Source organism: Schistocerca nitens, chromosome 1, assembly GCF_023898315.1.
Source record: "Schistocerca nitens isolate TAMUIC-IGC-003100 chromosome 1, iqSchNite1.1, whole genome shotgun sequence".
NCBI lineage: Eukaryota > Metazoa > Arthropoda > Insecta > Orthoptera > Acrididae > Schistocerca > Schistocerca nitens.
In genome coordinates this window covers 306,937,776-307,226,133 of record NC_064614.1, presented here as the reverse complement: position 1 = coordinate 307,226,133, position 288,358 = coordinate 306,937,776, and the positions used below count along the sequence as shown (strand labels likewise).

At 40.4% G+C, this 288,358-nt stretch overlaps 1 protein-coding gene and 1 non-coding gene across 2 annotated transcripts; one reads left to right on the top strand and one right to left on the bottom strand.

Moving 5' to 3' along the window:
• The first annotated feature begins 95,198 nt into the window (after positions 1-95,198).
• LOC126248509 (flotillin-1) lies at positions 95,199-262,576 on the top strand. The gene is made up of 11 exons (XM_049949558.1): positions 95,199-95,379; positions 116,582-116,657; positions 136,933-137,023; positions 141,332-141,475; positions 142,055-142,174; positions 208,535-208,665; positions 208,763-208,847; positions 224,721-224,908; positions 237,834-238,044; positions 242,385-242,549; positions 262,028-262,576. Exons 1-11 carry the CDS (start codon positions 95,328-95,330, stop codon positions 262,043-262,045), a joined length of 1,281 nt encoding a protein of 426 aa, XP_049805515.1. The 5' UTR covers positions 95,199-95,327; the 3' UTR covers positions 262,046-262,576.
• Positions 203,340-203,413, bottom strand: Trnat-ugu (transfer RNA threonine (anticodon UGU)). Its single transcript has one exon. It is a non-coding gene; the product is annotated as a tRNA-Thr (tRNA).
• Positions 262,577-288,358: the final 25,782 nt, after the last annotated feature.

Genomic DNA, 288,358 nt, shown 5'->3' with positions numbered 1-288,358 from the left:
AAAAATTCTGTAAATTATAAAAAAATTCAAAAGGTGACAGTAAAAATACTTTGACAGATTTGTCCAAATGGAGAATACCATTGTAATCATAAAGCAATTATCTTTCAGATAAAAAAAACCTAACAAACTGTTACAGAGACACAGCATTTTAATTTTTTTTTTTTCAATATTTGCATCTTCAAAATGGTGTTCACGGTGTCATTGGTGGAGGACTGTATCTCGGGGCAGGATTTTTTTTGGAGAAAACAAAAAAAATACCAGTTTCTTACTCCCGAATTTTAACATACGCTAAATTCAATAACATCCAAGACTATGAAGGTAACCCCTCTGTTTGAAGTGATACTGATTATGCCAAAAAGAGTGCTGAATGAGAAGTATGTTATTGTTTTCTTATGAACAGGTATGGATTCCCAATTTTTTGCTTTGTATTAGATGGGAGTTTTTGAGTAACTTACCACCAGCATACATATTTCCCTTCTGAACCGTGAACAAGGAGACAAAGTCTGCAGGAAAATTACTTTAGTGTCATGTATTGTGACTTTGTGTATTACAGTTCAGCTGAAACTGATTTTTATTATTAATAACAAAACTTATTAACCCTAGGATGCATATACAGGGCCTCCGAGGCCCATGTATGTCTTCATTTTTAAAAAAATTCTGTAATTTTTTGTTTGATTTCAAACTGATTTCCAGTACTCATTCACTAACACTGTGACATTCCTCCTATCAAGTCTGAACAAGATACCTTTTTAGGTTTTTTATATAATTCAATACGTTTACTCATACACCGTGAATACATAAGCAGGGCTTCAGAAGCCCTCACACATTTATAAGTGTTCTTTAGCCTATATTGTCTTCAACATTTGTTTGGGAGCAGTTGTTAATTCAACAATAACTGTAGTGGTATTTCCAGCAACAGGAGTGCCAACAGCAGCAGTAGCTGTAGTAGTAATAGAATAACTAAACAATAATACACACTACTTTCACATATTGGCGATGTCAGTGTATTATTGATCTTTTTTTTATTGTTATCCTGTGCTGCTCTTGTCATCCTCATTGTTAATGTAGTTTGTTTGTTGCTGCAAGGCCCATATTGTTACGAGTATGACTCATTTAGTGCTGCACAAGCTGCTGTTCGAGAGACACGCCTTTTGCTATGGCTTCGACACACAAAGCAAGAGAGTCAGTATGTGCAAATGCAGATAATTTTGAAAGTGTTGTGGCTCAGTGGTTTGAAGAACATGATTCTTGAGAGGAAGGAAATATTTTTGAAGATGCAAGTAGTGAAGGATCAGCCAATGAACATGCAGATGTGAATATTGAGGCAGATGACAGTCCTTCCGATAATATTACTTCATCAGAGTCTGAAAATGAAGAACCACCACAAAAAGGTATAGAAGACCACACATACATTAGTCGGAATGGGACGATTTGGAAATTAGATCCTCCTGCAACTTTTTGTACGCATGTCCACAATATCATAAAGAAGGCACCTGGTCCAGCCCGTAGTTTGAAAACCTGTAAACCTAAGGATGCCTGGGACTATTTCATCTCCAAGGAAATACTAGAGGAAATCATCAACTGCATAAATATTGAAGGCAGAAGAGTGGCTGCTTTACGTGGTAAAACGTGGAAAAACGTTTTGCTTGCTGAAATGGAGGGTTTTCTTGGACTTTTACTGCTTTCTGGTGTTGAGAAGAGTTGAGATGTCCCTATTAGAGAATTATTCTTGGATGAAAAGGCAAATCCTACATATAAGGCCACCATGTCAGTAAATATATTTGAGGATATAAGGAGAATGATTACATTTGATGACAGGCATACCCATGAAGCTCGATCTGCAGATGAAAAACTTGCAGCTGGTCGCTTGTATGGGAACTATTTCTTGACAAATGTAGAAATGGAATGATTCCCAATGATTCGCTCACAGTTGACGAACAGCTAGTCCCATTCCATGGAAGGTGCAGCTTCACTCAGTATATGCCCTCTAAACCAGCCACATATGGCATAAAAATATTTTGGTTATGTGATGCTACTCTGCATATGCTTTAGATGGAATTGGTTACACAGGAAGGTAGCCCCATGAACATATTCAGAAAAACCTTGGATTGAATGTGGTGAAAGATCTTGCTAAAAGCATTGAAGGATCATCAAAAAATATTACTGTTGACAACTTCTTTACTAGTGTGCAGCTGGCAGAAGTGATGCTTCAGAAGCTAATTACAGTGGTGGGAACAATCAAACAAAATAAATCACAAATTCCTAATGAGATGAAACCATCTGCCTCAAGAGCGATTCATTCCTCTTTGTTTGCATTTAGAGCTGACATTACAATGGTGAGTTATTTTCCCAAAATGAAAAAGTCTGTAGTTCTCATTAGCCAGTGCATCACGACAGAAACATTGATGAAACTCATGCAAAAAAGAAACCAGATATAATAAAGTTCTATAACTCTACGAAGGGTGGAGTAGATCAAATGGCCCAGAAAATTCGTTATTACACTTGCAAGAGACAAACAAGAGGATGGCCATTTGTATTATGGATGAATATGATGCACGTCACAGCAATGAACAGTGAAATTTTATTTTCCGCCCAACATCTGACATACCATAGTGGAAGAAGTGATAAAAGTCGTTTGTTCCTAAGAGACTTAGCAGGGGAAATGGTAAGACCACTAATAGAACTTCGTATTCAGATCCCTAATCTTCCAAAGAAAATCGTTGATGCCATGCAAAGATGTGGTGTTCAAAATGATGTCATATTGCCGAACCAACTACCTGTTTCAGGAAAAAGAAGAAAATGCAATTATTGTCCATATATTAAACACAGGAAAAGTGCTATGACATGCATTAAGTGTAAAACCAACATTTGTAAGGAACATAGTGGCGTTCTTTGTGCTTCTTGTTTGTCACATGTGGAAAACTAAGAAAAACGCAATTTTATGTGAACAATGAATAATAACTTTTTGTCAAAATATTGCTTATATACATAATATTGTGAATAATGAGTATGTTTCAATTGAAGAAATTGATTGTAATAAATGTTATAAAATGGAAACTGCAACTTATAAGTGAATTAATAAAATTATTTGTATATGTTGTATGTAAATGGATGTAACTAATAAAAATTCACTCTTAGAGTTTTTTAAAAAAATTAATAAAATGTTAATCAGGCCGAACAGACCCTGTTACTGTATCTTAGGAATCTTTCAATATGACAATAAATTTGACAGAAATTAATTTAACTCCAAAGAATGATTATATGAAAAGAGAAAAATTTTAAATTAGGACAGGGCCTTGGAGGCCCTGCATATGCATTCATGTGTGTTTTCGGCACCATGCATCCTAGTGCTAAGGAGGAAAAGTATTATAACATGAGTGTGTGGGAACCATAGACTGCCAACGACTCTGGGAATGAGTAGCACTCTATCTTTGGATTCAGTGAGCTTTGGAAAATGTTTAGACTTTGGTTGTTTTCACATGTTCTACCATATTTTCATGTGATCATGCACTAGTAAAAAATGTTTGATTGGTTATTTCTATCCAGAGATTCATCAGAATCAATAGTATACCCACATTAGTGACCCCAAGTCATGTGAATATGCTTCAAATTATGAATTACTTATTACTGGTTTTGCACCAGCTCGAACAATGACTCTACCTCCAGCCTTCCCAACTCTAGGACGTCACTACTGTGTAACTGATTTTTGATTGTGAATGGAAGATTTTTCCAATACAACAAGAATGTTTGCTTGTCTAGTGTTCACTCGGCTAGAACAGATGTCTCCAACCTCCTTTGTCACACTGCACTGGGTACAGAACACAAATGCCCTGACGCCTGTTACTGGATTCCATGTTCGCCAGAAAGTTCATTCTGCTCTGCCTGAGATTCTAGTTTCCTCTCCATGGAGATTCTCCCTCATTCAGCTATAGACCACATGGATGTACAGTTTTGGGGTCCACATACGCGACTCCCCTGTCCCCAGTGCAGCACCATTACACACATCGCAAGCCTTTGGTGCCGACTGTCTTGCCAGTCGTGCTCTGCCGTTCAATGTGCCCACTTCCATACCAGCCAATGGAACACTTGAATCGAATCAACTGTGCCAGGGCACCCCAGCAACTACCCAACCTACATCTCAGTCAACGAACCATCTGTGGTTCAGCTCCACTACTTGACACTCAATCATTACTTCACACCTTTCTCAGTCACGATTTTGTACCTTCCCTTGGGAATCGATCTGCTTCAGTCATCAATGCTTCCACTGCGTGTTCACTCAAGGTCATGTGCTGCTCTCTCTGACACAGGCCACAAATGACGGAACTCTGGCAGCACACTTCAGCACCACAGCATTTGTTTCACGATTCTTCCACACCATCTGTGCTCTGTTCCTTGTGTGGCCATACATGCCACTTCATCACATGACCTGTGAGTGCTGGGCATCAAATCGTGCCAATATGAGTGCCAGACTTTCGTCACAACATTGAGCATGTCACTGCTGCACAGTTGATGCCGCTGGATGCTATTTCTACAAACACTGGCGTGATCCGCACCCTTTCGACTCTGCCACAAGCTTTGCCTCCAGGTTGTTTTCTGAAGCTGCCGCCAATACAAATGGACAACCCTTTGACATGGTTTACCTTGGCAGACAACTCGCTGGACATGCACAATATCGTAGACGACAGCACTTATTTCGTTTGTTTGGTGAACCAATTGCATATCAGCCCAATCTTATTAGTTAATTGTTGCTAAGCCCATTCAAGTGTAACAAATATGTTTGTGCACTTCTCATCAACCATCTTTCATGTACACCAGCAGATGCAATCCACAGCATCATTTACGATGAGAGTTTAGGTGATGGAACCCCTTCCCAGCCATGGAAACATCTCTGTGCTCAGGTCGCAACAGAGGTCAAGCAGAACTTAACACTCTGGGCACTATGGTCAGTTAAAATACTGTGTGGCAACACTGTGTTGCCAACACTGCGCTGACGCGGACTCTTCGAGTATTTGCTGCATTAAATAATTATAAAAAGTGTTGTTATTAAGCTGTTTTTAAAAGTTTACAGTTGTTATAAATATAACCTAAGTGTTGTTAAATTAGTGGAAGTGTTAGTGAAGTATAAAATAAGATTAAACAGGGTAAGAAGTGTATTTCTCTTCTCGCGCCTCTAGCACGAATCCTAGGCCTAATTTCATGCGCATGAATCATAAGTAAGCAGTGAATTAAACTTATAGGTAAACGTTTCCAGTTGGTATAAATATAATATAAGTATTGTTACATTAGTGGAAGTGTTAGTGAAGTGTTAAAGAAGATTAAACGGGGTAAGAAGTTTATTTTCCTCCTCGCGCCTATAGCACGGATTTTAGGCTTAATTTCACATGCGCGTATCATAAGTAAACAGTGACTTAAACTTATATGTAATCACCAGTTTTTTTATTCAGTACTCTTTCAATTTATTAATATATCTCCCTGAATAGTTTCTAGGGTCCTTTGTTTACGTTTTAGCCAGTACTTAAATCAGTTTATACGATTTCTGTTTTTACCGTGAGTGAGAAGTGTGTGACATGCCTTAGGATCATTAGTTCCAGGGTGTGGTGTGATGGGTGCTGTAGTTTCTTTCATTGAGGCAAATGTAGTGGCTTGGGAAATGGGGACATAAATGAGGCTCACCAGTGGTATTGTAGGCTCTGCAGTAGAGATAGGAAATACTGGAACAGGAAGGGAAAATTGCAGCTCTTCAAGCTGACTTAGACAAGGCAAGGGAGGATCTGGACAGGTTAAAGAGGGAGAAGGGTGAACAGAGGGGGGAAGTGGCAACAGGTAATAGGGTAAACAGGCAAAGGAGAGCATCAGACAGCTTTGTCATAAATCTTGAAAATAGATTTGACCTTTTGCCTTAGTCAGAATCGGATGAGCCTCATGTAGCTGAAGCTTTAGAAAGGGCACAACAAGCTTTCAAGGACTTGAAAAACGTAGGGAAATTTGTAAAGAGAAAGAAAGTTCTGTTGTTAGGTAGCTCCCATGGTAGAGGTGTTGGCCAACTACAGCAGGAAAATCTAGGTCCAGAGTACCAGGTCACAAATTTTCAAGCCTAGTGCAGATCTGGGTCAGGTAACAGAGGATGTAGGTTCTTTATGCAAGGATTTCACAAAAGAGTATGCCATGGTTATAGTGGGTGGTCCGGGAAATAGCATTGAGCTCTGAATTTTCCATAGAGAGCGACCTGGTGAAGACAGCATCAGCAGCAAAGCATACGAGTGTGGGATTTGTGTCTGTGTTGAGATGCCATGATCGTCCTCATTTGAACTCTTCCATCGGGAGGGTGAACTTGGAGTTGGAGTGGCTGCTTAGGATGGATATAGGGTCCCATATTGGTTTGATTCCTGTGGATGCTATCAATAGGTGGGACTACACTAGGCATGGCCTTCACCTCAATAGGAAAGGGAAGGGAAAACTGTGTGGATTGATTGTAGAAAACTTAAGGGGGGACACTGTCACAAGTGGTAAAATACCAGTGGTGACAGAGTACGCAGTATCAGTTATCTTTATTACACCAGAACATTCTGGCACTCAGAAATAAAGTTGATGAACTACTCATTTGTATTGATGAAATGACTTCATCTAACCAAATTGACATAATCTGCCTCTTTGAACATCAAGTGACCACTGGTATAGATATGTTAGACATTTCAGGATTTAAGTTAGCTTCCTACTTCTGCAGAGTAGATATAGATGGAGGAAGAGTCCACATTTATTAAAAACTGCCATAAATTCAAGAACATTGACATTAATAAATTCTGTTTAGAGCAGCATCTAGAAGCATATGCAACAGAAGTAGAGTTCCATAACAGATCCTTTATAATAGTAACTATTTACCAAGCACCTGCAGGAAATTATAATCTATTCATAAATCATCTAGAAGCTCTTTTGGGTTATTTAACAGGAAGAAACAAAGAAATTTTGATACCTGGTGACTTTAATACATATTTTCTAATGCAATCTTCCAGTAAACGTTTACTGCAGTTAGTAACATTGTCTTTCAATCTAACTCACACTGTAAACTTTCCAACTAGGATCACTAAATCCTTAAGGGCAGCCATTGATAACATTTTTATAGACAAATCAAAGGAACAAAATCATATCATAAAACCTGTAATAAATGGATTATCAGATCATGACATGCAGCCCCTGGTTTTAGATGTAAATTCTAAGCAGATTATCAAGACTGCTAAATCTGAGTACAGGAGAGTAGTCAATCAACCAAAAATTGAGTGTTTTAGAAAACTGCTCAGAGATATGAACTGGAAAGATGTTTATAGTGCTCATGACATGAATGAAAAACATAACACATTCATGGACAATGTCAGTATCATGTTTGAAAACTGTTTTCCTCTAAAAGTTACTCAAATTAAGCAGAAGTCTATAATAAAACCATAGATTACACAAGGAATAAAGATTTCCTGTAAGACAAAAAGGAAAATGTATCTGTTGACCAAGAATAGCTCCAATGCTGAAGATTTAGCTAAATACAAGGAATACTGTAAAATATTAAAAAAAGTAATTCCAGACATCTAAACAAATGCACTACTAAAAGAAGATAGCAATGTCAGGGAACAAAATAAAAACAATATGGGATATAGTGAAAGAGGAGACTGGTAGAACCAGAAAGGAACAGGAGCAAATAGCATTAAGGGTAGATGACACATTAGTAACCAAAGGGCATCTATTTAATAAGTACTTTGTATCCATTACTGATAGAATGGGATTGTCAGGGTCAGTAAATAATGCCCTTGAATATCTGAAACTAGCCTTTACAAATAGCTTCAGGTACATGAATATATCACTCACTTCACCAAAAGAAATAACTTCCATAATAAAATCTTCAAAAACAAATCATTCTAGTGGTTTCAATGAAATATCAACAAAGTCAATTAAGGCATGTTCTTGTGAGTTTAGTACAATTCTAAGTTACTTGTGTAACCAGTCAATTATAACTGGGACATTTCCTGACTGGCTAAAATATGCAGATGTTAAGCCTCTATTCAAGAAAGGGGGTAAAGAGATGCCATCAAACTACAAACGGATTTCACTTTTGCCAGCATTCTCAAAAATTATAGAAAAAGTAATGTACAGGCAGCTTCTCAACCATCTGACCACAAATAACATATTATCAAGAACACAGTTTGGGTTTCTGAAGGGTTCTGATATCGAGAAGGCTATTTAACCTACAGTGAAAATGTACTTAATTCATTAAATAACAAATTACAAGCAGTGGGTATTTTCTGTGATTTGTCAAATGTATTTTATTGTGTGAACCACAATATCCTTTTAAATAAATTAGAATTCTATGGTGTCACGGGCAGTGCTGCAAAATGGTTCAAGTCATACCTCGCTAACAGGAAACAAAGGGTTTCAGTGCAAGGGACTAGTGAACTAAGTCATTAGTCATCATCAGAATGGGAAGAAATTACATGTGGTGTCCCACAAGGATCCATCTTAGGGCCGTTGCTTTTTCTTGTGTATATTAATGATCTCTCATCAGTTACACTGCCAGAAGCAGAGTTCGTTTTGTTTGCAGTGACAAGTATTGCAATAAATAGTATGTCGGGTGTAGTTCTAGAAAGATCTGCTAATGATATTTTCATGGATATTAATAAATGGCTTAAAGCCATCTCACTGACATTAAACTTCGAAAAGACTCACTATATGCAATTCAGAACCTGTAAGAGGTTTCCACCCAGCATATGCATAAAGTATGAAGAAGAGCAGACAGAAGAGGTTGACAGTCTTAAATACCTGGGATTACAACTTGATAATAAATTCAGTTGGGAGGAGCACACCACAGAACTGCAGAAATGCCTAAACAAATCTGTATTTGCAATTCGAGTGTTAGCTCACATAGGTGATATGAAAATGAAAAGGCTTGCATACTTTGCCTACTTTCATTCCATAATGTCATTTGGTATAATATTTTGGGGTAACTCTCCAAGTCAAACAAAAGTTTTCAGAGTCCAAAAGTGTGTAATATGTATTACTTGTGGAGTAAATTCACAGACATCCTGTAGAAACCTCTTCAAAGAACTGAGTATACTAACTACTGCCTCTCAGTATATTTATTCCTTAATGAAATTTGTCCTAAATAATATATCTCTTTTTCCAACAAACAGCTCAGTTCATGCATACAATACCAGGAACAAAAATGATCTGCACAAGGACATAAAAGCACTTACTTTAGTTCAAAAAGGGGTCCACTACTCAGGAACACTCATCTTCAATTATTTACCAGCAAACATAAAAAATTTAGTCACAAATAAAGATCAGTTTAAAAGGAGCCTGAAAGACTTACTAGTGGCCAACTCCTTCTACTCCATTGGTGAATTTTTTAATAGAAACAAATGATGTATTGTTTATATTCATACTATTAGTATTGTTATTTCAGATAAAAAGAAAAAAAAAAGAAATTTGACATCTTCCACATTCACGAGGATTTCCTCAGCATGGATCTATGGAACGAAAACTAATCTAATCTAATCAATTACAGTTAAAATTGCTTCCTCAAACCTCATCATGAAGTGAAGATAAACTGCAATTGGCTGACCAGGTGTAGGCCATCATTCAACACTACGATTTACATCCCTCATACAGGGCAATGTCTGCTATTGAAATTGATGCACCAGCACCTATACTTCCTCCGTCAGCTAGTAGCGGTTGGGTGCAGGCTTAACTTGAGCAATGCAATGAACCACAGTCATCTAGCAGCCAGCAATGATAACCACCAATCACTCCTTGCTGAAATTCATCGACTACAGCTGAGCCAGTATGGGCCCCCTCTGGTCCCCTCTCCTGCTGCCATGGGAGGTTTTGCCACCCCAACTGACACACATGCAGCCCCCAACCCAATATAATTGCTATGCTGGATCCACACAACTTTCAGGGATGCTGCCCGCAACTGCCAACTTCCCTACTCATTCCCAAATGCTTAATGAGGGCCACAGTAAATGCCACGGCTCATGAGGATGTTTCCTTCAGTTTAGAAATCAAGGTGAACTTACGAGTGCTTAAGTCAGGGGAGTGCAGTAGGTGGTATACCACTTAGCAGCCCCATCAGTCAAACAAATCAGTAACAACTTGCACTGTACGTGCAAAATAATGGTCAGGTCCTGCAGAAAGTGTCATCACTTCTGTCTCTATGCTGTTCATTTTTGGAACACAACCTACGACCAGCAGTAGGTGCTATACACCTACTGCATTCCCCTGACTTAAGCCCTCGTGAGTTCAACTCAATTTCTAAACTGATGGAAACACTTCATGGCATTCGCTTCAGAACTGCTACAAATTCGTAGGGCAATAGACTGTCAACACATCTGGTACAGCTAAGAGTATCCTATGACTTCCACATCGCAGGCAGTGGGTTATACACAATGCTGGTGACTGATTTGAAGGTCAGTAAAACTTTGATACACGTATCTATTTTGTATGAGCTGTAAATAAACAGTTGCCACTATGAAAGTGCCAACCCTTGTATCTAGATGAGCGGGCTGTCCAGGAGATCCGAGTGAGGAACAAGTGCCTTACCTGGTCACTCGCAAGTTGTTTGCTAGTCGAAAACACTGATTTCTACCATCTGGCACTTACAGTGCTATTGTTGCTACAACTCGCCAGGCAGACATGCAATCTCAAATTCAGTACCGGGGTTGTGAAATCACCCAGGGTCATGGCAGCATCTCTGTCGCCTCCTCCAGCTGTGCAACAAGCCACTAAACTTTTGCCTCACAGGGAAAAGTCACCTGCTACACAACTGGCAGGATGAAGGACAGAGGAATACTCCTCCAAAGATTTCCACATCCCCCCCCCCCCCAGCCAACAAACATATGAGTCTTCCTCTGCCAACCAGAAAGGCACCAAGAACTCAAACAAAGGCGAACAGTCTTCTCCTTTGCTGACTTTCTCTTTGATGGTGTCGCCAGGTGATACCCTCACCTGGCCGACCGTCATGTCACTGGTGTCACCACCAACTGTTTTTCTGTCCTGGACTCTGCAGACCAACAGAAGGAGAATGCCGACACCTCCGTTGACCTCATGAAGTTGGATCCTCCAGCCTCTGTGCCCTTAGGAGTGAGTCCTCGAAGGCTGGCACTTGGCAGTCACCAAGGTGACACCCCTTCATTTTTTTCCCTCCTCCCTTTTTCTCATTATAACTCTCCTCCAATGAAATGTTTGTGGCTGCTGATCCAACAAAGAAGACTCACGACTTTTCTTAGAATTGCAGTATCTGCTTGTTCTCGGCCTCCAGAAAACAAAATTGCGTCCTCACGACTGCTTTGAGCTCACATTTCTTCCCAGTCCACTTTGAACTTCCCTCAAGGATGGCATTCCATCTCATGGGAGAGTCATGCTGCTTATCCAGGATGATGATCATAATCAATGAATCACAGTTCTGCAGTACCCCAGATGACCTATGTTGGCAAGTGTTGGCAGCAACTGGGAAAACATCCCATTCCCCCAATGTTTTGGCCCATTCTTCCAATGTTTTGGAGACTCACAGCTGCATTACTCCTGGTATCATAGTGTGGAGAGCAATTGGATATAACTTCATATCATGGCTGGTAGTGACTGAGGGGACTCTGATGGCGCAACAACATGTCATCTTTAGGTATTACCTCTCAAGCATCAGCGCCATGGTAGTATTTTTCAGCATCAAAATGCTTGTCCACACATGGCAAATGTGTCTATGAACTGTCAGTGGGTTGTTGAAGTACTACTATCATTAGCAAGATCCCCAGATCTGTTCCCTACAGAAGATGTGTGGGATTACCTTGGACATCAACTCCATTCCAATTCAGATATCCAGGATATCAAGGATCAGTTGCAACAATTGTCATTCAGCTTGCCTCACAAGAGGATACATCAGTGTTATTACACCCTTCCCAACTGAATCAGTGCACCCATACTGTCAACTTCTTTGTAAGCTAGACTCAATTTTGTAATCACTGAAATAACACCCAAACCATGAAGTTTTTTTGTGTCTCATCTGCAGGTGTCTTTGTCTGATGTGGATGTATACCTTGACTTATTCCATCCCATGAAAGTTCTCCTTCTTCATGGGATCTACAGAACACAATGAGTGAATGAATAAATGAATGGTGGTGCAACCATGACAAATCCTAAGTTCATGAAGCCGTCTTCACTTTTTTTGTTGGACGGTGTAAATAAAACATTTTTTCAGCAGAAACAAGCAGTAAGAATAATGTGTGAAGTAGATAACCATACATCCTGCAGAAGCTTTATTAAATCTCTTGGAATTCTTACATTTGTGGGTATACTATCGATGCTGACAAGTCTGCAGGTAGAAATAACCAACATTTGACATCAAACTTTCTTTAATCATGCATGATCACATGAAAATATAGCACTGCATGCGAAATTGACTGAAGTCTAAATGTTTTCCGAAGCTCGCTGAATCTTAAGATAGAGCACTCTTCATTCCAGAGTCACTGGCAATCAGTGGTTCCCACAGAGATGGTGTACCCAAGAAAGGTGACAGAGGTGCATCGAAGTTGTGATTTATCATCATTAATCTTGACTCCGATACATGCCAGCAGTTCCTGTACCATGATCAGGTGTAGCTTGTGTTCTTCATCAGAGGAGGAGAAATGAGAATGTCATCTAGGTATCTGTAGCAGTAAGAGAAGTTAGTCTGCAAAACATTGTCAAGTTAGTGTCACATTTGTGAGGCCGCAAGGCAAGTAACAAAATTTGTAATGGCCAAAATTGATGATAAAGGCTGTTTCTGGTGTGTCATTCTGTTCCATAGGTATTTGTAAATAGGCCTTGCAACAGTCCAAAACACTGAAGATACATGCTCCACTAAGTAGTTGGGTGAAGTCTTGAATATATGGGGTAGGATAATTGTCTATTATGGTAAGTGCAATGAAAAGATGATAGTCACCGCAGAGGTGCCATACTTCTTCGGGATTAAGTGTATGGGAGGAGACCAATTACTGTCCAACAGCTGAACAATGCCTGCCCACAGAAGTCCATCCACTGCAGTCTTAGCAAGGCATAGTTTGTATAGAGGGAGACGTCATTGGGGGGGGGGGGGGGGGGGCATCTGTCATGACAATTTTGTACGTTGTCCCATTTATAATAGCATTCATTTGAACCAACAAACATGACATGGGGACATCTTGAGCAGGAGTTGGTAGCACACAAGAGTCACTACCATGAGATGCTCTTGCTGCAGGTCAGGTTGGGCACACCAGAGCCGTAAGTGGTGTATCGCTGGTGTCAAGATACGGCAGCTTAGTCAGTCGGCACATGAGGCACTGTGCATCAGCAAGGGTCTGCTTAGCCATTGAGATGGTGCAGCTCAGTCCTGCATATATAGCATGAAGGTCAGCGATGGCAGATTGCTCAGACTGGAGCCGAACAACAGAAGTAGTGAGGCAGTTCACCAGAAAGAGCAGTCGATGAGAATTGCATCAGTCTTGTCGAAGGGCTGAGGGAGAGGGGGAGCTGAGGGAGTGACTCAACTTGAAATATGTGTACCCTAAGCAAGGTGCAATAAAGCAGACTACAAGAGGTCATGTGACAAGCCAAAGTGAATCAGGAAATCAGTTCCAAGTACTGAGTCTTCAACTTCGGCCACATGTTTGTTTGTTTGTTTTGTTTTTGGGTGCAAAAGCAACTAGCATCACACATGCCCATCTCAGAACCATAGAACACTAAGAAAAAAAAAGGAGTCAAAAACAATTACATGTTAAGCCCAATCGATGGAAGGAAAGACTGCTAAAAACAGGGACTCGGAGAAAGGTCAATAAAATACACCATTGAGAAATGGAGGTGCTGAACTAGAGATTAAAAGTCCTTTGCCATATTGCTATGATGGGTAAAATATAAAATGTGGTCGACAGCCTGCCCATCATTTGCTAAAACGGATAACTCAGATGGCAAACTTTGCTATTATGGTTGGAGGAAGGCAACGGCAAACCACCTACATTAGGACCTTGCCTGGTACGGCGGTGCGGGTCTCCCACATCATTCTCCTATGCTCTGTCAAGAAGCATGGGACTTCATTTCCATGGATTTCAGAGGAAATAGGTGACGGTGAAGCAGCAAAACCTATTATAATCCTGCCAAATCTAGTGTAGGCACAATGGACAAATTAATCAGGACCTACACTACAAAATGTATGACAGGAAGATGGCCCATGGCTATTTTTTGTAATATGTGGACATTAGGGCCCTAAAAGCTTTCATAATTTGCTGGACTTAAATCCTGAAAGGAATAAAAAAATGAACTAAAAAAGGAAGAGAAATGTTTATAGAACTGGGAACAAGTCTAGTACAGAAAAGCAGAAGTCGGCACAGCAAAACTTCTCTCCCTCACCCTCCTGCTTCAGCAGAAGAGCATGTGGGGGCAAAACAAGGACAGTGCTCCCTATGCAAACGTTCAGTGGATAGAAAACGTTCAGAATCATGCAGAAGATGCTTTTCTTTTGTCTGTAAACAACATTCAGAGATTATTTATTTTAAATGTAAGGATCTATAAGATCAAAAATTAAGACAAGATCTGTAAGTGCTTATATACATAGTTTACCTGGGTTCAATCAGTAATGAATGCTTTTATGTTAGTTCATTAAAATAAATAAAATACTGCCAATATATCCCATGATAATTACTTGGGGTCATATTGACCCCAGTGGTACTCAGTGTAACAAAAAAATTCTGATAGTGGGAGGGATAAGTGGGTTTTCTTTGAGACTTGCCTGTCACACTCCTAACTTGAAATGGAAATCATTCTAGGGCACATACACTGGAAGAAAATGAAGATGCATGAACTGTCATGAAGCACTGTGTAAAGTTCGAGGCTTCTTACAGAAGAAGTAATTTTTGTAATATTACATAAAAATCTTGAAACAACTCGGTAAGGAGCATATTTGTTGCACCCTTTTAACCTGCTGCCATAGTCAATAAGGAATTTTGTAAACCTTTGCCACAGATCTTTACCAACTGACCTACTACATCATTAATTAATTACATTATTTTTTAATATTTCCTCTTGAAAAACTTAATTACCTTCAGGATTTATTAACTTAGTTGATCATGTGTTATTTCTACTTGTCATGGTGATAAATTTATAGTTGACTGAACTTTTGAACTCAGTGATACCACTGTGTTGTTGTGAACTGACTCAGTGAGAAACACTGTTATATAACTGATGAGCTGTGAAGTTTGTACAATTAATGTTTGAGTAATTTCTAATGTTTCTACAAAAAGAATAAAAACTAAAAATTTTGAGACAATGCAGTTCTCCGAAACACTGTCATATAACTGATGAGCTGTGAGGTTTGTGCAACTAATGTTTGAGAAATTTTTAATGTTTCTACAAAAAGAATAACAACTAAAAATTGTGAGACAGTGCAGTTCTCCTCAGATCATAACACTGAATAAACTATACCCAATATTGGCCACAGACAATAATTAATAGGCCACAAGCAGAGAGATACAGATTCAGTTTTTATCGATGCCCCATTTCTACTATTTCCAACACTCATCTAACTTTTTCTCTCAGTGGCACACAGCAAGTTCATGTAATCTCTTTCTCTTGTTTCAGCTGAGCTACACAAACAAATGTGCCCACATGGTTGTCCACAGTTGTATGTTTAAACAGTCTTTTCACAGAACTGTACTGTAAAGTTGGCTGAGGAGAGTAGCTTCTGTGAAAAGATTAATATTTTCATCATGAGCGAGAAATTTTTTGATTAAAAAGATGAAAAGGAAAATTTCAATGTCAAAGTCTTTTCATCATCACAGTTAGTGAATGTCCTTTGCTGAACACCTTTGTGTCTTTTATGTCCCTACAACTAAGAACAGGTATGAGTGCAACCTGCTTTCATTTTGTAAGGTCTGTGCAATTCCTGGCACAGCTGAAAATCTTCAGTTACACAAAATGTTTATTTATTTTCTGAGCATCTATAATTAAAGATATTACATGTTATATAAGAGGATGAACTGAAAAATGCTGAACCTAAATTTATGCAAAATTACAGAATGGAAACTCCAAGTTGGAATACCAACAGTATTAGGTAAAGGATAGATTTCTATTCACCATACAGATGAAATGTTGAGTCACAGACAGGCACAACAAAAAGCCTGTCACACACTTAGCTTCCAGCCAAAGTGTTCTTCAGAAAAGGAAACACACACACATCCTCACAAGCTAGCTTCTTCAAAGTACCAACAATCTTTAAAGTTTTAAAACTTTTGTTGAAAATACAGTTGCTTAAGGATCTCTTTGGTTCAGAGCAAATGGATTTCTGCTGAATGAAAACAAAACTCTTTAAAGACATTCTTACCTCATCATTGTAATTGTGTTAAGTTGTTGGGTGTATGATTGGATGATAAATTATCTGGTGTTCAACATGTAAAATGCATCAGTCATAAGTTGTCTAGAATAAGCTTGTCTGTTAAAGTGACTTGTGAATTTTGAACCTGAAATCTTCATTAGAACATGTTATTTTACATTTTTTTCATAAAATTATAATACTTGCAACAATTTTGTGGGGAATCTCTAGCAATGTGCATTACATCTTATTATTGTGCTACATAAGAAAGCTATCATGCTAAGCAATGGTTTGTCATATAAAGTACACTTTAATCTCTAGTCTTCCAAACAAAAAATTATGATGGTACTAAACATACATAAAATGGCTACTATATTTTCTTTTACATAAAAAAGAAGCTGTCAGAACCAAAATGCAGAGAAAAAGAGGCAACAGAAACATTCATATGAGGTGTATTCTGAAAGTAAGGTCTGATCAGTCATGAAATGGAAACCACAGGGAAAATCAAAAATGTTTTATTGCATTAGTTAGCCACACCTTCCAGCAATGTCTCTGCATAGTCACCGCTCCATCTGAGACATTTATTGTATCATTGCACCAACTTTCCAATACCCTCATCAAAGAAAACAGCCACCTGCACTTTTTGCCAATTCTGTATGCTGATCTGCAGTTCATTGTCTGTGCCAAAAGGTTGACTTCATAGCCAGCGGTTCATGTCAGTAGAGATGAAAATCAGAGGGAGCAAAGTCCGGGCTGTATGCGGAGCGATCAAACACTTCTCACTGAAAATGCTGCAGCGGCATCCTCATTGCCCCTGCAGAGAGCAGCCGAGAACCATCATGAAGAAGGAAATGCTTGACAGTTATGTTGTGTGGGCTACATCAAATCAGGCAAAATCTCTCAAGGGCACTCATACTTGGCGGGAAATACTGTTTTTGAGGCGTCTTTATGTGTTCACTGCACTCTCAGAACTGAAAAGACAGATGTGAAGCAACCAATGGGCATGCTAGACACACTGTTGAACACACCTATGCAAAGCTTTATCAGATTTTCACTGTGGTTTCCATTTCGTGACTGATTGGACCTTACTTTCATACATCACACCATAGATTGTCAAAATTTGTTACAGTAACAGCAATGAATTCATAGAGCACAAATTATTGAGTAAACTTTCACAAACTGCAGATCTTCTTGATAAGGCATTCAAAAAAACACTACATGACAAGTTAGTTGCCCACCCTTTCTATAACATAAAGGAATTTCTTAATTTAACACAAACTTCTAATCTCAACAGCTAACCTATTCTACTTTTGTATTATTAACTGTATTTTATCACATATTTGGCATGGCCAATTACTGTGATTGCCCAATGACCAAAAGTATTATTATTCCAACATGAGCAGTTACTTTCAGTGCTACTGGGAGTACAGCATTCTCATACATATACACAAGTTCACTAAAATTGCATTTTCAAGTTTATTTTTTTCCCAAGTTCCTTGTGTGAGTTGTATGTTCTGCATGAAATATTTTTCTTCTGAGCTTACCTCAAAAATTTTCCACTCTTGATTTCTGTGCATAATTTGTGGAGCTTCCAATTTTTAATGCCAGTTTCAATGAATAAGAGCGTTTCAGGATACCCATGGGCTCACCTACCATTCACTTCATAGGGAGAGATGAGTTCCTACGAATGGTAAAACCATTTTATTTAGAGGGAAAATCCCTATGAAAATTGTACTGAGATGGGTTACAAATTCAAATGTGCACAGATTATAAAAGCCAGGACTAGCCCTAACAAAACTGCAAGAATATGAAGGAAGGTTAAGGTTTAGGGTGTTATGTAACATTGATGGGTAGGTGAAAAATACACCGAGGATTTATGATGAGAGAGGGGGAGGAGGTTAAGTAATGTATGTCAGTTTTGCAATGAATGGCAAAGTAGTTCTCATACTAGTCAATATACATGACATTTAGAGTCTTTCTTCAAACAAGTGTGTTTGTGTGGTGGAGCAAGCAAAAGGCAAAGTAGTTCTCATGTTTCACAGCAGCTACCCTTGCTACTAGTCAATATACATGTCATTTACTGTCTTTCTTCAAACAAGTGTGCTTGTGTGGTGGAGCAAGCAAGAGATGCAAATTTGGTTAAAAAAAATCTTTTTTTCTGGGACAGGAGAGGGGGGGGGGGAGCTGGGTACATTCATGCACCAGGTCTTAGATATGGAGCACTGGAGAACAAGAAGGATTTGACCAGTGATAAGAAATGAAATGATGGAACATGTTCTTGCCAGAGGAATCATCCAAATATTCACCTCAAACGATTCTCAGAAACTGTGGGAACAGAAATCTGGATGACCAAATGTGTATTTGGGTAGCAGTCCTGAATGTGCCTCTTTGTAGGTGCAGTAACAAATATGTAGATGTCATGACTTTAGGGGTCAGTCAGTTAGATTATAGACAACTGCTTTTAGTGCACTGTTGGTTTAATCTTGACAATGAACAGTGGGAAATGGATTATTGGCTCATAGCAGAGGAAGACAGTATTACCATCAAATTGAATAAAAACTTTACGAACAAAAAGTCAGAAGTTGAAAATATTTTTAATAATCATTTTCTAAATGTTGTGGATATAGTAGGATCCAGGTGTTCATTAGAAGATGCTAGGCTGTTAATGGAAGAGGCCATACCTATGCAGATACAATTGAAATCTCACCCACTTCTCCCTCTGAAATTAGGAAAATAATAAACTTTCTTAAAAGCAAAAACTCACGTGGAATTGATGGCATTTCCAGCAAAATACTAAAAGCTTGTTCTCAACAGATAAGTAAGATTCTCAGCCACCTGTGTAATAGCTCTCTGCAACAGGGCTTTTCCCTGATAGACTGAAATATGCTATTGTTATACCTTTGCATAAAAAGGGGGATAGATCTGATGTCAACAATTACCGTCCAATCTCCCTTCTAACAGCTTTATCCAAAATTTTTGAGAAAGTAATGTATTCAAGAGTAGCTTCACATATCTGTAAAAATGAAGTACTAACAAAATGTCAGTTTGGTTTCCAGAAAGGTTTTTCAACAGAAAATGCCATATATACTTTCACCAGTCAAATTTTGAATGATCTGAATAACCGAACACCACCCATTGGGATGTTTTGTGATCTCTCAAAGGCTTTTGATTGTGTAAATCATGAAATTCTGCTAGACAAGCTCAAGTATTGTGGCATGAGTGGGACAGTGCACAAATGGTTTAATTCGTACCTAACTGGAAGAGTGCAGAAAATTGAAATAAGTAGTTCTCATAACATGCAAAGACCAGCACATTCCTCAAACTGGGGAACTATCAAGAATGGGGTTCCACAAGGGTCAGTCTTGGGTCCTTTGTTGTTCTTATTATATATTAATGACTTGCCATTCTATATTCATGAAGAGGCAAAGTTAGTTCTCTTTGCTGATGATACAAGTATAGTAATCACACCTGACAAACAAGAATTAACTGATGAAATTGTCAATACTGTCTTTCAGAAAATTACTAAGTGGTTCCTTGTAAATGGACTCTCACTGAATTTTGATAAGACACAGTACATACAGTTCCGTACAGTGAATGGTATGATGCCATTAATAAATATAGACCTTAATCAGAAGCATATAGCTAAGGTAGAATATTCCAAATTTTTAGGTGTGTCCATTGATGAGAGATTAAATTGGAAGAAACACATTGATGATCTGCTGAAACGTTTGAGTTCAGCTACTTGTGCAATAAGGGTCATTGCAAATTTTGGTGATAAACATCTTAGTAAATTAGCTTACTACGCCTATTTTCACTCATTGCTTTCATATGGCATCATATTTTGGGGTAATTCATCACTGAGGAATAAAGTATTTATTGCACAAAAGCGTGTAATCAGAATAATAGCTGGAGTCCACCCAAGATCATCCTGCAGACATTTATTTAAGGATCTAGGGATATTCACAGTAGCTTCTCAGTATATATACACTCTTATGAAATTTGTTATTAACAACCAAACCCAATTCAAAAGTAATAGCAGTGTGCATAACTACAATACTAGGAGAAAGGATGATCTTCACTATTCAAGATTAAATCTAACTTTGGCACAGAAAGGGGTGAATTATACTGGTGCTAAAGTCTTTGGTCACTTACTAAATAGTATCAAAAGTCTGACAGATAACCAACAAGTATTTAAGAAGAAATTAAAAGAATTTCTGAATGACAACTCCTTCTACTCCATAGAGGAATTTTTAAATATAAATTAAGAAAAAAAGAAAGAAAAAAACAAAAATATTAAAAAATAAAAAAATAAAAATAAAAAATAAAGAAAAACAAAAAACACAAAAAATAAAGTTGTTATATTAACTTAAGTATGTTGTTAAATTAACCTAATTATGTCATGTATTGGAAAATTCGACTCGTTCCACATCATTACGAAATATCGTATTCATGATCCATGGAACTAGTATTAATCTAATCTAATCTAATCATTGCCTTGCCATGACTGTTTAAAGAAATGAAGAAATTTATCACCTGAAGCAGCATCTTCACTGATGAGAAACTGGTCATGACTTTTTAATGAAAGTATTTTAACAGCCAGTGTGGAACATTTTATTCACCATGGTTTTTACAAGAGATGAAGTAATACGTTATAAATAATGATTCAAAAGCTACTTTTGGAATGTGTTTCCTCTTGCAAAGCAGTCATCAATCCAAACATTGTTTTAAACAGCACAGCATTTTACTAGGCATCGTCCTGTTGGAGGTAGTATGCCGTTGCCTTCTCCAGCCTTTCAACTGACTTACCCAGCCATTTACAGGGGACCCTGCAGCTTAATGTGGACTCTGGGCCATGGTACAATTCGGTATTTTTCACACTACCAGACATTTCCAGATGAGAAAAAAGTGACAAATGAGAGATAAAAGTACCAGGACTGACCGGGATAGAATCCAGTACATCTTGTACTTGCATAAAATACCATCACAATTGACAGAGCATCAGACTAATAAAAGTACACACAACAGAAATTAGTACTGAAGAGAAAAAGGTTGAGACTGGCATAATTCAGAAGAAAACCCTTGAAAAGGTTGGCAGGCCATTGACTAATTTTTATTTAGTCCCATTTGATTTCATAATGTGTAGAGCATGCACTTGTAATATAGCATAGGGTGTATTAGCCTAATATCTCAAAATGTTTAGCCTACACATTACAATATGAAACAACATACTACAGATTATTTATATGCATCATTCTAATATATATGTATGAGTAATAACAGTATTCCTCACTCTTTACAAATATGTTCTTCTACACTCTAAAATTCTTTTTCCACTAATAAATCCTTTGAAAGTATTTGTAATATCCTTTCACTCATAATGTACTGTAGACCATTGGGGAGATGTTCCACCAATTGTACACGTGAGTATCGAGGACCTTTTTCAGCAGCTCTTGGTCTCTGAGATATACCTACTTATCAACTAGCCTTTATTTGTTGTATCATGTGAATGAAAATCTATATTTTTTCCTGGGAATGTACTGCCTCTAATTAGTGAAATTATTGTTTTATATGTATACACACATGGAAAAGTCAATTTTTTAGGTCATAAAGGCATTTCTACATGATTATTTGTTTTTTATTCAGAATGGTCCTAATTGCATTTTTTTGCAATGCAAAAATTCTTTTTATATTATCACTGCTGGAGTCCCCTGAAACAGTAATTTCATACTATAAGTATGGGTCAAATAGAGCATGGTACTCTGAATGCAGAAGTTTTTTGTTAGCATAATATGCAAGCTGTTTCATAATATGTAAGTGTTACGATGCTTAATTTGAAAGAGACATTGTCGATATGTTGTCTCCTCTGGAGTTTATTGTCAGCTGTAATTTCCAGACATTTTACAGAGGTAACTTCTTCCAATCTTGTTTCATCTATGAATATATCTAAGTGCTCTTCCTTTTCTCTAGTTCTGAACACCATGAACATTGTAATTTTTAGATTTATAATTAAATCGTCGTGTATGATCCACTGTGCTGTATTGTCAGCTATAATTTCCAGACATTTTACAGAGGTAACTTCTTCCAATCTTGTTTCATCTATGAATACATCTAAGTGCTCTTCTTTTTCTCTAGTTCTGAACACCATGAACATTGTAATTTTTAGATTTATAATTAAATCGTCGTGTATGATCCACTGTGCTGTATTGTCAGCTATAATTTCCAGACATTTTACAGAGGTAACTTCTTCCAATCTTGTTTCATCTATGAATATATCTAAGTGCTCTTCCTTTTCTCTAGTTCTGAACACCATGAACATTGTAATTTTTAGATTTATAATTAAATCGTCCTGTATGATCCACTGTAGTGTGTTATTTGTCAACATGAAAGCACTTCTTTCCAGTGTTTCCAGATTTTCGTCTACTTTCATTAATGTTGTGTCATCAGCATACAGTATTTTTTGATCCTTCTCGCTAACTTCAATATCGTTTACAAACAGATTGAAAAGAAAGAGGTCAAGTACCGTTCATTGAGGTACAACGTAGTTAATATCCCTGATTTCAGGTCTGCATCAGATTCTGTTGTCACATATTGCTTTCTGTTGCTTGCATATGCTTTTATCGGGTGCACAGCATGTCCATGTATGGTGGGTGATTGTGTGAAAAGCTTTAGACAAATTGAGAAACAAAGCAGATTCAGAAGTAGTTAGGTGATACCAAGTCAGATTGCGATGACTTTGATGACGTTTTAGTAGATGATGTGAGTTATATCGTTCTTGCTCACGCTTCAGTTTTCCTCCTTTTATTTTTCCAGGGATGCCCCTGCACCCTGTGTCGTCATTTAGATTTTTCTTAGTGTTAGTAGACCCTTATTTGGGACACGACGCGTGCTTTGCGGACCACGAGGCAGCTCCACTGTCGCGGGTCGCCCTTTATTAACCTCATTTCGCAGCGCTTTGGAACGCTGCCTTGGGCTAATCAATACGACCAACGCACCCTCCACTTCCCGAACACAAGGACTTTTCAGGCGTTGCTTAGAGTCCAGCATCAAATTTTTAAAGACAAATAGGGAATTCCGTATTTGAGATTAATGTCCGTGCACTATTTTACAAAAACGGACGTTCTGTTCTGTATTTTCTTCGTTCTCTCTGACTACTACATTTTATAGACAAAGTTGGGCTAACGATCGTTTATATTAAACGACGGGACTTGGGTTACAAACTGCATACCGGTACGAATAAAGCAATTTTAAAAATATATTTTCCGTTCCGTAGCTCCATAAATATAATTTTCAATGTTGACGGTCCCAAGTTATGATTACCACAAAACCTAGAAATCGGAACAGATTTTCTTCGAATGGATTATCACAATCTATCCAGTGGCGAGATCTGCTTAAGACTGAAAGCAAAGAAGCCGAGATTTATCTCAATACATCATTCATAATTGATCATTCCTCTTTTCCAAAAGTGTTTTAAGATTTAGGAGCTTTTTTAACGCAGAATTTGAGACTCTACAAAGTTTTCATGTGACACTTTTCATTTGGAGCAGCCGTTTTTGAGTTACAGGCGTTGGAACATGAGCATTACTCACTTTTTCCGACAAGTTGGTAAAAATTTCCGTTCTTTGAAGATAGACTGCAGCTAAATGTCTGAACCGATTCTAATTTTTAAGTGGGTCACTCTACGCGAAATTTTACGCTCTTTCATTTCGGTGTGTTGAGATTTTCAGTGGGATATATCGTTTCGAGTAATAAGCAGAAAACTGAAGAAAGTCCAACAATTTTGGGGTTTTTCGTTCCTCAAATGTTTAGCAGAAGCCAGAAACCGTCATAAACTCATTTAACTCTTGTTTCGGATGCTTAACATCAACTAAAATTATTTCCAGCTTGGGCATATTTATTCGCCAGCAAAAGTCTGATTTCCCGACACTAAATGGTTTACAAGCGCTGCTATTGCAGTTAAAAATAACTGCGAGAAAGGAAACGAAACCATCATTTTCACAGCACAGCGTTTTCTATCTTGCAGTCAGTTTTAACAGATTCCTGTAAGTCATCCTTTAAAAAATATGTAGCTTTCGTCTGAATGTTTATTGCATCGTGTAACAGTCTTTTTCTGTCCCACTGTTTGTTGGAGTAATGTGTAAAAAATTGAAGTAAATTGGTCAAGAACTTTTCGAGATTTTTGGTAACAATGTAAAACAACTACTTGTCTTCATATAGCAGTATAGATTACAGAATTTTTTTAAGAGTAGCGGTGACTAGTCAGACCTTATTTATTTGTACAAATAAATAAATTCCTTGCCCAAGTTCTTCTGTCCTTCTACGTCTACCTCCTTTGGGTCTTACATTTTCATTAAAAAATAAAAATAAGGACCACTCGAGCTGATTGGTCGCCGTGTCATCCTCTGCCGGAGCCAACGAGAAAGCCGCGTCCTCTGCCAAAGACGTCATTTGAATGAATGCGGAATGGAGGGGCTCGAGATCAGCATATTGGTCTCGTCATTATAATAAAATATCAGCCTGTCAACTACAACAAGCCACTTTACTGGGATCTGCACGAATTATCCGCTAAAAATCGCGCAGTCCTAGACGCTTGGAAATTGTCCGACTAGTAATAAAATAAGAAATCGAGCATAGAGATCTTATTATTTATTATTATTATTTTCATTTATATTATCTTCTTTAGATAGCATAACACTAGTACTAATAGCCTTAAGAGTTCAACCTTGGGACTTTCGTCATTCGTGTTAAACAGCACCCAGTATCAAATTTTATTAGCAGAATTTGTGAAGGGTCCAGCTAGGTGTGAGGGAGATCCCATAGCCATAAATTTCACATTACAATAAGTGTGCACCGTTACATAAACAAAAATAAATAAATACTCGCAGGTTATGAAAAATCGAGCATTTGGGAAATGCATTTACACGTGAATAATGAATCAATAGTGATAGCAGCAACAATATCACCATTGTTATACATACTGAAATGTACTCTGCGTGTTAATACAGAAAATAGACAAGTTCAACACGGTCTTCCAGCGCTTGCCAAAAACGCTGGACGACCGTTTCCACCCGATACGGCTATAGTTCTCCAATTTCTGCTTCCAAAAGAAGACATTAAGTTCTGGACTATGAGAATACGCATCGGAAATAATTAAAAACTGCGAACTAGCTGAATTAATAATACGTGACTGTCGTCCACGTGCTGTGGTAACAGCAGTAGGTGTAAACTGTTGTATGGTCACCAAATAGTTGCAAGACCTGAGGAACATTCATGATCCAGCCATTTCGAGACAGATCATTCGAAAGGAGGCGGAGGAATCGTCCGAGTACAGTTGAAGAGGATCCGTCCTGATATGACAGAGAAACCTTTTTACTTAAACCACGAAGGCTGGCCGGCCGGTTTGGCCGTGCGGTTATAGGCGCTACAGTCTGGAACCGCGTGACCGCTACGGTCGCAGGTTCGAATCCTGCCTCGGGCATGGATGTGTGTGATGTCCTTAGGTTAGTTAGGTTTAAGTAGTTCTAAGTTCTAGGGGACTGATGACCTCAGAAGTTAAGTCCCATAGTGCTCAGAGCCATTTTGAACCACGAAGGCTGCACTACTGCAGCGCACGAGTACCTTGCCCCACATAGCTCAGTAGAGAGCTCCTAAAGTCTAGATGCTCAGTTAAGTGCTGTCCCCTAAGTTGGCTAAACAATGCTCGATGTGTCACTGGGAAGAGCTCACCAGAAACTGTAACATTTCAGTTTATCACAATTTAATGACGTATAACGCCACTTAACATAACTCGTTGTTGTTGTTGTTGGTCTTCAGTCCTGAGACTGGTTTGATGCAGCTCTCCATGCTACTCTATCCTGTGCAAGCTTCTTCATCTCCCAGTACCTACTGCAACCTACATCCTTCTGAATCTGCTTAGTGTATTCATCTCTTGGTCTCCCTCTACGATTTTTACCCTCCACGCTGCCCTCCAATGCTAAATTTGTGATCCCTTGATGCCTCAAAACATGTCCTACCAACTGATCCCTTCTTCTAGTCAAGTTGTGCCACAAACTTCTCTTCTCCCCAATCCTATTCAATACCTCCTCATTAGTTACGTGATCTACCCACCTTATCTTCAGCATTCTTCTGTAGCACCACATTTCGAAAGCTTCTATTCTCTTCTTGTCCAAACTGGTTATCGTCCATGTTTCACTTCCATACATGGCTACACTCCATACAAATACTTTCAGAAACGACTTCCTGACACTTAAATCTATACTCGATGTTAACAAATTTCTCTTCTTCAGAAACGATTTCCTTGCCATTGCCAGTCTACATTTTATATCCTCTCTACTTCGACCATCATCAGTTATTTTGCTTCCTAAATAGCAAAACTCCTTTACTACTTTAAGTGTCTCATTTCCTAATCTAATCCCCTCAGCATCACCCGATTTAATTTGACTACATTCCATTATCCTCGTTTTGCTTTTGTTGATGTTCATCTTATATCCTCCTTTCAAGACACTGTCCATTCCGTTCAACTGCTCTTCCAAGTCCTTTGCTGTCTCTGACAGAATTACAATGTCATCGGCGAACCTCAAAGTTTTTACTTCTTCTCCATGAATTTTAATACCTACTCCGAATTTTTCTTTTGTTTCCTTTACTGCATGCTCAATATACAGATTGAATAACACCGGGGAGAGGCTACAACCCTGTCTCACTCCTTTCCCAACCACTGCTTCCCTTTCATGCCCCTCGACTCTTATAACTGCCATCTGGTTTCTGTACAGATTGTAAATAGCCTTTCGCTCCCTTTATTTTACCCCTGCCACCTTTAGAATTTGAAAGAGAGTATTCCAGTTAACGTTGTCAAAAGCTTTCTCTAAGTCTACAAATGCTAGAAACGTAGGTTTGCCTTTCCTTAACCTAGCTTCTAAGATAAGTCATAGGGTCAGTATTGCCTCACGTGTTCCAACATTTCTACGGAATCCAAACTGATCTTCCCCGAGGTCCGCTTCTACCAGTTTTTCCATTCGTCTGTATAGAATTCGCGTTAGTATTTTGCAGCTGTGACTTATTAAACTGATAGTTCGGTAATTTTCACATCTGTCAACACCTGCTTTCTTTGGGATTGGAATTATTATATTCTTCTTGAAGTCTGTGGGTATTTCGCCTGTCTCATACATCTTGCTCACCAGATGGTAGAGTTTAGTCAGGACTGGCTCTCCCAAGGCCATCAGTAGTTCTAATGGAATGTTGTCTACTCCCGGGGCCTTGTTTCGACTCGGGTCTTTCAGTGCTCTGTCAAACTCTTCACGCAGTATCATATCTCCCATTTCATCTTCATCTACATCCTCTTCCATTTCCATAACATTGTCCTCAAGTACATCGCCCTTGTATAAACCCTCTATATACTCCTTCCACCTTTCTGCCTTCCCTTCTTTGCTTAGAACTGGGTTGTCATCTGAGCTCTTGATATTCATACAAGTGGTTCTCTTCTCTCCAAAGGTCTCTTTAATTTTCCTGTAGGCAGTATCTATCTTACCCCTAGTGAGACAAGCCTCTACATCCTTACATTTGTCCTCTAGCCATCCCTGCTTAGCCATTTTGCACTTCCTGTCGATCTCATTTTTGAGACGTTTGTATTCCTTTTTGCCTGCTTCATTTACTGCATTTTTATATTTTCTCCTTTCATCAATTAAATTCAATATTTCTTCTGTTACCCAAGGATTTCTATTAGCCCTCGTCTTTATACCTACTTGATCCTTGCTGCCTTCACTACTTCATCCCTCAGAGCTACCTATTCTTCTTCTACCGTATTTCTTTCCCCCATTCCTGTCAATTGTTCCCTTATGCTCTCCCTGAAACTCTCTACAACCTCTGGTTCTTTCAGTTTATCCAGGTCCCATCTCCTTAAATTCCCACCTTTTTGCAGTTTCTTCAGTTTCAATCTGCAGTTCATAACCAATAGATTGTGGTCAGAATCCACATCTGCCCCTGGAAATGTCTTACAATTTAAAACCTGGTTTCTAAATCTCTGTCTTACCATTATATAATCTATCTGATACCTTTTAGTATCTCCAGGATTCTTCCAGGTATACAACCTTCTTTTATGATTCTTGAACCAAGTGTTAGCTATGATTAAGTTATGCTCTGTGCAAAATTCTACAAGGCGGCTTCCTCTTTCGTTTCTTCCCCCCAATCCATATTCACCTACTATGTTTCCTTCTCTCCCTTTTCCTACTGACGAATTCCAGTCACCCATGACTATTAAATTTTCGTCTCCCTTCCCTACCTGAATAATTTCTTTTATCTCGTCATACATTTCATCAATTTCTTCACCATCTGCAGAGCTAGTTGGCATATAAACTTGTACTATTGTAGTAGGCATGGGCTTTGTGTCTATCTTGGCCACAATAATGCGTTCACTATGCTGTTTGTAGTAGCTAACCCGCACTCCTATTTTTTTATTCATTATTAAACCTACTCCTGCATTACCCCTATTTGATTTTGTATTTATAACCCTGTAATCACCTGACCAAAAGTCTTGTTCCTCCTGCCACCGAACTTCACTAATTCCCACTATATCTAACTTTAACCTATCCATTTCCCTTTTTAAATTTTTTAACCTACCTGCCCGATTAAGGGATCTGACATTCCACGCTCCGATCCGTAGAATGCCAGTTTTCTTTCTCCTGATAACGACGTCCTCTTGAGTAGTCCCCGCCCGGAGATCCGAAAGGGGGACTATTTTATCTCCGGAATATTTTACCCAAAAGGACCCATCAATATTTAATCATACAGTAAAACAATGGAAAATCCAGGACGTAATCTAATTATGAAAAGGAAAGTTGCTACTCACCATACAGCGGAGCTGCTGAGTCGCAAATAGGCACAAGAAAAAGACACAAATAAGCCTTTCGGCCAGTAAGGCCTTCGTCAACAATAGACGGCAGGCGCACACAACACTCAGGCAAAGCAACTCACACACACGACTGCAGTCTCAGGCAACTGAGCAGTTGCTTAGCTTCTGAAGTCAGGGACGTTAAGGCTCTTATTTTTTATCTTCCTAACTTTTCGAAGCACGCTAGTGTCTAAGCACAGATGGGAAGTTTAGAAAAATTGCGTATCTAAGAGTTCATAACATATATCGATTTCCGCAACAGATCATGAAAAAAACACAAGCAGAATTCGAAGTACTGTCCTACCGACGAGAAAAACGTCCGCAATTTTCGGTGAATTTTCGATGTCCTACAACCGCTTGTCTGGAGATGCTATAAAGCCACAATGGCGAATGGTGGACAGTGTCCCACCTGTCTGAACCGGAGGAGAATGGTATGCTTGGACACATTTCTTAACACTCGAACAAAGAACACATTACCCTGACTCTTAGACGCCACAGGACCTTCCGTAGATACCTTGCCCCTGTCTCCTTTGAACTAGTCTGTAGACACACCTATGCCCCAACAAAGGATGTCTTGTGACTCTCTGACGTCATGGAACTTCCTGTGAATGGAGCATTCTGCTTAGTTCTTACTGAATTCACAGCCAAATTGCTGCTGCCAGTATGGGAGCACTGTCCGCCACTTCCTGCACACAGAAAACTTATGAGACTTTAAGCGGAAAACTATTTTGTACAGGTCGACATATAAACAGCGGTCATGTTGCACTGACAATTAAACCATCCAACAGTGATCTACAGATCATGAAATACGGAAACTACCGCCAGAGACACTTCCTCAATTACACTGCTCAGCTACTGTCGAGGAAAGTTGAATTTTTCGGCGTAAATCCGATCTCCAACAGGCTAAATCACCACAAACGACTCACCATACCGCTTCGATGAGGTAAACGCAATTCGTACCCTGCAGTCTACAAAATCATCACTTCTGCACAGGGGCGCCGACTTATAAAGGGGGGGGGGGGGGCATACTGGGAGTATTGCCCCGGGAAATTTTCTAAATTTTAGATGAAAAATAGTGAGTTTTATGTTTTTTTAAAGCATTTTAGACTCATATGATCAACATTAGGACACCGAAAACTGGACTCTCGACACTCCAGGAAACTCGACGAGCCTGACACAGTTTTTGGTTTGAAAAAAGAAACAAAACATAATCAAGCACGGTATTTTCGTAAAAAGCTAATTTAATTTACAGTAACATGCAGTGAATATATAGCTCTGAAAAGACTGAAATTATATTTAAATAAATCCTAAACTACCATTAAAAGGATAAAACATAAAATATTGCTGTCGCACAGTAATAGCATTTTGATTAATAAGTGAAATAGTTAATTTAAGCTTTCTTTGAATAAGTTTGGGTTAGGGGTGTTTGAGGGAAGAGACCAAACTGCAAAGTTATTGGTCTCATCGCATTAGGGAAGGATTGGGAAGGAAGTCGGCCGTGCCCTTTCAAAGAAACCATCTTGGCATTTGCCTGGAGCGATTTAGGGAAATCACGGAAAACCTAAACCAGGATGGCCGGACGCGACATTTGAATAAGGCTCAGGGTTCATTAAATAAAAACAATATCTCAAGTTATTGCTTTAATACAGTTAATAAAGTGACTAATACTTTCAGTCAAAAAGTATGTAAATAGCGGGTTTTAATTGGGTCTTACATCCTAAAAATATTTGAGTATTCGAAAATAACTAATACAATACTATAGCAGTATAGTAATACAGTATTAAACTATAGTTCAATTCTTTTATCTTGGCGGCTCGCGCATGCCCGCCCAGACGCTGGAGATTGCTGCGTTGCCAGTTGTAGGCGCTAAGAGAAGCAGCGCCATAGTATAGTATAGTATAGTTCGCATACTTACGTTTAGGGGGGAGCGCGCAGTTAATGAAGTAAAGCCACCACGGCCGCATTAACCCTTTCTAGCTACAGAGACGTCCTCCCCGCATTCCGCGCTGTGCGCGATTTTGTCGTCACTGCACTGCTCGCCTGTGCAGACACATGGTGTTCCGACTGCTTTGACACACTTATCATTCGATTTCACAAAACCTATTTGGCCCAAAAATTCGATTTTTACACATCTTCTTGGCTGATACCTTCCCCCCATAAATGACTTAATTTTGTTTCGATGTTCAACGCAGTTATTGTGCAATATTAAATGTAGTACACCATTGCACGAAATTTTGAAGAGTTTGCAGAGGTAAAAGTCACAGCGTATACTTTCCGTATGGTCGATTTTATTTGCCACTAGAAATTTCAAAAAATTACATTCAAACGAATAAAATTCATGAAATAAGACACTTCGATATAGTTTTTAAATAAAGAATATTAGACAGCAAACAGGGTTTGAACTCGGAACGTTTTACATAGCAGTCAAACACCTTAACCATTACACTAACGCAGCTCATCATTCAACAGGATTCCTGCAGGAGTTTAAAACAGCACGCAAAATTCCGACAAACACTGTTGGTATGACTATGAATTACTCACGTTTCGTCGAAGTACAATAGGAAATAAACAATTACCGTTGTTCTTTATTGCGAAAAAGCGGTTAGGGAGAATGAATTTCCCTGCTATCGTCTGAATTAGGAGGCTTATTGCTTGTTTGGTTTAATTAATTAATAGAATATGAAGCAATTGGTACATAGAATACTTTTTCCGATCTTTCTTTTATAGAAAGTCTGCTATCAAGACATTGCTTTTGTTCAATTACTTTATTTATGATTGAACGTTTCTAAAACTGAAGACACTCGTCCGTGCTCTGCACTGCAGTCGAGCTCTGGCAACGTCGTTCTCTGTTCATTGGCTGACTGTGTTTTGTGACGTCAGATGCGCAGAACGAACCTAAACTCGGCCGTCGTCGTAAATGACGCGCACTTTAGTACTAATATTTCAAAACTGAAAATTTAACATTATATATGTATTTAATTATCTATTTTATAAAGATTTTTAATATTGCTCTAAATGCCATTACTAGGGCTAGAGTGTCTTTAGAAAGGTGCAAATGTCAACTGTCTGACTAGATTACTGAATATGAAGTCTTTGATGACTGGTCGGATATCCAATACATCCAAAACATCCCGGTGGGCATGAAGAAAAGCCAAGCTGTTCAATCGCTTCTGTCCCATTGTTGATCGGAGATATGACTTCAGACGTCTAAGGGCGCTAAATGACCGTTTTGCTGTTGCTGTCGTGATTGGAACTACTTGGAGAAGCTTAATGCACTTCACTACTTCACATAACATCTCTCCAACTTGAGGCTCTTGTGTAATGGACTTTCTTACATCACGCATGCTTTTTAAGACCATCTGTTTTTATTAGCGATATCGGCTAACATATTCAAGTGTAAACGCAGTCTCTCACTGTCTAGGTCTTTTTTGAAAAACTCAGATGGCTTTTTCCAAATTTGTTTCACCTCTGTTTACTAAAGCAAGCACTCTTATTCAACTGCAATGACCTGTGTGAGTCCAGTTGAAACAAACCACTCAGTAATGCAAGAGTGCACCGTTTCACAAACTTCAATGTAAATAGCTTTGTAGTATTCCTTTGGTGTTTTGAAGGTATGCGGTGAGCTGGCTTCGTTGTTTTCATACTTCTTTGGTATACTTCGATTCCAAGGAACCGAAGGATCATCAACTTGTGAAGGCTGTCTTTTAAACACAATTCCCAAAAGTGTTCACCCCTTCCATTCAATATACAAATAAAGCCCTCCTATATATTTTCCAGATCAGCAACACTTAGATGAGGGCATTGAATTTTTTCATTCTACTGGGTTCGTTGCATGGCAATAAAGACGTAAAAAGAAATAAGTCTTGAATTGCAACATTGACTCAAGGTAGCCTGCATATTTGCAACCTGCCTCTGTTTTGTCCTCTGCAGAAAATGTTTCAAAAAACTCTAGAAGTTCTTCAAAGTTTTCAATATTCTCAAGGTTCCTGAAGCTCGCATAGTCCATCGAGTCGGGCAAAGTGGTCGTAGCCCAGCATGGTCGTTGGCACTCTCATAGCGTATGCTTCTGAAAAGTCCCATCCTTTGGTTGGATTCCCTTACCATGTTTATTAAGTCCTTGGCTAAAGCCGTAATATCCCACATAGACGTAAGATAGCGGAGACTGCCAACTCTAAACTGTGAGCAGTGCGGTGCACATAAAGTGCTTTTGGTTGTATATCCAAAACTAACTTTTTGAGTCATTTGAACTTACCTCTTATATTCGAGACACCATCGTAGCACTGTCCTCTTAAGTTATCCATTGACAAATCAAGACGAGCAAAAGTGTCTTTTAAAATACTAAACAGAGTTTGTGATTCAGTGTTGGGGGTCTCGTATAATCCAATAAAGTCTTCGTTGATGATAAAGGAATCATTGACAGTACGAATACAAAATGACACTTGTTCATGCATCGAAGAATCACTCGTTTCGTCAACCATAACAGAAAAATGTTCAGTCCTCTTGACCGAAGCCAATACCGTTCTCAACACAGAGTTTCCTAGTAGATCAATGATCTCGTTTTGAATATCGTGGGACGTCCACTTATACCCTGAACGTCCTAACCAATCTTTAAACTCAGGTACGTTATTCTTTCGGAGTTCCAACAATTGAAAAAAATTTGAGTTTACATCTTCGTGCCCTCTAATTGCTAGTTCTTGTCGGTATAGAAATTGCGCGGTAGTAAAAATTGTCTCAAGAGCTAAACGGCTTTTCTTCATATCACTAACTGTTCATTCAATTGGGAGGCCACACTTCGGTTAGTGATAGAATTTAGTTTCAGAACAGCTCCTTTATGCGTAAACATATTTTCATGAAGACGGAATTTTTCCAAACCCTTTTTCCAGTTAGAAAACCCTACGGAAGTAAATGCAGCTTCTTTTTTTGAAGAAAATTGTAATAGATTGTTAGCATCTGACTCTTTGCAGATTTTTCAAAAAACTTTCTCGGTAGATGCTTCATATTCTAGCCATGTATATTTGATATACCAAGACTTCCCTTACCGGATTGTCCAGGTTTCGGCTGTGGAGGGTTCTCGCCTGAAGACGACGAAGCCATTGATGACACAATAATTGTTGGAGGATGACTTGCAGTATCAACATCCAAGCGCGCCTTTTTGGTAATAAATTTATCCACTGCTAACTTAATTCACAATACACTAAGAGACTAAATTAAACGAATAAAATATAGTCATATAAAAAAATAGTCCACTAGACACTAAAGTCGGGAAACTAAACACGTCTGCAGCATGCACTGAACTAAACTATCCACACTGAATGACTTCGACAGCAAGGTGGGCTTTATATTGCCGCACCATCGTAATGTCGCGAAGCATCAAGGCGCGTGAGCCGGAGGGTTCCAGGCGCTTGTGCTCCAGTCCTTTCGATGTCGCCGCCGCCGCAGCGCTGGCCCACATGCGCCAGACTTTACCCGAAGGTTCGCGCACCGGGGCAAATTCTACGTGTGCCCACAGCACCGTAACACTATCACGATTCACACCACTCGTTTTCAGTTAACCTGCTCACTACCGTAATAATTAATTGTTTTAACTCATTACTGAATGTATTTTAAAAGGTAACTATCGTCAAACAAGGAAAATAAAAAAATCCACCATAATTTTGTGATTTACAAAACATAATATAACTAATAATTTTCTTATAACTAATCATTTCCAGGCCCCATGGAGTCGGCGCCTGTGCTTCTGCATCCTGCATGTAACTATCGACCACCAGATGCTCGTACATATTCCACTAAGACAGGCAGACCCCGAAAAAACTTACGCACGTGCACCATATATCGTCGCAGCACTAGATGTTTCCCACGAGATAGGTCAGTTGTCCATCACTGCCAACGGTCCCAAGGCAACTGCCCCGACACTCAGTGGCCTGACGTGCGATCAGAGCTTCATCTGCCGAAAGCGGCCACTCTCCCACCTGGTGAACAAAAGCTGGGCTGCTTCCCCTGGCACAAAGGCGTCCGTTTCCATTCTGCCCTTCTTGTTGCCATGGTTTCTACAACGAGCTGCGATCACTTCCAGAGTCTGGAATTACAAGAACATATGTATTTTCACATGGTTTGCCAGAATATCGATATCAACCGCATAGCAGTGTGCCACCGATCGCTTACACAGTATCATTCCAAAGAAAAGAGTGGCAATAATATCTCTAGAAACGAGAAACTTTAGAGACATCATTACATGGGACGTGCTGCAAACCACTGAGTAGATAGAAACTTATCTCGTCTGTGAAGATATTTACATGAAAAATGGAAAATAGAGGAAAGTAGTAGTATTTTTAACGAATAAGGATGTCAATCATATAACAGATTCCGGATCATCCATGCACTTTAAAAAATCAACCAAATTTTTAATACTTATAATTGTATGTGTTTCTCATGTCTAGAAAACCAGCAAACATCTCTTCCACCTGTGTTTCAGCATCTAGATGCACATAATACACACACCACAATCCATGTTCTCTCAACCAAATAAAGATGCAAAATGTGTAGAACGGCATTACAGGCAGTCAAGTTACATGAGAGGAGATAATTGTCCAGCGCAAACACTCGCCCATATTGAATCTTCTCACATTTCCCGGACAATGCTGGCAACGCGTGATCATGAATGTTGCCCAACACAAACTGAGAATAAGTTCGCTATTCACCCACCTAGAGGGCGGCATGGTTAGGTCATCTGAATAATTGTACCCTGCCTGCCCAATTCGGGTGCCTCAGTGACGGCTCCGATTAAATACATAGAACATACAAATAAGACCTCAAATTCTGGAAATTGTAAAACTGGAGAGTTAATTAGAAATGTAATTACAAAGAATATTAATTACAGATGAAGACATAAAAGTAAATAACAAATGAAAAAACATCGCTTGAAAGCTGTTTCTCCAAACCGTGTGGTCTAAAGTTACTGGATTTTTTGATTGCAATTTTGTTAATTAGAAGCATTGATTTTTCAGGCTAACATCTCTGCAGTCGCTAGTTATTTATTTCTAAGGACTTATTAATTCAGTTTCTTAATTAGTTACTTAATTTAGTATATGTACATAATTTTATCAATGACAACATTCCACCGATAATTACGACAACGCACGTCCTTCCAGAACATTCCACACACCTTCGCAGTGAATTTCAAGTTTTTTATCAAATAGTATATACACTCCTGGAAATTGAAATAAGAACACCGTGAATTCATTGTCCCAGGAAGGGGAAACTTTATTGACACATTCCTGGGGTCAGATACATCACATGATCACACTGACAGAACCACATGCACATAGACACAGGCAACAGAGCATGCACAATGTCGGCACTAGTACAGTGTATATCCACCTTTCGCAGCAATGCAGGCTGCTATTCTCCCATGGAGACGATCGTAGAGATGCTGGATGTAGTCCTGTGGAACGGCTTGCCATGCCATTTCCACCTGGCGCCTCAGTTGGACCAGCGTTCGTGCTGGACGTGCAGACCGCGTGAGACGACGCTTCATCCAGTCCCAAACATGCTCAATGGGGGACAGATCCGGAGATCTTGCTGGCCAGGGTAGTTGACTTACACCTTCTAGAGCACGTTGGGTGGCACGGGATACATGCGGACGTGCATTGTCCTGTTGGAACAGCAAGTTCCCTTGCCGGTCTAGGAATGGTAGAACGATGGGTTCGATGACGGTTTGGATGTACCGTGCACCATTCAGTGTCCCCTCGACGATCACCAGTGGTGTACGGCCAGTGTAGGAGATCGCTCCCCACACCATGATGCCGGGTGTTGGCCCTGTGTGCCTCGGTCGTATGCAGTCCTGATTGTGGCGCTCACCTGCACGGCGCCAAACACGCATACGACCATCATTGGCACCAAGGCAGAAGCGACTCTCATCGCTGAAGACGACACGTCTCCATTCGTCCCTCCATTCACGCCTGTCGCGACACCACTGGAGGCGGGCTGCACGATGTTGGGGCGTGAGCGGAAGACGGCCTAACGGTGTGTGGGACCGTAGCCCAGCTTCATGGAGACGGTTGCGAATGGTCCTCGCCGATACCCCAGGAGCAACAGTGTCCCTAATTTGCTGGGAAGTGGCGGTGCGGTCCCCTACGGCACTGCGTAGGATCCTACGGTCTTGGCGTGCATCCGTGCGTCGCTGCGGTCCGGTCCCAGGTCGACGGGCACGTGCACCTTCCGCCGACCACTGGCGACAACATCGATGTACTGTGGAGACCTCACGCCCCACGTGTTGAGCAATTCGGCGGTACGTCCACCCGGCCTCCCGCATGCCCACTATACGCCCTCGCTCAAAGTCCGTCAGCTGCACATACGGTTCACGTCCACGCTGTCGCGGCATGCTACCAGTGTTAAAGACTGCGATGGAGCTCCGTATGCCACGGCAAACTGGCTGACACTGACGGCGGCAATGCACAAATGCTGCGCAGCTAGCGCCATTCGACGGCCAACACCGCGGTTCCTGGTGTGTCCGCTGTGCCGTGCGTGTGATCATTGCTTGTACAGCCCTCTCGCAGTGTCCGGAGCAAGTATGGTGGGTCTGACACACCGGTGTCAATGTGTTCTTTTTTCCATTTCCAGGAGTGTATATATAGGGTGTCCCGGCTATCTCGTCCACCCAAAATATCTCTGGAACAATAACAGCTATCGGAAAACGACTTTCACCGGTATCAATGTAGGCTGGGGCCCATGAATGTACATATTTGGAAACATTCTAAAAGGAAAGCATATGTGTTTTTTAACACAAACTTATGTTTTTTTAAATGGACCTCCTATATTTTTTCTTCAGCAATCCATAGCATGACAAAGCACATACACAATGGTGTTGATTGCATCGCAATATTCCCATTACATCCCGAGATATTGAGACGCGAAGTTGACGCTTGAAACACCCGACATGCGCTGCTAGCGCACGTCCTGAGGCTCAGGCGTGAACCCCATGCTGCCCGTAATCGCGATGTGACTGACATGTGTAATCACACCTCCATACTTATCAAGAGGTCCGAAACAACGGTAAAACTTTTAGTCCACTTGCTCGTTTCACTAAAACCATCAACATGAATTTTACTATTACGAGTAAATGGTTAACTGTCACTTGCGCTAGATCTACAGTAAAGTAAAGTTTTAACGTTGAACGGCATTACCTTTTTAGTAACGGATTAACGATAAGCGAAGTTAACTTTGTGACTAACGTTGCGGTAAACAGATATGTTACAGAACCGCATCACTCCTAGCCTATGGGATAAATACCTGCTGAAATGTACGACGTTAATGCAGGATGGCAGCAGACCGTATTATTCGTTTCGGACCTCTTGATAAGCATGGAAGTGTGATTACACATGTCAATCACATCGCGATTACGGGCAGCACGGGGTTCACGCCTGAGCCTCAGGACGTGCGCTAGCAGCGCATGTCGGGTGTTTCAAGCGTCAACTTCGCGTCTTAATATCTCGGGATGTAATGGGAATATTGCGATGCAATCAACGCCATTGTGTATGTGCTTTGTCATGCTATGGATTTCTGAAGAAAAAATACAGGAGGTCCATTTAAAAAAACATAAGTTTGTGTTAAAAAACACATATGCTTTCGTTTTAGAATGTTTCCAAATATGTACATTCATGACCCAGCCCTACATTGATACCGGTGAAAGTCGTTTTCCAATAGCTGTTATTGTTCCAGAGATATTTTGGGTGGACAAGATAGCTGGGACACCATATATATATATATATATATATATATATATATATATATATATATATATATATATATACAGGGTGATTCAAAAAGAATACCACAACTTTAAAAATGTGTATTTAATGAAAGAAACATAATATAACCTTCTGTTATACATCATTACAAAGAGTATTTAAAAAGGTTTTTTTCACTCAAAAACAAGTTCAGAGATGTTCAATATGGCCCCCTCCAGACACTCGAGCAATATCAACCCGATACTCCAACTCGTTCCACACTCTCTGTAGCATATCAGGCGTAACAGTTTGGATAGCTGCTGTTATTTCTCGTTTCAAATCATCAATGGTGGCTGGGAGAGGTGTCCGAAACACCATATCCTTAACATACCCCCATAATAAAAAATCGCAGGGGGTAAGATCAGGGCTTCTTGGAGGCCAGTGATGAAGTGCTCTGTCACGGGCTGCCTGGCGGCCGATCCATCGCCTCGGGTAGTTGACGTTCAGGTAGTTAGTTCGTAGGACTCTCCATACAGTTGATTGTGGAATTTGCAGCTCTCTGCTAGCTCTGCGAGTCGATTTTCCTGGGCTGCGAACAAATGCTTGCTGGATGCGTGCTACATTTTCATCACTCGTTCTCGGCCGTCCAGAACTTTTCCCTTTGCACAAACACCCATTCTCTGTAAGCTGTTTATACCAACGTTTAATACACCACCTATCAGGAGGTTTAACACCATACTTCGTTCGAAATGCACGCTGAACAACTGTCGTCGATTCACTTCTGCCATACTCAATAACACAAAAAGCTTTCTGTTGAGCGGTCGCCATCTTAGCATCAACTGACGCTGACGCCTAGTCAACAGCGCCTCAAGCGAACAAATGTACAACTAAATGAAACTTTATAGCTCCCTTAATTCGCCGACAGATAGTGCTTAGCTCTGCCTTTTGTCGTTGCAGAGTTTTAAATTCCTAAAGTTGTGGTATTCTTTTTGAGTATATATATATATATATATATATATAGCCTTAGGAAGCACTGAATTGTTTGATAACTATCCGGATGCATATAAAAAAAGGTGGTATCGGACATTTCATATGAGTCCTGGGGGAGGCTGTACCGTTATAATGTCATTCTACCACTAACTTCGTAAACAGGACATCTTCAAGCAGATGTATACACAGGAATTGTAATATTTCACAAACACCTGCCATTAACTTAGAATCACCGTAGTTATGTAACTGAAGACTCAATTTATGCCCAAGCTGCAGCAGGGGAATGGAGTATGTCACATAAATCTTCATTCATCCAGAGGAGGGTGCCAAAAATGGATTTACATCAACAGACATGTTTCATCAGACATGAGTTGGGTCCTATGATGGAGTGGTTTGCTGTTATCGATTGCAGGTGGATAGTGCTCTAAGTCACACACAGATAACACTATTATATGAGTTGTGATGGGTGGAGAGTACAGAGAAGCATATTGTAAATCTTGTTTGTTAGGGTCAAACACGTGATCAATTATGTAGTTGTGTATTGCAGCTCATCAGCTGGTAATACAACGCTCTTTAGCTAAGGAGACTTTATAAAAATCTGTAAGGTGGTTGCTGGTAACTTTGGGTTCATAACTGGTCTTGTGATACTCTACATTTGGTGGTCATCCACATAAAACATTCTGTTCCAGCTGTCTTATGGGTGTCTACGAAAAATGACAGTTTCCCTGGATCCTGGTGCTTCCACGTCAACTTTTTCTAGTATTCCACTTGCTACCACACACTTGTCCCATGTACGAGAATTTTCATGCTCCAAACAGAAGACATGCCATTACTCCCTCATTTTCCCCACATTTCGGTGTATTTTCCCTCAGTTTATTTGTTTTTTTCCGTCAATTTTCGTAATTTTATCGATTTCATGTCGCTTCTGCCCATGTGATCATGACATCAGTTATCGCCAGGTATTCTAAAATTGCTTGTAAATGTAGTACAGTTGTCAACACCTAGCACAAATGTACTATTTTTATGGTCAGACAGTACAGTATAGCACTGTACTCGAATGCATCCACTCAATTCGACCGACATATTCCACAGTTGCAGTGCATTTGCTCTGTTTTCTGTATGTCTGTGTGCCTGTGGATACGTTGAGGATTGCTCAGGGGGGAAGGCAGCACGGCTTCAGGTCTGTTACCTGCTCCACATAGCGTGATCAGTGTGCCACAAAGAAACAAAGTGCACCAGACAGGAGGAAGGCTGAGGTATTTCCCTCATGACAGGAAGAGTGCCTTTGTTTAGGGGGGATTAACATAAGCCCAAGCATGCTGCTACTTGCGGCTTCTCAGGCCGCGGCCAGTGGGATGCAGCCTGGCAACCGATGCTTGGCACATCCCAACAGACTGTGAGATGCTATGTGACCTTAGCTAAAGAGCATTATATTACCATCTGTGGGACTGCAATATACAACTACAGAATGGATCATGTGTCTGGCCCTGTGCAGGACTGTTTAGATGTTTTAAACACTAACAAGTAGTTTTTATGCGACATACTCCTCTCACCTGCTGCGTCTTGGGCATAAACTGAGCCTTCAGTTTCATAACTATGGTTATTTTAAGGTAGTGGCAGGTGTTTGTGAGGTACTACAATCCCTGCGTATACATCTGCCCGACAGATATCCTGTTTACAGAGTTAGTGGTAGTATGGCGCGTAATTTCACTTGTCAAACACCATTGCTAAGCGTTTGTCTGTTTCCTCATACAAGGCATGGCATTCTCCATCGCTGCAAATCATTCTATAGGGCAGATGCAAGCATAGTATACTTTGTGAACTGTGATCGGATGTGAACAGTGGGTGCTATAGACCTATGGAAAGCTATAATGTGCTTGTTTCACAAAGTCCCTAAATTTTTTTCTTTTGTGTACAAGGAAACAGATTTGTCGTCTTAAAGTTTGTCACTTTACTGAGTGGGATAGGAAACATGCGTCGTAGATGTAGGTCAGATGTTGGACATATATCTTCTGGTTTATACAATTAAGTACGTTGCACTCTGCATGATTAATATTTCGGGAACCACCTGACTTTAATATAATAGCATGTTTAAGTTCAGAACTGTGTAGTCTCAGGAGTGCATGTATTTATGTTCTACAATCATTTCTCTCTTGCCAATAACTTCTTGCTGCTGATCCTGGATACTTAAGAGTTGATAGCGAAGTTGATTTACGTAAAATACTTAAAACTCCGTCCATCTGGAGCTCCATCTTGCATTAACCACAGGTTTCTTCTTAATCGTCTGTTATATCATCTCAACATTCTCATATCTACGATAAGATGTGCTAACCTCCTCAATATGTGCATATCTGAAGAGATCCTCTGCACTTCGATGGGTGCTGTGTGTAAGACTGGTATAGAACAGTCTTCATGAAACAGCAGTTACAGACACGGCTTGCTCTGTTGCTTCACGAGACATGGAATGTAGTGGGTATAGTACCCACCCACTTCTGGTCAGCTGTAAATTAAATCAGTGACATTGTTGCAGGGAGGGTTGGTCAAAGAGAATGCAAGACCTTTCAGTCTCCAACTTTATCTTTAGAATACGAGAATGCACTGTGACTGCCATCCACATAGGAACAGATGTGCGATCATAATCATAAATTATGCACTATTGTCAAAGTACTACAAATATGTAGATATTCTAACTGCATTGGATAGGGCACTGTCTGGTATACTTTGTATACTTTGGTACATAGGTTCGACAATTAGTAATGAATGGGTGCACTGCACAATCATCTAAGTACATTCGCAATCTAATATATGATACTCGAAAAGTAGTGGATCGGTGATTTTGCGATGACACAGAAACTGGGAAACTTGCTGCCGTGTCATTGATCGACGTTCAAATTACGGAAAACTGCTTAAATTGCTAAAATTGATCACACTATCAGCTGTGGTGCTTATACAGTACATTATCCAATATAGACAGAGTCTTTTCCATTCTACTGGTACACTGTTGATTGCCACATAATGATTGACTAACACGACTCCTTTGAGATGGAGAGAGTCTTGGTGAGAGCATCACCATCTGGGGATGGTCAGACATGAAACAATAATCACGTACATGACTGCACTACGAGGAATCAATCAAAATGGAACACTTTACATTTAGAGGTCATCACCTTTGGACAGCTGTTTAGTAACGCTCCACAATGCCTAAAAAACTCGTTCAGTTTCCCTATGTTGTGATGTCTTCCACATTTTTGTCAATAAGAAACACCGCCGCTGTCTTTTATTTCAATCATCCTGTATGTGTTGTGGGAGCATCAGAAACATAATATACACCACTCTATGTCCAGCTCTCTGTGACAGCCAATGGATAGAAATGTGTTAATGTCAGTTTAGCACCTGACACAGACCTCGAAGTAGTGGGATATGGTCCTTCTACGGTACGGGCGATGAAAATTTACACAGGTTGTCCAAGCAACTTCGATCATTAGCCACCTGCTCCACAGGGCCAATATATATATATATATATATATATATATATATATATATATATATATATATATATATATATATATATATATATATAGGGTGTTTCAAAAATGACCGGTATATTTGAAACGGCAATAAAAACTAAACGAGCAGCGATAGAAATACACCGTTTGTTGCAATATGCTTGGGACAACAGTACATTGTCAGGCAGACAAACTTTCGAAATTACAGTAGTTACAATTTTCAACAACAGATGGCGCTGCGGTCTGGGAAACTCTATAGTACGATATTTTCCACATATCCACCATGTGTAGCAATAATATGGCGTAGTCTCTGAATGAAATTACCCGAAACCTTTGACAACGTGTCTGGCGGAATGGCTTCACATGCAGATGAGATGTACTGCTTCAGCTGTTCAATTGTTTCTGGATTCTGGCGGTACACCTGGTCTTTCAAGTGTCCCCACAGAAAGAAGTCACAGGGGTTCATGTCTGGCGAATAGGGAGGCCAATCCACGCCGCCTCCTGTATGTTTCGGATAGCCCAAAGCAATCACACGATCATCGAAATATTCATTCAGGAAATTAGAGACGTCGGCCGTGCGATGAGGCCGGGCACCATCTTGCATAAACCACGAGGTGTTCGCAGTGTCGTCTAAGGCAGTTTGTACCGCCACAAATTCACGAAGAATGTCCAGATAGCGTGATGCAATAATCGTTTCGGATCTGAAAAATGGGCCAATGATTCCTTTGGAAGAAATGGCGGCCCAGACCAGTACTTTTTGAGGATGCAGGGACGATGGGACTGCAACATGGGGCTTTTCGGTTCCCCATATGCGCCAGTTCTGTTTATTGACGAAGCCGTCCAGGTAAAAATAAGCTTCGTCAGTAAACCAAATGCTGCCCACATGCATATCGCCGTCATCAATCCTGTGCACTATATCGTTAGCGAATGTCTCTCATGCAGCAATGGTAGCGGCGCTGAGGGGTTGCCGCGTTTGAATTTTGTATGGATAGAGGTGTAAACTCTGGCGCATGAGACGGTACGTGGACGTTGGCGTCATTTGGACCGCAGCTGCAACACGGCGAACGGAAAGCCGAGGCCGCTGTTGGATCACCTGCTGCACTAGCTGCGCGTTGCCCTCTGTGGTTGCCGTACGCGGTCGCCCTACCTTTCCAGCACGTTCATCCGTCACGTTCCCAGTCCGTTGAAATTTTTCAAGCAGATCCTTTATTGTATCGCTTTTCGGTCCTTTGGTTACATTAAACCTCCGTTGAAAACTTCGTCTTGTTGCAACAACACTGTGTTCTAGGCGGTGGAATTCCAACACCAGAAAAATCCTCTGTTCTAAGGAATAAACCATGTTGTCTACAGCACACTTGCACGTTGTGAACAGCACACGCTTACAGCAGAAAGACGACGTACAGAATGGCGCACCCACAGACTGCGTTGTCTTCTATATCTTTCACATCACTTGCAGCGCCATCTGTTGTTGAGAATGGTAACTACTGTAATTTCGAAAGTTTGTCCGCCTGAAAATGTACCGTTGTCCCAAGCATATTGCAACAAACGGTGTATTTCTATCGCTGCTCGTTTAGTTTTTATTGCCGTTTCAAATATACCGGTCATTTTTTAAACACCCTGTATATATATATATATATATATATATATATATATATATATATATATATAATGGGATCACCGCATATGGTCACTGTCAACATGCAGTCAGTATTTGTTTCCTCATATATCGGAAGAGAGAGAAGCAATAAAATCCTGTCGTGTTCTCTGCTAGGTGGCGTTAGCAAAGTTTCTATAGTTCGTAGTTTTTCTCTGTTGGACAGTCAAAATAACGATGACAGAGAGAATGTTTGGTTGACAGACATAATGCACACCGAGAGATGTATATCTCCTTTGGACTGCAATACTTGTATGCAGTTTGGAAATCCACCACACTGCAGTAGCAAAATCCTCGTCCTTCTTCCAGTTCCTGTATGATGTGGAGTCTTCCTAATTTTCCCGATAAGAAACACCACTGTAACTGCTCATACTGTCTTTTCTACTACCTTGTGTTGCAGGGGAAAGCTATATTTGGCACTGACATTACACATTGTATGTGGTTGGCAGAGCTGCGACAACGTGTTCCCATTTCTATTGAGTGGTCATAACACAGTCCTGTCGCATTAATCAGCTCACCTTCTGGTAAATATAGCGCTCTCTGACTTCTGCTCAGTTCCGACTTAAACTGGGACACTCACACGAAAAAAGCTCCAGGAGGATGGGGCAGAGACTGAGAGACAGTTACAAGATGCAGAGGGACTGTCTATAACCATGCTGGTGTTTTGCTGTATAGGTATTTTAGCAAATAGATTCGAAAAAGATGATGCGTTTAGAGATATGAGAGTGCCACGAATATGATTCACTGGTGGCTCTAATCATGAAAAGACATCTTCTTAGGATCCAACGCAAGTATGTGGTTGGATGGAGAGACTTGATTGCAAATTTCAGACAGCAGATCTACCTGAAAGGTTAACACTATAGATCTGAAAAGCCAGTGTCTTGGTCATAAGACTCTGTACATTTCTTATGACTTCAATCTAGCGTTGCATTTTTAAGTGATTCCTCATATAGCACACAACCTTCTGTATGTGGTCATTTTCAATCAATCCTCATCCTCCCTCGCCTATAACCCATAACCCAGTGGGTGAATCACAGAACCTCTGTTACGCTGCCTACATGGCATTGATAGAATGCATTAGAAATACTGTTTGTTAGCGTGAGAAGTATATAACGGCGGCATGAGGGTGTTGCAAAAATCGGTTTAATACCACGTTCCTTAGCCAAACCACTTTTAAATTCGGTGAGAATGGTAATTTAAATTACGAGCATACATCATCGGTGACGTGCACACGCACTTTCAGTCTTGTTAATACACACCCCAGCGATCACTATCTATATTCAATGTCACAGTATTCGCGTGGAACACCACTTCATTCAGAAGTAATACCATCATCGATTTATAAAGCTTGTGTAGTTTTTAACATGGATATAATCAGCGATACTTGAGTGCCCCTGTAGAAACGAGACAGCTTTTTATGCAGGGTGACAGCATAGTCGTAGAGTCATAGCGATTGTGTTTATAATAGCTGGTCACTTCTAAAACATTTATGTCTCTCTTACTAAGGTACACTGGTACCACTCGCAAGGAAAACAAATGAAATATGTCTATCCTTTGCGTATTTTCGCTCAGTATTGTTTGGTGTCACCAGCATTCAGTTATTGGTGAAGTATTATAATTAGTAGGGGATTTGTAACAGATTTGCTGTGATCACCAGACTTCTAAAGTATCTGATGGGGTGTGAAGTTACTGTGTGAGTGCTCCGACATGTGCAAAAAATATGACTTACCCGGTCATAAGGGAGGTATGGATTTGATATGGGAAACTGCGAATTCAGCGCATCAATAGTTGTAAGGACGCTGTAAGATATTAGGTGGAAAATTATGTCCAGTCATAGGAGTGGTATAGATACTGATATTGCCAGCGCTCAGTCGTTAGGAGGAGGTATTTCCAATACTTCGCTCATTGTCGAATGTCGTCTTATCCGCGCTATGACAGTAATATTTACTTGCAATTACATTGGCAGATCTGTGGCTGGCCTTCTAGAACGATTCAGCAGGGAGCACGGTTGCGTAGCAGAGGTAGCCAGTGACTGGAATGAATTGACATTTCCGGCTTACAGTCACTGATCCACCAGAAACCAGCCGCCCTCTATGTGGATGGTTAGCGAATTCATACTCAGTATGTGTTGGGCAGCCTTCGTGATCATTTGTGTTGCCAGTATTTAACTCAATCTGGGCGAGCGTTTGCGCTGGACAATTATTCCCTCCCATGTAAATTGACCGCTTGACAGCTTGCACTGCCATTCTACGCTTTTCGCGTCTTTATTTGGTTGAGGAACATGGATTGTGATGTGTGTGTAGTGCAAGGATGATTTGGAATCTGTTATATCATTGACATCTGTATTCGTTAAAAAATAATACCAGTTTTCAAGTTTTCATGTAAAGATCTTTGCAGACGAGATAAGTTTCTAGCTACTCAGTGGTTTGCAGCACGTCCCACATAATGATCTATCTAAAGTTGCGGGTTTCTAGAGATATCATTTCTATCCTTTTTTCATATTGATACTGTGTAAGAGATCGGCAGCATACTGCTATGCGGTTGATATCGGTACATATTCTGGCAAACCATGTGAAAATACATATGTGCTTCTAATTCCAGAGCCTGGAGATGATCGCAGCTCGTTGTAGAAACCACGGCAATAAGAATGCCAGAACGGAAATGGACGCCTTTGTGCTAGGGGAAGCAGCCCATCCTTTGTACACTAGTTGGAAGAGTGGCCGCTTTCGGCGTGTGGTGCTTTGATCGCACTTCAGGCCACTGTGTGCAGGGGCAATTGCGTCGTGACCGTTGGCAGTGATGGATAACCGACCGACCTTGTTGGATATATCTATTACTGCGACGATATACGGTCCATGTATATTTTGTGAGGGTCTGTCTGTCTTCGCGGTATACATATGAGCATCTGGTGGTCAATAGCTACATGCAGGGTGTAGAAGTGGTGACTTTGTAGGGGGCAGGATATAAATTGTGTTTATTACATCGATATGGTGTTGGTTGGTTGATTTGGGGGAGGGGACCATAAGCGAGTTCATTGAACCATCCTGGCATTTGCCTGAAGCGATTTAGGGAAATACGGAAAAATTATATCAGCGTGGTCGGATAAAGGTTTGAACCGTCGTCCTCCCGAATGCGAGTCCAAAGTGTTAACCACTGTGCCGCCTTGTTCAGCGATATGGCATGATGATACAATCGTTTGTGGTGATATAGCCTGGTTGGAGATCGGTTTTACAAAGAAAAATTCAAGCTTTCCTCAACAGTAGCTAAGCTGTGTAACTGAGGAAGTATCTTTGGCGGTAGTTTCCGTAATTTCATGATTTGTAGACCAATTTTGCAGGGTGTAACTGTCAGTATGTTTTTTGATCTGTTCAAAATAGGTAGCCTCTGAAAGTCTCGTTTTTGTCCATCTGCGAAAAGTCGCGGACAGTGCTCCCACACCGGCAACAGCAATTTGATTGTAAATTCAATAAGAACCTGTCAGAATGCTCCAGTCACAGGAAGCTCCATGACATCAGAGGGTCACCCAACATCCTTTGTGCGGAGCGTAAAATTCTCAACAGACTGGTTCGAAGAAGACAGAGGCATCGAAAATTCATCGAAAATTGCAGCCATTTTTCTCGTCAATAGGACAGTGCTTCGTATTCTGTTTCTGTTGTTTTTTATGGTCTGTTGTGGGGATCGATATATGTCATGAACGTTTAGATATGTAACTGTTCTGAATTCCCGTCTGTGCTTAGACACCATAGTGACTGGCTCGAAAATGGGCTTCAAGGTCATCGCGCATTTCCAGTTTTTTTATAGTGATAATTTCAAATGTTCGTAAAAATTAAAAAAAATACTGGGCAACTCTATTTTTAGTCTAGAATATGATAGAGTACTTTCCAAAAAAAAAATTTAAACTAGTGTTACAAGAAATTTTCGAGAAAAATAATGTTTCACTTCAACTTGTGGTAGTAACAGAATCACTAATGTAATTGGACTGAAAAAAAATGAACATCCTCAAAGTTTACAGATGCATACGCTGCATCTTTTCCAGTTTTTTTATAGTGGTAATTTCAAATGTTCGTAAAAATTTAAAAAAAATACTGGGCAACTCTATTTTTAGTCTAGAATATGATGGAGTACTTTCCAAAAAGGAAAAAATGAAAACTAGTGTTACAAGAAATTTTCAAGAAAAATAATCTTTCACTTCAACTTGTGGTAGTAACAGAATCATCAATGTAATTGGACTGAAAAAAAATGAACATCCTCAAAGTATACAGATGCATACGCTGCGTCGTTTATTTCGGAAACATAAAAGTAGTCTGAGATAAAAAATAAAATATTATAAGAGGTGTGAAACTGTGCCTACTGCGTAGCGAAAAATGTAGTCGCTGATGAATTTTCGTTCTGTAGGACAGCGAAGAAACTTCCCAACTACAAGGTTATTTTTGGTAACTTTTCAGACATCATTATTGTATCGTATTACGTACAGAGGCAAATTAACACTGGACTCGCATTCGGGAGGACGGCGGTTCAATCCCGCGTCCGGCCATCCTGATGTAGGTTTTCCGTGATTTCCCTAAATCACTCCAGGAAAATGCCGGGATGGTTCCTTTGAAAGGGCACGGCCGTCTTCCTTCCCCGCCCTTCCCTAATCCGAAGAGACCGATGACCTCGATGTCTGGTCTGCCTCCCCAAACAACCCAACCCCCAACAGAGGCAAATTACTTCGCGATATTCCGTGCACAGCAGCGCCGAGTCGTTGTAGGCCGTCGCCAAGAGTTTTGTTCGGACGGCTCGCTTTAATATGACCGAGAATATTCCCTATTTCCCGAAAATATTTTACTGGCTGCTAATACATATCCTTCGTCATTGCATCGATCACTCAAAGCGCCAATATACGCTATGCAAAAGTAATTGTAGTTATTTTGAAGCCAATATTTTCACTGAAATCTAGCAAAATATTTGTTCGAAAGTTTTTGCGAAACCCAAGTTTTATCTAAATTTGCTGTAAGCCTGTTAATCTCAGTACGCAATACGTGCTTGGCACACAAAACCTCGTTCTTACTATTGCAAAGTCCCTGTCTTGTGTTACAAATTTCGTCCAACATTACAGTTTTTGAATTAAAAATCAAGTGGGCGGAGAAAACAGTGCATTGAAATGACTCGCCAGAATAATCAATTTTATCGCGGACATTACCCTATATTTCTCTAGCCATCGGATACTATCCTCTGTCATATTAAAGTAATACAATTCTACGATCTAGCTTTTTGTAAAAGTCGTCAGATATCATAGATTTCTATGCTCTTCTCGGAGAACTGTTCTGATGTTACTGCACTGTTTATACACTCATACTTACAAATTAAGGATAATTGCAGAATGTGGTTCAAAAATGGTTCAAATGGCTGTGAGCACTATGGGACTTGGCGCTTGTTCGTCCGATTCTTGAGTATTGTCCATCTATCTGTGATCCCTATCAGACAGGACAGATAGAGGAGATAGAGAAGACCCAACGACGAGCGGCGCGTTTCGCCACAGGATCGTTTAGCTGGCGAGAGAGCGTTACAGAGATGCTAAAGAAACTCTACTGGCAGACTTTACTAGAGAGGCGTCTTGCATCACGGAGAGACTTAATACTGAAATTTCGGCACAGTACTTTTCAGGAGGAGTCGGACAACGTTTTACTTCCCCCCACATGCATCTCGCGTAACGACGATTAGGAGAAAATTCGGGAAATTAGTGCCAATGCAGAGGCTTCCCACGCACTATTCGCGAGTGGAACAGGGTTGGAGGGACCAGATACAGCTCTGAGCACTATGGGACTTAACTTCTGAGGTCATCAGTCCCCTAGAACTTAGAACTACTTAAACCTAACTAACCTAAGGACATCACACACATCCATGCCCGAGGCAGGATTCGAACCTGCGACCGTAGCGGTCTACATCTACATCTACATCTACATTCTACATCTACATTCATACTCCGCAAGCCACCCAACGGTGTGTGGCGGAGGGCACTTTACGTGCCACTGTCATTACCTCCCTTTCCTGTTCCAGTCGCGTATGGTTCGCGGGAAGAACGACTGTCTGAAAGCCTCCGTGCGCGCTCTAATCTCTCTAATTTTACATTCGTGATCTCCTCGGGAGGTATAAGTAGGGGGAAGCAATATACTCGATACCTCATCCAGAAACGCACCCTCTCGAAACCTGGCGAGCAAGCTACACCGCGATGCAGAGCGCCTCTCTTGCAGAGTCTGCCACTTGAGTTTATTAAACATCTCCGTAACGCTATCACGGTTACCAAATAACCCTGTGACGAAACGCGCCGCTCTTCTTTGGATCTTCTCTATCTCCTCCGTCAACCCGATCTGGTACGGATCCCACACTGATGAGCAATAGTCAAGTATAGGTCGAACGAGTGTTTTGTAAGCCACCTCCTTTGTTGATGGACTACATTTTCTAAGCACTCTCCCAATGAATCTCAACCTGGTACCCGCCTTACCAACAATTAATTTTATATGATCATTCCACTTCAAATCGTTCCGCACGCATACTCCCAGATATTTTACAGAAGTAACTGCTACCAGTGTTTGTTCCGCTATCATATAATCATACAATAAAGGATCCTTCTTTCTATGTATTCGCAATACATTACATTTGTCTATGTTAAGGGACAGTTGCCACTCCCTGCACCAAGTGCCTATCCGCTGCAGATCTTCCTGCATTTCGCTACAATTTTCTAATGCTGCAACTTCTCTGTATACTACAGCATCATCCGCGAAAAGCCGTATGGAACTTCCGACACTATCTACTAGGTCATTAATATATATTGCGAAAAGCAATGGTCCCATAACACTCCCCTGTGGCACGCCAGAGGTTACTTTAACGTCTGTAGACGTCTCTCCATTGATAACAACATGCTGTGTTCTGTTTGCTAAAACCTCTTCAATCCAGCCACACAGCTGGTCTGATATTCCGTAGGCTCTTACTTTGTTTATCAGGCGACAGTGCGGAACTGTATCGAACGCCTTCCGGAAGTCAAGAAAAATAGCATCTACCTGGGAACCTGTATCTAATATTTTCTGGGTCTCATGAACAAATAAAGCGAGTTGGGTCTCACACGATCGCTGTTTCCGGAATCCATGTTGATTCCTACATAGTAGATTCTGGGTTTCCAAAAACGACATGATACGCGAGCAAAAAAACATGTGCGGTGTGCGGTTCCACACTGTAGCGTCTAGAACCGCTCTGCCACACTGGCCGGAGCAGAATGTGGTGCCACACAACGTGGCACTACACAAAACTAGAGCTAACAGCATAGGCGCTTAGGGAACACACATGACACAGATCTGTATGTCCACGGTATTGGTGACAAGTTGAGAAAACCGTCCCGAAACACATGTGCTACAAAACGCCACTGTTTCCTCCGCATGTACCCTGACGTCAGTATGGGATATGAGCACCATACACATGCACACAGGCCGCACAACGCGCTGGCATACTCTGGATCAGGTGGTCGAGCAGCTGCTGGGGTATAGCCTCCCATTCTTGCACCAGAGCTTGTCGGAGCTCCTGAAATGTCGTAGGGGTTTGAAGACGTGCAGCGATACGTCGACCAATAGCATCCCAGATGTGCCCGATGGGGTTTAGGTCTGGAGAACAGGCAGGCCACTCCATTCGCCGGATATCTTCTGTTTCAAGGTACTCCTCCACGATGGCAGCTCGGTGGGGTCGTGCGTTATCATCCAACAGGAGGGAAGTGGGACCCACAGCACCCCTGAAAAGGCGGACTTACTGGTGCAAAATGACGTCCCGATACCTGACCTGGTACAGTTCCTCTGTGAAAGACATGCAGGCGTGTACGTGCACCAGTCATAACCCCACCCCACATCATCAAACGACGACCTCAATACAGGTCCCTTTCAAGGACATTAAGGAGTTTGCATCTGATTCCTGGTTCACGTCAGATGAAAACCCGGCGAGAATCACTGTTCAGGCTATACCTGGACTCGTCCGTGAACATAACCTGGGACCACTGTTCCAATGACCATGTACTGTGTTCTTGACACCAGGCTTTACGGGCTCTCCTGCGACCAGCGGTCAGTGGAATGCGCCTTGCAGGTCTCAGGGCGAATAAACTATGTGTGTTCAGTCGTCTTTAGACTGTGTGTCTGGACACAACTGTTCCAGTGGCTGCAGTAAGGTCCCGAGCAAGGCTACCCGCAGTACTCCGTGACCGTCTGTGGGCACTGATGGTGAGATATCGGTCTTCTTGTGGTGTTGTACACTGTGGATGTCCCGTACTGTAGCGTCTGAACACGTTTCCTGTCTGCTGGAATCGTTGTCATAATTTTGAGACCACACTTTGTGGCATACGGAGGACCACTGCTACGACCTGCTGTGTTTGACTCGCCTCCGGTCACCCTAGTATTCTAACCCTCATAACGCCATCAATATGTGTTCTTTGAGCCATTTTTACGTCTGCACATTTACTCACTGCACCGTACTCTGACGTGCACCAACATACATCTGCGTATGTGGACTGCTGCCAGCGCTACCGTACGACGACCGCAGGTCAAATGCACCACATGGTCATACCCAGAGGTGATTTAAAGCCGCAAGCCGCCCACCAGAGCGTTGTTTCATCCTGTATCAACATTATTCTTAATTTATGAGCATGAGTAAATATACAGTCGATACAGAAGTACCACAACGTTCTGTCATTTTATGAAATGCAGTACCCTTACTACGAAACAGCTACTAAATCCTTCTATGGAAAAAGGAGGTAAATTTCGAATGTACAAGTAAACCAAATGCAGTAAGATCATATCCGAGTGTAAAGACATTCGATACAGATTTTTAGGAAAAGCTGTTGTTAATTAATGCAGAATTGACAATCATTTTTAATTGACAATTGTTGTCGAGTAAACTAATCGCAACCACTTGTGATAAATTTACCACACGTCTACTGTAAGGGAAAAACATTCGCAGTATTTCCTCTATAACTGAAATGAATAGACAAACATTTAAATCAAGTCAGCTTTTTACATAGACAGCACTTACCTAAACGAAGGATCTTCTGGCCCCGTTGTCTCCAGATTTACTGTTGCTTGTTTCACCCAGGTGTATCATCACAGATTCCACTATGGTGTCCCTTAAACCCTGGTCCAAGAAATCAGTTTTTTGCAATGCTTCTGCGTTTTTTACGCACCTCTCTGAGTCATGCTGAGTAACTTTGTCAAGAGCTTCGTGTGTTAGCTTCTTGACATCAGCAAGTTTGAAAGTAGTATGTCTTTTCGCTGCTTCTCGCTTTACTTGGCATCTACGACTTCTTCCTTAGACCGGAGTTCAGCCTTCGTTTCATCGACTAAAAATGAAACATTCTTTCTCTTTAACCACTCCATAATACACTACTGGCCATTAAAATTGCTACACCGCGAAGATGACGTGCTACAGAAGCGAAATTAAACCGACACGAAGATGATGCTGTGATATGCAAATTATTAGCTTTTCAGAGCATTCACAAAAGGTTGGCGCCGGTGGCGACACCTACAACGTGCTGACATGAGGAAAGTTTCCGACCGATTTCTCATACACAAACAGCAGTTGACCGGCGTTGCCTGGTGAAACGTTATTGTAATGCCTCGTGTAAAGAGAAGAAATGCGTACCATCACGTTTCCGACTTTGATAAAAGTCGGATTGTAGCCTATCGCGATTGCGGTTTATCGTATCGCGACATTGCTGCTCGCGTTGGTCTAGATCCAATGACTGTCAGCAGAATATGGAATCGGTGGGTTCAGGAGGGTAATACGGAACGCCGTGCTGGATCCCAACGGCCTCGTATCACTAGAAGTCGAGATGACAGGCATCTTATCCTCTTGGCTGTCAACGAATCGTGCAGCCACATCTCGATCCCTGAGTCAACAGATGGGAACGTTTGCAAGACAACAACCATCTGCACGAACAGTTCGACGACGTTTGCAGCAGCATGGACTATCAGCTCGGAGACCATGGCTGCGGTTACCCTTGACGCTGCATCACAGCCAGGAGTGCCTGTGATGGTGTACTTAACGACGAATGGCAAAACGTCATTTTTTCTGATGAATCCAGGTTCCGTTTACAGCATCATGATGGTCGCATCCGTGTTTGGCGACATCGCGATGAACGCACATTGGAAGCGTGTATTCATCATCGCCATACTGGCGTATCACCTGGCGTGATGGTATGGGGTGCCATTGGTTACACGTCTCGGTCACCTCTTGTTCGCATTGACGGCACTTTGAACAGTGGACGTTACATTTCAGATGTGTTACGACCCGTGGCTCTACCCTTCATTCGATCCCTGCGAAACCCTACATTTAAGCAGGATAATGCACTACCGCATGTTGCAGGTCCTGTTCGGCCCTTTCTGGATACAGAAAATGTTCGACTGCTGCCCTGGCCAGCACATTTCCCAAATCTCTCACCAATTAAAAACGTCTGGACAATGGTGGCAGAGCAACTGGCTCGTCACAATACGCCAGTAACTACTCTTGATGAACTGTGGTATCGTGTTGAAGCTGCATGGGAAGCTGTACCTGTACACGCCATCCAAGCTCTGTTTGACTCAATGCCCAGGCGTATCAAGACCGTTATTACGGCCAGAGGTGGTTGTTCAAGGTACTGATTTCTCAGGATCGATGCACGCAAATTGCGTGACAATGTAATCACATGTCAGTTGTAGTATTATATATTTGGCCAATGAATACCCGTTTATCATCTGCATTTTTTCTTGGTGTAGCAATTTTAATGGCCAGTAGTGTATCTGCCTTGCGCCAATTTGAACGTGACAGCTTTTCTATCTGAATGGAGTGGTAGTTGGCGTTATCCATCACGATAATTGACCCTTCTTCCAGCGCAGACGACAGTCGAATAAACCAATTCTTAAAAACTTCTCGATTCATTTCTGAATGGTAATCGGATTGGCAGAACTGTTCCCACCACGAAAAACTACTTTGGCCTCTGGTATCAAGCCTGTGGTTAATGAACCAGCGTGTGCGATGATTAATCAGCCACCTCTGCCAGTACGCACTTTCGAACCGCCGTTCCTTTGGCGTCGTGCCATATATACTTATTGGTGGGGTTCTGTGAAACCCAAGTTTCATCTAAGTATACTATGGGCCTGGTATCTTCAGAACGCAAAAAGTGTATTTCACGCAAAAACTTCGCTCTTGCTGCTGCACTGTCTCTGCGTTCCATTTATACTTTCCGTCCGTCATTACACTTCTTGAATCGGAAACCAAGGGAGCAGAGAAGACGAAGAACGGAGGTCTCTGAGCCCGAGTAATTAATTTTTTCACAGACGTCAGCCTGTATTTTGCTAGCAGTTGGATACTCTCCTCTGTCGTAATATCCAAGTACAGTTCTACATACGAGCTCTTTGTTAAAATCGTCAAAAACGACTGATTTCCGTTCACGTTCGTATCTCTTTCTTGGAGAATCCAAACACTCCTTCATGTCTGGAGCTTCTGCCAATGACATATATTTGCTAATACGGCCTACAGTTGACTTGGAGACACCACACACTTTAGCGGTAAGTTTATGAATTTGAGCAAAATTTAAGTTATTCCTCGCTTCTTCATTGTCGACCAGATCAGTAAAAAACATGAGTACATTCGATATGATAATTTTCGATTGTTTAAGAATGTCTTTCCGCCCTTTACGCACACCGACCGGAGGAGTACTACAAGTAGGTCGTTGCTCCTGCATTGTTTTTCACCACCGAACACACATCAATGCGCCTTTCAAAAGACAGTAACACACTGAGATCAGACGTGAACGCTCAATACAGCACGGGTAACACTGAGCTTTCAGCTGTTGTGACATACCGCACCGCTAACCGTACCTACAGGGCAAAAAGCCGAGAGGCGGGCGAATCACAGCCTACAGCCCCTGCTGGCAGCAGGCAACAGTCATGACCTTGAAGACTCTGCTCTCGTGCTGGCCACGATAGTGTGCTTCGAAAAGTGAGGAAAATAAGAAATAAGAACCTTATCATCCCTGACTTCACAAGCAAATATAAATGAAGCCCACTCAGCGTTTCAGAAAAGTGATGAAACCACAGCAGCTGTAGGAATCGGAAATTCCTTTTAGAGTTTGTAATGGTCCTCTATGACCATTATGGCACTCCAACCCCAGTTCTCGAACCCAGTAATATGGTACTACTTTTCTGCGAAGTAGCAGATATATTTTTGTGACAATATTCACATTTGGTTTTATTAATGTATAGGTACTCCGATGTATCGATATATTACAGTGATATGGTTCTTATGTGTATTCATTTCTGTGACACTGTCATAATCTTTGACTTACTTGCAACCGTTTTTGGCGTGAATGCGCACAGAGCAGTCTTTGTTTCACATTGGCAGAAGTTAAGTTGTTATTTCGCTTTGTAAAAGAACAGTCTAGTCTTGTTTTTGGTTAAAGTGGAAATTAAATACATGAAGATTGATACAAAAACTGTTTTCTTGATTATGTGACACTTAAGAAGAAGTATATGTGAATTTACAAGAAGTTTAATAAAAATGTGGATCGTGAACACCAAGTCAAAAATTATTTCTACCATGCCATTGTTCTGATCTGGGATTGTTTGATCATTAAGAATTTCCTGAAAAACGCATTTGTTAGGTCTTCAAATATTGCTAAAATACAGATCTGGACCTTCTAGCAGTCAAAGTGGAATCACCCTAGAACCAACAAGATGAGCCATAACAACTTTGACGAAATCTACATGGGAATCCATTCAAGATAAGTGCCAAAATGAATGACTTTTTTTACAGTGACTTCAATATTTACATTCTGACGATACCATCCACAGTCAATAACTTTTTTGTTGCCCGATAAAGCGAACATCTGCTGCGTGAGCAACATTATTAGTCTGATTTCTAACCTACTTTGCAAGTGGTGGTATTGTCAGAAGTTACAGAGATATGTATTTCGACTTTCAAATATCGTCGTTTCGGTATGGAAAATCGGATACTGCAGCTGATATCTATTTCGAGATGTATTTGCCACAAAAGTGCGCAAAGTGTCTCAAGGAAGTCTGGATGAAGACTGGGAAGTTTCACAAATATACCAGAGCCTGCCACGATCCTTTTAGAGTCCGTGTTCAAGTGTGGCGATATTCTTCGGAATGAAATGTGTAATTAGATCACAAACTGTTTACATATGTTTGCATCATCTGCTAAGTTCTCCCTCTCTCTCTCTCTCTTTGTGCAGTGGTACATTTAGTTTCTATAACATCTTCGAGATATATATATATCTGACAATATTCTGCACATTGCTTAAACACAGGTTTAATAACTCCTGAAGCAGCTCGCGTTCAATGACAAGGGGTATCCGTGTGCCACAAAGAAAGTGTGCCAGGAAGGAGGAAGAAGCCTGAGGTATTTCTAGCACCAAAGGAAGTGCTTAACGCAGCCCTGCAGTTCCTGGTTGCCAGTGGCTGATGTTTGTTGTGGAGTGGCCCAGTTCATGGCTTCTTCCAGTGGCTGTGACTCTGGTGCACGGAGTACTTGCGAGAAAGTTTTTCATATATGATTAGTGCGATCTGTGACAATGTAATTCTGCGGTTCTTTTCACTATCAGAATAACAAAAAAGTACTGCAATTGTTTAACATCGTCTAAATTGCTTAAACACCTGTGTCAATTTCGAGGTGTATTGCGATTTCAGAAATACTTAGAAACAAATTATTTAAAAATGTCTTATGCACTCTGTGTTAGTCTATCATTGTGAGGCCCTCCCAGTCCAGTAGCTCGACACAGACCGAACGAATTTCCTGCCAATTTCAGATGCGGGGAGAAGGGGAGGGGGAAGTGGGGTAGGGCCAACAGCGCTCTCTGGTGATGGTGTTGTGAACCTGGACAGATGATATGATCGCTGTATTTGAGAAGTCTAAACAAGTGGTACTGGACATGGAAATGTTGGCACATCCTGAACAGAATGAACCATTGACTATGTTAGTAGATGCGAGTCAGATGACAAACGACAGTGTACTTCAACAATGTGTTGATGAGACATGGCAGCCACTAACTTTCGTTCTAAAATGCTAATCGCCTCACAGAAGAAATGGAGTGCGTATGACAGGGAATTACTTGTGATGCACGAAACTGTGAAGTACTTCCGTCCTCATGTTGAAGCTTACACCTTCACAACATTTACTGAGCAAAAGCTGCTGACATTCGCCTTCCAGCAAAATAACCTGAGGTGCTTGCCAAGACAACACAATTGGCTGCTGTATGTAGCCTAATTCACCACAGATGTCCAGCGCATCTCATGTCTGGACGACATCATGTCAGATTGCCTCTTTCATGTGGAAAGCATCTCTACAATGAATTATACGGCACTTGCAGAAGCACAGAAGTCAGATCAAGAGCTTCAAGACATGTTATAAGACATGCAATCATCATTACGACTACAACATGTGCACATTCCTGGTATCGGCGAACAACTGTACTGCAATGTGTCCACAACCAAGTCATGTCTGTGCTGTCTCCAAAATTCCTTTGGCAAGTTTTCAAATCCCTGCACAACGTGTGACACCCAGGTATGAGATCTATGCTCTGTCTAGTTCTAGCTAGCTTCGTGTGGACAGGGGTGAAGGACAATTGCAGAGAGTGGACGAAGTGCTATCTACAGTGCTAATGCAGCAAGCTTAGCAGGTATGTTCATGTGCTAGTAGGTAATTTACCCGATGGCACAGTGCATTTTACACATGTCCACATCAGTGTCGTGGGGCTGCTACCACCCTCGAATGACCAGCATTACCTACTCACCAGTGTCAACAGATTCATTTGTTGACCCGAAGCAATTCCGACTGACAGTATCTCGGCTGAAACCTTGTCACTGGCGTTTATAACGCACTTGATACTGCGGTTTGGCTGCCCTTTCCATGTCACAACTGATGGAGGCAGACAAATTGAGTCCGAGCTTTTCACAAAAATTGGAACTTTTGCGCATGACTCATCATCAGACGACCAGGTACCACCTGGCCAACAATAGAATGGTGGAACTGTGGCACCACACACTAAACGCTGCCCTAATGTGCCATGTGGCCGGGTGGACTGAGGTTCTATGAATCGTCTCCCCTGGTCTTCATGGCACCTATAGACGAGACGTGGGTGGTTTCTTGGCAGAGCTTGTATATGAGGAAGCACGCAGACTACCCTGCCATTTCGTAGAAGCTGCCCTGCAAGAAGAGATCGATCCATCTATGCTCGTTGGGCGTCTCAGAGAGCACATAGAGAAGATATGCCCCCAGCAACTATTCTGACATGGTATCAGTCTGCTGTATGCACACAAGCACCTCAGCTTGTGTTCACACGTGATGCTACATGGTGACGACACCAGACCAGCTCTAGAGCTCCTGTAAACTGGTCCACACCAGGTTGTTAGCATGGGAGACTGCATGAACATTCTCTTCCATGGAAAATGTACCACAGTCACCATAGACGGGGTGAAGCTGGTTTACATGTTCCATCATCTGGTGTGTGTTGTGTTAGTGGGCGAGTGTCAGCCAGAGGACAAGTGTCAATTTTCACACCAAATAATTCCACACATTCAACTAGGGATGCTGTGTTTTGTTCTCATGACATGTAGAGTTTTATTCCTTGTACGTTGGTTGTTCTATGTTTTTACCTTTAGTCTTGTATAGATTCCTATGTACAACGTACCTCACTAAATTCAACTGATATGTTCTCCTGTTTCTCGTCTCACGAGCCAGGTATTTAGTTTTCATCCTCATGAGCTTCGTATTTAGCATTCGACGATCAAATAAAGTTCCATTGTTGTGTTGAAGCTATTCTTGTGTATGTGTTATTCCTGTAGCAGGTATAGTAGAGTCTCAAGACCTGATTCTCATAGACAACAGCCAAACAAATTTGACTGTTAATCATATTTCCTCTTGTGCAGATGCGTTCTTCAAGCTTGGCTAGATATATTTTGCACAGTAAGGCACAAAAGATACCAATGTGTCTAAAGTTCTAATGGTAAAAGGACATTCGCCTTATAATTTCAACAGTACTTTGTTGCAACACCCTCGCTAAAGCCAATTTATACCACTGTATAAAGACGAGACCAAAAATCTCGAAAATTTCTTGGCCAGTTTGCCTCAGATTTCTACATGGTGCACTAATAAACACTGAAATGGACACAGGCTACATATTTTTTAAAAAAATAAAGAGGAAATGACGTTACCAAAAATCTTGTAAAGTTCTGACCAGTTTACTTCAAAATCATACACGATATATATTTTCAACATATTTGGTGTATAAATAACATGGGAAGGGGGAAATGTTAAAAACTCTCGAAAGGTTCTTGCCTGATTAACCTCAAGTCTTTACACAATGCTCTAACAAATATGTGGACAAACACAGTCTACATAATTTTTAAATATATATGTTGTATAAAAATATATATAATATATGAAGACGAAAAGTTGCTAGCAAAAATCTAAAAAGTTCTTGATCAATTTATGTTACATTTTTACACAACACTCTAATAAATAATTGGTTGGACATAGGGAATATACTTTTCTATTATATGAGGCACATGGAAACCATTTTCTTCAACATGCACTGTAACTGTGGCTGCACAGTAAAGTGCATATTAGACTGCAGTCTCTGTAACAATGAATGATTGAATAAATGGTCTCTAGTATGAAACCCAGGCATTTCCCCAGACATAAGTCCATTAGATCTTTTTTGTTCTGTTAATTTCCCACTGATATATATAGGGTGATTTTTCCACCTTTACAAACTCTAGGGATTTATCAATGAGAAGATACAGATCAAAAAAGATCTAATGGACTTATGTCTGGGGAAATGCATGGGTTTCATACTAGAGACCACTTATTCAATCATTCATTGCTAGAGAGACTGCAGTCTAATATGCACTTTACCATGCAGCCACAGTTACAGTATGTGTTGAAAATGGTTTCCATATGCCTCAATGTATGTGTGTACATGCCATAGCACGTTCTGTCTCACATGTTACTGTCAGCCAGGTTGTATCTGAACAGTGTCAAAGGTGGCATGAATGTGCTACTCCTTTGTCTCCACATCTGGAATCGGCTCTGCATACACCATGCCTTTCAGATGGCCCCATTAACCATAAATTGCAAGGGTTAGTATCCAGTGCATGAACAAGCCATCCAACTGGATCCCAGTGTCCAATCCATCGACCAGGAAAGACATAATTGAGAAGCATCTGGACATTATCGGTGGAGGGGGCTGGAGCACCATCACATAGCAGCCACATAACCCTTCCAGTCATCAGTGGCATTTCTTTCAGCAGGGGAAAGAAAGTCTCCCACAAGAAACATCGATATTTCCGGCCTGTTAAGCGATGTGGAAGGAAGACTGGTCCCCAAAATTCGGACACCAGTTACCCGACCCAAATATTCCAGCTGCACCAATGCTGATATTTCGCTGTCACCATACAATGGGGGCTTTGAATACTATCCCACAGAAGACTGTTATGACAGTTGAAGATAGCACCCATGGTAAAAATGGCCTCATCTGTGAATAAGATGAATGATACAAATCCTTTTAATGTGGTTGTCTGGTGAAGAAACCAGTTACAAAACTGGCAATGTGCAAAGTCTGTTGCTAGTAAGCCCTGCACAAACTGTAAGTGATATGGGCAGTAACAATTGTCATGGAAGATGTTCCACATGGTTGTGGGCCAGCTGGCTTGTAGTGACATGGCGATCGCCTTCCACAGTGTTATCACATTTTCCTCCAAGTCTGGTGTCCAAATATTCTGGGTACGTCCTTCATAATTTCCTGCTTCCTGAAACGACCCTGTCTAAGACAAACGGCGAAAACATTCAATGCTGTGGTTGTTGTCAGTGGGGATACGTCTTTTGATACAATCTTGCTGCCTGCCACCAACTGCCATTTGCCTTTCTGTAAGTAAACACTATGTCGGCAAGCTGTCAATATGAATAAGGAACCGTTGTGCACAACGCTGTATCACATCCACTACAAGATGAGTCAGCAAGAAGAGTGAATTGGACACAACGTTACCAATTACTATGGCAGGCTAGGGCACTAGCGCACGACGTTTGAGGAACAGTACCATGCCCTAGGAGGAAACCATGCAAACTGTAATTATAGCTGCATGGTACAGCATGTATTAATCCACAGTCTCTGTAACAATGTATGTGTGTGTATATGTATGTATGTGTGTATGTATGTATGTAGAGGGAACATGTTGATAGCAAACATCTTGAAAATTTTTAACAAATTTACTTCATATCTTACATGATACTGTAATAAACATTTGGACAACATACACTATGTGTAATGTAACATACACAATACATAAAGGGGAAATGTTGTTACCAAAAATCTTGAAAAGTTCTTGACTGATTTACACAGTATTCTAATAAACATTAAGACAGATATTGGATATATATTTTTCAAACAACAGTGTACAGATTTTCTGTTCGAAGTCACTGTGAGAAACAAAATGCTGCACAGTGAAAATGTGCAGTTTCGTTTTCTTTCTTGCAGCCTGTTTTAACAACAACAGCTGGGCATTTGAACAGTTACATATATTGTTACTCCCATGTATATCGTTTCTATATATATATAATTTACTCAGAAGTGGTATAGATAACAGTGTGCTGTTTTGTTTACTTCCTTACAGTCGGTTATCTGAAACTTTGTAATTCTACCCACTTGCAAATTAAAACTATGTGAAATACTATCATTGAAACTTTTATGCTCACAGATCGAACAGTTGGAGATGTCTCACTCATACCCATTTACCAATGATACCAACTGACTTCCCATTCATTTTACGTGACTTCCGTTCCCAGTCAAGGTTTTGTTTGCAATACCAATAAACAAAGCTAATCGTCAATCGTCAGAGAGAGAGGGGGGAAGAGGAGGTGGACAGAAAGGGGGGAGAGAAAATGGACACAGAAAAGGGGAAGGAACAGATGGACAGAGAGGGGGAGGAGGAGATGCACAGATTGAGTGGGGAGTAGTTGATGGACAGAGAGAGAGGTCAGGAAGAGGAGATCGACAAACAGAGGGGGAAGGAAGGGATTATAGATTAGGATGTTCATCCAATGCCCACATGTGCAGAATTGCCAGGCTCATTAGCAATATATAAAGAGGAAACATTGTTAGGAGACCTCTCGAAAAGTTCAAATTGTGCACAATACTCTAATAAACATTGGTATGGACAAAGGCTGCATTATAAGTGTTTGTGTGTTAGAAAAAATTGCGATAAATTCGTGACAGACTTACTTCAAATTTATACAATATCCTCTGATATTCATTTGGATGGATATATGTTACAATTTTTTCTAATATATATTTGCTTTAAACTGTACACAATACTCTAATTAACATTCAGATAGATATAACTTACTTATTTTTTACTTCTTGTAATATATAAATATATATACTGTAACATATAGTTCTTGACAGGTTTACTTGAAATTTTTAGACAATGTCCCAATAAATATTTGCACATACATACACTATGCACTTGAATAATATATAAATATAGATCTATGTAAAAAACATACATGTCATTGTTTAGCATTTACCAAATACCTCAGAAAGTTGTTGGCAATTTAGTTCAAGTCTTTTCATGATGGTCTATAAATATTCAAACAGGAACTTGTGGGACGGCGAGTGGTATAATTGGAATAAATGTTTTGTAGTTATGCTGTTGTTTGCCATTCTCAACACTGGCTCTCTACCTACAATATTGGCTGCCAGAAAGTGATTAGCAAAACGTGAAGCCTGTAATAAGAATTATCATTTCAGGCTTTAGCTTTTCGGCCAAATGTGACAAACGTGAGATCCATGACCTGACAAAGTCTTTAATAGATTCCTTGCCTGCATTGAAGCGTTTTCCACTCCAAAATTCTCTCAACACTACATTTTGCTTATTGCCAGACCAATACTCATTAATGAAAGCTGTTTTAAATTCCGCTAATGTTTTACACTTCAACATAACATCAGCTGACCAACGCATGGCGTCACCAGCTAAGTGGCTTCTAATAAATGAGATTTTCTCTCGTTCAGACCAAGTTGGTGGAATCACATCTTCAAAATCGTTCCAGAAATCTAGCGGGTGGATATTTTTATCTGGATCGAACCGCAAGAACTGCTGACACCCGATAAAAGCGGCGTTTGCAGCTACAACTTGTTGCATACTACCATTACCAGAAGTTACTGAAGCTACTTTACTCTCAATGTTAGCAATGTTAGTACTACTATTTTCTACTCTCATTTCAACATTATGTACTCTTTGCACAATATGAGTAGTATCAGTTTTGATTGCGTCTGCTTCTGCTTGACATATATTTACTTTTATATTAACATCTTTAAACCTATCCGAGCTCAGTTCAGATTCCGCCTCGATCTTATCTGTTAACTGGTGCTCCAGCTTCGCATCTTCCATTTGGAAGTCTTTGCGAACCTCAGCAACTTCGTATTTTACTGTTTTATACATCTCGGATAACTGTTGAGCAATCTTTTTCTTAATATCCTCATGGTTGTAATCAATTTTATAATTTAAACTGTCCAGATCCTCTTTCAACTTATTGCAGCCAGTCTTGAAGGAAGTTTCCAATTCAGCTTTATTGGATTCTAATTTATTGTCCATTGCCTCAAACCATTAATTAAAATTGGTTTGGCTGCCCACAATCCTGTTATTTACCTCAATTATATCAGATTTTAACTCAGCTGTCATTCTAGCATTACTGGCTGACATTTTTGCACTACTGGCGGCTATTGCTTGTAATATTACATTTAAATCAATAGCCCCAGTATCTTTGGGTTGCTCACTAGCTGGCTTTTTATCACACTCAGGTGACAAAAAACTAGCTCCAACACCAGAATCATCAAAACTAAATGAAACTTCTGATTGATCAGTCATATCTAACTTATCCTTTTTAAACTCTACCATCTCTGATGAATGTTTCATTTTTAATTCATCAGAGAAACTATCATCCAATAACTTAACACTTTCTGATTTCTGCTTTACTACAGGGGTCTCTACTATTGAATCGTTGCCCTTTTTCACACTACTGTCAGGAGACACTAGTTCGGATTTCACTTTAACATTACTATTTTCATGCATATTTACACTTGAACCGTTGTCTGGATTTACAGTTCCCTCAACAGACATAGGTTCTGATCTAAGTTTAACCTCAGTTTCTACTGGCGGTTCCATCGTAAAACAGTCTTTTAGTGCAGGTTAGTAAAAATTTTAACAGCTTTTCACTTAACTTAGTTCCTTCTGCACGACGTATGGCGTTGCCTGCGCGGCGTACCAGGATTACTGATGCGATGCACTGCGTTGAACTGCAGACAGCACTTTGACGGCTGCTGTTTGTTTGCGTGGCCCGCGACTGCAGGCGCGGCTCCGGTCGCTCCGGCGGACGACTGCGGTGAGGCAAACCTGGCTTCTCGCGATGCCGGCAGTGCCGCTAGACTCAGTGTCAGCTCTGTCAATCCAGATGCGTTGTCAATCCAATTGCGTCGTCCACATGCACACGTAACACTATCACTGTTCTGTTACTCAGTTGCGTGTCGCATTTCACTACCGAATCTGAATATTTAAAAATCACTTTCACTTTTACTCAGTTTCTTTCCCGGCTGATACACCATATGTGGGTCGGCGGATGGTATATTTAGAATAAATGTTTTGTATTTATGCTGTTGTTTGCCGTTCTCAACACTGGCTCTCTAACTACACTACTGGCAACCAGAAAGTGATTAGCAAAACTTGAAGCCTGTAATTAGAATTCCTAGTGCCCACTTCATCTGAGAAATACATTTATAGCTACAGCTTATAGCTCTGAGAAATTAGGAGATTGTCTGGGATTCATAATCAAAAACCATTCTCTCTAAAATGTTCACTATATTCTGAAAGTCACAGACCAAAATGCATCCACACAATCCAACTACCAGAGCAGTTCAGAGTCTAATGCACTGATGCAACTATAACTGCTCAAATTAAATGTTTAAGTGAATGCTCGCCATAATTTGATGATAATGTTCATCAAACGCCACGCTGAATAATGGTAGAATGTTCGTCCTGCAGCAGCACGTGAAAATACGGCATACGCAAACTGAAGATACATCATTAAAGTCATCCCAGAATTAACACTTCACTCGAAAACGATTTCATGGTTACGCGTATCCTGAGTAACTTATTACAGCATCCGACGCTGTTTATATCAACGATACCGACGAGACGCGACGCGACTCCCGGCAGAGGTGGTGCGCTAATCAGCGTCTGGAGAGAACTGGGGCCTTCCTTCTCTCGTGCAGCATTCTTACATATAAAGCCACAGTGCGGACGGCTAAGGGGACGCCTGATCAAATCTGCTCTCCCGACTAGTCGCTGGGCTAGTAATGCACCACTTTAAGTTATCGAATAAATCATTGCTTCCTTTGCTGATGGCCGATGAAGCTTTCAATTTAATTGTGCAATCAGGACACAAGTAAGTAATCATAATAAAAGTCTGACGTGGCTAAGACAAGTATTTTGGGCGAGATAATTAATTTAATTACGCTACATGCAGTAGACGAGCTGTGAACTTGACTTTTGGACATACGCTACTGCTGTAGTTTTATAGTTATTCTGTTGAAACTTCTCACATTTTTATGACTATAGCGGATCTCCCTTCTACTTAAATTTAAACATTCTAGTTTTATTTATTCGCCTACTTAATCTATCTTGCTTCCTTAATTTCTAAGACAAAAACCAGAAAATCATGTATTTCAACTAAAATTTTAATTTGTGAGATCCAGAATACTGTTTCTACTAAATTATTATGTAAAAGGAATCTAAATATAAATTTTTAAGTTTCTAGCTCTTTTCTGTTGCGCCAATGATTTTTACAGAAAAACATCCAAATTTCGAAAATGGTTAAAGTTATTGAACTGATATCCAACACATATTGATTTTGTATTACTCCTGACATGCTAGAAACGTTTCAGGTTATTTACTTCATTTTAAAGTATTGCGCAATATTTATGACGTCAGAGCTAGTTACAGCGGACTATGCTGGCACACAATGGAAAGACTGATGTGAATTTTATAAGGCGTGAGTATGCTGCTTCCCTACAAACTGGTTATGTACTACGTATATAATCGTAATATTTAATAGGAAACATTAATAGCAAAGATCTTGAAAAGTTCCTGACTAATTTACTCCAAATTTTTCCAGTACACTTATAAAAATGGAGATAGACATAGGATGTATAGTTTTTAAACGACAATGTACTTGGTTTCTGTTAAAACTGACTTCTAGGAACAACATCCTATGCTGTGAAAATTTACAGTTTTGTTTTCTTTCTTGCTGTCAGTTTCAACTTACATAGTAGGGAGCATAAACCATTACACTAACTGTTTCTCCCACATATATTCATTCCCCAGGGTGTATATGATTTGGGACAACGGAAATATCCGTGAAAATCCCAGGAATTTTTTCATGCAGGAGAAATCCAGGAAAAATGTGGGAATTTTTTTAGAAGTTTTGGATTAGTTTTCAGATAAATTTTTGTAATTTTCATTGGTAAGAACTGATACTCTAACAAAGACGTTTACTTTAGCCCACTACTGTGGAATAATACTGCAGCCATAAAACATAAATGAGAGAGTAACACTGAAATAAAATTTAAGTTGCAAAGAAAATGCGCCATTTCCAACAACACAACACAGTGCATACACAAGCATCTGCCAACAGCAAAATGTGTCAAAGACTATGCAATACTTCATAATAACAAACTGTTTTCGATGCATGTTTCTTGTGAGCCTCGTTAGGATAAGCATGATGTCACAACTGTTTACATTTCTAACAGGTTGTAACGCCGGAAATGCATATCCTCCTATTTCCATCTATTGTACTGTAAGTTTTTTCCTTATTTTGTTACCTGAATATATGACATTTCTGTGCCTTTATATATTGTAATTGTTTTACTATTTGTATATATATATATATATATATATATATATATATATGCATTTATGTCGATGTATAATTGGTTTGTTGTTTCGTAAATATTATTTGTATTTTTCCGCTGGGTCTTGCCTAGGGAAAACTGCTATCGAACGATTACATCGATAGGTCGTGTGAAGTATCAAAGTGTGTAGGATCTTTGGTAGTGTTAACTCTGCCGCGTGGAGCGCGGGCAGGGCAGAGTGAGAGTCTAGCGGGAGTAGCGAGTGGAGCAGGTGTGTGGTGTGACGCTCCCGCGAGTTGCCGCGCTTTCGGGGTTTAGCAGCATGTAATTGCGCTCGACTTGCGATGATAGTTTCTGACATGGTGTCGCGGACGGGAAGCCTTAGCTGGCGCACATCAAGAGCCCGTTTCGTCTGGTGACCGTGTTGAGAAGAAGGCGCGCCAACATCCAGCTTCTGCAACAGCGACGGCCGACAATGAGTGACTGTCGCCACCTCCTCGATCGACGCCTTCAAACCTTCAATCAACTAACAAGGAAGACTAAAAGCACGTAAAGTTTCAGAACTGTATGGCAGACCTCAGCTTTTCAAATTGTTCCATTTGCCTCGCAAAATTACAGCAACTTAGCATGAACCTTTGTTGCTCATTGTCCCAATTGCATTACCAAGCAGGGTCCCTTCCTTTTCCGAAATGAACCCGAGTGTCGTTGAAATTCAGACGCCAGCATTAAAGTACTATCATTGCATTTCATTACTTTAGTTTCAAAGTGCAGTTAAAGCATTCATTGCTGGCTACAATAGTTAGATTACACAAGCACAAATTAAGAGTGCGAGTTTTGTTAGCATATTTTAGCTTACCTGTGACTGCAGTTCAGCTTGGTACGTACTAAATTTTACTATTGTTAATTATTCAGAATCATTTAATTCAAGTTCAAAGTTAAATCTCTTGTTTCTAAATTGCGTAGAGTCAAGTTGCTTTTGAAATGATTGTTGAGGTAGTCCAAGACTAACCGTATTCTGCTGGATTTCGATGTGCTTCAGAAAGAAAGCTCACTATTAACTTCAGTCACTAAATTAACTTTCGATTTTCCGGTTTTATTAATTCTTTTGCTAAATTAAGTCAGAGTGTAGCGAAATTTATTACTTCTGACAAACTTTCAGTTTTCACACTACACGTGTCAACCTTCAGTTGCCACGCTTCTAGTGCTAATTATATGTGTAATAACCTTTCTTTTTCAGTTACTATAGTAATTGTCCTTAGGACTGGCGACCGTGATTTCCCCCAAATCTCAAATATCTAATTACTGCTAGTTAATTGTTGACGTAACGGCCGCACATTTACTTTCTTTATTAACTTTACCCCTTTTCAAAATTAATTTCCACCAGTTTCATTTGCATTTTTCCTTTCATTTAGATGTAACCCTTTCCTCCCTCTTTACCGACAGATTAACTTCGGTGACGATTGCTTTCCCGAATTTCCCATTAGGTACACGCGGTTTAATTTTTCACTGTCATTAAGGTCGATAAGTGAGGGGGAGGTTACACGTGGCGACCTGGTGACAGGACAATCTTCAAATTTTAGGTTGTTCTGGACACGAATTTTGCATTGTGCAAATCTCGTAACAAAGTACTGGTTACGAAATGGTCGATACGTCAGCGAGAATATTAGTCTGAGGAATCCTAATTAGATTTGAGATTTGTTATTTATATTGAAAATTATTAAAATGAGTGAAGGCAACAATTGCCAAAATTTAGTAGACTTGGATACGGAACAATCGGTCGAACAGTGGGAAACGCGCACCGCGGTACCCATTGTTCAGGGGCAGGCGGCTAGCATGAAAGACGCGACCGCCGAAACGCAACAAAGAGCAAAAATGGAATTCCAAACTTTAGAAAATGTTTCGGAATCGGAAGTGAAAATCAAATCTGAATCCCTTGATGACGAATACGGGGGGACAATTAAAGAGGAAGCCGCTACGGAAGTAAAACCGGTAGTTTCCGGGAATTTAACTGATTTATTGAATGTTTTGATTAACGAAATCAAGAGTCAATCGGCCAAGCAAGAAGATCAGGCTGCCAAGCAAGAAGCTCAGGCTGTCAAACAAGAAGCTCAGGCTGCCAAGCTAGAAGCTCGGGCTGCCAAGCAAGAAGCTCAGTCTGAAAAAATTGAACGGATGCTAGACAATCAGAACAAAGCTATTAATGTTGTTAACAGCAATGTTGGAGTTGTTAACACAAAAGTTGATAAAATCAAAGAAGATATTGTTGTGATTAATACCGAAATCGGTAATCTTAAACAGGAAATGATAGGCGTTCAGGCGGAAATTGCGAGCATAAACACTCGTTTTTATTCCGAAATTAGCAGAATCGAGATAAGTGTAGGAGAAGCAGTTGCTCCGATCATCGAGAATAAGGTGACGGAACAAATTCAATTAGTGAAAAAAGAGGATCAAAAGAAGGTGGAAACTTTAAAGGCTTTAGTATCCGAAGTAGATACCAAAGTGACGAAGCAGGCTAATACCTGCGAAGAGAAAAAAAGGGAAGTAGAAACGCTTGCGACAACCACTTGCCAAGTAATTACGAGAGTGTCGGAATTAGAAAAGAAACTTGACGAAAAACAGAGCTATGTGCCAATCTGTGCACATAGTTCGGAATTGTTGACGAAAGACGAGCGGTTCGACCCCTTGAAAAAAGGCGGTATACACGCGACGGATTTCATTAAAAACTGTGAAAGAGTTTTACCCAGATCATGGGCTAATGAAAAAAAAATTAATGCGGTTATTGATGTGTTGGCTGGTGATGCCAAGCGTTGGGGCTTAAACCTCAACATTACGAACCTGACCTTTGACGAATTTAAAAATTTGTTTCTGGCTGAATACTGGTCAGAGCAAAAACAGCAAAGTGTCTGGCGCGAATTTGTCGTATCGAGGCCTGTCGATGCGAATTCGCGCGGCTCGATGAAGGAGTTTTGTGAGGGCTGGATCCGCAAGTTGGAATATTTGCGTGATCGCCGCACGGAAACCGAAATAGTTTGGGAACTCTACAAGAAGCTTCCAGATGATACAAAACGCTACGTAGGAAGCAATTACAGGACAATCAATGATTTCCTGGAAAGAGTTGAGGACGAGGACAATTGGCGCAATAATCGCGATACTGGTAGAGGTCGTGGTAACAACAACGGGTACCACAGCAACCACAACAATCATAACTATGGGAATAATGCATACCGCAATCTTGGCAGCAGTAACAATAGTGGTTCGGGCCGTAATGACAATCGATACAATGCAAATAATAACAGGAATGACGGAAACCAGTATCATACTAGCGTGATACGGGCTTCGCAGAATAGTAATAACGCCAGAGTGTGTGATCAGCCGCCTCAGCAGCATCCGGGGAGCGTATCTGCTGGGACGAACCAGGGAAACCATTAGCCGCGCCGGTGAGGGGCCGACCGGGCGTGGAGAAATTTTGGCGGCCCAATAACAGTAGAAAACCGAGGTGTAGTCGTTATGAGAATTCCATATGGAATAATCAACGGCGGGAGAGTGTGCCAGTGTTAGGAGAAAGGAGTGCGCCCACTAGTAGTAGATCAGCTGTAGACACGGCAGTAGAAAATACATTCACTGTCAGTGAGAACAATTTAAGTAGTGTTCCGGAAATCGATTATAAAGTGGCAGCTGTAATACCCACAGCGGAACTGGAGATTGAGTTTAAGAATGATTCGCAAGTGTTGAGACAAGATCAGATGTCGGATAAAACGTCCGTCATCGAGCGAGGGGATGCAGAGAGGGATGAGGTCTGGTTAAGGCAGTTCAGTCGCTTATACGACGAACTAAGAGATTATAGGGGCCTGTATGGGAGAAGTGTTTATGGGGAGCGCGGGCAGGATTTGCCGCGTTTCGTCCCACAGGGAGATAGTATTTGTGAAGTGATGGAAAGTTCTGGCCCTAACCGGCAGACTTTACTAGAAATAGTTGATGTTAATCGGGAGCACGAGCAAGATGCGTCGTGTTTCGTCCCGCAGGAGTTGAATGTTGAAGTAGTAAAGGAAAGTTCTGGCCCTAACCGGCAGACTTTACCGAAAGTCGTAGTGGTAGAAGTAGCCGACCCATCCGACGCAAGCCTCCAGTTTAAACATTGCGGGAGTATTAAGGAGAAAGATTACGAAAATTTTAGTGATAGCCGGACACGATTGGTAGAAAAGCACGTAGATTACAGCGTGTATGAGGTTAGAGCTGACATACGGTCAGAAGATAACAGTGTGGGTTGCGCAGATCTAGAGGAAGTAATTGCAGATACTACTGGGCACATTTCTCCAGGTAGATTGGCAGATGAGATCAATCTGATTAAAGAGGAATCAACGAAGGTGACAATTAGTGAATTGATAGCAAAGCAACACTCACTAGTTGACGAGTTACAGGATAAGGTTTCGGTATTGGAGGCGAAGCTACAGACTAAGCCTCAGGACAAACGTGTTGAAATTAAAACTGTATGTGAACAGAGACTGAAAAAGCCGCCAGATAAACCGGATTTAGGATCAAAGCCGGATGGTTTTTTCTGGAATGACCTGGATATAGACGATGATTTACTGTGGGAAAATAAAGAAACAGTCGAGGACAAGTGTAGACAGATAGTAGTGTCTGTTAATATGCACGACCTACAACTAAACGTGTTGATTGACACCGGTGCAGAATTGAGTGCTGTATCTGGGAAAATATTTGAGTTACTGAAAGACAGACCTGGCATCGTAGTTATGCCAGTAGCAGGAGTGAAAATTATCGGCGCTACTGGGAAGGCCAGTAAACCGGTCACAAAACAGATTTTTATCCACTTCGAGATATGTGGGGCACGATTTGAACAAGAGTTTGTCGTCGTGCCAGATTTAACTACGGAAGTAATTATCGGGTTAGATTGGCTATTAAAGTACCGTGCAGTGATTAATTGCGAAAGCAAAACTTTGACATGTATGTCACTAGATAAAACAATGGTAGTTGGTTTTGACGAGGCAGGAGACGGTGTGCATAGGCAATACCAGCCTATACACATTGTTAACTGGCCGGATAACATTGACGTAGGAATGAGTTTGAACTGCCGTAACGTGAGGAATTTCGGCATTGACAAAAGTGTAGAAAGTGAATTGGAAGAGATAATCAAATTCCCTCCACGGATTGACATTAACATTGGTGTGAAAAAAGATCGTTAGCGAGAAGTAATGAAGCTAAATGCCGATGCTCGCATACGTCGTCATGACGCTAAAGCGCGTTTTGCTAAGTTTGCAATCGGAGACTTAGTACTTGTAAAAGCTCATGAGAAATCGAGCGAGATAGACAATGAAATCTCTAAATTTAAGTTTGTTTATAATGGACCATATAAAGTCATTGGTATACCTCACACAAATGCTTATTGCTTAGAGTATCCAAGCTCTGGAAAACGATTAGGTATACGGAATATTGTAGACTTGAAATTGTACCAACCTAGGATTGATTAATACCACAGAATGGGTAATTTGTACAGTATGTAATATAGAGTGTAAGATTTAAGGATGTGCCATGTTGCGATGCTTTTGCCTGACCTAGAGGTCATTAAAGAACTTGTAATTAACAAGTAATTAATTTTTGATTAGACGTTTTAACCAATTGAAAAATCCAAGCTGCTAGTTTAAGTTTTCAGCTGAGTCACAATAGATTAAGGAATGTAAATATGCTTTTGTAACTAGCTGTCAGATTTCATGAATGCATGAATGTGTGTTTTACTAGTCATTGCCGATGTACTTAGACGCTGTTTTAAGTTTCAGGCTAGTACATGTGTGTGATGATGGACAGTGTTGAGTTATCCACTGTGATAGTATTAAGGGACTCCTTGAGATTACTCGGGAGTGAGTTTTCCTAAAGAATTCAGTGAAACGGACGTTCTGGAAATGCCGCTACACAGGCGAGTGAGAGCAAGCGTGCCGCACAGGCGGGCGCAACAATACTGGCAAGGTGGAGCCGCTGTCGGCTCTTGGGTCGCTGTCGGCTCTTGTGCCGCTGTCGGCATTCTTTGTACTTGCGAGTACGGAAGGCGGAGTTGTTTTTCTTCCCGGACAGCTGATGTGAAAGAGTTCTGCTGTCAATATTTATGTTTTTGTCGATCTACTGTATATTATTTTCTTGTTTAGCGTTAAGTGGACTCTCATGACGAGATAATAATTATGAAAAGGTTATATAAAATGTGTATTCTATGTAATTAATAATTAATTTGCGTATTTTGATCTACCTGTTTTTATGACCATGTACTCTAATTAATTTTGCAAATAGTATTCCATTTCTTATGGTATTACGAATTTTAATGATTTTGGAATAGCTAAACCATTTTCTATGCTTTCTATGAATTAATATGTTGTCAACCTGTTTTATTTTGTGCAAGATGACAGAGTGGAATAAGATTAGGACTGTCTCCACTCAATTTTTATGGTCTAAAAAAATTGATTTATGCTTAATTAGACGAATGCTAAATTTTGATGATGTTTTGAGCATATGCATTTCCGCTGTTTATTTTTTGGGACATTTTCTGAGTCTGTTTAGGTTACACGAACATCCTCAGACAATGTGGGGCACGTGTAACGCCGGAAATGCTTATCCTCCTATTTCCATCTATTGTACTGTAAGTTTTTTCCTTATTTTGTTACCTGAATATATGACATTTCTGTGCCTTTATATATTGTAATTGTTTTACTATTTATATATATATATATATATATATATATATATATATATATATATATGCATTTATGTCGATGTATAATTGGTTTGTTGTTTCGTAAATATTATTTGTATTTTTCCGCTGGGTCTTGCCTAGGGAAAACTGCTATCGAACGATTACATCGATAGGTCGTGTGAAGAATCAAAGTGTGTAGGATCTTTGGTAGTGTTAACTCTGCCGCGTGGAGCGCGGGCAGGGCAGAGTGAGAGTCTAGCGGGAGTAGCGAGTGGAGCAGGTGTGTGGTGTGACGCTCCCGCGAGTTGCCGCGCTTTCGGGGTTTAGCAGCATGTAATTGCGCTCGACTTGCGATGATAGTTTCTGACATGGTGTCGCGGACGGGAAGCCTTAGCTGGCGCACATCAAGAGCCCGTTTCGTCTGGTGACCGTGTTGAGAAGAAGGCGCGCCAACATCCAGCTTCTGCAACAGCGACGGCCGACAATGAGTGACTGTCGCCACCTCCTCGATCGACGCCTTCAAACCTTCAATCAACTAACAAGGAAGACTAAAAGCACGTAAAGTTTCAGAACTGTATGGCAGACCTCAGCTTTTCAAATTGTTCCATTTGCCTCGCAAAATTACAGCAACTTAGCATGAACCTTTGTTGCTCATTGTCCCAATTGCATTACCAAGCAGGGTCCCTTCCTTTTCCGAAATGAACCCGAGTGTCGTTGAAATTCAGACGCCAGCATTAAAGTACTATCATTGCATTTCATTACTTTAGTTTCAAAGTGCAGTTAAAGCATTCATTGCTGGCTACAATAGTTAGATTACACAAGCACAAATTAAGAGTGCGAGTTTTGTTAGCATATTTTAGCTTACCTGTGACTGCAGTTCAGCTTGGTACGTACTAAATTTTACTATTGTTAATTATTCAGAATCATTTAATTCAAGTTCAAAGTTAAATCTCTTGTTTCTAAATTGCGTAGAGTCAAGTTGCTTTTGAAATGATTGTTGAGGTAGTCCAAGACTAACCGTATTCTGCTGGATTTCGATGTGCTTCAGAAAGAAAGCTCACTATTAACTTCAGTCACTAAATTAACTTTCGATTTTCCGGTTTTATTAATTCTTTTGCTAAATTAAGTCAGAGTGTAGCGAAATTTATTACTTCTGACAAACTTTCAGTTTTCACACTACACGTGTCAACCTTCAGTTGCCACGCTTCTAGTGCTAATTATATGTGTAATAACCTTTCTTTTTCAGTTACTATAGTAATTGTCCTTAGGACTGGCGACCGTGATTTCCCCCAAATCTCAAATATCTAATTACCGCTAGTTAATTGTTGACGTAACGGCCGCACATTTACTTTCTTTATTAACTTTACCCCTTTTCAAAATTAATTTCCACCAGTTTCATTTGCATTTTTCCTTTCATTTAGATGTAACCCTTTCCTCCCTCTTTACCGACAGATTAACTTCGGTGACGATTGCTTTCCCGAATTTCCCATTAGGTACACGCGGTTTAATTTTTCACTGTCATTAAGGTCGATAAGTGAGGGGGAGGTTACAAGGTCACTGGAAAATATTGCGAATGGTGGTTTGATAAGCGTTACTTTCAGAGTAAATTTCCTTTCATTCAAGATAAATTACGTTACGTGTGAGAATGTGCGACGCATTTCTTAAATCACGGAGCGTTGGACACTCATCCAAATCTTAACGTTGAGGTCCATGCCTTTCGAAAAATTCGGGCCCAAAAGATCAGCCATTTATGCCGTTACTTACAATTTTACTGGCACACTTGTGTTTGGTATGTCTTGAACGGTAACAACGCTGAAGTTTCAAGGATAATTGGTCATATTTATTTTAGGTCTTTCATTGACTATAAATTATGCAATAACGATGGCAGAAAGTATAATTATCATTCATAAAAAGTGTGAAGTAAATTCTAGAGCAATTTCACATGTAACTGGCTTTTCTGTGGAAAAGTAGCTGTTTGACTGAATATGTATTCACCCAGATAACCTAAGAAATGTTCGGTGCACAGCGGTGAAATTTATAATCGTGCTCACTTGAAATACTCAGCTGCTGAAATTTAAGCTCTCCTCTTACGATCCTACCCAACCACACCCTCGGGAAAAAATCGCAAAAACTTTTTGACGATCCATATATATGTAAACTCTTAGCTTTTATTGTAGCTATAGGGTTGCATATTAATTTAAGCGATTAACTTTTCTTATCTGCGTGTTCGCGCTACTTCACGGTGATATTGCTTCTGGCTGACTACATCACATGTCCTACGATGCTGCTATTGGCAGAATACATCACACGTCCCATGCTCTGAATGTGTGCTGTCAATGTCTGGGGAGATTGCATGACATGAACCGTAATTGACTGACTAAAGTGCGTCGCAATCTAGATTTCAGTACTTCGAAAGCTACCATGCTATGAGGGCTATCCACAAAGTACATTACGTATTGGAATTAAAAATAAATAAAGTATTGGAAATTTTTTTATTATATACAGATGAAAGCCACACTTAAATACTATTTTTCTACATAGCTACCATTTAAATTAAGGCACTTATCGTAGCGATGGACGAGCTTGGAAATTCCTTCGTCGTAAAATTCGGCCGCCTGAGCCTTCAACCACGTGGTTACCTATTCTTGAAGCTGTGCGTCGTCATCAAAACGCTGCGTAGCCAACCACTCCTTCAATGCTGGGAATAAGTGGAAGTCGTTCGGTGCCAGGTCGGCACTGTACGGCGGATGAGGAAACAACTCCCACTTAAAAGATTCGAGAACTTCAGGAGTGGCATTTGCCGTGTGGGCCCAGACGTTATCGTGAATCAGCAAGATCTTTGAGCCCAACTTTCCCCTGCGCTTGTTTTGTATTGCTCTTCTGAGGTTGTGCAGAGGTTGGCAATGCCTTTGAGAGTTTATTGTAGTGTCTCTTTCCAGGAAATCCACAAAAATCACATCTTTTCTGTCCAAAAAGACAGTCGCCATCACCTTCCTTGCCGACATTGTCTGCATGCATTTCTTGGGTTTTTGGGGGGAAATTGTGTGCCCCCACTGCATTGGCTGCAATTTTGTCTCGCAGTTCACATGCTTAACCCATGTTTCGTCACCAGTAACGATGCGATCGAGTAATAAGTCACCATCTTTCTCGTAAGCATCCAAAAACGTTAACGCTGCAGCCATTCGCTGCTTTTTGTGAATCTCTGTCAAGATTTTTGGTATCCATCTTGCACAAAACTTGTGGTAACTGAGCTTTTCGGTAATGATTTCGTGCAACAAACTTCGTGAAATTTGTGGAAAACTGATAGAGAGTTCCGTTATTGTGAAATTACGGTTTTCACGGACCGCGGCATCGACTTTTTCGACAAGTTCGGCAGTCACTATGCTGGGTCTTCCACTTCGCTCTTCGTCGTGAACGTTAGTTCGGCCATTTTTAAATTTTATGACCCATTGACGCACTCCACCTTCAGTTGTTATGTTGTCCCCATACACTTCACAAAGCTGCCGATAGATTTCTATCGGTGTACAGTTTTTTGCAGTCAGAAACTTTATTACAGCACGCATTTCACACTTCGCGGCATTTTCAATTAACGCTGACATTTCAAACTGTCACAGTAACTCAACAGAGTACAGCACGAACCTCTCACTAGCACGGTAGGATGCCGACTGAGCGGCGGAATGCCATGACACCAATATGGCCGCGCTAGCCCCGCCCCTAACGGAACAAGCGAAAACGTAATGTACTTTGTGTTTATACTTCCGTAATATGAAATTATGCAATATAAATGTTGCTGCACATCAAAGATCTTTACAAAACGTTGTTTTTTCTAGCTTTCGTGGCCTAAAGTACCGGGAAGCTCTATGCGGGTGTATAAAACCATCCCTATTCAAAGCACTGATAAGTTTTGGAGCTCTGACAGAAAGTATAATGACACTTAACAAAGATAAAAATGTACATTCACCTGGGAAAAAGTGAATTTTCACCTGCGAAAAAGTGAATATTCACCAGGAAAAAAGTGTATTTTTCCCTGAAAAAAGTGTAGTTTTAACTGGAAAATCTGGGAATTTTTTTCCTTGTGCTTATAAACGCGCTGTGCTCCTTATGTCAAACAAAAATTGTATTGATAACAGTGTGCTGTTTTGTTTTCTTCCTCGCTATTGTTTTTACATAAAACAGGAAATTTTTACAAGGCTGGTGGGATAAGTCTGATGAATATCCGTGAAAGAATTTAACATTTTGTTGTACTTTCTTGGTTAGTAAGCTTTATTATTCTAAGCATGTATAAGGAATTTCAACTTTTTACAGAATGCACTTCGTTGTTGACAGCCATCTTAGTCAGTCAGTGTATCGACCACGATTCAGAATGGAGAAAAACGGAGTTTTGTGACCTTATTAAATGTTGAACAGTTAGACTGCCACACAAATATAAAGAGATTTGGATGAAGTTCACATGAACTCTGCACCATCAGTGAAGACCATTGACTTCTGGATTATGAGTTTAGACAGCCATCTAATTGAGGTCACCATGAAAGAAACGGTTGACAAAATCCATGATAAGTAATGCAACACCGCTGATTAAAAATTAGTAGGGTTGCTGAGACTGTAGGCATCTCATTCGAGTGAGTGCATAATATCTTCCATCTTGAATTGGCCATGAGGAAGCTGTGTGTGAGGTGGGTGTTGCAATTGGTCACAATCGATCAAAAGAGCATCTGGCACAACAGTTCAGCACAATGTCTGGCAATGCTTAACCCCAATCTGCAAGACCTTTTTGCACCAGTTTGTGACTGTTGATGAAACCAGGATCTGTTATTACACATCAGAGTCAAAATAGCAGTCAAAACGATGGATAAAGACGGACGAAAATGCACAGAAGGCAAAGATCATTTTCTCAGCTGCTATGGTGAGGCCACTGTTTTTTGGGATTCCCAAGGAATAATTCTACCAGATTACTTGGAAAAAGGAAGAATAATAACTGGATCCTATTATGCTCCATTATCGGATCGTTTGAAGCATCTGTTGGGACAAAATGGAAAAGACTGGCAAGCAAAAAGTGTACTTTCACCAGAATAAGGCAGCATCTCACAAATTAGTGATAACAGTGCCCAAACTGCATGAAATGGGCTTTGAATTGGTTTCTCAACCAGCCTATTCACCAGACTTAGTCCCAAATGCCTTCTTCCTATTCCCTAACTTAAAGATTTGGCTTGCTTGGAAAGAAATTTTCATCGAATGAGGAAGTTATATGAATGTCTGGTGTCTGTTCTTTTGGACATGTCTGCATTCACATAACTGATTCACCTCAGTGGATAATTAAAACACGAACTTCAGCGTGGATGCACGTTTACGTTGGACCTCCAGTAGGAATCTAAAATCAACGAGCATGGAGGACATGGATGGGGGCTGTGGATAGGTGGAAGGAATGTGGGTCGGCCAGGGAGCATATCAAGATAGTCCACGCATTTATGATGACACTGTTTTGGGGTGGTGCAGCGGTTAACACAACTCCCTAGTAAGCAGTAGATCCTAGGTTCTCATCCCAATCTGGTACACATTTTCACTCTTTGCTGCTGATTTTGCATAAAGCTCCATTGCAGCAGATATCATTAGTACCTTCACTTTCCTTTCCTTTCTCCCTCCTCCAACTTCAGTTACATAAAATGAATAAGTGATAGTTGCAGTCAACGAATATTTTGCAGTTTGACAGAACCTGAATTTTATGGTGAGATGAAAAAGCTGTATGATCGCTACACCAAGTGTGTATCCCTCAAAGGAGATTATGTTGAGAAGTAAGGTGAGATTTTTACGAACCAAATATTTGTTCTTGCTCTTTTCACAGACGTATCAAACTAAACTCATGTTTATGGCTTATCAGCTTCTGATTAGAATACTACTACAGAATACAAATTGTCCAAATCTTTGTAATCCTACCCACTTGCAGGTTAAAACTATGCGAAATACTGTAATTGAAGCTGTTGGCCTCACAGATCCATCAGTTGGAGGGGTCTCTTGCATACACTACATACCAATAAACCCAACCAATTTACCCAATCATTTCAAGCGACTACAATTCCCAGTCAAGGTTATCTTAGCAATAACAATAATGAAGGTCAGAGAGAGGAGAGAAGAGGAGATGGACAGACAAAGGGTGGGGGGAAATGGACATAGAGAGGGGAAGGAGGATGTGGACAGAGAGAGGGGAAGGGGGAGACTAACAGAAACAGAGAAGAAGTAATGCACAGAGAAGGTGGGGGAGGGGGGGGTTAGAATGTAACTCCAAATCCAATTACCATATGCATTTAGCAATTGCGAAGCATTGTTGGGTTCACTAGTATTTATGTAAAACCCATTCTGACTTTGCGCGGGAAATGTTAAGTATCTACAGCTGGATTGCTTGTCTGACATAGTAGTAATTTTGTTTACGAGTCACTGTATAGAATTATGATTTAAATTCAGAGTCAGAGCTGCAGTCATCACTTCCATATAACTAAAATGATATAAGCGACACACTCTAGAAAAGTTCTCAGGAGGCACAAATGCTTGTTCTACAGGGTATATTTATTCAGTTTCCGGTTTTAGGCTGAAAAGACCATAATCATGCGTTAACTAAAGTTGAGCAAACAATACTCAAGTTTTAATGAGCGCGAGATTTCGCGACAGGTGGTGTAGCTCGATACAGTAGTGAGTGCCATTCGACCAACCACTTGACATTTGATTCATGCAGAGTGAAAGCAAATGGTCATAAGACAAAAAATTACCACCAGAAGTTATAGCTCTGCTTGATATTTGAAAGTTTTGTGAAACACACGTCTGAATGGGAATAAATCCTACCATCGTACCAGCTCCTGTTGAATTTGAATGTATTTGAACTAATTTACAATGGGATTTCTCGTATAATATTTATGGGTGTCATGTCCATATACAAACATTAACGATGACTTTTTATGTAAAGTTAACAATCAAAGGTGTAAGTGTTGTCATTCCAAATTATTGCTAGACTCTGAGCATCACAATGTTTTCTTTGGTTATTAGAAACTATAATATTTTACCAAGTGAGTTGCAAATGAACATTTCGATTCCTGTTGGAATATTAAAATAACGTGTAAAATGTTACCAGTTCTTAACCGGGTTTAAAGCTAGACAGTAACTCTCAGATGAAATGAGGAAGGAGGTCACTTGGGACATGAATATCTTAGAAATGAAATAAGTCATATTAAATTGGCTATGCCCGCATCTCGTGCTCGTGCGGTAGCGTTCTTGCTTCCCACGCCCGGGTTCCCGGGTTCGATTCCCGGCGGGGTCAGGGATTTTCTCTGCATCGTGATGGCTGGGTGTTGTGTGCTGTCCATAGGTTAGTTAGGTTTAAGTAGTTCTAAGTTCTAGGGGACTGATGACCATAGCTGTTAAGTCCCATAGTGCTCAGAGGCAGAGCCAAATTGGCTACAAGTAACTGCAATAGCAAGACTAAATAACGGTGGCAAGACTTGTTGTGGAGATAGTACCATCCACAGGGGAATACAATTTTTTTCCTCCATGCTATCTAGGCATTACAGCGCTCTGAGTGACAGCAACAAGCAACATTCGTCGCCATATTTTTAACGCCAGGCTCACCGAACTTTTCTGCTAAACAGATGTAACTGATGCTAGAAAATGATATGCTTAGGTGATCGAAATAGAAATTAAAAAATATTTTGTTGATAATAAAACATGTGCAATGTACAGTTGTATTTATCGTAGTAATGATACACTTGGGATGTAAAAGCATGGCACCAGTGTGTTTATGGTCTTCATGGGTATGCTGCCGGATATGATCGTCTTCACTACATGATATTTCCGCGGTCCATCTGGCCGCCATCTTCAGGTATGATCCCTGAGTACACAATCGCGCCGGAACTGAATGAACGTCAGAAATGGCGACTCGTTTATACCCTGGGTCCAGGCCACTGCGACTGCGCGAGAATCCCTGTTGTTAATTGGTCTACTTCTGGATGATAAAACTACTGAGCTGTGTCGCCATGTGTTGACATCGACATACTTTTTATTTTCTAGCGTATTTTTTGAACAAACTGATGGTGTGGCTATGGGGAGTCCTCTTTCCCCTATTGTCGCCAATCTTTTTATGGAAGATTTTGAAGATATCGCACTCACGACTTCTTCTCTTCGACCTACTTGTTATTTGCGATATGTGTATGATATTTTCATTGTTTGGCCACCTGGAATGGAAGCTCTTAATCAGTTTTTAGATCATTTTAACTGTCTTCATTCATGCATCAAATTTTCGATGGAAACTGAAAAAGATGGAAATTTCCTTTTTTGGGTGTTCTGGAACACATAAAGGAACATGGTACCTTGGGACATGGCGTATTCTATAAACCCACACATCTTCATTCTACAAGCTGTCATCCAGCACATCAGTGCATGGGAGTTCTATGCATATTGGTCAAGAGAGTTTCTGATTCTGAAAATTTGACACAGGAATTGGATTATCTTAAGGCTGTCTTCAGGCTCAACGGATATGCCGATTATCAAATTAATAGTGCTTTTCAGTTGGGACCATCAAGAGAACCAGCGCCAGATACTAGTAAATCAGTTGCATTTCTACCCTTTAGTGGAAGTACTTCTTCAAAAATTTCTAGAATTCTCAGGAAATATGATATTAAAAGTGTTCTTTTGCATTTGACCAAGACTAGAGTCCTGTTTGGATCTGTTAAAGATGATTTGGGATTGAGAAAGCCTGGAGTTTATAGAATTCCCTGCCGTTGTGGAAAGGCCTATATTGGACAGACTATTTGCACTGTTCATGATTGATGTGTGGAACATCAGTCTCACATACATCTGTACCAGCATGAAAAATCTCCTGTTGCCGAACATTGTGTCAATGAAGGGCATAACATGTCGTTTAAAGAGACGTAAATCACTGCTCTAGCTTCTCGTTACGGTGATTGTGTGCTCAAGGAATCCATCGAAATACGATTATCTGATGACGTTATTAATAGAGATAAATGTTTTCCTTTAAGCAATATATGGAACCCTATTTTAGCGGATATAAAACAACAACGGTCTGGCTTTCGACCCACTACATCTTAGTTTGCGATTTATCATTTTCGCCAGTTTCTATCGACGGCGGCGCTGCAATTCTTCCCCTTCGCAGGGGGCAGCTCTTCCGCTTCTCGCGCAAGCGCAGTGGCCTGGACCCAGGGTATAAAGGAGCCGCCGTTTCTGACGTTCATTCAGTTCCAGCGTTATTGTGTACTCAGGGTTCGCACCTGAAGATAGCGGTCAGATGCATCGTGGAAATGTCGTGTAGTGAAGACGATCATATCCGGCAGCATACCCGTGAAGAGCATAAACACATAAGACGCTGGGAAAACCTGCAGGATCACAAGGCACCAGTATGTTTTCACATGCAACATTTCATATATATATAACTGTTCTGCCTGACAAATTCCTACATCGAATTTTCTGGATCTTTGTCGTCACTTGGAATCTCAGGCAGCTAACATGATTACAGTGCATCTCCCTACTGCATTTGTGTGCCTTGGTGTTTCAACAATACATGTTTTACTAGAATAAAATTATGTATTAGACAATAAATACCAAGAAGCATGTGTGTTAACTGTAAGCTAGTCTTCATTTCTTATACAGTATTCCTTTGAAAAACCTTGAACTGACATAAAAATGGATAACCAACCTAATTCAGGAAAAAGTGGTCAGACTACTCAAGTGTAGTTAAATACACTCTCCTCATCTTAGAGCACCTGGGAAATGCTCTTTTCTGAGGAAGAAAATCCTAATGCAATATGCGATGAAGCACAACAGTCCTACATTACATTAGAAATGCTGAAATCCACACAAAAATCATGACACTGGAATCTGTAGCCCGTGTATCTGGAGCTGCCCTCAATAGCAATGATAGTAAATCGTCGAATCACATATTAAAATATTTATTTACGACTATTATTGTCTACTTCCTCAATAAGCACTAGCGACCTACATCAATATATTTTTTTGATAGATGCGTAAGGCACAACTTCCTAGCGCAGAACGCATTAAACATCATCCAAATCAGAGGTGTAATAACTGTAAGTAAGAGTTGTACAGAAATTCACCAGTATCTGTAGGGTAAGACACATTGTTCACCAGAATAACAAAGCAGCTCGCACATCATAAACATCACGCTTGAGATGACATAGTAGACGAAAAACGCATTTCATATTCATAAATAATTTCCCAGAAAGCTTCATGCAGCCAATAAATAAACAAAAAAATTGTGACAGGTATTAACAAATTACATTATATGACACACAAAACCATAAACCATATGACTGCGTGCTAGCAGACGAGGATATTCAGGGGAGAAACGTCGGTGAATAGTTAATGACATGTCTCATCACTACATCTGTTTCAGAAATTTTCTGAAAGGTCGTGTACAATCGACAGTATAAACACTTAGTCTAGGAAAAGTAAAACAGTATAAAACAGTTCGTATTTCAAAACTGAATGTCAACTGAACAGACTCTCTGTGCGTTGACAGACGATGTATTAAAATTATCATCGTTGGGGACTTGTTTAAGACTTTTGACTGTGTGAACCATGAAATCTTAATGCAGAAGTTAAAATATTATGGAATAGTAGATAAAGGAGCTTCATGGTTTTTATGTTATCTCAGTGACAGAAAGCAATGTGTATCAGTTCCATGTCAGTCACCTAACAATAGTCACTCAGAATTTATTGAAATCAGTCACAGTGTAGCACAAGTATCGGATTTAGAGTCCTCAGTTGTTTCTGATATTATATAAATGATCTTTCACTTACAGTTTCAGAAGACTGATACTTTGTCCTTTTTGCAGACGATACAGGTATAAGAATAAAAATAGTTCCAGACTGCTTACTGAAAAGGCACCTGATGAAATATTCAAAAAAATCAACAGAGAGTTCAAAGGAAATGGATTATTATTCACTTTTGACAAGACTCAGTAACACCATTCGCTGCTTCTGATAGAACTGAACATACATTAAGAAAAGTTTTCTCAAACAATGAAGTACAGAAAGTCTTAAATTTCGCAACTAAAGATAGATCATAATCTCAACTGGAAAACCCACTATCTATAATTAACGAAAAGCCTTTCTTCAGCTATGTGTCCAGTACACCTGACTATTGTTAAAGGCGAATTAAAAATGAATAAACATGCACATTCCTTTTCTTTAATTACTGAAATGGAATTATCTTCTGGGGAAATTCAAGTTACACACACTGTATTTTCGGAGTAGAGGAGTGTTTTATAGGAATTAAATTTGTGTTCGGTTCTAGAACATGTTGCAAAGATCTTTCAAAAAACTGAGTACTTTGACAACTACACCATTGTCATTATGAATAAAAAACACACCAGAGTCATGTGTTAGTTACTTAGTCTCATGTTCCATGGACCATTTGCATGATAAATCGTAAAGATGTGGACCAAATCATGTTACATAATTTCGGGTGTTAGGCTGCATCATTTTCAAACACTGAAGCAACTAAAATGCTCATGATTAGAGCGACTTGCAGTGTTCCTCTACAGAGCAGTTAATGGCCCTGAAGAGAACAGCAACAAATTGGTGGAAAATTCGACAATTTAGTTGCTTTAGTGTTTTTAAATCACTTGGCCTAGAACCCAAAATTATTTTATTCAAAAAGTCTCTGGCTGGGGAAGCCTGCAGACTTATGTGGGTCATTTTACAAACACATCACAAATTAATTGGTAAAAATGGCTACATGCTGGACATTTATAAGTTTATTATTATTATTAAATGTATGGATGTGAGTTAGTAACTTTTTGCACATTACAATAATATAACTTCTTCTATGGAATAGAAGGTGATGTCAGGGGGAAACATTTTCAGTATGTTTTCAAATTTTACTTGCAATCTGTCAGACATTTTAATTTTAAGTGATCAAGAATTTTAGTTGCAACATCATGCACAGTTTTTTGTGCTAACGACATCTTATTGTGGAGTGACGAATATAATTTATCCTCTTGGTATTGTAATTATGCACACCATTGTTCCTTCTAAAGTGCAGAGTGTTATTTGCAACGAATTTCATGAGGAATAAGTGTCACTATGAAGCACAAGTAAGAAAGCCCAACTCCTTAAACAGATGACTTCAAGAAGCTCATTGGTGAACACCACATGTTATTCTTACAGCACTTTTTTTTTTAGCAAAGAAGACTTTCCTTCTTAAAGATGAGTTACCTCAGAAACATTATTTCATATAACATTATTGAATGAAAATACTCAAAATGTGTCATCAACTGGCTGCTTTGCCGGCCGGGATGGCCAAGCGGTTCTAGGCGCTACAGTCTGGAACCACGCAACCACTACAGTCGCAGGTTCGAATCCTGTATCGGGCATGGATGTGTGTGATGTCCTTAGTTTAGTTAGGTTTAAGTAGTTCTAAGTTCTAGGGGACTGATGACCTTAGAAGTTAAGTCCCATAGTGCTCAGAGCCATTTGAACCATTTTGAACTTGCTGCTTTGTCTCTCCCCATGATTTGTAATGATTTTAAGTGCAAATTTAGGTGAACTAAGAGGTTTAAAATTTGCTTTTCCCAGTTTAAATTCTCATCATAATGGAAATCTAAAAATTTAAAAATTTCGAAGTTTTCACATTGTTTGTTTATTTCCTCGCCTTGTATTACATTTATCATTGGTGTAGTACCTTTTGATATGCTGAACTGAATAAGGTGTGACTTTTTAAAACCTAGAGACAGACCATTCGCAGAAAACTAGTCAATGACAATGTTAAGAACATTGTTTGCCATTTCTTCTGTTGCTGGATGTATACTTGGATTGATTACAGTACTAGTGCTATCCACAAAAAGAAATAATTCTGTTTGTTGTGTATTAAACAGACGATCATTTACATGTATGAGGTATAATTTCAGAGCTAATGAGCCTTGGGTAGCTCCTTATGTGATTTCTCCCCAGTCAGAGGATTCTCCCCAGATTATATTGGCTGAATTACTAAATACAACTCTGCATGTTCTTTTGGTTAGATATACCATTATCTATTGGTTGGCTATACCATCAGTTCCATAAAACCTCATTTTATCCAGGCTGATATAGTGGTTCACACTGTCAAATTTCTTAGACATATATACAACTTACATTGACTTATAGGATAATGCTAGTGTAGAAAGGAGCCAGATGCATGGGTACACATTTATTCAACAACCTACGAGAGTGGTCTACATTGTGTTAAAGATAATATGATAGAGTGTAAGAATGAATTAAGGAACAATCCTTGAACAACTCCACTGAAGAGAACCATCACAGAAACAATTAAATTTAATGTTTCGTGTTAGTTCATAGATAGATTTACCACTGTTAAGACGTTTCACTGTACTATGCTTGATTTAAATTAAGTGTACTTCTTCAGTTTATTTCCACATTCAGAGAAGTAGTGGGCTGCATGGAATACAACTGGTGTAATGTAAAAATTAAATGTGATATCACAGTATTAATAATGTACTTAGTTCAGAGTTACCATGTTTGCAGTACTATTGAAGATGGTGATAAAAAGTTCCAAAGCAGGAAGAGTGTTGAATAAAGCAAATTCTAAATTTAGCTAGTGTCTGCAAACTATGTAACAGGTATTTAATTAAGAGGTTGTGGTGTGAGTAAAATGAATTACTATATGTGTAAACTAAATTGACACTCAGGATGGGGTCTGATGGGAGTGACTATAAATGAGATATGCCATTACAGTCGTTACCATCAGATGCAGTGCCAAGTTTCAACTTCATTGGCGCATATAGTGAATGGTTCGATTATTTTGTGTGGATAACGAAAACACATTTTCGCACAAGAGAGTCCTAGGAAAAATACTTGTTCTTGAATACTTCTTTAGTGTGTACAGTCTGTATCCAGTTCTGGAAGGGAATATACCGCAAAAAAGGGTAAAATAGATCATCGAGAGTAAAATCGGTTACTTGCGAATTTCTATACATTGAGTCAATTATCTTTGATAAATTTTGGTATTTCGCTAGATGGCAACACTAACTCACAGTTAAAATAGTATGGAGCTTTATGAATGTACAAATTCCGTGACAACAGTGCATTTTGTACCTAACATTAATATGAATGAAAGGTGTTATTTTCAATTCTCTTCCATCTCACGAAATCAAACTGAAGCACAGAGAATCATGTTTTCATTATAATGAAAAAGAAGAAAGAATACTTAAGTAAATTGCTTTAAGATCCTATCCTGAACTTGCCGTTCCTCAACTCGTAAATCTTAAGACAGTTACTTATTACTATAAGAAAATTTGCAGCATTATATAGTAAAGTCAACCATACCATCTAATTACAGAAAGAAGGTTAAACTTGTGTGAAATTGAAGTTATTCTTCCAAGTACTTGGAACTGGCATTCAAGGCTGTCCAATCTGCTAGAATGAGTATTAGGAGAGGATTACTGGAGTATGCGTTGCCATACACAACACTGAAGGACAGAATCCATAACAGATATTCTCTTAATTATGGCCACTGAACTGCACTTAGTGCTGAGGACAAAAAGAATTTAGTAGAAGGTATCATGCTTAGTGCAGCATGGGGATTTCCACAACATGTTAGAGAATTCTGTGGATATTGTTTAATACCATCTGAATTGTGAGGGTAAGGACGAGAAGCGTTTCAAAGATTATATATTGGGCAAGCAGTGATCTCCATAAAGAAGGAAAAGTTTCCTCTGTCGTCATAAGGAGCTTCCACGCAGATTGTCAGAATGTGAAGTGATCAAGTTGCGCTATCACTAAACAAGAAATGAAAAATTACTTTGAGAACCTTCAAGAAGCTATTGATGGAGTGCTCCCAGGAAAAGTAATAAATTCTGATGAAACTAATTTTGCTGGTGATTGTAGATTCACGAAAGTCATAGTTCAGTGTGCTGTAAAGCATGTGAAAAGAATCATAGGACACCTCAAAAAGTAGTACAGATGTAATGATGGATGCAGCGGCTGACTGAATTCCTCTCTCTCCATATACAGTTTATAAAGCAGAACACTTATATCATGGTTGGCGTGAAGGAGGGGACCAAGGTTCAGTGTTCAATAGAAAATCCGGTTGATGGTTCTGCATGATAATGTTCAATGATTGGTTCAACAAGATTCTCCTCCATTATGTAAAGAGGATGGATGGGTGTAAGGTCATTATTGGTGATAACTTATCAAGCCACATGTCCATTGACATAATCCATTGCTGTGACGAAAACAGCATAAGTTTTATTCTACTTACGCTAAATACAACACATATTTGCCAAACCCCTTGGCATGTTTTCGCCCTTTGAAGTCTGCATGGTGGAAAGTTTTGAACACTTGGAATATAAAGAACAGAGGGACATTGCCAAAGACCGAGATCCCTCACATGCTGAATTCAGCCTTCGATGAAGTTTGTACCAGAACTCAAGAAAATGTGAAGTCTGGGTTTCGTGGCTCTGGTATAGTTCCCTTCAATCCAGACAAACTGTCAAGTAGAATTCCTGACTATGAGGAAAAGGACACCTCAGCAGACTTTTCCTGGTTAGGAATCTTTACCGTGCATTTGAAGAGGACCCCTCCTCAAAAAAAAAAATAAATAAACAAATAAATAAATAAATAAATATAATAAAAATCCACAAGTGAAACAAAAAAAGAACAGGGAAAAAGGTTAAAAGTTGTTATAGGAACAGGTGTCTTAGCAATTGATTTCAAAATCGGAGAAGATAGAAGAAATGATGGCCCTGTGTGCTCAGAACCTGACAAAGATCATGAATTGTCAGATGCAAACGTTTCGGTACCAGTGATGAAGAAGAAAATCAAGAAGTGGAGAACAAAAATATTATGAGGTTAGCAACTTTCTTTTGGACACATTAAAAACAAAAAAAGGAGACCGAAATAAATCTTACATTGCAAAAACAATTGCAATGACAGGAGATGAAATCATGATGAGTTGTCCGAGGAAAACGGTCACTCCCAAAGGAACATATTTTGTCTGCTCCATCTCAATTGATGAAGCAATCGTGAACTGAAGTGATATTGTGACAAGAGTGGCAGTTAGGAACAAAAGACAAGAAAGATTTTAATTCATTTCTAAGATTAATTTAAAAGATATTGAATAAGAAAAACTTTCTTTGCATTTATTTCTATTTCCATTAACAGTGATTATTTGTTTGTATATTGTGTAAAGCATTAGCAACTAGCATATTTTCTGTTCATTTTGTTAATGACAACCTAGGATAACTTTGCATTAATTACATGAATGATAGTTGTAACAGAGTCCTCTGTATTAAACTAAGTATTCAAATATTCTTTTACTGTGTGACTTTAATTAAATAATTATCAAAATATAAATAATGAAACTTATAAAATATAGGTATCTAATATATTTATTCATTTATTTTATTTTATTTTATAGTGATCCACTATACTCTTATAATAGTCTAAAGACAATCTCCCATTAAGTTTAATCAGTGATCGACTTTAGCCTACTTAGGCAAATAACTTTGATCACATTTAAAGAACAAATGACACACTTAGAAAATAGCAATTCTGATTTTCTTTAACATTTTTGTGGGAAAATTTTTCTGAGCTAATTATGGATGACAGTCTGTAGTTCAGTGACTTGCTATGAATCACCTATGCCATACCATAGAAAAATAAAAAAAACTAGTCATCTATTTTTTTGATGTGGGAAGATAGCTTCCCATGGACTGTGAGATGATACTATCAAGTTTTTAGTAATTTTTTTATTGTAAATATTGACACTGCAAAACAAAATAAAAAAGTAAACAGCATTGCTAGATTATCTTTTACTCACAAAATATTAACAAAAATTCAATTCTAGATGCTACGGAACAGTCTGAAACATGGATCTACACACAAAGGCACATTGCAATTTGAGCATATTATTCTCATCCTTTTTTCTTCTTTTCTTGCACTGCACATATGAAAACGTCTGTACTTCACAATTTTCTTTGGTAGATGTTCACCCATGCTGTCTGCTTTTTTTTTTTAATGAATACGGGTGGACATCCACATCATTTCACGAGAAACCTGACAGTAATTGTTGTGCAATCTGTAAATGGAATGTTAGCTGCTCTCCATTTCCTGTGACTGCTGCATGCATTATAAACACATTCACAATGGCAGCATCAACCAGAAAATTAAAAATTCTGTGCCACCATTTCTGGTTGAAGAGATCCACATCACCCATTACACTGTTGCGCAAACTTACCACTTGGTCAAGCAATGCTGCATATGGAATCATCTCTTCCTTTTCTGGAAAGTAATGTTACAGCCTTGGGAGATGTTGCTGTGGACAAAACTGTTATTGTCATTGTGTCTTGCCACTTTATCACAACGACTGAATCTTTTATCTGCACCTTGAACTCGCCTTGTGAAAGTTTGCTATTTTCCTTCATCATTTCTGAAAGACCTTTCCTGTTGACCCTTGACAGTACCTACAGAATATATTCCATTATCCAGAAGTGTTTTCATTAGGGTGTAAAAAGTGAAATAGTTGTCAAATACAACAATAAATTAACTGTTTTTCAAAGATGAACACAATTCAAGTACAACTCTTTCACCAAGTGGAATATTGGCAATATTGTCTTCCCCTTTTCCACAACAGTCATGGAACTTCAGTAGATAGCTTGTCTTAGGGTGAGTCAGGCATCAGACCTTGTACCCTTTTTTTATAGGCTTCATGAGCATATATTGTTTTACGCTCGATCTCCCCTTGAAAGTTTTCATTCCTTCATCAACGAATAATCTGCCTAGATCATTATATGCCTCTAAGAAAGTAGCACTTAGGCAGACTTAGGGCGTCAGTCAGAGGCCTCACTTTGCATAGTTTATCATATCCATAAGCAGCCTTCCCCACTGCCTTCGAATTATCGATCAGATGAAGGTTTTATAAAAATTTTTGGACCGTTTGAGAGTCATCACTTTCGACACTGCTTCGACATGCAGAAGGGTATCTGAAGTCCAGTAATTTGATAAATGGGGCAATTCGCGGATGCCTGTAATGATAAGCAACCCAATAAATTCTTTTATTTCAGAGCCTGTTGTGGCCACCAAGCTCTTTGTTCTTACAGGTGTTTCAGAGCTCAGTCGAAAATTGTATCGCTTTTGGGATGCGTACAAGTTTGTTTGTTCAACAATATTCTGAATGATATTTTCATTGAAGATCTCAAGAAAATACTCATATGAACGATTCGTTTTAGAGGATGCTTTCTTTGTCAATGCTAAGCTTTTTCTAACAGAATCTATGTCTAAACACTGAGGCAGTGATTTATCCCATTCAGTTATAGCACTCTCATCATTATCACTCAAAGCTGAAATTTATTTCGACTCTGTGGGAGAACTTGTGAAGACTGGACACACTCCATGGACTGAAACATTGTTTCCTATTGAAGGCACGTGTTGTTGAAAGGCGCAGGAGATTGTCTAGCACATCTTCCTCTATGGTAAAGTAATTCTGCAGATACCTAAGCTAAGTGAATATACCTAATAACACATCAGTAAACAGGCCTATTGTCTACACTAAAAGTTTTAATAAGTGCCAGACGTATGGGGCCGCGGTAGCAAATACTCCCACATGTTAACAACATATTTTTGATGTGTTGGAATGGACTAGAAAATTTCTTTCATGTGTTAACATGAAGAAAATTTCATAAAATATCGAATAAGTATCGTGGAGTTACTTACAAATGCAATTGTCTGCAGATACACAAACAAAATCACGAAATTACATCAAAACGACATCTACTTGCCACCAGATAGAGCACAACAGACATACAATGCTCTGTCGGTTGTTGTCAGAGTGATTGCTGGCAGCGGCGGGAATTTTCACGTGTTTCTCATTCTAGTCTACAGATGGCAGGACCAGCGAGACGTCGGAATGCCAATCCTATGGTCCTTGGAGGACTGACCCATAAAATCAATAAAAAAAGCGTAAAGTTGGATCGACTTTACCCTCTTTACTGTATTACGTGTACGAAGAAAGATAGCATGAATCACACAGACCTTTTTTGCCCGCAGTAGCGACTGCAGCAATGTCCGATTTTTCAGGATGGACTTGTAATTTTTCAGAACTCACTGATCCGTGTTCCTTATGATTGTCAAATTAAAAGTGAGATTCTAGTGGATCGGATGGAGGCATATAAGTAATAACTCTTCTCACTGTGTCTTTGGAAAAAATTTCTACGTGTAATTACAAGTGTTTCCCTAACCATGATTAGCAAAATGTGGTTGGAGGAAATAAAACATTTCGTTTCGCAATATCGCAGAATTACAGCCCTCTTTAGAGCGAAGTTTGCATAATCAACGGAATAAGAAAAACATTGTTTCCTGAATGAGTGATTTGGAGCAAACGTTCATGTTGACTTTTCTACTGTCTTTTGAATTTGGCGGTTGCATACTGCGCAAGCCCCGTTGGCGGGTACGCCATTTGTTGAAATGGTTTTCCTGGTAGCTTAATAAGTCTGCCATATCTGCTATAAGCAGTCTCCAGTTTTTACAGGAGCTCATCTGTTTCAGTCTGCACCATGACGTGGGGCTTTGTAACTTGTGGGCCAAATGAGGCCCTCGTCATTTCAGGTGAGAAAAGTGGGCGTGGCGTTTGTTTGGAATCTGATATACGTAATCGTTGATACGATTGAAGTTTATGCGAGGCTATGATGCTTGTAGATGGAAAAGATTACACCTGGAATGCTGCTTTTATTTATTACCCGTTTGTGATACTGTAGCTTTACATTCCTCCATCTCCCAAACAGAAAAGTGTCTGTAATATGTGTTCTCTGTCACTTACATGTTATGCGTCTTAGCACGCTAGTTTTGTCGGAATCTCCTTCAGTGAAAAGATATAATTGTTGATTCAACTGTTATCCGTGATACCGAAAGAAATGCATTGAAGTGTGAAGATAGGTTCAGAGCACTGTTATTCACGCACAAGACAATTTGTCGCCGGCGATTGCTATTAGTTCTGTGTCACTTATTTAGTTCACAAGTAAACAAGTAGCAAACGAAGGAGATTAAGTTCTTGCTATAATACGTAATAAGTGAAAAGTACCATAAAAAGCCGTACTAAAATTATTTACTTAAGTTTTGTCATGTAGGTAATATATGAGCAACTATTACGCGTCACTTTTAGGGCCCTATTAGCACAGAGTTTAGTGTATTAAATTCTAATAAATTTTGCTAACTTATTATTGAGCATGTTATGGTAACAAAGAGCGTTTGCCTTAGCGACCTTATTAGAAAGCTTCAAATATACACCAATACACAAATACCTCCTCCGTTATTACACTTTCACTTTTTGTGTTATATACTAATAAGTTTTAAATAAGAAAATTGTGTGTAAGGTCGGCATTTTGGCATGTAATTCGGAATATCATTACCTCTACTAGAAATATGCAACATGGATGTAATACTTACTAAGGTGTGTTATGAAGTTGTTGATGTGAGCGTTGTCCCTACACACATGCAAATGCATTGTCCCTACACACGTGCAGTACATTGTTCTGGTACCAACTTTGAGAGTATTGGTACACGAGAAAATTAAAGTGTTCTGAGTGGTCACTCTCCTTACTTATTGTTTTTGTACCATAAATTGATATTTATTTACTGCTATATTACTTCAGAAAATTATTCCATACCATAGAGAGTGAAATAAAGGAGCAGTTTTATCTGCATGTGTATTCTTTCATTTACTCATTTACACTGTATAATCCCTAAACTCCATAGCTTTCAGGGAAATGAAGTGAGTATGTAATAACAGGCAGAAGCAGCAATTAGTGGCTCGTACCGTAAAGTACACCAAAAATACATTATGAGTAGTGCTGTACTACTCACACTAAGAATTGTAGAAATTACTTGTATATATATATATATATATATATATATATATATATATATATATATATATATATATATATATATATATATATATATATATATATATTGGGGAAAAGAGAGACTTTGGAAATGAACCTCAATTGCTCTTCCTAAACTAATTAGCTGTTGTTTTTATCCAGCACTTCAAACATTGCAACCCTTGGCGTTACTGGATGGAGTAACATGTAAAATGAATGAAAGGCAACCATTCACCTGTAAGTGACTGATGTGTGGAACATAGAAACACAGAACAGAAAGCAGTATTTACTCTAGCTTTTGGGGTCTTGAAGTTTCTGTATTAGAAATACACACATTCACCAAACAATCACACAGATATCCGAATACACACACACACAAATGGCCACAGTGAGTCCCGCTTTATTTATACTTTCTATACATTGGAAAAGTCAGAACCTGATTAGCAAGAATGTTAAAATGTAATTTACTTCTTCCATGAGGCCAGATTGTCAGTTAAATTATAGAAATAATTGCTAATAATCTGCTCTTTTACACAATAAAAATCCATTCTGAAATCTACAGGCAGATTGATAATATACAGGGAAAGAGTTTTTGTGCAGTGTATTACAAAATGTGGAGTTGGCCATTAATTGAGTTTTGTGATCATCTTACTGGTGTGAACTTTGCAGTGCATGACTGGTGGTACTAATTTTTTGCTTGTGATATTTGTATAGTCTTCAATCAGTATCATTTAATATTAAGAATGAAGGAACACCACAAAATTTGTGTAAAACTCACAGCAAAATGTACCCAATGCCTCCACACATTCCTTTCTCAAATTTTCTACTTATGCAGAAATAGAAACACAATAACTGTATAGACCTAATTATATGTCAGATTAGGCCTTTGATGATATGCAGCCACATACTTCTAATTTGACTGATCATTTTCATTTAAGGTTACAGATTCCATTTGTAGTTCTAGAAGCTTTTTTGCTGAATATAAGAAATATTCTCTCAAAATTGATTTAAGTTCATTTTACAAGGATTTTTTTATTTTGTTGCTGTTTAAAATGGCCAGGTAGACTATTGAATAATGTAACTCTCCTGTATTATCCGATATAGGGCTGTTCTGGACTAGACATGTGAATATTACAGGTGTTTCTCATGTTTTGGCTGTGGGAATGTGTATCACATTTTCTCTGTCCTGTTTATAATACCCGAATTGTGATTAGAGATACTGGGTGTCAACTTTGTCTTGTAACATAATGATGACTTGGTATGTGATGTTATACATGTTCCATCAGTAGTCGAACAGAACACTGGCAATATTTCTTTTGCATCTTTACTACTATTGTTAGTTGCTGTTGATCCATTTTGTGGCAAGAGCAGAGAAGTACAGAATCTTGTATTGTAGTCGTGCCTTTGATTTGTTACAACTAAATTTGGTAGTTCAGCAAGTATATTGTTAACACTATGAAGAATAAATACAGTGGTGTCCAAAATTAAAGCATCAAACAGAAATTTTGCAAGGTTGCATTTATTTTGCCACGAAACAGTATAAACAGGTGACAGTAAAGCAGTAACAATGTAAAGAATAAAGAATGTAAACAACCACAATATTGCATAATGGTAGACAAGAATGTTCTTCATTTTTTTTCCAACTTAATAGATTTGCATGAACATTCTGACAACTGGTTAATATGCTCAGTATGGGGTGTGACCACCTCTGGCAGCAATACAGGCCTGACAATGATGTGGCATGCTGTGAATGATGTCATAAGTCTCATTTTGAGGCAATAATGCCCATTCTTCCCGCAGAGCTATTTGCAGTCTTGTAGAGTGGTTGGTGGATGCTGATGTGATGTAAGCCTTGTCCCTAGTACATCCCAGGCATGAACAAGATTTTTACTCTGCAGCATAGTGTGTGCTGATATGGAACTTCCTGGCAGATTAAAACTTTGTACCGGACCAAGACTTGAACTGAGGACCTCTGCCTTTCGTAGGCAAGTGCAGTACCAACTGAGCTACCCAAGCACGACTCACAACCCGTCCTCACAGCTTTACTTCCGCCAGTACCTCGTCTCCTGTCTTTCAAACTTCAGTTTTAATCTGCCAGGAAGTTTCATACCAGTGCACACTCTGCTGCAGAATAAAAATCTTGTTCTGGAAACATCCCCCAGGCTGTGGCATAGCCATGTCACCACACTATCTTTTCTTGCATGACTGCTAGTTCTGCAACTTTCACAGGAGAGCTTCTGTGAAGTTTGGAAGGTAGAAAATGAGGTACTGGCAGAAGTAAATCTGTGAGGACGGGTTGTGAGTCATGCTTGGGTGGCTCAATTGGTAGATCACTTGCCAGCAAAACTCAAAGGTCCCCAGTTTGAGTCCCAGTCTGGCACACAATTTTAATCTGCCAGGTAGTTTCATCCCCAACATGCTCTGAGATTCAAATTGGACGAGTGAGTAGGCCACGTCATGCGTGCAATATCTTCCATTTCCAAGAGGACATCAGTCACGTGTGCTCTATGAGGTCGAGCATTAGTGTCCATCAGTATGAAGTCTGGGCGCACAGCATCTCCCAGCAACCGCAAATGAGGTCGCAAGATCTTGTCACGATACGTTACAGCAATTAAACCTTGCCGATTTACCTATGTAATTTCATGAAGAGGGGTTCGAGTGGTAAACATAATCCCTGCCCATACTGTTCAGGATCCTCCTCAATATCATAGTCTTTCCACAACGTTTGGGTCCCGAAATCATGTAATCATGCACCATATTCCCTCGAGATGCAAATCCATTGAGAATCACTCTCCAGACGAAATCGGGACTCATCTGTGAAAACATTTGTCCACTGTTCGACTGCCCAGGTGGCATATTGATGACTGCGCTCTAGGCGTTCCCTTCTGTGAAGACGTGTCAGAGGTAGAAATACAGCAGGTCTCTGACAATAAAAGCCACTCTGCCGAAGCCTTCTGCACACCATTTGCCTCTATACAACACTTCCAGTTGATGCTATGAGCTCACATGCCAGATGCGTGGAGTGCTAAGGAGGTACTGTTGTGCCCTTACAGCCAAATAACAGTCCTCTCATCTGGAGTCACACATGGCCGGCCCTGGCCGGGACTTCGGTATACAGTTTCGATCTCTATACACTGTCACCACATCCGAGAAAGAACAGAATGATTCACACTAAGCCATGGAGCCACATCAGTTAGTGACTGTCCTGCTTTCTATCTTTCTCTGGTCCTCCACAGCAGAGAGTCTGGTATGCATCTTCTGTGCAATATTGCACCGTTTGTGACTGTAAACAGCAATTGTGGATGTGGGGTTGCCCGGCATATACTACCTGATTTTGTAGGATAACCTGATGTCATTGGCATGGTTGTCTGTTGACTGGGATGTTATCCTCCATGCAGAACGTGATCTACAGACGTGTGTGACAATTTGTATGAATGTATTGTGAATTAGGTACAGGACTGTGCCAGGGAAATTACGATATGTTGCTTTAATTTTGGACACAAGTGTAGATTAACTGTTAATATTCTTTATTTAATAAATAATGGTGTACAACGTGTCTTATTATGTACCTTTGCCATTCTTCTGATTGCTTTCTTCTGTATCACCAGAATTTCACATATTTTGTTGCTGCTTCCCCAGAGTATTAACCCATACCTTAAAACAGGCTGAAAAAAAAAAGCACACTGTCCTTACATATTCAAATATCACACAGCACATTAGTCTCTTCAGCAGATATATAACTTTTGACAGTCTAACCACTATGTGTTCAACAAGAGAGTTCCATATTAGTTTTTTGTCAACTATGATACCTAAACGTTTTGCATTTTGTTTTTCTATTTTTACAGTCTCTGAGAGACTGAACCACATATTCTGAGTCCTTTTCTCATTTAATAATAGATAATTTGCATTAAATCATGATATTGCATTTTCTTTTACCATATTCGTACTACTAACAAGATTATCAAATAAATGGTATACAGACATAAAAGTTCTATCATCTGCATACATAAATGTCTTTATGTCTGTGTTTCCCAGTAAGTCATTTATATGTACAAGGAATAGAAGTGGTCCTAATTTAGAACCCTGTGGCGCTCCATGTTGAACCTCAAGTGTGTTTGGCAGAGGACTGCCTGAACTCACCACTTGTGTTCTTTTATTAAGGTATGATTTGATGAGTTTTAAACTTTTGTCACATATTCCATAGTACTTCAGTTTAGAGAGTAAAACAAAGTGGCCAACATGGTCGAAGGCCTTGCTCAGACCACATGGTCTCAAATGCTGCTAAAATGTGCCTCACTAAGAGTTCTGAGGCATGTACAGATGACTTTTCTGTAACCAAACTATGATGATGTACTTAACATATCATTTAGGTCTAAGTACTCATACATCTACTGATACATTATGCCTTCAAGACTTTGCCTAGTACAGGAATTAGTGAAATTGGACTTTAGTTTACAGGATCTTCTTAAAGACTGGAGTCACCTTGTATAGTTTGAGAGGATCAGGAAAAACCCCTTCTATGAGACACAAGTTTATAGAATATGTTAATGGTGCTGCAACGTAATGAATAATTTCTTTCAGTAGGTTGTTTAACATATTAAAAATACACTCCTGGAAATTGAAATAAGAACACCGTGAATTCATTGTCCCAGGAAGGGGAAACTTTATTGACACATTCCTGGGGTCAGATACATCACATGATCACACTGACAGAACCACAGGCACATAGACACAGGCAACAGAGCATGCACAATGTCGGCACTAGTACAGTGTATATCCACCTTTCGCAGCAATGCAGGCTGCTATTCTCCCATGGAGACGATCGTAGAGATGCTGGATGTAGTCCTGTGGAACGGCTTGCCATGCCATTTCCACCTGGCGCCTCAGTTGGACCAGCGTTCGTGCTGGACGTGCAGACCGCGTGAGACGACGCTTCATCCAGTCCCAAACATGCTCAATGGGGGACAGATCCGGAGATCTTGCTGGCCAGGGTAGTTGACTTACACCTTCTAGAGCACGTTGGGTGGCACGGGATACATGCGGACGTGCATTGTCCTGTTGGAACAGCAAGTTCCCTTGCCGGTCTAGGAATGGTAGAACGATGGGTTCGATGACGGTTTGGATGTACCGTGCACTATTCAGTGTCCCCTCGACGATCACCAGTGGTGTACGGCCAGTGTAGGAGATCGCTCCCCACACCATGATGCCGGGTGTTGGCCCTGTGTGCCTCGGTCGTATGCAGTCCTGATTGTGGCGCTCACCTGCACGGCGCCAAACACGCATACGACCATCATTGGCACCAAGGCAGAAGCGACTCTCATCGCTGAAGACGACATGTCTCCATTCGTCCCTCCATTCACGCCTGTCGCGACACCACTGGAGGCGGGCTGCACGATGTTGGGGCGTGAGCGGAAGACGGCCTAACGGTGTGCGGGACCCTAGCCCAGCATCATGGAGACGGTTGCGAATGGTCATTGCCGATACCCCAGGAGCAACAGTGTCCCTAATTTGCTGGGAAGTGGCGGTGCGATCCCCTACGGCACTGCGTAGGATCCTACGGTCTTGGCGTGCATCCGTGCGTCGCTGCGGTCCGGTCCCAGGTCGACGGGCATGTGTACCTTCCGCCGACCACTGGCGACAACATCGATGTACTGTGGAGACCTCACGCCCCACGTGTTGAGCAATTCGGCGGTACGTCCACCCGGCCTCCAGCATGCCCACTATACGCCCTCGCTCAAAGTCCGTCAACTGCACATACGGTTCACGTCCACGCTGTCGCGGCATGCTACCAGTGTTAAAGACTGCGATGGAGCTCCGTATGCCACGGCAAACTGGCTGACACTGACGGCGGCGGTGCACAAATGCTGCGCAGCTAGCGCCATTCGACGGCCAACACCGCGGTTCCTGGTGTGTCCGCTGTGCCGTGCGTGTGATCATTGCTTGTACAGCCCTCTCGCAGTGTCCGGAGCAAGTATGGTGGGTCTGACACACCGGTGTTAATGTGTTCTTTTTTCCATTTCCAGGAGTGTATCTGTACTATATGAATTTTTCATTTCTTTGACAATTTTAAGAACTTCATCTTTGCGTACCTCATTGAAGTGTTTCAGTGAAATTCTTCTCACCCAGGTTCACACTTACCCAGACACAATCTCTATTAGATGTGCCCTTCACATGAAATCAATCTTTGAGTTATTTGTCCTTATGACCCATAATATGTTTAATGACTTTTCCATTTTCATATTGTCCTCTCCTTGTGTCGCCGCAAGGGAGGAGAGAGAATTAATGACCCCACATCTTACACCACAGTCCTTGTTCTGGGGAGCCTTTACACACGCTTTACTGTCATCTATGCATATCCTGCATTTTCTTTTACTAATATTCATGTTCGATGTTCTCCTTAATACATATTTTGTTACACATCATCATAGAGGAGCAATATGTATCTCTTCGTATTCTTACCGGAGAATGATACTCGCTAAGTAAAACCATAAAATAAGTTATCGTAGAGAAGAGCACAAATACTGTGAGGATCTGTTATTTTATTTGTGTGTGGAGAATCATGCCAAGGGACGATGCATTTCTTCAAGATGGGATGTAAATCTCAGTAACTTTATGAGAGGAAGTAGATGTGTGGACACAATTATAGAAGCTCTTTAGCACTGCCTGACTACTTTGGAGAAGCATGAAGTTTTTGGAGAATGTATATTTTTGACCATAGTTCAGGGGATTGAACAGTGAAACAGAAATGTTACATTCATATTCATTCTTTATACAGACTGACTTCTGTATAGAGTGTTCTTATTAACATTATGATTTGACAGAGGTTTGATACTATCGAACTGATGTTGTATGCATTTGTAGACAATACACAGATTATCAGTATGATAGTTCATATATATTATTCAAGAGAAGTTAGAGTTGTTGTTGTTGTTGTGGTCTTCAGTCCTGAGACTGGTTTGATGCAGCTCTCCATGCTACTCTATCCTGTGCAAGCTTCTTCATCTCCCAGTACCTACTGCAGCCTACATCCTTCTGAATCTGCTTAGTGTATTCATCTCTTGGTCTCCCTCTACGATTTTTACCCTCCACGCTGCCCTCCAATACTAAATTGGTGATCCCTCGATGCCTCAGAACGTGTCCTACCAACTGATCCCTTCTTCTGGTCAAGTTGTGCCACAAGCTCCTCTTCTCCCCAATTCTATTCAATACCTCCTCATTAGTTATGTGGTCTACCCATCTAATCTTCAGCATTCTTCTGTTGCACCACATTTCAAAAGCTTCTATTCTCTTCTTGTCCAAACTATTTACTGTCCACGTTTCACTTCCATACATGGCTACACTCCATACAAATACTTTCAGAAACGACTTCCTGGCACTTAAATCTACACTCGATGTTAACAAATTTTTCTTCAGAAACGCTTTCCTTGCCATTGCCACTCTACATTTTGTATCCTCTCTGCTTCGACCATCATCAGTTATTTTGCTCCCCAAATAGCAAAACTCCTTTACTAATTTAAGTGTCTCATTTCCTAATTTAATTCCCTCAGCATCACCCGACTTAATTCGACTACATTCCATTATCCTTGAAGTTAGAGTAGCAGTATTGAATTTCCTTAATGCACTAACTACACAAGATCGGTCATGGACATGTACAAGAAAAAGGTAATGAAGAAACAATACTAAGTCCACATTAATCAAACAATGTCCAACGAAATGAAATACCATATAATTCAACTCCTCCTATATTACTCACAAAACTCTTCTAGTGGCTCATTGAGTATAAAGATAAAGTGACCAGTGACCACACTGTTGAGTCCCTTGGAAACCTCATTAAAAGTATTTTCTAATTTTAATTGTGTCTGTATATGTGTGGATGGATATAATGGATATATATATGTGTGTGTGTGTGTGTGTGTGTGTGTGTGTGTGTGTGTGTGTGTGTGTGTGTGTGTGTGTGTGTGTGTGTGTGTGTGTGTGTGTGCGCGAGTGTATACCCGTCCTTTTTTCCCCCTAAGGTAAGTCTTTCCGCTCCCAGGATTGGAATGACTCCTTACCCTCTCCCTTAAAACCCACATCCTTTTGTCTTTCCTGATGAGGCAACAGTTTGTTGCGAAAGCTTGAATTTTGTGTGTATGTTTGTGTTTGTTTGTGTGTCTATCGACCTGCCAGCGCTTTCGTTCAGTAAGTCACATCATCTTTGTTTTTAGATATATTTTTCCCACTTGGAATGTTTCCCTCTATTATATTTAAATAAAATGACATTTTTCTGTGGGTGAATCCACATATTACTGACACAAGGCTCATTGTTTCGAACTTTTTTTACACAAAAAGATTTTATTATCGTTACTTGCTGTGGTGCTAGCACTGTTGAGGCCAATAGTAATGTAACATAACACCAAGCATTTTTGGGCTCTTTATCTCTCTCATAATGCTACCGAAATAAAAGTGACCTACAAAGACAGACTAGGCATCACACCTCGAAAGGAAGATTATTATGCTACCTCTTGCATGTTTCCATAGTTAACAGGAAGGGAAATCTACTGCCTTGTGTTTGAGCAGTTATCAGGTAAAAGTGCAACAGTTATCTTTTTTTCTCTTTACTGTAAGACTTACAACATACTTTCTAGAGGAAAGAGAATAGTTCACTTAAAAACAAAGAACACAAGAAGTGCGTGATAAGAGTATTGTGCCAGCCTTAGTCACCCCACGTGAAAGAGTGAAAAAATGAATTTTCAGCACACTATCCATCTCCTGCTCTGTCTGTTGGGGATTTGATCCGATTGCCACAGAACTTGGGGTATGGGCATTGCCATGGCTGCTAAGTTCAAACCTCTTGCCACAAGAACTCGCTGTAGTCTGAGCTTTTTGTTGATGACGACCACACTACCTTTCAGTTGATTGTTGCAGATGTACTGTGGTCTTGGACTCCAGCACATAGGTCCAGTGACTCTATGCATGCATGCTCTGCAGTTGGTGACCATAAGATTTGATCACCCCGCACCCACGGTAGATATGCTCTTAAGGGAAATAGTATGCTCCTGCCTTCAAATGATGAAATCCACTGTATTATGCTGAAACATACTCTTTTTATGTGGAATGGAAAAGTCTGGGATACGCCTAATTTCAAAAGCAGTCTTCGGGCACATTCCCCATGGATCCAACACTATAGTGACAGGAGACTGTTTAAAGTATTTGTTATTTACTGAAAATAGGCTGATATTTTGGAAAGTCATTGTACAGACACAGACAAAAGTAACAGTTATGTAACAAACGTACTTGGTGAAAATGACAAAAGATTCATTGGTGTGACAATGGCAAAAGAAAAGATGATCTCATAATGGCAACTTGAAAGAATGAACTGAATTAAAGAAAACAGTTCAGAAATATCTTCAACAGGATGTGAGGTGATACAGTGAAATTTTGATAAGAGAAATGGTTGAAAATGATAAGATTGTGCAGGAAGTGAAACAGAAACATATGTAGGGTAGATGTTGCATTTTGTTTGTTCAACAACAGAGAGAAAATTCTACAAACATACGAAGATGTATGAAAGCTTGACACAAAAGCAAGTGTCAATAAATGTGCAACATCTGAAATATAATTCTAATATGTGACAGTTGGTTGTAATAATAAATATTAGAATTAAATATTTGTATTTTCATGGGTATGTTTGTATGCTTAGAGATGAGTCAGAAATGTAGATAATAATGGCACAAGAGAAGTAATCCCACATGAGGTTTGTAAAGCCATCTGGTGTCAATGAAAAGAATGCCTCTTGGAGACAGAGGTGTGTGAATAAAATGAGTTATCGAAACATGGCTCATAACCCGCCCAACAGCTTCATTTCAATTTGTAAACAAATGTTCCTCCTACCAAGTTCTCCCTCATACATAGTGTGAGTAGCAGATGTCGCACAGAAAGGTTTGAGGTATGCAGCCAGAAAAATCTCAGATCAGATACCCAGTGATGTAAAGAATTAATAGATAATAAAATTAATTCCAAACAGCAACTGAAATCATACCTGCTTTGAAAAAAAAAAACCTCCTGCACTAGGAAAGTCACTCCGATCCAGAAAACTAATTGTGGGCCCACCATGGCTTTAAGATCTAAGCTATAAATTTCATATGCACAACTTTTGATCAATAATGTGATTTTTTAAGGTTCTAGCTACAGACCCTAAAGTGGGGATTTGCACAAAAACACAGAAAAAATCTGAAACCTCACTAATGCCAAACAAAAAACAGTAACTAAACTTGCTGGCAAGCTTGTACACTCATTACAGCAATGCTGGACCTGAGACGGGTGATTGACAGAATTACAAAAGTTTGGACCAAGAATCCTTTATGATGCCAGTGTTATTAATGCTCACTGTAAAGAGTGGTGAACTCTGCTGTCACAGAAATGGCTCTGTGACTGTGACTGAGGGCATGTCACTCTGGCCGTAACTCTGGTCTCAGGTCATCACTAAAATGTGCTTTCTGCCATGTCTATCCACCAACTCTTCCAGTTGTGGTTTCACATGGATCCTTTCGATCCACTCGCCTCCGTGCATAAGCACCAATTCTGATAGTCTTAGCTCATTCTTATATCCTGCTATATTTTCCCACCAAACCATGCCTACCCGCTAATAACAGAAGATGCAAAACACGGTGACCCAGTAGCAAGATTCACTCCAGCATAAAATCCCGTCAAGACAAAGCATTGTAATAAAACTGAAATCAAATAACAAAATGCCCTTCCACTTCTAAAAACTGGCCAATTCAGTTCCTTTGCTGTATCATCACTGACTATTTTTCTGAAAAGCAGCTCAAAATGATTTGCTATTGTTTTCTGCAAGCCATATTTTTGTCAAAAACTGGCTGATGGTTATCTTCAAAAACACACATTAACAATAATCAGGAAAAGCAAGTGAGCCCAACTTTATGTTGCGTGAAAGGAAATACAGCTGCATAGAAATCAGTAAGAACAGTCACTGTGATCCAATATACTTTAATAATAAAAACATAGAAAGTGAAATGTGAATCGTTATCAACCTCAAATTGCAGAATCAGTCTCATATTAAGTGAAAAATGCATGTGAATGTTCCTGCAGTGTGTTGCCATATTTTTGATGCAGAAAGTGTACCGCAATTTTAAAACTGACTCATACCACATCATAGCGAGAGCTCGTCTCCTTAGCTGAGGTGTCAGCATGGCCAACTGCCATGCAGAGGACCCGGGCTCAATTTTCGGCACTGCGAAGGAACAGGGCGCACCTAGCCTCATGTGACTAACTGAGGAGCTTCTTGATTGAGAAATAGTCACAAAAACTGATAACAGGATGAGCAGTGTTCTGACCATACGCCTCTCCATACAGCAACCAGTGACACCATTAGCAGAGGATTACAGTGCGGTTAGGCAGTACTGATGGGCCCAAGAGGTCCTGTGGAGAGGATAAAGAAGTATACTGCTTGCAGCTAGTTGAGGTAATCTTCAACAACAAATAGAACAACTTAATATAGTGTTTAGGACAGCTACAGAATAAATGGATAGCCAAGAAATAAACTGGACAGTAAAAAAAGGAAGGAGGACATTTGTTAAACTAAACAGAGATTTAAAAACTAAGCTTCTGATGTTTGATGGAAAGGTTTACAGTCAGTGTGTATTAAAAATTTTGTCTTACAGCAATGGCACATTTACAGTCAACATAAAAAATCATTCAAAAACTGGGGTTTACTCAGTGAGAAATGCAGAGACGGATGTTGGAAATTACTAGGAGAGACAAGAAAATAAACACATCGAGAAACAGACTGTAGTGAGAAAAGTGATTATGACAGTAATGAAAATACACTCCTGGAAATGGAAAAAAGAACACATTGACACCGGTGTGTCAGACCCACCATACTTGCTCCGGACACTGCGAGAGGGCTGTACAAGCAATGATCACACGCACGGCACAGCGGACACACCAGGAACCGCGGTGTTGGCCGTCGAATGGCGCTAGCTGCGCATCATTTGTGCACCGCCGCCGTCAGTGTCAGCCAGTTTGCCGTGGCATACGGAGCTCCATCGCAGTCTTTAACACTGGTAGCATGCCGCGACAGCGTGGACGTGAACCGTATTTGCAGTTGACGGACTTTGAGCGAGGGCGTATAGTGGGCATGCGGGAGGCCGGGTGGACGTACCGCCGAATTGCTCAACACGTGGGGCGTGAGGTCTCCACAGTACATCGATGTCGTCGCTAGTGGTCGGCGGAAGGTGCACGTGCCCGTCGACCTGGGACCGGACCGCAGCGACGCACGGATGCACGCCAAGACCGTAGGATCCTACGCAGTGCCGTAGGGGACCGCACCGCCACTTCCCAGCAAATTAGGGACACTGTTGCTCCTGGGGTATCGGCGAGGACCATTCGCAACCGTCTCCATGAAGCTGGGCTACGGTCCCGCACACCGTTAGGCCGTCTTCCGCTCACGCCCCAACATCGTGCAGCCCGCCTCCAGTGGTGTCGCGACAGGCGTGAATGGAGGGACGAATGGAGACGTGTCGTCTTCAGCGATGAGAGTCGCTTCTGCCTTGGTGCCAATGATGGTCGTATGCGTGTTTGGCGCCGTGCAGGTGAGCGCCACAATCAGGACTGCATACGACCGAGGCACACAGGGCCAACACCCGGCATCATGGTGTGGGGAGCGATCTCCTACACTGGCCGTACACCACTGGTGATCGTCGAGGGGACACTGAATAGTGCACGGTACATCCAAACCGTCATCGAACCCATCGTTCTACCATTCCTAGACCGGCAAGGGAACTTGCTGTTCCAACAGGACAATGCACGTCCGCATGTATCCCGTGCCACCCAACGTGCTCTGGAAGGTGTAAGTCAACTACCCTGGCCAGCAAGATCTCCGGATCTGTCCCCCATTGAGCATGTTTGGGACTGGATGAAGCGTCGTCTCACGCGGTCTGCACGTCCAGCACGAACGCTGGTCCAACTGAGGCGCCAGGTGGAAATGGCATGGCAAGCCGTTCCACATGACTACATCCAGCATCTCTACGATCGTCTCCATGGGAGAATAGCAGCCTGCATTGCTGCGAAAGGTGGATATACACTGTACTAGTGCCGACATTGTGCATGCTCTGTTGCCTGTGTCTATATGCCTGTGGTTCTGTCAGTGTGATCATGTGATGTATCTGACCCCAGGAATGTGTCAATAAAGTTTCCCCTTCCTGGGACAATGAATTCAAGGTGTTCTTATTTCAATTTCCAGGAGTGTAGAACAGAGGTGGAGAGGGCATATATCTTTGTGAATGGATGGTAAATGGAGCAATGAAATAGATTATTCGATACCAAGAGATAAGGAAAGAGCATGAAAATGAGCTAATTGATGGTGGGCAGATGGCATTAGAAATGGGAAAGTAACATAATTGTTTATAGCTGAAGATTGCAATGTCTGGAGAAGTTGAGAAGAGACTGTTGTTCAACAGTGGATACCGTTTGGCTGCTGCTGCTGCTGCTGCTGATGATGATGATTATATGAACATAAGAATATTCTATGAAAGCGGAACATAGTTCTAAAACTTGGCAGCAATGGGCTGTAAAGATACCTGCAAAGTAATGTTTTTGATATCAGGAAGAATGTCAGTGCTAACCAGAATGTGGGAAGGTTCAATTTGCAGATCCATAATTCCTTGAGGATAAGGCACTTCAAGTGACATTTTCAAATCTTCTGTGTTTGTCTGTAAGTGAATGGTGCTTTCTTTCTTTCTTTGGCCACATGGAGCTGCTGCAGTAAATTTATTTATGCATTAGCTGTCCAACCAGACGCTGCCCAGGTTTCATTTTGCCAATCTTCTCCTAGAAACAAAAACAAAACAAAACATGAGCTACGTTTGTAGTGAAGGATCGAAAAAATTTCATGCCCATGTATTTGTGAAAACACCTTTGCAATTACGAAACATTTGTAGGCTACGAAGAAATGTGCATAATGTTCAGATACAGTATCCAAATTAAGAAATGTGATCCCAGACAGTTTCTGTATGCTGGGGTTAGCAAAATACATTATTTTGTATACTTCTGTGTGACACCGCTGCTTCATAGTTCTAGAGATGATCCTCTTTTCGCTTAAGGCCATTTGCACTTAGCAGTTGAAAGCAGTCAAAAGCACTGCCAGGTGTCAGAGATTTCTTTAATTTGACTCGACTATGAGTGTCTTAGTAGTAAAGAATAAATGTATTAGAGCTTTGTGCATGATGCGGCAATTTTTCAAGCATCTCAGTGTTTATGACACCGTATCTGTGTGCAGTACTACAATATACTTCTGTAAGTGCATTTAGTGGCATATGTGGATACTGGGTGTGAAATTTATTGCAAATACAATTAGAAGTAAAGAAGTAATACATTTAAATGTCGTGCATGATGCGGCAGTTTTTCATGCATTTCATCGTTCCTGACATCATATCTCCTGAGATATGTTAGGTACTGGTTGTTTCCCCCTCCCCAGTGATTGTTGCCAGACAGTAAAAGATATGAGTACCTAGTTTGGTTGAAGTTTTCAGTGGTTGAGGCAGAGATGTGGTGGAAATGTACAATACATATGGATAACAGTTATGTTCTTTGTAAGGATTTGCTTTAACACAATGTAAATACCACACTAAGATTATGTGATTTGTCTCGAATGCATGCTGTTGTGCTAATAAAGTGGACAAAAGCATGTTTTGTAGCATGCTATCTGTAATAGCTACAAACCTGTGTTGAGTGCTGAAATAATGGTTGGATACGTTACAATCAATTTAGAGAAGCGACATAGCTGTCTGTTTTCTGCTGTGCATGTTTTGTTTGATGCCATCCCTTCTGCCACTATGAATACTCTATGATGCTCACAGTATCAGCTCATTATTTTTCTTTGATATTTTGTGTAGCGTGTTGTACAAGTGTAGAGTATGAAAACTTCTTTAAAGGCCCGTTGTTGTGATGGCACTGTGGGGCAGTGGCGTATAGCACTGACTTGTGGACCCAGGTTTGATTTCTATTAATACCAACAAATGTTTCTTGTTTTCATTCCTTGCAATTTTAAACTAAAGATTATAAAATTTAAAAACAACAGTTCACTTTTTATATGTGAAATTAATATGTTCGATTTAGTTACAATAACTGCCCTTGTAAGTCACAAGGCTATAGGCTAGAGGGTGGTAAAACAGCAAGTGTAAAAGGAGATTTAGTATGTGTGGATAATCTGCTAAAGAGGGCTCTTCCAGTAAACCTTTAGAGTAGTATGTGAGATCTAAAGAGTTAGGTAGACGTACTTCAGATGTAACTCTTAACAACAGAGGAGTGTGGGATGGTGCTCACCAGTTTGGCTTGGACAACACTGAAAATTTTGGAATATTTGCAAAATATTTTGATAGCTTCTTAAATGTCCAGAACCAATGCAAATGTTTGAATACTCAAACACAAACACTCATGAAAATCTGGATGACTTACCCCAACTATCAAAAAAATCGAAGGCGTTATTAAAAACCTTATGAAGCTAGTGAAGAAGACTATTACAGCAGAACTTTTGAAATGGGCTCTACTCAAAAGAAAAAAGAGATAAAATTAATCTTTGAGAAAACTTGTAAAACAGAAAAACTCCCAGGAGAGTGGCCTTGATACAACCAGTACATAAAGAAGGCAATAAAAGAGACGTTAACAACAGAAGAATTTCTTTGCAACCAGTTGCGTATAACATATTTTCCAAGATTGTACTAAACAGAGTAGAAATAACATTGGAGAATAATTTAGGTGAATATCAATGTGGTTTTAGGAAGGGCAGATCATGTTATGGACAAATATTTAATCTGAAGTCGATCATTTGCCACAGATTACTGAATTAGAAAGGTCAGTATTTTTTTTGAAACTGCATATAAAGTACTGTGAAAACTTAGAGTACAAGTGATTTTAAAAGTGTCATGTCATGACTCCACCATGGGGAAGAGGTCTAAAGCATAGAGTGGTAATTTATGGATCCATTTATTATTCCTGCCGATGCTATACATAAAATCAAAATTACACCATTTGTCTTCAAATGTGTGCTGGAATGTCAAATACTGAAATGACAGTCAGCCACACTAAGAAGGTGAGGCCACCACAGAAGAAAATACTACTTGGATTACTGTCACCAAGACCAAGATGTCAGGAAATCTCATTGACATTATCATCAATGGTCATCCTGTCCAAGTGCTAGTAAACTAGTGGGTGTCCTTTAGCTAAAGAATACTTTCTTCTGTGATCTCTCTCTCTCTGTGTGTGTGTGTGTGTGTGTGTGTGTGTGTGTGTGTGTGTGTGTGTGTGTGTGTGTGTGTGTGCCTTTTAACATATGTACATGCCTTAATAGGGTAAAGGATAGATTTGAGCAATGTTAAAGGTAGCTGCAATGAACATTGGTGCCATACCTAGCCATGGCAACTGAAAATCAAATGCTGCCTCACTGTGGAAGCACAGGACATGAGGTAGAGTATAAAAACACTAAGGTCATCACTATTGCTTCCTTCTTCTGGGACTGTGTTATCAATGAGACCATAGAGAGCCATAGATTTGGTAATTTAACCAGCAGAGACCCAATTCATAATCTCAGCAAGATGTAGGATTTGAGGCTAATATTGCTGCGAGGTCTTTTGCATGCAGTGTGGTGTATTCGTTAGACTTCCTGGCTAGCATGAAGTGGGTCACTGGTTCAAACCCTACCATCAACAGTTACTTGTCATTTCATATTTTCCGCTTCTGGAAGGTTCTTGAAATGTCTTATGTTTGTAGTATTTGTATATCTAGAATATTTGATGGTTGTATACATACTGGCATTCTGAAATATTTGGATGTTCATATAAACAATTACTTTCTCCATCCAGGACTTCAGTTCAGTTCTAGCTGTACATTGGTCTCAGTATCTCAGTAAAAAATGTGCTTTCAGTGGATCCCAAAACAGCAGTAAATCATCTACACATCAGTGTTTCCTGGAGACACTGGTCAAGACCTGACAAAATGGCTGAAAGGATTTGACCAAGTCATCAAATAAACCAGGTGGGATGACATGATATGTTTGATGTGTAATTTTACTTAGGTAACACAGCTCACCAGTGATTAGCAAACAATGAGGAGAAGCTCTGTAAATAGCTGGGAGAAATTTCAGGCAGAACTGAAGAAAACGTTTGGTGACAGTAGTATGAACAACTGAAGAACAGAGTTCAGTGTCATGAGGAAATTGCAGTCGTACATACAGAATGTCTTGGCCCTGTGCCACATTGTGAATCAAACTATGACAGAAATTGACAAGAACTCCCACTTGATGAAAAGACTCACAGAAAACATGTACAGTGCTCTTCTGGTATAGGATGATGAATTCATAAAGTGGTGCCAGTGAATCAAGGAAATGCATCATAAAAGGACTGAACAAAAGAAGTATGACTTTTGACTACCGTATGTGGTACAAATGACAGTTGAGGAAGACCACCATGAACTTTTCTCTCTCATATGCCAGATAATAAGGGAAGAGGTATAGTAATTTATGACAGCCAGGAATATCACACAGAGTACACAAAGGATAGCAGCCATGAATTTCAACCCCATAAATCAGGAAGTAATAGAGAATGTCAAACAAGAGTGTTTTGATCTTTAATATCAATCTCCACCACTAGTAGACTGCGCCATGAAGTATGGACTTGGCCAGTTTGGAATAGTGGTATCCGACCAACGCAGGTACAATTGACACTGCCAATTACACTGCACCGGTGAAAACAGATGTATGGAAGACAGCGGCCAACATACTGGTATGTTTTCACTGTGGGTGCCCTGGACACATTGTACACTACTGCAGAGAACAACATGAGTGTTCAAAACTATTAAACTGCAAGACGTCCACCATCTCAACAGTCCTAGTCATGCCAGTCAATGACAGATGATTAAAGTCGATCTGTGGGATGAAGCCCATCACTGTACCATGCTCAAGACCACTCCATAAACGTGCTGTAGCTGCTTCCCATCACCATAAAGCCAGCTACTAACATAGCCACTGACTTCAGAAAAACTAAGCGAGACAATGATCTATGAGACCACCACAGAAGCAAATCGTGCTTGGATGACAATCACAAAGGTGGTAAGGTGCCTCTGACATTATCATCAATGGTCATCCTGTCAGACCAGTAGTCAATTAAAGTGTGTCCTTTAGCTAAAGAATACTTTGTTCTGTGATATGAAAGTGATTGTGCTGAAAATCGCAAATGGAAAATATTTACAACCAACAGGGACATGTATTGCAAGAGTAACTTATTAATTAAATTTTTTGTTTTACGTGGTCCACTCACATTACTGTGACCACTGCCTATGTTCAGCATCAATGCACAGTAACCTCTCACAGATGGGAGATGGCAGCACTAGAAATAGAGGGTATACAGGGTGGTCCATTGAGAGTGACCGGGCCAAATATCTCCCGAAATAAGCATCAAACGAAAAAACTACAAAGAAAAAACTCGTTAGCTTGAAGGGGGAAACCAGATGGCGCTGTGGTTGGCCCGCTAGATGGCACTGCCATAGCTCAAATGGATATCAACTGCATTTTTTTAAAGAGGAACCCCCATTTTAATACATATTCATGTAGTACATAAAGAAATATGAATGTTTTAATTGGACCACTTTTTTCGCTTTGTGACTGACAAGATCTAGATCCAGAGTGCTATAATCAGCTCCAACAAGTGCACTTGTCTCATGCTCGAAAACATTGATGTGATACAATTTAGCTAATATTTTTATATGAATGACATAGCAGTGCCTTTGAAAATGATGGAAAGTCAAAATGTGTAAGGCCGATGGAAAAACAAAAGTGTGGTCAAGACATAAGTAAAGTTATTAAAAGTGCATCCAGAGGGCTGCATCATCTCATACGGTTTTCATGCAAATTGCAGCTGATTGGTATTTATTATTGTGGAATGTTCTTGAAGTATCTCATGTTTGTATATTTGGAATATTCAATAGTTATATAAATAATAGCATTCTGGAGTATTCAGTATTTGTATAAATAACTGCACTCTCCATCCAAGAGTTCAGTTTGGTTCTAGCTGTACATTGGTGTTTGTAAGAAACATGTTTTCAGTGCTAAGTGTTGTACTTCACTTATGACCGCTTGATTATGCACACAGTCATGTTTTACTGCAACACAGTTACCTGCTGAGATTTTCCAAAACAGTTTACATCAATATCTACAGATGACTAGCAGGAGCTTCATCAAAACCCCACAGATCCTTAAAAAGCCCCATCTTCCTTCAATACCCAAGAGCCCCATAACACTTGTGTATCAGGAAAACCTCAAACAACATAACAGTACAAATATGTAGTCAATAAGAATGTTTCTTGCCAGTGAAGAACCTAACTACTTTGCAATGTTATAGTTATTTTGAAGTATAGTGAACAAATAATACAAACAATCTTTAAATCTTTTTGTAAACTAGAAGTTCTCATTTGTGAAACAAAGGAAATTCAGTGTAGTGTAAATTTCTTGTGAAAAAGCATTGTTTGTTTCTAATAAGACAAATGAAGGAAATCCGTGACCATTGTGTGAACAGATAAGTTCAGCTCGGCAGCAACCAGAGATAGTGGTCATGTGTGCATGAGGTGTGCCTGCTTGTGTGAATGTGTACCTGTTTTTTGCTAAAGAAGGCTGTTCATTGTGGTTGTCTGCAACTCAGCGTGTCATTGTTAGGGTGAGTAGCAATCTTTCCTTTTCGTAATGGACTTTCCATTGTTTAATTTGTGTTCAATTATTGGTAGGCAAGTTATGCTCGCTTTTCGAATATTGCTGTATTTTCATTTGTTTGTTTCTGCAGATGCAGGAGTAAAGAACTAACTAGTGAGTTTTCTCAAACTTTCTATCAAAGTTGTCAAAGCTCCCTTTAATTTAACCTAACAATGAGTGTCTCTAATTTCAGGTTGCTGTTACAATAAACCTCTTCTTGTCCCTGGTGGCCGAGCCTTTGTGTGGCCTACTATTCAGTGTGTTCAAAGGTTAGTGATATTTTAAAAAAAAAATTCCAATATAATGAAGGTAGCTGTACTCGCCAGTTGGAAGTAAAATTTTTCATTATTTTGTATGAGTGCACACAAAAAAAGCCACATACATGTGTGCTTAATGCAAAATTTTACTTGTTGCATTTTTAAGCTAAAATTCATAAAATAAGTACATCACATGACAAAAGGAGTATTCTGAAAAGTTGCAAGACACCATCACAGACGCGTACTTTCATAATTCATTGCTCTCCAAGTCTTCAGAATATGATATTCACTTTAAATTCACACAAAAAATCCTCACAAATTCTTGTTATGTTATTTCATTGTTTATTACATAATTTATCCTTTTTGAAGTTGGTCCAATAGAAAAAGAACATAATTTATAAGCACAGCCATACATGGTTGATCACTTTAATTAAACTCTTGCTCTAATATTTTACTTACAACAGAATGTAACATTTTCAGTGTAATTAAATATGTTGTTGTTGTTGTTGTGGTCTTCAGTCCAGAGACTGGTTTGATGCAGCTCTCCATGCATACAGTAAAGCTGCATGTCCTCGGGAAAAATTACGGCTGTAGTTTCCCCTTGCTTTCAGCCGTTCGCAGTACCAGCACAGCAAGGCCGTTTTGGTTAATGTTACAAGGCCAGATCAGTCAATCATCCAGACTGTTGCCCCTGCAACTACTGAAAAGGCTGCTGCCCCTCTTCAGGAACCACATGTTTGTCTGGCCTCTCAACAGATACCCCTCCGTTGTGGTTGCACCTACGGTACGGCCATCTGTATCGCTGAGGCACGCAAGCCTCCCCACCAACGGCAAGGTCCATGGTTCATGGGGGAAGAATTAAATATACTGCATGTTATTTGGAAGTACAAACAGAGGTAACTGAAATGTGCACAAGGAGGAGAATACATATCACAAGATCTTCATCTCTGAGAACTTAAGTTCTTTCATTTGGGGTAATGGGCAGAAAAGGTATGAAGGAAATGCAAAATACAGAGAAGGGCCCCCCTATGGGTTCGGGGGTAAGAATAGGCTCACAGTATTCCTGCCTGTCGTAAGAGGCGACATAAGGGGTCTCAAACGTTTCAGCCTTTATGTGATGGTCACCTGTTGGATTTGACCTCCATATCTCAAAATTCCCCCCATGAACCATGGACCTTGCCGTTGGTGGGGAGGCTTGCGTGCCTCAGCGATACAGATGGCCGTACCGTAGGTGCAACCACAACGGAGGGGTATCTGTTGAGAGGCCAGACAAACATGTGGTTCCTGAAGAGGGGCAGCAGCCTTTTCAGTAGTTGCAGGGGCAACAGTCTGGATGATTGACTGATCTGGCCTTGTAACATTAACCAAAACGGCCTTGCTGTGCTGGTACTGCGAACGGCTGAAAGCAAGGGGAAACTACAGCCGTAATTTTTCCCGAGGACATGCAGCTCTACTGTATGATTAAATGATGATGGCGTCCTCTTGGGTAAAATATTCCGGAGGTAAAATAGTCCCCCATTCGGATCTCTGGGCGGGGACTACTCAAGAGGACGTCGTTATCAGGAGAAAGAAAACTGGCGTTCTACGGATCGGAGCGTGGAATGTCACATCACTTAATCGGGCAGGTAGGTTAGAAAATTTGAAAAGGGAAATGAATAGGTTAAAGTTAGATATAGTGGGAATTAGTGAAGTTCGGTGGCGGGAGGAACAAGACTTCTGGTCAGGTGATTACAGGGTTATAAACACCAAGTCAAATAGGGGTAATGCAGGAGTAGGTTCAATAATGAATAGGAAAATAGGAATGCGGGTAAGCTACTACAAACAGCATAGTGAACGCATTATTGTGGCCAAGATAGACACAAAGCCCATGCCTACTACAGTAGTACAAGTTTATATGCCAACTAGCTCTGCAGATGATGAAGAAATAGATGAAATGTATGACGAGATAAAAGAAATTATTCAGGTAGTGAAGGTAGACGAAAATTTAATAGTCATGGGTGACTGGAATTCGTCAGTAGGAAAAGGGAGAGAAGGAAACATAGTAGGTGAATATGGATTGGGGGGAAGGAATGAAAGAGGAAGCCGCCTTGTAGAATTTTGCACAGAGCATAACTTAATCATAGCTAACACTTGGTTCAAGAATCATGAAAGGAGGCTGTATACATGGAAGAAGCCAGGAGATACTGACAGGTTTCAGATAGATTATATAATGGTAAGACAGAGATTTAGGAACCAGGTTTTAAATTGTAAGACATTTCCTGGGGCAGATGTGGATTCTGACCACAATCTATTGGTTATGAACTGCAGATTGAAACTGAAGAAACTGCAAAAAGGTGGGAATTTAAGGAGATGGGACCTGGATAAACTGAAAGAACCAGAGGTTGTAGAGAGTTTCAGGGAGAGCATAAAGGGACAATTGACAGGAATGGGGGAAAGAAATACAGTAGAAGAAGAATGGGTAGCTCTGAGGGATGAAGTGGTGAAGGCAGCAGACGATCAAGTAGGTAAAAAGACGAGGGCTAATAGAAATCCTTGGGTAACAGAAGAAATATTGAATTTAATTGATGAAAGGAGAAAATATAAAAATGCAGTAAATGAAGCAGGCAAAAAGGAATACAAACGTCTCAAAAATGAAATCGACAGGAAGTGCAAAATGGCTAAGCAGGGAAGGCTAGAGGACAAATGTAAGGATGTAGAGGCTTGTCTCACTAGGGGTAAGATAGATACTGCCTACAGGAAAATTAAAGAGACCTTTGGAGAGAAGAGAACCACTTGTATGAATATCAAGAGCTCAGATGGAAACCCAGTTCTAAGCAAAGAAGGGAAGGCAGAAAGGTGGAAGGAGTATATAGAGGGTTTATACAAGGGAGATGTACTCGAGGACAATATTATGGAAATGGAAGAGGATGTAGATGAAGACGAAATGGGAGATAAGATACTGCGTGAAGAGTTTGACAGAGCACTGAAAGACCTGAGTCGAAACAAGGCCCCGGGAGTAGACAACGTTCCACTAGAACTACTGATGGCCTCGGGAGAGCCAGTCATGACAAAACTCTACCATCTAGTGAGCACGATGTATGAGACAGGCGAAATACCCTCAGACTTCAAGAAGAATATAATAATTCCAATCCCAAAGAAAGCAGGTGTTGACAGATGTGAAAATTACCGAACTATCAGTTTAATAAGTCACAGCTGCAAAATACTAACGCGAATTCTTTACAGACGAATGGAAAAACTGCTAGAAGCCGACCTCGGGGAAGATCAGTTTGGATTCCGTAGAAATGTTGGAACACGTGAGGCAATACTGACCTTACGACTTATCTTGGAAGAAAGATTAAGAAAAGGCAAACCTACGTTTCTAGCATTTGTAGACTTAGAGAAAGCTTTTGACAATGTTGACTGGAATACTCTCTTTCAAATTCTGAAGGTGACAGGGGTAAAATACAGGGAGCGAAAGGCTATTTACAATTTGTACAGAAACCAGATGGCAGTTATAAGAGTCGAGGGGCATGAAAGGGAAGCAGTGGTTGGGAAAGGAGTGAGACAGGGTTGTAGCCTCTCCCCGATGTTATTCAATCTGTATATTGAGCAAGCAGTAAAGGAAACAAAAGAAAAATTCGGAGTAGGTATTAAAATTCATGGAGAAGAAGTAAAAACTTTGAGGTTCGCCGATGACATTGTAATTCTGTCAGAGACAGCAAAGGACTTGGAAGAGCAGTTGAACGGAATGGACAGTGTCTTGAAAGGAGGATATAAGATGAACATCAACAAAAGCAAAACGAGGATAATGGAATGTAGTCAAATTAAGTAGGGTGATGCTGAGGGAATTAGATTAGGAAATGAGACACTTAAAGTAGTAAAGGAGTTCTGCTATTTAGGGAGTAAAATAACCGATGATGGTCGAAGTAGAGAGGATATAAAATGTAGACTGGCAATGGCAAGGAAAGCGTTTCTCAAGAAGAGAAATTTGTTAACATCGAGTATAGATTTAGGTGTCGGGAAGTTGTTTCTGAAAGTATTTGTATGGAGTGTAGCCATGTATGGAAGTGAGACATGGACGATAACTAGTTTGGACAGGAAGAGAATAGAAGCTTTCGAAATGTGGTGCTACAGAAGAATGCTGAAGATAAGGTGGATAGATCACGTAACTAATGAGGAGGTATTGAATAGGATTGGGGAGAAGAGAAGTTTGTGGCACAACTTGACTAAAAGAAGGGATCGGTTGGTAGGACATGTTTTGAGGCATCAAGGGATCACAAATTTAGCATTGGATGGCAGCGTGGAGGGTAAAAATCGTAGAGGGAGACCAAGAGATGAATACACTAAGCAGATTCAGAAGGATGTAGGTTGCAGTAGGTACTGGGAGATGAAGAAGCTTGCACAGGATAGAGTAGCATGGAGAGCTGCATCAAACCAGTCTCAGGACTGAAGACCACAACAACAACAACATCTCAAAATTCTTCCAGAGAGTGACTCGACTGGGGAAGGGCACCTTACTTGGTGCATTGTGTCCATCGTGCGTTGCGACCTTTTGCCAGCTTATTCGTCGTTGCATTGCAGTCCTGCCCGCTCTCCATCTCTTGGGCATGGATACGTTCCTGCATACATTTTCCGCCATGCAATGTGAAGTGCCGCTTTCTGCACTGACGATGAACATGGACTACTTGTCACCTAATATCCAGCACGGTAGCCAGTCCGTTGTGGTGGGGCTGCCATGTACCCTGTTGGTTGTAGCCCCCTGACAACACAGGGATCGCTCTGCTGATGCCTGCACCGTTAACTCGCCACGTATGCCAAGGAGTAGATGCCTATCTCCCTGGGGCATTGGGACTCCCGGCAATGGCCATCCTGCCAGGTGGCCCTTGCTGAGGCTGGGTGGCATCCATGGGGAGGGCCCTTGGTCGGGGTGTGTGGCATCAGGGCTGGTGGCCAGCTGCCAGCAGTCTCTAAACATTCTCGGGCTCAATTTAATGCTCAGAAATAAGATCCAAAAACGTTCCCCTCCCTTGCCACACCATGGGAAGAGCGTAAGTCTCAGGATGGCAGTGACGGCTATTCGCCCCGGTTCCTAGTTTGTACGAGAGCAGGTGGGGAGTCTTTCATGTCCACAAAGTCTCAGTTCTTCGTAGAGCATTTAGAGGACAAGTTTGGGGAGGTTGAGGGTTTGTCCAAAATGTGCTCTGGGTGTTTTGATGAAAACGGCATCCTCTGCCCAGTCACAAAGGTTACTTGCTTGTGACAAGTTGGGGGATGTTAACATTACCATCACACCACATAAGAGTTTAAATATGGTACAGGGTATTATTTTCCATAGGGGCCTACTTTTGCAGTCTGATGACGAGCTGCGCGCCAACTTAGAGCGCCGAGGTGTTCATTTCGTCCGGCGCGTTCATCGGGGTCAGAAGGATAATTGGGCTGCTACCGGTGCTCTCATCTTGTCCTTCGAGGGTGCTACATTACCGGAGAAGGTCAAGGTGATGGTCTACCGGTATGATGTCAAGCCCTATATCCCTCCCCCAATGTGGTGCTTCAAGTGCTGTAAGTTTGGCCATATGTCTTCCCATTGTACTTCCAGCCTCACATGTCGAGATTGCGGATGCCCATCACATCCCAATTCTCAATGTGCCCCGCCTCCCATCTGTGTCGACTGTGGAGAGCATCATTCACCTTGCTCGCCAGACTGCAGGATCTCACAGAAAGAGCGAAAAATTGTGGAATATAAGACCCTGGACCGACTGACCTATACTGAAGCTAAGAGGAAATATGACCGACTGCATCCTGTGAGAATGACATCTTCTTACGCCGCAGCTACAACAACTGTGCTAGCCCCATCAGTTCAGCGAATTCCAGCCAGATCGCTGAGCCGTACAACTGCACATACCCCCTTTGACCGTGGGGGGCACTACCCACCCTGTTGCTCCTGCGCCACCTACCTCGGGAGCAACACCCCCCCACCCATCGGGGACGTCCATCCCCGTTTCTAAGCCAGAGAATTGGTTTCTAGCAATGCGAACCCCCACTCTCTTTGGCTATCGGGGTTATTACAAGAACCAGGCAGCTTATGAAAGGGTATCTGGTGGCGTCTTCATCTACATCCTTCACTCCCTTCAGAGTGAGTCTGTCCCTCTACAAACACCTTTAGAGGCTGTCGCTGTTCGGGTGTGGATGTCACAGGCTGTTACTGTCTGCAGTCTGTATCTCCAACCGGATGGTGATGTTCCGCGGCATGTCCTGACTGCGGTGATAGCCCAATTGCCCCCCCCCCCCCTTTTCTGTTACTGGGCAACTTAAACGCCCATAACCCTCTGTGGGGTAAATCAGTGGCAACAGGCCGAGGCACCACTTGCCACGTATCAGGGCTCTGGCATTGTTTACACTGACGGTTCGATGGTTGCTGGTCGTGTCGGTTATGCTCTACTCTAGGGGACCATTACGAACAACACTCATTGCCGGCTGGCTGCAGTGTTTTCACTGCTGAGCTGGTCGCCATCTTTCATGCCCTAGATTATATCTGCTCCTGCTCAGGTGAGTCCTTCGTTATCTGTAGCGACTCCCTGAGCGGTTTTCGAGCTATCGACCAGTGTTTCCCTCGCTCTCGTCTGATGATGGGTATCCAGGAGTCCCTCCATACTCTTGCCCATTGCAGCCGCTCTGTGGTCTTTGTGTGGATCCCAGACCATGTTGGGATACCGGGCAATGAACATGTTGACCGCGTGGCCAAACAGGCCACCAGTAAACCACCTCTGGACATTGGCCTCCTGGAGACTGATTTGTGAGCTGTCTTACGCCGCAAAGTTTTCGAACTGTGCGACACTGAATGGTGCAACCTGACCACACCAAACAAAGTCCGTCCTATCAAGGAAACGACGAATATATCGCGGTCCTCCATACAAGCCCCTCGAAGGGACTCAATTGTCCTTTGTCGGCTCCGCATTGGGCACACCCGCTTGACACACAGCCATTTACTGTGCCATAAGGACCCTCCTCTATGTCGCTGCGGGTCGGCTTTGATGGTGGTCCACCTTTTTGTTGGCCTGTCCCCTTTTAATTGCGCTCAGGCAGACATTTGCGCTGCCTGATACGCTCCCTGCACTTTTAACAGATGACACTGCCATGCCAGGCTTAGTTTTGTGTTTTATTTATGCAGGGGGCTTTCATCACGTGATCTGCGTGTTTGTCTTTATTTTGTGTTGAGTCTGGCCTTTGGCCTATGACTTTAGACTGAGTTTTCTTTCTTGTCCTGTGTTGTCTCTTGTCATCTCCATCATTTATTTTTATTCTTTGTGGGTGTTTGAAGGTTTTGGAACAAGGGACCAATAGCCCTAGCAGTCTGATTCTCTTCAGTCCCACAAACCAACCAACAGAGAAGGGGATGGGCTAGGGGATGTTGAACCTGTAGCAAGTTACCAGGATTACATGCTTCTTATTCAGAATAGCACCATGACAAGAAGGAACATAATGCAGAACTGGTGTTGCAAAATGCAGGACAGAGTGATTATGTTATAATCACTGATAAGCCAAAACATTATGACTACCTGCTTAATAGCTTGTTGGTTCACAGTTGCTTAATACCGTATTGGTCCATATATGAAGTGCAGTACAGCCGTGATTCTGTGTAGCTTGGATTCAACAAGTCCTTGGTAGGTTTCTGGAGGTATGTAGCTCCAGATGTTGCTCATTTCACACAGTTTCCATAAATTATGTGGCAGTGGTTTGTGTACACAAAGACAGCACCCAATCATGTCCCAGATTTCTTCCATCAGGTTCAGATCAGGTAAATTTGGTGTCCAGTGTATCAACATTAGTTCACTATCATGCTCCTCAAATCATTGTAGCACGATTTTGGCACTGTAATACACAGGCATACTGTTTTAAGATCCCAACACAATAGGGAAAGACATCAAGCATGAAGGATCCAGATGAACCACAATAATGTTCAGATAGTCCACAACTGTCAGGGTGCCTTTGATTGCTGCCACAAGATCAATGGAAGCACGAGTGAGCATAATGCACCCCCTCCTGTCCCAATACCAAAATATGGTCCCCACCAGTCTGCGTCCATTTTTAGATGCGTGTCTTGAGCAACCATTTGAGCTGTTTGTTGAATGAAGTGCATCTGGACACAACCATCAACTTGATGTAACTAGAGATGCACCTCATATAACCAAGCATCATGTTTCCATTGATCCACAATTCAATCTTGATGGTCCTGTGCTCCATGCAATCATAACTGACAGTGTAATTGGGTCAGCTAGTGAGCACATAGGGGTAATCGGCAGGAGAGTTCCTCTTCAACTGTTTGTGCTGAATGGTGTGCTCCGAAACACTTGGGCCTGCAATGGGCAAGCCTCTGGCTGCCAGGTTCTGTAATGAAGTGTGGATGTCCATCACCTTGTCACCTACTCATGGTTTCATCATTCTAAAGGGACTTTCAGTAGATGCTCACAATAGTAGCATGCAAAAAGATGAGCTTCACCATTTCCAAAATGCTCATTCCCTGGTGTTCGGTCATAACAACATGTCCTTTGTCAAAGTAGCGTACGTCATTGGATTTCCCATTAGTGGCTTGGCTCATCCTGACTGCAATTGTGTCAGGTGGAATTTGCGTTTATGTCCTGAACTCGTTATGTAGTGAACCTGTGCCCCTTCAAACTCCTCTTGAAGTTCTGCCTGTCGGACACGGACGACGCAGGAAATAACGGTCTGCAACGTATATCTCCCTCCAGATGGTGCAGTACACTTGAATGTATTGGCTGCACTGATTGATCAACTCCCTAAACCTTTCCTACTTTTGGGAGATTTTGATACCCATAACCCCTTGTGGGGTGGTACCCAGCTTACTGGCTGAGGCTGAGATGTCGAAACTTTACTGACACAATTTGACCTCTGCCTCTTAAATACTGGGGCTGCCACACATTTCAGTGTGACTCACGGTAGTTATTCGGCCATTGATTAACCAATTTGCAGCCCAGGACTTCTCCCATCTATCCACTGGAGAGCACATGACGACGTGTGTGGTAGTGACCACTTCCCCATCTTCCTGTTACTGCCCTAGCGTCAGGCACACGGACGAGTGCCCAGATGGACTTTGAACAATGCGGACTGGGGAACTTTCACCTCCGCTGTTGTTTTTACTTTACCATACTCATATTGCTTTCAGCCCACCTGTACTACAGATGAAGTGTGCCTCTCTGAGTTTCAAAAATTTAACATAATATTTGGGAATAATTTTTGATGGATGATTTAAGTGTTTACCATCCCTAAGACACATCAAATCAAAAGTCCTCAAAGCACTCAGAATGTTACAGCAACTCAGCAACTTTCACGTGGGGCAGAGGGACCATATTTGATATAATTCTACAAGATTTACATGTGATCCCTAATGGATTATTGATACCTAGTGTATGCTTCAGATTGAAAATTATATTTCAAAATTATCAACACTATTCACCATGCTGGTATAGAGCTGGGAACTGAAGAATTTAGGGCCAACTTTGCTTCCAGACTCTGTGGTGAGGTTTGCAACCCAACAGTTGACTTTGAGTGATGTCTCGTTGTGGACTGTCAAGCACATCCATAAATTGCCTTTTATTATTATTATTATTGCTCAAATAAATGAGAACTCTTAATCCTCTTAACACCAGTATTACCGCATCTCCTTTCTTCAACAGCTCCTTACTCATTATTTCTCTCTAGCTGTCTCATGAGAAATACTGAAGCTGCCGAAACTACCCATCGGCATTGGTGCATGACATAATCAGAATTGTGGACATAAATCACTTTTCAAAAGCCAATGTGTCTAAAATGTGCATAATAACAAGAATATATTTATTTTCAGATCCCAAACACTCTAGCAGTACTCAAGAATAGGTCGCATGTGTCCTATATATGGTCTACCATATATCTGAAACACACTTTCCTAAAATTCTCCCTATAAAGTGAAGTCGACCCTTTGCCTTCCATATCACAATTCTCATACGCTCATTCCATTTAATATTGCTTTGCAATCTTAAGCCCAGATATAAAGAGTTGACTGTGTTAAGCAAGGACACTATTAATACTGTATCCAAACATTACAGGTTTGTTCTTCCTATCCATCCACATTAACCCCCCTGTGGGCCCAGGGGTTAAAATAGGCTCGAGGTATTCCAGCCTGTCATAAGAGGTAACTAAAAGACCTTTCGGTCTTTATATGATGGTCCCCTGCAGGGTTTGACCTCCATTTTCCAAAATTTTCCCAAAGAGCAAGCCAATTTGGGAAGAGCACTTTACATGGTGCATCGTGTCCATCGTGCATTGAGATCTTAAGCCCACTTTCTTGTCGTGGCATTGCAGTCCCGCTCATAATACTCCATCTCTTATGGGAGGACAGCTTCCTGGGTGTGTTTTCCTTCACCACGCGTCACTTTCTGCACCGATGATGACCACTGAATTCTTTGCACCTCATGTCCAGCGTGATAGCCAGTCCATTGTGGCGGGGCTGCCATGTACCCTGTTGGTTGTAGCCCCCTGACTACACATGGATCACTGTGCTGATGGCTGTGCCATTAACTCCCCACGTATGCCAAGGAGTAGATGCCAATCACCATGGGGCATCGGGACTCCTGGCAATGGCCATCCTGCCAGGTGGCCTTTGCTGCAGTTGGGTGGCGCCCGTGGGGAGGGCCTCTGGTCAGAGTGGGTGGCATCAGGGCGGATGACACACGATGAAGTGTACCACTTCATCACTTGCTGGTGATCAACCGCCAGCAGTCTCTAAACATTCCAAGTCTCAGTACAATGCAAGGAAGTATGATCGTTCCCTTCCCTGGTCACACTATGGGAGGAATGCTAGACCATGGATGGCTGTGAACCTTATTCGCCCTGGTACCTCGTATGTACAAGAGCTGATGGAGACTCGTTTGTCTCGATGAAGCCTCAGTTTTTTTGTTGTAGAGCATTTAGAGAACAAGTTGGAGAAGGTGGAGCGGTTGTCCAAAATGCGGTTAGGGTCAGTCTTGATAAAAACAGCATCCTCTGCCCAGTCATGGGCACTACTCGCTTGTGACAAGCTGGGGGATGTTTCCGTTACCATCACGCCTCATAATAGCTTAAATATGGTCCAGGGTATTATATTCCGCAGGGACCTTCTTTTGCAGTCTGATGACGAGCTGCATTCCATCTTAGAGCAATGAGAAGTTCATTTTGTCCAGCGTGTCCGTCGGGGTCTGAGGGATAATCAGGTTGCCACCTGTGCCTTCATTTTGTCCTTCGAGGGTGACACATTACCAGAGAAGGTCAAGGTGGTGATCTATCTCTGTGATGTCAAACCATATATCCCTCCCCCAGTGTGGTGCATTAAGTGCTGAAGTTCAGTCATATGTCGCCAGATCCTCAGACACAATGGATATAGTCTGTTCAGGAAATAAGTTGGTGGCAGCAGGTGACCCTGAGGCACAGACTGCCTCATTGAGTGTTTCATGCCTTCCCAGTCTCACAATCACGTCATCCTTCAGTGGAATTGCAGCAGTTTTTTCCACCACCTGGCTGAGCTACAGCAACTGTTAAGCTTTACACCTGCTTTCTGCATTGCCCTCCAGGAAACCTGGTTCCCGGCAATACAGCTCCCTGCCCTTCATGGCTACAGGGGATATTACAAGAACCGTAGCAAATATAATAGTGTCAGGTGGAGTTTGCGTTTATGTCCTGAACTCGGTATGTAGTGAACCTGTGCCCCTTCAAACTCCTCTTGAAGCTGTGCCTGAAAGGATACAGACAATGCAGGACATAACTGTCTGCAACGTATATCTCCCTCCAGATGGTGCGGTACCCCTGAATGTACTGGCTGTGCTGATTGATCAACTCCCTAAACCTTTCCTACTTTTGGGAGATTTTGATGCCCATAACCCTTACTGTCCCAACTCGACCTCTGCCTCTTAAATACTGGGGCTGCCACACATTTCAGTGTCACTCAAGGTAGTTACTCAGCCATTCATTTATTAATTTCCAGCCAAGATCTTCTCCCATCTACCCACTGGAGAGGACATAACGACCTGTTTGGTAGTAACCACTTCCTCATCTTCCTGTCACTCCCTCGGTGCATGCCCACTGATGCCTACCCAGATGGGCTTTAAACGAGGCAGACTGTGTAGCCTTCACCTCTGTTGTCACCATTGAATCTTCCCCACATGGTGCCATTGATGTTGTGATTGAGCAGGTTACTACAACAATCTCCTCTGCAGCAGAAAGGTGATCCCTCATTCTCTAGGGTGCAACCGGGGAAAGACAGTTCCTTGGTGGTTGCTGGAAGTCACTGAGGCAATTAAAGACTGTCGGTGAGCTCTATAGTGACATAAGCAGCACCCTTCCTTGGAGCACCTAGAAGCCTTTAAGTGGCTCCGTGCCTGTGTTCGCCTGCTTATAAAATGATGGAAACAGGAGTGTTTGGAGAGGTACTTGTCGACCATTGGGTGCCATATGTCACCTTCCCAAGTCTGGACTAAGATCAGATGTCTTTTTGGTTACCAAACCACAACAGGTGTCCCTGGCATTAACATCAATGGCATGCTCTCTACCGACGCAGTCGCGATCGCCAAGCACTTTGCTGAGCACTATGCTCAAGCCTCTGCATCAGAGAACTACCCCCCAGCCTTTCGTACCCTCAGATGACGAAAGGAAAGTCCTCTCATTCACTGCACACCACAGTGAACCCTATAATGGCTCCCTTTACAGAGTGCAAGCTCCTCAGCACCCGTGCACATTGCCCTGATGCAGCTCTTGGGCCAGATCGGATCCACAGTCAGATGATTAAACATTTCTCATCTGACTACAAGTGAGATCTCATCGTGTTCGACCGGATCTGGTGCGATGGCGACTTTCCATCGCAATGGTGGGAGAGCTCCATCATTGTAGTGCTAAAACCCAGTAAAAATCCACTTGATGTGGATAGCTATCAGCCCATCAGCCTCACCAATGTTCTCTGTAACCGGAGAGCATTAAAGATAAACACCAGTCCTAATTGTCCAATTGTAAAGTGACCTGTTTCCAAATTACATACAAAAATAACCACTATTTCAGTATACATATAATTCAAAAACGATGCTTTGCTGAAACCATTTGTGTAAAAGCTACTGTGTGTATTTTGAATGTGCCAAAAGCATTTAACATTGTTCTTATGTGAGGAACAAAATATAAATGTGAAATTAATACTGTAACTAATCGAAAGAAATAGAGCACATGGTCAGGATGTGCCAGTAAACCTATCATTATAAAATTACTACAGCAAATTAAATAGAACATATAAATAAAGCACGTTAATTGAATCTCCGATATATGTTTGCACTAAAATTCGGGCACTAGTTGATTTGTTGAAAACAAATTTAGAAATGTAATTGTTACCTGTAACATAATTAGTCAGAAAATGTTATATTAACTCGTAACTAAGTTGAAAATAGGTTCACCTTGTTCAGCACTGAGATTGTAAATTTTTAGCATTGTGTAGCTCATATTTGGTTTAACTTTTAATTGTGATTTTACATAAAATTGTAATTTTCATTGTAGGTAATTGTTAACAAAAGTATAAATAGAGGTCACGCAGGTGCCTTGGGGCACTCGTTGTTTGGCTAGGGTTGTGAGCAAATGTATTGTAGGCTCACTCGTTTGTTGATTGTTGTGAACTCTCTGTCGTTTGATGTCAACTTTGGGTACATGTGATGTAACCAGTACAGTTCACCAGGCTCGGACACCAGAGTCCTGGAAATATATTGGTATTAAAACTGCACTGTACTTTGGAATTTATTTGGGAGTCTTCCGCAATCCTTTTCATAGGCTGCCCAGCGACGAGACATGAATCCAGGAATTTTACAAAACCCCGTGAACTAAACAACTCTCAATGTTGGTAGAATTGACGTGAAAACAACAGCGCATCGACTGGGCATTTCACTCAAAACATTTGCAATGCGGAGGTGCGAAAATATAAACATCTCAATGTCAGGGCAGCTTCAGCCAGGATCGCTCTACCACTGATAATCTTGTATCTTGTGTCCCTTGAGTCTGCCAGCCAAACAGCCTTTTCCAGACGCCAACACCTGATTGCCATCTTTTTTGACTTACATAAAGCATACGACACGACCTGGCGTCGTCATATCCTTGCCACATTGCCCCCCCCCCCCCCCCCCCCCCCCCGTATTCAGGAGAATGGCATTCCATAGGACTCTGTATTGTATCTCTATTTTTAATGACCATTAACGGCCTAGCAGCAGCTGTAGGGCCGTCAGTCTCCCCTTCTCTGTATGCGGATGACTTCTGCATTTTGTATTGCTCATCCAGTACTGGTGTTGCTGAGCGGCATCTATAGGGAGCCATAACCCTACACACTACACACTACCGATGCTATAACTGCAGTCATAGGCTGTAACCCACGACTTCCAGTTTTCAGCTGCGAAGCCATGTGCCATGCACTTCTGTTGGTGTCGTACTGTTCATCCGGAACCTGAACTTTATCTTAATGATGATCCAGTCACTTTAGTGGATACATATTGATTCTTAAGACTGGTTTTTGACACCTGATTGACTTGGCTACCTCATCTTCGCCAGCTTAGCAGGAGTGCTGGCAGCATCTTAGTGCTCTCCACTGCCTGAGCAACACCAACCGGGGTGCAGATTGCTCCACGCTGCTGCAGCTCTACAGAGCCCTTGTTCAATCCCGCCTTGACTATGGGAGTCTGGTTTATTGTTCGGCAGCACCCTCAGTGTTGCGTTTACTCAACCCAGTGCACCACTGTCGTGTTCACCTAGCGATGAGAGCTTTTAGAATGAGTCTGTTGACCAATGTTCTGGTGGAGGCTGGGGTCCCTCCATTGTTGTTGTTGTTGTTGTTGTTGTTGTTGTTGTTGTGGTCTTCAGTCCTGAGACTGGTTTGATGCAGCTCTCCATGCTACTCTATCCTGTGCAAGCTTCTTCATCTCCCAGTACCTACTGCAACCTACATCCTTCTGAATCTGCTTAGTGTATTGATCTCTTGGTCTCCCTCTACGATTTTTACCCTCCACGCTGCTCTCCAATGCTAAATTTGTGATCCCTTGATGCCTCAAAACATGTCCTACCAACCGATCCCTTCTTCTAGTCAAGTTGTGCCACAAACTTCTCTTCTCCCCAATCCTATTCAATACCTCCTCATTAGTTACGTGATCTACCCACCTTATCTTCAGCATTCTTCTGTAGCACCACATTTCGAAAGCTTCTATTCTCTTCTTGTCCACACTATTTATCGTCCATGTTTCACTTCCATACGTGGCTACACTCCATACAAATACTTTCAGAAATGACTTCCTGACACTTAAATCTATACTTGATGTTAACAAATTTCTCTTCTTCAGAAACGATTTCCTTGCCATTGCCAGTCTACATTTTATATCCTCTCTACTTCGACCATCATCAGTTATTTTACTCCCTAAATAGCAAAATTCCTTTACTACTTTAAGTGTCTCATTTCCTAATCTCATTCCCTCAGCATCACCCGACTTAATTCGACTACATTCCATTATCCTCGTTTTGCTTTTGTTGATGTTCATCTTATATCCTCCTTTCAAGACACTGTCCATTCCGTTCAACTGCTCTTCCAAGTCCTGTGCTGTCTCTGACAGAATTACAATGTCACTGGCGAACCTCAAAGTTTTTACTTCTTCTCCATGAATTTTAATGCCTACTCCGAATTTTTCTTTTGTTTCCTTTACTGCTTGCTCAATATACAGATAGAATAACATCGGGGAGAGGCTACAACCCTGTCTCACTCCTTTCCCAACCACTGCTTCCCTTTCATGCCCCTTGACTCTTACAACTGCCATCTGGTTTCTGTACAAATTGTAAATAGCCTTTCGCTCCCTGTATTTTACCCCTGCCACCTTCAGAATTTGAAAGAGAGTATTCCAGTCAACATTGTCAAAAGCTTTCTCTAAGTCTACAAATGCTAGAAACGTAGGTTTGCCTTTTCTTAATCTTTCTTCTAAGATAAGTCGTAAGGTTAGTATTGCCTCACGTGTTCCAACATTTCTACGGAATCCAAACTGATCTTCCCCTACGGAATCCAAACTGATCTTCCCCAAGGTCTGCTTCTAGCAGTTTTTCCATTCGTCTGTAAAGAATTCGCGTTAGTATTTTGCAGCTGTGACTTATTAAACTGATAGTTCGGTAATTTTCACATCTGTCAACACCTGCTTTCTTTGGGATTGGAATTATTATATTCTTCTTGAAGTCTGAGGGTAATTCGCCTGTCTCATACATCTTGCTCACCAGATGGTTGAGTTTTGTCATGACTGGCTCTCCCAAGGCCATCGGTAGTTCTAATGGAATGTTGTCTACTCCCGGGGCCTTGTTTCAACTCAGGTCTTTCAGTGCTCTGTCAAACTCTTCACGCAGTATCTTATCTCCCATTTCGTCTTCATCTACATCCTCTTCCATTTCCATAATATTGTCCCTCCATTGTGGATCCTAAATGCTCAACTGCTCACCAGTTATGTTGCACACATTTGTAGTTCTCCTGAGCATCCGAATGACTGTCTCCTTTTCCCACCCACGGTAGTTCATCTCCTGCATTGGCGGCCCAGGTCAGGGCTCATGATTGCATTTTGTGTGTGATCCCTTCTCTCCGAACTGGAGCCCTTCCCTTTACCACCTCTACTTGAGGTCCATTCACGTACACATACATGGTGTACCCCTCGGCCAAAGCTTCTTCTGGACCTTTTGCATGGCCCTAAGGACTCCATTAACTCCGCCACTCTCCGTTGACACTTCCTCTCAATTCTTGACATGTTCTGGGGCTCTGAAATTCTTTACACCAATGGCTCGATGGCTGATGGTAATGTACTGAACAGTATTTCTTCTCTGCTTGCTGCAGTGTTTTCACTGCAGAGCTTGTGGCCATATCTCGTGCACTTCAGTACATCTGTTCCTGTTCTGGTGAGTTGTTTCTTCCCTGTTGTGACTCCCTGAGCAGCTTACAAGATATCAACCAGTGCTACCCTCGCCATCCTTTGGTAGCGAACATCCAGGAGCCCATCTCTGCCTTGGAATGGTTCAGTCGTTCAGTGGTGTTTGTGTGGACCTCAGGACATGTCGGAATCCTAGGCAACGAACTTGCCAACAGGCTGGCCAAACAGGCTATGCGGAAACCACTCCTGGAGAGGGGCATCTCTGAACCTGATCTGTGTTCTGTCTTACACCACAAGGTTTTTCAGCTTTGGGAGATGGAGTGTCATAACAGAATGCACAACAAACTGTGTGTCATTAAGGAGACTGCGAATGTGTGAAAGTCTTCCCTGTAGTCTCCTCACAGGGAATCAACTGTACTTTGTCGCCTCTGCATTGGCCATACGTGGCTCACACATGGTTACCTCCTCTGTCACGAGGACCCACCTCAGTGTTGCTGTGGCTCCGAAATGACGGTCGACCACCTTTTGCTGGACTGCCCACTTTTAGCCATTCTGCTGTGGACTTTTAACTTTCCCAGCACCCTACCTTCGGTGTTGGGTGACAATTCCTCAACATCAGCTTTAGTTTTACGTTTTATTCATGAGGGTGAGTTTTATCATTTGATCTGAGCTTTAGCACGTGTTCTTTGTCCTTCTGTGTCCTTCATCCTAGAACTTTTAGGGTGGAGGTTTTAATGTGTTGCAGAGTTGCTGGCTTCTCCTTTTTCATTCTCATGGTCAACCAGCCATGGTAATCTGCTTCCTTGTTTTTCGTTTCTTCTCCCAGTTTCTTGTGTCACTCTGTGGTTTTCTTGTCCTGTTTTGTCCATTGTAGTGTTTGTTGTCCTTCTGTCATTCTTCCAGTTCTTCCTTACTCCTGTTATTGTGCCATACATTGTCTTTGTTTTCTTCTATCCCTTGGGTAATTGTTCTACTGGGAACAAGCGACCGATGACCTCGCAGTTTGGTCCCCCCCCCCCTCCCCCCTTTTAAACAAACCTACCTACCTAGACTATGCTTCTTCATTTGTATCTGCTTTATTTATATACTTTCCTTACCACATTATGTGCCGGCAACTCCAACAAGCAACATTCAGTTTCAGCAGGCAGTAATCGTGATTTCTGGCTCATCACTGTATGTACATTATATTAAGTAATTCCTGTTTGCATTTTCTGATAACTTGCAGTATATTTACTTACTGAGACAGTTGATATTGTGTGATGACTAAAATGTTTGAGTAAAAATGTAATAAAAACTGATCAACCATGGATTGTTGTGCTTACACACTAACCACTCTTTCTGTCAGTCTAACTTATTAAAGAATGTACCACAAATGATTAAAAATTCTGTTACAAGCAACGAAAGAACAAAGTATGTGTATTTAATGTGGTTTCTGTCATGATGTCTTGCAGCTTTTGAAAAAAGTAAATGTCATTCTTATCTAATATTTGCATTGTTTAAAGAGTAAAGATAGAATAAAAATGCTTCCCTCAGCATATGATGTGTTTGTTTTATGAATTGTGGTTTTAAAAAATCAAAATATATAATTTAAAGTTACTTTTTAATAGGAAATTGAAACTAGATAAAGAAACAACACCACTTAAATCACAGCATAATATGAGGTTTGAACCACTGAGCATTCAGCCAGAATTCCTGGTTATATGGTGATTACATTTTATATTTAAATGCTCAATCATTGCCTTAATGCTTTTAATACATATTTTTCCTCCAAGCCGCACACCACATGAAAGATTACTTGTGGTAAAAACCTGGGTGGTGTCTGCTGAAACAAATACAGCTATATCATAATCATTTTCATAATTGTCATTGTCATCATCATCATCTTATCATTTAGACATGTGTCTGTGCTCTGGTGCCATATGACGCTTCTTTACTCCTCTTCTTGACACCATATAAACTCTACATATAGTTTTATCAAACTATAACCAAAAGAGTGTTTGGGTGTGGTTGATTAACACTTTCCATATATTGTGTTACATTCTATTTTCCCAGATCCTGATACCCTTCTTTCTAACTCGTGCAGTAGGTAAGCTGTTGCTGCCATTCCTTATCCTTACATGCAGTGTTTACCAACTTCATCCCTCATTGTTTTTAAGTACCTGCATGCTTTGCTGTTGTTATTAAGCACTGAAGTTCTATTGTTCAATGCATTGCAAGTGTTACCATATGATCAGGTTCACCTTAGTTCTGTTCATGTTGCTCAAATTGCTTATTGTTTAATATGGTTGACAAGAGGGGGTAGACAGTTTATTCAGTAGATGGCACTTTACTGTCTGGCTGCAACACATATAAATTTAAATTCATGCTCTGTTTCTTCTGCATGTATGTAATAATAGTGCCTATACATTCGTGTGTGTGGTGAATCACATCTGCATTAAAAAATTTGTTTGTAGCACAAAACACACTACCGATGCTATAACTGGCCTTGTTAGATGGGATGTCCTCCTGGCCAGTGCCACAATTCAATGTACTCTAGAAATTAATGTGCAATATTCTTACAGAATAAAGTACTCTGAGCTATATGTAAGGAATTGCGTTTGTTTATAAAGCAGCTACTCTGTTCCCAGAAGGAAATTTTCACTCTGGAGCAGAATGCGCACTGATATGACACCTCCTGGCAGATTAAAACCGTGTGCCAGACCGGGAGTTGAACTCAGGACCTTTACTTTTTATGGGTGAGTGCTCTACTGACTGAGCTATCCAAGCACGACCCATCCTCACAGCTTTACTGCTACGAGTACCTCATCTCCTATGTTCCAAACTTCACAGAAGTTCTCCTGCAAAACTTGCAAACTCGCACTCCTGGAAGGAAGGGTAGCTCAGTCAGTAGAGCACTTGACCACAAAATGCAAAAATCCTGAGTGTTTGTCTTGGTCAGGCACACATTTATAATCTGCCAGGAAGTTTTATATCAACACACACTCTACTGCAAAGTGAAAATTTCGTTCTGGAAACATCCCTCAGGCCGTGGCTAAGCCATGTATCCGCAATATCCTTTCTTCTGGGAGTGCTAGTTTTGCAAATTTCACGAGAGAGCTTCTGTGTGGTTTTGAAGGTAGAAGATGAGTAAAACTGCAAGGACATGTTGAGAGTCATACTTGGGCAGCTTAGCCAGTAGAGCATGTTCCCATGAACAGGAAATGTCCCAAGTTTGAGTTTCAGTCTGACACACTATTTTAATCTGCCAGGAAGGTTCAGTTACTCTGCTGTTACATTTGTGCCTATGATGTGCACCAGTTAATTCTGTAAGTTATTTAGCACTAAAACTAATAATAATCTCTAGAAAAAATAGGTTTTTCAGAATATTTTTTTATGCTTAGGATTTCATTGAATACAATGACACTTCAAGTTGAAAGCCCCACTGTCTACACCAGCCAGGGCGTGCCCATTTCTGTTACCGGTATAGCACAGGTGAGAACATGTTATATATTTCTATAATATGTTAAAAGTTAGAGACTCATTTCTCAGTGTGTTGGATTGAAGTAAAGGCCACAAAATTACTGTTTGTGCAGCTTTGCTTGCTTGCATTTGAAAGCACTTTCATTGGTCTGTTGTGAAAGTGCATAATTATTTGATTGTACTTAAGTTATATAGAATGTAATGTTGCCTTGGATTTTATTTGGTGGAGCTTGAATTTGTGATCATCTTTATTTCAGTGTTGTATGAAAAGAGCTGTGAGTTTGCATATGCTTAAAGAGAAGACAAACAAGTACAGCAATGTAGTTATAGTGTAGTCTGTTAATATGGTCATTACTTCATAAATTTTTGAATTTGTCTCATTTGTCTTGTGAATTAGTTAGCAATAACCCTATGAACAGAGAATTCCAAAATAAAACTTTTAAACTGCAATTTCATTTTGTGTAAGATGTGCATTTTTTTTGTACCATTGCATAATTAGACCAGTAGGAAGCACTATTTTGGATAAACATCTGTAGGAAATATTTACCTTATAGCAGCACTGATTTTTTCCCTTTTAGCAATCTTATTCTTCATTTTTCATTTAATGTGGTATTTCAACCCCAGCAGCCCATTACTGAAGACCTTCTTTATAACTCAGATTTCATTTCAAAACTTCCATTTCTTGTATAGTTGTAAATTTTGTACTTTTTCCCAAGGAGTTAGAGACTACTGACTTTTTTTAAAAGTAAAACAGTACATTATGTAACAATATTATGAAATGGATAGATTGTTACTCACCGTAGAGAAGAGACATTGAGTGGCAGACAGCCACAATGAGAAAACTGCCATATTTAAGCTGTCAGGCAAAAGGCCTTCTTCCAAAGTAGAAAACACACACACATTCACGCAAGCACAACTCCAAAACGCATGATTAAGAGTAGTAATTGTGTGTGTGTGTGTGTGTGTGTGTGTGTGTGTGTGTGTGTGACAGAGAGAGAGAGAGAGAGAGAGAGAGAGAGAGAGATTATGTGAGTTATTTAGTTGCTTGTGCATGTTTTCTACTTCAGAATAAGCCCTAGAATCTATTGTTTTCATAATATTGTTGTTATTTCTTCTGTTCTGGATGTCCCACCATTTGATTTCTCATTAAATCTGTTCAGTAAAGTTGTTGTAGTTGTTGTTGTTGTTGTTGTTGTCTTCAGTCCTGAGACTGGTTTGATGCAGCTCTCCATGCTACTCTATCCTATGCAAGCTTCTTCATCTCCCAGTACCTACTGCAGCCTACATCCTTCTGAATCTGCTTAGTGTATTGATCTCTTGGTCTCCCTCTACGATTTTTACCCTCCACGCTGCCCTCCAATGCTAAATTTGTGATCCCTTGATGCCTCAAAACATGTCCTACCAACCGATCCCTTCTTCTAGTCAAGTTGTGCCACAAACTTCTCTTCTCCCCAATCCTATTCAATACCTCCTCAGTAAAGTTAAACATTAAAATAATAAAGTATGTTGTAAAACCCAAATTTTAATATGCTCAAAGATTTGAAGCGAAAGAGAGCATTTACTTTGCCAGTTACCAAAATGAGAACAAGCAGGAGCAAGGACAAGCCTTTAAATTAAAATGTGTCTGAATATGTAGCTTTTATCTGCCAGGAAAGTAAATATATAAAATAGGAAAAGACAATGTGTGATATAGAAGTGCTAGAGGGAAGGAAAAAAGTTGCTCCAAAATACTGCAGTGAACAATTCTTAATTTTTTATTTGTTTTTAATCTCTCTCCATATATTAAGCCTAGAAAGGTTATTCTCATCCATATTTCTCTCTATTCTTTGTATTTCCTATTACTCTCTTTATTAAAAGACATTCAACTATAGTTTTTAATACATGGGTCTAACTTTGCTTCATTTATGATGTTTCAGCAGTTGTTAAATAATTGCTCTTCATCACTATGTAATATTGTTAAAGTTAATTTTCAACTTTCATTTTTGATTGACCTGTATTTCGATTATATTGATATTATTTTTCCATTCTATAAGAAGATGAGACTAGATTTGGAATACATTCATTTATAATAAAAGTAATTTTTTAATTAGTGAATATTAAACAAAATATATGTGACAGTTTGCATATCCCCAGCTGACTGCTCATGTAAACTTAATTACCTTTTTTTCTGCTTGATGTAAGAAACAGAGATTGTATAATTATTGTGTATGCTACTGCCAAACTGTTATAATTATTAATAATAATTGTGAATTAAGTACCAGTATCTGTGATGTGTGAAGCAAAATATAAACAAGAGTGGAATATGAGCATTATCTCTTAAGGTATAGATGAAAGTCCATGTACCACAATATGTGAAACTGTGATAAGGATGATATCTAAATGTGCACGAAGCAACTCAAAAGATATGTGTCTTTTTGTCTCCTTAGAAGGCTAAAAAGGTAGAAATTGGATGGCAAGGGAGTGTCAGGTTTCTTTTTCTATCATTTCTGATCCTTCATTGTTGTCATAAGCAAAGCTCTATGAAAATACTTATCTGACACTGGCTTATGCAAATTAGACTTGCAAAGTTTGTTGATAAATGTGTGAAGAATCATTACTATTGATCACATATTAATTGGCCTCCTAAGTGGTTTTTATATTCTTTCTGGTGTTGATAGATAATGTTCAGTCTCTTCTATAAAAGTCTCAAACTCTGTTTTGCTATTCTGCAACATTATCTGATCATATTGAAAACAGCATGGCTTGGATTCATGTGTTGAAGAATCCAAGTTTCATCTCATGTTAAGCAGTTTTGTTCCTTGCTTTGAAGCAACAGTAGACACATTATGCAGATGACTTTTTCTGTTCTCTTGCTTTAAAAAGGTGATGGAAGGAACCTGAAGGAATAGAATAGAATAGAATCTTTGTCACATGGCATGTTATCTACAATCATTTGATTGAAACACTGGTGACTCATCACTGAATAATTCTATGCCTACCTAAGTATACCTAAGACAAGATACATTAAAATAAAGCATATGGATGCTCCAAGAAGCACATTACAACATAAAAACTCTGAGGAGGCTTCCTTTTTCAACTACCCGAAAAATTATGCCATATCTTACAACTGATAGAAAATATGCATGATACACAATTTTCCTAACAGCTAAGTCAGTTACTTTATTCAGAACCCTCATTGTGTAAACAAAACTACTTAACTGCTCCAGTAAGCAACCCACATTATCAGTCCATGACAAGCTTTTGTTTATGGTCACTCGCAGAAATGTGACAGATTCTGCAGTTATCAGTCCTCTGCCTTCATAACTTAACTGTGTTATGTATTCAACAGTTTATTTGGTCCTGAAGTGTACAATTTGTCTTTTTTTTAAGTTTAGTTTCATAGCATTATTATTTATCCAGTTTTCTAGTTCTTGAGGAGTATTTTTGTTTTCTGTGCTAATTCTTCAGTGTTCTTACAGCAGACTACTGCTGTTGAGTCATCTGCATACAGAATAATATCTGAAGTTACCTTATGTGGTATGTCATTTATATAATATAGAAATAGTAGTGGGCCTAATACGGGCATCTGGGGTACAACTGCTGGTATTTCCTTCCAACTGGAGCAAGCTTTCTCGCCCTTGCGTTGTATTACTACCCTCTGTTTCCTATTTTTGAGATACGTCTTTGTTAGAATTTATGAAATACCTGTTGAATACTTCGCAATATTTCCCCATCTGTTTCTAATTTATGATTAAGACTTCTTGTATTTTCTGCACCTTTTTCATTCCTGACAATTTGCCATAAAGCTTTTGATTTATTTCTGGCATTGTATTTACTGTTTGCCATTTGTTTTTCATGTTTAACTACTCTATCAAATATTCTTCTGTATTTGTTTACATAGCTGACAAACTCTTCATCATGATTGTTCTTTGCTTGCATGTGCAGTTTCCTCTTTCTAATACTAGAGATCCTGATGCCTTCAGTTATTCACGAGTTCTTTTTACAGTATTTGTCACATGCTGTTGTGAAGGGGAAGCATTTATTGAAAACACTCATGAATTCTAATACAAAAGCATTGTAGTTTGTGTTTACTGAGTACCAGTTGCTGAAAGACCAGGATGCTTCATTTAGTCTTGAGACAAATGTATTCACATTGTGTTGGCTGAAGTTCTTGACTCGTTTCACAGGAAGATCTTTCATTACTATTGCCATGTAAAATTTGTCATATTTTCTAGTTATAATTTTTCAGGCATTTCTTATTTGATGAATATATTTCTTCAATTATAACATTTGGGTGATGTTACATGTGAAACTCTGCTATTCATTGTGTTTCCCTAAAAGGTTAAAATACAAGGCCAGAATGAAGAAATGCTACTTGCTGCCTGTGAACAATTTCTTGGTAAGCCAGAACATGAAATTCAGCACATTGCATTGGTCACACTGGAAGGGCACCAGAGAGCTATTATGGGAAGTATGACTGTTGAGGTAAGTAACAATTTCAAGGCTTTTTTAATACATTTTTGTGTACTATTCAAGTTCAAGCATTGGACAGACAGGGCATCACAAATGGTGATTGCACAGTGGCATTGTCATTGGTGCTAAGATCACACTTGGGCATTTTGTCAGATCATCTCTCTGAAACTCCTGTGCTCCTTGACAGAATATCTGCTCACTTTTGTCAAATGATAAATTTGACTTTTATAAGAAGACCCAGCAATATGCAAATTGAATGTGCACATAACAAGCAATACTCTTGAAACTCAGTTGAAATATTGTGGAGTTTGAAAGAAAGAGTTTGAAAGCTATTGACAATAGCTGGTTAGAAATATCTTAAAACCACTTGTGTTTTAAATAATTTGTTGTGGCTTCAGCACTGAGAATAGTTTTTCATTTTAACATTTATTAGATTTATTTCAGTTTTATTTTTGACTGCTAAATCAGTGTTTTACTGTTATATATTGATTTTCACAACCAACTTTTCACACTGTAGCATGAACATGGCCTCTGGCCAATATGAAAGATATATACAGATTTGGTATGTAAATGCCACCTTTTTTTCCTCAGGAAATATACAAAGATAGGAAGAAGTTTAGCAAACAAGTTTTTGAAGTTGCTTCATCAGATCTTGTGAACATGGGAATTACTGTTGTATCATATACTCTGAAAGACATAAGAGATGAAGAGGTGAGTGCACTTAATTTATTCTCCATAACCTGTAAGTCTGTCTTGTTTAGTCATTCAATTATGTTGTCCCCATAAATGGTCAATATACTAGATACATAGCCAAATTTTGTTACAGTGAACTTAATGCATGGTTTCTTGATAGCCGTAAGTGAATAGCATATGTGTTTGGAGAGCATTAAATACTGACCTGATACAATTCAAGTTTAAGCACTATGAAGTAGTTTAGATACCTACCATTTTGTTTTGATTATAATTTGTTGGCTTTGTCTTATGCTTCAAGGGGGCAAAGGTATGTTACATATCTCCTTGGTGAAATGTTCTCATAAATGGTGTACCATGGCATGAGTAGCAGCATTTACAAGGAGCTGATTAATGTCTCTATAAGCACATTTGTAGCATTTGGGCAGTTTTTTAGATTATTTCTTTCTTAAAATTCAGCATTTGTGAATAAGCATTGATGGACATTGTACTCTTGCCAATCTGCATTTTGTGTGTTTCAGTAGCATATCTTACTTTTACGTGTTTTAAAGTGGTTTGTGTAGATTGATAAAGCTCTATGAAATGTGGGCAATGAAAAATGTAACATTCTCTCAATGCATTACTGACGGTGGATTACAGTTGTTACTCAAATTTGAAGTACAGTCTCCTTCGTCATGTCAGAAATGTAAATTCTGTATGTTGAGATGGCTGCGTCAGGCTGCTTGATTGCTGCTTGATTGCTGTGCTCATTGGCTTTTGCAGATGTAGCCAGTAGTATTTGCATGCAGAGTGGGAACCAAGAACTGGAAAGGCATTACTCTTGTCCACAACATGATGATGAGCATTCAGAGTAAGGAACAAAAGTGACAGCCTTTTCGTCCCTAATTCCTTATACATTGAGTCTCAGTATCAATCTTACTAATATTTGGACCATGGGAACATGTATTTTGATTTTGTTTCTTATTTAGTGCTAGTTCATAAGATTCCTCCAGTACACTGCATGACATTTGATCAAGTAGGAGAAACTTGGATTTCTGGTTAGCTTAATGGTAATATTTCTTACACTAGAAGCGTAAGGGACAATTTAGAAACTGCTCAAACAAATAAATCAAAATTGTAAGTTGTAATAAAGACAGTGTGTAAACAGGGAAAATACAGTAATTTTAGCATGCAAATAAGAGTTAGAAATGGAAGCTTCAATGAAAACACAACACATTTCTGAAATATAAAGGAATAGAATAGGAAAAGATTGATACCAGAACTTTAAGGCCAGCAAATGTATCTTGGACTGTGCAGGTATCCAATATTCATCTTAGTTTCCTACGTAGTCATTTAGAAGTGTAAGCATTTCAGTTAGGTTTGGCCATGAATTGGCAAAGCACCTTTTCCTGGGTGACTTTAAGGACAGGCTTTGAATGTCTTCACATTTAAACTTACTTGCTTCTAGAGTTATATTAAGAGTATCTGAGAATTTACACTATCTAGGACTATATAGTGGCTGTGGTATGTAGTCTACTAATGGTAGTAGTCACACCCTTACTTGGTTCATGAGCAATGTGTATATACACATAACTGCATGTAAGGTTCTGTATGAGCATATTTTTCTAAATTTTATCATTCTGATTATTATGTTTGTGGAGTGTGCCTATGACACACTCCATCTGACCAGGAAAACTCATGAAGGATCATGCCATTCATTTCGAAACATTTTCTTTCTTTTCTATGGGTTTTGTTGAGCAAAAATCAAAGGAAGAGGAATGCATTACACTTTGTAAGATTAATTTCATTTACTGTGAGGAGGGAATCTTCCTCTGTAACAACAAAATTTATGTGATCATTTCATTTAAGGCACTGCATATTTGACCGTGGAAAGTGAGCCTAAAGATTTATTGCTGACTGTTTTTCCAAACACCTGTTTACCTATGTTGTCTTACTCTGGCACTCACAGAAGATCAGCTTGTCTTCTATGATCACACATTTTGTTGGTTGTGTGACAATAAGAAATTACTAGTCGCACACATTTATTTGTGGAGGTTGACTAACTTTGTGCCACTCCGAAAAGTTTATGCTCATTGCCAATTTTAGCTATGTAACAATATTTTCCACCAAAACAATAAGTAGCCATTGTGAATATAGTATTAATCCATGTGTGTTGTTGTGCGTAGTGATATTTATAATATTTGTGAATAATATTAACAGTGAGCAAAGAGGCTGTACTGGGTCTTTCTGGCAACTTTTCATAAACTACCTTATCACTTCTGCGACACATTAATCCATTAAATGTTCATTTCTTTTGTAAGCTATAAGCTGGCTGCTCTGGGAAAAGGTGGTGGGACTTGTCTCAGCAGTGTGCTACGAGCTGATCACAAGCTCCTGTTCCCAGCACCCTCTGCTCAGGGGCTATGTAAAATTGTGTGATCAGTATACCAGAATGCTTCTGAAAATCAAGAGACACAGCATCAACCTGAGAACCATTGATTATCTAGGATTTCAGAAATTGTACAACTCAAGTTTGTACATCTCACAATTTTACTGAAAGAAATTAACAACGGTGACATATCTGTACTTTTACATATTACTCCTGTGATGCTTCCTAAGGCCTTGTACAATTGGCATTCTCATGGAGTCACAATGAATACTTTGTAACATTAGTGGTCTTCAGTAAACAGCCACTAGAAGTTCTGCTATGTCTGTTGCATAATTTTGTCTAAGACGTCATCAAGCTGATAGGGCTTTATCAAGCACCTTTAAATGTGCCATGACTATTATAAAGTTACCTACACATCTCATTTTTTTAAAAACTTGTGAACAACCCTTTCTCGACCATAACCTTGTACTTTACATCTTTGTAGTTAATGGAAATAAAAATAGTTCTGTGAAGTAATTAACATCTTATGATGCAAAGAAAGGGAAACAGTATTACCTTTGACAGAACAAAATTATTAAACAAAGGAAAGTCCAGGTTGGAATACTAAAACTTTTGGAAAGGGTTGATTGCTACTCATCGTAAAGATGACATGTTGAGTTGCAAAGAGTTGCTGTGACCAAGACCAAAGCAGACAGCCCTGTTGCATAACATGCAGCTGAACATTACATGATTGATTTCAATAGCTGCTTCACAACCCAGGCCATCGGGAGCCCCCCCTCCATCACTAGCTTCTCTGAACTGTGCAGATGGGAGTTATCTGTACAATACATTCTCTGCTCCTGAAATCATTGTGGCCTCAACCTACAGTAACACCCTATCCTATCACCTCCTCCCAACTCATGGCCCCTCAACCTCATTGTGTACTGCTCTCTGCCAATGCACCCACCAATCTTTTCCCTTTGTCTCCCTCTCCTTTCTATCTCCCCCCCCCCCCCCCACCCGCCCCTAGTCCCTGCATGCTCCACAAGGCAACACTGTTTCCTCTTCCTCCACTCGTATCCTGCAAATCCTGCTATCCCTCCTCCTTCCATGCTCCACTGTGCATCATGGCTCCTATTTTACGTGTTTCAGTTTGTCTGGCCTGAGCAGCCAGAGGCAGCATTCAAATGTGTGTGTATGAGGTTTGTTTGTTTATGTGAATATGTGTGTGTGTTTCTTTTTTCTTTTTTTTTCTTTTTTAAGAAGGCTTTGGCTGAAAGGTTAAAGTGTAACAGTCTTTTTGTTGTGCCTGTCTGCAACTAAATGTGTCATCTTTAGAGTGAGAACAAAATTATTGTTGCTTTAGAATAAGTATTAAAGTTAGTGAAAGGATTAAAAAGGGAAAAAAAAATCCAAGCTTGGACATACAGGATTAATCTTTTTCTTCAAAGAGATATGGCTGCACTCCACAGGACATATCATCTTATTAAAGTAGATATAATAAATGTAAATATTTAGGAGTAAATGGGACCACTCACCAAACAGCTGAAGTGTTGACTCATTGACAGGCACACATAAAAGTAAAGCTTCCTAGATTTCAGAATAAATCGTCTGTCAAGCTAGAGTACAAATATCTCTCTCTCTCTCTCTCTCTCTCTCTCTCTCTCTTCTCTATGGCTTTGCCTGCCCCTCCCCCCCCCCCTCCTGACCACAAACCTTGTGCCCCTACATAGTGATGGTTGGACTCACTATGCCAGGTTCTCTAGCTCAATAAAGGATTTATTCTGAAGGCTAGCAAATTTTCTTTCTGTTTTGTGTGTCCTAATGTTTCTGGTATTTGGAAAGAAGTAAAAGTTATTATATTTCTTTTTCTAATGTAGACTACACTTTACTTAAAAGTCTAAATGTTATCAGGGATTTGTAATGAGATTAAAAGTTATTAAATGCTCTCTGTTAGGAGACACACAGACATCGGTCAAGCAATATCTACAGCTACAAGATTACCCTGAAATTTACAATTAAGTGCCTGGTGAAAGGTTAATTGAACTACCTTCAAGCTATTTCTCTGCCATTCCACTCTCGAACAGCATGTGAGAAAAATGATTACTTAAGTAAAATGAATAAACAAATAATCATGCCTCACTGCTTATGACTTGCTGTGTAGAAACAATAAACTCTAATTTGGCAGTAAGTTTGCTCAGTTAACTAAGTAACTATGCACCTGCATGCCATGAAAGCTCACATTCACCAGATAGTGATGCTTGAACTAATGGTAAACAAGAAAGTTAATAGTGAATGTGAAGCTTCTTCAGAGGAACATTTGGTTGGCTTGGATGCAGTACTGATCTGTTTTTGTTGATGTTAAAAACTGTCTAATTTCAAACTGTGTGCTTTGTAAATTTGACACTTTGGCCACATTGTTGTAATCTTCGACATTTGATCTTACCACAGATTCAGACCAAATATTGTCAGTCCCTTGCATTACAAAGAACTTGAGTAGTAACAGTTTTGAGCAAGGTGTGTGAATATTTATAGTACAATTAAAATTTGTGGAAAATCTGTAATTTAACATTATGCTAGGAAGAACACAATTTTGTATTTGTCAAAGTAATAATGGTTAGAGCAAATTAGAAAAGGACAAGTAGAAAAGTACACCAAATACTTAGCTATCAGACTGGTATTGCTTGCAGAAATAGAAAATGAGAAGACAGATACGGAAAAAGCTAAAGAAAAAATGTAGAGATATTGTGGGAAATGGGAATCTCTCAGACTTTCTGATCAAGAGATCAATGCACACACCAAACAGATGTATAAGTAGTAGTTAAAAAATTCGCCACTGGAAGCTTAACGTGCAGGTAGAAATGAAAAGTACAAGATGATGATGGCAAATGGGCAGGAGAGAGAGAGAAATTTACTTATTTAGAGAAAGAAAGTCTTAAGCAGCAGCGAGAACTGTAAAGGCAAAGAGCTGAAGCAAATATATAAAGTGTAAAAGAAAGCTGAGGATGATGACTGAGAGAAAACTAACAATGATTAAAATTAACCTGATGATGAGAACAAACATAAGGTTAGTGTTTCATTTCCCATGTGTGGCACTCGGAGACAAAGGGGTGTAATAACTGTTGTGACAGTGCCACGACATTTAAAAGTGCCGCTACGTCAGTACGCGAACACGGCGATAGAGGCGCTCCGCAGCTCGGCTGAGCGCGGGAGCGCCACCTGGCTATGAACGGCGCCGGCCGCATGTCACGGCATGGCAGTCGAATGACGGATACGGAGTTAGTAGTATGTAACCTGCTAGTGTTTCTACTTTTGCATATCCACGCAAATTCTTAGTGATTAAAGGTTATAACATTTTGGCGACGAGGTCGGATATTTTTTTTCCTGCGTTGTGGACTTGGGTGTTCGTGTCGGGGCAGACATGGAACAGCTTATGCAAGCGCTCATTGAACAACAAACACAGCTGACGGCTGCTATTCAGGCACAACAAACACAGCTGACAGCTGCTATTCAGGCGTTGTCGACGTCACTTACTCATCGTCTGTCTTCCTCTTCTCCGCCTCCGTTCCCTCCTTACGACGAGGCCGCTGAAGACTGGGAGGATTATGAGAAGCGTTTGCGGCAACACTTCTTGGCTTTCGGCGTTGTCGACACTCCTATGTGTAAGTCGTTATTTCTATCTTGAATTTCCCCACGGATCTATCAGCTGCTATCTCAGTTAGCCCCTGCGCGGGAACATGCCTCTCTGTCCTTCCAAGAAATGTGTGAATTATTGTCTAACTATTACCGAAAAAACACCCACGTCATTGCCGCCCGTGTGGCGTTCTACCGGTGTCGTAAACAGCCCCATCAATCTTACCGGGCTTGGGCGGCGGAACTACACGGTCTGAGTAGAAAATGTCAGTTTGTCACGGACACTCATCATGAGTCTTATGCTGATTCAATGGTTCGGGACGCTATTCTACGGCTTGCTCCTGATAAAGAAGTTCGGCAACGTGCCTTACAACTGCCAAACCCGTCGTTGTCGGAAGTTCTCAGCATCGCTCAATCTTTTGAAGTGTCTCACGCTGCTGGTGCGCAAGTAGACGCGTGGTGTGATGTGGGTGCTGTACAGACCACTTTCGACGCGGACAATTTGCCTGTTTCACAGGGGAACGACGATGTGGCGGTGGTTCACTCGTGTCAACAACGTCGCGTTGGGCCACCACGCTCGCAGCGAAAACAGCAACCACAGAAGCAGGTTCGTTCCACACTTCCTTCTTGTCCACGTTGTTTCGTACAGCATGACAGGGCTGCGTGTCCAAAACGTTGGGCCACGTGTAATTCATGTAGGAAAAAAGGCCACATTGCTTCTGTGTGTCAGTCCCCCAAAGTTCCTGTCGACGAGGACGAGGCATCGGACATGGATGTTAACTGTGTGCTTTCTCAAACAAATAAGTTGTTTGTTACTGTTCGTGTTCTGGATAAAGACATTCGCATGCAAGTGGACACGGGCTCTGCAGTAACTCTCATTAATTCTCGCACGTATTTGGAGTTGGGCTCCCCTCCCTTGTCTCCTGTTACGCGAAATCTGCGAACTTATAATAAGCAGAAAATTCCTATCGTTGGTCAGTTTGATGCTTCCACTGCCTACAAGTCTGTTGTTAGGCCCCTCACGTTTTATGTGGTGGATCATGCGGGCACGGAAAACCTGTTTGGTTACGATGCTTTCCAGTTGTTCGGGTTCTCCATTGATGATTATGTGCACCTCATATCTGAGGATATTCCGTATCAACAACTGGATGGATTGTGTTCTGAATTCTCGTCCGTGTTCTCTGCTGGTCTGGGTCGGGCCAAGGATTTTGAAACCCACATTACTCTTAAACCTACAGCTCGCCCTAAGTTTTTCCGGGCACGCCCTATTCCGATGGCGTTGTGTGCGCCTGTCAAGGCTGAGATCGACAGGTTAACAGCTTCAGGGATTCTCCTTCCTGTTACCTCCAGCGAATGGGCATCGCCCATCGTGGTGGTTTCTAAACCAAACGGGAGTCTGCGATTGTGCGGTGATTTTAAAGCCACTGTCAACGCTCAGAGCCTCATTGACACTTATCCTCTTCCCCGTCCTGAGGAGTTATTTACCAAGCTCGCTGGGGGCCAGTTCTTTTCCAAACTTGACTTATCGGAGGCGTAACATCAGTTGCCATTGGATGCGTCTTCCAAGGAATTTCTCGTCATCAACACTCCTTGTGGGTTGTATCAGTACCAGCAGTTACCATTTGGCGTCGCTAGCGTGCCAGCCATTTTTCAGCGGTTTTTGGAACAGCTCACGGCTTCCGTTCCCGGCTGCATCAACTACCTGGATGACATTGTTGTCACGGGGGCCTCCACTGAGGAGCACCTTCGCAATTTGCTTTCACTGTTTCGGGTCCTGCATTCAGCTGGGTTGAAGTGCAATCTGGACAAGTTACAGTTTTTCCAACCCTCCATTGTGTATCTTGGTTTCCACTTGTCCCGTGAGGGTATACGTCCTCTACAACAGCACGTTGCGGCCATTACCGCTCTACCCCGGCCGTCTACGGTCAAAGAACTTCAGGCGTTTCTCGGCAAGGTTGCTTATTATCACAAATTCATTCCATCCGCGGTGGCAGTGGCTCATCCTCTGCATCAGCTGTTACGCAGAAACGTTCCTTTCTGTTGGTCCGACGAGTGTGAGCAGGCTTTTGTCCGCCTGAAGGCTCATTTACAGTCGGCGCCTTGTCTTGCCACATTCCACCCGGGTCAGCACTTGGTTCTGGCGACTGACGCGTCACAGTATGGCCTAGGGGCTGTTCCCGCCCATCGGTATGAGGATGGGTCGGAACGACCCATCGCCTACGCTTCCAAGACCCTCAACGATGCCCAACGGCGTTTCTCTCAAATCGAAAAGGAGGCGCTCGCTATCATTTATGCTCTAAAAAAGTTCAGCATTTTTTTGTATGGTTCTAAGTTTCACCTCATGACCGACCACAAGCCGCTGGTCTCTCTGTTCAGCCCCTCGGCGTCGCTTCCGGATAAGGCAGCTCACCGCCTGCAACGTTGGGCCTTATACTTGTCTCGTTTTCACTATGGGATTCACTATCGCCCCACGGCCCAGCACGCCAACGGTGACGCGTTGTCGCGTTTGCCGATGGGCCCCAACCCGGTTTTCGATCGAGATGAACTACTCTGTTTCCACATTGATGAGGAAGAACGTCGTGCGGTCGAGGGTTTTCCACTTACAGGTTCGCAAGTCGCGTCGGCTACTGCGCGGGACCCGGTCCTGCGTCAGGTGATCGGTTTTGTTCAACGGGGTTGGCCGGACAGGACCAAGGGCCGGGCATCGGATCCCCTTCGCAACTACCATGCCCTGCGCCTTCGTCTGTCTGTTCGTGAGGGTGTTGTTCTTCTGGCCACGGATGGCGCATCTCCACGGGTCGTGGTGCCAGCCTCTCTTCGCAAAGCTGTTCTCAAACTATTGCATGAAGGCCATTGGGGGATTTCTCGGACTAAGTCCCTGGCCCGCAGGCACGTTTATTGGCCCGGTATTGATTCGGACATCGCCCACATGGTTGCTGCGTGTGATCAGTGTGTTCAACAACTGGCTGCGCCTCGTACTATGCCCTCTCTGTGGCCTGATCCGGCGCAGCCGTGGGAACGGGTGCACGTTGACTTTGCCAGCCCCTTCCTCGGCACTTATTGGCTACTGTAGATTGACGCCTTCTCGAAGTTTCCGTTTGTTGTTCGATGTCCGTCGCCCACCACTGCGGCGACGACGCTGGCTTTGTCCAAAATCTTTGCGCTAGAAGGTCTTCCATCCACGATTGTCACGGACAATGGCCCTCAGTTCTCTTCGCTGGCCTTCCGTGATTGTTGTACTGGACAAGGGATTCATCATGTTACAGCACCGCCCTTCCATCCACAATCAAATGGGGACGTCGAGCGCCTTGTCCGCACTTTCAAAAGCCAAATGAAAAAATTCCTGAGTGATTTTTCCACAGATGACGCTCTGTTGCAATTTCTGAGTTCTTATCGCTTCACGCCTCTGGGTGATCGCAGCCCTGCTGAACTCTTGCATGGCCGCCAACCGCGCACTCTACTGCACGTGCTTCACCCTGTCAGGCCTTGTACTGTGTCCCCTAGTGCGGGAAAATACCCGGTGGGCGCCGACGTGTGGGCACGGGGGTATGGATCTCGCCCTAAATGGATTCCTGGGGTGGTCCAGGCTCTTCGCGGCCGCCGGCTTTGTGAAATACGTACGGACGACGGCGTGGTTGTTCGCCATTACGACCAGATGCGCCCACGAGTGGTGGCCACGCCGGTGCCACCACCCCTTCTTTCGTCTCCACCAGCCCGAGAAGCCAGTCCTGTCGCTGCTGCCGATCTTCCGGGCGTGTTGCTGCAGCCGACGTCGCTACCGCTTCCGAGTACGCCGGAACCGGCCCCAGTCGCGACGCTGCCTTCTCCGGGACCCATCTCGCTGGAGCACACCCCCAGGTCCACGACACCTATGGATGCTGCTCCGGAGTTTTCACCCATCATCTCGTCCAGGAGGCACGTTCCACGCGCAAGCTTCCGTCCTGGACATTTTCGACCATACTCTCGTGTTTCTCCGCGGGATCTTCTCGGGGCCTCCCAAGAGGCCATGGATGTCTCCGCACTGTCCATGTCTCCAAGGAAGTGAGTGTTTTTTTTTTTTTTTTTTTTCAAGGGGGGAAAAGTGTTGTGACAGTGCCACGACATTTAAAAGTGCCGCTACGTCAGTACGCGAACACGGCGATAGAGGCGCTCCACAGCTCGGCTGAGCGCGGGAGCGCCACCTGGCTATGAACGGCGCCGGCCGCATGTCACGGCACGGCAGTCGAATGACGGATACGGAGTTAGTAGTATGTAACCCGCTAGTGTTTCTACTTTTGCATATCCACGCAAATTCTTAGTGATTAAAGGTTATAACAATAACAATGCTTTTGTATCCTGTAGGTGGGAACAGACTCTCCAACACATTTAACTTTTTACATTTGTGTGATGTCACATTGTTAATATGCTGCTTTACAAAAAATATGAGGTGCCCAGAAGACATGGCCATATTTCATGTAAAATAAGGGAAAGGCAAATACTCGCTTATCACAAATCCATGCATGGAGCACAGTAACACACAGCAGAAAGCAGGACTGAGACAAGCTTTCAAGCACCAACTCTTTGCCCAGAAATAGTACTCACATTCACATACAAAACCATACAGACACTCAAATGCACACGCCTGTGCCCATGACAAGACTAACTGCCATTGCTACAGTAGTGTGCATTTTGGCATCTATGAGGTTGTGTGTGTGTGTGTGTGTGTGTGTGTGTGTGTGTGTGTGTGTGTGTGTGAATATCTGTACTAATGCTGGAAAAAGAGCTAGTGCTTGAAAGGTAGTGTGAATACTGTTTCCTATTGTATGTTGCTGTGCTCCACACATTGTAGGTGAGTGGCTGCCTTTCCCTTGTTTTATGTATTGCTCCGTCCAGGAATTTCCATTATTATCTAACTTTGTACATGTACACACCATCAATGTGGAAATGATTTAGAACTGCAATTCTCTGTGACAGGTAGAATGACCTCCAGAGTGCATTACTGTTATTCATGCTTAGTGTTGTTACTTAGACCTGGTAGGGTGCATTAGGGGCATGAACAGCATCAGATGCTGAATCATCACTGTGAAGTACTGTATACAGACAAGCCACATACCTGTGCAAGGCAGCATTATCAGCACCTAACATTATTTGAAAGAGGTGTCATGGTGGATTTCCTTTTGGATGGCTGTACAATATCCAAATTCATGAGGCATTTGAATGTAACGGTGACCCAATGTTGGACTGCATGGAAACATGAGGGCAGGTGTGCTCATCAAGAAGGTTCTGGTTGACCAAGTCTGCCTGTGCACCAGGCACGTTGTAACCCCTTCACATCTTCATCTGACATCCAAGAACAATTAATGGACTCCCAGCAACATTTTGTGTCATCCTGCACCACTGCTTGAAGAGTAGCAGCAGGAGCAACATCTGGACTACTGTGTCATCTGTAGGCTGCCGTTAACACCACAACACAAATGGCTGCATTTGAAGTGACACTTTGATCGTAGGCATGTACTGTTGATGAATGGCATCAGATTGTGTTCAGTGATGAGTCACAGATCTGCACTGCCCCAGATGATCATCGTTGGTGAGTTTGGTGGTGACCCTGGGAGAGATCACATTATTCCAATGTTTTGTAGAGGCACAGCAGTGTTACTCCTGGTGTCATAGTGTGGGAGGCATTGACTTCAGGTCACAGTTAGTAGTGACTGAGGTCATGCAGTTGGCACAATGGTACATTACACACACATCAACATCTTAATGTGTTGTCTCTCATTTGACAATATTGTGGTGCCACTTTTAACAGGACTGTGCTCATCTGCAGATGGCACATACCTTTATTAGCTTTCTGCATAATGTTGAGGTACTCTTGATCAATGAGATCCCCAGATCCGTCCCCATTAGAACATGTGTGAGAAAATCTCAGATGTCAACTTCATCATGGTGCCAGTATCCAGGATATCAAGAACTAGTTACAACAATTGTGGGCCAGTTCAGGACAGAATATAATGGCTTTATGATGCCCTTCCCAATACAGATGTCATGGGTTTCTTTTCTTGTTGCCAGATACATAACAGTGATAACAGATGTCATGTGTATCACACTAGCTATTAATATTTAGTATTTCTGTATAGTTTGGAGATAGTGGTATCTGGTATGTGCTTGGGACTATGAAACTCGTAGCCAGTTACAAATGATGGTATCCAGAGAATCCTAGAGTGATGATTGCTGTATGATACTATGCTTTTTCATAAGTCTTTTACAAGATGTGCTTTGTACAATGCGTTCTCGTTAAAACTTTTGTGAAATCTGAATTCTATATGTAATAACAAATAGATTGTAATTCTTTTCTTCTGCATCTGACTCATTGTATTTTAATAAAGTTGATTCTAATCTTGTTTAAATATTATTGCCAAGAGATGTTAATTTTTCTAACTGCCTACATTTGCACGAAATGAAAAGATGAGGCAAAAGTAGTTGATAGAAAAAGAATAATTATTTCATCTTCACTGTTCTCAAATTTCGCTCCTAACATGTGTTACACCGTGCCCTTGTGATTAATTTCAAAGCAACTTTCTAAAAGAAACTTTTAGAAAGTTGCTTTGAAATTAATCACAAGGGCACGGTGTAACACGTTAGGAGTGAAATTTGAGAACAGTGAAGATGAAATAATTATTCTTTTTCTATCAACTACTTGATAGATTTAGACTCCAAAATTCTAAGGGTGCCAAGGCCCTAACAGAAATGAAACTGAATATCCTTGGTGAGAAATGTGTTGGGGAGGTTAAACATCTTCCGTATTGTGAGCTTGTTGGTGGACTCCTTTACCTTTCACAGAAGACTGTACCATACGAGCTTTCTCAGTGGCAAAGTTGTCACAATGTTGTTGAAAATGTAGTGTGAACCACTGAAGTGCAGCAAAAATGGTACTAAGACAACACATATTATCTCGCTGGTCAGATATATGAGGCATTCGCTGATGCAGATTGGGCTAGTTACATAGATGATCACAAAAGTATTATAAGATATGTAACATTACTGGCAGGATCTGTAGTGTACTGGAAGAATATGATAAACTGCTGTTGCGACGAGCACAATGGAAGCAGAATACATGTCGGTGGCAATCTGCACAAGAGAGATGGTGTGGATGAGAGAATTACTGGAGGGCCTTAACCTGAAAAAACTGATTGGAGAATAAACATCAGTGTGGTATTTTAATCAAGCAGCAGTCACATGCCCCAAGAATCACATAGATAAATCAGGAACAAAACATACTACCACAAAACATCATTTCATCAGGGAGAAAGTAATGGATGAAACAATTGACATTCAGTACATTTCAACAGATAAAAACTGAGCAAACAAACCATTGAATCAGAATATTTCTAAGTGTCATTGTAAGAAAAGGCTATGTTTGAAATGATATACTTGGTTACTTTTAGATATCATTTCGAGGGGTGGCGTGTTAAGAGATAAACAGGTGGAGAAGAGCTCCTTTATTTATTCCAGTCATTCCATTTTTATGATGCGACTGGATTATCTTTGACATAATTTAAAAAGACAGTCAAAGTGTTGTTATAGTGTTACCGCTCTGATGGTGTATGCAGTTTCTCCCTCAATAAATATAATGTCCATGGTACAAAACAGTTTTATTCCACTGTGACACTTAGGAACAACCAAACAAGAACTCAATGTAGAGGTAAGAGGCTTCAGTTACATGTCACCACAAAAAGTTTCCAACAACCAACTGGAATTGGTAAAGATAGATCTGTTGTTGTTGTTGTTGTGGTCTTCAGTCCTGAGACTGGTTTGATGCAGCTCTCCATGCTACTCTATCCTGTGCAAGTTTCTTCATCTCCCAGTACCTACTGCAACCTACATCCTTCTGAATTTGCTTAGTGTATTCATCTCTTGGTCTCCCTCTACGATTTTTACCCTCCACGCTGCCCTCCAATACTAAATTGGTGATCCCTTGATGCATCAGAACATGTCCTACCAACCGATCCCTTCTTCTGGTCAAGTTGTGCCACAAACTTCTCTTCTCCCCAATCCTATTCAATACTTCCTCATTAGTTATGTGATCTACCCATCTAATCTTCAGCATTCTTCTGTAGCACCACATTTCGAAAGATTCTATTCTCTTCTTGTCCAAACTATTTATCATCCATGTTTCACTTCCATACATGGCTACACTCCATACAAATACTTTCAGAAATGACTTCCTGGCACTTAAATCTATACTCGGATGTTAACAAATTTCTCTTCTTCAGAAACGCTTTCCTTGCCATTGCCAGTCTACATTCTATATCCTCTCTACTTCGACTATCATCAGTTATTTTGCTCCCCAAATAGCAAAACTCCTTTACTACTTTAAGTGTCTCATTTCCTAATCCAATTCCCTCAGCATCACTTGACTTAATTCGACTACATTCCATTATCCTCGTTTTGCTTTTGTTGATGTTCATCTTATATCCTCCTTTCAAGACACTGTCCATTCCGTTCAACTGCTCTTCCAAGTCCTGTGCTGTCTCTGACAGAATTACAATGTCACTGGCGAACCTCAAAGTTTTTACTTCTTCTCCATGAATTTTAATGCCTACTCCAAATTTTTCTTTTGTTTCCTTTACTGCTTGCTCAATATACAGATTGAATAACATCGGGGAGAGGCTACAACCCTGTCTCACTCCTTTCCCAACCACTGCTTCCCTTTCATGCCCCTTGACTCTTACAACTGCCATCTGGTTTCTGTACAAATTGTAAATAGCCTTTCGCTCCCTGTATTTTACCCCTGCCACCTTCAGAATTTGAAAGAGAGTATTCCAGTCAACATTGTCAAAAGCTTTCTCTAAGTCTACAAATGCTAGAAACGTAGGTTTGCCTTTTCTTAATCTTTCTTCTAAGATAAGTCGTAAGGTTAGTATTGCCTCACGTGTTCCAACATTTCTACGGAATCCAAACTGATCTTCCCCAAGGTCTGCTTCTAGCAGTTTTTCCATTCGTCTGTAAAGAATTCGCGTTAGTATTTTGCAGCTGTGACTTATTAAACTGATAGTTCGGTAATTTTCACATCTGTCAACACCTGCTTTCTTTGGGATTGGAATTATTATATTCTTCTTGAAGTCTGAGGGTAATTCGCCTGTCTCATACATCTTGCTCACCAGATGGTTGAGTTTTGTCATGACTGGCTCTCCCAAGGCCATCAGTAGTTCTAATGGAATGTTGTCTACTCCCGGGGCCTTGTTTCGACTCAGGTCTTTCAGTGCTCTGTCAAACTCTTCACGCAGTGTCGTATCTCCCATTTCATCTTCATCTACATCCTCTTCCATTTCCATAATATTGTCCTGAAGTAAATCGCCCTTGTATAGACCCTCTATATACTCCTTCCACCTTTCTGCTTTCCCTTCTTTGCTTAGAACTGGGTTTCTATCTGAGCTCTGTATCTATAAAGTGCATTAGATGATGATAATTCAACTAAACTTCTCATAACCCATGAACTGGAAAAAGCCAACCTTACTTCTAGTACCCAGTCACATAAAGAGAGAAATGTTTTAAACAGTTTCAAGATGAAAATGGGTGATGATAATGTTACAACGGTAAGATCGGACAAAAGGAATACTCTTACCATAATGAACAAAAGTGACTATGAAAACGAAGTGGAACATTTCTTAAACTTTAGCAACTTCCAGAAAGACCCCACACAATCTTACAGTGGTAAAGTAAAACATATTATTATACATTGCAAAAGTGTAATATCTGACACTGATACATACTTTCTCACTGACATCAACCCGATAGCTCCCAGACTGTATGGCCTTTCTAAACTCCATAAGGGCAATATCTTAATCTGTCCTGTAGTGTCTTCATTCTTAGCTCCATGTTACAAATTAGCCAGAGAGTTGAATAATCTGATCAAAATCAAATCTATGTTCAAACATACTCTTGGTGTTCTTAATTCGATTGGCTTAGTGATCAAGTTAAAAGATAGCCAAATCCCTTCCTAGTGCCAAGCTAGTTTCTTTTGATTTCAGCAGTATTGCCAGGAGTGCCTAGACATTCACATAGGCATAGTTGATAAATCAGGAATTTACCTAGTTGTCACAGATGTCATAAGATGAGTAACATATATTTGCCTACACAAAATTATTTCTGTTCAATGGCAGGATATACAGACTGTTAGATGGTATAGTTGTGAGAGTTCTCCTCAGTCCAGACAGTCCTAACAGAATTTTCTCTGTGGACAATTTTGAAAAATATTTCGTGGAAAATAATCTAGTCCCTTCCAAGGTTGGATACTGGTTTAGGTGTATTGATGTGTTATGCTTATGGAGGGTAATACCAGACAACTTCAAACATTACACAACCAATTAAATTCAAAGCTAAGCTGAGTATCAAATTCACAGTGGAGTTCCGGGTAATTCCATAAATTATTTAGACCTGACCATAGATATCAGTGATCATATTCACACTTTCAAAATTTACACTAAGCCTATCGCCACTGACATTGTAATACCTGCTAATTCTCAACTCCAAGTGACCCACAAACATGGTGCCTTTCATTCCATGATATATTGCCTAATATCCATCCACATTAGTGATAACAACTTCAAAACTGAATTAAACACAATCAAATTAACAGCATACATTCTACACACACACACACACACACACACACACACACACATATAATAGAGGGAAACATTCCACGTGGGAAAAATATATCTAAAAACAAAGATGATGTGACTTACCGAACGAAAGTGCTGGCAGATCGATAGACACACAAACAAACACAAACACACACACAAAATTCAAGCTTTCGCAACAAACTGTTGCCTCATCAGGAAAGAGGGGAAGGAGAGGGAAAGACGAAAGGATGTGGGTTTTAAGGGAGAGGATAAGGAGTCATTCCAATCCCGGGAGCGGAAAGACTTACCTTAGGGGGGGAAAAAAGACAGGTATACACTCGCGCACACACACACATATCCATCCACACATATACAGACACAAGCAGACATATTTAAAGACCAATTAAACACAATCGAATTAACACCATACATCACACACACACACACACACACACACACATAGGGAAACATTCCATGTGGGAAAAATATATCTAAAAACAAAGATGATGTGACTTACCAAATATGTCTGCTTGTGTCTGTATATGTGTGGATGGATATGTGTGTGTGTGCGAGTGTATACCTGTCCTTTTTTCCCCCTAAGGTAAGTCTTTCCACTCCCGGGATTGGAATGACTCCTTACCCTCTCCCTTAAAACCCACATCCTTTCGTCTTTCCCTCTCCTTCCCCTCTTTCCTGATGAGGCAACAGTTTGTTGCAAAAGCTTGAATTTTGTGTGTGTGTGTTTGTGATTGTTTGTGTGTCTATCGACCTGCCAGCGCTTTCGTTCGGTAAGTCATATATATATATATATATATATATATATATATATATATATATATATATATATATATATATATATATATATATATATATATATATATAAACAAAAATGAGGTGACTTACCGAACGAAAGCGCTGGCAGGTCGATAGACACACAAACATACACACAAAATTCTAGCTTTCGCAACCAACGGTTGCCTCATCAGGAAAGAGGGAAGGAGAGGGAAAGATGAAAGGATGTGGGTTTTAAGGGAGAGGGTAAGGAGTCATTCCAATCCCGGGAGCGGAAAGACTTACCTTAGGGGGAAAAAAGGACAGGTATACACTCGCACACACACACATATCCATCCACATATACAGACACAAGCAGACATATTTAAAGACAAAGAGTTTGGGCAGAGATGTCAGTCGAGGTGGACGTGTAGAGGCAAAGAAGTTGTTGAAAGACAGGTGAGGTATGAGTGGCGGCAACTTGAAATTAGGAATTAGCGGAGATTGAGGCCTGGCGGATAACGAGAAGAGAGGATATACTGAAGGGCAAGTTCCCATCTCTGGAGTTCTGACAGGTTGGTGTTAGTGGGAAGTATCCAGGTAACCCGGACGGTGTAACACCGTGCCAAGATTGCTGGCCGTGCACCAAGGCATGTTTAGCCACAGGGTGATCCTCATTACCAACAAACACTGTCTGCCTGTGTCCATTCATGCAAATGGACAGTTTGTTGCTGGTCATTCCCACATAGAAAGCTTCACAGTGTAGGCAGGTCAGTTGGTAAATCACGTGGGTGCTTTCACACGTGGCTCTGCCTTTGATCGTGTACACCTTCCGGGTTACAGGACTGGAGTAGGTGGTGGTGGGAGGGTGCATGGGACAGGTTTTACACCGGGGGCGGTTACAAGGGTAGGAGCCAGAGGGTAGGGAAGGTGGTTTGGGGATTTCATAGGGATGAACTAAGAGGTTACGAAGGTAAGGTGGACGGCGGAAAGACACTCTTGGTGGAGTGGGGAGGATTTCATGAAGGATGGATCTCATTTTAGGGCAGGATTTGAGGAAGTCGTATCCCTGCTGGAGAGCCACATTCAGAGTCTGATCCAGTCCCGGAAAGTATCCTGTCACAAGTGGGGCACTTTTGCAGTTCTTCTGTGGAAGGTTCTGGGTTTGAGGAGATAAGGAAGTGGCTCTGGTTATTTGCTTCTGTACCAGGTCGGGAGGGTAGTTGCGGGATGCAAAAACTGTTTTCAGGTTGTTGGTGTCCGCAAACATGCCTTTGCCGTAGCCAGATTACACTCCCATATTTTATTTTCTCATGCTTGTCTGACATTTGGCATTAACCCCAAAGGCCTCACACTTAAAGTTCCCATCTCTGGCTGTAATCCTTCTTTCCATCAGTCCCTATACCAGTTCCAAACTGAACAATCCATTGCCCTCACCCACCTAATCCTTCACCTACACATCAACTCAGCCAATGAACACACCCATCAACTCCTACCTTAATAAAAGTCCTCAATCTTTCCTCTCCCACATCCACACCGGCTGTCCAGAGGATCCTCCTACAGGCCAATCGCAAATTAGAACAGCATGCCACCCTCCACCTCAAAAAACTATCCAATCTCCTGGTTTCCCACCTCCGGAAAGGCAACTCACTCACCCTTCACAACCTTTCCAGCAAACCTCAACCTCCTCTCATTGCACACAGACCCAGTCTCTCCCATCTACTCAATCTCCCACTTCCAGCTCCACTCCCCCCAAAACCTCAAAATTCCAATCAACACAATCTGGAACCACAACACCCTAATTCAGTAGTTAACCTTTCCTCCAAACCTCTCTCCCAATCCGAAACCTCTGTCCTGTCCAAAGGCCTCACCTTCAGCCCCACTCCCAGATTCAACCAAACAGCCCTTGTCAAAGATTTACTGTCCTACACCCGTACTCTCTGCTGGAAATATCACTCTGCCACAAAGAAAAATGATCCTAATCCTACTCCTAATGGTCCAACTCCCAAAGACACTATCCAGATTGAACCCTGCCTGGAACAGTTCCGTCCTCCGTCACAGCGGGATCCACCTCCTCTTCCTCAAAATCACCCTCTCCAAACTTTCCAGGAATTTCTGACTTCCAGCCTTGCCTCGCAATCCTTCTTAAAAAACCTTAATCCTACTCCCAACATCACCACTGCTGAAGCCCAGGCTATCCGTGATCTGAAGGCTGACCGATCCATCATCATTCTTCCGGCGGACAAGGGTTCCACAACCGTGGTACTTGATCGTCGGGAGTGTGTGGCTGAGGGACTGTGTCAGCTTTCAGACAGCACTACATACAAAGTTTGCCAAGGTAATCCCATTCCTGATGTCCAGGTGGAGCTTCAAGGAATCCTCAGAACCTTAGGCCCCCTACAAAACCTTTCACCTCACTCCATCAACCTCCTGACCCCACCAACACCCCGCACCCTTACCTTCTACCTTCTTCCTAAAATTCACAAACCCAATCATCCCGGCCGTCCCATTGTAGCTGGCTACCAAGCCCCCACAGAACGTATCTCTGCCTACGTAGATCAACACCTTCAACCCATTACATGCAGTCTCCCATCCTTCATCAAAGACACCAACCACTTTATCGAACGCCTGGAATCCCTACCCAATCTGTTACCCCCGGAAACCATCCTTGTAACCATTGATGCCACTTCCTTATACACAAATATTCCGCACGTCCAGGGCCTCGCTGCGATGGAGCACTTCCTTTCACGCCGATCACCTGCCACCCTACCAAAAACCTCTTTCCTCATTACCTTAGCCAGCTTCATCCTGACCCACAACTTCTTCACTTTCGAAGGCCAGACATACCAACAATTAAAGGGAACAACCATGGGCACCAGGATGGCCCCCTCGTATGCCAACCTATTCATGGGTCGCTTAGAGGAAGCCTTCTTGGTTACCCAGGCCTGCCAACCCAAAGTTTGGTACAGATTTATTGATGACATCTTCATGATCTGGACTCACAGTGAAGAAGAACTCCAGAATTTCCTCTCCAACCTCAACTCCTTTGGTTCCATCAGATTCACCTGGTCCTACTCCACTCCCATGCCACTTTCCTTGACGTTGACCTCCACCTGTCCAATGGCCAGCTTCACACGTCCGTCCACATCAAACCCACCAACAAGCAACAGTACCTCCATTATGACAGCTGCCACCTATTCCACATCAAACGGTCCCTTCCCTACAGCCTAGGTCTTCATGGCAAACGACTCTGCTCCAGTCCGGAATCCCTGAACCGTTACACCAACAACCTGAAAACAGCTTTTGCATCCCGCAACCACCCTCCCGACCTGGTACAGAAGCAAATAATCAGAGCCACTTCCTCATCTCCTCAAACCCAGAACCTCCCACAGAAGACCCGCAAAAATGCCCCACTTGTGACAGGATACTTTCCGGGACTGGATCAGACTCTGAATGTGGCTCTCCAGCAGGGATACGACTTCCTCAAATCCTCCCCACTCCACAAAGAGTGTCCTTCCGCCATCCACCTAACCTTCGTAACCTCTTAATTCATCCCTATGAAATCCCCAAACCACCTTCCCTACCCTCTGGCTCCTACCCTTGTAACCGCCCCCGGTGTAAAACCTGTCCCATGCACCCTCCCACCACCACCTACTCCAGTCCTGTAACCCGGAAGGTGTACATGATCAAAGGCAGAGCCACGTGTGAAAGCACCCACGTGATTTACCAACTGACCTGCCTACACTGTGAAGCTTTCTATGTGGGAATGACCAGCAACAAACTGTCCATTTGCATGAATGGACACAGGCAGACAGTGTTTGTTGGTAATGAGGATCACCCTGTGGCTAAACATGCCTTGGTGCACGGCCAGCGCATCTGGGCACAGTGTTACACCGTCCGGGTTATCTGGATACTTCCCACTAACACCAACCTGTCAGAACTCCGGAGATGGGAACTTGCCCTTCAGTATATCCTCTCTTCTCGTTATCCACCAGGCCTCAATCTCCGCTAATTTCAATTTGCCGCCGCTCATACCTCACCTGTCTTTCAACAACATCTTTGCCTCTGTACTTCCGCCTCGACTGACATCTCTGCCCAAACTCTTTGCCTTTACAAATGTCTGCTTGTGTCTGTGTATGTGAGGATGGATATGTGTGTGTGTGCGAGTGTATATCTGTCCTTTTTTCCCCCTAAGGTAAGTCTATCCACTCCCGGGATTGGAATGACTCCTTACCCTCTCCCTCTCCCTTAAAACCCACATCCTTTCGTCTTTCCCTCTCCTTCCCTCTTTCCTGATGAGGCAACAGTTTGTTGCGAAAGCTGGAATTTCGTGTGTATGTTTGTGTTTGTTTGTGTGTCTATCGACCTGCCAGCACTTTCGATTGGTAAGTCACATCATCTGTGTTTTTAGATATATTTTTCCCACGTGGAGTTTCCCTCTATTTTTTATATATATTAATCCTTGTTCCATAGATCATGAATATGACATTTTGTAGTGTTGTGGTACTTGTAACTTTAAAATAAGTTTTCTTTACACGAAATAAATTATTTTTTTTCCCTACATTTACTACTTCATATCTAAGGATTAATCTATTGAGTAGAAAGAGTTGTCATTCAGAAATTCTTTTGATTTGCTTTTAAATGTTGGTTGGCTATCTGTCAGACTTTTAATACTATTTGGCAAATGATCAAAGTTTTTTGTGGCAGCATAATTCACCCCTTTCTGTGCCAAGGTGAGATTTAATCCAGAGTAATGAAGATCATCCTTTCTTCTACTGTTGTAGCTATGCACTTCGCTGTTAGGCTCCAGCTATTATTCTAATTACACACTTTTGTGAAATGAACACTTTCTCTCTTAATGATGACTTGCCCCAAAATATGATGCCATATGAAAGCAGTGAATGAAAATAGGCATATTAGGCTAATTTACTGATATATTTATCACCAAAATGTGCAGTAACCCTAATAGTGTAAGTAGCTGAACCTAACTGTTTCAGCAGATCATCGATGTGTTTCTTCCAATTCAATTTCTCATCAATGCACACTCCCAGAAATTTTGAGTATTCTGCCTTAGCAACAGACTTATGTTCATAGTCTATATTTATCAATGGTGTTATGCAATTTACTGTACAGAATTGTATAAACTGTTTTTTCTCAAAATTTATTGAGAGTTCTTATTTGCAATTTTCTCAGCTGACTCTTGCTTGTTGGGTGTGAGTCTATACTTGTATCATCAACAAAAAGAAGTTGCTTTGCATCTTTCTGAACATAGTGTGGCAAGTTGTTAATATACGTCTTTATACATCCCCAGTTAGAGGACTCGTGGTTTTTGCAGACTATCTAAACTGTTAGTTTCAACCTTCTGCATTCTTCCAGTTAAATATGAATTAAACCATTTGTGCACTGTCCCACTCATACCACAATACTTTATCTTATCTAGAAGAATTTCATGGTTCACACAATCAAAAGCCTTTAAGAGATCACAAAATATCCCAATGGGTGATGTTCGGTTATGCAATGCATTTAATATTTGGTCAGTGAAAGCATATATAGCATTTTCTGTTGAAAAGCCTTCCTGAAAACCAAACTGAAATTTTGTTAGTACTTCATTTTTACAAATATGTGATGCTACTCTTGAATGCATTACTTTTTCCAGAATTTTGGATAAAACTGTCAGAAGTGAGATTGGGTGATAGTTGTTAGGATCAGATCTATCCCCTTTCTTGTGCAATGGTTTAACAATAGTGTATTTCAGTCTATCTGGAAAAATGCCCTGTTTCAGTGAGATACTACATATGTGGATGAGAATCCTAATTATTCTATGGGAACAAGCTTTTAGTACTCTGTTGGAAATGCCGTCAATTCCATATGGGCTTTTACTTTTTAGTGAGTTTATTAGTTTCCTAATTTCAGTAGGAGAGGTGGGTTGAATTTCAATTTTATCAAATTGCATAGATGCTGCCTCTTCCGTACACTGTCTTGCATTTTCTAATGAACAGCTGGATCCTATTTTCTCTACAACACTTAAATAATGATTATTAAAAATGTTTACCACTTCTGACTTCTTGTTAACAAACTTCTCATTGTGTTTGACAGAAATACAGTCATCCTGTGCTCTTGGTTGCCCTGTTTCCCTCTTAACAATATTTCAAATTGTTTTGATTTTATTATCATATGTGCTATTACAATTTGCTATTTACAATTTGTACAGAAACCAGATGGCAGTTATAAGAGTCGAGGGGCACGAAAGGGATGCAGTGGTTGGGAAGGGAGTGAGACACAGTTGTAGCCTCTCCCCGATGTTATTCAATCTGTATATTGAGCAAGCAGTAAAGGAAACAAAAGAAAAATTTGGAGTAGGTATTAAAATGCATGGAGAAGAAATAAAAACTTTGAGGTTCGCCAGTGACATTGTAATTCTGTCAGAGACAGCACAGGACTTGGAAGAGCAGTTGAACGGAATGGACAGTGTCTTGAAAGGAGGATATAAGATGAACATCAACAAAAGCAAAACGAGGATAATGGAATGTAGTCGAATTAAGTCGGGTGATGCTGAGGGAATTAGATTAGGAAATGAGACACTTAAAGTAGTAAAGGAGTTTTGCTATTTGGGGAGCAAAATAACTGATGATAGTCGAAGTAGAAAGGATATAGAATGTAGACTGGCAATGGCAAGGAAAGTGTTTCTGAAGAAGAGAAATTTGTTTACATCGAGTATAGATTTAAGTGCCAGTAAGTCATTTCTTAAAGTATTTGTATGGAGTGTTGCCATGTATGGAAGTGAAACATGGACGATAAATAGTTTGGACAAGAAGAGAATAGAAGCTTTCGAAATGTGGTGCTACAGAAGAATGCTGAAGATTAGATGGGTAGATCACATAACTAATGAGGAAGTATTGAATAGGATTGGGGAGGAGAGAAGTTTGTGGCACAACTTGACCAGAAGAAGGAATCGGTTGGTAGGACATGTTCTGATGCATCAAGGGATCACCAATTTAGTATTGGAGGGCAGCGTGGAGGGTAAAAATCGTAGAGGGAGACCAAGAGATGAATACACTAAGCAAATTCAGAAGGCTGTAGGTTGCAGTAGGTACTGGGAGATGAAGAAACTTGCACAGGATAGAGTAGCATGAAGAGCTGCATCAAACCAGTCTCAGGACTGAAGACCACAACAACAACAACATCAGATGTGCTAAGAAAACTAAAAAAACTGCAGGGATGGATCCCTGACCAGAAATGGAGGAAAAAAAGGTCATATGAACATGTGCTCGGAAATACATCATTACCATGGTAGATGACACTGACGAATGACAATGACCACATGCTGTGTCTTCCCTCTGTGTTGCAGGCTGGGTGATTGACAGATTGTAGTCATGCAGAATACACATATTGTTCTTTGGCTTACACCAAAGTCTTTTGTTTCTTAACCAATACATTGGCATTTTTATATATTAAACTGGACAAAAATAATAAAATTTACATTCACAAAAATTCTGAGTGGAAAAAGAATGATTTAAAGAAAAAATGAGAACAAATGAAAAAATTCTACGATGATTAAAGTGATGTGATAAAGAAATAGAAACAGAAAATTACATTTGAATCAGTAAATTGAATAAAAATAATTATCAAAGTCATTTCAGTGCATACTTAAAGATACAACATTTAAAGAACTTGGTGAGATTCAAACTATCAACCTTCAGCCTGCACCTTACCCTATCCATTACACCAAACAACAAGTCTTCAAAATTCATGTCTTTTAACTCTATTGAGTGTCACATAAAATTGTATTCTTTTCATTGATTACTCACAAATGAGAACCCATGAGGGTGAATGGCTGCAGGGTGTGATGCCTGGGTTCATAACATACATCACAATATGAATGCATTTGAAAAGTCAATCCTTCTGCTGGGAACCTCTCCTTGTTAGAGTAAAACTGGCCATTGGAGAGTTTGGCCAATGACTTGCCCTTACAGCAAAGGGGAGGTGCCATAAAGTGTTCCAAAACTGGACTATCTGCTTGTTGTAATGTGCATTCACATAGCTCCTTGTCAGGAGCCAACTAAATGATCGCATCAAAGACCACAGAAACATCACAGGAATTGTGACGGGCATTGGTAACAAACTGAAATTTGTGACTGAAGCCACAGAATTCAGCCATAGTGGGACTGTTTATGACAATGATAAAACTCAAAACACACTGCAGTGACATAAACACACTGCAGTGACATGCGTGCACTTAGGTTGACAATTAGACAACAACTTACACATTTCATGGAACAAAAGCATTGCTGATTCCTAGAGGCAGGCTAAGTCGGGCAACAACTAGTAAATCTGAGGGGAAATCCAAGAAAGTGACTAAGCCTTACACACAACTTTGTATCAGTGACACAAAAAGTGAGGAAGTGTTGCAAAGCCACTTCTAATAAACCTCCCAGTCTTCGGCTGCATCATCATAAGGGACAAAACATGGCAGGAATGCTGACAGTGGAGAAGCCTGTATCATCTATGTGGCTGAAAATTCATGAAAGCCGCTGTAAGAGCCTGCTGCTGCTCGAGAAGAGATTTGAGCACAGCCTCCATGTACATGAGAACCGATGGAACAACCAGTTAGACTAAGCACACAGAAGTTAACTTCACACTCATCACCAATTCTGTCATGATGCTAGACACAACCAATAGTGCAGCCACCAAGAACAAAAGTTTCTTTATCCACAAGCAAGTAAATTACAACCTTAAACAATGGAACATCTAGGATTGAATGTAACAATATAATGAAAAGTGTAGTTGCTTCTCATCATATAGTGGAGATGATGAGTCACAAAGGCACAACAAAAAGACTGTCGGAAAGTTATCTTTCGGCCAACAAGTCCTTTGTCAAAAAAACATGCACATGCGAACACACACACACTTACACACACACACACACACACACAATTCACACACTTATGCCCACAGTCTGTGGCAGCTGGGGCCAGACTCAAACTCCAGCCACTAGAGACTATGGCCATGCGCGTGTGTGTGTGTGTGTGTGTGGGGTCTGTTTTTCAGAAAGATCTTGTTGGCCGAAAGCTTTCTGATAGTCTTTTCGTTGTGTCTTTCTGCGACTCATCATCTTCGCTATATGGTGAGTAGCAACTATCCTTTACATTATATTGTTAAATTAAAAATTTAGAAGCAGCACAATAAGCAATAGACCACAACCTGAGAAAGAGCAGCAGCTGCACTGTCTTTAGATAGAGAAGGGTTGTGGAAGGTAGTGTGCAGGATGTCATGCCATGTGCACTAGTCTTGTGACCCACTGCCAGTGGCTTCTGGTGGCTGGCCTGTGTGGCTGCCATTGGCAGATTATTTGAATTGCAACACACCAGTGGACTGGTGCCATGGTGCACAGGTGCCTCACCCACTTGGAACAATGTGAAACCTTTGGTATAGGCTCAGAAATGTTTTATCCAGGTTACTGCTAGTTAACACAATTAACAAACTGACTTCCAAAGATAATTCAGATCAATACTATGGATCAAACACTGATATCTCCTGTTTAATTTTCCTTCTCTTACCATGGTGCCAGATCCCTCTTAACTCTCAGATAAGCCATGAGAAAGAAAAGTTCATCAATGCCAAGAGTTGCATTAGTGCTATGGTTGCATCTCAGAAATCAGTTAATTAATTAATACTGTTGCACTCCAAACTTGATTCTGTAAAGAGTCCATAACTCAACCCTCCAGCTCATAAGAACACCATTATTCTAAAGAACCAGACTCCAAACCATCAAGACGACTGACATTTTGCGTTTGAGTCTTACAAGCTTTATTAGATTTTTCTACTCCCAAAAATATGGTTTTCATGATAACACATATTAATTGAATATGTTTCATTTGCAAGTGTATCAAGGCATCAGAGCATCAGACCATCTGGAGACTTGATACAAATATTTGTTGATAAGAGATGTGTGGTTTTATAAAGTCATACCCACACAATCTGTGCCATGCCACATGCAATGTGCAGCACAGAATGGCGGAGGCAGAATGGAGCAGTGTGTCTGTAGGCTAGCAGCATGGTTTCAGAGTGTAAGCACCCACGTGGGTGTATGTGTCAGTAGAAACAGAAGATGAAACTCTGAAAATTGCAAGTGTTACTTTCATAGATGTTTATCACCAGCTGAAGTTTGTCATCTGCTATCTCATAAGCAAAGTAATATGATTGACCAAGCAAGATGGACATAAAAAGCAGTCTAACAGAGGCAAAGAAGGCATTCCATCAGCCTTAATTTGAGAAAGATATGGATGTACATTTGGAGCACAGCAGGATGTGGTGCTACAGGAGGATGGTGAAAATAATGTGGTCTGATAAGATAATAAATGGGGAAGTTTTCCACAGAATTGGAAAGGAGAGAAATATGTTGAAAAAGCAGACAAAAAGAAAGGATAGCATGATAGGACATATGCTAAGACATCAGCAAACAACTTCTGTTGTACTAGAGGGTATAAACTGTAGGGGGTGGATGGAGATTTGGAATATATCTAAAAAATAATTGATGACATTGGATGCAAGTGCTACTTTGAAATGAAGCAGTTAGCACAGGAGAGGAATTTGTGGCAGGCTGCATCAAACCTGTTGGAACTCGGATGATGTCCTCAAAAAAAGTTATGCAAAGTTTGAAAATTTTTATTGTATTTCATCAGAAGACTTCAAAAGCTTGGTCAGTTTGAGCCAGTAATAAAGAAACAAGACCCTAATTTTAGAATTGCAGGATGTTATAAAGAGAGATGCTTCATTTCAAATTACTTTTTTGTACCATTGTAATGTAGGAGGTAAAATTATTAACAAATTTCTGCAAAGTGACGGATCTGGAAGCACACTATATCCTCCCTGAAAGGACAACTGTGCTACCTGATGTGGAGAATGTGTAGGTAAAGGAGTCAGGTGGATTGACAGGATCGTTGTTCAGAATTGTACTGAACAGAATAGTTTATTGGACGGGAATCCATAGCCAAACTTTTGCATGTTGAATAAAAACCACTGCAGATGTTGTTAATTCTTTATTAAAGGTGTGACCTGTTTTGTTATTTAAATTATATCATCAGGTGCAAATCTGAATTTAAAAAAAGGAAACAGACCATAAACAATATTACATAAAAACATCACACTGATAAAGTGCCCAAGACTAAATACTTGCAGTACAGTGGTCGAGCCAATTTTACAGCCTGATCCCAAAACTTCCTTTAAATTTTGCAAAAAGTGATAGTCATGGATTAAAACACGGAAATGAAACTGGAACCTGTGAACAAATAGGATGAGAAATATTATAAAATGCACCGGAAAGGGAACAAAGTACAGTGTAAACTGTACCTCAGCTGAAGCCACACCGGGATGGTGTGACTGCCATTCCCGAACTGACAGGTTATCAAAATATAGGCCCCATGGGAAGTGGCACATGTGCAGATGAATGCGTAGCATCTGATAAACATTAAGAAAACTGAAACTTCCTGGCAGATTAAAACTGTGTGCCGGGCTGAGACTCGAACTCGGGACCTTTGCCTTTCGCGGGCAAGTGCTAAGGTAGGAGACGAGGTACTGGCAGAAGTAAAGCTGTGAGGACGGGGCGTGGGTCGTGCTTGGGTAGCTCAGTTGGTAGAGCACTTGCCCGCGAAAGGTAAAGGTCCCGAGTTCAAGTCTTTGCCCAGCACACAGTTTTAATCTGCCAGGAAGTTTCATATCAGCGCACACTCCGCTGCAGAGTGAAAATGTCATTCTGGAAACATCCCCCAGCTGTGGCTAAGCCATGTCTCCGCAATATCCTTTCTTTCAGGAGTGCTAGTTCTGCAAGGTTCGCAGGAGAGCTTCTGTAAAGTTTGGAAGGTAGGAGACGAGGTACTGGCAGAAGTAAAGCTGTGAGGACGGGTGTGAGTCGTGCTTGGGTGGCTCAGTTGGTAGAGCACTTGCCTGCGAAAGGCAAAGGTCCCGAGTTCGAGTCTTGGCCCGGCACACAGTTTTAATCTGCCAAGAAGTTTCATATCAGCGCACACTCTGCTGCAGAGTGAAAATCTCATTAAGAAAACTGTTGGGAAATGGGCATACAAAAGTAAATGTATTATTTAAGTTAGAAAATCTCAGCTGTATGACTCATAGACATAGCCATGCAAAGCATAGGACTTACTGTGGGTCATTTATAAACATAACATTTAGAATTAAAAAAAAAATTGATTCTTAGGATTTTGTAAAGAAAGATTCTGACATGAAGTTTTTTGTTGCCTTGATCACATGTATATACACACAATCAAGGCTTTCTGTACATTGAATTAGTTGATCATTCTCCATCTGATAATGTCAGTTATTTAACTTGCAATGTTTTTGAAAAAAAATTTTAAAAAATGTTTTTAAAATTTTTGTTCAGAAAGAAGAACTGCCTTAGCAAGGCACCACGTATGAGGATTTAAGAGGGAAAGGGCGAACGGAACAGGCTATTTAAGCAATCAAAGTTAGCCAAAATGGCTTTCTGCCTTCATTCAGTTTGCGAATGAAGTGTTGATTGGAAGATTTTCTTAATGCACACAAGATCTTAAGAATGTTACTCATGTGTTCTGTTTACAAACTTGTAAGACAAGATGTAATACTAGAAACTGAGTCATCAGTTTCAGCAGAACTGGAAAGTGAACCAAAAATATATTCCTTAAACCTAACTTCAAAGGATCTTCCAGTCTGGCATATATACGAGGTGGAATCCAAAATTTTCGGGACTGGTGCTGCCATCTGGAAAGTAGGAATAGTAGATCTTTGCACCACTAAGTGGCAAGAGCTGCATATCTGATGAGTCAGTGTGCAGAGTGGCATTCAGCTGGGAGGATGTGTTGCGTGTCCACATTGATTTCCGTAATACTCTATGTTTGGTGTGTGGCAATTTTATGATGGATCCATGAACAGAACAGTGCATGTGGATCAAATTCTGTGTGAATCTCAGAAAAAGTGCTATGGAGACCCTTGCAATGATTCAACAAGTGTTTGGGAGACAGAGCATGAGCCGTACGTGTGTGCTAGAGTGACATGCTCGGTTCAGGGCTGGCCGTACGAACATCAAAGATGATGCTCACACTGGAAGGCCTGTTAGCCACACAACGCCAGACATTGTTGCCAAACTTCAACAATTGGTTCATGCTGATCAACATTGAACCATTCAAGACCTTGTGGATGAAGGTGGTATTGGTTATGGGACATGCAAACGAATGTTGACTGATGAATTGGGCATGCATCATATTGCCGCAGAATTTGTGCCAAAGATCTTGACTGCCAATCAGAAGGCACAGCATGTTGAGGTGGGCACAGACCTTCGTCAGACCGCATCAAATGATCAAACCTTCTTGTCATGGGTTATAACTGGTGACAAGAGCTGGATTTATGGTTATGACCCAGAGACAAAGCAATAATCATCCCAATGCAGGAGCCCGGGCTCTCGAAGACCCAAAAAAGCGAGACAGGTGAAGAGCAAAGTGAAGAACATGATAATCGTTTTCTTTAATACCAAGGGAATTGTGTACAAAGAACTCGTCCCACCCAACCAAACAATGAATTCCACATACTACTGTGATGTTTTGCGATGGCTCCGTGAAAATGTGTAACGACAACAGCCCAAACTTTGGCGTCAAGGGAACTGGCTGCTGCATCACGACAACATGCCCTGTCACACGTCCTTGCTCACCAGGACCTTTTTGGCAGAAAACAACATGGTGGCTGTGCCCCCCCCCCCCCCCCTACTGTACTCACCAGATTTGGCACCTTGTGACTTCGTGCTATTCCCAAAGCTGAAACTCAAGTTGAAAGACACTCTAGAGAGGATTCAAGAAGCATCGCTGGCAGTGATAAACACCTTCAAAGGAGAGGACTTCCTGAAAATGTTTGCATAGTGGTAGAAGTGCTGGGACTGGTGTGTACGTGCAGATGGGAACTATTTCAAGGGTGATTGTGACCATTAGTCGAAAGGTAAGATTTTCAACAGATGGCAGCACCAGTCCCGAAAATTTTGGATAGCATCAGTCTCGAAAATTTTGGATAGCACCTCGTACATAGACTGGCAATCATCACAGGTGATGTTCTAAACACCAGACAGCTTGTGGGACTCCACTTTCATCCTCTCCCTGTGTTTAAACCTCATCCCATTATTCCTAGGAGTAGAATATGCTGGAACAATATCACTTGTAGCCAACTGTATATCCACTCTATTTGAAACCATTTTGTACCTGTTGACTCTGGGCCAGAGCAGCCCTGTGGCTCTTTTCCTTTTTCTTTTTTAAAAGGCTCTTGTCAGTACTCAGGATGAAATCAGCATGGTACCGATTAGAATATGCTATGCACTGGATGGCCCTATATTTGGATTCATATGCTAATAAAGGGGTGCCATGTAATCTATAAATCATTGACCTGAAATCTGTCCTTTTATTCTGTAGAGAGTGTAAGGAAGAGCTGTGAATAACAAAATCCATGGTTTCTGATTTCCTAAAAGTGCTATATGCCAGACAGTTCCCTGACATAACGATCGATATATTGAAAAATGATAAAGCCCATTTGCACCACATGCTATTTGAAAACATTAAGATGATGTAGGAAATTTGTCATACTACAGTGAGAATTCTTATATGAAAAAAAGACACTTTAGTACACAGGCAGCTCACTGAAATTCCAATGTTCTAAATTAGTCATAAAAATGTTAGCCAAAGAAATTGACAGGAGTGAATCTATAGTTCTGAACATAGATGTCATCATTAAACTCGAAATGTTGAAATTTGAAATGTAAGTCCAGGAGCTGGAGTGTTCCTAACAATATTTTTAACCAGATCCGTGGGTATAGTGGAATACATGTTTTTACATCTAATTAGACAATGGTGTACCTATGGGCACATGTAGATCAGAAAGTTTGCTAACTCTATACTTCGTCTCCCCCCCCCCCCCCCCCTCCCCCTCTCTCCACTCTTTCCAGTGATTTTTATAATCTTTTTTTTCATCCTATTTGTTCGTAGGTTACAGTTTGATTGCCACATTTTAGTCCATGACTAGTGCTTTTTGTGAAATTTCTCAGATTTTATAGAAAGGGTTGGGATCAGACTGTAAACGTGGTGGCTTGACCACTGTAATGTAAGTATTCAGTCTTGGGAACACTTTTTATCACTGTGATGTGGCATGTGTTTATGATCTCTTTCTTCTTTTTATTCAGATTTGCACCTGATTATGTAATTTAAATTATGAAACGTCATGCCTTTAATAAAGCATTTACATCAGCTACTGGCTCAGCAGCGAGAAACTCCATATAGAGTGCAGGTGAATGAACCTTTCTCTTAGGTGTACCAACACTGCTCAGAATTTGTTCATTGTTGCTCATCAATGTACAGAATTGCACAGTTTTCCATCTGCACCAGATGCACCGTCCAGTGCTGAACCCCTGTTCTTGATTTTGTATGGCACAATGTGATGTGTCCAGTGCAGATTTCCAATGAGGAAAATTTTGTTTTTTCTGCATTTCTGTTGAAACTACTCCCATCCAAACTAAGCATTAATTTCTGCAACTATGAAGCATCAGTACAAAAAATAATTCCTTCTTGAACATTAATGTTTAAAATAACCTCAGCAGTTTATAATATCTTTCTAGAGAACACAGCGCTAATCTGACTTATTTTACTCGTGGGTAAGGAAAGTGGTCCAGTTTGATTTCAGCTATTTATTCATCTTTTTCTGTCGATTTCTGTGGAAAAGGTGTTCTTTGTCAAGAGATAACCAGGCCTAAAATTTACAAGAATAGACAATGCATTGATTGTTAATTTCAATTTGTTTTTCTTTATGTCTTGGTTGGTTTTCAGTTGCATATTATCTTAGAATAAAGTTTATTTCAAACAGTGTCATGTTGTTTAATATAACAGAAGATCACATGATAAAAGCTTTCACAGTCATGCACCATATGATACTAAAAAGTCTCTGCATTGTATTGTGCGAACAAAGTCAAATGGGTGAGACAAAGAATTGTATTCCAACATGTGTTTTAAAGACAAGACATATATGCAGTGAATTTAACATCCAAGAACAAACTACTGTCTATGAACTGCTTGCAGAGAAGTAAGAAACTAAATCGTGCATTCTAGTATGAATTTTTCAAGATTTATAACCTATGTACACCCACCAAAAAGTTCTGTATATCTCCATTTTAATTTTAATTACTTTAGTGACATGTGCTTTTTCTTTTAGTGTAAATTTAGATAAAATGATGTGTTTTCTTGTGTGGGGAAATCAAAGAACAAAAATAGTTACAGTAGGTATGTTAAATAATAATTGCAGTTTAAATATGGAAGGCCCCGGAATGAAACATCTATGAAACACTGTTTACATATTGCAGTTTTTTGATTTTACGACAAATGGACATATTTTTCATAATGCCAAATTTATTTTTGTAACCGAACGATAACTGCATAAATAATGGGTAATAATTTGTAGTCAGGAACAGCCTAAAAAATGATTTTTGCACTTTTCCTTGACATCTGCTATGAGTTGAACAAATTAGGTGATGGGAAGTTACATTGTTTTCAGGAAACATTTGCCTTCAAAATAATGTTTCCATTTATTTTCTGTATTTTTAATGTGGAACTAATAAGATGATCAACTATGTTTACATTTTGGTACTAACAGAAATGTTCTCATTAATAACAAACAAATAAGAAAAATGTTGTTGCCGAAAATGCTCTGATGTTTCGTGAGCTTCAACAGGAGCTGAGTATTGGTGCTTCCAAAACTAAAATTGTGTGAAAAATTTCAAATCCAAAAGTGGTGTTGAACAGTTCATTTTGTCTAACTAGCCGAAATCCTGATTTTTTTTATTTATTTATTTTTTTTTTTATTTACACTGTCTTCCTAAATTTTTAGTCACACAGTAATGTTTTGAAGTTCATGGCATGGAAATACTATTCTGTGTCCCTAACATCCAATCTGATCCTCAGCTCATCCTGCAGTTTATCTCCAGAAATCCTTCTCTCTGTCAATATTTCCCTGTCAACATTATTCACTATCTTATTGAGCCTGACATGCTGTGCACTACTTTTGTGATTGCCAGCTCCAAGCATGTACAACAGATAGTTCTCTAGTGTGTAAATAAAGAAGTATTGCATGCATTCAGCATGAAGCAGTATGCTCTAAATAATGTAAAATGTACTTCCAGTTGCTGGTATAAAACCTTTTGCGTGTCACAAAATTCATATTTAAAGAAACATTAACATTCATATACAATATTGGTAGCTCATTGTAATAGAAATTCTTTGACTAGATATCTTCTTTACTGTTAAAAATATTGATTTACAGGGTAAATGTCAAAATAATACCTTTCAGTTTTGTCTTGAGTGCTAAAGAATGAAACGGTAATTTTATTTGTATATCGACAAAACCTTATCATGGAGTGCAGACAGTTGTGTAAATATATTTGGTTATGGTATAGATACTGCAATAATATCCCTTCCAGAATGAAACAACAAATATAAAAGAGGATGGGCAACTACACACTAGCACTGATACTAATTTTTGTATACTGTTATAATGTAGATGGAGTACTATTATTGGATATTATGTTTACCAAGAATAAAGTAAAGTCAACAGCAAAGAAATAGAAAATGTGGAAGAGTTTCAGATTTTTGAGCTCTTTTTATTGTTTTAGCCATATTTGCAAAACAAATATAGTTTTTATAATACTGCTTTCTGAAAAACTGCAAACTTTTCTGTCATTAGAGTATGTTTCAGCACCAATAGTATGTAGATCTCTTTACTTCTGTAAAACTAAGTTATAAATAGTAATAGTTTTGTATGGTATTATTTTAGGACTAAAAGTATAATATATATGCCTACTGTTGATGTAATTCTTCATCTTCAAAATGCAGTCTTAAGACTTGATGAAGGTAGTATGAGATTGTGACACACACTGCCACAAATTATCATCTCAGTTCCCTGCTACACACACACAAACAAAACATTCAAGATCAGTGCCACACTGATCAAAACAATGCAAAGAACAAGTAGGAAACAACAGTAGCCGTGTTCCCTAACATCTTTCTTTATTACTTCATTTTTGCAGATTGGTGTAAGAAGGTATAAGTTCACTGTTTCTACTACACCCACTCAAACAATATCCCTGCATATAGCAAGAAAACAGACAATTTCTTGATACATCATAGATTCCTTGCTCTTAAGCTATAAAATGCAAAAAATACTCTACCTTGTTAATTACAGGTTATAAACGATGCACTGTAAGGCGATAATTAACTTAAAAAGTAGAAGTATGTATTACAGCTTTTATGCGTAATGGGATAATGTGCAATATTAGTTGGACCATAATTTTCGAAAGTTTTGTACTTTGTACCCTGTTTACCTATAATTTATAATAAAATTGTAGCATGTTAAAATATATTCAGCAGTCACTCCATAAAAATAACAGTTTTATGAATTGCGCCTCAACTCTATTGTGTTCAGAATGTTGTATTGTGGCCTCTGTTACATCTACCATATAACTTTTCTCTCTTTCTATTGTTTCCTGTGCCTGTAAATAAAGATACAGTTTATTATAATAATTGATCATCTTGAGGTTGAAGCTCTTTTGTCTGTGTTGGCTTTAACAATACATATGTTTTTGGATGGGGTCCGCCTTTAGCAAAACACAATTTTGTTTCTTATCCCAAACATATTTCACTGCAGTTGCAGCATCATCAGCGGGTTTTTATTTTATGGCTTTTTACCACATGGTGTGGTTTTCCTAATGTATTATGTTTTTATAGTGCCTGTTTTGTTTCACAGTTTGTCACATTTTCTTTTCTCCTCATCTTCTTCACTGTTCACCAGCTTCTCTCTCTCTCTCTCTCTCTCTCTCTCTCTCTCTCTCTCTCTCTCATTGTACTGAAACTGTACTCGAGTGGCCATTGAACAGAATCACAAATGTATTGACCTGATAGCATAATACACGGTGTGGGCCGTATTACAGAGATTTCTGAGCCGCAAAAACAGAGTCATCTTGTAACATGACGAAATCGATGATTTCAAGTCCATATGAACAAACACCTGTGGCGTGATGCGAGCGCGAGGTAGAGGCAGGTGAAGCTGGGCCACATGAGCACGCACTCGTTCGACGAGGGCCAGCAGGTCGGTAGCATTGGTCAGAGAAGTGTCCTCGACAAATTCGACAGGCAGTATGAGTGGTTAACAATACAGGACCTCCGCCAATGAAGCATTGAGGTCCTCCTTGTGCGCGGAGCGGATTCTCAGCAATACCCATGGCAGAGCCTCAGACTAAAGCCCGCAGCTTTTAGCATTCTGTGCCATTGCTCCACTAGTCCACTGGCCTGCGGATGATATGCAGTCATGTGAAATTTTGCCACTCCGCACAACTCACACAGGTGAGTGAAATGCGATGACTCGAATTGGCGGCCCTGGTCCGTGGTAAGTGTCAGGGGGCAACCAAATCTAGCCACCCACGCCGAAATGAATGCGCGAGCGATTATCTCAGCCATAATGTCTACCAGGGAACCCAACGGGTGATGCAGTCGATCATGGAAAGAATGTATTTGTATCCCTCAGATGGGGAAGAGGACCGACCATGTCAATGTGGACATGGCACAGGTGGCCCCTGGGGACATCAAACTGTCCTAAAGGCAGTTTCACTTGTCTGCTCACCTTGCTCCATTGACAAGGAATGCATGTGCGTGACCATGAGCAGCAATCATGCTGCACGCCTGGCCATATGAAATGTCCAGTTGAGAGTCATGTTGTTGCCTGCGTTCCGTGGCAGGCAGTATTATGTAACAGTCGAAAATCCCATGCTGAAGGGGGGAAGGCGCCAAGGGGTGGGGCAAACCAGTAGAAATGTCACAGATGATAGGGGTTGACGACCCGTGCAGGGCAATAGGTTTGATGACAAGCAAAGAACTGTCAACCGAGAGCAGATGTGTGTCCACGTCTTCAACCTGAAGCTGCACCTGGATCTCTAAGTTCAACGGGGCAGAGATCATTGAAATGTGGGAGAGGTAGTTGGCAACAACGTTTTCCGAACTGCAGATATAAGAAGCGTCCGAAGAATGTTGGCAAATAAAGTCCATGTGCCGGAAGCGGCACGGTGCAAGATCTTTCTCCGGATTGTGGGTCGTGTTAACAAGAGGTTTATGGTCCGAATAGATGCTGAAAGCACATCCTTCGACATCACTTCTGAAATGTTTGACTGCTTCATAAACAGCGAAGAGCTCATGGTTGAAGGCTGACCATTTACACTGACTGCTTCTTAGCTTTTTTGAGAAGAAATAGAGTGGCTGCATTGAGTCTGCACTGTGCTGTTGGAGGACAGCACCTACCACCAACTCGCTAGCGTCGGTAGTGATAGAAATCCGCACCTCAGGGTCAGGGTGTGTGAGAGTGATAGCCTGCCGATGGCCAATAACAGATTGTCGAAACCGTCCAACATTGGCCTAGTCCAGTCCAGTTTACGCTTTCCCATTGTATTTTTACCGAAGAGGGCGTTGGTTAGAGCTGACTGGATGGAGACAGCCCGAGGTATAGGTTGCTAATAAAAGTTCACCATCCCTAGGTGCAGTTATGCATAATCCTCGGGGAGAGGCAGAACAAGTGGTGGTGGTGGTTAGTGTTTAACGTCCCGTCGACAACGAGGTCATTAGAGACGGAGCGCAGGCTTGGGTTAGGGAAGGAAATCGGCCGTGCCCTTTCAAAGGAACCATCCCGGCATTTGCCTGAAACGATTTAGGGAAATCACGGAAAACCTAAATCAGGATGGCCGGAGACGGGATTGAACCGTCGTTCTCCCGAATGTGAGTCCAGTGTGCTAACCACTGCGCCACCTCGCTCAGTGGCAGAACAAGAATTCTTGCGAGTCATGAATCAGTAGAGCGGAGGCCGTTGGCCAAAACCATATAGCCAAGGAAAGTAACAGATGTGGAACAGAGCTGCGATTTGTCATGGTTGATAACCACGCTATTGGCCGCACGAACTGCGTCAAGGCGAAATTGGTAAGTATGTCATCCAAATAGGCAAAAGCGAAAGGAAGTGGTTGCAAAATTGAACCGATGAAATGTTGCCATGTCTGCGCAGAGTTTGTTAAACCGTAGGGCATGAAGCAGTATTTGAAAAGGCTGAAAGGCGTAATGATCTCTGTTTTCAGAATGTCAAATGGGTGCATTGGAATTTGGTGATATGCCTTCGAACAGTCCAAGACAGAAAATAACTTTGAGCCCTGCAGTAACTGCATGAAATCCTTGATATGAGGAATTGGATAGTTGTCTGTAATAGTCCTAGCATTAAGGGACTTGTAGTCGCCGCAAATACGGAGCGAACTATCTTTCTTAGCCACCAGGTGGTTGGGAGAGGACCAGTTGCTGTCTGATGGTCGGAGCACACCCGAAGCCAGTATATCCTGAACTATCTCTTTTGCTTCCAACAATTTCGAAACTTTAAGACATCGAGCTTTGTGACGTACATCCATGGTGCGGATTTGGTGGCAGGTGCTGTTGCTGATTGCTGAGACCCGCGAAGGGAGGCCCGCGTGTTGGGGCGAGAGGGGGGACCACGAGTGACAGCAGTTGACCGACCTTGGTGTGCCGGGATGAGGTGTACAAAGTGTTGGCAGTAAGCAATGGCTGAGCACACGGCACGGTAACCATGTAAAATGAGTGATCCTGAAAAGTGGGAACATGAGCGTCCGAGCCGGGTCGGAGTGATGTGGGCAGGGCCTCGGCGGGAGAAGTGACGGTGGGCGTGACATGACGGCCACGCGATACGAAGGATTCCGCAAAGCAGAGGCGGAAGTGTTCTACAGGTCCAACTGTGTCTGTGTGGAACCGGCAGCAGGAAAGGTGCAGCTAGACACAGGAGTGAAGGAGAAGGAAGACACAGTAGGAGAGGGAGGTTGCATTAACAAGAGTGGCTCTGCAGAGAACAGGAGCGGCTCTGCAGAGAGGCAGCATAACATCATCCGTGCGTGGGCCAATTCAGCGGAGGCAGTAGCAATGTGGGAGTGTGACTCCACATTATGTGTGTGTGTCGTCCGTCAGTCTGCTTGCGGACGTCCAATAAATTAGAGAAGTGAGCCGTGATATCTTGGCCAGAGAAGCACATGTGGAAAGTGTGGCCAAGGACACAGAGAGCAGAGACGTGCTGCACTCATCTGAGCATGGGATGGTAGAACCAGATGTGTGGCAGAGTGTAGCAGCCCGTAGGTCTGGCGAAAGCTCGAAATGGTGTAGAAAGTCCAACCCAATCACAGGTTCATGCATGTCAGCGATGTGGAAGGTCCAAGGAAATGTCAGGTCCGGAAACAGATGAAGCGACATCTTGATGGAGCCGAGGATCGCAATATGAGAGCAGTTTGTGGCAATTGGTGTGAGGTTAGCAGGAGAAAATGTCTTGCCTGCATGTTTGGCCTGGATAATGCTGACATCGGCACTGTTGTCAATGAGAAAGCGCATGCCTGACGACAAGTCCATGACATAGAGGTGTCGCGCCATTGGTGCAAGCGGTGCAGCATCAGAAGGTAGGTGCTGTTGATGATCATGGTGGGACGTAGCACCTAAACATGCCTGCCAAAATCGTGTTGGTACGCGCAAGGCTTGTGGCAGTTGTGAGTGGCGTCCCCATAGGTTGCATGGTATCAGCAGAGCGAGTAAGCTTGGAGGCGAGGCATTGTGGGGTGGCTGCGTCTTAGCTCGAGAACACTTGGGCTGCTGCTCGGGCGAGGTTGGCTGCTGTCGGGAGGGCACAGGTAGTACTTCCTGTAGGCCGCCAGGAGGTAGCTCTTGGCAGGTCTCTTAGCTGCTGAGGGCTGCATGCTGGCCTCTACAGGAAACACGTGGAACCGGCAAAGGAGGGGTGCCAACTGAAGGCAAAGGTGATGTCGTCTGTGACAGGCGGTGTTGGTTACGTATGATTGTGTAGGCCCGATTGGCTATGCGTAGGCAGACCTTGAGAGGGTCGGCGACATACAATAGCAGGTGCAGCTGAAGGTCTGACGGTAGTTTGACCATCCACAGAGTCCACAGCATGGCATCAGGTACTGCTTGGTCATCAATAATGTACAAAGGTGCTGCTAGAGTTGCAAAGGTGTGCGGTCGTCAAGCTGCTCGTCACAGATGATGTGGTGGATGGCCTCAGCCGGAGGGTGAGAAAAGCGTTCGATACGCAAAGTTTTGCTGTCACATACTTGGGCGAAGCGGACGGTGAAGGTAGCAGATCACTGATTTGGCCAGGATGGTCATGGAGGTGGCTCACTAGGCAGACGAAATGTGCGTCATCGTCTAAGATCCCATGGATATCCAGTAGATGGTCCACCAGGGCGAGCCAAGTCTTAGGGTTGTCCTTTTGCAAAGCAGGCAGCTTAGGAAATCTGCCAAGTAACACATGTTGATGATGCACAAGCAAGCAAAGATCCGTGTCGGCATTTGAGGGAGCCTCTGATGCCGGGAGTACAGCAGCGGTGGGTGATGCATCACCCGAGGTCTGCATGGGCAGGAGGGGAGGGGAGGGGGGGGGGGGGAGGGGGGAGGCCTCAAGCAGCATGTGAAGAGGAGTGGGTCGGCACAACAGATAGCAAAATGTGTCCCAACTGCAGGCCCGGAGGCAGGCATGGCACGGGTGTAACGGCCTCTGCCATTGCGACAGTGGACGGAAGGCGGTCACGGTACAGCCCCAAACCATTGTGGAAGAAATGACTGGTGCCGTTACGAGAGCAGGCGGAAAGCAATCTTGATGTTACCACAGAGCGATTGTCGCAGCAGCCAGCGCGGCTGGGGCGACCGGCGTCACCAAGATGGCATGCGGGGAGGGGGGAGAGGGGGTGCAATGACATCAGGCAAGTAAGAATTTGCAACCCCATGCATATGAGCTTTCAGAGTACAGTTCTCAAACTGCATCTGCACATCGAATCAACGGCAAGGCAACTGCTTACCCGGAGGGTGAAACACAAAGTCCTTCACACGATTATCGTTCACAATGTCTGTGAGCAGCTTGCACTGTCCGGGTGGCAGGCCTTGCTGCATTGTAGTATTTGATGGTACCATGTTGGGCTGGCAATGGTTAAGTGGCCGTTGGCGTGGCAGGGGCCAGTAAATTGTTCACTTTTAACCAACTGTACATTAGGAACACTATTAAAAATGCAAGCATAATTGCTAGGGTGCGATGCACTTGCACAAAATGACTCTGGTGGATCCACTGTTCTCAAGACAATGTGGGCCAGCACATGGAGTACTTTACTGATGAAAATAAGCACAAAATAATTCCCAGACGCACAATGTTGAAGTCGGGGTCACCATTGTGGGTTTGACGTGGCATTGAACCATAATTACACACTTTTAGGATCAAAACAACATTTATTTCATCACTTAATAGAACAAATACAGAAATATGGCTGTCAAACATAGTGCTATAACACAAAGATCAGAAGACAAAACCAAAGAGTATAGTCATAGAACTGTCACTTTGTGTCAGAGATGCCATAAGCCCACTGGTGATGCTGCAACTGCACTGAAACATGTTTGGGACAAAACAAAATTGTGTTTTGCTAAAGGCTGACCCCATCCAAAAACATATTTACTATATGTAATAATTCAGTTGGCTCATTGATTTTAATAAATCTAGTTGTTTTCTGCCTCATTGACACTCTTCGATGAGGCATAACAAATTCTACAGTTAATGAACACTACCTACCATCTAGAAGAGTACAGTAAACAAAACAGAACACACAAACAGTGCCAGGAGTTTCTGTCCACATGTTAGTCAAAGTTTGAAACAGATCTTTGTTTAGGATTTATGAGTTAATCATGCAGTAACATAAGTTTTGAATATAATTGCACTTGACTCCTTGTATCAAGAAGACTCCAATAAAAACCACTAGCTAGAAAGAATTTAAGTAACTACAAAATATAAGGTAAACAATCATTATATTTATAGAACTATCTATATTCCTGAGAGCAGTGTTCTAGACAATGAAATTTATGGTGTTGATGATGATGATATTATTATTATTATTATTATTATTATTATTATTATTATTATAATCACAGGTCCACAACATATTCAATTTTTGACAAGTATTTGATACAAAATCAGCTATTGCTGAACACCCTGAACTCTCTCATTATTAATCTGACATGATTTTAAAAAATATATATTGAGAAAAAATCTTTATTTTTGTGAGCAGAAGTTTAGCATTTTCTATTAATTTTTTTCCAGTATTAATTTTGATCCCTTTATGGAATGTTCTGGCAGAATGTAAATAATTAGTAGTGTTGTTGTTGTGGTCTTCATTACAGTGACTGGTTTGATGCAGCTCTCCATGCTACTCTACACTGTGCAAGCTTCCTCATCTCCAAGTAACTACTTCAACCTACATCTTTCTGAATCTTCTTTGTGTATTCATCTCTTGGTCTCCCTCTCATTTTTGCCCTCCACGCTGCCCTCCAATACAAATTTGGTGACCTTTAATGCCTCAGAACATGTCCTACCAACCGATCCCTTCTTCTAGTTAAGTTGTGCTACAAATTCCTCTTCTCCCAAATTCTGTTCAGTACCTCCTCATTAGTTATGTGATCTACCCATCTAATCTTCAGCATTCTTCTGTAGCACCACATTTTGAAAGCTTCTATTGTCTTCTTGTCCAAACTATTTATCGTCCATGTTTCACTTCCATACATGGCTACAGTCCATACAAATACTTCCAGAAAAGCCTTCCTAACACTTAAATCTATACTCAATGTTAACAAATTTGTCTTCTTCAGAAACACTTTCCTTGCCATAGCCAGTCTACATTTTACATCCTCTCTACTTTGACCATCATCAGTTATTTTGCTCCTCAAATAGCAAAACTCCTTTACTACTTTAAGTGTCTCATTTCCTATTCTAATTCCCTCAGCATCACCTGATTTAATTTGACTACATTCCATTATCCTTGTTGTGCTTTTGTTGATGTTCATCTTACGTCCTCCTTCCAAGACACTGTCCATTCCGTTCAGCTGCTCTTCCAGGTCCTTTGCTGTCTCTGACAGAATTACAATATCATCGGTGAGCCTTAAAGTTTTAATTTCGTCTCCATGGATTTTAATTCCTACTCCAAATTTTTCTTTTGTTTCCTTTACTGCTTGCTCCATATACAGATTGAATAACATCAGGGATAAGCTACAACCCTGTCTCACTCCCTTCCCAACCACTGCTTCCCTTTCATGCCCCTCGACTCTTATAACTGCCATCTGGTTTCTGTACAAACTGTAAACAGCCTCTTGCTCCTTGTATTTTACACCTGCCATCTTCAGAATTTGAAAGAGAGTATTCCAGTCAACATTGTCAAAAGCTTCCTCTAAGTCTACAAATGCTAGAAATGTAGGTTTGCCTCTCCTTAACATAGCTTGGAAGATAATTCATAGGGCCAGTATTGCCTCATGTGTTCAAACTTTTCTACTGAATCCAAACTGATCTTCCTCAGGGTCAGCTTCTACCAGTTTTCCCATTCGCCTGTAAAGAATTCATGTTAGTACTTTGCAGCTGTGACTTATTAAACTGATAGTTCGGTAATTTTCACACCTGTAAACTCCTGCTTTATTTGGGATTGGAATTATTATATTCTTCTTGAAGTCTGAGGGTGTTTCACGTGTCTCATACTTCTTATTCAATAGATAGTAGAGTTTTGTCAGGGCTGGCTCTCCCAGGGCTATCACTAATTCTAATGGAATGTTGTCTAATCTCAGGGCCTTGTTTCGACCTTGGTCTTTCAGTGCTCTATCAAATTCTTCACACAGTATCATATCTCCCATTTCATCTTCATCTATGTCCTCTTCCATTTCCATAATATTGCCCTGAAGTACATCGTCCTTGTATAGAATCTCTATATACTCCTTCCACCCTTCTGCTTTCCCTTCTTTGCTTAGAACTGGTTTTCCATCTGAGCTCTTGATATCCATACAAGTGGTTCTCTTTTCTCCAAAAGTCTCCTTAATTTTCCTGTAAGCAGTATATATCTTACCCCTAGTGATTTATGCCTCTACATCCTTACATTCGTCCTCTAGCCTTCCCTGCTTAGTCATTTTGCACTTTCTGTCGATCTCATTTTTTAGACGTTTGTATGCCTTTTTGCCTGCTTCATTTACTGCATTTTTATATTCTCTCCTTTCATCAACTAAATTCAATATCTCTTCCGTTACCCAAGGATATCTACTAGCCCTCATCTTTTTACCTACTTAATCCTCTGCTGCCTTCACTATTTCATCTCTCAAAGCTACCCATTTTTCTCCTATTGTTTTTCTTTCCCCCGTTCTTGTAAATCATTCTCTAATGCTCTCTCTGAAACACTCTACAGCCTCTGGTTCTTTCAGTTTATCCAGATCCTATCTCCTTTAATTCCCACCTTTTTGCAGTTTCTTCAGTTTTAGTCTACAGTTCATAAGCAGTAGATTGTGGTCAGAGTCCACATCTGCCCCTGGAAATGTCTTACAGTTTAAAACCTGGTTCCTAAATCTGTCTTACCATTATATAATCTATCTGAAACCTTCGAGTGTCTGCAGGCCTCTTCCACATATACAACCTTCTTTCTTGATTCTTAAACCATTATTAGCTGTGATGAAGTTATTCTTTGTGCAAAATTCTACTATGTGGCGTCCTCTTTCATTACTTACCCCCATTCCATATTCACCTACTACTTTTCCTTCTCTTCCTTTTCCTACTATCGGATTCCCATCCCCCATGACTTCCAATTTTTGTCTCCCTTCACTATCTGAATAATTTATTTTATCTCATCGTACATTTCGTCAACCTCTTCATCATCTGCGGAGCTAGTTGGCATATGCAAGGTAAACTTGCACTACTATGGTAGGCGTGGGCTTTGTGTCTATCTTGGCTACAATAATGCATTAACTATGCTGTTCATAGTAGCTTACCCTTGCTCCTATTTTTTTGTTCATCATTAAACCTACTCCTTCATTACCCCTATTTGATTTTTGTGTTTATAACCCTGTATTCACCTGACCAGAGGTCTCGTTCCACATGCCACCGAACTTTACTAATTGCCACTATACCTAGCTTTAACCTGTCCATTTCTCTTTTCAAATTTTCTAACCTACTTACCCGATTAAGAGATCTGACATTCCATGCTCTGATCTGTAGAACACCAGTTTTGTTTCTCCTGATAATGGTGTCCTCCTGAGTAGTCCCTGCCTGGAAATCCGAATGGGGGACTATTTTACCTCTGGAATGTTTTACCCAAGATGACGCCATCGTCATTTAACCATACAGTAAAGCTACATACCCTCGGTAAAAATTACGACTGTAATTGCTCCTTGCTTTCAGCCGTTCGCAGTACCAGCACAGCAAGGCCGTTTTGGTTAATGTTACAAGGCCAGATCAGTCAATCATCCAGACTGTTGCCCCTGCAACTACTGAACCACACATTTGACTTGTCTCTCAACAGATACCCCTACATTGTGGTTGCACCTATGGTACGGCTATTTGTATCAATGAGGCATACAAACCTCCCCACCAACGGCAAGGTCCATGGTCCATGAGGAGGGTTATCACAGACATAAATATGACTGAAAACTTCACAAACTTTTGGACATATCCTTTTTTGAGCAGGAGTTTTTGAGGTGTAGTACAAGAGCACTTTCTATCCTTTATGCACACTTCAGCTCAAAAAGGATTCATTCGGAAGCTAGTGAAGTTTTTTCAATCTTGTTTGTGTGCCTATTGATGACTCGTCTCCTGTAATGCTTGGTGAGTTGTTGCCTTTACTCATAAATTATTAACTAAGATATTTGTAGTTCATCATCCATGTCTCTAAGCCGCATGTCAAAATTGGCTTGGCCATCGTTATACAGAAGTTCATTCATGCTTTTTTTCTTGTTTTCCTAGAAAATGTTCTTTGGATTGTTCCACATATGACCTGGTACTTATTATTGAAGATGTCGTAATATTAGTGTAAAATGAGTAATTTGTTGAATAGATATCTGGAGGATGTTCATGAAATGAACATATTACCTGACGGTTGGTAATGGAGGTAAAAGTGTCCAATATCCCTGGCCTGAGCTGTCCAGTAATCATAATCGTCATCCATTAATCATCTTAGTTGCCCAAGTCTGGTGCAGGGGCAGTTTACATCTTTGTTTGTCCAAGTACACTTCTTCCCTCTCACCTTGGTGCCATTCTGCTCCCCTTTCCTTCCAGATCCCATTTCACTTGAATGAGTCACCATTTAAGAGGCCAGTCTCTTAATCTCTTGCCTTCAGATTCCTTTCCAAGCCATTTTCTTGTTTGAACCACCCTCTTTATGTATTCAAACCACTGATTTTATTATGCCTTTGTATAATGGTTGCTTCATTTGTGTTTCTTGATACATTTTTCACCCCTCACGTTATTTTTTCTTGCTTTTGGAATGTTTACCTTGGGAATTTAATTTCAGCAGCTTGTAGTTTGACACTATCTCTATTGTTGACGATAGAGGTTTCTAGAGCATTTATAGTTTAAGGATTTTCTTGGCACTTAAGGGGATTTGGTGGTCCTGTAGGAAAATCCTTTGTGGTAAAAGTGAGCTGCTCCTTGACCTCTGTTAGTGGTTTCTGTGGAAGACTTGGTGTTGTGAGTTATGAGACTACTACAGAGTGGCAACCAAACGACTATTCAAGTGAGGCTGTAGAATCTATGTGGTGAAACTGGTGAACTAGCATCAGACTTTTGGAAAATTATCATTCACAGAATTCTGAAAGGGTGACAATTACCACACAGTCAGCTTAAGAGCTCATACATCCAGGTTGCTGACAAGAATAATATATAGAAGAATGGGAAAGAAAATGACACATGAAACAAATAAGACATAAAAAACAAACTAGCAGAGGCAAAGTGGACTCTCCTGGTCAAGAGACATCTCCTAGTATCAAACATAAGCCTTGATTTGAGGAAGAAATTTCTGAGAATGTACTTTCGGAGCACAGTATTATTTTGTAATGTAACATGGACAGTGAGAAAGCCAGAACGGAAGAGAATTGTACTGTTCAAGACATGTTTCTACAGAAGAATGTTTAAAATTAGGCAGACTAATAAGGAACTGAGGAGGTTCCTTGCAGAATCATCAAAGAAAGGAATATATGGGAGACACTGCAAGAAGAAAGGACAGGATGAAAGGAAACTTGTTAAGGCCTCAGGTAATAACCTACATCATGCTAGAGGGAGCGGTAGAGGGTAAAAACTGTAGGGGAAGATGGAAATTAGAATGCATCCAAGAAATAATTGAGGATGCAAGTGTTACTGTGAGATGAAGAGGTGCTCAGGAGAGGAATTCATGGCAAGCTGCCTCAAACAAGTCAGAATACTATGGGGAAGGTAGGGAAGGAGGGGTAACTACCAAGGAACTGAAAGTAGTCAACATTTCATAGCTTCTCTTCATCCACGTCACTGTTCACATGTAATCCTTATTTACTGTATAGCACCTTGATGCTTTTCGTGTGGCTGCTTTTTAGGACAAATTGCTCTAGTTGCTGGTTCAATATATTTAATTTCTGTTGTGTTACTTCTTCTGTGTCTTGCCACATGGTGTGCAAAAGCAGGTCATTGAATTTTGAATCAGATTTTTGTTTCACTCTCTTCATTATTTCATCCATCGCTGTGGTGAGCAGGAGTGGAGATAATGTGCTGCCCTTCTGGACTCATTTGCTAATGGTAAACTAGTCACAATAGCCACCTCTTGTAGGGACACAATTCTATCATTCAACAAAATTACTATTTTGCTGACATTCCCATAATTTGTCCCGGCAAACTGTCAAATGCCTTCTGTAAATTTAGGAAGACAAAGATGATATCTTGTCCTTTACTTCCAGTACCTTTTCATTATCATTCTAACAGCAAACCAATTTCTAAAACCATACCATTTTTCCCCAAGCTGTAGTTCAGTGGTTGTTTTTAAACAGTGTTCAATCATTTTTTCTGTTAACTTAAGTCTGTGGGACAGAAGTGGACACTCTATAGTTGCCACATTGCTGCTGCTTTCTTTTTGAGGATGGTGATGGGAACAGTTGATGCCTTTTTTTAAATTCCTGTTCCATTATTTCTTATATGCTTTTCCTTCTTTCCATATGAGAAGTATTTCTCTGTGCAGCCACTGGAGCCTGTGAATTCCACAGCTTTGGTCATGTCTGCCCTTATTTCACCTGTGCCTGGTGACATGCCTTCATTCAGGCTCTTCAAGACAGTAGCTAGCATGTCACTCACATCTGTCTTTTACAGAATTACTGATTTTTGAAGTTTGTTCTCTGTTTGATCTGTTAAAACATATAGCTGTATAAAACACAACTTCATCTATTTTCATATGTGCCTTGTACCTACATGCTATGGTTCCATCTTTCTTCTCCAGGCATTTGAATAGAGCAAATGTATTCCTTCTATTTTTTGTGATGCTGCACAGCAGTTGCTTGTTACTTTTCTGCATCTACATGGCTACTCTGCACTGCCAGGCACAATAATTCTGTTATTCCACTCTCAAATAGTGTGTGGATAAAACCAACACCTATATGTTTCTGTGTGAGCTCTGGTTTCCCTTATTTTATTATGCTAATGATTTCTCCCTATATAGGTTAGCTCAGCAAATTATTTTTGCATTTTGAGGAGAAACTTGGTGATTGAAATTTCATGAAAGGATCCCATCACAATGAGAAATGCCTTTGTTTTAATGATATCCAACCCAGATACTGTACCATGTTCGAGACACCCTCTCCCCTATTTCTCGATAATATAAAATGTGCTGTCCTTCTTTGAGCTTTCTTGATGTACTTAATTAATCCTGTCTGGTAAGGATCTCGCACCACATAGCAGTATTCCAAAAGAGGATGGACAAGCATACTGTAGACACTCTCTTTAGTAGACCTGTTACATTTTCTAAGTGTATCTTTTCTAAGTCATTTTAAAATTTGTTTTGATCTTTTGATGACTTTTGTGAGCAGGAAATGATGGCATCATTTGCAAACAATGTAAGACTGCTATTCAGATTGTCCCCTAAATTTTTATATAGGTAAGGAACAACAGAGGGACTATAACAATAGCTTTGGGAATGCCAGAAATCACTTCTGTTTTACTTGATGACTTTGTCAGTTACTACAAACTGTGACCTCTCTGACAGGTAATCCCAAATGTAGTCACATAACTGAGATGATATTCCAAAAGCACACAATTGGATTACAAGCTGTTTGTGAGATACAGTGTCAAAAACCTTCTGGAAATGTAGAAAAACTGAATCAATTTGAAATTCTTTGTCCATGGCACTCAGCACTTCGCAAGGGTAAAGAGCTAGCTGTTTTTCATGAGAATGATGTTTGCTAAATCCATGTTGACGATGTGTCAAGAGACCATTACCTTGAGAGTAGTTCGTAATGTTCAAACACAATAAATGTATTCCAAAATCCTACTGTATATTGACATTTAAGATGTTAGCCTGTAATTTACTCGATTATTCCTATTGCCTTTCTTGAATATTGGTGTGACTTGGGCAACTTTCCAATCTTTAGGGATGGATCTTTAGTCCTGTGAACAATTGTCCATGATTATTGACTACAGAGCTATTACATCAGCATACTCTGAAAGGAACCTAATTGGTATACAATCTGGACTGGAGGAATTGCTTTTATTAAGTGATTTCAGTTGCTTCACTGCTTCAAGTTAGTCATGTTGACAGCTGTTCTTGATTCAGATTTTGGAATATTTACTTAGTCTTCTTTGGTGAAGGAGTTTTGGAAGGCTGTGTTTACTAACTCTGCTTTAACAGCACTGTGATCGATAGTATTTCCATTGCTATCAAGCAGAAAAGACCTCGATTGCCACTAGTGTACTTTACAGATCACCAGTTGGATTTTCTGTCATGTTTCCCTAAGGGACCCCATAAAGCACCTAATGTTGGAGCTCCCAGCTACCAATACTCCCTCCCTCTGTGACTGCCCGGATCTTGCTGGCTGAGAGGGTTCCACTGAAACAGGACAAGTGACTGCATCTGCCGAACACTTTAGTGTAAACTGCAGAGTGGTCACATAGTGTAGATGTTTATGTTCGTACTTTTTTACTAATTCTCTAATCATGCCCATGCCCATGTTTATTCCTGCACCCTTCCAATCCTTCCAATTCTCTTTATCCCTTTCTTTTATTGCTACAGTTCATTCTTTTATGAAACATTGAGCAGAATCATTGCAACAGGGGATCTCATTCTGTTTTGCTGTCTCCCCCTGCGTGTTTGGGGTTAGAATAGGCCTGAGGTATTCCTGCCTGTCATAGAGGTGACTAAAAGGAGTCTCCCACTTTTCAGCCCAAGTTCTGGTCCCCTTTTAGGGTTTTACCTCAAACTTTCAAAATTCTACAGAAGTGTGGACCATTTTGCGAAGGATGCCGTATGTAGTGTACCAGATATTGATAGTGTGCTTAGATTTTCTGCACTTCTTATTGTCGTGGCTGTGCAACTCCACCCACCATTCAGCTATTTGGGTGAGGACACATTCTGGGGTATATCATTTTCTTCCATTCTCTGCTGTCCTCATTTGCTCCAATGACAATATTGGATTTCTTTGCACCTAGGGTCTAGCACAGTAGCCAGTCCATCGTGGTTGGGTTATCAGGTACCCTCTTGGTCGTAGCCCCTGACGACACAGGGATCACACTACTGATGCCTGAGCTGCAAACTCACCACATATGCCAAGGAGTAGATGCCCATCTTATTGGGCCATCAGGACTCCCAGCAATGGCTATCGTGCCAGGTGGCCTTGGTTGTGGCTGGGTGGCACCTGTGGGGAGAGTGGGGAGAGCACCTGATTGGAATGCATGGCATCAGGGAAGATGACTTGCAATGAAGTGGACCAAGTCATTTCTTGGTGGTGACCAAATGGTGCCAGCAGTCTTTAAGAAGGGGAATGGAGGTTACAAAGTTGACAGGTAAGACCCTAAATCATTCCCCACCCTAGCTAAACATAGAAGGAATGTAGCACTATGGAAAGAGAGAGCCTTATTCACCAAGGTATTTAGTCTGCAGCAGAAAAGATGGGGACTCCTTTCTGGCTACAAAGCCTCAATTTTTTGTTGAAAAACTGGAGGACAAGTTTGGGGAAGTGGTTGCACTGTAGAAAATGAGAAATGAGCAGTCCTCATCCAGACAGCGTCCCCAGCCCAGTCCTGGGTGTTGCTACCCTGTGACCAGCTTGGTGATATTTCTGTTCTCATCATTCCCCATAAAAGCCTCAACTTGGTCCGGGAGATTATTTTCCATTGTGACCTTCTCTTGCACTCTGATGACAAGCTCCATCAAACTTAGAATGGCGAGATGTTCACTTCATTCGGCACTTCTATAGGGCACCAAAAGACAATAGGGTTGCTGCCAGTGCCTTCATCTTGGCCTTTGAGGGTGATTCATTGCCTGAAAACATCAAGGAGATGGTATACTGTTGTGACATAAAACCATAGATCCCTCCCCCTACGTGGTGCTTTGAGTGCTGGAAATTTGGCCACATGTCTTCCCGCTGCAATTCCAGCACCACATGTAGAGACTGCAGTTGTCTACTCTATGTGCACCTCCTCCCCCTGCTTGCCAGACTACAAAGTACTCCAAAAGGAGCAGAAAATTGAGGAGTACAAGCATCTAGATTGCAGATATATCAAGAGGCTAAACAGAAATATGAGCGGTTGCACCCCATTCGTTTGACATCTATGTATGCTGCAGCTACGTCGACATCACCCTCACTGATGATGGTAGCCTCCTCGCCTCTACCTCGAACAGTGGACCCTCAGGACCACCCTATTACATTACCCCCCCCCCCCCCTTTGTGGTTGGGGGCATTTCTTCTTTCATTGCTCCCAAAACTTCTACTTTGGGAGCAATGCCTCCCCAAACACCGGGGACATCTGTCCCCACACCCCAGCTAGAGAAGCAGCAGCCTCCTCCAGCTCCTCTTGCATGGAATGTGTCCCTCGGGATTCTCCCTTCCAAGGTCTCCACCAATGCAAAAGTGGACACACACCAGTGGCTGAGGGAGCCACAACCTGCTAGATGAAGGGCTTCACAGACTTCTTCCATACCTGAAGTTACTTCAGAGAAGTCCTCCAAGCAATTTCCTAAAGAGAAGCGAGAGAGCAAGCAGACGAAGTAGTAGTCTGCTAAGAAACAGGACACTCCAGTGGCCTGGTGGAAGACAGTGTGGGGAGTTGCCGGAAATCACTGCCGCCATTAGAGACTGTAGGCTAGCCCTCCAATGTCATTAGTGCCTCCATTCCCTGAAACTCATTGCCATCAAATGGCTCCATCAGCTCATCAAATGACAGAAGCAGGCGTGTTGGGAATGCTACATCTCCAACATTGGAACACATACCTCTCCTTTCCAGGTTCAGACCAAGCTCACATGCCATTACAGATACCAGACCCTTGCAGGTATACCTGGAATTTCCACACATGGAGCTGTAAGTGCTCATCCAGACGTAATCACAGAGCATCTTGCCGAACATTATGCTTGCACTTCTGCATCTGAGAATTACTGTCCTGACTTTTGTCTCCTCAAACAGCTGGTGGGATGACAACACCTGTCTTTTGCTCCGTGTCGCCCTGAGCCATATAATGCTCCCTTCAGTGACTGGGAATTTCTCAGTGCCCTTGCCAAATGTTCTCCCACATCCCTTGCTTCAGACCACATCCATTCCCAAATGATTAAACACCTCCAGCACCACCTCCTTGCTGTCTTCAACCACATCTAGAGTGATGGCAAATTTCCGTTGCAGTGATGGGAAAGTATCATAGTTCCAGTGCTAAAGCCTGGTAAGAACCCACTATTTATGGATAGCTATCATCCTGTCAGTCTCACCAGTGTTCTGTGTAAGCTGCTCGAATGTATGGTGAGCTGGCAGTTGTATTGTCTCCTTGGTCTTGGGGGCCTCTGGCTCCGTCCCAGGGCAGTTTTTGCCAAAGTCGCTCCACCACTGATAACTTGGTTTACCTGGAGTCATCCATCTGAATGGCTTTTTCGCAGTGTCAACACATTATTGCTGTCTTTTTTGACCTTACAAAAGCCTTCGATACCACTTGGTTACACCGCATCCTTGGTACATTGCACGTGTGACGTCTCAGGGGCCCACTTCCAATTTTTATACAGAACTTTTTGTCGCTGCACACTTTCAGAGTTCGAGGCGGTGATTCACACAGTTTACCCTGCATCCAAGAGAATGGGGTCCCACAGGGCTCTGTACTGACTGTCCCACTCTTTTTAATTGCCATTAATAGTCTCACAGCAGCAGTGGGGCCCTTAGTATCCCCTTCTTGTATGCTGGCAATTTTTGGATTTCCTTCTGCTCCTCTTCTATTGGTGTGGCTGAATGTCAGCTGCAGGGAGCCATACGAAAGGTGCAGTCATGGGCCCTTGCAGTTTTCAGCAACCATCATGCGCTTCTGTCATCATCATACTGTCCATCCACATATGGGTCTTTTCCTCGATGACCAACTCCTTAATGTAGTGGAGATTTACCGGTTTTTGGGACTGGTCTTCAACACCACTTAACTTGGCTACCCCATCTTTGTCAGCTTAAGGAAAAGTGCTGGCAGCATCATCAGTGTTGCCTTAGCCACACTGACTGGGGTGCTGATCACCTTACACTGCTGCAGCTGTAAAAGACCTTGCACAGTCCCATCTTGACTATGGGAGCCTGGTGTATGGTTCAGCAATGCCCTGAGCATTGCAGCTACTGGACCATATACGTCATTGTAGAGATTGGCTTGTGATGGAAGCTTTCTGAATGAGCCCAGTGAATAGCCTTCTCATGGAAGCTGGATTTCATCTATTGCAGATCAGGTGACAGCAACTGCTTCTGCATTATACCGTCCACATTCATAGTTTCCCTCACTGTCCCAATTACCATCTCCTTTTCCCTCGCATGCCAATCCATCTCTTGAAATGGCAGCCCAGACCAGGGATTCCAATTTCAGTTAGTGTCCGGTCGCTACTTATTGCACTCAACACTTTCCCTCTACCACCTTTCCTGCGGGCCCACTAACGTACACCTCCATGGTCCACGCCCCAGCCACAGCTTTGTCTGGACCTATCTCAAGGCCCAAAATGCTCAGTTCCACCTGAGACCCCTGCAATGGCGATTTTACTCTATTCTGGGCGAATTCCAGCTCAATGGATGATGGTCATGTTGGCTTCTCTTACACTCATGCTGAACGTAATGAACAGTACTCCTAGTTCCAGAGTGCAGTGTTTTCATTACGCAGTTGGTAGTCATCTCTCGAGCTCTTGAGCATATCCGCTCCTGTGCAGGTGTATCCTTCATTATCTGTAGTGACTCTTAAACAGCCTACAAGCCCATGACTAGTGCTTCCCTCATCATCCTTTGGTGATGACTATCCAGGAGTCTCTTTTTGCTCTTGGAAACAGTGAACATTCAGTGTCTTTCATTTAGAACCTAGGACATGTCAGGATCCCAGGCAATGAACTTCCTAACAGGCTGACGAAACAGGCTACCATTGAACCAAAACTGGAGATCGGCCCACCAGAGACTGATCTCCAATCGGTCTTAAGCTGTATAGTTTTTGGGATCTGGGATACTGAATGGCGCACCGTCAGTACATAAAATAAATGACGTGTTATCAAGCAGACGTCAAATGTATGGCGGTCATCCATGCAAACCACTTGCAGGGGCTCTATTGTCCTTTGCCAGCTCTGCATTGGGCATACTTGGCTGACTCATGATCATCTCCTCTATTGTGAGGACCCACCTAGGTGTTGCTGTGGTTTCCACATGACTGTTATCTTCATTAGACACTCTGCAGCGGACTTTTAACTTTCCCGCCACTTTGCCAATGGTGTTGTGAGACAATGCCTCAGAGGACGATATAGTTTCACATTTTATTCATGAGAGGGGGGGGGGGCTGTTATCACACAATCTGGGGTAGACATCTGGCCTTTTCTCCCAGGCCTCCATTATCCTTTCATTTTAACTCTTCCTCACTCTTTCCTTGCTGTTTGTTCACCGTGGGGGACTGATGAGCACAGATGTTAAGTCCCATAGTGCTCAGAGCCATTTGTTCACTGTGGTGTTTGTTTTTTCCCTATCTGTATTCCTCTAGCCTTGTATTTTAGGCTGGAGGTTTTAGTGTGTTGCAGAGTAGCTGGCTCATCCTTTTTTCTTCTTGTTGTCAGCCAGCCCCAGCCATCTGCTATATTCTTTTAATACCTTCAACTGCTTTTTTCCTTTTTCTCTGTATTGCTGATAATTCCCAGACAGTCATTCATCTTCTGTGAGTTGATCCACTTATAGACTAAACAGTTCTGGACGTATCAGTTAGCATTAACAGTTTAATGAAATACTGTGTTGAAATATCATGTTACAGTGTTGACAAGAGACATCGTGCACCGTATACCAATCATGAGGTTATGCAATGGTTTATCAGAGTACTACTGTAGATTTTTTGATGCACAGTAACCCATGTTCTGCAAGCTTAAGCTCATGTACCCTGACGAGCTGAAAGAGCACTTACCTGAAAAAATGAAAAACTAATGATCCAAAAGCACTGGTTCCAGTTCACTCAGAAACCACTGGCAGAACTCAACATACCAAAGTTTGTCTGCATGGTTTAACTCGTCCACGACAGTAAATTTGTAAGAATACATATAACTGATGTTTCAAGATGATGATCTCTTCATTCCCACTTACAAAGAGAGATAGTGTTCCAATTTCATCATTTTGTTTCATGCTTTCCTTCGCTCGAGCAATGCTTTCTGGTGTTTGAACTCTTCAGATAATTGTAGTTTTTATTTACTATGGAACCCATTTTGTGCCATTTTGCCACTGTTTTGCTTTGCAGATTTTGCTGGAAGTTTTGCCAAAATACTTTCAGTCTTACATTCTCGCACAAAAAGTTCTGCACATATTTTCCATGAATTGTGCTTTGCATAACAGTTGACCATGAACAAGATCTGTTTTATGATTAGCACCATTTTGTGTTGCATTCAGTCAGTCATTAACAATGTGTGCTTTTCTCATTCACTCAGGACAGAGCATGTGGGACATGTGCATGCATAGACACATGACAGCATTGAAATCATGGTTTCCAGCATTTTCTGTGGTGGGCAATTCTCCTGTTCATTAACGAATGTCATTTCCACAACATTAATAGAAGTATTTTCCAGTCTAGTTCTGTTTTGCTCTTTCTGTACTGTTAGGCAACCAGTTCAGCAACACAATAAACAGTAAAAATAAATATGAAAATTACATGATCTAAATAAAATAATTATATTAACATTTGATAAATTATTATATTCTCTCATCAATAATGACATATTAAGAACAGGTGCAGTTGTTATACTACTAGGCAATCATTTCAACAATACATATATGATAGACATACAGATCCATACTACACAATGACTGAATGAAAATAAGCTGTTGATCTCTGGACATGGCTTCCTATTAAAATAATTATCTACAAAGTTCACTGTGTGTAGTAGGAGTTTGTGGGACAACTGAGAAACACTCTGTATATTGAGTGTCTGGTGTTTGGTATTCTTAGTTGCCTGAATGGTTATCTAAAGTAGATTTGTAGGTACACATGCAATCCATGTTGTGTTATTTCTATCAGTGGATAGCCAGTGTCTAAATATAGAATTACCCTGGAATATTGTTCCTGGTGACATTAATAAATGGGCATAAACAAAGTATGCTGCCTGACTGCTTTCAGCAGTCACATATAAAAATAAACGTTGTTGAACTTAAGTGGTTAAGAGCTACATAACACAATTTCTGTTTAATGTTCTGACTAACGTGCTCAGCAAGAAATCTGGAACAGTCTGTTTTAGATGTTGGCTTACCCCATGTTCTCTTATTTTTGAGGTTACATCCTCCCTTGTGCTGTGTGTATTTCTTTTCCCTTCATATTTTGGTGTTATCTAGTTACAGAAAAACTATAAGTAATCTCAGTGATAATTTACTATGTCACATTTGTGCATTTACAATAAAGATAATCTCAGCTCTGGCTATCTAAGAAGGTATTATAATATAATAAAGAGGATATTTTCATTTGGGCACGTGACAGTGAGGTCTGTAGTGCATACTCAGGATAAAGGATCATTCATATATTTGTACAGAACTGAAGTTATCATTGTATTGAAACATGTGGTGGCAGGTAATGCTTTGTTCCAAGTCAGAAGACAGTTCTTTAAGGATAGTGATAGATATACCTAGTGTGACTCACTGCTTTCTATTAATTGACTGTTTTGCTTCATATGCCATAAAATTTGTCATTACATAAAATATGTAGTGATTTGCACAGTGAAATGCATAAAACAAATTGCAGAAAATTCTGGTTTGTGATGTTTTATCATTTAAATGTGTTGTTAAAGAAGTAATAGATTGTACATGTGGTGGAAAGTCCTCTTTAGAATTCAAACACACAAAATCTAATTTTTGCGTATACATAATAACTAAATTATGTTCAAAAGTACTGTTAGAGGAGACTGTTCTTAGACTGGTCAGTAATTATTAACACTGTATCTGTATTGATATAATTCTAAAAGGGTGCAACAGTAATATGCTTACGTTCATTTCATAGAAGTCGGCTTAACAGCAGACTTATTAAATGCTTGTAATACTGTCTTTCAATTATGAGAAATCTTACCCTTTCAGCTGTCTCTAGCTCGTTTTCTGTATTTCATATTGGAAGAAATTGGTAAAAATGTTTGCTTTTGTGTACCATATGGTTCTTTTCTTCAATGACTAAATCTTTTCCAGTAATGGCTATGACAGAGTTCTCTATTTCCTTCTAGACAATAGTCTGCACTGTTCTGCTTTTGTTCTTGGAATAATTAATTTTGGGCTTATCATTCAACTGTTATTATCTTTAAATATCACCTCTCAAAATGAAAAAATACTTACAATATGAATGCAGTAGCTCATGTATGTGTGTCGTGACCACTCCACACAATTTATGTTTTTCACAGAAAGGTTTGTTAATTCACTTTGTTGCCCATCTCTTCTCTGTTGCTGTGCTGGTAACAAATTTTAGTGTATCTCAGTAGAAACAGCTGACAAAGATATAGAGGACTTTATCTAGAAAAGTATTTATAACTGACATTTAATGCATTTTAAACATCCCTTACATTGATGCATTCTACAGTAATCTGCTGGACTATTAGTAATTACTGTAACTGATTTCCTCATTAATAATTGAATTGTAATGTTAACTGTTATAGATAATAGATTATCATGGCATAAGAAATCATTTCAAACAAGATAAAGTTTAACATTTTTGGTGATGTGATAAGTAGATAGATATCAGTTGTCCTTAAAAGTAATATTGATGGGGGAAGTTTGATTTATATTAACTTACAAAAGTTAAATAATACATTTCTGCCATGTTATTGGTACTAATTTAGGAATCAACATAAATTATTTATCTCATCTTATCTGACAGACAACACCATTATGTATATAGAATTTTTTTTCCCATTTTTGACCTTTTATAGCCAACAAAAATTGTTAGCGAGCCAAAGCAGTCTTAGAAAATGAACATATGGAGTGCAGTTTGTGTATTTGTAAAATATTTTAACAGGTACTTTTTCAGTGTCAGTGATAAAATTAGCCAGACAGTTCCGCAGAAAGCAAAACAGTTCATGTAAAAAGCAATAGATATTTCTGTTCAATAACATTTCTTCTGCACCTCCATCTGAACCATGGGAAAAATGATAGTGTCTCTAAAATGCAAAAGTTTAAATGAATGTATATAATACCTTCTGTCTACAGTTGCCAAGAATAAAGTTATTTTAAATTATGCATTTTGGTTTTCTAGATGTTATGGATCCATCTTCAGGTGCTTTGACTCTTACAGCACCTACCACATAGAAGCATTCATCTAGGTGCCACAAGGGCCAAAGCATTGAAGACTGTTCCAGGATCCAAAATATCATGCTGCATAATTTAATATAAACCTTTTATGTTCAGTAAAAGGACCCTTCTGGAATCAAAATTGTTGCTGAGAGAATATCACATTTTCATTTGTGTTCAACAGTTCTCATCTGAAACTTATACTTTAGTGGAATTGCAAGGTCTGCGATGTACTTGTCAGCTTCCTAAACTTAGAAGTTGTACGTCAAATGTATCAGATTATTTTTCATGACCATTCAATATTGTGTGTGCAGTTTTAACTGATTTCTAATTTATACCTGCCACAGCATATTCCGTGCTTATGTATTTTCTTTGTTCTGCAGTCCATGTTGGAAATGAGTCTATAATGTAACTTTTCTCCATTTATCTCTGTTTTCAGCTCTCTGTTACTGTTATCAGATCACTGTTCTCTTTTGTTAAAGTTTCTTAAACATACCATAACAGTTATTACCCAGGACTTTGTCAAGTTTATCTTTCTTGTCCAAGTTTTGCCTTGACTAATTTCTTTATTGGCCCTGTTTTTGAAAGTCTTTCTACATGATCTGCCTGTCTAAGGTTTACTGCCTAGTTCCTGGTTCTTCTTAAAGCTGTTCTTTCTTCGCCTTAGTCCTCATTTATATTTCTCAAATTGCATTTCTCTCATACATGCAGTTGTTTTCCCTATATGTTATCCCAATATTTTTACGCACAAAATATCATCACCAGTCAACACAGTTACTTTTATTTTTATATGCAACTCAATGCTCATGACTCAAAGACTTGTTGGAAATGAATAAGTTAGGTTACCTGTAGCCATGTTCCTTTCACCATAAAATTATCATTTCTCTCCAGCACGTAAAACTTTTTCATTTACTGATTCACCCTTTCTGGTGTTGTGGATCCTACCCAATCAGTCCCCAAGATTTCCTGAAAATACCATGTGTTTTGTTTCATGTTTCAATTTTAGAAGCTGCTTTTCTTGTTAAAATGATAAAACTACTCTTTAGTAATGTTAAAATGTATAAATTTGAAATACAGTAGTCAAGATTGGATACTAACACAGAGTGTTAAAGATGTAGTGTGTGAAGTTCTTAAAGCTTGAAAAAATCTGGTTTCTGTTGACACACACATGGATTAAAAAGCAGAAAGGGACAGGAACTATAAATGGTTTTTCAGTTTTTGTGAAACCTCATTATGGAAATCGCTATTGATCCTGTGCTGGAATATCAATACTATGGAATGATGGTCATGTCACTAAGGCCAAGCAATTCATCAGAGATAAAGCTATAATAATGAGTTAAGGAGAAGAGAGAGCGGGAATGCCAGTTAGTAGAATCATAATTCCTATCTAATAATTCATATTGCAAAATTATATTACTTGTCATTCAAGTTACATGTGTGTTGCTCATTTTTTAGTACTGGCATATAAAAGTCACATTGTGACAAAATGGTATGTGCTAAATGGAAGAAACCGAAGGTCAAATCTACATAAACATCCGTACTCTGCAGATCACTGTGAAGTGCTTGGCAGAGGGCACATGCCATTGTGCCAGTTATTAGGCTTTTTTCTAGTTCCTTTCACATATGGAGCATGAGAAGAATGATTGTATATATGCCTCTGTATGTGCTGTAATTAGTTTGGCCTTGTCTTTGCGATAGCTATGGGAGTGATAGTAGTAGGTTATAATACATTCCTAGATTAATCACTTAAAGTTGCTCCAGAAACTTTCTAAGAAGGGTCTTCATGACACTGACCCATGGATCAGACAAACCTGTGACTTTTCATGCTGCCCTTCTCTATATACACTTATATGGAAAGAACAGACGCCATTGATGACCTGCAGCTACCAAGAACAAAATTAGATTTAATTTAACACCTTCATCTGCTGACGGGCGTTGATATATATCAATGGGGATAGGTGAAAATGTGTGCCCCGACCGGGACTCGAACCTGGGATCTCCTGCTTACATGGCAGACGCTCTATCCATCTGAGCCACCGAGGCTCCTTTTGGAACATAAAAGGGCAGCAGTAATGACCTCCCATTGGTTCTGCTGGCAGCAAAACATTTCACTTCATTCCAAGTCTTAAGTCTTTGAGAGGTTCTTCTCCCACCATTTTTTTCAATGTCTTTCTTTGGAGGCCACTTCTCCATGCTTCTTGTGGGTTCCAATCCAGTGCTGTCTTTTCAGTAGCTCCATGTTCTTTGCATATTGTGTGACCAGTCCACCTCCATTTCCTTTCCTTTATTTGCTCAAGAATTGGTCACTGCTTTGTCATTTCCCACAGTTCATTTGATGTTACATCTGGCCACGTCACATTTATAATTTGCCAAAGGCAATGGTTAATATAGACTTGCAGCTGGTTTACAGTCATGTTTGTTACCTTCTATGTTTCAAAACTATACAGGAAGACTGGCTTTAAATTTCTGTTGAACAGTCACAGCTTGGTTTGTCTTGAGATGTTCTTATTGTGCCAGACAGGATATGGTTGTACAAAGGCTCCATTTGCCATCAGTATCTCAATCTTTCTCTCTTCCTCTGCCTCTCCATCTTTACAAATGGTACTTCCTAGAATACAAAGGAATCTACTTGTTCAAATTCATTTCCATACACTGTTAGCTTTGTCTGTTTTTCAGATTGCATTCTCATTTTTTGAGTTTTCTGAGCATTTACTTTTAGTCCTACAATTTTTGTTTCCTCTTGCAGTCTTTACAATTTTTGCTTCCTCTTGCAGTCTTGCCAGATTTTCTTTGATATCAAGATATCTTTGCAAGAACAGATACAGATCAGCAGCAAAATCAAGGTTTTCAAGCCTGTCTTGCATTCCCCATTGAACACTTCTTCTGCCACCAACAACACTCATTCATTATACTGTCCATCACCAATAGGAACAAGGTTGGTGACAAAATACATCTTTGCTTCAGCCCAGCATTTGTTTGCATAGGTTCAATAAATTTCCCATTGTGCAGTACCCTACATTTGTATCCCTCATGCATTGCTTTAACAATATTGATAATCTTTGACGGCATTCCATTTTCTTCTTCAATTAAGGAAGTCAAATGCCTTTTCAAAATAAATAAACTCTGCTCAAGTATTATACATAGTATTGATGAGATTGACACAACTTTGATGTCTCTGACTCCAGCTTGATCTTTCTTAGCCATGCATCCACAGAGTCCTTAAAATGATTTAGCACTAATCTGCATAATACTTTACTTGGTACAGAGAGGAGGGTGATGACTCGCCAGTTATTACAGCTGGTAGCATCCTCTTTCATTGGCAAATTAATTATCAGTCCGTCTTTCCAATCCTTTGGTAGTTTCTCTTCTGTCCATGTCTTCTCAAACAATGGATGCAGTACGTTCACAGGGGTGTCAGTGTCTGCTTTAAGCATCTCAGGTGCAATATTATCCTTTCCTGGATGCTTCCCATTCTTTATGTGTTTGAGGGTTATTTTGATTTCAACATGGTATGTTTATGTTGTCTCTTATTGACATCTGATACCTTTAATTGTTTCACCCATTCTTTGGATTGCTTCATGTTAGGCACTGGAGAAAGACATCTCCATCTTTTAAATTAATCTCTTGCTGTCAACATTTGACACTCCTTGCTTTTCCCAGATTTGTTCTTGTCCAAAGCTTTTGTAATATTATAGTGATTTTGTACAGTTCTTTAGTGTCTCCCATTGCTGTGGCTGTCTCTGCCCTCATAGCTTGTTCATCATCCACTTTATATCATTCTTCACAATTCTCTTAATAGAGTCACTAGCTCTGTACTCAGCTTGTATCAGAGTTTTCTTTTTCGTTCTTTTACTTATATTTAATTTGCCTTAATGTCTTTTCTACAGTTTACCAAATTCCATGTACTCTCAGACATTGAATCTTTCTCCAGATGGTTTTTAAAGTCAAGGATCTTTCCACTCACATTGCAGTAGATGTCCATAACCTGAGTCCATGTGTCATCAACATTATTTTCATCATTTTCCTGTGCTGCATGGAACAACACACAGCTGTTTCTTTGCTCAATATGGAATTATTCTTAATTTTCTGTTACTGTGTTCTGAATTTTCGCACATATATATTTTGTTCCATTATTTAAAGTCTGTATTTGTAGCCATGATTTTCAATTTATATTTGTGACAATAAAGTGGTGATCACTGCCAACATTGGCTCTACCTTTACTTCTGACATCCATCAGTGATCTAAATTTTTTGCTCAGTGCTACAAGATCAATTTGATTTTCCATTCTGTGGTCAGGGGATACCCATGTAACCTTATGGCAATTTTTGTGTGGAAGTACTGTACCTCCGATCATCAAATTGTGACTGACACAGAAGTTTGAAAGCATATCAACATTTTCATTCATTTCTCCAATGCTATGGACTCCCATCATATGCTTTAAACCTTCATTATTGTTTCTAACTTTTGCATTTAGATCTCCCAGAATAGTGAAGATATCTCTTGCTGGTCCTTTTAATGATGTTTCTTAAGAAGTGGTAAAACTATATATGTACAGAAAAAAAATTGTTCAGCATCTGAGGTTTCCACAGCAGTGTAGCATTAGATAATTGTGATATTACAAAGTCTGGTCTTATTAAAGCATGCCATTAGTAATCTTTCTGGAACCGGTTTCCATCTCATAAGGTTCATTTGCTCCTTTGATTAACAGAAGTCTAACCCCATTTCTGTGCTCTGTATACTCTCCAGCAGGTGGAGGGTATAAAAAGGTATATCCATCTTGTGTTTGGATTCCTCCAAAATCTAGCCATCTCACTTCACTAAGACCAGCCCAATCTATACTTCATCTCTAATGTAATTGGTACCTTCTTTCTGATTTGACATTCCAGAAACCTATTTTTGTTGTCTTTTTCGTACCAAAAGTCTTCAATTTTGAGCCTGTCCAGCTGTGTTTTACTGTTGTTTCTTTAATCATGTCTTTACAGTGACTGGCCTACAGTTCCTTAGTCAAGTGGTGAGGCAGCCACCTCAGAACCTCCACTTTCTCAGTTTTCTTTTAAGAGTTTACTTCCCTAGCTGGCTTCCCTATGCCTAAGAGCCCCCCCCCTCACACACACACCTTGTTTATGATTTGAGATGACAGGAAAAGGACAGATTAAAGACATGTTGAGGATAGAAGAAGAATACTAACGGGCCATTGTAGGATACACTTCATCTGGCTCCTCCCTTTTGGGTGGCCCTGCTGGAAGCAAACCTACTGACAGTATTGCCCTCTGGATCTATAGTGCATAAACCACCTCATCTGCACAGACAGTGCTACTTTAAGGCAGTGTCCCCTAAGCAGGGGATTTATGGTCGATTAAGGTTAAAAGAATGCTCAAATGCAGTGTAGAATCTGATATGGATTCCATTGTGCCCTGGAACTTAGTTCAGTTGAAGCCATCATCATCATCATCATCATCATCATCATCATCATCATCATCACCATCACCACCACCACCACCAACAACAACAACAACAACAACAACACCTTTGCAGTGGTGTGAGAAATGTAAAAATTGTGTGCAATGTTTGCTTTTGCTTTGTTACTCTCAGTTTCATTCCCTGTCTCACCTACGAGTGTCTGAACACTTAACTTTGGTACCACTAAAAGCCTTTACATATGACCAGATTTCTTTAGGTTTTGTGAGAGATCCTTCAATGGTGTTGTGCTAAGTTAGTCATTCGAGGTTTCATGCATTGCCCTCATGACGTCCAAATAAGTTTCATTGAGACTCCCCCTATCTACCGCGCGACAGCAGGTTCGAATCCTGCCTCAGGCATGGATGTGTGTGATGTTCTTAGGTTAGTTAGGTTTAATAGTTCTAAGTTCTAGGGGACTGATGACCTCAAAAGTTAAGTCCCATAGTGCTCAGAGAGTCTCCCTATCTATTGCTGTAGGCTTTCTTGCACATGTTATGTAGTAGTCTCTGGTTCTTTAGTTTCTATACAGTTGACTATACACCTTGGTGGGTTCTTCCCATCATACTGTTCTACTAAGTATTAAGTGCATCGTCCATGAATCTCCTAAACCTGAGCCATAGCTCTTTTACATGCTCCTCTTCAGATATAAATGTCTTGAGTTCCTTTTACAGATATGACACTACTGCCTTTTTATCTAGTTTACTGGACATATAAATTCTTCTATTATTTTAGCTGCCTTTTGTACTTTGGTAATCATTGTCACTATAATTGCCACCATTATTCTCCAATTCTGTTATTATCAGTTCTGTTCAGAGGTTTCATACACACAGCACATCTAAATCGCTAGCACTAATGAATACTTTGACTGCTCTGCACCCTCCTTCCACCAGCTCTTCAGGAACTTCATCCAATTGCTCCTCTAGCCTTTCAGTGAAAAAGTATGCTGATGAAAAGTTCTGGCATAATGTAAATAATTTAGGAGTAAATAATAGAGGTGTTGAGTTTTTGACAGGCACATAAAAAACGCTGAGAACTTGATAGTTTTTGGATGAATCCATTTTCAAGGCAGCACACACACACACACACACACACACACACACACACACACACACACCAGCTGTACAACTACACTGTGTATTCAGGTGACACATTCTAACTGCACAGGAGGGAGAGGGAGGGGGGGGGGGGGAGGGAGAGAGAGAGAGAGAGAGAGAGAGAGAGAGAGAGTGTGTACTCTTGCTCAAAAAGGGATTTGTCTGAAAGGTAGCAGGTTTACAGTTTTGTTCAAGTGCCTATGGATGACTCAATGCCTTTATTGTTTTTTAAGTGGTTATTCCTAAATTATTTACTGAAGTTTTCAGTTCATAAATCTCCTCTTTGATCTCTTCACTCAGTCAGGTGCTATTTTAAATCTCTTTTGATCTACAGAACTATATGACCTCCCTTTCTCATCAACATCTCTCTCTCTCACACAGACTCATATTTTCATTCATTCTCATTCTCCTGGTGCTCAAAGCCAAAATTTTGTTCTTAATTTGTCTGTCGGCCTTACTTGATTGTCCCAATTTCAGCATTTGGTTAGTAGACACTCTTCTTTTGGTCCACGAAGTGTCTCATTGTGGTTTGATGCACCATGGACATTGTAGTTGTTTATGTGGCTTGTAGTTATTTTTAATATTCTGTAGTTCATTTTATTTTTGATAGGGGTATCTGAAAAGCTTGGGTATGGCCAGGACAGCTGAAGTTAAGAGGGATGCTCGCATTGGTGAAGCTGAAGCAAGGAGAGATGCCCAAATTAAAGAAGCTATTGCTGAAGAAGAACGTATGGCTGCCAGGTTAGTTTTTTAAGCAATTGTTGTAAATGTTTCTGGAAATAATGTATTATTGTATGACAAAAGAAATCCAATATATTTAATCTAATATGTATTACAGATTTCTGAATGATACAGAAATTGCAAAAGCACAGAGAGATTTTGAGCTCAAAAAAGCAGCATACGATGTTGAAGTCCAAACAAAGGTAAAGGTCTATTACATATTACTTTACATTTAAGATTACAGCTATGTTGATTTACTCTTCACAAATTAGCTTCCTGTAGTTCATGGCGTGTCATAGTGGAATGTGAATCTCAACTCTGTTTTATTGTATTTTTCACAAACTTTGTGATGTGTGGCTGAAAAAATGAAATGAATCAGTGTTGTTTACAAGACAGTCACTGTATTCTCCTACAGAATATGTGTAGTGTGTGTTTTAACTTAACTTTTAAATTGTTCTGTTTCTTATGTATTTCTGACTTATACCTAGTCCCCTCGCTTGATCCAGGATTCTTGTCTCCTCCAAGTTACTTCTGCTATGTTTCCATATCTCATGAATTTTTCTCCCTTACTCCTCAAGAGAGATTAGCTGTAATTCCAATCTCAGATGATTGATGCTCACTATGCCCATTATGCTTCAATAAAGCTATAGCATCCTTCAGTCCTTCAGTTGTTTGAAGTAGTTAGCACCAAAGACTTCCAGACATTTCTGTCCGGGTGCAGCTTTGGTGTGCAGTGTAATAGGGTAGAACTTGAAAAAGGTTTAGTTCAGTAAAAATACTTAATCAGTATAAAAACCAATTTAGGAAAACAGCCTAAAAGTGACATTTACTACACTACATGAAGTGTTCATGTGGGGATATCTTCAGATAAGTGTAAAATACAAAGAAAGCACACAAAAAGCCATTTCCATATGTGATAGAACACTGAACAAATGCACACACTAATTCTGGCATTGGAGAGCGCTGCCCAACTCACTGTCATAAAGAAATACCAAACATTAAACACTTTATTTAGCACCAGAGGAATGAATAATAATCTGTTTCTATAATAAATTGTCATACATAACAAAGATGGCATTAGCCACACTGTCATCCTGTTCATAAGTACTCTTTGTTACATCTTCTTCCTCTAGTAACAAGTAAGGTGATGCAGTGGTGGTGAGACAGAGTCATATTAGGGAGAACAGCAGTTCAAATTCCTGCATAACTACCCAGATTTCCATTTTTTGTGATTTTCCTAAATCAGTTAAGGGGTTAAGGGGAATGTCAGGTTGGTTACTTTGAAAGGACACAGCTGATTGCCCCCCCCCCCCCCAAATCCCTCCTTGGCCAGAGCTTGTGCTTAGTCTCTAATGACTTCATTGTTGATGAGAGATTAAACCCTAGTCTTCCTTCATTTCTTCTTACACTTGTAAATTTCTAGTTTGTCTCATAAACTAAGAGCATACCCCTTGTGTATTTATGGAGAAGGCACATGCTGTCCCCAATGAATGTGACTGACTACAGTAATCACAGTAAATTTTGTACACTCTGTAGAGATGGGTAAAACCATTCTTTTCAGAGATTGGATAAGAACTGCTCACTCTCTGGAATGAATTAGCTGCTTTTTGTGACTTACAAGTCACCATTCACTCACAAAAGTAAATGAAAGAAAGGTGCTTCATCTTTTTTTAATTCAGGTCACTATAGCAGCATTTTTATCGGATTTGGTCCTATTTTGAAAGAACATAGGTAGAGAAGTAATAAGTTTATGTTAGGTCCCTAGTAGTTCCGAGAATTAAAAGTTCTATATTTCATCTGCTTTAAATATTTAAAATATTACAAAAAATTCCTAATTGCTTCTTATCAAGTGGGACAGTAATATACGAATGCATAGTTTCGTGGCGATATATAATGATAAAATATTATCAAGCCTCCAACCAAAACCAGTGGTTTAAATTCCACGAGCTTTCAGCCGAGTTCTCCTCAGCCATTGTCAATTGGTGACTGTCAAATGATTGCTGCTGCTGTCCTTATATAGCTGCGCTGTCATCAGTGACATCACTGGTGCTCCCTCCAGTGCCATATATGGTAATGTTTTCATCGTGCGGTTGCTGCACTTGCTTCAACTTCCGATGGCTGGGTTCCAAGCTGTGCTTAGCTGTAGGCCGCCATCTTTATTGAGGGGGTTGTCAGAAATTTTTAACTCAATCACCTCTTTTATAACAATGTCCCAAAAACTGGTAGTTCATGTAATAACAGATGTCTCGGCAAATGCAGCACAGTGTCTGTTTTGTAAAGCATGTTCCGCCACTGCTGATTTTTCAGGATACCGTAGGTATTGTATTCCGCACAACACTGTTCAATAGTACATACAATCTGTTTGAGATGCAACCCCACCTCAGAGAAGGAGATAGGGTGGTGTTGTGTCATTATTCATGCAGGTTCCCAGCAAAGACGCTTTAGATTTGCTCTCTCAGTTGTTTGAAGACACTGTAGTGGATTTATTTAAGCACACTCTGACATCTTTGTATTTTTTGTGTGATGGAGATTATTTTAACCAGATAGACAGCATTGTGATGGGAAGCCCATTAGCTCCAATTATAGCCAACCTCTTCATGTAGTACTTTGACAACACTACCCTGGACACAGCTCCTGCAAAACTTGGTTGCTTTTGTCATTACGTCTATGACACCTTCGTTGCGTGGCCTCATGGGCATGAAAAGCTGGGAGAATTTTTCAACCACATCAACAGCATTGATGATAACATAGTAGACAGATGGTGCCTAGCCTTTTCTAGATGTTCTTGTCCGTCGGAAAGAAAATGGGTGTCTCAGCCACAGTGTTTATCAGAAACCCACCCACACAGACAGGTATCTGCATGCTAGCAGCTATCACCATCCTTCACAGAAAAGTTCTGTTCTGAGGACATTGTTACATCGAGCAGAAACTGTTTCAGATGCTGAAAGCCTTCCGAAGGAACTGAGCCTCTTGCGGAAAGTCTTCAAAGAAAATGGCTACAACAACAGCCAGATTTTGCAGGCCATCTTGCTGGACAAAACATAAGCAGAAGACCTCAGATGAGGGCTTGAAGAAGCTTGCATTCTTGCTGTTCTGTGGCTCAATAACAGGAAAGATTAGCCAGCTTCTAAAGAAGCATAAAATCAATACAGTTTTTAGAGCACCGACTAAAATTTGACAGCTAATGCGGCCTATGAAAGACTATGTTGGACTCAGAATGCCAGGAGTATATAGAATACTGTGTGGGTGTGGACAGTTCTATATCAGACAGACTATACATGCTATTGAACAGCACCGCGTGGAACACAAGAGATGTTTTAACTTGCGGTATCCTGAGAAATCAAACATGGCGGAACATGCTTTAGAGAATAGACACCGTATTGCATTTGCTGAGACATCTGTTATTGTGCAGTCTACAAGTTTTTGGGACAGTGGTATGAAAGAAGGGATCAAGTTAAAAATTTCTGACAACACCCTCAATAAAGACTGTGGCCTGCAGCTAAGCAGAGCTTGGAACCAGGCCATCAGAAAGTTGAAGCAGGTGTGGCAAGCACGCCATAAAAACATTACCATATATGTCGCTGGAGCGAGCACCAGTGATGTCACTGAAGACAGTGTGGCTGTCGAAGAACAGCAGCAGCAATCATTTGACATCACCACTTGACAACGGCCAAAGGGAATTCAGCCGAAAGCACATGGATTTTAAACCACTGGATGCAACTGGAAGCCCGAGAAAATTTTATCAAGTGGGACAGTTTTAAAAGCATGAATGATTCTTGTTATGTTTCCATGCAAAATTTGAAGACAAAATACAAATATAAGAATCATAACCTAATTGTAATTAAGTATCTACATTGAATCGTTTAGATAAATATGACAATATTATTGCCAAAGAAGACAAAATTAGTCAGTATGATGATTTATAAATGAAATTTGACCTATTTTACTCAAAGTGAATTAGTTTCTTTTCTTGGTGTATAGGTATCTTGCTTTTGAAAAGATACGTGTACAGGGCACTGATGTAGCTGGAATGCATTATATTTTCAGAACCAATTGGTATAGTGTTGGCTATAACAATTTTCTGGTTTCCCACCAGTTTAAGGGATTACTTTTTCTAGAGAAATATGCCTCAAAAAATATTTGTCTAGTTCAACAATTGCTGCACATTTCAGGTCAGGACTTCTGTACAGCTAAGAATACATTCCAAACAGCTATTCATATTTTATACACAACACCTAAGATATGTACTCTGTATCTTCAAAGAAAACAGAAGTTATGACTTTCAGGGACCAGGAGCCAGTTACCAGCATTGTTGTAATAAGGAATCAGAAAATAGAAAGAGTAAACTCATTCAGTATCTTAGGAAATACTATCTCATTCATGACTGTAACTTACATAAAAAAAGACTGTAAAAAAGAGAACCATCTATAGAACCCTCAGAACTAAAGTAGGAAATGTCGGTGAAAGCCAGTAAAGTCAACTATGGGAAACAGTGTGTAGCCGCACATTTTTGTACAATGTTAGGAAGGAGTGCTATGAAAAACGTACTAGAAATTCCAGCTGATGGGGTTGAGTATAGGTACTGGAGTATGTTTGGAGGTCACTTTTGTATGTTTGTCTTGAATAACTCAAAAAATGTGGCCTCTAGCAAAAATGTATTTTGGTATGAAATTAAACTCCATTACATTTCATACAGAAAAGGTTATTTATTTACTTGGTAGGACTAATAGTTCATGCAAGATAGTGAGAGAATACTGAAATCTTGCACGATATGCCTGCATTGTAGCTTTTGTAGTTGTAGCCAATTTGAGGTTGTTTCATGACTTGATAGAAAACAGGTGTCCTACATCAAATGGTTCATATCAGCTGCCTGTATGCTACTGTGGTATGTTGTAAAGAATTGTCATTTACCCTTGTATAATGCGGCAAAGTGTTTCCTCCATTAATGCAGTCTTCTGGAAAACTTTCTTTCTTCATTTTTTATTCTTTTCATGGCTGAGAAAAATTGTGCACATTAGTAAGAATGGAAAACCGTGCATGCACATTGTCTATAGCACATGTTTTTGCAACTTGGGAAATGTCTCCTTCACCATGTGACATGGAATCATTGTCTGCCACAGACTCTTTGTCCTGCTCACTATTGTCAACAGAGAGACATTTTGGATCAGATGAGCTACCGCTCCTTTTTTTCCAAGTCACTGACAGCCCACTTCTTAATTGGTTCCAAAGCGGATCACCCATCTTTAATACTGTGAAGCCAGTAAACATACCACGTGTACTTCCCAACTGATGTTAAATTAAAAGATTGAGTGTGTTTTTAACTTGAATGCTGCATATCATATTAGATTTTCTGACATAAAATTTAAAGGCTTGCTTTCTTTTTATTATATTTTCCATTGTATTATCTGAGTCTCGCAGGCCTGTTAAGTTGGAGAATTTGTGTTGTCATATTCTGTAAGAATCATATGAAATCCTGTAGAATGTAACAACACAGAGATTTAGGTGTGCAGTTTCATCTATAAGAACAGTATTATTATAGAAGCAGTTGAAACTAAATTAGCAAGTAACTTTATAAAAAAAAATGGAGGTTTTTGATTAAATTTTGCTAGGAATCCTGCTCTCTCTTGCTAGTCAAATAAGGGGGGATGGAATTAATGCTACTTGCTCATCTGCTGGTGATTAATATCCACGCTAGATAACATCTGACATTCATCACCTTCAGTTGTGTGGAGGCACTAGTTGTTTACAGTGTAGGTCTTATCTTTCTGGATATGCCCCACATATTGAAGTTCTAAATTTCCATGCACAGTATTCTCTCATTGCACCTGTGGGCTGTGGATGTGTCGAAATTTCAGAGGTTGTTGAAGACAGCACCCGGCTGCATTTCCAAATATTGTTTGATGATGAATAGTTCGGAAGAATGTACCAAACACTGTACTTTCAAATTATCATTAGGGAAAACTGTATGTATGTGGGGATGGGATTGGGGGGGGGGGGGGGGGGGGGGGGGTGTTTTTACTTTACCGTACTCATATTGCTTTCAGCAGATGAAGTGCGCCTCTCTGAGTTTCAAAAATTAACATAATATTTGGGTCCCGCGTCCGGCCATCCTGATTTAGGTTTTCCGTGATTTCCCTAAATCGCTCCAGGCAAATGCCGGGATGGTTCCTTTCAAAGGGCGCGGCCGACTTCCTTCCCCGTCCTTCCCTAATCCGATGAGACCGATGACCTCGCTGTCTGGTCTCCTTCCCCAAACCAACCAACCATAATATTTGGGAATAATTTTTGTTGGGTGATTTATGTGTTTACCAACCCTAAGACACATCAGATCAATATTCCTCAAAGCACTCAGAATGTTACAGTAACTCAGCGACTTTCACATGGGGCAGAGGGAGCATATTTGATATAATTCTACAAGACTTACATGTGATCCCTAATGGATTATTGATGCCTAGTGTATGCTTCAGATTGAAAATTATATCCAAAATTAATGATATGAATATAATAGAGGGAAATGTCAACACTATTCACCAAGCTGGTATTGAGCTGGGAACAGAAGCATTTAGGGCCAACTTTGCTTCCAGACTCTGTGGTGAGGTTTGCAACCCACCAGTTGACTTCGGGTGATGTCTCATTATGATCTGTCAAGCACATCCATAAATTGCCTTGTATTATTATTGTTACTCAAATAAATGAGAACCCTTAATCCTCGTAACCTCAATATTACCACGCCTCCTTTCTCCAACAGCTCCTTACTCATTATTTCTCTCTAGCTGTCTCATGAGAAATACTGAAGCTGCCGATACTACCCATTGGCATTGGTGCATGATGTAATCAGAAAAGTGGATATAAACCACTTTTCAAAAGCCAATGTGTCTAAAATGTGCATAATAACAAGAATATATTTATTCTCATGAAATCAAATTTGTTGCCTTCACTAACTTACAACTTAACTGTCATCTTTCAACGTAACCTAGAGTTCTCATTATTTCATCACATTTAAGATTTAGTATTCCCATTCCATGGTTTTTCCAACTCATAGCAAAGCTGTCACTTTCCAAGACAATCTAGACTTTGGGCTATGTTACAGCTCAATCTGTCACCTGTGAATCTCCTGTAACACTTTTTAGTTTATTAATCTTCTGGCTGTTGGACCCAAATATGGGGGCTGTACAGAGGGATCACTCTTCATTTTTAAATAAACCTAACCATGCAACCTAAATACAAACATGTGTCTCTTATACTTCTCAGATATCAAAGTTCCTTGATTATAAAAACATGAAAAATTTCACTTTGAAATATCTACTGCTACATCTACATCCACACCTGCATCTACTTCTACATAGATACTCCACAAGCCACCGTATGGTACGTGGCGGAGGGTTCAATGTACCACTACTAGTCATTCCCTCCCCTGTTCCACTCCAAATAGAGCAAGGGAAAAATGACTGTCCATATGCCTCCATATGAGCTCCAATTTCTCTTATCCTATCTTCGCAGTCCTTATGCACAATGTATGTTGGCGGCACTAGAATAATTCAGTGGTCAGCTTCAAATGTTGGTTCTCTAAATTTTCTCAATAGTGTCCCTCAAAAAGAACGTCGCCTTCCCTCCAGGGATTCCTAATTGAGTTCCTAAAGCATCTCCGTAACACTTACATGTTGTTCAAACCTACCAGTGACAGATCTAGCAGCCTACCTCTGAATTTCTTTGACGTCTTCTTTCAATCCAACCTGGTAAAGACCCCAAACACTCTAGCAGTACTCAAGAATAGGTTGCACGTGTCCTATATGTGGTCTCCTATACATGTGAAACACACTTTCCTAAAATTCTCCCTGTAAAGTGAAGTCGACCCTTTGCCTTCCATATCACAGTTCTCATATGCTCATTCCATTTTATATTGCTTTTCAGTCTTAAGCCCAGATATTTTAAAGAGTTGACTGTGTCAAGCAGGACACTATTAATATTGTATCCAAACATTACAGGTTTGTTCTTCCTATCCATCCACTTTTACCGCCCTCCAGGTCCAGGGATTACAATAGGCCCGAGGTATTCCTGCCTGTCGTAAGAGGTGACTATTTAGAGTCTCACGCCTTTTGGCCTTTATATGATGGTCCCTTGCAGGGTTGGACCTCCATTTTCCAAACTTTTCCCAAAGAGCGAGCCAATTTGGGAAGGGGGCCTTACATGGTGCATCGTGTCCATCGTGCATTGAGATCTTACGCCCACTTTCTTGTCATGGCATTGCAGTCCTGCTCATCCTCCATCTCTTTCAGGAGGACACCTTCCTGGGTGCATTTTCCTCCACCCACTATGCAGTGTCATTTCCTGCACCGACGATGACAGTGTCCAGAATGAGATTTTCGCTCTGCAGCGGAGTGTGCACTGATATGAAATTTCCTGGCAGATTAAAACTGTGAGACGAGGTACTGGCAGAAGTAAAGCTGTGAGGACGGGGTGTGAGTCGTGCTTGAGTAGCTCAGTTGGTAGAGCACTTGCCCGCGAAAGGCAAAGGTCCTGAGTTCGAGTCTCAGTTGGGCACACAATTTTAATCTGCCAGGAAATTTCGGTGACAGACGATGACCACAGAATTCTTTGCACCTCATATCCAGCATGGTAGCCAGTCCATTGTGGTGGGGCTGCCATGTACCCTGTTGGTTGTAGCCCCCTGACTACACATGGATCACTGTGCTGATGCCTGTGCCATTAACTCCCCACGTATGCCAAGGAGTAGATGCCCATCACCCTGGGGCATCGGGACTCCTGGCAATGGCCATCCTGCCAGGTGGCTTTTGCTGCAGCTGGTTGGCGCCCGTGGGGAGGGCCTCTGGTTGGAGTGAGTGGCATCAGGGTGGATGAGGCGCAATGAAGTGTACCACGTCGTCACTTGCTGGTGATCAAATGCCAGCAGTCTCTTAAACATTCCAAGTCTCAGTACAATGCAAGGAAGTATGATCCTAAATCGTTCCCCTCCCCGGTCACACCATGGGAGGAATGCCAGGCTAAGGATGGCAGTGGACTTTATTCGCCCCGGTATCTCGTATGTACGAGAGCTGATGGGGACTCGTTTGTCTCAATGAAGCCTCAATTTTTTGTTGTAGAGCATTTAGAGGACAAGTTTGGGGAAGTGGAGGGCTTGTTCAAAATGTGGTTAGGGTCAGTCTTGATAAAAACGGCATCATCTGCCCAGTCACGGGCACTACTTGCTTGTGACAAGGTGGGGGATGTTTCTGTCACCATCATGCCTTATAACTGCTTGAATATGGTCCAGGGTATTATATTCTGCAGGGACCTTCTTTTGCAGTCTGATCACGAGTTGCGTGCCAACTTAGAGCGATGAGGAGTTCATTTCGTCCGGCCTGTCTGTTGGGGTCTGAGGGATAATCAGGTTGCCACCAGTGCCTTCATTTTGGCTTTAGAGGGTGACACATTACCAGAGAAGGTCAAGGTGATGGTCCATCACTGTCATGTCAAGCCATATATCCCTCTCCAATGTGGTGCATTAAGTGCTTAAGTTCACCCATATGTCTTCCTGCTGTACTCCCAGCATCACATGTCAAGATTGTGCATGTCCATCCAGTCCCAATACTATGTACCCCGCCTCCCATCTGTGTCAGCTACAGAGAGCATCATTCTGCTTGCTCACCAGACTGCAGGATTTTACAGCAAGAAAGGAAAATCATGGAATACAAGACCCTGGACTGAGGCGAACAGGAAATTTGAGCGGCTACATCCTGTGGCTGTGACCTCCTCTTGTGCTGCTGCTGCTGCGAGAACAGTTGTAGCCCCATCAGTTCCGCAAGTTCCAGTTGGCTGTCAGAGCTGGAAGACTACACCTGCCCCCTTGATGGTGGGGGGTACTCCTGTCCCCTGTTGCTCTCATACTGCCTACCTCAGGAGCACTGTCCCCCCAACCACTGGACACACCAGTCCCCACTTCTCAACCAGAAAAACGTTAAGTCTGAAGTGCCAAAAGAAGCTGGTCATAGGGCTTCACGATAGTCCACAGTCCCAGACACTGAATCAGTGAAGCCCTCCCAGCAAGAGAAACCCAAGGATCAGTATGAGAAATCCAGAAAGAAGTCCCCCAAGATCAAGGGACTTGCAGTGGCACCCACACCACCGCTGCCTACAAGCTCTGCGTCTGAGGATGAGGTGAAGAGTCTGGCATCCTCTGAAGACCTAGATCTCACCAGACCCTCAGACACAATGGATACAATCTGTTCAGGAAATAAATCGGTGGCAGCAGGTGACCCTGAGGCACAGACTGCCTCATTGAGTGTTTCATGCCTTCCCAGTCTCACAATCAAGTCATCCTCCAGTGGAATTGCAGTAGTTTTTTCCACCACCTGGCTGAGCTATGGCACCTGTTAAACTTTACACCTGCTTTCTGCATTGCCCTCCAGGAAACCTGGTTTCCGGCAATACGGCTCCCTGCCTTTCATGGCTACACGGGATATTACAAGAACCGTAGCGAATATAATAGTGTCAGGTGGAGTTTGCATTTATGTCATGAACTCGGTATGTAGTGAACCTGTGCCCCTTCAAACTCCTCTTGAAGTTGTACCTGTAAGGATACGGACAATGCAGGAAATAACTGTCTGCAACATATATCTCCCTCCAGATGGTGCGGTACCCCTGAATGTACTGGCTGTACTGATTGATCAACTCCCTAAACCTTTCCTCCTTTTGGGATATTTTGATGCCCATAACCCCTTGTGGGGTAGCACCATGCTTACTGGCCATGGCAGAGATGTTGAAAACTTACTGTCCCAACTTGACCTCTGCCTCTAAATACTAGGGCCACCACACATTTCAATGTGGCTCATGGTAGTTACTCGGCCATTGATTTATCAATTTGCAGCCCAGGACTTGTCCCATCTATCCACTGGAGAGGACATGATGACTTGTATGGTAGTGACCACTTCCTCATCTTCCTGTCATTCCCTTGGCATCATGCCCATGGACGCCTACCGAGATGGGCTTTAAACAAGGCAGACTGGGTAACCATCACCTCTGTTGTCACAATTGAATCTTCCCCACATGGTACCATTGATGTTGTGATTGAGCAGGTCACTACAACAATCTCCTCCGCGGCGGAAAAGTGGTCCCACATTCTCTAGGGTGCACTCGGCGAAAGACAGTCCCTTTGTGGTTGCCGGAAGTCGCTGAGGCAATTAAAGACTGTCGGTGAGCTCTACAGCGACATAAGTAGCACCCTTCCTTAGAGCATCTAATAGCCTTTAAGTGGCTCTGTGCCCATGTTCGCCTGCTTATAAAACGATGGAAACAGGAGTGTTGGGAGAGGTACGTGTTGACCATTGGGTGCCATATGTCACCTTCCCAAGTCTGGACTAAGATCAGACATCTTTTTGGGTGCCAAACCCCAACAGGTGTCCCTGGCACTAACATCAATGGCATGCTCTCTACCGACACAGTCGTGATCGCCAAGCACGTTGCTGAGCACTATGCTCAAGCCTATGCGCCAGAGAACTACCCACCAGCATTTTGTACCCTCAAACGGCGAATGGAAAGGAAAGTCCTCTCGTTCATTACATGCCACAGTGAAACCTATAACACCCCCTTTACAGAGTGCAAGCTCCTCAGCACCTTTGCATATTGTCCTTGCCACATTGTATGAATGGGGTCTCTGGAGCCAGCTCCCGATTTTTATCCAAAACTTCCTGTCACTCCATACTTTCCATGTCCAAGTTGGTGCCTGCCATAATTCCCCCCGTATTCAGGAGAATGGCATTCCGTAGGACTCTGTATTGTATCTCTATTTTTAGTCGCCATTAACAGCCTAGCAGCAGCTGTAGAGCCGTCGGTCTCCCCTTCTCTGTATGCGGATGACTTCTGCATTTTGTATTGCTCCTCCAGTACTGGTGTTGCTGAGCAGCGCCTACAGGGAGCCATTCACAAGGGGTAGTCTTGGACTCTAACCCACCGCTACCAGTTTTGAGCCGCAAAGTCATGTGTACAGTTCATCAGCATCGTACCATTCATCCAGAACCAGAATATTATCTTAATGACAATCCACTCACTGTAGTGGAGACGTATTGATTTTTAGGACTGGTTTTCGACACCTGATTGACTTGGCTACCTCACCTTCCTCAGCTTAAGTGGATGTGCTGGCAGCACCTCAATGCCCTCCACTGCCTGAGCAACACCAACTGGGGTGCAGATCACTCTATGCTGCTGCAACTCTACAGAGCCCTTGTTTAATCCCGCCTTGACTATGGGAGTCTGGTTTACAGTTCAGCTGTGCCCTCAGCATTGCGTTTACTTGACCCAGTGCAACACTGTGGCATTTGCCTAGTGACGGGAGCTTTTAGAACAAGTCCAGTGACCAGTGTCCTGGTGGAGGCCGGGGTCCCTCCATTGCGGATCCGACGTGTACAACTGCTCTCCAGTTATGTTGCATACATTCGTAGTTCTCCTGAGCATCCAAATTACTGTCTCTTTTTCCCACCCGTGGCATTTCATCTCCCGCATCGGCGGCCCAGGTCAGGGCTCACAATTGCGGTTTGCGTGTGATCCCTTCTCACTCAACTGGAGTCCCCTTTACCACCTCTACTTGAGGTCCGTTTAAATATACCTCCATGGTGTACACCTCGGCCAAAGCTTTGTCTGGGCCTTTCGCATGCCCATAAGGGCTCCGTTAACTCTCCCGCTCTCCGCTTTCGCTTCCTCTCAATTCTTGACTTGTTCCGGGGTTCTGAAATTGTTTACACCAATGGCTCAGTGGCTGATGGTAATGTTGGCTTTGCCTATGTCCACAGAGACCATATTGAACAGCATTCCTTGCCCGCTGGCTGCAGTGTATTCACTGCAGAGCTTGTGGCCATATCTCGTGCACTTCAGTACATCTGTTCCTGTTCTGGTGAGTCATTTCTTCTCTGTTCTGACTCCCTGAGCAGCTTACAAGCTATTGACCAGTGCTACCCTCACCATCTTTTGGTAGCGAACATTCAGGAGTCCATCTCTGCCCTGGAAAGGTCCAGTCACTCAGTGGCGTTTGTGTGGACCCCAGGACACGTCGGAATCCCAGGCAATGAACTTTCCGACAGGCTGACCAAACAGGCTATGCTGAAACCACTCCTGGAGATGGGCATCTATGAATCTGACCTGCGTTCTGTCTTACACTGCAAGGTTTTTCGGCTTTGGGAGATGGAGTGGCATAACAGAATGCACAACAAACTGCGTGTCATTAAGGAGACTGCGAATGTGTGGAAGTCTTCCCTATGGGCTTTTTGCAGGGAATCAGTTGTCCTTTGTTGGCTGTGCATTGGCCATACGTGGCTCACACTTGGTTACCTCCTCTGTCGCGAGGACCCACCTCAGTGTCGCTGTGGCTCCCAAATGACAGTCGTCCACTTGTTACTGGACTGCCCACTTTTAGCTGCTCTGCTGCAGACTTTTAACTTTTCCCAGCACCCTACCTTCAGTGTTGGGAGACAATGCCTCACCAGCAGCTTTAGTTCTACGTTTTATTCATGAAGGTTAGTTTTATCATTTGATCTGAGTTTTAGCACGTGTCCTTTCTCCTTCTGTGTCCTCCATCCTAGAACTTTTAGGGTGGAGGTTTTAATGTGTTGCAGTGGGTAATTGTTCTACTGGGACAAGGGACTGATGACCACGCAGTTTGCCCCCCCCCCCCCCCCCCCCACACACACACACACACATACACACACAGCCGCCCCCCTTTTAAACCAACCAACCAACCAACTTTCCTCATTAACTTGCATTTTTCCATCTTTAGAGCTTACTGCCATTCATCACACCAATTATAAATTTTGTCTAAGTTGTTATGTATCTTCCTACAGTCACTCAACTTTGATACCTTACTGTACACCACAGCATCATCAGAAAACAGCCGCAGATTGTTGGCCACCCTGTCCACCAAATCATTGATGTATATAGAGAACAACAGCAGTCCTATCACACTTCCCTGTGCACTCCTAACTATACCCTTGTCTCTGATGAAGGCTTGCCACTGAGGACAACTTACTGGATTCTAGCACTTAAGAAGTCTTTGAGCTGCTTGGATATCTGGCATATTCCTGTACCTTTGTTAACAGACTTTAATAGCGTACCATGTCAAATGCTTTCTGGAACTCTAGAAATATGGAATCAGCCTATTGCTCTTCATCCATAGTTCACAATATAACACTGAGTATAGGGCAAGCTGAGTTTCACACTAGCCATGCTTTCTAAAACCACGCCGGTTCATGGCCACCAGCTTCTCAGTCTCAAGAATGTTTATTATATTCAAACAGAGAATATGTTCAAGGATACTGCAGCCAACTGAAGTTAGGAATATTGGTCTGAAATTTTGTGGGTCCGTTCTTTTAGCCTACATATATACTGGAGTCACCTGCACTTTCTTGCTGTCACTTGGGACTTTTTGCTGGATGAGAGATTCATGATAAATGCAAGCTAGCTAAGGGGCCAATAATGTAGAGTACTCTTCGTAAAATTGAACTGGCATTCCATCTGGACCTAGTGGTTTATTTGTTTCTAATCTCTCAGCTTTTTCTCTATGCCAGGGATGCTTATTACTATGTCATTCATACTTGAGTCTATCCAATGGTCAAATTATGGTACATTTATACAATTCTCCTATGTGAACAATTTCTGGAATGTGAAATTTAAAATTTTGGTTTTCATTTTGCTATCTTCAAATGCCACACCAGACTGATCAACATGAGAGTAAATGGAAATAATGACAGTACAAATCAGTATGACTTCATTTTATCAAACACTGGAAACTTCAGGTTGGAATGTCAACAATATTAGGAAAAAGATAAGTTGCTACTCACCCGCAGCTCTGACCGGGCGGAACTGCTGGCAGTAGCAGTCGTGTGCTTGCTTTGTGAATGTGTGTGTGTTTTGCTGAAGAAGGCTTTGGCTGGAAACTATAGTCTTTAGCTTGTGCACATCTGCAACTCAACCTCTCATCTTTATGATGAGTAGCAATATGTGCTTTTCCTAACATTGTTACTTCATTTTACTATCTTTTTTCTGGCACATAATGCACTCGCTAATAATGTCTAGGCTTATACACTCTTATTTTTAATAGTTAAGCTCATTTCACATTCTTGCTGGTGTATCCATTGCTACGTAGTATTTCCACATTGATTTAACAGGTCATCTCTGTTCATGGAAGCCGTTCCTTCCACCAACAGAAGTCACTGACTAACAACCGCAAAACTATTTCTTTGAAAAATTTCATACATAACTCCATCAGTTTTTCTGCAAATAAACAGATTCATAAATTACTTTTCCCTAATAATCAACTGTTTAGCAACTTCTTCAGGAAGTTTATGCACAACACTATGAGCACGTGTTAAGGAACCCAAACAATGATCCCCCTGCTCACAAACCTGCGCACGACTGTTTGTGCTAGGACATTGTTGTCATTAAACAGCAATATAATGGCCCCACCAGTGAAAAGGTGCACTCAGCTTTGGATGTGCCAAAAACCAATGAGTAAGGAGTATTAAAGGTAGCAGTACTTCTTACATATGCCACAAATTCTGCTGCAGAAAATTATATACAAGCAAAACAAATATTGTCAAAGTTATGTTTTATAACTGTTTGCATCCAAATGAAGTAATGTGCCACTTCATTGTGTCATGGGCCACAGAAAAACATACAATATCAGTTGGATAACATTGTCCCACTCATGTTTTGTGTCCATACTATTACTCCTGTCCCCCATGCCCCCACCCCACCTCTACCCCTGCCCTCAACCCCCACCCTTTACCCAATCACATTTCATTTCCCTTTTTTGTCCTCACCTTCTTCTTACTGCTCCACACAAAGCAGTCTCTCACACCATTCAGGCTACAACGATTTGACAATATGTGTGTGTGTGTGTGTGTGTGTGTGTGTGTGTGTGTGTGTGTGAGAGGCTACAAGTAATGAAGTGGATCTACTGTTTTATTTTTTATTTAACAAGACCAGAGTAGGCTTTCAGGCACTCTTCTACATCAGACTTGCAGAGCGTGATGGGTTATCTTTACTCATTGTTGATAATTTTGAATTATGGGAGGAAATTTCATTTATTGCAGAAAGCTGAGGCCGAACTGGCTTATGAACTACAAGCAGCAAAGACAAAGCAACGAATCAAAGAAGAGCAGATGCAGATTCTTGTTGTAGAACGAAGCCAAGAGATTGCAGTCCAGGACCAAGAAATTCAGCGAAGGGAGAGAGAACTTGAAGCTACTATAAGACGTCCTGCAGAAGCAGAGAAGTATAAGTAAGAGATGGAGCTATGCTGGTTTTATTGACTGTTTCAGAATAACAGCGAACTATGTTTCAAACTTATTACTTTCAAGCAGGATTGCATAGGGTGTTCGAAAATTCCCATTATAAACTTCCAAGACTTGTAGAGGGGAGTGAGTATGTGATATTTTGAACTGGAACCTACGTCCAGAAATGTGCAGTTTCCATTCTGTAACAGTTTCAATTCAGATGTGTCAAGTGTCCACATCTGCTGAAGGAAAAATAAGTCACAGAGTTTCTTATCCTGATATGCAATAGGGTAGACAGGATGATGTGTACTATGTCAGAGGGTCACCTGATGTCACTTTACATCTACCTTGCTGTGAGACCTGTTCAATGCCTGAATGCACAGACATGCTCCTTGTGTATAGTGAAGCTCAAGGTAACAGAAGAGATGTTAGTGTGGGTGTATCATGAATGTTTTCCACAACATAGCATGCCACTGCACAAATTTTTTGCCCAAGTTATGCAGCGGCTCCGAGAAACAGGACCTTCACTGTGAGGAGGCAGGTCTGTGATGCTCCACAGCAACACCACACACATGTTTTTGAAGATCATGTACTTCATGGCATTGAAGAGAGCCCATCAATGAGTACTTGAAACAACTGACTGTGAAATGGGTGCTAGTCACAGTATCGTCAGGGACATTTTTCATGACCAACAATTACAATGTTATAACTTACAAAGGTTACACACTATGGGTTCAGCCAATTTTCCAAAACACGTTGCCTACTGCACATGGTTCCTGAACTGCTGCATCAACACACCCATGTTTCCACATCAAATTCTGTTCACAGATGAATGTAAGTTTACTAGGGACTGTGTTCTGAATTCATGAAACAGCCATGTCGGGGCAGATGAAAACCCTTGTGCCACACCTATTCAGTGATTTCAGCAACGGTTTGGTATTAATGTGCGGGCAGATATTTTGGATGGTGATGTGATTGGGCCTTCCACTCTAGCCAACTCACCCTGCATAATCTTGATACAAAACATATTGGATCCATTCTTGGAATCTGTGCTACTCGATAGTCATCAGGAAAAGTGGTTTCAGCATGATGGTGCACAACCTCAACTATCATGTGCAGTTCGTAGATATTTCAACAGACGATATGGCAGAAGATGGATAGGCCAAAGTGGTCCAGCAATGTGACCAGAGTGATCACAGATTTAACTCCTATTCTGTTCACAGATGAGTGTAAGTTTGCTAGGGACTGTGTTCTGAATTCATGGAAACAACCATGTCAGGGCTGGAGTCATATTCAAAGTTTAATTTGCAAGTCTCCTATAGAGACAGAGAAAGATCTGCTGGTAAGAGTTCTGGGTGCTGCACTAGAAATAGAAGAGACATCAGGTTGTTTGGAGAGTGTGTACCAGAACATGCTTTGTAGGTACAATGTCTGTACCTACAAACCATGTTCTGGTACAATGTCTGTACCTACAAACCATGTTCTGGTACACACTCTCCATCCCGCATGTTGTCTCTTCAATTTCTAGTGCAGCGGCTAGAACGATGTCTGCAACAATGTTGGTGGTCACTACATCAAGCCGTTGTTGTAATGCATCAGTACTGTTCTGTGTGAACAGTATGTGGGATTCCTTTTTTGTTTTGGAATAACTATAACACTAAATGCTTAAGTATTAATACAGACAAACATGCTAAAGTGTTAAGTGGTTACTTCATTATGTTTCCTTATGAATTGTTACCCAATAATTGTATTGTGTCATGCCTAATTACATTCCTCAAGCAGCAGTGGATGAATTAAACATTGGAATTGAAACAGTTTTAGAATGGAAACAGTATGTTTCCAGATGTGGGTTCCTATTCAAAATATTATGTGCTCACTCCCTTCTACAAGTCCTCGAAGTTTGTAATGGGAACTTCTGAACACCCTGCACATAAAATCGCCTTCATGTTTCATACTTGAACTGTTCCATCTCTCTTGAAGTTCAACTCGCATTCGGGAGGACGACGGTTCGATCCCGTCTCCGGCCATCCTGATTTAGGTTTTCCGTGATTTTCCTAAATCGCTTCAGGCAAATGCCGGGATGGTTCCTTTGAAAGGGCACGGCCGATTTCCTTCTCCATCCTTCCCTCACCCGAGCTTGCGCTACGTCTCTAATGACCTCGTTGTCGATGGGACGTTAAACACTAATCTATTACTATTACTACTACTACTACTACTACTACTACTACTACTACTACTACAAGTTCATACCAGGTTTATTCAGAAATTAATACCCATTTTTCAATTTAAAAAATAGCCATCAACAATTTGTTAGCAAAAATATTTATTAATGTGACCTTAAAACTTTTTCACATTCTGTAGTTGGATATTTTTTGCACAGTAAATACTTGCTTTGTATTGCTGATCCATGCTTCTCCAATGATCTGCCCAGATAGTTACATTCATTAGCACACAGTTTCTGGTACTCAAGGGGGTGCACCAGCCCCAGATCAGATCTGCCAGATGAATTAACGAAATGACAAGAGCCAGTGTTCTGGCGAGCCTGGATGTGGTTTTTAGGCAGTTTCACACATCTGACTAGGTGAATACCAGGCTGGTACCAAAGTCTGGTCTCAGTCACATGATTCACAAACATTCAGAAAACATTCACATAGTTTCACATGGGATAACAATATATGCTGGCAATTGGGGTACACAATTTCCATCCCGGTAGAAAGGGGTGGTTACCGGAAGGGCATCTGGCCACCCTCTACCACTAATATTGATGAATCCAATAATTAAAATGCCAATCCCATGAAGATATGGGATACAGGCCAGGAAAAAGACGAAGACTTCTCCACTATTGGGACCTTCTTGAAATGCTTAATGTACATAATTTTGGCCTTATTTTTCCACCCTTGCCTACACAAAAACCAAGTACACAGACAATTAAAATACAAATAATCACGGAATAAGTTTACATGATTCAAAATACAGTGTAGAAATCTTTCATCCCTTAGGTAAATATTACCTTTGCCAACAAGAAGAGTATCCTGACACAGAATTAAAATTTCCAAGTCATGGATCAGCAGTTTTAATGGGTGTCTCTCAGACATAGTGTGGCCCCATGTTCTTTGCATATTAAAATTGTCATACATATGAAGCTAGGTTACAAACTGAACTTACAGAAATTGTGTCTGCAGTGAAATATCAGAGACTCTGTAACTAGAAAGAGGCCTCGTAACAGCAAAATAATGAAGGTAGGTGACAATAATGAAATGTATAATCAGTGCAAAAGTTCTTACATACAAGACAATTCATTTAAACCACCCTGTACACCAGGTACAGTTGACTTACCGGAAGCAAAACAATGCCTCTAGTGTGAATGATACAAAAAAACTTTTTGAGGTTAATAGGTTCAGTTGAAGAGTTAATGAAAACAGTAACTTGATTAATAAAAGACAATTTGAAAATGATGCAACTCGACACAGTGATCATTACAAAATTCTAGGTTAAAGCATCTAGCATCACATCTCTCTTTAAAAATAAAAAAAAAAAAAAAAAAAAAAAAATGGAAAAGTGCAAAAAAGTATTATACTGGCTGCTAAAAATGGTCCCACTAATGCTTAAATCCAAATCGAGAGTCAGTTATTGAGTTTGTAACACACAGGTCTAGTACAAATATTCAAAATTCAAATCAAAGTGCATCACGGCCCCCTAAATTCGTTATAAAACTAACTGAGTGGGGACAAGGAAACAACATTGCAATTATGACAGGCCTATGTAATGTATTGGAGCAAGTTATAATAATAATAATAATAATAATAATAATAATAATAATAATAATGAGCCTACAAATCCATGAAGCAACACAGAACCGATCTCTGAATAATATTTCTGTTAACAGAATAAATCAGTAATTATGAGAATAGTCTTTCTCTGTGAGTCTTTCAGAGGAGAAACTTTTACCCAGTACAAATACAGACCGGCATGAGGTACAGCAAGGAAAAGAACTGCTCATTGTAGTGATTATCAAATACCATCCACTACAGAACAACAACAGACAGCATGCACGAAGTGACTCAGAGAATGTACTGGTACAACCAAAAATGTCATATAAGACTGCACTTCAGAAACCTGTAGAGGCCTGGCATCCATTTCAGAAACCTGTAGAGGCATGGCATCTGCCATGGAATGAGTCAGAAATTCAACTGCCAGACACAGAAAAAATCTGATAACAGACACTGGTGATGAGCAAGGAGTGCTGTTTGGAGAGAAAAGGTTATTGTTCCATTTAGAAAAAGTGAAAAAGCCACAACAACTGAAAATGTAGAGAAATTTGTGGAAAAATTCTTTCCAGGTTACAGCAACTTTCAAGCATAGAAACTAGAAACTAAGATTGTAATCAGTAATTTCAAGATTGGTGCCGAATTTCATCTAAAGGACAAGGTAATGGACATTGCTGTGTGTCCCAAGGGAGTTTTTATTCCAGAAATCAACCAGTGCCCCTGTAAAATGGAGTGTGAAATTGAAAACCCGGGCCATGTATTCACACCAGAAATTATGTTAGTGCTGACATAAAATGCCTTTAGTTATATCAAGTACTAATGTGCAGTGTTTTAAGAACCAAGGTGAACCTTTTATCATTTTTTTGACATAGTGAAACCAGATGTTTTATGTATCTGTGAGCGCTGGTTGACTGAAGGAGAGGGTGACTATTACAAATCTGTTGACTAGGTGCATGGTGGTGTGTCACTGTATGCAAACAAAAAGCTTAATGTACAGGAAAAACGTTTAAGAAAAATTTTCGTACGGACAAGGATCATGAACTGGCTACAATAGTGTTAACAAATATAGATCTCATTATTATCCCTGTATATCATTCACCAGAAAGTAACTTTGAAAACTTTATTGTACAGATGGGGAACTGTTTATCTTACCTTACATGCCTTAAGTCTAAATATGCATTGTGTGGTGACTTCTAAAGAGGTCTTTATGAGCTTTATAAACAGCTATGGGCTATAGTTTGTAGCAAACTAACTCCCAAAAATGGGTGATGACTGTCTAGACCCCGTTATCACCAAACTCAATACTTTGGATTATAATAACAGTGTAATTGTACCAGTGAGTGCAGATCACAATACAGTAGTGATGTAACTCAGTATGAAAAGCAACAGTAAATTGCAATGAAGCACACGGCATTCAAGTTACACATTCAGTAGAAGGATTATTGAAGAAGAGAGACTGAATGACCTGAAAGCAGCACTGTCTGGTGTAAACTGGCAGCAGGAAATAGCAAGAATGGAGGGCCAGTGACTCACATGAATGTCTGTACCACACCTTAAGAATGAAATTTGGTTACATGTCCGCAATAATCCCCAAGAAGATACCTGTGGGCAAATGACAAGGAAGGGAAAAACCTATTAAAGGGAAGATGTGGTATAAACCTGAGTTAAATAAACTAAAATGCATTGTCAGAATGTTCAGGAACTGAATGAAGATAGCTTTAGTTCTTCCAACTAAAGGGCCACTTCATTATAACTACTTCAGGGCCCAGAGATATTACAGAAAGGGAGTGGAGGATGCAGGAAAGAAATACAATGACAGGGTCATTAAATCCCTGTAAATCAGCTTGGAATATGGTAAATGAGCACAGGAAGTAGTTTACCTCTGCCTTAAATTCCTGTAGTTGTGATGTCTTCAATCAGACTATCCTAACAAAGTATAGTGAAAAATACTGAAAGTGAAATACCAGACTCATGCTTAGATTCTACAGCTCATATAAAAAATGTAAGCCATTGCACTATTAAAAACCAAAATTTAGTGCACCCTAAGGACATTGTAAAAATAGTGAATTCATTGAAGCATTCAGAGAGTGCAGATATCTATAGCATGTCCTGCACAGTGTTGGAAGAAATTATTCTGGAGTTTGCTCAACCACTAGCCACAGTAATCAACAAATGTTTATCCTTCCGTGTCTTCACATAACTCCTGAAACTGGCATGGACAGTACCAGTCTATCAAAATGTGAAGTGTCCAGTTTTAGATCAATTACAATAATCCCAATTTTAGCTAAAAGTTATGGTGCCTGTGCTGAAGCACCAGATACTAAGTTGCTTTGAGTACAATAAACTCTTCCAGGACACACAGCATGGTTTTTGAAAAGGTAAATCAATGGTCAGAGCAGCACTGGACTTGATTAAAAAGATATGGCAGAGGTCAGAGGACAAAGGGAGTTGGCACTGACACTCATTGACCTTAGTAAGGCATCTGACTGTCTCACACAAGCTACTGCTCAGTAAACTAAAGTGTTTGGTATTGGAGGTGGTATTCTGGCAACTCTTCAATCTTACCTTGAATACCAAAGGCAGATGTTAGTCCATAGATTAATCTCCCGAGAACGGAAGTTGGAGCACAGTGTACCCCAGGGATCCATCAGAGGACCTCCCTTGTTTCTTATTTATGTCAGTAACAATCATACTTTACAGTTTGCTGATTATGACACCACCTTTTCTATGAAAGGAAAAACTGCCCCACAAGCTCTCCAAGCAACAGATGTGCCCTTCAGAAACATCAAAGAATGTTTTGTCAAAAATAAAAATAAAATGAATTCAGAAAAAATGCATCATCTGATGTGCAGCCTCAGCAGCATTACATGGCATGGTCACTGTCAAACTGTTGGGCTCCATGATTGACAGCAAGCTATCAGTGAGTGAGCACACAGTGTATGTGTTCTCCAAACTCTCCCACGTAATACACCTTCTGAGGAGACTAAAGAGTCTATTAACTGATTGACCAGTACCATCTAACAGTGTATTCAGATTCAGATTCTTTATTGGTCATTCAGCATTATTACATGCAATAGACTTCGTCGGTTCACTTAACCTATTAATTTTACAAAATAAATTTTTACATATTTAAGTTGATATTGGGCATTTCTAAAAATTCTTCTAATGAATAAAATTTATTAGTTAACAAAAAGTTATGAACATTTTCTTTAAATAATTTGTCAGGCTTGATTGACCCATTTTTAGACAATTTGTTATATATTTTAATTGCCATATACTTATGACTATTGTTAGTTTTAGCTAATCTATTTTGTGCCAACAGCAGAGACGTACGGATTCTTGTGTAGTACTCATGCCTTTGATTTGTTACACTTAAATTAGGTAGTTCAGCAAGTATGTAGTTAACACTGTCAAGAATATATAAATTAATAACTGTTAAAATTCTATATTTAATGAACAGTGGTTTACAATGTGTTCTATTATCTACCTTAGCCATTACTCTGATTGCTTTCTTCTGGATCACCATAATTTTGTTTATTTTTCTGCTGTTTCCCCAGAGTATTAACCCATACCTTAAAACAGATTGAAAAAAGGCAAAGTACGCTGTCCTTACATACTCAAATGTCACACAACACATCAGTCTCTTCAGCAAATATATAACTCTTGATAACCTAACCACTATGTGATCAACATGAGAGTTCCATGTTAGACTGTTGTCAAGTACAATACCTAAAAACTTTGCCTTTTGTTTTTCTATTTTTGTAGTCTTTGATAGACTGAACCACATATTCTGGGTCTTTTCCTCATTTAATAGCAGACCATTGGCATTAAACCACGATGTTGCATTTTCTTTTGCCAATTTCATATCACTTAAAAGGTTATCAAGTACATGATTTACAGATAGAAAAGTTGTGTCATGTGCATACGTATATGTCTTTACATCTATATTTCCTGGTAAGTCATTTATGTGTACAAGGAAAAGAAGTGGTCCCAATTTAGATTCCTGTGGCACTCCGTGTTGAACCTCGAGTATGTTTGACAGATGACTTCCTGAACTCACCACCTGTTTCCTTTTATCGAGGTATGATTTGATGAGTTTTAAACTTTTATCACATATTCCATAGTACTCAAGTGTGTGCGCATGGTCCTCAAATGTTGCTAGAATGTCTCTGACTAAGAGCTCTGTGGCATGTATAGCTGACCTTCCTTTTCTGTAACCAAACTGTGATGCACTTAACATACTATTTAGTTCTAGGTACTCATACATCTGCTGATATATTATGCCTTCAAAGAGTTTTCCTAGTACTGGAATGAGTGAAATTGGTCTGTAGTTTGCAGGATCTGATTTGACACCCTTCTTAAAGACTGGAGTTACCTTGGATAGTTTGAGAGGATCAGGAAAAAACCCTTCTATGAGACACAGGTTTATAGAATATGTTAATGGTGCTGCAATCTAATGTATGAGTTCTTTCAATAGATTGTTTGACATATTAAAAATATCTGCACTGTATGAATTTTTCATTTCTTTGACTATTTTAAGAACTTCATGTTGGCGTACCTCTTTAAAGTGTTTCAATGATGACCTGGCCCTATTATGATTTAGGTTTGCTCTCTTAAGATAATCTAGACATGTTACATTGGGTTTACTGATCAACTTTTTGATATCATCAGCACATCTTACAAAATATTTATTGAATGTATCTGCTGGTATTGGGACTGTCTTTTCAAAGTTTCTGACTTCACCTTTAACAGTATTAATTACTGAACAGGCTGTTTTGCATTGGTTTTTACTATTTTTTATGAGATTTGTGTTGTATCTTTGTTTGGCCAATTGCAACTCTTTCTTATACAGTTTCTTAGTGATTTTTTCGAGATCCTTAATTTCATTAGAATTGTTTACTTTGGCAAGGCGCTTCAACAGCAGTAGCTTATTTTTTAGATTTTCCAGTTCTTTGGTGTACCAGAATTTACTCTTTCTTGTTTTGTGGTATTTCTTTTGAACAAGATGGGCTTGTAAAGTACCTGTTAAGTAATTGTGGAATGTTTCGTAAACTGTTTGGGCACTGGAATCACAGTTTTTAAATAATTTGTCCCAGTTTGTTATGCTCAGCTGGTGTGTTAGTTTTATGAGACTATGTTTTGTCAATATTAAGGTATTAGATTTTGTTAACTTTTGTGCAGCCTTGCTCTCATCCACTTTTTATAAAATGTCTTAACTCTACTGTTAACATGGAGTAGTCTGAGAAAACAAATTCCTTTACCTTGGTGGAGTACATATCACTAGCACAGTTGACAAAAGCATTATCCAAGCACGCTTGTAGTCTTGTTCGTTCTGAATTTACATGATGGAAGTTATGCTGCCTTAGCATATTCAGTAACTTATTTACACTGGGTTTGTTACATGTTACATCAAAGCTTGAATTAAAGTCTCCCCCAATTACAGTTACATACTGTTTCCATTTCGTTATGTAGCAGAGTACACTGTCTAAATTATCTAAAAAAGTTTTATCATCTGAGTCAGGGGAATGGTAGATACATACTATGATAAGTTTCATTATATCACATATGATCCCGGTAATTTCAAAGTGTTTCTCTACACATGCCCAACTAAGATCTAGTGCTCTACACTCTATTTCATTTGAAACATAGATAACAGTACCACCATTACGGTACTGAGATCTGCAAAACTGTTTCCATGTTTATAACGTTCTGGTACATAGTATTGTATTTGTTCTGGTTTAAGCCAATGTTCTGATAGACATAAGAAAGAATACTTATTCTGTGGCAATGACTGCTCCAGAATTTCAACTTTACTTTCAAGATCCTGAATGTTTAAAAATAGGATGTTGTTGTAACTTATCTGTGAGTTAGCAGGCTGGTTTTTCACATTTTTATTTTCTTCTTGGCTTGAAACCATAAAAAATTATCACTGAATGACACAGATGTATTTTTCCTTTGACTCCTCCTTAAGTTACATACTATGTCATATCCACATTAATTATGGCCTACTGTTATGGGGGCACTCTTCAGGTTGCGAGCACATGTAAATGATAAAAAAATTTGTTAGTATCATCACTTCAAGCAAAAGACTAGAGCACTGGAAGCCTATACATGGGTGTCTCGAATCTTTTTGTCAGATTGAAATGGGTGATAGTGAGCCACAACTGGTCATACACAACCAGTGGTCAGAAATTCATATTTATTGTTTTATGGACATACACAGTGTACATCACGTAACAAGAGTGTAGCTTATAGTAATTGTTCAATAAGACACCCTCCAGTCTCAATGCTTGTATTGCAATGGTACATGCAGTTCTGGTGCCACCCACCTCAGTGGCCGTGCAAGAAGCAGTTTTCTGTTAATTTATGGGCAGGCTTCATCTGAGATTATTTGATAGGACATTAATTGCTGCCTCCCAATTTAACTGGTCCCGTGTGACCTGATGTTCCTGTGAGATGTGCTGCGTCTTGGACACTGCATCCCTTGTTGTCTGCGATAGGATGTGACTTCAACAAGATGACGCACCAGCCCACTGTAATGGTAATCCACGAGCATCTGAACAACACATACCCCCATCATTGGATTGGAAGAGGTGGTCCTGTCCCATGGCCATTGTTATCACCAGATCTCGCACCTCTGGGGGTTTTTCCTCTGCAGTTATGTCAAGACATTTGTTTATGAAACCCCTTTAGAAATGGATGAAGACCTGCTTGCTAGGATCCAAGCTGTCTGTCTCCTGGTGCAACAGACACCAGGGATCTTTGAGAGTGCAGCAGAATTCATGTATCATTGCCATGCATGCACTGAGACTGGCAGTCACTGTTTTGAACAATTATTATGAGCTATGTTGTGAGTGTATGCTGAGAATGTCCATAATACAATAAATATGCATTTCCAATTCTTGGTTCCCTTTCTCCACTATCTCCTGTTTCAACTTAACCCAAAAGGTCCAAGATCTACTGTATTTGGCCAGTTAGGAACAATGACCATGTTCAGCTTTTTCACCTGTGTAAGTGTAAGTGTTTTTCTCAACAGTGTAAGAGAAAACTAAGGGTCTTTCAGCATGAGACAAGAAATACAGTACATAGTTATGACACCTGCAACAAGAGGCACTTTGAAATACAAAGCTGTAGGCTGTCTGGAACACAAGATAGTTTTCCAGTGGTTGCTCTAAAAATATTCAAAACATTGCCTCAAGAAATCCAATGTCTGTTGCCAGGAACATTCAAAAGGAGAATCGCACAGGCCTAGAAAGAGCACCTTTTATACTCTGTTGAAGAATTTTTCAACAGTGACCAAACTGATTGGACAAAATAATATTGTTTTCATATGTTATGTGTATGATCATTCTGAACAACATTTTTCATATGTTATATGAAAAATTGTAAAATCTCATATTGTTTATGTACTTCTGATATAGTCTGTCCAGTCATGACTGTTAAACAATGCAGATCCAGTAGTAAAGTAATAACAAACATGCATCAATGCAAATTGTAGTAAATAAAAACTAACAAATTTTAGTAGATAAAAACTAAGTATATCATATTCACTGAGAATTACTTTGGTTTAGACTGCTGTTGCAAATCAAAGAAAGACACGTGACAGCAGAAGTCAGTGTAATCTATAGTAACAATTTTGTACCTCTATTAGGAAAGCTGGAAGACCCAAATTTCCTTAGCTTCACAGTTTGTTCACTTTTTGTCATGCAATTGATGCAGTTGAAAGGGGTTATTTCTGTGTGATAATTTGTTATGAATTCTGTTTGTGCATGACTGAGCATATCTTCAGCAATTGAATTTAGAGAATCTTCTCTTCCTTGGCCATGATCTTTTGTTGATTCAATGAATTAAGACAAAAGATATTTCCTGGAAAATGGGAGTTTATCCAGGTGCCAGCGACCATTGATAAAAAGGAAATTACATTTTGACCTATTGTGTGTGGCTTTTGTCTTGGGATCATTGGCTGACATTTGTTTAACAGATTTTTCTGTCTTAAGGACTCATTGGTCCTAAGAAAACATTTGTGCCCTCATGGGGTTTGATGGCAGTTATCTCCAATACTTCCCACAATATATTCAGTTTTGGAAGCTCAAAATCATTGTTCAGTGTGATAACTTGTGATAAAACTAAACTGTACAATTTGGTCTTGAGATGCAGTGCCAATTACGCAAATGGATCTTACCAGTCAGTGCTTATCCGACATAAGTTTGTAAAAGAATTGTATGCTTTTTTTTCTCTACAAGTTATTATTATTATTATTATTATTATTATTATTGTCTGCCCCCGGTAGCTGAGTGGTCAGCGTGACAGACTGTCAATCCTAAGGGCCCGGGTTCGATTCCCGGCTGGGTCGGAGATTTTCTTCGCTCAGGGACTGGGTGTTGTGTTGTCCTAATCATCATCATTTCATCCCCATCGACACGCAGGTTGCCGAAGTGGCGTCAAATCGAAAGACCTGCACCAGGCGAACAGTCTACCCGACGGGAGGCCCTAGCCACACGACATTTCCATTTCCATTATTATTATTATTATTATAGTTAACACAGAATGTAGATCACAGGTGTAAGAAGGTGTCAGATTAATTATAGATTAAACATTTGGTATAGCTTCCTAAGCATTTTGAAAGTTTCTGGAAGTGGTGACCAAAGGCAGAACTGTATGGGATCTTGTTCCACAATGGTAGCGCACCTTTTGGACTTCATTTTAAATATGTGTGTGTCTGCAAGTTATAAATTATACCCAATGTTGGCAAAGTTGATAATTTGTGTTAATGATAGATGTAGCTATCATATTTGATGTGTCTAACAGCAAAAAAAAAAAATGACTGGTTTGTGAAACAGCATAAGAAACCATTAGTTGTATCTACCAAAATCCTTAAAATGATTCTTCAGCGGAGGGAGGGAACTTAGAGTCTGTTTGTGACTTTGTGTGTCATATCTCGTGATAGTTAAGTTGTAGTAAATATTGATATATTGTAATCTTCCATAGTTACAGTTCCCAGCTGTATTAAAATGTCATTGTTTATCATTGATTTTAATGTATTAGAATATTTGCAGACAATAAAAAGACGTAAATGTGAAGTGTGTAAATTAAATCATACTCATTAGCAATAGTAATAAGATCAGCAGTAGATTAAGTATGAAATACTACAATGTTTGTTTAGGTTGGAGAAACTTGCTGAAGCAAACAGAAACAGAGTGATACTTGAAGCAGAGGCTGAAGCTGAAGCTCTTCGTGTCAGAGGAGAAGCAGAAGCATTTGCTATTGAGGCAAAGGCTCGAGCTGAAGCAGAACAAATGGCAAAAAAAGCAGATGCCTGGAAGGACTACAAGGAAGCAGCAATGGTTGATATGCTCCTTGAAACATTACCCAAGGTAAATAGGTTAACACTCTGACTAAATGTAATTTATATATGAAAACATATCACACAAATTGTTTTAATGTAATCACACATACAAAAGAATAAACATTCAAATACATGAATATTGTGTAAGTTAAGATGAAATTTCATTAAATAAGGCTCAAACATTCACAGCAAGAACTGGTTCCCTGCGAAAACAGAGTAAACATGAAATACTTCCTGCAAATAGAGCTAAGAAAGAGGAAAAAAAATTCTAAGGTAGGACGAGTTAAGATTCATGGTCATTTATGAGTCAAGTCTTGTGCTTTCCAGGACAGAAACTGTACAGAATACAAGGAATGTGAGGTCAGAATGTGTATCATCAAGCATTTGTAATACATACTGGATATACCAAAGATGCATAAAGTTCAATCTTCTCTAGGAAATATAGGACCTCTCACCACTCATTGACTTGATTGGCAGTAGTGTGCTACTGGTAGTTCTAACATCCCTGTACATAGTGTAGCAGAACCTGATCTCTTCACAGCTTAAAGTTTAAATGAGTTTGGTGTGGTGTTTGCTCAGAGATGTACACTACACCATATTTTAGATGACATTAACACACAAATTTTATTCCTTTGAAGATTCAGTTATTAATTACAATGTCTAGTTTATAGAGAATATGGAAATTTATTAGTGCACATGTCCAGGTTGGGACCTACTGTACGTACCAAGTCACAGTTCAGTGGCAAAGTTAAGTGTTCTTTTGTGGCACCAGTTCATTTATATAAAATCGACACAGCTTGTACTAAGCACTGTCCTGCAACAATGTAAGAGTACTGTACACTGTACATTTCCATTAAGTCAATAGCTAATGAGCGGCACTATGCCCATCACTATATCATTTGATTTCAGTGACATTCCACACTCCACACAGCACAGTCAATTTAAAATGTCAATTAATTTAGTTTACAGAATTCACCCAAAAGCTATTAAACATTAGAATTCTTGAGTTTTGTGGTCACCAATGCATGTACTTCAGTAAACAGAATGAACAGATTTGTGGCATGAGTCAACACTTGAGAGCACACACAAAGATAGAGATTACTTGTAAACTTACAAACTGCAAACAGTCAGTTTTGTCTGATGTTCAACTAATTATTATAGACGAGCATAAGAACAAATTGTCATTTTGAAAACTGCATAATGCTTTAAAAAGGACTAGGTTGGATTTTATTCTTTTGAATGAACTGAAAGAACTAATTTGGTTTTGATTATAAAAAATGTTGCCAATCACAAATTTAGAAAAAATATATGGACACCATTTTTCTTACACAGTGTGAATCCCTTTGTTTATATGGAGTGCCATAATGCAACTTAGAGTGAATTCCATGAAATTACACTCCTGGAAATTGAAATAAGAACACCGTGAATTCATTGTCCCAGGAAGAGGAAACTTTATTGACACATTCCTGAGGTCAGATACATCACATGATCACACTGACAGAACCAGAGGCACATAGACACAGGCAACAGAGCATGCACAATGTCGGCACTAGTACAGTGTATATCCACCTTTCGCAGCAATGCAGGCTGCTATTCTCCCATGGAGACTATCGTAGAGATGCTGGATGTAGTCCTGTGGAACGGCTTGCCATGCCATTTCCACTTGGCGCCTCAGTTGGACCAGCGTTCGTGCTGGACGTGCAGACCGCGTGAGACGACGCTTCATCCAGTCCCAAACATGCTCAATGGGGGACAGATCCGGAGATCTTGCTGGCCAGGGTAGTTGACTTACACCTTCTAGAGCACGTTGGGTGGCACGGGATACATGCGGACGTGCATTGTCCTGTTGGAACAGCAAGTTCCCTTGCCGGTCTAGGAATGGTAGAACGATGGGTTCGATGACAGTTTGGATGTACCGTGCACTATTCAGTGTCCCCTCGACAATCACCAGTGGTGTACGGCCAGTGTAGGAGATCGCTCCCCACACCATGATGCCGGGTGTTGGCCCTGTGTGCCTCGGTCGTATGCAGTCCTGATTGTGGCGCTCACCTGCACGGCGCCAAACACGCATACGACCATCATTGGCACCAAGGCAGAAGCGACTCTCATCGCTGAAGACGACACGTCTCCATTCGTCCCTCCATTCACGCCTGTCGCGACACCACTGGAGGCGGGCTGCACGATGTTGGGGCGTGAGCGGAAGACGGCCTAATGGTGTGCGGGACCGTAGCCCAGCTTCATGGAGACGGTTGCGAATGGTCCTCGCCGATACCCCAGGAGCAACAGTGTCCCTAATTTGCTGGGAAGTGGCGGTGCGGTCCCCTACGGCACTGCGTAGGATCCTACGGTCTTGGCGTGCATCCGTGCGTCACTGCGGTCCGGTCCCAGGTCAACGGGCACGTGCACCTTCCGCCGACCACTGGCGACAACAACAATGTACTGTGGAGACCTCACGCCCCACGTGTTGAGCAATTCGGCGGTACGTCCACCCGGCCTCCCGCATGCCCACTATACGCCCTCGCTCAAAGTCCGTCAACTGCACATACGGTTCACGTCCACGCTGTCGCGGCATGCTACCAGTGTTAAAGACTGCGATGGAGCTCTGTATGCCACGGCAAACTGGCTGACACTGACGGCGGCGGTGCACAAATGCTGCACAGCTAGCGCCATTCGACGGCCAACACCGCGGTTTCTGGTGTGTCCGCTGTGCCGTGCGTGTGATCAGTGCTTGTACAGCCCTCTCGCAGTGTCCGGAACAAGTGTGGTGGGTCTGACACACCGGTGTCAATGTGTTCTTTTTTCCATTTCCAGGAGTGTATTTATTAGTGAGTTAATTAGTTATTGCTGTATATCATTTTCTACAGAAAAATTAAGGTAACAAAAGTATGTACTCAAAGTTTGGAATCTAACAGTGATTATAATGAAATCTGCAATAGAATATTTAAGTGGCTTTGAACTTCCAGTTTAAATATTTTGCAAGCTAATTAGTTGTAGGTAATTTAAAATACTTTCTAAAAATCAGAATGCTTAACTTTTGAATGGTGTAGGTCACTTTTCTTAGATACATTGATTAGCCCATTGGTTTTCTGTGTATCAAACTGTAGTGCTAGCATCAGTCGATTGTATTTCCTAATTATGAGTGCCATAAAGAAAATTAATTACATCAGTAGAATAAGGACAATCAAAATAATAATCTGAATAATAAATACCAGTGAAGTTAAGTTTAATTATGAATGTGAGATTTTGATGTAGGTGTTACATGCCAACAGAGAAAAGTATTGAAAATAAGATAAAAATTAATGAAAACACTTGATTATATATGGGAGTAGAAAAACATATCAGATTGGGAAATCAACCATGTTACATCACAATGGGAGTTAGGGACCAGAGAAATCTCACAATGCTATAGTCATTCCCCAACCAACAAGTCTCAGGTACGTTCTCAAGTTGAAACTTCGAAAGAGCCAGTGTTAAAATCTTCACTTGCTGTGTCTTATTGGAGGATAAAGGGAGCACTAAAGGTTAAGCATGTGTGAATCATCCCTGAGAGTATCGTTCATTATATTGAAGAATCTGTTCCTAAAGGCTTTAAAAGACCAGCCTACAGCAAGTTACAGATTGCAGTGCATATTTGAACAAATGATCCCTATCATCTGTGCTCCAAGATCATAATGAATAATTACAGCAACCAGCAGAGAATTCCAGCCCTGCTCTTGGAATTTCAACCCACAATCTGCACAATTGTCCGTAGAACTGATTATGGGCCCTTGGTTCTGAATCAGGTGTACCACTTGCACCAGAGGCTCTTCAACGAACTAGGGGGTGACTTACATGGCTTGTGCCATAGGGTTCAGAATTTGAGGGTCCCCAAAATGGCTCAGCAAAGCAGTGCAAATCAGAAGCTGCTACCTAGATACCTGACTGAGTGTGTGGAGTGCACACAAGTGTGTTTAAATACGTCAGGTGGCTCTCTAGGCGCTCTATCCATACCAGGAAATGATAGCTGCAGGAGAGCGGAGATATAAGTGTAAGATCCAAAGAAATGTTCTTCACATATGAGACAATTAAAAACCATTGTAAAGATTAAATACCTATAGCTTGTTTCTCTTTTATAAATGTATACCTTGATTCATTCCACATCTCCATGATTCTCCTAAGGGACATGATGAATTCAAAAAGATTGAATCCATAGTTTATTTTCTAAATTGAATTAATTGCAACAAATGTTGACATTAGTGTATCACTCGTGGTCATTGCAGTGTTTCTTTTAGAACTACACATACATAAAAAGTTATATATTAGGATATAGACATGGTAAGAATATCTTTAATTATTGTGTCATAATATTTTATTATATTTTGAATTTAGGTTGCAGCAGAAGTTGCTGCTCCTCTCTCACAGGCAAAGAAGATAACTATGGTATCAGCTGGAAATGGTGAGGTTGGTGCTGCCAAGCTCACTGGTGAAGTCCTTAGTATTGTCAGTAAAGTCCCTGAAGTGGTAAAAACTCTAACAGGTGTTGATATTGTGAAGGTAAGTAACAATTGCAGGAACTATCTTCGCAAAGAGAGCCATTGTTTAGCACGTAAAAAAGGGGAGTAAATGTGCCAAAGAAATTGCAGTTTTATTTGCTTATGTTAGGGCCTATTCATGTGTGGTGATATGTGACCATCAGATTTTTCAGGATACTCGTACAACCGCTTAAATAAAATTATAAATGAGTGAGTTCTAAAATGGATAAACTGCACAGCATAGCACGATTACTATGGGGGTGGGGGATAGAAATGTTTGATGTTGTTTGGAAAGGAAATGGGGAACAATTGATCTTCTAGAAGCTCATGTGATTGTGAAGGTAATGTGGGAATATTTGAATACAGAATTGACTCGAGAACATAAGTACATAAAATGCGAAAAGCCAGTTTTAATAGTCATATCCTCATTGATTTGTTTCCATGTAAGAGAAGAGAATTAATTTATGAGCATTCCTATTGCAATATTCATGCATATTAAAAGATAATTGCAACACTCTTTTGTGTGATTTGGCATCGAGTAGTAATTCGATTTGAAAGATTTCATTGCAGTAAATCTAATAAAACAGAAGACTGTTTTCAGTTTCTGACAAAATTATGTTTGCTGTTGAACCTTCTGTTGCCCACCATCACTACCTTAACTAACCATCTAGTCATAGTCATCATCACTACTGTAGTTAACTATTGGCACCTGCTACATCAGTATATTAATTTGAAAATTGGTGCTCCTGGCTGTATTTTCTGTGTCTTCACAGTAAATCTCACTGCTTCATGTCACATGCAATGAGATTCTTTTTAGTGTCTTATAAATTAAGGAGCACAGTTATCTCCTTTTACATGAGCATCAGTTTTTTTCTCTTAGATCCAGATTCAGAGTCTGGCTAGGAGTTACAAAAATATTTAAAATATCATTTGATTTGTGACATACCTTTGTGATATAAAATTTTGCTACAATGTCATTTTATTATTTATAGAGAAAAAATAGCAAATACATTCCACCCTGAGGAGACTATACAGAGATGGACATCTTTCTTAGATCATTTGTGTGGGTTTTCATTTCATTCTGTATCTTGCTGGAATAACTTTGGCATCTTCTGCAGTCATACGTTAAAAAAATCATTTATTTCTCATACATTAATTTTTCAGATTATCGTTGCATATTCTATAAGTCTTTCATTCATGTTGCAAATGGATAGTGAACAAATACTCTTATAAAATTCTGCTAATATTGTAGGAAAATTTGTTTCAACTTTCACATGAACTATTTATTGCTTCTGTAGTTACAAACTCTAATGATGAATGACACTAAGGAACAGGACATGTAACTCAAGGTTTCTCCATGAACATAGTTTCTTCTTGAACTTGCATAAATTACTGCACATTAATCAGCTTCTCTGGTATGTCATTCATTACATCAGCAGGAAAATCTCCCATCTTTGAATTCCACATTCAGTTCTCAAGAGAATTATGACTCACATGGCCAGAGTTGCCTCAGTTCTGGGACCTTCATCATCATCATCATCATCATCATCATCATCACCTTCTCAGCAAAGACCATTTGTTTTAATTTTAATAACATGGTTTGCTTAACAGTGTTAAAGTTGATTTATCATACACAAGCTTGATTATTTCACATTAGATAGAATCGCTTAAGTCTCTCATCCTTCATTGAATTTGAAAAGAAGTCTGTCCATCACTAAAAAGTTGTCATAAGATGATTCTTGGAGGAGGTTTTTAATTGCTACCAAATCATTGTCTTTCACTTGAACTTATCTATTTCCATTACACCAGAAGGAACAAAACAGAATGTACATTTACACAGCAATTTATAGTATCTATGTGTTTTATTCTAAAACCAGACCAAAATGAAAAACTGATATGGCAAAATCGAACAAAAGAGCTGAACATAGCAAATTACATTAGCAAAACCAAATGCAAAGGAAAAAAAAAACATATGCACCTGAAACAATCATCAAAACAATTAACACAGCGAATATTGACAGAATTCTCACGGCACAAAGAACAATAGTTAGGAGATGCATAAATAAACAATATCAAATAAATAATCATTCAAGGATAGCTTCAAGTGAAACTCTATATAAGGAAGTAGAACCACTGATGAGAGCGATCAGAAAGAATCACAACTTATTCTTTGGAAATTTGATTAGAACACCAGAAAACAGAATTAGTAAGAGAATAATACAAAAGTTGTGGACTAGAAAGAGTAACATTAAATGATTTATAGAAATTAAGGAAGATATAAGAGAAATCCAAAGTACAGTAGATGACCTAAAAACCAAAACAGAGAAATGCACAACCCGGCAAGACTTCTTCATGGTCATTTTGAATATAGCACAATCCATTACAATTTTAAAATTTTGTTTTAACATTGCAGTTATGTGTCAAAGTTCCCTTCTGAAAGTTAATGTGTTGTTATAAGAATAATTATTAACTGTCTAAATCACATTTTTAAAGTTTCTGTTGGTGATGACTTGTTGCGATTGTCGTAACCATCATCTGGCTAAATTAATTTTGGTCATATGATTGTCATGGTACTAAAAGCAGTCATCCCTAATAGAAATAATAAAAATATGCTACTTAGATTGTTGCTGTTTATTCATATATTAACCAGTTTTGTTTTATTTTTATTGCTTTTTAGTCTTATATTGAAAATGAAAATGTATTGATCAATTATATTTATTGACGTCGCACATCTTATTTTCTTCGCACATCTTATTTTCATTTCACCCAACTTTGGGGTATGTTAGATCAGTCACTTAGTAATGTTCTGTGCCTTTGTATTAGCCCAGTATTGTTTTAATTCCTCTGATCTTGCTTTCCTTTCTTCATCAGAGATGTGGTTCATCTGTTTGGTTTTGTGTTTGACTTGGAACCTTTCTTTCTTTCTTGTCTTAGGATAATTTTTTGCAGTTTAATCTGTAAGCGTATTTTTTGCGATTTGGAGTTCTTTTGAAACCTTCTCCATTTCCGTAAAGCAAATTGGTTTGCTTTTTGTGTCATGGAAGTATCAAAAAAATTATTTGGTTAATCTCTTTGAGTTCATTCTGAGGATGTGTCCATAAACATCAATGTTTTTCTTCAAACAATGTAAAATCCAGGATGGAATGTAACAATATTGAGAAGGAAAGTTACTACTCACCATTTAGCATTCCTATTGTTAAAAACGGCCTTAATGACTGACAGCTATAACTGTGAGAATCTTTTTGTTGTGCGTATGAGTGACTCAGCAATTCTTTTCTTTACTGAGTTGAGGATTTTCTTGGTTGTTTGGTAAAGGGTTTTGTTTCTGATGTGGCTTAGTTGGTTGTACTGGAATTTCGGGCCTAGGATTATTCTTAATATCTTCCTTTCTTTGATCTCCAACCGGGGACTTTTTTTTTTTTTTAGGTAGAAGACCAGTTCAGCTTCATTTCTGATAGATTCCATAGCCTATTACTCAAGGGCATTCCAGCTGATATATTCTCAAAGATATTTGAACTCTTCCACAGCTTCAATTTTTTTGTTGTCCCATTTCAAGATGTTTTGGTGGGTTGTTTATGTTTGTCATTATTTTGATCTTTTCAAAGAGATTATGAGACCAGTTTTTTATGCTTCTTTTTGTAGTTTGGGGGTCTGTTCTTTGGCTTCTTCCCAGCTCTAGGCTAGTAAGGCCATATCATCTGCAAAGACTAGGCAGTTGATTTTGATTTTTTTATCATAGTAGGATTCGTGCATGGGTCTTTGTGTTCCACTCTCTGACTACCTTTTTGGCCACAGTTAAATACTATAGGGGGAGGACATGTGGCCCGTAATTGGAAAAGTGTAATGGTCATCTCTCCATTGGCAAAAAATTCTAGACTAATCCCCCGTTTGGATCTTCAGGAGGAAACTGCCAAGAGGCAGGTGACCATAAGAACAAGATTGAATAACCCATGAAAGGATAATGTTCCAAGACTCAGGGCATGGAATGTCGGAAGTTTGAAGGTGGTAGGGAAGCTAGAAAATCTGAAACAGAAAATGCTAAGGCTCAGTCTAGATATAGTGGGCATCAGTGAAGTGAAATGGAAAGAAGAAAAGGTTTCTTGTCAGACAAGTATAGGGTAATACCAACAACAGCAGAAAATGATATAACAGGAGTAGGATGTGTTATGAATAGGAAGGTAGAAGACAGAGTGATTCACTGTGAACAGTTCAGCAATGTGGTTGTTCTCATTAGATTCAACAGCAAGCCAACACCAACAACAATAGGTTAGGTATCATGCCAATGTCACAAACAGAGGATGAAGAGATAGAGAGATTGTATGAGGAAATCGAAAGGATAAACCAGTATGTAAAGGGAGAGGAAAATTCATTAGTCATGGTGGATAGGGATGCTGTTGCAGGGGAAAGAGTAGAAGAGAGAGTTCCAGGAGATTATGGGCTTGGTAATAGAAATGAGAGAGGAGAAAGATTAATTGAGTCTGCCATAAATTTCAGATAGTAATAGTGAATACTCTGTTCAAGAATCACAAGATGAGAAGGTATACTTGGAGAAGGCCAGGAGATATAGGAAGATTGCAGTTAGATTACATCATGGTGGGGCAGAAATTCTGAAATCAGATATTGGATTGTAAGCTGTACCCAGGGGCAGATATAGACTCACATCAAAATTTGGTAGACTCATATCAGCATTTGGTAATGATGAAGAGTATGCTAAAGTTTAAGAGACTAGTCAGGAATAATCAATGCACAAAGAAATGGGATACAAAAGTACTAAGGAATGAAGAGATATGCTTGAAGTTCTCTGAGGCTACAGAAACTAATGAATAGCTCGGTAGGCAGTTCTGTTGAAGAGGAATGGACATCTCTAAAAAGGGCAATCACAGAAACCAGAGAGAAAAATGTAGGTAAAACGAAGGTGACTGTGAAGAAACCATGGGTCTTAAAAGAAATGTTGCAGCTGATTGACAAAACAGGCATGGATGTGTGTGATGTCCTTAGGTTAGTTAGGTTTAGGTAGTTCTAAGTCTAGAAGACTGATGATCTCAGATGTTAAGTCCCATAGTGCTTAGAGCCATTTGAACCTTTGATTGACAAAAGATAGAAGAACAATAATGTTTAGGGAAATTCAGAAATACAATTCACTTAGGAATGAAATAAACAGGAAGCATGGGGAAGCTAAGAAAAAATTGCTACTTTAAAAATGTGAAGAAGTTGAGGAAAAATAATTGTCAGAAGGACTGACTCGGTGTATAGAAGAGTCAAAACAACCTTTGGTGAAGTCAAAAGCGAGGGTAGTAACATTAAGAGTGCAATTAATGCAGAGGAGAGAGTGAATAGGTGGAAGGAGTATATTGAAGGCCTCCATAAGGGGGAGGACTTACCAGATGATGTGATGGAAGAAGAAACAGGAGTCAATAGGGAAGAAATCGGGTATCCAGTACTAGAATCAGAATTCAAAAGAGTTGTGGAAGCCTTAAAATCAAATACGGCGGAAGGGACGGATAACATTCATTCAGAATTCCTGAAATCATTGGGGGAAATCACAACAAAATGATTATTCACATTGGTGTGTAGAATATATGGGACTAGTGATATACCATCAGACTTTTAGGCAATCATCATCCACACAATTCCAAAGATAGCAAGAGCCAACAAGTGCGAGAATTACTGTACAGTCAGCTTAACATCTCATGCATCCACCTTGCTGACAACAATAATGTACAGAAGAAAATAGGGGTAAGCTATAGGGAAAAATTGGTAAAATACAGTAAGTGCAAGAACCAAGAGGGAATAATAAGAGTGGAGGACCAAGAACAAAGTGCTCGGATTAAAAAGGATGTAAGACATGGATGTAGTCTTTCACCTCTGCTGTTCAATCTATAGATTGAAGAAGCAGTGACAAGAAGAAAAGAAAGGTTCAAGAATGGTGAAAGGACATCACTGTTAAAATTCACTGAAGATGATGCTGTCCTCAGTGAAAGTGAAGAAGAATTAAAGGACCTGTTGAATGAAATGATTAGTTTGATGAGTACAGAATATGGATTGAGAGTAAATTGAAGAAAGACAAAAGTAATGAGAAGTAGCAGAAATGAGAACAGTGTGAAACTTAACATCAGGATTGATGGTCATGAAGTTATGGAATTCTGCTACCTAGGCAGCAAAATAATTCATGATGGACAGAGCAAGGAGGACTTATAAAGCAGAATAGCACTGGCAAAAAGGGCATTCCTGGCCAAGAGAAGTCTACTAGCGTCAAACATAGGCCTTAATTTGAGGAAGAAATGTCTGAGAATGTATGATTGGAGCACACCATTGTATGGCAGAGAATCGAAGCATTTGAGATATGTCAATCAGAAGAATGTTGAACATTAGGTGGATTGGTAAGGAAAGGAATGAGGAGGTGCTCCACTGAATTGCTGAGGAAAGGAATATATGGGAAAAGACTGACAAAGGATGATAGGGCATGACTTAAGACATCAGGGAATAACGTCCATGGTACTGTGTTGGTAAGGATTTCTCTGCTTAGGGTTGTGGTTTTTTTGTCTGCAATTAGTTATTTTAGTATAGAGGGATTCCCAGTCTGTTGAGTCATGTGCTTTTTTAAAGTCAATGAAAGTGATAACATATGATTTTGGTCTTGATTTTTGGTAGGCCATGAGGTTTTTAAGGTTTAGGTTTTGTTCTGGGCAGGATCTTCCTTTCCTGCAGTCTGCTTGGTATTCTTCCAGGTGGTGATGTAGATGGGGTTCTGCTCTGTTTAGTAGGACTTCAGAGAATATCTTTTATGTTACTTCTAAGAGTGACATTAATGATAAGAAGACTTTGAATCACGGCCAGGCACAACCAAACAACTGCTCACACACACACACACACACACACACACACACGATCACTGTCTCTGGCTGCTGGGGCTAGAGTACACACAGCAACTACGTCTGAAGGGAGAAGCAATCTGTTCATAGCAATGGTAAGGAGGAGGCTGGGATGGGGAGAGATGGCGGAGCAGGGGTGGGGGAATGTGTTGTGCTACTTGAGGAGACATGCAGGAACATGAGGAGGGCAGATTAGGGTTACTAGATGCAGTCAGGAGATTTGAGGTCGGGGGGGGGGGGGGGGGGGATGGGAAGCGGAAAAGGAGGAGAAAGAGACTGGTGGCACATTAGTGAGAAGGCTTTGTAGTGTTGGAGTGGGAGCATGGAGGGGATAGATGGGTGAAGGACTGGGACTAGCAAAGTTGAGACCGGGGACTTTACAAGAACATCGGATGTATGGCTGGGAGAGTTCCTGCCTGTGCACTTCAGAAAAGCTGGTGTTGGGAGGACAAATCCAGATGGCTTAGGCTGTGAAGCAGGCTATAGTAGTACGTCTGTCCATATTAAACCTTCCAACTACCAGCAATACCTCCATTTCGGCAGCTGCTACCCATTCCATACCAAGAAGTCCCTTATATACAGTCAAGCCACCCATGGCATCTGCATCTGTAGTGACAAGCAGTCCCTCTCCAAATGTATCACAGGTCTTATTGAGGCCTTCACAGATCAAAATTACCCTTTAAGCCTTGTACATAAAAATGATGATGATGATGATGATGATGATGATTAGTGTTTTAGAGCACACAATGATGAGGTTATCAGCGCCTATTCTACATAAAAAAATCTCCTATGCTTTGTCGCAGCAGTCACCTACTGCCTCCCACAGTCCCACCTTCTGACCGCAAAGGAGCACTCCTCTCTTGACGCAATACCATCCAGATGGGAGCAACATAATCACATTCTCCACCAGGGTTTTGGTTACCTCTCTTTGTGTCCTGAAATGAGGAATGTCTTACTCACTAGCCTTCCCATCCCTTCGCCAGTGGCACTCCTCCACCCACCCCCTATGCAGTATCCTTGTCTATCCCTATTCCAAACCTCTTGTGTCGTGACTCATATCCCTGCAAAAGACCTAGATGACAGACTTGCCCCAAACCCCTCCTACCATTACCTTCTCCAGTCCACTCACAAGCCTCACCCATCCCAACAAAGGCCTATGAAAGCAGTCATATGATCTGCAAACTAAGCTGCAACCACTGTGCTGCTTTCTATGTGGTTATGACAATCAGTGAGCTTTCTGTCTGCATGAATGACCATGGACAGACAGTGGCCAAGAGACAGCCAGACCATCCAGTCACTAAACATGCTGCCCAACACAGCATGCTTCATTTCCATAACTACGTCACAGCCTGCACCATCTGAATCTTTCCTACCAACACCAGCGTTTCTGAATTGTGCAGGTTGGAGCCCCCTGGTCTCAACCTCCATGTATCCCTGTTATTTGCCCACCTATCCCCTTCCCTGCTCCCACTCCAGCACTAAACAGCCTTCTGTTTCGCCAATGCACCCACCAGTCTTTTTCTCCTCCTTCACTTCTCTCCTTCACCCAACCCCCCTCAAACCTCCCAACTGCCTAGCAGCCCTACCCTATCCTCACCTCCAACAAGCTCCCACAAGCTGCACTACACTTATGCTGTTATCCCTCCCTCTCCCCACAGCTGCCTCTTCCTTACCCCACCACCCACAGATTGCTTCTCCCATTACGTACAGTTGCTGTGTGCAGTCCAGCCTCAGTGCGAGACACAATGGTCAGTTTTGTGGTTTTTGTGTGTGTGTGTGTGTGTGTGTGTGTTGTGGTTTTTTTTTTTTTTTTCCAGAGGAAGACGCTTTGGCCAAAAGCTTAAATGTATAGCAGTTGATTTGTTGTGCTTGTCTAAGACTCAGTGTCTATTCTTATGGTGAGGAGCATTATATCCATTTCAAAATACTGTCATTATTCCATGCTGGATTTTTACATTGTTTGACATCTAAGAGTGAGATCCCTCTGTGTTTGTTGTAGTCTGTTTACTAGGCAGTAAATGACAGTGTCCTCTGCAAACAACCTAAGACTGCTGTTCAGATTTTCTCCTAAATCTTTTATATAGATAAGGAACAGCAGAGGGCCTCTAACACTATCTGTTTTACTTAATGACTTTCTCTCAGTTACTACAAACTGTGGCCTCTCTGTCAGGAAATTATGAATCCAGTCACATAACTGAGATGATATTTCATAAGAACACATGTGATGTAAGGTATCAAAAGCCTCCTGGGATTCTTTCATTTAACCAAATTTCTTCAAAGATATTTTGGAAAGACTGTATGGCAGTTTTGTTATTTTTCCAAAGTTGAGCTGTGATTTCGTTTTCTCATGAGGCCTCATATTTTTGAGATTTGACATGATTGATTGCAGTTCCTCAATGATGGGCGATTCCGAGTTGGGGTTGATTGTTGTTGACGTGCTAAAGTCCATTGTTTCTATGGGTACCTCACAGTTGAGGTGTTTTCTGAAATACTCTGTCAATATTTTACAATTATCCCTTTTGTTGTGGGCAATGTTTCCATTTTTATTTTAGAGTTGTAGGGTTTGTGGGCTGTATTTATTTATCTTTTTTTTTTTTTTTAAAAAAAAAAAAAAAAAAGTTCCTTGTGTCATGGAACTTCCTGGCAGATTAAAATTGTGTACCAGACTGAGACTCAAACTCGGGACCTTTGCCTTTCGCGGGCAAATGCTGTGAGGACGGGGTGGTAGTCGTGCTTGGGTAGCTCAGATGGTAGAGCACTTGCCTGCGAAAGGCAAAGGTCCCGTGTTCGAGTCTCGGTCCGGCACACAGTTTTAATCTGCCAGGAAGTTTCATTTCAGCGCACACTCCGCTGCAGAGTGAAAATCTCATTCCTTGTGTCATTTTTGATGAACTTTCCATTGATGTGAAAATGGAGTGGGTCTTTTTGGGCTTTTTTCAGTCTTTTGAAATGTTTGTTCAGTAATTTTCGTACACTTAAGAAATGTTGTCTGTTCTGTTAGTTTCCATGCATTTCTGCTTAATTCAAGGACGCTGTGTCAATTTTCTGTCGACCAAGGTCCTCTTTTTTTTTTTAATAGGTTATGGTAGCTAGTTATTCAGCTTTAGTTATTAAGTTTTCTTTTATTTGATCTTAGTTTTGGTTTTGCATGTCTTCAGATGCAAGAGAAAACTGTTTAGAGTTCATTATCTTTTCTAGATCATAATTTCTGCATTTTTGGTTGTTCGTTTGGTTGGTGATGGTTCTTAGTTTTATTTTCGGAAGGTGGTGATCAGAATCTAGGCTGGCTTCTCTGAACACTTTGACATTTTGTATTTGTTTATGGGACTTCCGTTTGATTGCCACATCAGCGAGTTGGAATTCACGCAGGTGTGGTTTGGTGAGATCCATGTTTTCTGTTTTCTAAATAGCTTTTGAAGGCTGTGTATTTCAGGATCATGTTGTGGGCTTGGCATGTTCTATCAATCTGACACCATATATGCTGCATAGTTTCGAACAATAATTTTGTATTTCTTCTCCTTCTTTATGTGGCATTGAAGTCAGCCAACAGTAGGACATTGTGGTTTTCTGGAAATGTTTGCCAAGTGTCATCTAGTTTGTCCCAAAAGAGTTTGACCTTCTCTTTGTCCTTCTTATTGTCTCCAGTTGTGGGATCATTTGCATTCACATTGGTGTATATTCTGTTAACATATTTGATAGCTGATAATGGATCCAAAGATGTTAGTCGATTCCAAGGTGCCATGGGTGTTTATCATATACATCATCATCATCATCTTCTTCTTCTTCTTCTCCTTCTCCTTCTCCTTCTCCTTCTCCCCCCCTCTCCCCCACCCCCCCCTCTCCCCGCCCCACATATGCTTTGTATATTCTGAAACCTCTGGAATGAAAATTATTTTCAGCCATGTATCTCGTTTCTTGTTGTGACATTACAAGAACTTTGTGATTTTTTTAGGCTTTCTGTAAGAGGGTTGTCTCCGAGTTCTTAGGATAGGATTTACATTGAAAATAGCTATGTAACTTGCTCCATCTTGCTTGAGGTTCCAAAACACTCATTCATATCTGTGTGATGATGCAGACTCCCCAGAATCTGGCTTGCCTGCTTGTGCACTTTGATAATGGGATAATTTGTTTCACATCACACTTTTCCATGACTGACAGTGTTTGTAAGGGGTCATTGTTATTGTTAGAGCTACCGGTTGGTAGCCCTGGAGGATTTTCTCAGCCACTCCTAACTTGGGGAAAAGACACTGACAAATTGCTGCCCAGTTTGGGCACAACTGCCTTTGGATTTCCCCATACCCATACCCAATATCTGTGACCTGGAGGTGGGCCCAGTGAAGGGGACAGAAACCCAAGTGGTTATTTTGTGTCATTAAAATGATTTTACTGAAAATCTATTAAAAATAACCAACTGAAGAACAAATTAATCTGCATCCAAATGAGCGGTTCTAGGCCCTTCAGCCTGGAGCCGCGCGACCGCTACGGTCGCAGGTTCGAATCCTGCCTCGGGCATGGGTATGTGTGATGTCCTTAGGTTAGTTAGGTTTAAGTAGTTCTAAGTTCTAGGGGACTGATGACCTCAGATGTTGAGTCCCATAGTGCTCAGAGCCTTTTTTTTTTTTTTTTTTTTTTTTTTTTTTTTTTCCTCATCCAAATAACGTAGAAAGCTTTTCAAAAGTCAGCATTCTCATAACTTTAAATTTCTATTTTAAGACAATATTCTGTCAGCACTTTAATACAGGGTGCCACATTTATTTTGGTACCCCAAATAACACTTTGTCCAGAACAAAATAAGAAATGTATCAAGCAGAAGTTGTTAAGCCTGTACTGAATCACAGTGAAGGTTGATGGGGTAACGTAACTCATCCACTTACAGAAGTTAACAGTAAACAAATTGAAGCACAAGGAAACTGTATACCTGTCATTCAGTCATGTGTGTTGAAGGGTTGTGTGAGTGCAATGCACACCAGCAAAGACAGGGTGTATATGACCCGGGAGATCCGGGAATAACCCGGGAATTTTTTCATCCGAGAAAAACCCGGGAATTTTTTAGAATTCCGGCAATTTTTCATTGTTTTAGATTTCAGTTAAATTTTTGTGCTTTTGACTGGTAAGAACCAATACTCTAACAAAGGTCATTACTGTATCCCGCTATTGCAGAATAATACTGCAGCAACAAAACATGAACGAGAGAAAAAAAAACGAAAATAAAACTTAAGTTGCAAAGGAAATGCGCCGTATACAACAACAAAACACAGTGCTCACACAAGCGTCTGCCAACAGCAAAGTGTGTCAAAGGTGTTAGGAAGACTATGCAATGCTTTGTAACAACAAATTGCCTCCAATGAGCGTGACATGACAACTGTTTAAATTAGATTCGTTTGAGCAGCTGCGGGCGGGCTTTTGCGCATGCTCAGTTGACTCGCTTATGAGTAGTAACTTCTCCCGCTTCTAGTTAGAGAAGTGTGGCTGGGCGCCACTACTTAATATTGCCCCAATTCAGAAATAAAGTAAATCTGGCGCTGATGCCCAGAGCAGTCTGAGTTGTGGTGGGGAGGTGGGTCGTCTCCACGTGACCTGTGTTTACATTCAGTGATTTTTGCTGTTTCCTCTTCGTTTATTGCTCTCACGTTAAATGACAACAAACGGATTTTTGCGGCCGGTAGTTATCAAACGAATTAAAATACTTTCGCATAATTACGGAAGGCTAAAATATATTATTAGTTTTAGATTTTATTTCCACTTTCCTGACAGTCAAGCATTAATCACCTTGCAAGAACAATGAAGTTGTTGTGTGGTTTTTTTTTTTTTTTTTTTTTTTTTTTTTTTTTTTTTTTTTTTTTTTTTTTTGTGACGGTTTGCTAAAGATATTTGGGTTTCATTAATCTTTTCTGCTTTATTTGAAACAAAATGTTTAATTTCACACTATTGGCTAGTTTCAACTATTCGCTGCATTTCAAGTGCACTTATGGTATTATGTCATCATAAAGAACCAAACGAGATAATACAGTACTGGTACTCCAAGAAATTTACATACGAATCTGGACATATGAATGTGCATTTTAAGCCGAATTATGCATTTTAGTATGGTTCACGAAATTCAGATGCTCTTGAAGTATCCTCTGTTGTCTTGTTTCTTTTATGACACAATGTAAGATCTTTTAATGTTTTACATGTATGAACATAGGGGCTTCTTGCGTCATCATAGCTGCGCAAGTGCGGTGACGCCTATTATCTGGCGCTCTCTTCCAACTGATGAAACGAACCTATTTCTAACAGGTTGCAGGAAAATATTGCGAAAGGAGGTTTGAAAAGCGTTAAATTCAAACCAAATTTCCTTTTACGCAAGATGAACGATGTGCGAGAATGTACGATGAATTTCTTAAATCACAAAGCATTTGACTCTTATTTAAAAATCAATTCTTTGAGGACGACCATTTAGAAAAATTTTGAGCCCAAAAGATCAGACATTTACATCGTTATTAAAAATTTTACTGGCAAATTTGTGTGATGTATCTTAAAGTGTAACAAGCGCAAAAAAGATCAATGTTATATGTGGAAGCTTAGCTTCTCATTCAGCTTATTAATATTTGAGACCAATATTATATGTGAATGCTATGTATATTATAAACCTTTAACTTTTCTTATTTGTGTGTTCGCGTTACTTAAAGAGTGATCTTGCTATTGGCTGACTACATCACGTGTCCTGTGGTGTCCTCAGCTGGCAAGATCACGTGACATGAGCTATGAGTGCCTTAGAATAGCGCATCGCAATCTCGATTTTGAATGCTTGGGAAAGTGACATGCGCTGTTTGGTGGAATTCAAAATTATACCTTCGTAATACGCAGCATACATGTTGCTGCACATCAAAGGTCTTTCAAAACGTGTTCCCTCCAACCCCCCCCCCCCCACCTCCACCCTGAGTTTCGTTTTCTACAGTGCCGGGAAATTCTACATCGGTATATAAAACCATAAACATTCAAACAATTGATGAGTTTTACAGTGCTGAGGAAGAGTATACTGTCACTTAACACGGAGAAAGTGTATTTTCACCCGGGAGAAAGTGTGTTTTTAACCGGGAAATCCCGGAATAATACGGGAATTTTTTTTTCCTTGTCCATGTATACACCCTGAAAGAGAAGGCAAAAATGCTATTCATCTGTGGAGAATGTAAGTTAGCAGAATATTAATTGCAAAAAGATGGGAAGGTGGGTTCTTGTCAAGAAATAACTCTCTGTCTGTATAGTTCCTCTGTCTGAGTAGTAATACACCTACGTTCAATCACAATAAAAGAAAAGTAATAATACAGCTTTTAATGAAGGGCTACCTTTTCTGTACATAACATACCACTTAAAATTACTATAGTGCTGTACTAAAAGTACCCCTATTGTTGATAAGAAAGCATAATTGTTTTGTTCACTGTCAAGTCCAGTGTGTGTGGAAGTTACATTACCCTGGGTACCTGCACTATGTGCCAGTGCAGGAGAATCAAAGTCACTTTTGAGTAGGTCTTAAGGAGAGGAATTGGATTACCGGATAAAAAATAGCGGTTGCTATTTAAAATAAGATGTAGTAAGTAAAGCCAACCATGAATCCGCAGATTACTGTGAAACAATAGTGCTTTACTAGGCATGGTCCTGGTGGAGGTGGTATAATGTTGCCTTCCCCTGACCCTTGAACTGAATACCCAACCAGTTATAGGGGGACGTACAGTTCAACGTGGGGTCTGAAGCATGGTGTACCTCGGCATTTTTCACACCAGCAAAGATTGCCAGAGTTGAAAGAAGTCATAAATAACAGATACAAATCCTAAGACTGACTGAAGGGATTGAAACTGAGACCTTTCTGATTTGCAGTCCGAAATGCGTGTCAGTGACTTGGTGGTCAAGTGCCAGACTACAAATCCACATGCCTCGGGTTTGATGCCCAGTCAGTTCTAGGTTTTGTATCTGTCATTAATGACTTCTTTCTTCTCATAGGTAAGTAACATATGCTTGATGCATTTTTTATTTTGCTTCTAGATTAGAAGTTATTTTGGAAGGTAAAGATAAATGAGACACCATGTGCAGTACAAAAACTGCCACTTTTGGCCTATATTTGATGACTGTCTTTAGTACAACAGCAAACATTTGGCAATGTCCATATTTTCTAATGACATGAAAAGTTGCTATTGGGCGATTTCATCTCAAATCATACAGGACAAGACTGACTGGATCACATCACTATTTCAAAGTTCACTGGAAAAAAAAAAAAAAAAAAAAAATACATTGAAGTTCCATGTGATACTTCTCCAAAACTACAATATTTTGATTTTCCGGTGATTTGTTAAAATGCTACAGATCTCTCTGAATGAGAGTATTTGGGAAATCTGGACCAGTGTCCAAAGTTATTCTTTGCTGGTTTCTGAGAGAGAAAGAGAAATCTCTCACCACCGCGAGAGTTAACTGAAACTGACAGCAAATCTCTTAGCAACTGTACCTGACTACGTACCCAAGAATAATTAAAAAATGGTGTGACCTATGAACCATTACCTGTGAGAGTTCATGCAGGTACAGATAGCAATTGATATTTTACAAGCCCTCCAATTTTTTTTTTTTAATTGATATTTTACAAGCCCTCCAATTTTTTTTTTTTTTTTTTTTTTTTTTTTTTTTTTTTTTTTTTTTTTTTTTTTTTTTGAGATCATCATGTGCAGGTCACTAACTTTAAGAATAGTAGCGATACAACGACAAACTTCAGAGGTGTGGTAATCCATGTTGGGACGAACTCTATTCAAAGCACCAGCGAAGAAGAAATCATAAACGATACAAGAAATGTAATTCATTCGGCGAAAAAATTGTTTACAAGCTCTAGAATCGTAATCAGTAGAATCTTACATAGAAGATCAATGAGTAACACTTATATAAACTGCACCGTCAGGGGACAGTGCGATGAACTTGGAGTGATTTTCGTTGACCCTAACAAATTTCTGAATGACAAATGTCTGGGCAGGGATGGCTTGCATTTGAATAGACTAGGCGCAGTGACCTTTAGTAAAATGCTCATGGACATATGGAAAATTATTAAAAATAAGGAAAACGTATGTTCTGAAAGGGGTGATGTTCCAAGGATACCATTTGAAAATAAAAAAACGTGAATGTAAACGAAATAATGAGGTACTTGAAGTAATTCACAAGGACAAAAAGACAGTGAGAAGTGACAATGCTAAATACAGTAATAATAATTTCATAATTGTTCACCAAAATATCGAAAGTTTAAGAAATAAAGTCCAACAGCTAGAAGTTGGACTGGAAACTATAAACAGCTCTCAGTTGTTTGTATCACAAAGCATTGGTGCAATGAAGTGGAAATCAATCAAGTAGTCTTAAAATCTTACAATTTAGCATGGTGCATACAGTAGAAGTTCTATGAAGTGTGGAGGTTGTTGTATTTACGTTAAACAAAATTAACCATATAATGTCAGAAGTGATTATGTGCAATCAGTGAAGACAAACATTTTGAGTTGGCAGCAATAGAATTTAGAGACCAGTACAGACGTAGAAAATTAACTATTTTGTGTTTATACAGGTCTCCTAGTGGAGATCTAAGTAAGTTTTTGTCTAAACTAAATCAAGTATTTGATATGATATCCACTCCAAAGAGCAACATTCTCATATGTGGAGACCTAAATATAGATCAACTGAATCCAGATCCTACCTGGGAATTATTAATAAGTGTCACCCCAAGTTTCAATTTATTGCCAAGGGTTAACAGTGCAACAAGAATAACTAACCATTCAAAGACAGCTATTGATCAGGTTTTTAACAGCTTTAGATAAAGTAAACTGTAGTGTGGATGTTGTTGAGTTAGGATTATCTGACCATGCTGGTCAAATTATAAATATAAAAATGACTACAGAAAAAACAAAGAAAATACAAGTATATAGGCGAAATTTTTCCAAACCAAAAAGGCAGGAGCTTGCTAAACAAATAGCAGATGAAACCTGGGAAACAGTATACTCAGAGGTAGATGCAAATGATAAATTCAAGAACTTCATTACACTATCAAACTAAAATTTGAAGAGATCTTTCTTAAAGTGTTACGTCCATTCTCAACAGCTGAACAAAACAAATGGGTGACAAAAGGTATCAAAAAATCATCTCAAACACTGAAGTACCTCGGCTCTATCAAACACAGTCAAACAAATCCATCTTTCACACTCTTATAAAAGGTATAGGAAAACACACAGGAAAGTTTTTTGTGCTGCTAAGAGGGCTCACAACTCCAAACTGGTGCTGAGTGCTGAAAACGAAAACAAAGCAGTCTGGAAGGTTGTAAAACAGGAGACCGGCAGCAGAAAGATGATTGTGTCAAACATAAAAATAAAAAAGGAAGGGATTCTAATAAAAGATCCAAAATATTTAGCAAACTATATAAATAGTTATTTCAGCAGCATAGGTACAAAATTACAGCAAAAATTGCTAAATGTCCCTCAGATCACAAAGCTAAACAAAAGTGTATCACATTCAATGGTATTACTGCCCACAACAAAGGAACAAGTCTACAAAGTAGTTTGCAAACTGAAAAATAAAAATGCAGCTGGTTTAGATGAAGTTCCAATTTTTCTAATTAAAGACTGTATAGAGAGCCTATTATCACCATTAGTTAATATTATAAACCAATCATTCAAGCATGGTTACCACTACTTAAAATATGCTGAAGTACTGCCTCTCTTCAAAAAAGCAGACACAGGAAATACAGAAAATTATAGGCCACCCTCACCGCTCTCGTGCTTTGCAAAAATAATAGAAACTATTGTGCAAGATAGACTTATGAGCTACTTAAATAAGCACAACCTCCTAGCCAAGGACCAGTTTGGATTCCGAACAGGAAAGGCACAGAAGCAGCAACAGCATATCTCACTAAATATATCCTAGAAGCACTCGATAAAGGAAACTATACAACAGGTATATTTCTCGATCTAACCAAAACATTTGACACAGTGGATCACAAAACACTGTTGGTTAAGCTAGATGAACTGGGAATAAGGGGGATAGAAAAAAAAAAAAATTGTTCCAGTCATATCTAGAAAATAGAATACAGATGACTGAAATAACACATTTATCATGTAACTCCAACTGTACTGGAAAACATATTTCTGACCTCAAACATATAAATATAGGTGTACCACAGGGTAGTGTCCTACGTCCAATACTATTTCTAATTTATATTAATGATTTCCCACAAAGTATAAAGCATGGGCATACAATATTGTTTGCAGATGACTCTAATGTGCTAATCAGTGACACATCACATGTAGATCTAAGAGAGAAAGCTGAAGAAACCCAAAAAAGTTTATGAGAGTGGGTAGTTAACAACAAAGTCACACTTAATATTAAGAAAACAAGTGCTATGAACTTTTACATAAACAAAAAACCATATTATAATAACCTGAAGTTAGGTAATGAAACCATACAATGGGTGGAAAGCAAACAATTTCTTGTCATGCAAGTTGGTAGTCAGTTGAAGTGGGAAGACCATGTAAAAATACTTCGTAACAGAATCTCTACAGCATGCTATGCCTTCAGAGTTCTTACTTCATGTATTAGATCAGTATACTTTGCATATATCCATTCTGTTATTACTTATGGGATGATATTCTGGGGAGTGAACAGGAAAAATATCGAAGCTATATTCAAATTGCAGAAAAGAGTAGTATGTATAATGACCAAGAGTGGCAGCATGGCTCACTACCTTAAACTTTTTAAAATGCTGGAAATCTTAACTGTCCCATGTGAATATATTTTTCAGAATGTTATGTACATTAAAAAAATATTGGACATTATGTTAACAATGGTTCTGTACATGGTTACGAAACTAGGAACTGCAATAATTTGCATCTGGATAGAAAAAATAAAGTGAAAACGCAACAGAGTCTACTGTAAAATGCCATCAAATTATATAATAAATTACCGCATACCATAAAAGACATAGAAACAATCTTCACCTTCAAAGAAAAACTAAAAACATTTTTACAAAATAAAAGTTACTATACAGTAATGGAGTACTTGAATTAAAGGAGGTTATTTAAAATCTGAAAGTTCTGTGTTGAACTATATGGAGAAATAGACTAAAAAATTTAAATTAGATAATAAGAAAATTTCACTGTCAACTATTGTGTAAGTAACAAATTTAAACTGTTAAATTGTCTATTATTCAATGACGAAATCCATACAATGTAAATTGTTTCACAGATTAATAAAGAAATCAAATCAAACTAGGAAATGCTCTTGGGATAACCATACTTGTCATGTGGTAAGAGGAAGCTATAACATATGAAAAATATGTGGCTGCAACTACATTCTATGTAAATTCTCTCTGTCTGTCGAAGTTGTCTTTTACCCATTACATATTCACTTCTCTGCAAAGCTTCTTCCTTTTAGAGCAGTGACGGACACCATGTTAACAGCATCACATTAGCCACATTACTTTATGAATATATTTTGTTTTCATTCCCTTAACCCACAAATATAAAACATGGCACTGCTGTATGGTAGTTGAGATGAAAAGTATTTAAGTGTAGTCAGAAATATTACCTGTGTAAGGAAAGTTCACATTTCTTTTAATGAAAAATGTTTATTTTTTCAGACTGTTCATGGTGCCTAAGCTGGAAACTCAAAGGATGTTCACTCAGCTATTGTTGTAAGATCTGATAATTAAAATGCGTAGTGTAACAATTTATGCCTCTATTTTATGACACCTGTGAATAATCTCGTGTAACAATCTGTTAGAAGCTGTGACAATTCTGTTGTTTATATATAATCACTTCATGTGTACCTGCATAAAATTGCTATACATATTTTTGACAAAGAATAATGAAAATGATATATGGGCACAAGTAGTATATTGAAACTAAGATAATACTGTGGCCAGACAAACCCTGAATAATCTTCGATAAAAAAGGTGGTTTTTGTGTATTGCATGTGAAATTATATCAAAATCATCATTTTTCATTTTCGTAACTATGCATTTATTTGCTTCTTACACAGGACATTTTATGTTAGAAGCAAAACTATGTATTTAAAGTAAGTGTGTATTTCAGTGTATTCCCCTTTGATTGCTATTTGCTTTCGAATTGTATTCATATGCTATGGGTATTGTAGACAATAGAATCTCATACAATTATCAGACTTCTCATTCATTATTGAATATTTGATTACTGTAGTGTGGATTTTGTCAAATGTCATGCATTTATTAAAAAAATAAATGAGTTATTATGTGAAGTTTTTCTTCATTTCCAACTAGCCTCTTGGTATGAATGAGGGCTACAAGAATGACTTATTTTTAACTGTTGTACTTATAAAACTTCTAAATAATAACATTGCAGTGGACAGAAATTAAACGCAATTCAGAACCATATTATTCTCATAATGAGAACTTTCACAGAAGTACATTATTATGGCTGTTATGTGGCTACATCATTTGCAAACCCCGTCCAGGCTTTTACGTATGTAAGGGGGTTAGTCATAAAGAGAGTTAGTTAATAAAGTCGGTGTGGAATGGAAGTTTTGCAGTCTTTTCACTGGTCTTCATATCTCTTGTGACTTTAAGAAGTCATGATGAATGGAGACTTCATTTAATTATGTGCCTAAGAATTGATTACCAAATAAAGAGAAAAAATCAGTGTTGCAAAACATGGATAGATAAAAACACACACACACAGAATATATGGAGAAGTGTGAGCCATCGGAGCCGGTGGCTCCTTCTGGCAGAAGGGTTGAAGAGAAAGGAGGAGAAATTGGAAATTTGTAGTAAGTTCCCATGGGCCCAAACTGCTGAGTTTATCAGTCCCTAGGCTTACACACTACTTAATCTAACTTATGCTAAGGACAAAAAAACACACACACACAAGGGGGGACTGGCACCCTGCAACTTCTTTCCGTTCCCGGTGTTGAAGAGAACCATAAAGGACATTGTTTTGCCACCATTGACAAGATAAAAAAAGAATTGCTGAAGGAATTGAACACCATAACAAAAAGTAAGTTCACGGAGTGCTTTAAAGTTTGGAAAAAGTGCTGTAACAAGTGCATTATATCTGAAGGGGGATTACTTAGAAGGGGACAAAGTTGATGTTGATGAATCAAGATTCCTTAAGAAAAACAAAAATTGCCATTACTATTCGATCACACCTCATATATTACCAAATAAAGAATGTGCCAAGCTGTACACAGGACAATAAAATGTTTAATATATTTGTCTGTTCTTGCATGCCGTTGCTATTAGGTGTGTATGATTCATTCTCATATACATTGATGAGCTAAAACATTATGACCACCTGGTTAATAGCATGTTTCTCCATCTTTGGAATGAAATACACTACTGATTCTGCATACCAGGATCTGACATTTGTTTGTAGGTTTGTGGCATCAGATGTCTACACACAGGTCATGTAATTTACATAATTAATGGGCCACCAATTTGCATACATGGTGATGGCATGCAGTGGCAACTCAGATGGGTTTCATAGAATTTACACCAGATGAATTTGGTTGCTGAGACATGAGTTCATTATAATGCTCCTCAAACCACTCTCACGAGGTTCTGGTTCTGAGATATGGACAATAATACTGCTGAAAGATGGCATCACCTTTGGAGAAGACATCAAGCATGAACGGATGCAAGTGGTTTGCAGTTGTCAGTGTGTCTTTGATTACTACCACAAGTCCCATGCGAGCAAAGGAGAACGTCTCCCACAACATAATACTGCTCCCACTAGCCTGTGTCCATGGCAAGCTGTATGTTTCGGGCTGTTCTTCACCTCAGTGACCCCATTTGTGGAGATGACCATTGATCTATTGCAGAAAAAATGTGATTCGCCTGAAGAGCTGACTCGTTTCTATTGACAGTCAAACCCTGATGGTCCCATGCCCACTACAATCACAACTGACGACACTGTTGTGTCAACATGTGAACATGTAGGAATGGTCTGCTGCGCGGCTTGATTGTTCAACGACGTACGATGAATAGTGTGCTCCAGCATTGTGCTCTTTCAGCAGAGATGCCACAGATCACCGTGTTAACTACTTTACAGAGCAGACAAGCCTCTGAACCCCACGTTCTGCGAAAGTCATGGACATCCAACCATTTAGCATTGTCCTCCTACATCTTTCCTAGATGCTCATGACAGTAGCAAATGAACTTTCAACCAGCCTCACCATTTTCGATGTACTCATTCACAGGCTCTGCGTAACAATCTGCCCTTTGTCAATGTTGTTTATCTCAATGGAGTTCTCCATTTGCAGCCCAAATACAGCATCACTTGCCCACAGTGCCACCAGATGGCATCCAACATCACAGTGGGCAGTGGTCACAATATTTTAGATTATCAGTGTATCTAATATAATATATCAACTCAATCACATATTAAAAGTTTAGTGTTAATAACTTAACTGCAGCCCACTGCAATATTCTCTTAACATGTTAAATTATAAGTGCAACCCCATTTCCATCTAGTGATGGATAAAGCTAATGTAATTATATTCCATTCTAGGTTAAACTAAAACTTATTTTGTGTTCCGCAGTAGTTCTCGAGAACTGATATAGAATAATATTGCAAGATGATTCCAATATTGTCACTTATCTTTCTTGGATGAAAAAGGGTGGAAATTAATATCAGGAACTTATCTGATTTTTTACGTCGTTTGGAGTGACTGAGGTTGAATGACTCTGATATTTTAGTGAGTTTCGATGTGGTCTCTCTCTTCACTCGTGTTCCTCTGTCTGATTCGTTGCAGTTAATTGAGGTCAGGTTTGGTGCTGAATTAACTAATCTCTTTCGGCATGTGTTGACATCCACTTACTTTTTATTTAATGACCAATATTACGAGCAGACAGATGGAGTTGCGATGGGTAGTCTGTTGTCTCCTGTGATCGCAAATTTGTTTATGGAAGACTTCGAGGAACGTGCATTGGAGTCGGCGCCTTTGAAACCCGCCTGTTTCTTTAGATACGTTGACGATACCTTCGTTGTTTGGCCTCATGGTAGGGAGAATTTGAATGTATTTCTAGAACATCTCAACTCGATCCACCCGAACATTCATTTTATGATGGAGGTGGAAGAGGATGGTTGCCTTCCCTTTCTTGATGTGTTGGTTAGGAGGAAGAATGATGGATCATTGGGACATGCAGTCTACAGGAAACATACTCACACCGACTCGTACTTACAGGCTAATAGTTGTCACCATCCGGCTCGGCGTGAAGGGGTACTTCGTACCTTCGTACACAGGGCATATGTCGTTTCTGATGCTGAGACTTTGCCAGCTGAGCTGTCCCATCTTGAAGTTACATTTCGTCAAAATGGTTATAGTGATAGACAGAATGAATGTGCGTTGCGCTATCGACCAACTGTACATCGGGTGATTGATAATAATTCTGAGTCAACACCGAATTCTACTGCCTTTTTGCCTTACGTAGGAAACACGTCCAACAATATTGGTCATATTTTACGGAAATACGATGTGAAATGTGTTTTCCGACCTCCATCTAAAATTGGAGCACTTTTGAGTTCCGTTAATGATGATCTTGGACTGCATAAGGCGGGTGTATATCGTATTCCTTGTAGCTGCGGCATGGCATATATTGGTCAAACTATCTGGACCGTGGAGGACTGATGTACTGAGCATAAACGGCACACACGATTACAGCAACCCAAATAAACTGCTATTGCCGAACATTGCTTGGATACTGGTCATCCCATGTTATAAAATAACACTGAGATATTGGCATGTACGTCCAGCTATTGGGACAGTGCTATTAGGAAGACAGTCGAGATTAAACTAGCGAGCAACCTCATTAACGGGAATGGAGGTTTCTGTTTAAACTCTGTTTGGAATCCGGCTCTCTCCCTTGTCAAGAAACAGAGGGACAGAGTCAACGCTACCTCACCTGCGAATTCATAGTCTCACTATCGATAGCTCTGACTTCGGTCATCTCTGGTGGCACTAGCGTTCAGTGTGTGTGTGTTATCTTTCCTGCTTCAGTCCGAGAAATGAGGTTTTAAATTTGCATGTACGCCGCCTGTCCATTGCAGTTTGCCTTGAAAATGGCAGAGTGTTCTCCCGCCGAAATATCGGCGGTCGCTGAAAGTGTTACCTGGCTGAATTCCCGGAAGTTATTTGAATGACACAGCTCTTCCATCTGGTGTGAATGATGTACGAAACAGGCGAAATACCTTCAGATTTCAAGAAGAATGTGGTAATTCCAATTCCAAAGAAAGCAGTTGCTGGCAGTTGTGAAAATCACCGAACTGTCAGTTTAATAAGTCAAGATACTAACACAAATTCTTTGCAGAAGAATGGAAAAACTGGTAGAAGCAGACCTCGGGGAAGACAGTTTGGATTCCAGTAAATGAAGGAACACGCAAGACAATACTGACCCTATTAGTTATCATAGAAGATAGGTTAAGGAAAAGCAAACCTAACTTTATAGCATATGTGGACTTAGAGAAAGCTTTTGACTATGTTGACTGGAATACTGTCTTTGAAATTCTGAAGATAGCCTTTTACTTCCTGTTCTCGCCCCTGCTATTTTCAACTTTTACAGTAATCAGATGGCAGTTACAAGAGCTTGATGGGCATGAAAGCAAAGCAGTGGCTGAGAATAAAATGAGACAGGGTTGCAGCCTATCGCCACTGTTACGCAATCTGTACATTAACAAGTATTAAAGGAAACAAAAGAAAAATTTGGAGTAGGAATTAAAAGTTCAGGGAGAATAAATAAACACTTTGATGTTTGGTGATGACATTGTAATTCTGTCAGATGATGATGATGATGATGATGATGATTGGCTTGTGGGGTGCGCAACTGCGCAGTTATCAGCATCTGTACAAATTTCCAACTTTCGCTCAGTCCAATCTCACCTCTTTCATGAATGATGATGAAATGATGAGGATAACACAAACACCCAACCCGTGCTTGAGAAGCGAGAACGCGACCACAAGAATTCTGTCAGAGATGGCAGGGATGAGGAAGAGCAGTTAAATGGAATGGACAGTGTCTTGAAAGGAGGATATAAGATGAACATCAACAAAAGCAAAACAAGGATAATGGAATGTAATTTAATTAAATAAGGTGCTGGCGAAGGAAACAGAATAGGATATGAGATGCTTAAAGTAGTAAATGAGTTTTGCTATTTGGGCAGCAAAATAACTGATGATGGATGAAGTAGAAAGGATATAAAATGTAGACTGGCAAGAAAAGTGTTTCTAAAGAAGAGAAATCTGAACATCGGATATAGATTTAAGTTTTAGGAAGCTTTTCTGATAGTATTTGCATGGAGTGGAGGTATGTATGGAAGTGAAACATGGCTGATAAACAGTTTACACAGAAAGAAAACAGAAGCTTTTGAAATGTGGTGCTACAGAAGAATGCTTAAGATTAGATGGTTAGGTCATGTAACTAATGAGGAGATACTAAATATAATTTGGGAGAAAAGTAATTTGGACACTACCAGACTAGAAGAAGGCATTGGTTGATAGGACACATTCCAAGACATCAAGGGACCACCAATGTAGTATTAGAGGGAGGTGGGGGAGGAAGAAATCATGGATCTCAACCAAAAGATAAACACAGTAAACAGATTCAGAAGGATGTAGGTTACAATAGTTATTGGGAAGTGGGAGGGATTTGCACAAAATAGAGTAGAATGGAGAGCTGCATCAAAGCAATCTCCGGACTGAAGACCACCACCACCTCCAACAACAACAACAAATTAAATTCATTATTCTCATGAACCTCCTGCCCCCCCCCCCCCCTCCCCAGTAGCTAAATCTCTGGAACAAATTTGAGATGACTTTCATCAAAATTAACCTTGAGTTTTATTTCTATGCCCATGAGATGAAGCCAACCATCTTACATGTTCCTCTCAGTGTACTGCATTATTATGTTATTTTCTTCTTTAAATTTGGGTTCACTTAAAAGTGTGCTTAAGTGCTAGAACATGAATCTGATTTCCATAGTGCTTGTCACTAATAATAAAAAAGGAAACTTACACCATTCGTACTGTACCTCTTGAGCATATCCTACACTTTTTTGACCCATTTGAGCCCTCAATCTCTTCTAATGCCTGTTTGACATTGGCCTCTGTCCCCATCCCAGCAACGCCCCCAAGAGTGCCAGTTTATGCACTGTTTGATGTGCCTTGCATAGTGTTTCTGTTTTGGCACTCTGGCACTACTCAAATCCAACTAGTGCCAGAGTATCCTAGTCCTATAATTGTGTGCACACATGAAAGCAAGTGGTAGAGTGATGTGCGGTGAGAAGAAACAGTGTACCACATGTCACTCCTGTCAATCGCATTATGCAGGTGAGTCAGTAACATGCGCATAAAACATATAGCATAGATTTTCATGTTATAATAGATTTTCATGTTAGCATAGGTATGGTGAAGGTGCTTAACCACACAACATTGATTATGGTTGGGGTAAAGAGTACACACAAAGTGTTATGTCAAAAAGTGCAATCCATAGTTTTGCAAGCAAATAAATTGTTCTTGTGTGAGTCAGATGCAGAAACAGTGGTGTGATGTGGCACTCACCAAACCAGTGCCATTTATCAGCACAGACGATGGATAGAGAATGTAGCATGAGACAAAGACAGAGCACACTGGTGATGTCACATTACTAGCCATTACTAGCCTCCGTCTCTACCTGTTCAGAATGTCCTGCACCCACCTTCTTACTTGAACATCACAATAGGTAGCCAGTGTCAAATCAGGCATGTGAGGTGCCTAAGTACTTGCTGCCAAAGGGCTGGAAGTAGATACATGCATGTGCAGCAGTCAGGTAGGTGAGTAGCCACAGCTGCTTCAAAATGGTTGCATGAAAATAGGTAGAAGATTCGGCAATAACCACAACATAAGCTCTAAACGTAGTGTGGTTTCCTCTAAGTCAGTGGTTTTCAAACTGTGCGCCGCGGCCCTCATGGGCTTTGCAGCCTTACAATATGGGTGTTCAAGAGATTTCATATACGCTAGTAGTGAAGTCTAACAGGCCATCAAGTAAGTCTTATTAGTGTGGCACTGTGGTGGATGGGAGTTGAATCATACTATGTAAAACATTTGTTTTTATTCAGTAACAATCAGTTTGAAGGTTGGTTAGTATCAGCATGGAGATAACAAAGCCCTACAAATTTCTGATACATTTTCCAACATCCTACTTAGTGAGGTAGGCTTTTCAGCATTGGCAGACATTAACACGAAATATATATTGTGAATGAATCTGGAGATATAGTTGGGAGTCCCAATTTCCAATGTTGTGTCCAGATCTGAAGTAGTGATGAAGAAGAATAAGCTAGTATCAGTTGCAATAACATTATAAGTTGATTAAGATGTGTTATATTAACAGTTAATCAGTATGCAGGTGACAGCATGTTTACCAATATGTTCCATAACACCAAACACAATAATGGGATTTTCCAGTGCTCATAAGTATGGTTCTGTTGGTGATAAAAATGTAAGGTCAAGTATTTTGGATAACCCTTGGGCTAGGGACCATTTGTGAACCCATCAGAAGGGTTGTATCCTGCATCACAGGGTCAAAATATGATCTTCTTCCTACTTAGGCAAATGGAGTAAGTGAGTTGGTTCTTTTTGCACCTGATGTGGTCTGTGGTAGGCTTTGTGGGACTTACAGAGGCATCATTAGTTCCTGGGTGGTTCCTCGATAAACAAAAAAAAAATTTATTTTTACTATATTTTCGATGTCACCAGAGACCAAAACCCAGCCAAGGATTCCAAGATGGCTGTGCACAGCAAATGGCTGAAATTTGTATGATATAGTCCTAAGATTCCAATCTCAAACAACCTTGAAATTTTCTTGATATCTTTATCCCTTTCCCAGATACAGAGGTTCCAAGTTACACTGTTTGTTAAATAAATTGATTGATGATGGCAGGTATACCACCCGTAACTTAAAGAAATTGAAGGATATACTCACAAATAAATGAATGAATGAGTGATGTGTGTGACTAAATTTGGCAGATAAAATTCCTCAGATTTGTATATATATGCTTCAAGAATAAAAAACTGACAGTTATTTCCATGATAAATCTGAGTTAACATTACGAGTCTAATTCATTATCAAAATTATGCCTGTTGACATCAAAAATTGTAAATTGACAGTATATGCATGTAAAATCTGGTAAGAAGTGAAAATGTAGTTTATAAAGTGATGCAGCATGGAGAAATATGCTGTAAAGTGTCTCCCTTATCATCAGATGGGTTCTGGGAACCCCATGTTGAGATACTGAACCACATGCAAAATTTTTGTGTACATAAAATCCGGCCTCTGATGTAAAATTAGTTTTGCGTTGTTTCAATTTCAAATAAGTAAACTATCAAAATTGTACTGATCCATCAAGTTCTTTGCAGATGAATGACATTGTCATTGTCATTGTACCTTCCTCTGCACCTTTAAAATTTTTTTGCATGTGAACATGTTCACACTTTTTTTAATGTTAAACTCACCTCAGACTCCCACACACTCCCCTAATTGTAAGTCGTTCATACCCATCCACTCCCAGTTGCTCTTTCTCACTAGCTCATTCAGCCCAACTCATTGTTATTCTCTCTTTGTGTCTCTCTCTGTCATTGTCTCCTGTGTCACAGTCAAAGCCTCCTTCATTCTGTCCTGTTACTGCTGTCTCCTCTCATTCGTTCTGTCCTACTACTACTGCCTGCTCTCACTGTCACTGTCTCCCTCGTGTTCTCTCTTACTGCTGCTATCTCATTCACTCCTTCCCACTGCTGCTGTTTCTTCTCACTGTCACTATCTCTCTCTTCTTCATTGTCATTGTCATAGACTCTGTCTTTTCACTGACTCTCGCCCACTTCCGCTTTCTCTTTCCCTTTATTCCTCTCCCACTGGCACTGTCTCCTTCACTTTTTTCCTTGCACTGCCCTGTCAACTATGTTCCACTGCCACTGCATGCCTCTCCTCTCACACTACCATTGTCTCCTTTGCTCTTTCTATACCACAACCACTTCTACTGCCTTCCAATAAGTATTACTTCTCTGTCTCTTTCCTGCTGGCATTGTTTCCTCTCTCTCAGCATAAAAAGTGCAAATATGTTCACCTACCAATATTTTTGTGAAAATTTTTAAAGGGGCTGAGGAAGGAAGGTTGAGGCAGCCAGTACTCAGCTTTTTAGTTAGTCTTTTAATAAAGAGGAGCATATTCACCTTTTTTGTCCTCTGATAGGAGCACTTTTCAGTGGGTAATAAAATAACCACTCATTTTTTTTTAAAACTTAAGTTTGTTTACTCTCCACCTTGAGCCTGAAGTCATGTGCAAAAGAAGCCATGAATATTTATGTTCAGGTCAAGGGAGCTGTGTACAGTATTCCAATCCATTGTAAACATTTCCCAAACCCTATTTATGACATGGAAAGATGAGGATGACAAAATAGTAAAGTAGAATTAGGTAGGCAAGAAGTTGTGAAACACCTATTGCGTGTGGTTGTTTTGTTTCACATCTGTGCAAAGTTAAATGGAGAGATGTATGGTTTGAGTAATCAGCAAGGCTGACAGGAGTAAACATCTTCAACTGCTGCGAGTGGAGCCTTTTATGTTTGACACCGTAGCTTGGCAGTGTTTTGACAGTCAAGGAGCAGACAACCTCTTCATGAAAATAAACAACAATGAACAAAGGAAGCTCTAAAATGAAACGTTACTTACTTCTTGCTGAGCCTTCAAGACAGATGTTATATTTAATTTATATTGTATCTGTTCCAAGTTACAAGGTAATTGTGATCTGTACACACACTGAAACAAATACAAGACAGTCAATGACAAAATGTAGGTGTTATTTTGTAATTAGAGTAGATATGGTTTTTCCTTCCACCATTAACATATGTAAGTCTTTCCAGGGCTAAGCACAGTTCTACAGAGATAGGCTTTGCAGGACCCCCACATAAAGAAGATAATTAAATGTGACCAAGTTACATTAAAGGTAGGTTAACACATGATATTGTTGGGTGACAGAGCAAATGAGTATGTTCTGACTCCACTCCAAACACATAAGAAGAGGGTCAAAAACACTTCATGTGGACCCAAAACTCTTGAAAACCATTGCTCTAAGTTAAAGGGCCACTTTGAACTGCAAGATACTGGTTCACTTGAGAAAAGTGGACTGAGAAATTAAATAGAGCCTTTGTAGTTTACTTGAAATTACCATCAATTAATTCACATACAGTATTTTTAAAGAAAGTAACAAAAACAATGAAGACCACAGAAAATATCTGTCATCCTTGTGTGTCTCAAGTTAAGACATCATAGACCTTCAAAAAGTAAGCCCTTAAGCTTCCACACATCATGTTTCACTCACTCACTTTCATTTTTCCTCAAAATACATGTTCTCATGTGTAAAGCACCGGTGATGGAAATTTGCAAAAGTGGCTTCTTCTGCCAGTTATAAATAATCAAACTCATTTCAAAACCATTAAGTGTCATCTTCATCATGGGATTTATGAAACAAAGTATGTGACTAAATGATCAGGCAGTTGGAATTTAAGTCTGGAGCTATATTCATACATTTGTCATGAAAAATTAAAAAGGTAATTAACATAATGGTGTACACTTATCTTAAATTAGATTTAATACAAAAAATGACTGTAAAAATAAAATTACAACATCATAAATAGAAACAACATGTAGCCACATCTTGATAATAGAGAGAGACAAAAATTAGTGTCATATTTACTTTTTTGAAAAAGCAGTTCCGTGGTCTGGTAAAATGTAGAAAGAGTGGTTTGGCAAATGGAACTTTCCAGGGTCAAGCAATGAATAATAATGCATGAGAAAGTATAAACTAGCAGTAAAATATCAGCAACAAAATAAATTTATCCTGTAACTTCTATCCCCTTCTTTTCTGAACTGTTTAGGGCCCATGTTTCACTTCTGTACAAAGAAACACATCACAAAAAACCTCCAGAAAAAGACTTCCTAAAACTTATATTAATATACAATATTAACACAATTATCTTTTTCAGAAATGCTGTGCTTGCTATTGCCAACCACCATTTTATATTCTCATTACTTATGCCATTATCTGTTGTTGTTTTTCTTTTGTGTCCAAATAATGAAATACATCTATTAGTCCTAGTGTCTCCTTCCCTAATTTAATTCTGTTTAATTTGGTAATACACTATTATCACTGTTTTACTTTTGTTGATATTTATTGTATAATCTCCTTTGAAGATACTATCCACAATATTTAATTAATTTTCAAAATACTATGCTGTATTACAGAATTACAAATGTCTTTGGCAAACATTAAAGTTTTTATTTCTTATTCTTGTACTTTACCTTCTTTTCCAAATTTCCCTCAGTTACCTTTACTGCTTGCTAAACATAGAGACTGAATAGCATGGGGGATAAACTACAACACTGTCTCACTCCCTTCTCTATTATCCTTTGAATCATTGAAATAGTCACATTTCCATACAAGTTTTTCCCTGTATTTTATTCCTTATAGCTACATAATTTTAGTGTATTCCTTTCAAAATTGTCAAAGCTACAAATGCAATAAATGTGTGTGTCTTTCTTCAATAATTCATGTTAGTAATGTTAGTATTTTACATTCAAGATTTATGAAACTGATGGTTTGGTAATACATGGAGCTTGCTGCCTTCTTTGGTACTGGGATTATTACAATTGTCTTGAAGTCTGAGGCTGTGTTACCTGTCTTATATATCCCACTTACCAGCTAGAACAAATTTGCCATGATTAATTCTCTGCAGGATCTCAATAATCATGAAAGAATTTCATCTACCCTAGAGGCTTTTTTAAAATTGGGTCATCCAGTATTCTGTTAATTTCTTCTCACAGAATTGAACAGACCATCAGCAACTAAAGAGTGATCTTGCAGAAGCACGAAATGACCAATGCAAACAACTGAATTCTGTTCCTGAGTCTGATTTTTTGAAAGTGCTAAATATTAAAATTAATTTTGTGTAGTTTGTAAAATAGAGAAGTCAGCCACAAGTCCTCGTACGGTGTTGGTGATGTTTTTGTCATGCATTTCCATTTTTGAAGACACATTTAAGTGATCCTTCATGATCAACAAAGTTATTTCTTCCAGAACATAAAACTGAGAAAATTTGAAAGTGCGCTCCCACGCAAAGGTGCAGATTTCTGCTTCATTTATTTTTGATTTTCTGAGTGAGTGTTACCATTCAGCGAGTGTGCACACAGTCTTTAGACAGAGATCTCAAATTAGGTTCTACAGCCAACTAGCTTTCCGAAAGGTAATGTTTAGTGAACAAGGCAGACACAGCAAGGTTTAATTGAGCCAATAAATAATACTTGTTTCCATGGAAACTTGAAGTGTGTTATTTTGTTCGGACTTTTCTTTCCCTAATGACTTTGAATTGTTGTCCTGTTTTGTTTCTGGTGGACATTATTGATTTAAGTTACTAGAAGCCACCTGGAAGCAACGTATGAACTATTAGTGGTATACATAACAGAAATGAGCATATAACATTGTGGCCCGGGAGGCCCCATTCGGGGAAGTTCGGCAGCCAAGTGCAAGTCTTATTGCTGTCGATGCCACATTGGGTGACTCGTGTGCCAGTAATGAGGATGAAATGATGATGAGGACAACACAACACTCAGTCCACGAGCAGAGAAAATCTCCAGCCTGGCTGGGAATTGAACCCGAGCCTGCTTGCACTGGAGGCAAGCACGTTGGCACCCAGCTAAGCAGGCAGACAGTTGGTACACATTTTCCAGTATAGTGGTTAGCTTACATAATCTTTCTGAAACAACACACATCAAAAAAAGTTTTGCATCATCCCGGTTCCCAGAACTCTTGAAGATTGACATTGACTGTGGATATTGTATCATGCACACAGTCACTTCGGCTGTTCAGAGATGTCACCAAACCCACCCAAAGATATAAACAACCATGCATGAGCAGTGCCTATTAGATGGAGGGGGTCCAACAGCCCAACAGTTCCACTCATTCCACCACAAAAGAGGTACACAACTCGTGTTGTCTGTACTTCAACCATTCCTAGATAGTCAATACCATGGTTTGATTGCGTCCACATTATTACTTTGTACCAGGAAGGGCGGCTCCCAACAAGGGAAGTGTCCAGGTGTCTCGGAGTGAACCAAAGCGTTGTTGTTTGGAAATGGAGGAGATACAGAAAGACAGGAACTGTAAATGACATGCAGTGGAAGACCTCTTACCTACGGATTGTGGCTCGGAGGAATCCCGACAGCAACGCCACCATGTTGAATAATGCTTTTCGTGCAGCCACACGGCGTCACATTATGACTCAGACTGTGCGCAATAGGCTCCATGATGCGCAACTCCACTCCCAACATCCATGACAATGTCCATCATTGCAACTACGACACCATGCAGCACGGTACGTGGGCCCAAAAACATGCCGAATGGTCCAGTCAGGATTGGCATCACATTCTCTTCACCAATGAGTGTTGCATATGCCTTCAACCAGACAATCATCAGAGATGTGTTTGGAGGCAACCCAGTCAAGCTGAATGCCTCAGACACATTGTCCAGCAAGTGCAGCAAGGTGGAGGTTTCCTGCTGTTTTGGGGTGGCATGATGTGGGGTCGACATACACCGCTGGTGGTCATGGAAGGCACCGTAATGGCTGTACGATATGTGAATGCCATTCTCCGGCCGATAGTGCAACCATATCAGCAGCATATTGGTGAGGCATTCGTCTTCATAGACAAAAATTCGTGCACATCTTGTGAATGACTTCCTTCAGGATAACGACATCACTTGCTCGACTAGAGTGGCCAGCATGTACTCCAGACATGAGCCCTATTGAACATGCCTGGGAAAGATTTAAAAGGGCTGTTTATGGATCACATGACCCACCAGCCACTCTGAGGGATCTACGCCGAATCGCCGTTGAGAAATGAGACAATCTGGACCAACAAGGCCTTGATGAACTTGTGGACAGTATGCCATGACAAATACAGGCATGCATCAATGCAAGAGGACGTACTACTGGGTGTTAGAGGTACCGGTGTGTACAGCAATCTGGACCACTACCTCTGAAGGTCTTGTTGTATGGTGGTACAACATGCAATGTGTGGTTTTCAGGAGCAATAAAAAGGGCGGAAATGATGTTTATGTTGATCTCTATTCCAATTTTCTGTATGAGTTCCAGAACTCTCAGAACTGAGGCGATGCAAAACTTTTATTGATGTGTGTACTTCGATTGTTAGAGGAATTTTATTGGTGGTATAAGAACTGTGACAATTTTAACCCTATCTGCAAGAAGGGAAACCCTCTTTAGAGTGATTTAATAGTGTTGCAGAGCAGAAGATTAATCTGAGTCTCCCAATAAACATTTCAGAGTAAACATGTAGAATTAGGTATTAAATAATTTGTCTCAAGCAACGCACACCACGAAGAGTGTGAGAATACCTGGCTGATGCCATCGAAGTTTTAAAGTATTGACAATAGGAATGTTCCTGAGTGATCTAGCTTATGACACCAGAAAGATAGAGAGAGATATTAGTGTAAGGAAGCTGTATCATATTGCTTATGGGTTTACTTATGCATTATGAAAGAGACTTGCAGATTTTAACTAACAACGAAGACATTTTTTCTGACAAGCCAGGAAATATAATCAACTGTGACTTTAAAGTTAAGTATGAAGCCTCATATTTTTTTTTTTTTTTTTTACTTAGCCCTACCCAGTATCATCAATATCATTAGTAGAAAGGGATGATGCAGCTGAAGAATTAGAAAGAGGAGAGGAACGGGACATAACCAAACACAGCCATAGTGAGCTCAACAATCCACTTGTACTAGTCAGGAAAGAGTGAAGGGTGTTTGTTGTTAACTGATGCTCAGACAAATAGCACAGACATACAAAACACACAAGTTGACGTGAAAATTTATAAGAACTTACAACAAAATTTTAAGAAGTTCAATTAATATCACCTTTGGATTTAATGGCTAGATAATGTTAGGTGCCTGTGGATACCAGTTCTAGGAAATGTGGCTGCATAAAATAATGGAAAATCCAGGATGAAATGTAACAATATTATGAAAAGGATAACTGCTACTCCCCATATAATGGAGATATTGAGTCGCAGATAGGCACAACAAAAAGACTGTCATAAAGTGAGCTTTTGGCCAACAAGTCTTTTGTCAGAAATAGGAAACACACACACACACACACACACACACAAACACAAACACGACCATAGTCTCTATCTGTTGGGGCACAGTCTCTGCTCCCAACAGCCAGAGCCTGTAGTCGTGTGTGTGTGTGTGTGTGTGTGTGTGTGTGTGTGTGTGTGTGTGTGTTTTCTGTTTCCAATGACAGCCTTGTTCGCTGAAAGCTCACTTTCTGACAGTCTTCTTGTTGTGCCTATTTGCGACTCAGCATCTCTGCTACATGTGGCAGTCTTATTTGGTGGGAAGTGTGATTACTTTGGCTGATACCTTTGGACCTAAACCTGTCATGTAATTGATGCCATCTCTTAGAAACCGTTATCTCTTTTGTTACAATAAATAAACAAACACTGTTTGGATTACAAATTTTTATTACTAACTACCAGTTTCAGTCTGCGGTGCAGATCACCTTCTGGTTCGCTGCCACAAAGCGTAGTTTGCCAACATTGGTACACTGGTTTTATAGCAATGTTGACAAACAAACTGCACTTTGGGGCACCAGACCTGAAAATGATCTGCAGCACAGATTGAAACCAGTAGTCAGTAATAAGATGTGATCCCAACAGTGTTTGTTCATATATTATATCTGTGTCACAGTTTATTACAGACCCAGATTAGATATTAAGTAAGGTGCTCATTTCTTGAATCATCACATATGTTGAAGACTTGTTATCAGACCCAAAATATAAAAATAACAATACCAATGTTGGATTAGGTACGTACGACTCTGAAGGCATGGCCTCATAATTAAAAAATTGGAATTTGTGGGATTAGAATTAAACATTAAAGGACACATACTAAACATAAAAGGAATAACTCACAATCCAAATAAACTGAAATCAAAAAAGGAATTGCAAGTTTTTAAAAATTATATTAAGTTAAAAACCATTTTAGGTTTATGCAGCTTTTATGGGAACTGTGTGTTAGAAAAAGCTTTTACCAATAAGTACACTACTGGTCATTAAAATTGCTACACCAAGAAGAAATGCAGATGATAAACAGGTATTCATTGGACAAATATATTATACTAGAACTGAGATGTGATTACATTTTCACACAATTTGGGTGCATAGATCCTGAGAAATCCGTACCCAGAACAACCACCTCTGGCCGTAATAATGGCCTTGATACACCTGGGCACTGAGTCAAACAGAGCTTGGATGGCATGTACAGGTACAGCTGCCCATGCAGCTTCAACACGATACCAAAGTTCATCAGGAGTAGTAGTGACTGGTGTATTGTGAAGAGCCAGTTGCTCGGCCACCATTGACCAGACATTTTCAATTGGTGAGAGATCTGGAGAAGGTGCTGGCCAGGGCAGCAGTCGAACATTTTCTGTATCCAGAAAGGCCTGTACAGGCCCTGCAACATGCGGTCGTGCATTATTCTGCTGAAATGTAGGGTTTCGCAGGAATCAAATGAAGGGTAGAGCCATGGGTCGTAACACATCTGAAATGTAATGTCCACTGTTCAAAGTGCTGTCAATGTGAACAAGACGTGACCGAGACATATAACCAATGGCACCCCATACCATCACACCGGGTGATGCACCAGTATGGCGATGACAAATACACGCTTCCAATGTGCGTTTACCATGATGTCGCCAAACACGGATGCGACCATCATGATGCTGTAAACAGAACCTGGATTGATCCGAAAAAATGACGTTTTGCCATTCATGCACCCAGGTTCGTCGTTGAGAACATCATCGCAGGCACTCCTGTCTGTGATACAGCATCAAGGGTAATTGCAGCCACGGTCTCCAAGCTGATAGTCCATGTTGCTGCAAACAACATCAAACTGTTCGTGCAGATGGTTGTTGTCTTGCAAACATGCCCATCTGTTGACTCACAGATAGAGACGTGGCTGCACGATCCGTTACAGCCATGCAAATAAGATGCTGTCATCTTGACTGCTAGTGATACGAGGCCGTTGGGATCCAGCACGGCATTTCGAATTACCCTCCTGAACCCAACAATTCCATATTCTTCTAACAGTCATTGGATCTCAACCAACGTGAGCAGCAATGTCACGATACAATAAACCGCAATCGCGATAGGCTACAATCCGACCTTTATCAAACTCAGAAACGTGATGGTACGCATTTCTCCTCCTTACACGAAGCATCACAACAACGTTTCACCAAGCAACACCGGTCAACTGCTGTTTGTGTATGAGAAATTGGTTGGAAACTTTACTCATGTCAGCACATTGTAGGTGTCGCCACCGGCGCCAACCTTGTGTCAATTCTCTGAAAAGCTAATCATTTGCATATCACAGCATCTTTTTCCTGTCAGTTAAATTTCACGTTTGTAGAATGTCATCTTCGTGGTGTAGCAATTTTAATGGCCAGTAGTGTACTTAATGGAGTTATTTGCAAAGAACATTTTCTCTGTGTGAATGGAAGAATCAGATAGATATTGATGGACTGAAAACAATATTAAGGCTCCAGAATGAGATTTTCACTCTGCAGCGGAGTGTGCGCTGATATGAAACTTCCTGGCAGATCAAAACTGTGTGCCTGACCGAGACTCGAACTCGGGACCTTTGCCTTTCGCAGGCAAGTGCTCTACCATCTGAGCCACCGAACCACGACTCACGCCGGTTCCTCACAGCTTTACTTCTGCCAGTATCTTGTCTCCTACCTTCCAAACTTTACAGAAGCTCTCCTGCGAACCTTGCAGAACTAGCACTCCTGAAAGAAAGGATACTGCGGAGACATGGCTTAGCCACAGCCTGGGGGATGTTTCCAGAATGAGATTCTCACTCTACAGCAGAGTGTGCGCTGATATGAAACTTCCTGGCAGATTAAAACTGTGTGCCCGACCGAGACTCGAACTTGGGACCTTTGCCTTTCGCGGGCAAGTGTGCTACCATCTGAGCTACCAAAGCACAACTCACGCCCAGTCCTCACAGCTTTACTTCTGCCAGTATCTCGTCTCCTACCCTCCAAACTTTACAGAAGCTCTCCCACGCCCGGTCCTCACAGCTTTACTTCTGCCAGTATCTCGTCTCCTACCTTCCAAACTGTACAGAAGCTCTCACAGGAGAGCTTCTGTAAAGTTTGGAAGGTAGGAGACGAGATACTGGCAGAAGTAAAGCTGTGAGGACCGGGTGTGAGTCGTGCTTCGGTAGCTCAGATGGTAGAGCACTTGCCCGCGAAAGGCAAAGGTCCCGAGTTCGAGTCTCGGTCGGGCACACAGTTTTAATCTGCCAGTGGGTTTTAATATTAAGGCTAATGTAGAATAATTTCAAGTCCCATAAAATTTAAATGATCATTTTGAATTTAGAGATTACAGCAGTGGTTGCAGATAAGTCATAAAAGTGTTTCAGGAAATATGCACTGAGGGTACTTTTGCCATACAATCCTGATGAAGTATGGAAACAATGACAATATGATGAAAGGGAACACATGTGTTCAAGATGGTGTCTGGTGCAGTTGTTTATAGTGAGAAAGTGAACAAAAGTTATAGTTGTGCGGCGAAAAAGCTAAATGAACGTGTATCAGGTCTGCACTTAATTGTAGATATACTAAGGCGGGACATAGTGCATTTAGAAAATGAAAATACCGAACTGAAAAAGGTGCGTAATATCCCGATCGGCAAAGCAATTAGAACACAGAACTGGGAGCACAGGACTAGCATGATCATGGAAGAAAGTAGCAAAAAGGTGATAAATACAATGAATGGAAAGAACCACAGCAATAAAAGAAGTTTCAGTGTCCTACCTACAATAAACAAGTGCTCTGAAATGGATATAAAGGTACAAACAACAAGGCAACAAATGTTTACTAGGCCAAAAAGGCTTGGTCGTGTAAAACCTAGTGACTGTAGAAATCCTATGGTAACAAATAATCTTTATCATGCACTAGATTCAGATATAAATGAAGAATCCACGGAAAACTGTGACAACGACAACACGGCAAATCTATAAAGTGAAAAGCACATGAGCAGAAACTTCCACAATAAACATGAAGACAAACTCAAAAGTGAAAATATTCTCTGATAGCCATGGACGTGAAATTGCAAAAATACTACATTACAGTCATTGTATACAAGCAACTAGTATTGTCAAACCAGGTGCACCCATTCAACAACTCATTAGAAACATAGAAACTGAAAATTATCATCATATTGTCACCATAGCTGGAGCCAATAATGTCTATAAAAACAATCTCCACAGTGCAACATGAAACCTTAAGGCAGTACTAAATTCAACAGAAGACATATCAGTTTTTGTAGTCAGAATTCCATATAGGCATGACCTTTTAGAATGGTCATGTGTGATCATGGAAATCCTAAAAGCAAACAGGCAATACTCAAAAGATTTGCACAGCCTACCAAGATTCATATTTTATAAGTCTGGACTCCTTGCAAAGAGACTGTTATACGAGACATGGCATGCACCTTAATAACAGAGGCAAGAAGATTCTGTGCCAAAACATCAGCATGATACCGAAAGAATCTGACAACCATGAAGTAATTGCTGCTCTTCCAGTTCCTTCCTTGACACAAGCAGAGCCTGAAGAAATGGTTACTTCTAAAGCAATAGTAGAGGTGGAAGCAGCAACTGTACCTACACACATAACAAATGCTGCAGCAGCAGTACCTACCACACTTCATGTACAGGATTCAACAGCAGCAGAAGATAAAACAACATCCACGTCTCCACAGTCACCAGTTGCCACAACAGTGTCTACAGCAGCAGCAGTACCTACCACACTTCATCAGCAAGATTCAACAGCAGCAGAAGAACAAGCAACAACCACATCTCCACAGTCACCAGATGCCACAACAGTGCCTCCACACACCATAACAGCAGTTTCATCAATTCCTGTAATAGCAGCCTCACCTACAATATCGTCACAAGGAGGGAAGAAAAAATGGTTCTGAGCACTTTGGGACTCAACTTCTGAGGTCATTAGTCCCCTAGAACTTAGAACTAGTTAAACCTAACTAACCTAAGGACATCACACACATCCATGCCCGAGACAGGATTCGAACCTGCGACTGTAGCGGTCTCGCGGTTCCAGACTGCAGCGCCTAGAACCACACGGCCACTTTGGCCGGCAAGGAGGGAAGACTAGGTATACAACATTAGATGTGCTATCACTCCAAGTGAACAATTTTTTAGTAAAAGGCAACAAAGAGGCAGAAATCCAAAAGATAAGCCTTGTAAAAGGTTTGAAAACCAATCACCACAGTGTTCAGTGTGTAAGCAATAAGAGTGTAGATCTTAAAATGTGTTACCTTAACGTTCAAGGACTGAAAGATAAAGATCTTATCATAAATGAGTTTGGTCTTGATAACCAGTTTGATATTTTTTGTCTGAGTGAACACTGGGCTAGTGAGAATGAACTCGCAGTTACCAAATTAGACAACTTTAGTATAGTAAATAGCTACTGTAGGAAAGAGCACATTAGAGGTGGTGTGGCAATTTATACCAACCAGTCATTCAATTGCACAATAACCAAACTTGACCTAAATTCCTTGTGTGATGAACAGCACTTCGAAGTTATGGGTATAATCATTAACAGTCATAAGCTAATAGTAGTATCCATGTACAGATCACCAAAGGGAAGCATTAACATATTTTTAGAAAAAATGGACATGCTACTGAGTGAATTAAGTAATATTAAATGGCTACACTATGATGATATTGCAATAGGAGGTATTTTGAATGCTGATTTTGAAGTTACTAAATATAAGGGTATGGTTGCAGAACTGGAAAACTTACTAAGACAATACAGTTTGCATCATGTCAACAGCAGACCCACAAGAAACAAAGCATGTTTAGATAACGTCTTTGTAAACTTCAAGACCACTGAAAACACATGTGAAGTTGTAGTGTTCCCATTCTCAGACCATGAATCTTGTATCTTTAAATTATGCAAGTAAAATTCCCCTCAATAAGAGCAATACAAACAGACCTGTCCCAACAGTTGTGATTACCAGATCCGTAACTGAGGATACAATTAACACATTTCGTAATTCCCTTGCTGACAGACTGGTTTGGCCATTGTAGTGTAGATGGACATTACACATCAAGTAATGATTGCCAGCCAAAATAATATTTGATAGATTTTTTAACACATTCTTGACCCTATTTAGCCATAGTAGTCCCATAAAGAAAATCAAAATAATGGACAGCAGCCAGAAATCCAGATCTCAGAACAGACAAAATATGTGGTACATTAAACAGCTGATAGATTTTTTTAAAAAAGTTTTGTTACTGTACAACATATACAATAGCATGAAGTCTGACTATGCCAAATCAGCCTATGTGGAATGGAGGAATGAATACAAAAAAGCCATCCTGCAAGCCAAAAAAACCTACAATGCCAACAGCGTACATAATTCCACCAAGAAATGCAAAGCTGCTTGGAAAATAATTAACAGTGCTGCCTCAGATACTAAAAAGGACAAAATTAATATTCCAACTCAAACACTCAAGAGATTTTTTATTAATTCAGCAAAAGAAATAGGAGATACAATTATCAGACCAAACACAAGTTTATCAAAGTTACTCTCTCAAAATTACTGTGAAGTATCACCTACATTTGTACAAAGGGTCATAAAACAACTGAAATCATCTGATAGCTAAGAGATACAGGGAGGTCCATTGATCTTGACCAGGCCAAATATCTCACGAAATAAGCATCAAACGAAAAACTACAAAGAACAAAACTCGCCTAGCTTGAAGGGGGAAACCAGATGGTGCTATGGTTGGCCCGCTAGATGGCACTGCCATAGGTCAAATGGATATCAACTGTTTTTTTTTTAAATAGGAACCCCCATTTTTTATTACATATTCGTGTAGTACGTAAAGAAATATGAATGTTTTATTTAGACCACTTTTTTTGCTTTGTGATATATGGCGCTGTAATAGTCACAAACATATGGCTCACAATTTTAGGGGGAACAGTTGGTAACAGGTAGGTTTTTTAAATTAAAATACTGAACGTAGGTATGTTTGAACATTTTATTTCGGTTGTTCCAATGTCTGCTACTGATGTGCGGATTAGCCTCAACAGCAGCTAAAACACCTACTTGGGCATCATCATTTGTTGCATGTCATGGTTGACGTTTCACATGTAGCTGAACACTTCCTGTTTCCTTAAATAAAGTAACTATCCAGCGAAAGGTCCGGACACTTGGATGATGTCGTCCAGGATACTGAGAGCAGCATGCATGGCACATGCCCGTTGGGCATTTTGATCACAATAGCCACACATCAACACGATATTGACCTTTTCCGCAATTGGTAAATGGCCCATTTTAACACGGGTAATGTATCACAAAGCAAATACCATCTGCACTGACGGAATGTTACTTGATACCACATACCTACACGTTTGTGAGTATTACAGCGTCATCTATCACAAAGCAAAAAAAGTAGTCGAACTAAAACATTCATATTTCTTTATGTACTACAGGAATATGTAATAAAAAATGGGGGTTCCTATTTAAAAAAAACGCAGTTGATATCCGTTTGACCTATGGCAGCGCCATCTATCAGGCCAACCATAGCGCCATCTGGTTTCCCCCTTCAAGCTAGACGAGTTTCGTTCTTTGTAATTTTTTCGTTTGATGCTTATTTCGTAAGATATTTGGCCCGGTCACTATCAATGGACCACCCTGTATATGACATATCAAGCAACCTGCTAAAAAAAGTGTGTGATTGCATTGATTGCATTCTGTACCCTTTAACCCATTGCATAAACAAGTGCTTACTTGACGGATATTTTCCTGATGAATTAAAACTGTCTAGGATCATCCCAGTGTACAAAAAGGGAGATAAAGACTCTCCATCTAGTTACAGGCCTATTTCAATAGTACCTGCATTCTTCAAGGTAATAGGATGCATCATGTGCCAACAATTATCATCTCACTTTGAGAACCTAGGAATAATTAATGTTACACAATATGGGTTTAGGAAGAACCTATCGACCACTGATGCAATCGACACAGTAATCAATTACATCCTCAAAGTTTTTGAGGACAAAGGCTTTGCTCAGGTCTCATTCTGTGCCCTAAGCAAGGCCTTCGACTGTGTTGAGAACACACCACTACTAGAGAAACTAGAATTCTGCTGCATCAAAGGAAACAGTCTCAGACTATGAAAAGCTTATCTCAATAACCGTAAACAGGTAGTTTCTGTTGGTAAGGAAATGTCAAACATAGAAAATGTTAAAGCAGGTGTGCCTCAGGGATCTGTACTGGGCCCCTTCCTGTTTCTGATCAATGACCTCCCCTCATTTATTATATCCACCACTGGATTCTATGCAGATGATACGACTTTTCTACATGGCAGTAACAATCTTAAAACCAGTGCTGAAATTACACTCACTCACTCACTCATGCAGCATATTGGTTCAGAGCAAGTGGTTTCTTGTTGAATGAAAATAAAACTCAGCAGATAAACTTCACTCTAAGAGACAAGCCACTATCTGATGACCCTAATTCTGTTAAATTCCTGGGAGTTTATTTACATGAAAAGTTATCCTGGGGCCAACATGTAAACTATATTAGTAGTAAGCTATCTAGAGTAATTTGTTTATTAAGACAACTCAGAAATTTTGTACCTGAAACATATGTCAGATCATCTTATTTTGCATTTTTCCAAAGTATAATATCCTAAAGCTTTATCTTGTGGGGTAATTGTAGTCACATACAAGATATCCTTTTATTACAGAAGAAAGCCGTTAGGATAACTACAAATTTTCACGTAAGGCTCACTGCAAATACTTATTTACTGAACAAAAAATTATGACAGTAATAAACCTCTATATATATTGTTGTTGTGGTCTTCAGTCCTGAGACTGGTTTGATGCAGCTCTCCATGCTACTCTATCCTGTGCAAGTTTCTTCATCTCCCAGTACCTACTGCAACCTACATCCATCTGAATCTGCTTAGTGTATTCATCTCTTGGTCTCCCTCTAAGATTTTTACCCTCCACGCTGCCCTCCAATATTAAATTGGTGATTCCTTGATGGCTCAGAACATGTCCTACCAACCGATCCCTTCTTCTAGTCAAGTTGTGCCACAAACTCCTTTTCTCCCCAATTCTATTCAATACCTCCTCATTAGTTGTGTGATCTACCCATCTAATCTTCTGCATTCGTCTGTAGCACCACATTTCAAAAGTTTCTATTCTCTTCTTGTCCAAACTATTTATCATCCATGTTTCACTTCCATACATGGCTACACTGCATACAAATACTTTCAGAAAAGAATTCCTGACACTTAAATCTATACTTGATGTTAACAAATTTCTCTTCTTCAGAAACGCTTTCCTTGCCATTGATAGTCTACATTTTTATCTTCTCTACTTTGACCATCATCAGTTATTTTGCTCCCCAAATAACAAAACTCCTTTACTACTTTAAGTGTCTCATTTCCTAATCTAATTCCCTCAGCATCACCTGACTTCACTCGACTACATTCCGTTATCCTCGTTTTGCTTTTGTTGATGTTCATCTTACATCCTCCTTTCAAGGTACTGTCCATTACATTCAACTGCTCTTCCAAGACCTTTGCTGTCTCTGACAGAATTACAATGTCACTGGCGAACCTCAAAGTTTTTATTTCTTCTCCATGGATTTTAATACCTAATCCGAATTTTTCTTTTGTTTCCTTTACTGCTTGCTCAATATATATACAATGTCTTAATCTATATGAAGAAGAACCTACAAGATGTGAAACATAGAGAAAATGTACATTGTTACAATACAAGAAACATCAAACACATATACACACCTTACCACAGATTATCAAAGTCAATAAATAGATATGAAGTCACAGGGCACAAACTATTTAATAAGCTGCCAAATGCTATACAGGACCTTCCTGAATGTACATTCAAAGAAAGATTGCATGAATGGTTAATTGCCCACCCGTTATTGGCATCAATGAATTCTTCAACTTAAAATGCAGTAATCCAACAGATGACCCACTGTACATTTATTGTAATATGAGCTAAAATATTTCAGTTGTCAATACTTTATCACACTGTATTGTAAATTGTTATCTTCATTTGACGTTGTCAACTGCTGTAATGGCCTAAAGACAATAAAATCTATTATTATTATTATTATTATTATTATTATTAGTAGTAGTAGTAGTAGTAGTAGTAGTAGTAATAAACCCAGGATTTGATTAATTCAAATTTTTTGTGCTCATAAAACTTTAATTTTCACCGACAAAAATAATCTAGAATATATAAAATGTAATAAAATCATGTTCCTGTTGCCAGCTGGTATGGAAGAAAGAGATAATGAAGAATATTTGAAAACTGTTTTAAGATCTTGTGAATGAAAGGCCACAAAAAGACTGAGGATGCCAACAAAAACTTAAGATTCCTACAAAATGAGTATGAGTACCTCAAATTAGTTAAAGTAGAGCTGAGAAGGGAACAAATCACATATTGCCAAAATGTTGTTAGATATAGGATGTAATTTAGTACACAAAGAGATAAGAAAACAACAAGGAATAGAACATTTGTTGGCTGGTGACATATGTTGAGAAATACTAGATTATTTTCAATTGTGCTATAGACAACTGAACCCAACAACCATGTAGGAAAATGAGATAGTCTAATATTTCTAGTAATATGGTTTGGATAGTACATGAAAGAATAAAAATGGGTGAAGAGACTGAAAAAGTTATCTAACTCAGTCTGAATAGCAGAGGACCAGTGAATTCTATCATCAGACATGAAATTTTCAAGTCACTGCCAACAACTAAGGGAAGT

What these genes read in the sequence shown, in the direction of transcription:
- LOC126248509 (XM_049949558.1), top strand. Translation starts at nt 95,328, where the DNA reads ATGACGTGGGGCTTTGTAACTTGTGGGCCAAATGAGGCCCTCGTCATT. An exon ending in CTGTTACCGGTATAGCACAG is followed by an intron (nt 137,024 to 141,331) that starts GTGAGAACATGT and finishes TTTCCCTAAAAG; the next exon opens with GTTAAAATACAAGGCCAGAA. An exon ending in AAGACATAAGAGATGAAGAG is followed by an intron (nt 142,175 to 208,534) that starts GTGAGTGCACTT and finishes TATTTTTGATAG; the next exon opens with GGGTATCTGAAAAGCTTGGG.